Source organism: Schistocerca americana, chromosome 9, assembly GCF_021461395.2.
Source record: "Schistocerca americana isolate TAMUIC-IGC-003095 chromosome 9, iqSchAmer2.1, whole genome shotgun sequence".
NCBI lineage: Eukaryota > Metazoa > Arthropoda > Insecta > Orthoptera > Acrididae > Schistocerca > Schistocerca americana.
Genome location: NC_060127.1, coordinates 137,742,486 through 138,030,843, shown reverse-complemented (window position 1 = coordinate 138,030,843; position 288,358 = coordinate 137,742,486). Strand labels below are relative to the sequence as shown.

Genomic DNA, 288,358 nt, shown 5'->3' with positions numbered 1-288,358 from the left:
CAATGCTGTGCACAATTCCCCATCATCACACAGCGCACATGCTGTGTCATGACAGTTGAACATCCCGTAGTCGACTGTACGGAGGGTGCTTCAAATCATTCTCAAATGGTATCCCTACAAGATCCATATCATACAGCAGCTTGCACCAAAGGATTCACAACATCATGTTAACTTTGTTCTCCAATTTCTCACAAGGATTGAAGTTGACAAAGGCTGGCACTCAACCATCCTATGGACAGGCAAAGTTTATTTTTCTCTGATGGATGAGGTGAACACACAGAACTGCCAAGTTTGGGGATCTTCACCTCCAGTCACTGTGCATGAAGTCCCTCTGTGTGGTGAGGCTTCATGGCTATGTTCATCATTAGCCAATTCTTTTTTGAACAGGTTGGCACTCAAGGACCAAAGATGTGCAGTGTGACTGGCCAACATCACTGCAATATGCTTCACCTGCTCTACAGGAGAGAGACACACTGAACTCAACAGTTTTCATGCAAGTCAGCTGATTGTTTCCAAATGCTTGGCAGGCACAATCACTTGATCTCACTCACTGGTTGTGGGGCTACCTGAAGGACAGATTTTACCAGAGGAACATTCACACATGTGCTGATCTGAAGGGCAGCATAGGGATGGGCTATGATCGCACTCGAGAAACACATGACGCGAAAGCAATTTCTCGATAATGTCTCGGGTATGCTCAAGGAGTTGACAATGCTGCGCTCTCCGAGAAATTGCGCAAACCTTCAGTACACGAAGCACTGAGCAGCAGCGGTCCTGCTCGTCATACGTACGTGCACCGAAACTTTGAAATTCTATGATTGATATCAACTGTACTACCGTTATTAATGTTTACTTAAGTATTAGTATATGTCTCATAAGACAAAAATCATAGAATTCTTGTTTAAAACAAAGCACAGAATTCACATGAAACAGAAGCTTTATTCTTACAAAATAAATTACCTTGTACATTCTGCATGTATGCATGCTTAAACGTAAAAGAGAAGTGCTATAGCCTTTTATATACAGAAACTGCGTACATGAGTTTACTTACTGAAGAAAGAAAGGAAACAAAAGTTGTTCAGCAGAAGGCATTTTTACATCCCATTGCTGCACTGCCGTCGATGTTTGTTTAGAAATATGATTTCATTAACCAATTGGCCTTTTAGTCTGCTTCTTTGTTTGTTTATAAGTAGTCCTGTTTTCGAAAATTTTCTTTCACTGGGAACAGAAGTTGCAGGTATTGCAAGATATTTTTTTGCCACGACAGCTAGATCTGGGTAACTGTTTTCATTTTTTTTCCAGTAGTGTAAAGGATTATCCTTGTGTTGTAGGTACAGTTCTTCCAAATATCGTTGTACCTCCTGGTCTACGCTATAGTGTCATTAGCAGCCGAATGAGTAGATCATACGGTCTCTAGCATGTTTGTGCACTCTGCAATTAGGCTTGCAACGGCATGTTTTGAATGAATGGGATTCGTAAATGGTAATGTTTTGAATCTTGAGTCGAGAACTATGGCAACAGCATGTACTTTGTTTCTATTAATCCTAACCGGGCTATTAGTGAGTTGTGCAGATGTTGCTGTAGCTCTTGCGCTGTCGTGGTAGCCCACTTCCCATTGCATACGGTTAGGATTAGCTGTCTGATTATTGGAATAGCTTTCGAAAGAGAGGTATAGTTTTCAGTTGAGATTTCACTTTTTATCACTTCAAGGCTCCACTACACACAAACATTCGCCCACAATTCGCCACTCGTCAGCTGTGAAGCTCTCTACACCTGAATACAAAGATGATAAACAGGCTGCAATGCATTCGTTTTGCTCCACTAGACGTTGTAGCATATAAAACGTATTGTTCTATGGGGTTTCGGTTTCCTGATTCAATTTATGAATAGGTTTTTTCATTAGATCCTGGATCTCATGGAGTTTTTCATTAGCATTGCAACTTGTTTCAAAATAACTAACAGTTTTTCTGGCTTTTTCCCGCATTATGCAGAGCTCACCGTTGCTGTTCAAAGAACTTTTCACAACTAAATTGATGGCGTGTGCTAAAAAAGGCACATGTTGCATATCTATGTTGCCACCATGGAGGTAAGAATAAGGGGAGATGGCGCTACCTATCCCAGCCGTACTACGTTTTGAAGCCATGGGGGCGTGGCTCGCTGCCATGACACTCTGACCAAAACATTGCCAGTGTGCTATAGCGCTGCGTGTATTAAAGTCGCTAATTGCACCATATACGCATGTAACGTCATCAGATTGGTTGTTTCAAAGTTTTTGTTTAAAATAAAAACTCGTAAAGGCGAAATTCCACGTTTCTTCTGATTAAAAATAGTTTTTAATGTAATATTACGAATAGCTAGTCTTCAATGTAAACGATACAATTTTGTTAATTCAGTGATCAACGTGTATCACAAACTAGGGTTCTTTCTTTACTTATTCTTACGATCATCTGATTGGACGAAGCAATGCCAGATTTACGAAAAGTGACGTCTTTTCCGATTTTAGTGACATACAAGCCAAAATTTTTCAGTTGTTTGAGTTCAGAATGATGTATTGTATTGTAGCAGCTATTTACTAATGTGTAACAGACTGATTGCGGTTCTGACCACCACCTATATCTGAAGAGGTAACCAAATGATCTGTCTTTGTTGTTAATTATTTAAACAATGAAGCAGCAGATAAATAAGTCTGATAAAATAACTCAATGTGAGTTAATGTTTAGCCAATAACCTGTCACATTGTGCACAACTTCATTCTGTTGTCAAGTGGAATATAACTGCAGAGAATCCAAAGAAATATAAATTAGGTGTTTGTTATACACAAAACAGGTACTTTCAGTTTGGATAACATTGACCCTGATGAAGAAAACAAAACTCTTTGCCATACAGTTCATACACACTTCAATACATACCCACATTTCTTCTCTTAAGTGATATGCAGCAGCTCTAATATGAGACTAGGGCACTTTTTTTAGTAACTAACAAATCAACTGCAGCAGCAGCAGCACTTAAATGACATGTCTGTTAGCCAAGGCAGTATAACAGTGTTCCAATTTTCATCTGCTATGGGACTCATTTTAATATTAGTAAGGAGTTCTACTTATTGCTTACTTACCTTAGGTTCCAATTTCTGATTTTGGTATGGAAGAGATTTGTCAACAGGGCAACAATGTCCCAGTGTTTTTAGGTACCTTAGGCACAAACCATTCTTCATTGAGCTTTGTTTATGTCATTCCCTATTTTGTAACTTTCTTTCTTTTAAATGCAAGCCTTTCTTGTCAAGCTGACAGGTATTTACAGTGGTACAAAATGAAATGATGGATTGAGACAGATCATGGAGCAAAACTTTACATCATAGTTTGAGAAGTGTGGAATGTCTCAATAAGCAGAAGCTTCATTGCTTGCCAATGACAAAGTTTTACGAACATTGAAACTAGGATTTGCTTTTGAAATCATTGTCCTAATAAAAATATAGGCTACATATTCCTTATTCATTCATAGAAAGTATGGGAACTGGGAATGAAATAAAGCATAAATATTAGGTACTATATTCAGAATTTTATTCCAGCAAAAAAGCTTTTCTTGATCTGTTGTTATCCACTTTGTTGAACTGCTTGTTACAGGTATACAGAAAAATTATTACAATGTGACTTTTCAGTTAACTGCCTTTTTCACAAGATTGTGGGATTTACAAATAACAGTTCCCTGTAAAAAAAAAATATTACATGAAATTGTAACAAAGTCCACATCATTGCTTGTTGAGAATGAAAGAAATGTCTCAGTCTCCTGACTGATACAAATGTAATACTATTTACCATTCCACATACATATGATTTATCACAGTTGTCTTGCATAAACCAGGAAAGTAGTCAAGCAAACAAACATAAGAAAATATGCAATCATTTATAAAATATGTCTTACTACAGATATATACGCTGTGGGCTGTAGTTTCTGTACAACACATGGGTTACATTTCAATGGATTAGGGGAGAGACTGCTAGAAAATTTAGTGCCAAATGAAGCAGTAAAAAAACCAATAACACCCACCTGCGAACACTACTATCTCTCATTTTTTGAGAGTAAACCACTGTTGGACTAGATCACAAAAAAATATAATTTGTAATGACACACAAGCAAAAACCATAACATACCACACACTGATGGGAATGTATTTCAATGTGACAAAAATGAGGCAATTCTATTTCTCATTAATATATTGTCACTCGTGGAAACTTAATTGACAACACTGGCTAGAACATACTACAGCATACTCTGCCAAACAATGGCTAAATATTTCAAAAAGAAATGTATATCCCATTTGGAAGCGCACAGATCACAAGCTATTGCAGAACCAGTACTGCATACTGGTATGGTGGAGTATCAATCACTTGGAAACACTCTGCATATAATGTAGTTCCAAATGTTGGTTTGAGGAAGATATATTTGAAAGGTATTACACACACATAAAATTATAATTGTCTGACTCCATCACACACCACGAATAAATTTTCATAGATACCCTGAATATGCTAGTACTAATAGTTTTAAGATACAGACATCACAAACATTTTGTAGCTGGTTATAACAACATAGACATAACGGAAAAGGAAGAATGTGCATCATTTATTAATTACAATAAGGTTACATTCCCAGTTTGCCTCAATATAATGAGTGCTTTATACAAGATGCCTCACACACTAGACCTCTGTGTACAAATATCAGTTACTGACCTTTAAAGAGTACCAGTTTTGTATAGGTTGTCCTGATTTTATTTTCATGCAATGCATCACTTATTCTCTTGGCTGCATGTTTTTGCCATGTCAGGAGGTATCGTGTGGCAATTGCTTTAATCAGCAGTATCATATGATTGTCCAAGGGATGCTGATTTTTCATGTGGTCTGCTAACTCCTTAAACACTGGCTTGAATATGAATTCACTAAGCACCTCAGACACACATTTGGAAAACTGATTTTTCAAAGGAACTTTAGAATTACCTGTAGTATAGCACATGAACACTTTTTCTGCACACACACAGATGTCAACAACATCATTTGATGGTAAAACCAACCATCCCCTACTCTTTCTATGAATGAGAGAATAAGCAACATGGCTACCATCCCCTCTCAACACGGATAAACATGGTTCACATTTTAAGGTTTTCCCTAAGTCACGCACCACAAATCCAGCTATATATACTACAATATGGACTGCCACTTCAGAGAGATAAATTCCAGTAGCAAAGTAATCGTGGTCGTTGTCAGTTGTCGCTGCACTATTTTCCGTGCTTAGTAACTGCCACCATTCCGAAGTGTTATTTATGTGATCTTCGACATCGGAACTGCTGAAAGTAAGAATGGGAATATCTTCCAAAGTTATAAATTCCCTCTTTCTGATCCACGGATCTCACTATGAATTAGTAGCCTCCTGTATGCTGCAACAAACTGGCGAGCAGTGGGATTGTTATTCCAACCACCACGACTTCAGATGGCACTAAAAAACATTTCCAAGTGGTCCTGAGAACATTTGTAAAGAGGCAGAAACTTCAATGGAGGAGCATGAGTTTGTGTCCCCACTACTTTGCTATACATGTGTAAAACACTGGAATACACACCAGGAATCCAATAACCCCTGTCTATCTATTTGAGTCAACAACTCTCATTGCTTGAGGATTTGGACCAACAGTGACTTCCTTGATGTCCCTCTGTCCCTTTAAAAGAAATCCCTCTACAGCACTAAAATTTGCTGTATTTAATGCCTGCTTGAAACGACTTTGTAAAAGTGTTCTGAAATTGCAGATATCACAGAGACAGTTGAAAATGCGTATAAATTTTACTGTTGCAGATGCCTGTTCAAAACCTGGAAGTTTCATATCACAACAGTACTGTATGGCATCTGCCACAGAATTGCGAAGCAGCTGAGTAGCCAGTTTCACCTTCATTTTATTTTAAAAAAAATTAAGGTGACTGGCAGTGATCTTGTTGCCTATGTGGAGCCCTTCCTTGACCTGTAATTTACGTAACAGTTCCAAAAAGTGCCAAGAAATGACACCACCTTGCTCATCCCAAAGAAATTTTTTATCTCCTAAAGCGTTGTGCACATGTTTCAACATATGTGGAGGGTCTAGGAAAAATGACATTTCATGTTCATTCCCTTCAACTGAAAAAGTACTTTTCAAAGTTTCACAATTGAGATTGCAGCTTAAACATCTAGCCATTGACAAATTGCTAGCTGAACCATCACATGTGAGCGAAACAACTTTCACACCACTTGAATTGGCAAGATCAATGCACTGTTTAACTAGCTCGGCTTTTTGCTCACCAGTTATACCAGCAGTCAGGAAATACCCAACTGGGAGCTTCCAAGAAGCATTAATAGCCACAAGCATGAGTACAAATGCTTCTTTGGCAATGGGGAAATTATCTGTGTCTACAGATGACCCCATGTCAACATAACTGTAATAGCATGTACCATCAAATTCTACATGTTGCCTGATGGCAATTTCATCAAATACCAAGCTACATATAGTTGGAAACTCTGTTTCACTGTGACAAGCTTCTGCCGTGATTACCTTAAACGCCTCGGATGTGAAGCCAAGTGCTCCACCCACACACTGGTACCACTTTGTTAATGTTCTGGGGTGTGGCAAACATGTATTAAAACAGCGCCTAACATAATTATACGCCCTGTGGGAATAAAAATGCAGTGTTAAGGCAAAGGAGCGCAGTTCTGGGCTGTATGACCTAGGTACAGCCTGTGCCCCAGCTTTTGCAGTTTGTCGCTGCAGCAAGTCTCTCTGCATTCCAGGTATGCTTTCTAGTATATTTAGTGAACTTTCATCCACAAGATGCTTGTCCTTCAGTACCTTAATGATAGCACTCAAAGAAGCCACTTTCTTTTTAAGTCATCGCTTAGACTGCTGAAGAGTTTTAATTTGTTTTTTGTACTGATCAGTTTTTCTTATGAGGTGTTTACACTACGTCTTCAGTTCCTCACTTTCAGAGGATGTCTAACTACGTTCTGGTGGTCCTGCAGTGTACTCAGGAACACGAGCAGGAACTACTTCATCCTGCACTCTGCTGACGGCAGCCAAAACTGAAGATGGAAAAGAAGAGCTCTCCTTCCGCAATGGTGGCTTTCTCTTCTTGTCTCCCTAAATGAAATAAATGGATGGAAAACGTTAAGAACTGTTTTTAACAGATGGTTGAAGGTGTTGCAGTCTTTGTCATGAGCAGCATGTTACAGCCCACTAATTACTCCTATTCTTAGTCCTTTCCAGAAATATAAATTCTATTTTTCCAGCAATTATTTATGTTGTTCATAAAATACTCATTCTAACAAAAACCGTTGCGTTCAGCAGACAACTTGACATGCCTCCCATGTGCGAAGCTACAATTAATACACACTTATTGAAAAAATATAAACTTTGAACATGTAAAATATTTCTGCTGGGGTGTCTTGTTTAACTATCACACTGTACCGCTATGGGTGCTGTCAGTTAACAAGTTACCGGTCCAACAGTTAATGATATAAAATTGTGTGTCATATCTAATATTGCATTAGTGGTTGGTGCATATTCAATGTTCCACAGTTGTGGATAATGTATTGCCAAAGCTTTTTAATCAATGATATCTTTCAATGGAGAATGTCAATGAATAGTGCATCAAACAAAAGAAATGTTCATTTGCTGTGCTTAACCCAAATACAGAGTTATATTCAACACAGCCCGAGTGTTAATTTCTGTGACTTCACTAAATAATTATACCAGACAAACTTGTTAGCTTCAGTAGTCTGATAATCTAAACAGCGAACCTGAATTTTCTTCTCAAATATTCTCTTGTGTGCAGAGGCTGATGCTCATCAAAAAGGAGTTTCATAAATTTGTTTCTACATGACAATGTGGAGAACCAGATTATCTCTTTATAACATACTGTGTAGCTGCAGAAACACTTCAGTGTTCCAGCACCTCCCCTCTTAAATTCTATATACAGCATGGAATCATTTCTAGGCAAAAGCTATGTGTAAGGACCTAATCAGGTGGAAAGTGAAATTAATGTATTCAAATGACCTGAAGGAATCCTCCCAAAATCAACATATATAAGTAAAACTAGAGCTGTATCAATTACTCCTAAAACATAACTGCCATTAACCAGCAAAGACAGTGCAATAAAAATGTTGTGCAACACAGTAGACCAGACAAAGTGATATGTTCACAAACTACTGCCTTAAATATTCACATAACTGATATAATTTACTTCACACGTGTATTCCATTACTTTCCGAGTTAGAGCTATATAATAGAAAATGAAAACTAAGTTACCTATACCCTCCCTCCAAAGCCCCATAAATATATCTTGTTTGTAATACGTACTGGGACATTTCAGTTACGTTACTCTACTGGGAAACATTGTTCATTACCACCAATATTTACTGAAATACGGTACATAGGATGACAAATCTACACAGTGTCATGTTTAGGCCTATACTTTACGCCAGTTAATGTAGTGTTAGCTTTTAATTTCGTACATAATGAAGACATAGTGAGTTACTCAACACTTCGATTATCGACGATACGTACGTATTATACTGAAACGTGAACTTGAAAACTAAGAATTTAATTCTTTGAATTAACATACCTTTTGCAAATGTTTTGGGTGTGTAGGGAAAACTGATGGTACAGCATTTTCTCGGAGCCTTACTGTTGAAAGGGAAGTTCGGTCTATGTCCTCTTCTCGGAAATGCTGAGAACATATAGTGCTCCATTTAGACGCACGCCAATTCTTCCTCCTCACGGCATTCTCCCACAGAGCTTTCCGACTTTCATTTTTAGGAAATCTAAAATCATACAGGAGAAAAACACGCTATAGTACAAGTACCGATGTAGCACACGTTCATGCACAATGAAGTTGTAAAATCACACTTAACGAGACAACTTATACATGAAATGTTATTCCCTTCGATTTCGCATCACAATCAGAACGATTCGTACATCCGAACACCACACAAGTCACCATAATAACGCAAAATCCTTCCAAAGCGAGAGACAAGCCTATGCACACAAGCTTACAGCAGCAATGTTTTGGTCGGACTGAGATGGCTACCCTCGGCTTCACATAGCTTCGCAGCTGTGACGTCACGGCGTCTCCCTCTATTCTATATTACCTCCATGGTTGCCACTGTGAATCAGATGTACGGCAGCCGTCATGTTAGGCCGGTCTTACACTATCAAATTGTGTGATCCAATATTCCGTCCAATATATTTGACAAAGATCTTTGACGTAGCGCTAGAAGGGGTATTACACTGTCATCAAATTTTTCGTCAAAGTTCAAAATGGCTGACAACAACTTGTCATTAACCGCAGCAGTTGTACGTACCCCAATTGCATTGTGTGCACAGCAGTGTTGCCAACTCTAAAAGACTCGAGTCGCTAGATTCAATATCAAAAGCCGCTAGAAAGTCGCTAAAACTGATTTTGCTACGGGTGTACTGAAAATTTCGTGCTGTGAATGGTACAATAAGCCAGTAGGGGGGGGGGGGGGGGAGGATAATAAAATATTAATAATAACTGTCTCATACGTAATTGCTATATTGTCTTAATTAAATGACGCATCGCTTGCAACAACATACATGTTAAATGCGCTAACGGTTAATTAAACATGTTATCATAATTGACACAACACATAAATTGTTTTTTCAATCACAGCAGTTAAATATACTAGAAATATACAACTATATTTGTAACAAAAGTAAGCAAGAACTCAAATTACGTTACAAAATATATACATACTGGTATGTGAGCTATTCATCGTCGTCACTCAGAAGATCGAATAACTCTTCTGTTTCATGCTCTGACAGAACTGTAATTGATGTAGAGGGTTGAACGTCGCTCAAAAGCTGATGTTGCAGTTCGACTGGTTTTGTCGCAAAAGAGTAACTTTTGTTCGTTCCGATAGGGACCAATACGTCTGACGGTATGTCAAAAGATGCACAATCTTTATTTTGTTTCTTCAAGTGGTCTTTCAATGTGATCAAAGCATTAATTTCTATAACGATAATCTGTTACGTTATTTAGTTTTTGTAATGTTCATAGAACTGAACATTCTTTCCACTTCTGCATTTGAATGCGGTAGGCATAGAACAGTCATTGCTAGCTGTGAAATCAAAGAAAAAGGATTCTCCCCTGCGGCATTTTTATATTGCAAAACCTCACTCCAAAATCGAACAGTGTTAGTAGTGTTATTCCACCTAATGAAGTTGATATTATGCCACTCTTGCAGCATACCGTCTATAAAATCGCCACCAAAACCCAATTCTTTGGCTACCACCGCTACAGCATTATTTTTATCCACTTTTAGTGTTTCTTCAACATTCAGCATTGAAATTTTTGTCAGGGTCGTAACGTTACTTGGCAGTCTTTGTTGAATGTCTTTTATGAGTTTTAGACTAAACTGAATACATCTCTTCTTCAAATAAACTTTATTTTCTTCAGACAGACAATTTCTGCTCAAACATAAAGCCAAGGTTCGGATTTGCATACATACATTCGCTTGGAACTGGTGTTGTCAACAAATCAACAGTTGGAAAAACTATGTTTTGTCCGAGTGACTGCATGAGAAATACAAGTATCTAGTAATTTAGTGGGATCACTGTCTTCTCCTTCAAAAGCTTTTATTGCTATTTGTACGTCTTTTATAGCATGTTTAAGGTAAAACATGTAAAGATGATTTGAGTCGTCACAATACATCTTGTACAAAAGATCGGCAGTGTAATAACTATCTTGAAGCTTTCGACAATTTATTGTCTCATAATCCTTTTTATATTCCTCTTGTCTTTTGGGTGAAATGGAGAACCAATTGTTGGTTTCCCGTACAAGAAACTCTATGTTTCTAGGTATGGTATTCACTGATGCGTGCGAAACTGCAAGCTGAAGAGAGTGACAAATGCAACGGATCAATACCAAATGCTTCAAACCATATTCTCTTTTGAGTTGTTCGAAAAGCCCATTGTTTATTCCAACCATTGCAGAAGCATTATCTGTGCCAATTCCTACCACATTAGCGACTGGAAGTTTGAGATCTTTCAAAGAATTCACAAGAACAGCAGCCAGATTTCTTGCATCTGCAGTTTCTACTACAGCGGGTTTCAGAAATGCTTATCTAATGGTTTGGTTGTTTACACTATAGCACCGTAGAACGATACCTAGCATTTTAGATATTGATACATCCGTGGATTCGTCTATTAGTACACTGTATTTTTGGTTACCTATATCGTCAACCAATGATAGTGTAAAATACGGAGCCAAAACTTCAGTTATAATGTTAGTGCACTTTGTACGATGTAATTACATGTTTTTAGCGCCCTCATCACCGGAAAACACCTTCTTGCACAGTATTCCTAAATGATCTACAGCTAAAATAGAACAATGTCCAGCAATAAACAAAGAAAGGGCGCCTTCCGCTCTGCTTGCTATTCTAACTATAGTTTTCAGAACAATTTTCACAGGTAAGGTGGTTTGTGTTTTTTAAATCAATTTTTTGTTTATGCTTAATAGTTTTCGAATGCTTTATAATATCACACAATTTAGCATAAAACTCTGTTGCACATACTTGACATGTTGCCTTGGATAAGTCTCCAACGACTGGTTTCAGCCACCCATTAAATTCAGGTTCTGCTTCCCACGCATCCAGATATTTTTGAGCGTACTGCTTCTACTTCTGCGGTAAATCCATTATGTAAGCCACCACAACATAAGTTTCACCAATTTATAATCGCTGAAAATACATTAAAACTCAGGCGAACTAGAGACCATGAAACAATCTACTCACTCAGTAACTCGATATCAGTCCTATTGTTCATTGTTTAAAACGTAATAATGTCTGAGATACCCCCACCGAATTGTTCTTGCGTTACCACTGTGCATGTGGTAATAATTTGAATGCGAGTTAACATTTCGAAAAATTAGAGGTTATTATACTTAATATTACGTGTGTTTTTTGTCAATTCGAAAAATAAAGGGAGTTCAAAAGTTGAAGAATTATTGATCGATACGCTATCGACGATAACAGGCTAGTGGGCAATGAATAATGAATTGTTCTATAGTCAAGGTTTTCTTACTCTGTAGGCAATTCCCACATTCAGGTTTACTAAATGCAGAACAATGCTACATGATCTGCTAAGAACTTAATTTAACTTAGTAAATCTAGAACAAAGTCAGTGTAGTACCTATTCTATAGTTAAAATCTTAATTTTGTCAATGAAAATACTGGCCCAAAATAGTTTTGACTTTTACTTCAAAAGTCGTCAGTACTCCAAAAGTCGACAGATAAGTTGCTAAATAATTTTTGTCGCTAAAAAGTTTTTTTTGTCGCTAAGACGAAGGCAAATGTCGAAATTTCTAGCGACAAAGTCGCTAAATTGTCAACACTTGTTGTTCCATTTTGAAATCACATTATCTAATGCCTCACTAATATTTAGCGCTGTATGCTTTACCGGGAAACGAAATGTCTCGAGAGCTCAAGCTTTAAGGCACCACTTAGTGTTAATGAAATGACCAGTTACAGCAATATATGCCTCACTATTGAGTGAGGTCCAAATATCGGTCGTTAAAGAAACACAAGTATCAAGTCTTCCACGCCCAAGTTTACAGCCTCTTTCTGTTTATGGTAATCGTCCTCAATCATGAGGCGATTTGGTATCGAGTATTGTGGGTCCAACAGTGAAACCAAACGTCGAAAACCAGTGTCCTCGACGATTGAAAGAAGTTAAAAATCGTCTGTTATTATGGCCACTAATGCTTCATCTAGCTGCTGTTGTCGTTTACTTCCCTCTATGAAGAGAAACGGAGTACGATTAAAAAAATCAATGTGTTTTTTTAAGCGTGGCGGACCGCTTCGGACACTGCCCGAACTTTTGCACGGAATTCACCTTTTGTACCATACATACCTGGATATTTAGTCTGCCTCTCACTATTGGAAGAGCATCTGTATCCATGGACGTCGCTGTTTTATTGCTCGATAAATTGTGCAGTTTAAGATGTCTAACCATGGCCGTTGTATTTTTTGGTACATTACGGAGATTTTTACGACAAATGTTGCAAGTAACGTTATCTCCATCCTCCGTAAAATACTGCCGGCACCATGATGTTCGTTTTCGAGTGTCCATATTGGTTTGACTCGAATGAAAGCATAGAAATATTTACTCTATGAATGAAACCTGAGACATACTAGTTACGAGCACAGCGAGCGTGTTTGTCTAGTGGCGGCATTCAATTCCTAAAACAACAGCGGCGCGGCGAATGTTGTCGCAGTCAACTGGCGCGCTGCGGCACACGCAGCCGAGCCGTTTCTCGTGAGCTTCTCGAGAATTGCTTGAGAACTAGTGGCTCGACAGATTCTCGGTGCGCTCGAGCCGCCCATGCCTCGCCATCCCATCACTGGGGCAGCATATCAAGAGAGGTAGCTAGCAGACCCACGGACGTGCTTTGTTCTGCTGTGCAGAATGCAATCCTGCACTTTCAGACTTTTCTAGACACTGATGGGCATCATATTCAGCCTCCTTTGTAGCAATAATGGTACCGGTATGTAATGGTATGATGTACCACAGCAGCACATTAAAAATATTTCAGCTGAATTGATTCTGCATTATTTCTCTTCTCCATGTCCCTGACATTAAGTTGTGTGAAGTTAGCACCTCTTTTTCGACAAATATACATTTTTTTTTCACAGTGCTTGTTAGATGTGCCATAGTTCTAGAGTTCTTTGCACAAAATTTAAATACTTCTTCAGAATGTAACGAAAAAAACAACAATACTCGAAAAAATTTTCGTATCGAAAATATTCTTTGTCAATTGCCGCAAAATGTAAATAAGTACAACACTTCTGAAGAGTTCTATCGAAAATCCAAGTAACTTTTTCCGTGCACCTATAGTTTGAGATAATTGCAATTTAAGGAGAAAATCTTTTCACTTACTGTGATGTTGGCTCCCTTTTTTTCAGAAATATATTTTTTTTTCAGAGTTCTTGATAGATATGCCATAGTTCTAAAGTTCTTTGTACAAAATTTCAATAGTACTGCAGAATTTAGCGAAGAAAACACAGGACACGTAAAAATTTTGGTATCGGAATCATTCTTTGTCGATTTTCGCAAAAAGTTGATTCGTACAACAGTTCTGAGGACAGTTCTCAACAGAACCCCAATAGTTCTATCGAAAATCCAAATAACATTTTATTGTGCAGCTAATAGTTTACGAGATAATTGCAATTTAAGGAGAAAATCTTTTCACTTAGTGTCAAGTTGGCACCCTTTTTTCAGAAATATACATATTTTTCAGAGTTCGTGATAGAAATGCCATAGTTCTAGAGTTCTTTGTTCATAATTTGAGTAGTTCTGCAGAATATAGCGAACAAAACAACAATGTATAACATAGCTGATTCAGGAACCCTTTCCTTCTGATACAATTCTTACTGTTGCCACAATAAATCACTTGTGAATAGATTCCAACCGTATTGATCATTACAAAAATATAACCACTGACCAACGGCGCACATTTCTTGCAGCATTGTACAAAGCATTCAGCTTATCCACTGTGAAAATACCACACTTGATGCTATTGTAAAATTGACAATGGATGGCTTCCGTTTATCTACAGCGTCAGCATCTATCGAATGATCTTCATGCAAACGTGATCACACACTTCCCCTTTTCAAGTACGAGGGAAACTAGAGTTCAGTCTTGTGGAAGCCAAAAAAGGAACTATGGGTAAAGCCGGCCACAGTGGCCAAGCGGTTCTAGGCGCTTCAGTCTAGAACCGCGCGACCGCTACGGTCGCAGGTTCGAATCCTGCCTCGGGCATGGATGTGTGTGATGTCCTTAGATTAGTTAGGTTTAAGTAGTTCTAAGTTCTAGGGGACTGATGACCTCAGAAGTTAAGTCCCATAGTGCTCAGAGCCATTTGAACCATTTTTGAACTGTGGGCATCCTTTCTTTTACTGATAGCAAACCCTAGAGAAATCTCATGCTTGTTTTTCTTCATCGTGCCAACAAAAGAAAAATTCTCCCTTCATAGCTCTATTATCTTTCCAATACTACTAAACCAGTTGTCCACTTTCGCATTTCGATCTGTCTGATATATTGGTTTACACAGTCACAGAACAACATCAAAATGTTTATTGCTCAGTTGGTAAATCCATCTGGTTGCAACACAGTGTATATTCCCAAATTGTACAGGTAAAATACTTAAGAATCTAGAAAAGCATAGATTTTAAATCCATACTTGTTTGTTTTGATAGGTACATATTGGCGAAAACTGCACCTTCCACAGAATCCTTCCAGCTTCTTGTCTACTGTAACATTTTCCCCGAGGGTGTAAGATTTCTGGTAGTTGCGCACAAACACAGTAAATATTTCCCGAATTGCTGTTAGCTTGTCTAATTGTCTCCTTTCATCACGAATAGCGCGACTGTAAAATCTAAGGCACCCCACAATAGATTTTAAACGTTTTATGTTCATTTGCGAGGTGAAATTTTTCAATGCAATCCCCATCAGTTCCACACAGATCTTCCAGGCTTTATCTGCTACTTTTGTTAACAACAATTAAAAACAAGAGACTGATGAAGGCTTTCAATTCAATAACATCTATTGATTTTACCCCTCTCTCACGCTGAAATGAAGCTTTGGCGCTCTCAAAATTCTGATTGGAATACAAAACTACAATAGACAAATATCCTCATCTATGAGGCAGCATCACAAAGGCTGCTTTGGCTGCGCCTATTGGTCCAGGTAAATTTCGAATAATATTATCCTCTTCGAACAATATGCTTTGGATCTTCAACATGATCTAGTACATCCCACTTAAAATAATAAAATTCCTATAAGATAACGCAACCCTGCGCAGTGTATCAATTTGATACTTGACGTTCAGACAGCGGACACTGACGATTAAACAGTTCAAAGAGAATTTAAGTGCATTTTACATTCTGAATTAGCTTTTTACTACTTACAACGTTGATAAACGAATAAATTAATTGTTGAAATGAAATACGAAAGGGCACAGTGGATAAAAACGACCAATTGGCTCATATCTCATCAAGAGAGCATTAGCGTCGATACTGAATCATACAACAATGAAAGGCATACAGAGAAAGGAAGCTATAACGAGAAGTCGCGGGGCTGCCAATTGCTGGCAAGTAATTTACAGTCACACAACAATGAAAAGCATATGGAGAAGGGAAGCTACTAACGAGAAGGCGCCAATACTGCAAACTGTCGAAAAGTAAGTTACAGAAAATTTCGACATGTATCAATCTGAGACCTCTCAAGACCAAAAAATAATAACCAAAGCACAGCAACAATGCAAAAGTCGTGGCACTACATCTGGAAACAATGCACACGTGAACTGCGTCTTTTAAACAAGTGACGTCAGCGTAGCAGTTACAATAGAGGCAGCATCAAAGCTTCTCGCGGTAGCATCAAAGCTAATGACAAGAATGGCTGCACTTTTGGGTGGCGCGCGCCGCGTCGTGTGAAGGCGCCCGACAGCGCTGCATTTCACTCTCTGATCTGCCCCTAATGACTAAGCGTAACAATTCTACTCACACTCATGCTCGTTCAGTCAGAGCTCTTGTACGGTCGGTTCCTGTTGTGCAGTCGGTGCTGTTGTGTAAGCGATATTTATGAACCGTAAAACCCATAAAAATGTACAATCTACCAGAATTGAAACGTCTTCTCAGCATGGAGGAATTTAAAGTAAACGATGATACAGGCATTCAATTCACTCCGTCTCATCCGATCTTCCCAAAACTGTCTGATGCCATGGGCGACATCGGCTCGAAAATGTTTTCAAAACATATTTACACAACAATTATAGAAGATAGTCATGATCTGCTTACTTTTGTTAGAAACACCTTCAGGCTGGAATGTTTCGTTGAAGAAAAAGAGGACGACAGCAAAGATGAGTCGTGGAATGTTTTTGGTTCTTCGTGCAACAAGGACATGATAAAGCAATTTGACCCACTACTGTCAGCAGAAAAATGGTCTACTATAAAACCAACAAAGAGAAAAACTTGGAAAGCCTTCAAGACTGGAAATAGGGAAATGGACCGATTTGATGGCTGATAAAATTTATGAACATGACAAAATTCCATGTGCCTTTTCTTTCAAGTGCGCGAAAGTGTGTGAAAGTTCAAGTCCAGAGTACTTCTTGAAGATCAAAGGAAGATGTACAGAATGCGGAGCCACTTTCGAAGGGATTGCTCTGAAGAAGCCAAAGAAGGAAAACGATATTATTCTAAATTGCAGACTTTCAAACTTTTCAGACGATAGTAATCATCTGAAAGGAAGACAACTTCGTGGCACGAGAAGACAACAGGTAGCTGCTAAATTGGTTGATAACGGGATGCCTTTGACTGTTTGGCGAAATGATGAAGCGAAAATATGTCTTTCGGAGACATGATTCCTCCAAATTTACCAAATACTGATGTCTTGAGAAAGGCTAAAGAAGAGGAAAGGGACAAACGATTTGGTATAACAACTAGTAAGCCTGTTGAAAACCTGCAAATCGCAAAACATACAACCCATCGGGAATAAGTTCACGCAATCGGATTGGGCCCATTCTTCTGTATATATTAGGCGAAAGATCAAAGCCAGTTGTACAAATATTGTCATCAGATCAATAGCAGTGTATACGATTCAGTAGATGCTACAAGTGGCGTTGCATTTCGAGTTATTTCACGATTTGGGGATCTGTCAAACAGGGCTGACTGTGTGGAAATTAAGTCAAAGTACATACACCTGTATCAGTAGATGTGCATCAGCGAATTAAACGTCACTAGTAAAGATCCAAATACCATCAATCGATCATCAATCAGTTGCTCAACTTATCAGATGATATCCTCTAGGCATGACGCATCATTCTTGTCTTTTTTTTATGGGAATCTTCAGATCTGGAGCTCCCAAACCAAGAATCATGGTAACTGATTTTGGTAAGGCTTTGTGGGTTGCCATTTCTAGAGCAATAGCCCATTGCTTGGACTTAACAGATTATTTGAATAGGTGTTTTAGTCATATTGTTTTGCATGAAAGAGTAATTCTACCCTCGTGTTGTTTGAGAATAGATTTAAACCATTTTATGGTCATGATTTCGAGGTGGAAATGCTTCTCGTGAGGTAAATCATAAGTCAAACAACTTCGAGTTTTGGCCAATACTTACATGATGACAGATTTTCGTGATATTGAAAGTGCTTTGCGCTCACTTTTGGTTGTTGCGTTGAGTGAACACCTTGGTATTGATGAGTGCGGTCAAGAATATTCATTAATGGAACATCAGCGCCACCTTGATAACATTATCAGAGGTGGTCCACGTCATTCATATATTGATGAAAAGAAAGATGATGACAAGAAAACTGATGATGTGGAAAACAATGGTGACTGTCTTTTGGAATCAATTTTGAACTCTAAAGAATCTACTGCAAACGCTTGGATTGATAAGGCAAAACGTATCTAAAATGAAGCTGAAGTCATTGCGAATCATACTAAGGATGAAAGTCTCTTTGATGTGAATCTGTACAACATTCCTAATGCTGCAGAGATGCTGAAAGAGCTGATGTACTATATACCACTGTGGACAGCTGTGGTGTATCCTTCTTTCCATATTCCTTTATCTATTCGTTCGTCAGCAGCGACTGAAGGACAATTTTCAAAACTAAAGACAATGGGCTTTCACAAGCTGCCTGTAAGAGTAGACAAATTCATTTTTCAACATTTGAAGTTTGCTGCGTGAGGAAACAAAACTGTTAGCGCCACTTATAATGGAAAAACACGAATCAAAGCAAGCTGTGAAGCACAAACCAACTGAAGCATCATTGCTTTACCATGAAGAAGAAAACTGGAGAAGAAAAAATAAGAAGGTGAAGATAACAAACCCCAAAAGCAATATATACTCGATAATTCTGAGAGCATACTGAACAATACCTTACGAAGTGAGACCCAACACGAAGATGGCAATGTGACAGAGTTAAACAAAGTTTTTAATAGTTTTGAATACAGATTTTCTCCTACTTCGAGCTCACTTGTTATGAATGCGGAGAACAAAGTCTCTCAGTCAAGAGTGATAGTGTGTGTTTTCAGCGCTCTTCAGATAATAATTTACTGCCGAATTTGGACTCTAAAGAGATATTTCATTCCACAAAAGACTATCGAGAATCATACTTCACCAGGAATGTCACTGAAATTTCATCCTGTGTTTCGAAAACATAAGAAAACCGAGAGATCTGTAACATTAAAATGGAGGAGAGTGCAATGCTGAAAAAACTTCAAAATGAAATCATTGTCACATCGAGCATGCAAACTAAGAGCAAGAAAAACTACTTGGATGATTGCTTAAACTGGAATTAGATTAAGAAATTCATAGACATTAATTTGCCACTTTTCCCAAATGGGTGCTCAAGCAAATTCAAATCTGCTACCTTCGACTTGATGGGAATGTGCGGTTTCGATTCTTTGATGACCTTAGTCATGCAAGCAATATCACTCAGTGATGATTTCAAAAGTACCATTCAAATGGTGAGCCATCCATTTTTGAATCTGGCTTTGGATGTTTTGGACAAAAAATTATAAACTCCCAGCATTTTAAGCAGAGATTTGATATTTTATATGTGATACCGTTCCAAAAAAAAAAGGAGTAACCTCTCGAAAAATATTGTCTCTGAATGCAGAGTCGAATGTTGGGGAAGAGACAATATTAAAAGATATCCCGATTTGCAACAAAAGATATCGTGTCTAACGTGCCTAAATTCACGTATTTCCGTTGATACGTATGTGCTTTTCAGACTTGGTTATAACTTCATGCAAGAGGCTGTAGATGCAATAAATGGAGGTCTAAAGACTATCATAAAATGCAAGAAATGTAAAGGAGAGACAGTTGAAGAAAAGAAACTTGGATGCTACTTGATGATGGATACTAGTATAACAACTTGTCCACTAACTGAAGATCAGTTTCCTCCGAATCACAGGAAGAAATGTGTGTTGCTAACGATCACGAAAGAAATAGTCAATAACCAAGAGTATACTCTCGTTGGTGCGAGTCATTATAATAGGTCCATCAAACACTACACGGCATATGTCTTCGATGGAACCTACTGGAAGCAGTACGATGACTTGTATAAAGATGTACAGAGAGTTTCAAAAGAAACGATAATTTCTCCACACCTGTTCATGTATGTCAAGACAGGAAATTTTTCAAATGGCAGCTACAAGACCGACGAGACGAAACAAGTAGTTCCTACATAGGAACTTTGCTTTGTAAGGTAAGCAATTGCTGAAAGTTGATATCTAAATATTCAAATACAGCTCTTATGTTAATTCTTAGTATCTTTGTTTGTGGAACCACAGCCTTCCTGTTTTAGTTACTAGAATAAGAGCATTTTATGCCCTAAATTTCACGTATATATTTTTGGTACTTTTTTTTAGTTGTTTCACACCTCATAAATTGTATACTTATTTACTACTGAATTCTCTGCATATGTATTTCCTTCTGGGTTTTAGTGTATCCTGAAGAAGAGCTGTTAGGGGGACCTGTACATCACGGCCTGTAGTTTTTACTGGCACTTTGAAATTTAATAATGCAACACTGTCAATAGATTCAGGAATGAAACTTTTATCAACGAATTGGTATATTCTGAGCTCTAGGTGAAAAAAATTGTAAATCTGTGGAATACATTGTGCAGTGAATATTGATGTTTTTCTTACATACTGAATTACATGTAACTGTTATTTTAGGTTCAATGTACTTACACACCATTCCAAATAAAAGATAAAAAACAAATTTTATTCTTTGAATTATTACCTTGTTGAAACAGCAAACCAGTAATATTTACCAGTTTCATTTTCTGATTATTAAAAAAAATGTATCTTAAGAGTCAATTTTTTCTCCTAATAATTTAAGAACATAATACGAAATACTGCAGCTTAAAATATTTAATCCATTGTTGAATAATGTGGTTCAGTGTGTAGCCAAGCACTATTTTATTATTCATCCATAGCTTTGTTTATGTAGCTTTAATAGTGGATGAGATACCAGTAACAGTATCTCTGTATGCGAACATGTTGATTACAGAAAATTGAAACTAAAGATTTGTGTGTCATTTTTTTCTCAATGACGCCATTGCAAACCATATCTGCTCCATAACCTTGTTGATACCTTTCATGTCCTTTTAATTTTCTTTAGTTTTACTTCTTTTCTTTGTTATTCTGGCCTCCTTTTTCATGCTTTCACCAGCTTTTCCAGTTTATGTGACATGTTGCCTGTCCATCCACATGAGCACAATTTTCATGTTGTTCCTAGTTTTGATGCCTGTTCTGCTCCTTGTTTTTAATCTTTATTTCATCATTAAAACATATTGCAGCTGTTGAAGCGCATTCTGATTTTGTTTTATGCCATGTAAACATTTTTCCTGCACATACGATAGTCGACAGGTTCTTCAATGATATTACATAAACGAGGTTCAACGAACACTGCGGCGCCCAAATTAAACCAAATGACATTTAAGCACGAGAATGACGAGGTGCTGTACCTGAATGTATATTTTTAGAATCGGGAAGAACCAGAAGAATTTTATTATGTAAAACAGTAATTCTTTTGAGCTCTCATGGCATCCAGGACCCACTTACAACTAAAAATATGCCCAGGACCCTCATGGATGAAAGTTAGGTGCCAACATCACCAGACGCTAGGATACATAAAAACATGTGCTGTGTGTAACGATTAAATTTGAAATTGCTATCGTTAAGATTGTTGCAAACATTTGTTCTAGTTAGAAAGGAAGTGTGGAAGTTTGATTAGTTACACTACAGCGAGAGTCAAAAGTCTTTACAATGTATAGAAATGTAAGTATATTTAAGTGAATATATTGTACAAACTAAGTAGTATGTTAAAATCCTAATTCAGTCCATGACTGATAGAGGTGTTATTATGTTGAGGGGATACAGTATTAACGTTAATAAGGAGTTCAAAATTTGTAAATAAGAACCTCGTTTATTTGATCCCACTTATCCGGATTCATATTTTGTGTCCCTTGAGTTTTTCTCTTTTTTTCTTATAACACTGAAGATATGTAGTTGGTGAGGTACGTAGGCTGCTTATCACTAGGCCGGTAATTTAGTCTACTACTGAGTGATTAAGGAACTCAGAGTGTGTGAATGACATTGTTTCTCAAGTATTGTACATTAATATAACGGTGTATTGGTGCCCGTCAAGTAAGTTGCATAGTAACCACGCCAACAGCACTCCACCACAGCTCATTGTACCTCTGGTGCGCTTCTCGACAGGTGTGACACCATCTGGTTATTGGCGCGTGTGAATGTATCTGCTCTCTCAGCCATCTGTTTGTTTTGCACTGACGAGCCTTCTCTCTTTGAATCATCTAAGCGTGCACATCCCACGCTTCCACCTACAGTTACGACAGTCAGTCTTAAGAAGGTGTACCGGCATTTGTTTAGTGCTGAACATTTAGACTTTTTGTATTTAGTAGAATATATATCCGAATTTTCGGTTATTCGGATTACATCCGGTCTCACCTAGTCCGGATAAAAGAGCTTCTTGTGTACTGCACTGCACATTGTAACATTGTTTATGTCTCACATAATTCCAAAATAAAAGTGAGAATTTACGATCCGTCCTCATAGCTGTACTTCCAGCAGTACCTCATCTGCTGCATTCCAAATTTAGCAGAAGTTGTCCTACGAAAATTGCAGAAGTAGCACTCCAGGAAGAAAGGATATTGTGACGATACTGCTTCGTCACAGCTTGGGGTTAGAGACCCGGTCCGGCACACAGTTTTTATCTGCCAACAAGTTTCACAGCGGCGCACACCCGCTGCAGAGTGAACACACAATCTATTTCATAATCTATTGACACCATAAAAATGTTATGAGGGTTTTTAAAAGAACTCTTTCGGTGCTATCCAGAACTGTCAGCAAAAGGGTTCTGCTAATTTATTATAATGTAGACCAGGTGGGTCTCTCGTAAATGATATTATCTCATTAACTGTTATCCACACAAAAATTATAGTTTTCGGTAGAACTCTTAGGGTCCTACTAAGCAATGCCATCAGACCTTTTGTATGAATTTATTACTTTTTCATGACAGAAGTGAGTCCCACATTAATTATCTCATATAATGTCGTCGTCACAAAAAATGTTGTTATAGTAGAACTCTGTGGGTGCTATTCAGGACTGTTATCAGAAGTATTCAACGAATTTTGTTTTCAAAGTGAGTATCAGATTAAAACAATTATCGCATAAACGATTATGGCCACAAAAATGTTCGTATAATCTTCAATACAACTCTTCGGGCGCTATCCAGAACTGCCAACAGAATTGTTATACCGAGCGAGGTGGCGCAGTGGTTAGACACTGGACTCGCATTCGGGAGGACAACGGTTCAATCCCGCGTCCGGCCATCCTGATTTAGGTTTTCCGTGATTTCCCTAAATCACTCCAGGCAAATGCCGGGATGGTTCCTCAGAAAGGGCACGGCCGACTTCCTTCCTCATCCTTCCCTAATCAGATGAGACCGATGACCACGCTGTCTGGTCTCCTTCCCCAAGCAACCAACCAACCAACCAGAATTGTTATACAAATTCTGCAGGACTATTCAAATTTTGTACAAAGAACTCTAGAACTATGGCATTTCTATCAAGAACTCTGAAAAAATGTATATTTCTGGAAAAAGAGTGCCAACTTCACACTAAGTGAAGAAGTTTCCTCCTTAAACTGCAATTATCTCGTAACCTATTAGGTGCACAAATACTGTTATTAGGATATTCGATAGAACTATTGGAGTTCTGTTTAGATCTGTGCTCAGAACTGTTGCACAAGTTTAATTTTTGCGAAAATTGACAAAGAATGTTTCTGATACGAAAATTTTTTTGAGTATTGTTGTTTTCTTCGCTAAATTCTGCATAGCTATTGAAATTTTGTACAGAGAACTCTAGAACTATGGCATATCTATCAAGAACGCAGAAAAAAATATACTTCTGAAAACAAAGGTGCAAGCTTCACAGTAGGAGTTCTTAATGGGGTCCTTAATTAAGTTGCAATTACCTCTTAAACTATTACCTGCACAAAAAAATGCCACTAGAGTTTTCGATAAAACTCTTCATGTGGTGTCCAGAACTGTCATCAGAACTGTTGTGCGATTATATTTACATTTTCTGTAGAGAAAGTGTGTCCCACATTAAATCAACTTATCTCATAAACTATTATCGCTATAGAAAAACGTTATTGGGATTTTCGATAGAGCTCTTGGGGTTCTGTTCAGAACTGTCGTCAGAACTGTTCGAAGAGTTTAATCTTTGCGAAAATTGACAAATTATGTTTTCGATGCGAAAATTTTTTCGAGTATTGTTGTTTTCTTCGCTAAATTCTGCAGAACTATTGAAATTTTGTACAAAGAACATATCTACAAAGAACATATCTATCAAGAACTTTGAAAAAATATACATTTCTGAAAAAAAAGGGTGCCAACTTCACAGTAAGTGAAAAGATTTTCTCCTTAAATTGCAATTATCTCGTAAACTATTAGTTGCACAAAAAATGTTACTTGGATTTTCGATAGAACTCTACGAGTGTGAGTGGGTACACATTAACTGTTTCAGTTTGAGCACTATCTATGAACGTATTATCAATCAGGGTCCTGCTACACAGCTGCACACAAACAAACAAATAAACACTGTGCGAACTTGAAGGCCCAACGGCACCAACTGGCCACCATGTCGTCGTCAGGCCATAGGTGTCACCGGATGAGGATATAGAGAGGCACATGTGGTCAGCACACTACTCTCCCGGCCATTGTCAGTTTTCTTGACTGGTGCCACTACTCGTCAACCACGTAGTTCCTCAACTGGCTTCACAAGGGCTGAGGTCACCCCACTTGCCAACAACACTCGGCAGACCCAGAGGGTGACCCATCCGCATGCTAACCAAGCCCGACAGCGCTTAACTTCAGTGATCTAACAGGAAATGGTGTGACCATCGTGGCAAAGACATTGGGTATCTCTCTGCGCGTGTTGGAAAATGAACTACTGAAATTAGATTGAAACACACTAATAATAATGTGGGAGTGACAAGTCGATAGTCGACAAGACACTGAGAGATTCTCTTTACGAGTGGGGTTCTTTGGAGGACACGACGAGTGTTCGTTTCCCGCATTAACGTATGTATCAAGGGTGTTTTGTGTGGCCTTCAATCAAGAAAGATACACGGGAGTGGGCCCGCAGCTGCTATCAGTGTCAACGTAGCAAAGTGGGACGCCATGTTCACGCTCCAGTAGGACAATTCCCAAACCCAACGGCACGTTTTGGGCATGTACACATTGACTTGGTTGGACCCCTCCCCCCTTCAGAAGGTTACAGGTACTTGTTTACGGCAGTGGATCGTTGCACGTGGTGGGCAGAGGCTACACCAATCAGGGACATTTCCGCAGAGACTACTGCACGCGCATTCTTGGAAACTTGGATGGCTCGTTTTGGGTGCCCATTTTTCGTTACCACCGACCAAGGACGCCAGTTCGAGTCAACACTGTTCCAACAACTGTCAAAACTCTGCGGCTTCCAACGAAACCGTACTACTAGCTACCACCTGGCCAGCAACGGTTTGGTGGAAAGGTGGCACCGGACCTTAAAGGCTGCCCTGATGTGCCACGAGGACTCATTGACTCAAGCGTTGCCATTGGTTTTGTTGGGGTTACGGACCGCATTAAAAACAGACATCAATTGTTCCTCGGCAGAGTTGGTATACGGAAAACCACTCCGAGTTCCAGCAGAATTCCTTGCACCAGTTCCTCTCCCAGATGACACACAACTACCCCACCTCTTGCAACAAATGAGGGAGCAGGCAGAGACACTACGTGCAGCCCTGACGTCTCAGCACGGCACGTATCCAGTGTTCATACACAAGTCCCTCGATACTTGTTCCCACATCATGCTCCGCACAGACCTGGTATGTCATTCGTTACAGCCACCGTACACTGGACCATACCAAGTGCTAGGACGGGACACACACACAATGGATATCCTCCTCCAGGGAAAGTCGACCAAAGTTTCCATTGAGCGAGTAAAACCCGCTTGGACAATGACAGCACCGACGACAGTCTCACAGACGACTTCAGACACAACTTGCAACGAACCCACACCTTCCGCAGAACCAGACAGCTGTGTCCCACATGAGCCCCACACCAGGGGGCCTAATGCAGCAACAGAATCAGCAAGCAGCACCCACACCCGCACTATCTGCACTCGGGCAGGCCGAGAGGTGAAGTTTAAGTACCCCACCATACCGGGTGCTCCGCACTTCAGGGGGGGGGGGGGGGGGGCTGTGTGGGAGTGACAAGTCGATAGTCGACAAGACACTGAGAGATTCTCTTTACGAGCGGGGTTCTTTGGAGGACACGACGAGTGTTCGTTTCCCGCGTTAACGTATGTATCAAGGGTGTTTCTGCAGTACAATAAAGGTGGTCGTTCACAGTATAAATTCCACACAAGTGTTTTTCCTTTATGTAGTGAAATTACCCCTACAATAATTCCAGTTCACTTTTCCTGTCTGTATCTTTCATAAAAAACCTCCACAGACTATTAACTGTTTCTCCTTGTCTGTTAAGTATCTCAATAATGTGTCAATAATTCTGACAAAAAGCCGAAAGATTCCTAGAGGGCATTTGTAGACCTTTAAAACCGCCGGAAAGATATTCTGCAGTAACAACTCACAAGCACATGGTCTGCTTTCCCAGCACTGAGAATCGATCGAATAAATTGCCATGCGATATCCATCCAACTTACTGACAGCAGCAAAAAACACTGTTGCAGGCCTTTAATGCAATATGGACAGAAAGCGAAATTCGTCAAGAATGGAACACACAAATTATTATAACCATATTAAGTCCCAGTACAGATCCTTCAACAGCAGATTCATATCATGCAATTGCACAGTTATTATGTTTAGAAAAGACATTTGAATATTTTCTCAAATTACGATTTGCATGATGATTGGAACATAATACACTACATTGGCAAAGAAATTGGTGTAGGCATGCTTATTCAAATACGGAAATATGTAAACAGGCACAATACGGCACTGCGGTCGGCAACACCTATATAATACAATAAGTGTATGGTGCAGTTGTTAGATCAGTGACTGCTGCTACAATTGCAGGTTTTCAAGATTTAAGCAAGTTTGAATGTGGTGTTATAATTGGCGCACGAGCGATGGGACACAGTATCTCCAAGGTAGCGATGAAGTGGGGATTTTCCTGTACCACCATTTCACGAGTGTACCGTGAATATCAGGAATCCAGTAAAACATCAAATCTCCGACATCGCTGCGGCCGAAAAAAGATCCTGCAAGAATGAGACCAACAACAAACAACGAGACTTATTCAATGTGGCAGAAATGCAACCCTTCTGCAAATTGCTGCAGACTTCAATGATGGGCCATCAACAAGTGTCAGAATGTGAACCATTCAACGAAACATCACTGATATGGGCTTTCAGAGCTCAAGGCCTACTCGCGTAGCCTTGACTACTGCATGAGACAAAGTTTTACGCTTTACCTGGGCCTGTCAACACCGATATCAGACTGCTCATGACTGGAAAAATGTTGTCTGGCCGGACAAGTCCAATTTCAAATTGTATCAAGTGGACGGATGTGTACGGGTATGGAGACAACCTCATGAATCCATGAACCCTGCATGTCAGTAGCGGACTGGTAAAGCTGGTGGAGCCACTGTAATGGTGTGGGGTGTGCGCAGGCGGAGTAATATCGGACCCCTAATACATCTAGATATGACTCTGACAGATGACATGTATGTAAGCATCCTGTCTGATCACGTGCATCCATTCATGTCCATTGTGCATTCAGACAGACTTGGGCAATTCCAGCACGGCAATGCGATGCCCTACACGTCCGGAATTGCTACACAATGTCTCCAGGAACACTCTTCTGAGTTTAAACACTTCCGCTGGACACGAAACTCTACAGACATGAACGTTATTGAGCATATCTGGGATCCGTGGCAACGTGCTGTTTAGAAGAGATTTCCACCCCCTCATACTCTTACGGATTTATGTTCAGCCCTGCAGGATTCTTGGTGTCGGTTCCCTCCAGCATTACTTCAGACAATAGTCGAGTCAACGTCACGTCATGTTGTGGCACTAATGGGGGGGGGGGGGGGGGGCTACACAATATTAGTGGCTCTTCAGTGTACATTTTTGCTAGTGTGACAGTGTGGCTTTCAGAAAGGGAGGAGCACTATTGATTATTTAAGTATCCTAATGTTGGACACTGAAAACACTTTTGACAAGAAAGATTATATTAAAATTTTATTCTCTAATGCAGGCTGTTCCAGCTCGTCGGCTCCGTTGTGAGCTGCGGAGCGCTCCCTGCTCCAGGGAGCCGTGTCGCTCGCTGTGACCGTTCAAGTGGGCCGGCACGTGGCACGGCTGGCTGAGGCAGGCGGCAAGGCAAGCGTTTTGATGTGCCAGCTACGTCTTACAAGATCGACAACCTCATACTCTTAGCTGCTAAGACGTGGTGATATGCTACACCAGGAAATACGATTTTCAGGAAATAAATAAGAAACAACTGTTTTACAAGAAATTGCATACTAAATTTATTGGGCCTCTGTAGCTTAACATTTTCTTTTCATTACAAGATCGGAAATATCAGGCGTCAAAGTGTTCGCAGTGTTAATGCGGAGGATGGCCTTCATTGTTGCGTCCTGAAGAAACGATCGTTCCTTACTTTTTACTCTTTTCATTGCTGAGAAAAGCTGCTCACAACACTACGTAGATCCAAACATGCACATGATCTGAGCGGCATTATTGTGAAGCTTTGGAAATGTTTTTTTGCTGTAATGAACGATACCATCGTGACAAATCCAACGTGTTGTAGTACCTCTCTTTCAACAAAGTTGAATTTTCGCAAATCAGTAATCTCCAATTGAAGTGACGATGACAAGTCATCGGTGGAAACTGGAAAAGGAGTGCTGAACACCTTAAGTTCCATTTCCAAACTAGTGAGGTCTCGGAATCGTGTTTCAAACGACGTGATGAGCTGCTTTAACTTCGCTTGGTAATCGCCGAAACTAGTACCTTCAGGTAGTTTTAAAGAAGCAAGACGATTGAAGAACGTTAAATGTCCATTACTCATCTGCCCCTCAAATAAACGTAACTTTTCCATGTCAACGATTAGCTATCATTTGCCCTGCAATGACAGCTTTAAATTATTCAGATGCATAGTTATGTCAGCTAGGAACGCCAGGTCTGATATCCATTTTATATCTTTCGGACAACGCATTTGTTCCCCTTTCATTTCGAGAAAAAGAGATATTTCCTCACGAATGGCAAAGAAAACATCAAGAACTTTTCCCTGACTCAGCCAACGAACTGTACTGTGGTAAGGTATATCCCCATACTCCGCTTCCATATCTTTCAGGAATCCTTTGAACTGGCGATGATTCATACCGTGACCCCACACAAAATTCACACACTTCACATCTTTCATTGCGCCACCTAGCTCTACTGTTTCAGCACACCGTGCCTCCTGGTGAATAAAACGATGAAGAGTTCAAATATCTTTCCCGAATTCGTTGCCGAGTTTATTTTTCGAACGAGAAGCGAAACCTTGGTGACGCCTGATCATTTGTGGTGCACCGTCTGTAGCTACAGAATGGAGCTTATCCCACGGCAAATTCATATTGTCCACAGATTGACAAACAGCTTCAAAAAATCACGTCCAGTTGCGGTGTAATCGAGTGGTACCACATCCAAGAGTTCTTCAGTTACTTGCAGCTCCATTTCGACACCACGCACAAAGACTGCAAGCTCAGCACAGTTCGATATGTCGGTGCTTTCGTCAAGTGCTAGCGAAAATGCAACAAAGCTCTTCACCTTTTTCCTGATCTATGTCTCTGAATCCGCTGCCATGTCCAGGATTCGGCGAGACATTGTTTGCTTCGACAGGCAAACCCCTTCAATTACCTGCACCTCTCTTGGGAACAAACATTCTGCAACTGCTACCATGCACGATTTTTTAAGTGGTCCCACCGAAAACGGCTTGCCACTCGTCGCAATGATGTGAGCGACCCTGTAGCTTGCTCGAAATGCAGATTCAGTAGTGGTTTTTCCGCTCACATTCACTTAAAAATTATAAACGCATTACAGTACACGAACTATGTTGCATGTTTTGATACCCTCCGTATTACGAAACCGTTTTTAAACTTATGTCTCTTGGTATGCCGTTCTTAAGCCTGGCTACCAGTTCTCTGCGTGCAACGACTTCTACCTGATCGTAGTGCGCTGCGTGAAGACGTGTATAATGTCTTTGTATATTGTACCTCTTAGCAAAATTAAATACTTTATGACATACAAGACACTGCGGACGACCGTCCCTCTCAATGAATAGAAAGGTATCGTCCAATAGAGGTACAGGGCTCCCGCGGCTTGTCATAGATGTCATTGAACACAGATTATTGTGTCAGTTGCGGCTGCATGCGGCCAGGGGGCAGTGAGTTCACTTTCCCCCTCCACGTGGGCTCCGAGCTGCCACAGTGAGCGCTCCGGCTCCCTGGAGCTGGGTTGGAACAGCCTGCTCTAATGGATCTTATTTCTCTTGCATTAGTTTTACCACTTAGACGTCCCACACATTTGTCTTCATTCTGTTCAAAATTATTCACACTGTAGAACTGTTTACGTTAATAAGCAAGACAACAATTTATATGGACCCTTCTCAGGACGGAAAGAAATACCTCAAGGTGTTATTCTAAGCCCCTCTTACATGCCTTATTTACAGCAGATTTGGAAAACTTATTTAGTTCCCATGATTCATGTGCTGTAATATGCAGATGATTGCTGCATGATTACAGCAGCTGTCAGCCTGGAATTATGTTGCTCATGGATGAATAATGCCACTGATCTATCTGAGTGGTTGCTGTTGTCACAATCAAAATCTTCCGTAGTTTCCTTTAGAAGGACAGATGAAACACACCCAATGAATACAATATCCCTGGGACCTTTCAGATTAAATATATAAACATTAGCAAAGGTATTAGTTGTTTTCCTGGATAGCAGACTAGACTGGACAGAAAACGTTAATCAAATTGTTACGAAAATAGAAAAAGCTCTGAATATCTTAAGTGCTGTATGTCACATGTGGTGGGATGCCCAACCAAACATACTCCTCGTCCTACACTATGGACTAATGTGCTCTATAATGTACTATGGAACTTTTCTATTAGGAAATGCCACACAAAACATACTTCAATTTGGGGGTATTGGACAGTGCTTCGGACCAGTGAAGTCAAGGCTCTGTTAATACATCACGGAAGAAACAGGGCTTTTCTTTCCCTTTAGTCCAGTGCAGTATACCAAATAACCATGGTACAGTCTGAAAAATCTCCCAAGGAGGTATGTAACATCAGTTATTAGAATAAAGTCAGGACATTCAAGTTTCCCAGCACATCTCAACCAGATTGCAGTGGTAGACTCTCCCACATGTAGCGAACATCGAGAAGACAACAGAGATCTTGACCATATCATTTTAGATGATCCAAACATGCTTCAAAACAAAAGAAGCTGTGGAAAAACATTGCAAAAATGAAGATTCCCATATCAACAAATATTAAAACATTAAAGAGAGAACAACCTCAAAATAGCTAGTGTAATAGTACATTATGTACAAGAGGAGGCAATAATGCTGTATTTGTAACTGTAATTATATATGTATAAAGTAGATGTATACTTAAAAATTAACTGAAGTCACTAATCTAAGCAATTTTAATGGTCATATTGTTTGTTACAAAAGTCAATAAAATTAATTTAAAAAAATCCCTCTAGATTTTGATCTATGCAAAAACTGTTTCTTTCTACATGCCTGACTTTGTGTCCAACTCTTAAGTAAGTTGCAACAGCTCCGCTTTCCATTTATGTCTGTATGAAAACAATATTTAATTCCTCCATCCCTGTGTTTATATGGAGTTCAGAGAGGTACAGAACATCTACCACTTCAGAATTTTCCACATCATCTAGGCATACAAGAAGCTCATCTATATTGTTTTGCAGCCCCGTAATGTTCTAAGGAAATATATTAATTTTACTTTTTTGGAAACTATTACATATATTAAGGTCCTTTTTTTGTACAACATTTCTTTGAAGACTGTGTTTCTATAACATGACTCTAACCCAAAAAATTTGCTCCACTGACTCCAGTAATCATAGGGATTTTGACTTGCGTACTTATGGAACCCTGTAACACTTTCTGCAAGATGCTCAGCCTCCTCCCTCCTATTCAGGCGAAGGCCACGATTTGTGTATCCCTAAATTGTAGTGACGGTTACAGCATAGAGAGGAGACCTTGTTTCAGTCAAAAGAAATCCACTCAGCTCTTTGTTAACATGGCCAACAGCTGTTTTATGCCAGGGTAGGTCATGTCACTATGAAACCTCCACAAACACTACATGAGTGTGTGCTGTTGCTGTACCTATTTCCTCCATGTCACCTTTGGTACTATACTCTCCAGTTGTGTGAACTTCAGTGTCAGACATAATATTCTTACAGTCAGTTTGCTAGGCAGAACACTTAGTTGTTGTTGTTATTATTATTATTATTATTATTTCATTCAAAAGTATGTTAATCATCTACTTCAATTGTGAATGGCCAATTGTTAATTTTTGCTAGGCTATATACAGCTTACATGAGCTGATAACCTGTGTTATACATGGTGTTCCACTTGAAGAGGCCCCACAAACCCGTGTAACAATTCTGCTGAATCTGCACCACAGAATTTGTGACATTTGACGCGTCAACACTGCACTCTGCAACATCGTTTGATGCAACAGCATGTTTCCGCATGTTGCTGTCGCTGGAGCTGAGTATTCAGTGTTTAATATTCAGTGTCCAGTGAGCATGTATCGCCGTTCTGTCAAAGAGCACTTGTTTCTTGTGAAACAATACTGGATTACTGGTCAGCTAATGTTGGATAGAATGGTTTGGTGACCAGCAAATACCACCTAAATGCTGCATACATAAGTTAGTGGACAAGTTGGAAAACAGTGGAAAAGTGTTGGATCCCAGTGGTGAGGGACGGCTGCCATTATCAGAAGAAAAAGTGACTGATGTGAAACAACGTTTGTTAGCCTCTCCTGCAAAGTCCATTCAACATTTATCTTAGGAATGTGGAATGTCACAGGGCTGCGAAGAAAGCTGGCATGTATCAAAATAGGTTTACAGTTGTTCAGGAACTGAATGTCAATAACAAGACAGACCCGTTACATTTTGCCATTAGTTTCAGCAATTTGTTGATCTGAGGCCAGAAGTATTGCAGTACATGTGGTTCAGTGAGGAGTTGTGGTTCCACCTCTCTGGTTATGTAAACTCTCAGAAAACACATTTGTGGTGCAATGAAGATCCACATGCACTGGTCAAGTAATCCCTGAATTCGCAAAATATTGATGTGTTCTGTGCAATACCACAGTATCACATCAATGAAGCAATTTTTTTTTAGTCTACTGTGACAAGTGCAGTTTGCATTGAAATGTTTCACGAATTTGTGAACCAATTGAACGATGAAGAACTTACCCTCAGCTGATACCAACATGATGGCACAACATGCCACGTGTCTTGAGTGAGCTGGCTGGAGTGGCCGAGCGGTTAAAGGCGCTACAGTCTGGAACCGCATGACCGCTACGGTCGCAGGTTCGAATCCTGCCTCGGGCATGGATGTGTGTGATGTCCTTAGGTTAGTTAGGTTTAAGTAGTTCTAAGTTCTAGGGGACTTATGACCACAGCAGTTGAGTCCCATAGTGCTCAGAGCCATTTGAATTTTTGTCTTGAGTGACCAAGGCTGAGGTCAAATCATTTTTCCCTGGCAGAGTGATATCGAAAGGACTGTGGCCCCCAAGGTCACATGATTTAACGCCACCCGACTTTTACCTTGGAGTGGCCTAAAGGCAAGATCTACAGGAACAAGTCACACAACTGGGATGATTTATAAGACAATATCATCCGTGAAATCCACCAGAGGTTCTGGCAGCAACATTTGAGACTCTGGAGCATCGTGTTCAACTGTATTTACAAGTCTAAGATGGTCACTTTCAGCACCTTTCGTGATTCACCTTTATTTATTTTTATTTCCCCAAGAACATGATATACGCGTTCATTTCATTTCCTGATTTTCATCCAAAGCCTTTAAGAGTAATTTAAGCAATTGTGTGTGTGTGTGTGTGTGTGTGTGTGTGTGTGTGTGTGTTTTTCGGTGGGTCACCCTGTACTATCAATTAACATTAGTACGTGTAAACTAATCATCGTGAGAGTGTTTAGTAGCAGCATACACGAAGGAAATGAAAGGTAAATCCTAAAGTGTTGTGTTGAATTATTAAATAATTACTAAAAACACCTAGTAACCATCAGTGCAGTGGTAGAGGAAGTCCTACAAGACTATGGCACTTCAAAATGGGTCGGTAAGCCCACAACCTGAGACGATTGCCCTAAAAACTACAGCAGATAAATAATGTGATAATGATAGTGTTCAAACTACTTATTAATGCAACGGAGCATCAATGTCATTTTCGATCAGTTTTGACACATGGTTGGTTGATTTGGGGGAAGGGGATGTATTGAATGATATTTTTCTTTTTTTTTCTTATATATAAACTATATGTAAACCGAATGAGCTATAAACCAAAGACACAGCAAAAATAAATTAATGAGTTGTTTTGTGGCAAGGATAATGTTTTAATACATCGTTAAATGTCTGTATGAAAAAAGTAAAAAGCATACTCTTAAATTTATTAATTCATGTATCTTCACCCCTTTTTGTTTCAGGAAGTGGTAGTGTACAGACATATACTTGGATCCGTCGTACCAGCATTGTTAAAAATGTGTATATTAAAAGTATTATAAAACAATATTAGAAAAGGAATTTTATTTGCACGGTTATAAGTTCAACACTTATCTATTCATCACTTAACTCGCCACCGAAGTTCTGCATCAAGAGATTGGGTGCAGACAAGAATAATTAATGCTGTATCTGGAATAACGTGCCTGTGTCGACATTGTCATGCTCAAGACTAAACACAATGGAATTAATGTGAAGGTAATTACTCAAACTAGATAGGAAGCTATTGAACTTGGTTTACTTGTACTAACAATATTGCGCTTCGGGTGTTTAAGAACAGACAGATCGACAATTGCAATGGTTGCGAAGATTATTTGGTACAGCATAGTACTGGCAGCAGCAGTACGTAATGCAAATTATGTTTATTGACCTTGAATGTGATGATATTCAAGGTCTGTTGATATTAGTGTCAGTTAAAGTTCACCGAAGGTCAAGATTGAGCACAGATTCATAACTTACCTTCAAAATTTTCTCCACTATTCTTTCCAGTCAATTTTTCCAGTTATTCAAGCAATTATTAATCCATTTCAATTCCACATCCTTATTCAGTGGTGACAGTTTAAAGGACAGCCCCCAATGAAATTTGAACAGACCTTTCACTTGTTGAGATAAAAAATGTTGAGATAAATGATTCAAGTTGTTATTACAAGGAACTTTTGAAACTTTCATTGTATTTGTTACATGTCCACGAGTTTGGGAATGATAAAACCATAGAAGAAGCATATTAAAATTAAATTCTGCTTACAAACGAGATGAGCCGGGAATGCTGATTTCAGCGGTAAAGTTAGGAAGCTGCTACGCTGTAGGCTTATATGGCTGCCTCTCTAGAAGTTGATAATCTCTTTTTCTTCCAGTTAATATCCTTTACGGAATGTTCATTTCTACAGAAAAGACAAAAATTTGTACAAAGTCATCATTAAGATGCAAGAAAAGTCATTTAAAAAAATTTAAGACTGTGCCAGATAATAATCATGTTCAATAGTGAATACGCAGCTAAACCTACTTTAATTGAAAAGTAGCAGTACAGACAAAATTTCATTTTTGAAAAATTTTATTCATAGTTTTGTTAAAAACTATTCACAATGGAGTCAAGGGAAATGACCATTATTGAAAATTCATTACAAAAAGTAATATGCCAAGATGTCGGAAATCCGAGCTTGGCAACAGTTGAAGATTTTGTTTTGATTTGATTTGATTTATTATTGGTCCTGTAGATCATACAATTTGTATAGCAAAGCACATCATGATATAGGACAAGTTAATTTGAAAAATTATGTTAAGATAGAGAGATGACAGTAGTGACACATAACTCACATAGCAGAATACATATAGGATATATAGACAAAATTAAAAAAGGTGGTGTGTGATGAGAGATGACTGTGGTGCATACTGCACGTAGCAGAATACATATAAGAGATACAGACAGAATATGAGAAACAAACAATAATTAAATTATCTTACTAAGTAGAAATATCTACAAGTGAATATACAGCTTATTACAAGTAATTAAAATATTGTGGTACATAGTTCACATAGCAGAATACATATATGAGATACAGACAGAATATAGATAAGATACAATAATTAAATTATCTTACTAAGTAGAAACATCTACAACTGAATAAACAGCTCATTGCAAGTAATTAAAATTTTGTTTCAAGAAATTCAGGTACGGAATAGAAACAGTGATGTAGTAGCAATTCCTTTAACTCGTGAAATGGCTAATGGCAACCAAAACAACAAGGTTGGCATTCCACTATCAATAGATGATGACACTGCTAATATAACTAATCATGGTGTCACATTTATGACACTTGATGAGACAATTGCTCAGTTATCACCGGGAAACGTTTTTTCAAATAGTGAAACTGAAGGGCACAGCAGCGAAAATTCCTTTGATTAGTTGCTCACAACATCACGACTGCAAGGGAATGTTCATGAAAACAGTGTAACTGCTAGTGAGACAATTTGATACAACTCATGCAACAAAAACACAGTTTTCAAAACCAGGAAAGTGTAACACAACTTAAGGATATGACACAGCAGTTCACAAAACATCAGGAAAATACAGGGCAACAGTTTACACAGAAAAATCGGGCATTTAGCGATTTCAAGAATAGCATTAGTCAACAGTTCAGTGAGGTGAGCAAAACTACACCCACTGAATTATCTGATGAACTGTCCTGGAAGTTGGCAGAGTTAGATAAACAACTAAAACAAGAAATAATTACCGACATACCCCGCAATAGAAATACGTTAACGGAAAGAGTATTATCTGTCGACGATAAACAGAAACAACTTGCAGGTGAGTTACAAAACTTTAGTGAATTATTTTCTCAAATTCAGGAGACGCAATCCCAAGTGGACGCGTGGGGGAAAAATGTGACGGGAGCAGTCAGCGAGCGTTAAGACATGCGCAAAAACTTACCTACAGAAGTATAAATGTTAGGTCTAGAGTCAAAATTTGCCAAAAAATAGGGATTTACGTGCAGATGTAAAGAAAATAACTGAAAAAGCTGAAATTCTTCCACTCCACATCCCTATGTGGCATACAGCAAACTATTGCTCAATAGTATTGGTTAAAAACAGTCTTGGCTGCAATTTTAGTTTTTTATTTTTCAACTACGCGTTTCGCCTTATTTAGGCATCTTCAGGTTATCTTAATTTGGTATTTCTTAAATGGTTCAAATGGCTCCGAGCACTATGGGACTTAACTTCTGAGGTCATCAGTCCCCTAGGACTTAGAACTACTTAAACCTAACTAACCTAAGGACATCACACACATCCATGTCCGAGGCAGGATTCGAACCTGTGACCGTAGCGGTTGCGCGGCTCCAGACTGTAGCGCCTAGAACCGCTTGAGCACTCTGGCCGGCGGTATTTCTTAGAAGGATCCCTTAGACAGTGTAGCCAAAGAGCATCGTCGAATGTATCAGGCCAACATTGCCTTCGTTAAACTCAGTAAAAACTTTTCTAGATGGATGCGAAAAATTTTTACTGAGTTTAACGAAGGTGATGTTGGACTGATATATTTGACAAGGCCCTTTGTCTACACTGTCCAAAGGATCCTTCTAAGAAATACCAAATTAAGATAACCTGAAGATGCCTAAATAAGGCGAAACGCGTGGTTTAAAAATAAAAAACTAAAATTGCAACCAAGACTGTTGTTAATCAATACTGAAAAAGCTGAAGTTGGGATGCTAGATAAGGGTGGTACCCTTGCTGAAAAGGTAGTATCAGAATGCAATATTTATTAAGATACAGTAGAAGAAACTATAAAAGAGAAAGAAAGTCAATTTCTAGCTAAAATACACATTTAAAAGAAACAGAGGAAAGGTTATGAGGCAGTATTGCTAAAACTATTGACATTCCAAACCAACGTATGACAGAAAACAAGTCCTATGCTTTTAAAGAAGTTAGATACCTTCACTGGTTACCCACAATACGGGATTAGCCCATCGAAGGAAAATAGCGAAGGTTGCACAATGCAACAACACTTGCCAGCAGCTGTACCTGTTGAGCAAGCGCAATTGCCATGTGCTACCCCACAAGTGAACTCAATTGCGCCTAGCACTGACAGCGTGGCGTTTTGTTAACATTACTTGCAGATGATGTATTACTTAGGCGTCAACCATTTCCGATATTTACCTCTGAAGGGAAAAGAACAAAACCTGTGGTCTTTATCAGAGCATTTCAAAGTGTTTTACCTCGTACCTGGACCAAAGCCCAAAAAATTAAATTTGTTGTTGCATAAACACAAGGTAATGTTCTGTTATGGGCTGTGGACATGGCGGAATGAGGCCGCTACTATGAACAGTTTGACAGAGCCTTTCTGGATAAATATTGGTCTGAGGCCGAACGAGGGAGGCTCAGACGTGAGGTATTCAACCCAGCTCCATTCAATAGCAAACATGGAAGCTTAAGGGGTATTCTGAAAAATATTTGAATAAAATCAGTTACTGGACGAACCCAGTATCTCAAGTAGATGTGCAGAAAATTTTAAAGAGCCATCTACCTGCCCACATTAGGGAGAAACTCCTTACGATCCCGGGACAAGACACCGAATTCTTTCTGTCTGTACTGGACTCCATTGATTTGATATACGAAGAGAGACAAGTAAAACCGAAGCCTGTTAATACGCATATAGTGCCACAAGGGTGTATAGACTAACAAGGGAACAACTGATTCGTAGTACAACACGGATGGGAACCTTACCCCACACAAATCTATGGTAACAGTAACGGTAATCACTACGGCAATGGCAAAAGCTGTAAATTCAAGGATGGATATAAAATAAACGGAAAAAAAACTAAAAACTAAAATGGGCAAGCAGTGTACAGCCAGCCTGTATGATATGTAGAGACACAAGCTACTGGCAATTATCAGCAGATCGCTTGGTAAACACAAAACAATACCAGGCAGCCGAATAACCCACAGACAGAGGAATTCAGCCAGCAAAGTAACTTACATATGCCGGATAACACGCGAAGGCAAAGAGAGTAATCGCGTAATCAGACACCAACAGTCCATATAGTAGAAGTTACGCCTAACACAGAGACCGATGCCAGAAAACTTGAACCGGTCAAAGTGAGGCCTCTGTTCTGTGACCTGGGAGGAGAATGGGGGCACGAGCTTGATCGACACTTGTTTCATCAGATACGATCAAGGTAGTGATGTGAAAGATGATCTGTATCAAAGTGATGAAGATACATAGAAAAACTTGACAGAGGACAAGGTACAAGCTACTATTAAAGCCAAAATATTTGACCTTGATGTATCCATTGTGCGTGGCACAGGTGCTGTGCTGTGACTAATTTGATGTTACAGGGATTCTTTCAAGAACTGAAGAAACATGGGCGTATGACCACACAGCCAGTGCAAAATTGCAAAGTACAAACTGTGACTGGTCAGAAATCGAAAGGAGTCAAAATACAAGCTTTAAATCCCATCCAATTAGGGCAGTTTTTTGTACAATACAATTTTTTGATAGTAGGGAAATTAATAGTTGGCTTTTTAATCGATATGGATACATTTAGGACATACCAAGAACAAACTGATATAGGCATGCGCCAATGTCATTTCACAGTAAATAACCAATTATCTGCAATCGACCTAATCAGGGAAAGTACTGACAAACGTAAAACTGAAGTTACTCACGACTTTGAGGTACAGTTGGTAAATCCCATAGTCATACAACAATGAACAGTCAGCAGCAGAAGAGGTAAACATCGATACAATAAATACGAAGGTAAGTGAATCAAAGTGCTTGTCTCACGAACAATGAGCGGACCTTGAGGAACAGATACTTGCTTATATACATGTAGTTGAAAAAAGACCAGGTATCATAAAGGATTTTGTGTATGGAATGGAAGTATATCCTCGTGGAACATTTCGTTCTACTTCGTACCCTACACCATGGACAAAGAGTGAAGCAGTAAGAAAAGAGATTAATAGGATGCTTGAATTGGGAATAATACAACCATCATTTTCCCCCTACTGTAGTCCTGTTTTGGCCGTGAGTACGCCAGATGGCAAGGTGAGCTTGGTCCTCGACACTCGCAACATTAATAAGATCATTGTACCAGTACGAACACGTCCAAACAACTTAGAGGAACAGCTTATGAAGTTCCCTGATGCTAAATTTCTTATTATAATCGAGCTTCATTCCACTTATTGGCAAATAACACTATGTGAAGAAAGTCTGAAGTATACTGCCTATGTGTATGGGGGCAGGAGCTTCGAATTTCAAGTATTGAACATAAGTGCAGGTGTATTTATCTCTGCTCTGGACAAAGTACTAGGACCTGAACTTTTGAGAAAGGTAACAATATATGTGGATGACCGTTTAGTCACCACACCCTCTTGGGTAGAACACTCAAGATTAACTCCACAAGTATTGAACCACTCTTCTGAACACGGTGTAACAGCAAATTTCAAGGAATCTAATTTTGGACAAGAACAGATAAAATTTTTAGGACACATAATCTCTTTGGAAGGCATACTGCCAGATCCTTAAAAACTGTTCCTCAAAACAAGAGTCAATTAAAGGCATACTTAGGCCTTTTGCCTCATTTTTCAGGAAATTCATTCCTAACCAACTTATGAATAGTGATGCTTTACTCAGTCTTCTCTGGAAAAACAGACCTTGGTTATGAGACAAGCAATGTCAAACCGATTTCAAGAACATCAAGCAAATCTTATTAAATGCTAATATTTTATGTCAACCAGACATGAAGAAGGATTTTTGCTTATGCACCGATGTGTCTTGTCAAGGTTTGGGTGCATTTATTTTTCAAATGGTAGAAGAAGAGGGAAAACTCATGACTAAAGTAATTAGCTTCACCAGCCACACCCTATCCAAATCTGAATGTTCTTATTCAGTTACGGAGTTGGAGGGTTTGGCTGTAATTTTGTCCTTTAAAAAGTTTGAATATTTCCTTTGGGGTAAATACTCAAAAGTGTACTGTGACCATCAGTCACTATCGTCCTTGTTAACTTGTAAATTGCTACACCAATGGATAGCCAGGCGGTGTATGTATTGCTAAGAGCTCGATTTTTAAATAGTGTACATAAAAGAAAACTAGAAAATAATAGCTGATGCTCTTTCTCGATTACCACTAGGCTTAGAGGAATTTAACAATCTTTTGGAGCAGGAATGTGAAAAAAAGCTATGTTGACGGAAGACAAAACACTCTGACCATACTATGTCCACATGTGTAAACATGTGGAGCAATTATAGCAGACAGTCACAAGGTAAGAGCGACACTTACACAAAACGGTGATGAAAAGCTAAAGATGTTTTTCACTATTGACAAAGGTGTTCTGTTCCATGGGAACCATCTCGAGCAAGAACAATGGCACCTGTGTTTGCCAGAGGAATATGTGGATTATTTAATCCTGTGCACACACAAAACTTGGGGCCATTATGGCACTGCAAAGTGCACTGACAGAATAGGTAAGTATTGTTATTTCCCCAACCTTAGACAAAGAGTACTACAGGTAGCAAGAAAGTGTATTGTCTGCCAGAAAACAAAACATTCTATCTCCAAACTGATTGAACTATACATCCCATTGTGGCTAGAAAAAAAAAAAAAAAAAAAAAAAAAGCTCTTGAAACGATATCTTTGGATGTGGCTGTATCCTATCCCAGAGGTAAGGATGGCGTAAAGTATATAGTAGGTCTGTATGATATTTTCACCAAATACGTAAAATTGTACGCTGTACGGAACATTACAGCGAGTTCAATTATAAGACAAATCAAAGAGGATTATTTTGTATGAGTAGGAAAAGCAGAAGTCATATTAACAGATGATGTCTCATATTTTGTTGGATGTAAATGGAAAGAATTTGTAGATTCTAACCAAATCAAACACATTTTAGTATCCCAATTTCATCTCATAGCATCCACCACAGAAGGGGTGTATAAGGAATTCATCCTCGTAAACATACCAAGTGGATCGAATGTGCCCCTTTCTTACAAGTTGTTAACCTTCCCCATACATCAACTGGATTTACACCAAATGAGCTGACGTTCAATTGCAAACAAGCAGAGAAGTGCGAGAAATCTTTGCCCAAGATACTGGTACAGGAACTATCATTGGATGATAAATACAACAAGCAGTAATCAGCCTTGAAACCTGGGCTAAATACAGGAAAGGAATTTATGACAGAAAGTAGAAATGTACAACACAGTTTTATATAGGACAAAAGGTGTTACTTAGAACATATCCCAAATCCATAGAAATTGGAAAGCTGAGCCATAAGTGGAAACTACTATACACCGGACCATACATAATTGCTAAAATCCCCTACCCGGGAGCATACAGATTCGTAGACATGAACACGAGTAGACACGGGGATTTACCCATACAAAGACTTGAAAATGTTTATATATTGAAAGAAGGGTGTGGTGTCACCGCCAGACACCACACTTGCTAGGTGGTAGCCTTTAAATCGGCCGCGGTCCATTAGTATACGTCGGACCCGCGTGTCACCACTGTCAGTGATTGCAGACCGAGCACCGCCACACGGCAGGTCTAGAGAGACTTACTAGCACTCGCCCAGTTGTACAGCCGACTTAGCCAGAGATGGATCACTGACAACTACGCTCTCATTTGCCGAGACGATAGTTAGCATAGCCTTCAGCTACGTCATTTGCTACGACCTAGCAAGGCGCCATAGCATTTGATATTGAGATTATAACATGTACCGTCAAGAGCGATGTACACCAATTGTGAATTAAAGTTAAGTATTATATCAACTACATACTTTATTTGCTACTATTAATTCCCTTAACTGTTCCAGACCTCGCGCCAGTCAGCGTGTAATTAAACGCGTGCATTTCGGCCGCCTCTAGCAACACAGTGTTGGCTCTTCTGCCAATTCTTCAAAGGGCTGTATACCCTCTAAGTTGTATACATGTATAATAATATTAGATTTAGGCTGCTGGAAAGTCACATTCCAGAATTTATGTTGTTAGTTGTTAAGGAAAATTTTTGTTTGTATTCTTTCAAATAAAGGAAAATCCAGGATGGAATGTAACAGTATTATGAGAAGGAAAGTAGTTACTCACCATACAACAGAGCTGCTGAGTCACAGATAAGCACAGCAAAAAGACTCTCACAATTAAAGCTTTCAGCCATCGGCCTCCGTCAACAACAGACACATATACGCAAGCGCGCGCGCGCCCACAGATACATACACGTGCGCGCAACAGCAGCCTCAGGCAACTGAAACCACACTGCCCGAGACTGCAGTCATGTGTAACCCCCTAACTTAAGAAAATTAATAGTTACATTATGCTTTGTAAAATCACAAAATTATGTTGGAATTTTTTATGTTCCTTGTTTGACCATAGTTACCTTTTAAAATACATTCAATAATGAGTTAAAACAAATAATAATTATGGTAGTAAGCAGGTTAACTCAAAACGAGTAGTGTGAACCATGATAGTGCTACGATGCTGCGGGCACACTTAGAATTTGTCCCGGTGTGCGAACCTTCAGGTAAAGTCTGGCGCTGGTGGGTCAGCTCTGCAACATCAAAAGGACTGCAGCAGAAGCGCCTGGAACCCACCCTGCTGCCACAGTCATTCAGTGTGGATATCTTCGTTCAGTGCATGCTGCAGACGTGTTTAGTGTTACGACTTTAGTGTCTAGTGGACTATTTTATATGACTATATTTTATTCATTTACTTTAGTCTGTTAGTGTATTGTGAATTAAGTTTGCAATGTATAAATTTGTTACCAAAAAGGCGCACCTGGAAGTTGATGATACTGCAAGTCAACCTCCAACAATTATTGTGGCGTCAATTGCTTCATCATCTTCAGGCGACAACTGTTCACTACCGAAACCTGGACAATCCAGTAAGACCATATCATTTCAGTTGTCTTGGTTGATCAAATATACATGGCTAGAATATGAAGCCTCTACCGAAAAAGTTTTTTGCAAAACTTGCAAAGAGCCAGATGCTAAAAATCTATTACAATTTTTATCAAAAAAAGAAGATGCATTTACTTCCGTAGGATTTCCTAACTGGAAAAAGGCTTTGGAAAAATTCTGTCTTCATGAAAATATGTTTACGCATAAAGAAGGTGTCCTGAAACTAAATTCTATCACTAACCGAAGTGTGGCCTCCAAATTGAATGAACAGTTAGACAGTGATATGAAGAAAGGCCGTTTAGCTCTTGAGTGTGCAATTTCTAGGCCGACAAGGACAAAGGAATTAGATGGCTCAAGGATGTAAACTCAATTTTTTTTCAACTATTGGAACTCTGAAAGAATGACATACCTGAGTTTAAAGATTGGTTAGGGCATTCGGGGAATAAGTGGACATCCCACAACATTTGAAACGAGACCATCGATCTACTAGGAAAGTCTTGTGTTGAGAAATGTATTCACTTAAATCAAAGAGACTGAACATCTTTCTAGTATTGTTGATGAAATAAGTGATTCTTCGATTCATGAACAAGTGTAATTTTGTATTCGTACTGTTGATGATTCCTTAATCATCAATGAAGACATTATTGGCTTATACGAGACCCCAAACTGAATCACAAACTCTGTTTAGTATTTAAAAGGCGTTTTTGCTAGTCCTGATTTGTCAATGGATGAATAACTTAAGAGGACAGAGCTATGATGGTGCCTCGAATATGAGAGGTAAGTTCAAAGTACTAAAAAAGTTAGTTTTGGATATACAACCAAAAGTACGTTATGTGCACTGCACCGCTCACAGTTTAGACTTGGCAGTTGTAGACAGTCTCCACCATCTTACGTCTATGAGCGATATTATGGCTTTAGCCAAGGACTTAATAAACACCGTAAGGGAATCCAACAAAAGGATGGGACTTTTCAGAAGCATATGCTGTGAGAGCGCCAACGACCAAGCTGGTCTATGACTCCTTTGCCCAACTCGATGGACTGTACGGGCTTCTAGTATCTTGAGAATACTGAAAAACTTTGAAGAACTTCTAGAGTTTTTTTTTAAACAATTTCTGCAGAGGACAAAACAGAGGCAGGTTATGAAAGAGCAGGCTACCTTGAGTCAATGTTACAATTCACGACTTTTATTTCTTTTTACGTCTTTATTGCCATGCAATGAACTCAGTAGAGGACGTCAATGAAAAAATTCAATGCCCTCCCCTAGGTGTTGGTCATCTGGAAAAAACATATGAGGGCTTGATTTGTATATTGAATGGAAGGCGTGATAGTTTTGAACACTATTGGGAATTGTGTTTAAAAGAAAAACCTTCACAAGCTGATGTCACTTCACTTCCTCGGAATCGAGGTATACCAAAGAAGTATGAAAAAAACAAAGCCAGCTCACCACGCACTTTCGAAACCCCAAAGGAATACTACAAAGCTATTTACATTGAAGTTTGTGAAAAGGTGCAATCTTGCATTACTGAGTGGTTTGCTTCAACTGGACTCACATAGGTCATTGCAGTTGAACAAGAGTGTTTGCTTTTAGTAAATAGAGATGAAACAAATTTGAAAAAATAAACTGAGTTTTTCAAAAATGACCTAGACATTGAGAGACTGTGGTTACACTTGAATATGTTAGCCGATATTGCTAATAAAAAACAAATGGTCTTAAAAAAACATGCGCGATGTAAGAAAGTACATTACAAAAGAGCCTGCAGTTGGAGAAATGTTATGTGAAGGAGTGAAGTGCCTTAAGCTTCTCCATGTAGTTCCAATCATGACAGCAACAGAAGAATGGTCATTTAGCGCCCTTAGACATCTGAAGTCATATCTCCGATCAACAATGGGACAGAAGCAAATGAACAACTTGGATGTTCTTCATGCCCATCGAGTTGTTTTGGAGGAATTGGATGTCCAACCAGTCGTCAGCGACTTCATATTCAGTAATCCAGTCAGATGATCGTCGACATTTGCACCGTTCTAAAGATACTCTAGCCCTAATAATGGCATTTAAGCAATATTAAAAATCTTTATAAAATAGAGAATTAAATACATACATAATGTTAAATTTTCAGTTTCGAAATATTAGTACTAGTTTAGTACTGTATTAGTTATTTTCAAATACTTAAATATTTTTAGGGTGTAAGACTCAATTAAAACCCACTGTTTACATACTTTTTGACTGAAAGTATTAGGCATACTGTATTAACTTTATTAACCATAGCAAAGCATTAACTTTGAGACACTGTTTTTATCTAACAAACCCTGAGCCTTATTCAAAGAAAGCTTAAATTAGGTATTGCACTTATTAATCAAAGTGCTATTACTGTGCGACAGCAATATTTTATGTTTTATTCTTTTAATGATAGTTTAGGATTTATTTAAATATAATTTCAGTCTTTTCAGAACTATTTATTCACTGCTCTGTAATAGTCTACAAGCATGATTACTACTGTAAATTAAATTAGTTTTTTACGAAAATAAGATGCATGTTTATCTTTTGTTTCTTTTATCAAAGCCAAAAAATTTGTCAGGCTTGTCGAGTTTCCTGGAGTGTTGAGTTATCGAGAGTCCAGTTTTCGGGGTTCTAATGTTGATCATATGACTCTAAAATGTATAAAAAACTTTAAAACTCACTATTTTTCACCAAAAATTTAGAAAATTTCCAGGGGCAAGACCATCAGTGTGCCCCCCCCCCCCCCCAATATTTTTTATGAGTCAGCGCCCCTGGCCTAGAGACGATGATACTCTAAATACAACTCTTCACCTTGTGTATAGCCCAGTGGTAAATAAATAAATAATGTACTTGTGAAACGCACGGTAGCGTGCAATGCAATACAACACACAACTCACTGCGATACAAACAGAAGTCGTATCAGAGCGACCCAGCACATGTGCATTGGGGAGCAAGCTAGTGAACAAACCACAAGTGCGTGCACACAAGACAGGCACAGCTGGAAGTGTTGGAGCACCCAAAACAAACAAACCTGATGAGCAACAGCCAGCACTAGCATTTGTAAAGCCTATCGAATATACAGAGACGTAGACAGTTTAGGGAGAGTCTATACTACAACTATGACCCCCCCCCCCCCCCCACACACACACACAAAAATAAGCTAAGGGATTATATACTCAAGAAAGGGACACTAAACTACACGACTTAAGCTATGCTATTATATACATTATATCTATATATTTACAAATTTAAGTATTGAAAGTGCCCACACTAATCATACTTGATAGACATGAAAAGTCTTGCTGAAGATAAACAAGCGAGTACAGTATAAGTGGCTAACTGAATAAGAGGTCACATCATGCCTCTAATACACTTTATCTTTCAAATGTATAAGGTGATTAGAGACACACACATGACACGAAATAAGTTTTGTGATAACACACCTGTACCCTGAAGTGAATTAATACATGGTTGAATATATGAAGGAAGTATTAGTACCCATTGAGCCACTATATACTTATTTATGAAGATTTAGTTTTAAGTTAGTATTAAGTTTTTAATTCCAGGGAACGATGCATTAGTACGTCCTAAAGTGAAGGAAGATAAACGCTTGGAGAGTGTTAGATACCATATAAACATAAGAAAGGACCACACTGCAAGTAAATATAGTTGTAAGTTTATGATGTGTACTAATATGATAGTGTGAAATTATGTGAAGAATAAAGCAGTTGCAGTACGTCACACATCACGATGCTGAACTATGGTTGAGTACTGTCAAGTAATCAAGGCATCAAAACCTAACTACTGTGAGCATCAACTACCCATGAAAGCACTAAACACCTGAATTTCATTGAAATTTTTATGCATGTTTGTTACTTATGTAAACACTGTTTTACACTCATTATTGATGGTACAACTCTGTAAACCACAGCACATATACAATGAATATAACAAGTAAAGATTGAGCTGCACTTTTAAACACTGAATACATATTTGATACGATTGGTATCGTCAGATTTGAGTTGTGCTTAGAGACAACAAACTATTTTGTTCTTGGGATTACAGTTAAGTCTATTAATGAGGTGTAACTGAGTCTTTCCATGGAATTTCCTCAGTACTGTAGGGTGTAGATCATTCCTGGAGAATGCTAGAGAGGTGAGGCCATGTGTAATTATCTGAGCGGCATGTAATATCTATTGTAGCAACTATTGTTTACTTCTTTAATTCTTTTTTAATTGATAAATATGCTCCGACAAGAAGTCACTGTAAACTGAAATGAAATGTATGTCAATATATGCCATGAATGAAAACAAAATTTATTATTGCATGAATGTTATATGAAGCATGTATAATCAAACAAGAGTAAAATGTGTACTCATATAATTGGAATCAAATAACAAAAACGAAATCTGATACAATGAACTAAAATCAAATGACAAGTAATGATCATATACAAAAAGGGGAGAGAATATGTTACAGACTATAATGTATATGAGCGACGATAATGACACAACAGCAAATGAATAGAATACATGTATTTTGTAATTGTATTTTATTATGTTGTGTATACAGTATGTGGAAAGGACACTACAGAAACAATATGTAATGCAACTGCATGAAAGATGCTTAAAAACAAATTGCAGAAAACTGGCTGCAAAGTGTTAAGTGTACATGTGTTAAAACAATACGTGAGTGTGTGCGTGGTACACTAAAAATGGCAATACTTCATGTAATGTGAATTTTCTGTGTTTGACAATGTCGTAAGAGTGGCAGGAAACTTACCTCGTCGATGGATGTCAGATGTATGGCTGGTATCCCCACTGAATAAATGAGAGCAACGGGGTGAAATAAATTCCTCGTGCCGCAGATATGGAAACCAGTTGTCACTGAATTGTAGATTTCACAAAGTATTACACCGCTGAACACGAGCTTCATGAATTTGTGCCGTGAAAGCCACTGAAAAACGCATGGCACGGACACTTTGGCCTCGTCCTGAACATATGAGCCCGAACTGTGTCGATTAATGGTCGTTGGGCTGTGCGCGCATACAAGAGAATGAAAAACTATAAAATGAGAGAGAGAGAGAGAGAGAGAGAGAGAGAGAGAGAGAGAGAGACACAGAGAGAGAGAGAGAGAGAGAGAGAGAGAGAGAGAGAGAGAGAGTGAGTGTGTGTGTGTGTGTGTGTGTGTTAAAAGAGGCTGACATGCCTATATAAACTCATAACCATTCAGGATAATCCCATTGACAGAAAATAAAGGCATGCTCATAACGGCCAGGATTATCAAACCTCAAAAAGGGAAGAGCTCTGCCACCATGCACAGTGGGAAGGGGGGGGGGGAGGGCGATTGTATTGAATCATGTTATTTTCCTTTCTTTTCTTTTTATGTAAGCTATATGTAAACTGAAGGAGCTCTAAATCAGATATACCGCTAAAAGTAAATTAACAAGTTGTTTTTTGGCACGGCTAATGTTTTGATACATCGTTAAGTAGCTGTATGAAGCAAAGTAAGAAATACACTTTTCAATTTATTAATTCACGTATCTTCGCCCTTTCTGTTTCGGGAAGCGGTAGCGTACAGACATATGCTTGGATCAGTCGTTCCAGCATTGTTAAAAATGTGTATTTTAACCGACCATTAAAAGTATTAGAAAAATCATTAGAAAAGTAATATTTATTAACATGGTTATAAATTCAACTCCTGTCTGTTCATCATTTCACTCACTGCTGAGCTCCTGCATCAAGAGATTCGGTGCAGACAAGAATATAATTAAAGCCATATCTGGAGGAGCATTTCTACATCAACATTGTCACACTCAAGACTAAACGCAATGGAATTAATGTGAAGATAATGACTCAGTCTTGATAGGCACCTACTGTACTCAGTTTACTTACACTAAAAATATTTTGAATCGTGTGTTTAAGAACTTATAGACAGATTGACAGTTTCAATGGTTGCAGTGATTATTTGGTACTGCACATTACTGGAAGCAGCAGTACGTAATGCAAATTATGTTTATTGACCTTGAATGTAATGATATTAAAGGTCTGTTGATACTGGTATCAGTTAAAGTTCACCCAAGATTGTGTACAGATTCATAAATTACCTTCAAAATTTCCTCAACTTTTCTTTCCAATCAATTTTTCCAATTACTCAAGCAATATTAATCCATTTCCATTCCCATATTCCTATTCAGGGACCAGACAGCAAGATCACAATCCAATCAGATTACAGAAAGATGGGGAAGGAAATCAGCCATGCCCTTTTAAAGGAACCATCCTGGAAATTGCCTGCACAATTTTGAGAAATCACAGAACATCTAAATCAGGATGGCCAGACACAGGTTTGAATGGTCATCCTCCTGAAAGTGAATCTAGTGTGCTAATCAATGTGCCACCTAACTCTATTTTGACACTTAATGGTCCTATGGTTGTCCTGTGTCTCTCTTGGTCAGTCTAAGCTCATTCTCAACCAACCTGACTCCACTGTTTGTGTATGTTGTTGCTCAATTGTGTGTATGTTTAGGGTGACCAGACATCCGGATTAATCCGGACATGTCCTCCTTTTTAGCTCTTTGTCCGGGGTCCGGGCGGATTTTTACAGTGTCCGGATTTTTGCAAAGTTGAGATTAATGCAGTTAAATTTACATTTCGTCCCGTTCTACTGCTCTTTTCTTAAAGTATCAATAATTGTTATGGAGTGTGTGTATGTATGTTATGTCTATAAATAATAAATTCATTTATTAAAATTGAACGTATGTTTGATAGGGAATACTGCAGATGAGGATACCACCCGTCAGCTTTGGACAAGTCACATGAAAGTAGTCAATCAGGAGTGGTGTTTAGGCAGCCATCTTTGTTAAATCTTAAAACTATGCATAAATATAAAAACAATTGATGCCACCCTGTCACCAAAATCAATGTTTTTAATTTAAAATAAAAAACATTGCTGTGGGAATCACCACCTGACCACCAGTAACAATTAACTACTAGTTTTACCTGTAATTCCCAGCAGTCACGTGACTTGTCCAAAGCTGACGGGTGATATCTTCATCTGCAGTTGACCCGTTTGATGTGTCCTCTTTTTTCTTCCTTTGTCCTCCTTTTTGAAGCTGTTTGTCCTCCTTTTTAAACAATTGCATCTGGTCACCCTATGTATGTTTAACCTCAAAACATTTACTTTCTCTCTTAGACTCCATTGTTTTTCCTTGACACACAGTCCTTGGGTTCAACAGATGACAGCAGCCATCTGGTGATAAAATGAGTTTCTTATAAGCATTTATCTGGAAAAACTTACTGAAAATAGTTAAAAAATTAGTATACAAGGGAATCCCATGGCATCAGATGCAGAGAAAAGTTGCCTTCATGGCATTAAGGCAGATATTTCCACAAAACTTCTGTAAAAATGCCATTTTTCTGGATAAGTAAATCATCCTCTAAACATTACGTTTCTATTTCCTTGCCTATATCTTCTGAACCAAGAGTTGTTTTGTTGTCATTTCATCTATTTTCCTGCAAACTCTGAAACTTTATTTTATACCTTTTGTCAAGATGATGAAAAAGTATGGGTTCATTTTCTAAACAAACAACTGCATACCATCCTATCAGACAAGTCAAAGAGCCGCATGTCCAACAGAGACGTTAGTGAACTTTGCCATTAATATCAAGTGAGAGCATGCCACATTTACTAGAGACTTCCTGTCCTCTCGACATTTTGTCATGCGGTGACTGACCCGACCTTAAAACATGTAAGTATAATTTATATGATACGGCATCATTCTTTGTTCCAGATATAAGTAAATACAAATCAGTGTCTACAGGCTTTAAACAGTTAATAGCCACATAAAAATAATTACAATAATGCATAATCAAAATATCCACGGGTGTATTGCCGGTCTACAGTGTCCAACGGGCACAATATTTCGGCGATCATACATGTCGCCATCATCGGTTCACCTGATGATGGCGACATGTATGATCGCCGAAATATTGTGCTTGTTGGACACTGTAGACCGGCAGTATACCTGTGGATATTTTGATTATCAAATACGCCGGGAGAAACTCAAGAATCACAATTACAATAATGCTGTTTAGCTTTTGTTATTGTATTCTTCCTCTGAAGTTGTCACAGATAAAATATGGTGAGTGAAACATTGCCACAACTTGTACAGAAACTAAACTGTTTTCATAAAAGTCAAAAGAAAGGGGAGGAATGCAGAGGTTTGAAGGGAGTGAGACCGGGTTGTAGCCTGTCCTCAATAATATTCAATCTGTTCATTGAGCAAATAATGAAGGAAACCAAGGAGAAGTATGAAACAAATTGGCCAAGCGCAAGTATGACCCACTCACTGCGGGTTCCGTACAAACTCAGTTATGCATATAGATAGTTCATTCATTCTGGGAATCGAGAACCTCTATCATTTTTGCCTGTTATCAACACTGGTACTGGCAAGATAACAGTCCCAGAGATTCCATGATTTTGGAGAACGTTTTATTTTCAATAATATGCACGTGATATAGAATCGTGCAGAAGGCAGGTGACCATTATTATAATAATCAGCACTTCTGCATTCAATCCGACTGGGTCGCAAAGGTAAAAGTCAGTCTTCAGGCTAGGAACAGTTTCATTGCTCATATGACGTATTTTGTAATTTATCCATCACCAGACATTCAAGAGCGATTACTGCACGTAGGTATGGCATTTCAAGTTGTATATGATACAAACATTCATGCCCTAGTCTCCTCATTGATATCTAGTCTGGGAATGCTCGAAATGCTGCCGGATATCTGGTGATGGATAAATTCCGAAACACATCATATGAGCAATAAAGTAATTCCTTGACTGATGTTTAACTTATACCATTGCGATACAGTCAGCCTGAATACAGAACTACATACTGTTTCAATTTCAAGTTCGACGTAGGATTACAAATAATGTCTTCTGATGTGCAACTTGTACTGTACAACCTTGTTTCCTGCTAAATTTCATAATTCTAGGCCAATGGGAAGGACCCTGTAGGTTTTGATGTGGGAATTTGTGAGTAACAAAAGTATGTGACATGAACAGTGGTAGCTTTTGGCTGCATTGAGTTAGAAGCTTATATTTATTACAGTGTCAAGGGATCAGCATGTGACATAAATTTCAACTTAGTACATCTACCTATTCCTGACAAAAAGGGTTTTAGACAGACAGATGGACAACAGAGTAGTCCTATGAGGGTTCGACTTTTACTAACTAATGCACAAAACCCTAAAAAGGATAAAAAGTTAGGGAAAAGAAGCAAAAACTTTGAGGTTTGCTGAGGATAATTTACTGCTATCAATTACAGTAAAGGACTTGGAAGTCAAACACTATCAGGGGATCAGAAGGAATCACATTATGAAATGACACACTAAAGATAGTAGAAGAATCGAACTAAATAGAAATACAGTTTATTTATAAATTAGTTGTTCTAACGTAACATTTATGAGACCTGGTGGTCAAGGAAGGCAGGATTCGGTAACGATTGTGGACGGGGCAGTAATCAGTTACTATTGGTTGGCTTTTCTTTTAATCACACACAATTTATTTAAAATTAACAACAAATTAAAATATTGGCAATAATTTAAGAATTGTTTCATGGCTGAAAGCCTTAATGGTAATAAATTAAGAATTTATTAAACTTGCTGCAACTTACAATTACAGTTATTAAAATATAAAGACAAGTGACCAAGGTCTTAAAGCTCACTGCAAAAATTCAATTGCCAATTTAAAAATTTTAAGACAAGTCATGACACTCACGGCTCAAGGCCTTAGTGCAATAAATTAAGAATAGTTTCAAGGTTGAAGGCCTTAATGGCAATAAATTAAGAATTGTTTAACTTGTTGCAAGTTACAAACTACAGTTATTAAAATATTGAAAACAAATCACCAAGGTCTTAGAGGTTAACTGCTAAAATATCCACCCCGATAGCTGAGTGGTCAGCATGACGGATTGCCGTCCTACGGGCCCGGGTTCGATTCCCGGCTGGGTCGGGGATTTTCTCTGCTCGGGGACTAAGTGTTGTGTTGTCTTCATCATCATTTCATTCCCATCTGGTGTGCAGGTTGCCCAATGTGGCGTCGAATGTAATAAGACCTGCACCGAGGTGGCCGGACCTGTCCTGTAAGGAGCCTCCTGACCAATGATGCCAAACGCTCATTTCCACTGCTAAAATACAATTGTCACACTAGAATTTTAAGACAAATAGTGACAGTCACAGCGGAAGGCCTTTAATGCCAAGAATGCCAATTATTAAAAAAAAATTAACAAACATACTGTGAAACAGCAAGGTGATAGCAAAAGTTAATTTAAAAGACAGGCAACTGATCCCCAAACAGGTGAGATAAAATGATAGTAAACTTGGTAGCACAACCGTTTAATCTTGCTGTAATGCCAAAAGTGGCAATTATATTAAAAAAAATTTAGAAACATACAATAAAACAGCAAATATAATAACAACGTTAATTAAAAAGGACAAGCAACTGATCAGCAAACAGATGAGACAAATGATGGTAACTTGGTAACACAATAATAAAACACAAGGGCTAGTCACAGATGGTGCTCCAGGAATCGACCTCTGAGTAAGTCAGGCCAAAAACACTTTTGCAAGCAATGAGAAAGGCAGCCAAGAGTTGCATTCACTTCACAAGATGGTAACTCAGACTAGTGGCAGTCTAACGAATGACTACTGATGATCTGCTGAAGTCCAATAACCAATTCAATGATGGAACACTATGCCAAAGCCGGCACTAGCGGTCAGCACTACGTCCTCAGAATGCTGTGTTTAGAGCGTCCGAAAGGAGAAAGGAACAACTACTACCTGAGTAGAAGAAACACCAACCGATCTACAAATCAAGGAAACTGTCAAAACTACACGCCTTACCGGACAGCAGCAGCAAGGCGAGGAAACATACACTGCTGTTACATACACTAACCTCCAGGGCAGATCACTGGGGAATTAGTAGCCACCAGGCAGGAAAAATACCGCTGGATGAACTTAACAAATAGTAACACATATAATGCAGCAATTAGTAACAAGAAGTCAAGGAAAGATAATTAGCTCTGCCTACCCCAAGCACCCCACTCGCTGGTCTTCGTCTCGGCAACACTACGAGCAGCAACACGAACTCAAGTCACTGGAGAATCACGCAATCTCACAATGGTGGAGGTTTCACTGATAGGATTAAAATCCACTCAGCTTAAAGCTTGTTGGATCGGTTTGACGACTAGGTCGTGTACCCTTGCGACCACAGCCCTTCCATCTGGCAGTGCATGTGTGCCGCCAGTGGTCCTGGCGTGGTTTCGCAGCGCCCTCTTGGCTCCTCCGGAGTCACCAACTGAACTCCTCACTCACACAACCAGAAAGAACGATGACATCACCCCAAAGATAGGGCCACAGTTACTACATATCGATAATGCCACTGCTGCCAATAGGGGACAGGCAGTGTTTGCAAAACCAAGTGGTGCCAGTCAACACATGAAGATTACAAACAAATGCAACCATGTCAACTAAATGATACAGTCTGGAGGACGCAAACCTACAACAGCACCAACGCGAGCTGCAGCATGGCTCAATTTATATGATAAAAGGGTAAATAACTTAAGGAAATGTTTAATATAGCACTGAATGCAACATATCTTCAAGTTTTATTCCCACCTAACACTGTTAGTTCCCGACGTTCCTGCCAGGTGGCATGCATGAATGAATTTTCTCACTACCGTCTTGAAGTCACATAACAGTGCAAACGTGTACAGTGTTGTTTATGGTGTCATAAATTCAAATTTGCTACTAAAGTTTAGAGACAATTCCAGAATTAATATTGCAAGCCATCTCCTCAAAAACAAACTGTTATTAATTGGTAAAATGGTTTCACCGAAACTGGCTGTGTATCACATAGGATGCTGGGACAGGGTCAGCCAGTAGTCTCTGAAACAGCAATTGAACAACTTCAGCAGGCTCGCATTTGTAGTCTGGGTATATAAATGAGATGTGAATAATGTTACAGTGTAGGAGATGATATGAAAAGAACTGTAATTATACCATACAAATTGGAACTGTTGGAAGCTTAAGAGAAAGTGACAAAGAAAAACCAGCCAAGTTTTGTGTAGGAATATTTAAAAGAACACAGACTGGAGATGATTTTCTTAAAAAAGTAGTGTTCACTGACGAAGCCTCCATCCACACCTGTGGTAAAGTGAATTTGCTTACTGTCTGGATATGGGGTGAGTAGAAACCATGTCACATAATTGAACATATATCGGACTCGCCTAAGGAAAATGTGGTTTTTTCTTTTCTCTGTAAGTTATAAAAAGATACAGGGGATAGGAAAAAGAATGTGAACAGTGGTAGTAATGGGATGGTTGTGTCCGACAACCGACAACGCAGAAAAGACACGTATCGCGCTGGACTGTGTGTGTTTAGCACGGACTAGGCATCAGTGCAGTTTGTTTACGACTACTGCACACTTTGTATATGCATTCACAGGCCAATGTTGACACGCAATGAAAGACCTAAAGAATTCCAAAGAGGGCAGATTGAGGTGGCCCGATTAGCTGGAGTATCAATAACCAAGACAGCCAACTTACTGAAAGTTTGAAGAGCAACTGTTTGAACAGTCATCACAGCCTACACAAAACATGGAAAGACAACATTGTGTGAACATAATAGTGGGCGCAACTCAAAACTAAATGACAGATATCGTCATACGCTAACACGAATTGTGTCAAAACGACACAAAACTATGGCAGCTTAAGTGGCTGCAGAGCTCAACAGCCACCTTGAAGACCCCGTATCTATTGACAGTGTCTGCCGAGAACTCCATAAGACGAATATTCGTGGACGAGCTGCTATACTGAAACCATCAGTGATGACAACCAACGCAAAGAAGCATTAAATACGATGTCAGGAGCATAACTCCTGGACAGCTGACGAGTGGAAAACGTCATACAGTCTGACGAGTCAATGTTTTCGTTATTTCCGTCAGGCTGGATTTACATCTGGAGGATGCTAAAAGGAGCCTAAAATCCGAACTGCTTGTTTCCAACAGTTAAGCATGGAGGTGGAAGTGTGATGGTATGGGAAGCCATATCATGGTATTCTGCTGGTCCCATCATTATTCTCAAAATCCGTGTTACAGCCAACGATTATGTGAACATTTCAGGTGATCTGGTGCACCCCATGATTCAAATGTTGTTACCCAACAATGATGCCACATTTCGGGACAATAATGCACCCATTCACACAGATAGGGCAGTACAACCGCGATATGAGGAGCATGCAATTTAACTGAAGCATCTTCCCTGGCCAGCACAGTCCCCAGACTTCAATATTATCGAACCCTTGTGGGCGGTATTGGAGTGCAGACTCCAGAGCAGACTTAAACCTCGTCAGTGCAGAGGTTAGAAGACATTCTGATCGAAGAGTGGCAATACATTCCACTGGAGACTATGCAGTCGTTATATGCCAGTATTCCAAGAAGAATGCAGCTGTATTACGGGCAAATGGGGGTCCAACCCCTTATATCCCAAGTAACTACAAGTGTTCACATTCTTTGGCCTATCCCCCGTATATTGTCCTTTCTTTTTTGCCAGGTCAACTGTAACTGGCATATTGTACCTGGACATGCTTGAACATTTTCTAATGCCTTAATTACAACAGGACGTAGGTCCAGAATGTATTTTCTAGCAAGATGACTCACCTCCACAGGATGGAGGCACAGAATTTATTTTCTAGCAAGATGGCACACCTCTACATTATATCACGAAGCTGCTGCATATCTCCTTAGGAATATGACAAGGTGGACTGGACATGTTGGAAAAATGTCCTGGCCACCATGATCACCTGATTAAACACCAGTGGACTTCTGTGTTTGGGGTTTGTTTCTCCGCTTCCAAGAAATGTCAAGCTGTTGCCCCCATACATTGAGACTTGTTTCATAGGATTTGGCAGGAAACCGATTACAGATGGGTCATTTGTTCAGCACTGTATCAAACATAACTGAAGGTTACTTTTGTACAGCTAATTTATCAGCATCCTGTAATTTGAGGCGAGTGTGTGCCAGGCTGCATTTAGTCAGGATAGTTGCTTCCCCACCCACTAACTCACCAGTCTAAACACAGCTACACTGCCAAAAATAATACATCCATGTGTGTTTCTTTTCATTGCATGTGTAATTTTGTGCCTTGGCAACTAAGTGGATGCATGTTGAAATTACTTTCTCTGATAAATTAGCTGCTATCACAACGAAGTTGTTGATGGAAGTTTATTGAAAATTTTTATGGCTAACTACAGAGTTGGTGTTTCTACAGTTTCAGAATGCATTCAGTTGAAATCTAAATTTGTAGCACACACTGTGAAAAATTCCTCCAAGAAAAACATGGTAAACATCCAAGTTTGAAAAGTAGGTGAAGCTCTTTATCTTTGGTTCACCCAGCAGCAAGATAAGGGCATGACTGACTGGCCCAGTACTGCAAGAAAAACCTAAATGTTAGCCAAGTTACTGAGTGAGGAAGGAAAAGATTTTTCTTCGAGCTCTTCATAGTTAGACATGTTTAAAAACTGGCTGTACATGGTGAAATGCTATCTGCAGACCTAGATGCGGTTGATGTTTCCGGAACAGTGTCTGAAGATTACACACTGAGGACCAAATTTACAATGCCGATGAAATGGGAGTTAATTTCATGATGTTGCCTACAAAATCTTCAGCTGCCTTGAAGAAGCATCTGCCCCAAGATGCAAAATGAAATACTTATGGCACACAGATTGAACAATAATGTGTATCAATAAGTCAAAAAATCTCTAGCTTTTAAAGATGGACTGGACATGTTGGAAAAATGTCCTGGCCACCACGATCACCTGATTAAACACCAGTTGACTTCTGTGTTTGGGGTTTTTATAGAGCAGCAAAAAGTTCTTAGATGTCTTGCAACCTCTTTGACAAATGGTTTACTGATCAGTTTGTACTGGAAGTTGAAAAGTTTTTAACTGGAAAAGATCTGCCTAAAAAACCCATCTTATTAACTAAGAATGTGCCTACACATCCTCATGAGTCGAAAATTGGTAATATTGTTGTGCATTTTCTTCCCCCAAATGTGAGATGTGACATGTCAGTTTAGATAAAAAGATACATCACATCTCTCCAGCCTTAATAATGATGAGAGATGTTCGAGAGATTTGAAGAAAGTTTATTTTATTAGTAGTTCTGTTTTGGACATCACACTGGGGGCGGAATGCTTTTCAATATGTGCAGGTATGATGAAAGACATGAATGCATCCCACCTACAATGCGGCAAAGTGAGTTAAGTTTCTCCACATTGGGGGGTTGGTTGTTCTGTGACATCGCAGCTTGGAGAAGTTTTGCAGGCAAAGATAAAAGGGCCGTCATGTCAACAATGAAAACTGTGTGACAAGCAAAAATCTAATGAACTGTAAGCTGAATCTTGTCTGAACTAAGATGATGTAAGATCAGTCAGTCATAACAACATACTCTCAAGACTGTGAATGGAATAAGTAATTGTATTATGAAGATTTAATAGAGGCATTCAACTTGAAATTCTTCCGAGTTATTTCATTAGTCTGGAAGAAAATCCGTGCTCTCCTTCTGCACCCAAATAATGCAAGTGGAGGCAAAGTGCATAAAATACTACTGGGGCATGGTTATTTGGCTCTGCGAAGTCCAAATCGGCAAAACATAAAATTAGGTGACCGCAAGAAATTTTATTAGCACATGTCAACATCGAGGCCAAACAGGTGCCAGATTATAATTTCCACTAACAACACTTCCTTCACCATATTACACTTCATTTAGTGACTGTGACATGTTAACACGCAAGCGAAAAAGCGATAGTTTGGCGATCCAATTGTTTGTCACTGCAGCACTAAAATATTGTTAAAACTATCATTATCTCTGCTGAGAGCGCACATATGAGTGAACGGAAATGCTAATATACTTAATGAGGCAAAGGCACTTATTATAAAATTATTCTTAAATGTGTTTTTTTGGACATTATACATTACGTATCACAGAACATTAATCCAAAGGGATTATGGATCAAACGAAGCAATTATTTTGTATTAGTAGACTCGTAAATGAATTGAAGACAATCAGTTAGGAACATTTTGAGTGTTACATAAATACAACAGTATTTGGCTAGGAAGCATTCAAGATTAATACAATATACATTACTCTGTGTTATTGAGATAATGAGTAAACCATAGAGACAATAGAAATTAAAGAGCTGAGAAATTTACTACATGGTACCATGAGAAGAAAACCGCAAATATGTTAGTGAGGTGGTCATCTATACTTGTAAAGGCAAATCATCATTTAAAGCGGCTACCAATTGGCAAAAATTTCGAGGGGGTGGGTGGGGAGAATTGACTGATTTACTTCAGATCGCTACACAATACTCCAGTAAATGTCCAGACCAACACACACTACATGGTGGGTTTTTTTTTTTATGTAGGTGGCATATAAATACAAATACAATGTTCATTGTACTATATGAAGACAAGTTTATTTTTAACATCGTTATAAAGCTTCTCGAAAATTTCTTTATCAATTTACTTCAAATATTGACACAATGCTCTAATAAATGTTCAGATAGACATGAGCTATATATTTTTTTAAATATATATGGTATATAAACATACATGTAGTATGAGAAAAATCTCAAAAAGTTCTTGATACATTTACTTGCACCTTTCACATGGTGTTCTAATAAATATTCAGATGGAGAAAGGCTAAATACGTTAACACGGATAATGAGAAAGAATATTCAGTGCTTTAAAAATGTGCTGTTCCAGTTTCTTTCTTGCAGGCCATTTTAACTACAATAGTGTAGCCTTTGAGCCACTAGACAATTTGTGTGTAATTTCAAAAGAAAAGAAAAAGTATACACAACTGTGAGCCATTTTGCTTTCTTCTTCGCAGTCACTTTTCACAGAAAATAGGAAAGTTGCAACTATGATTTATCGGTATATGAATAGAATACTACTATGGAATACAGATTGTCCAAAATTTTGTAAATGTTCCCTTTCGCACATTAAAACTATGTGAAATAGTGTCAATGAAGCTCCTATCCTCACAGATCCAGCAGCACGAGATGTTCCTCATACCCCGTATACCAATGATTCCAACAAGGATAAGAGCAGAGAGAGTGGGTAGAGGAGGTGGGCAAACGGATATAGAGAGGGCAAAGGAGCAGATGGACAGACAGTGGGGAGGGGAGACACAGAGAGATGGTACAGGAGCAGATGGGCAGAGAGAGGTGCACGGAGAGTGAGGAAAAGGAAAATAAGACGTACATCCAATTCCCACAAATATTGAGCAATTGTAAAGCATTGGTGGATTCACATGTAAGTTTACAGAAAGCACAAAAGAAAGTATAAGTGAAGGTGTGTTTACAGAGTGGTTTGGAAACATCAGTTTATAGGCTTCAAGGGAATTTAAAACTCCAAGAAAAAATTTCTCCATATAAATGAATATGGGTATGGGCATGGGCATTCTATTCGAGATAAGTAAATACTTCAGGTTCATGTCAATAAAGAACCGTACTATCCACGAGTGCATTAGTGTTGTAGAAAAAGGATACCAGTCTCCCATAATGACATCCCCTCCCGAGCACTTGCGCTACAAGACTAAAATAAACATGTTATATAAATTTATATTCGTCTCAATAACTTAAACAGGAAAAATTTCACAACATTTTTCATCTCAGTGTGAGGATGTGAGATGTAACATGTCAAATTTGATAAAAAGATACACTGATCAGCCAGAATATTATGACCACTGACATACTATCGATACAAACCCGTCTGGGCGATAGCAGAGTCACCCGGGAATGATGACTGCTAATCAGACACACATACGGCGCATGTAGTATCAGTCAGCGTGGTGTAGGTATGTAGAATGGGGAACATCAATATTATGAAAAGGATAGTTGCTACTCACCATGTGGTGGAGATTGGGGGAGGGTAATGGAAAAGGAGATCAGTAAAAAGACTGAGGGTGCGTTGGTGGAACAGAGGGCTGTGTAGCACTGGAATGGGAACAGGGAAGGGGCTACATGAATAAGGACAATAACTAATGAACGTTGAGGCCAGGAGGGTTACGGGAATGTTCACTATATTGCAGGGAGAGTTCCCACCTGCACAATTCAGAAAAGCTGCTGTTGGTGGGAAGGATCCATATGGCACAGGCTGTGAAGCAATCACTGAAATGAAGAACGTTGTGTCGCGTGGTGTGCTCAGCAATGGGGTGGTCCAGTTGTTTGTTAGCCACAGTTTGTCGGTGGCCATTCATGCAGACAGTCAGTTTGTTGGTTGTCATGCCCACATAGACTGCACCACAGTGGCTGCAGCTTAGCTTGTAAATCATATTGATGGTTTCACAGGTAGCCTTGTCTTTGGTGGGATAAATGACACTTGTGACCAGACTGGAAGTGGTGGTGGTGGTGGTGGTGGTAGGATGTGTGGGACAAGTCTTGCATCTAGGTCTATTACAGGTATATGAGCCGTGAGGCAAGGCATTGGGAGTAGGGGTTGTGTAAGGATGGGTGAGGATATTATGTAGGCTCGGGTTGGTGGCAGAATACCACTGTGGGAAGGATAGTGGGTAGGACATTCCTCATTTCATGGCACAATGAGAGGTAGTGGCGGAGAATGTGATTCAGTTGCTCCAGACCTGGGTGCTACTGAATCGTGACGGGAATGCTCCACTGTGGCCAGATGGTGAGTGACTGGAGATATAAGGCACAGGAGATCTGCTTTTGTGCAAGGATGGGATTGTAATTACAACCTGTGAAGGCCTCAAAGAGACCCTCGGTATATTTCAAGAGGGGCCACTCGTCACTTCAGGTGCGACTGCCATGGGTGGCTAGGCTGTATGGAAGGGATTTCTTGGTATGGAATGGGTGGCAGCTGTCAGTATTGCTGGCAGTTGGTAGGTTTGATATGAACATAAGTACCAATGTAGCCAACCATGAGGCAGAGGACATCAAGGTAGGTGGCTTGTTGGGATGAGTAAGACAAGGTGAAGTGAATGGGGGAGAAGGTGTTGAGGTTCTGGAGGAACGTGAATAAGGTGTCCTTACCCTGAAATCATATCACGAAGTTGGCATCAATGAATCAGAACCATGTGAGGGTTTGGGATTTTGGGTGTTTAGGAAGGATTCCTCCAGATGGGCTATGAATAGGTTGGCACAGGACAGCACCATGTTGGTGCCCATAGCCATATCCCAGATTTGTTTGTAGAGAATGCCTTTAAAGAAGTAACTGTGGTGAGTATATAGTTGGTCATGGCGACTAGGAAGGTGATTGTTGGTTTAGAATCCATCAGGTGTTGGGAAAGGTAGTGTTCAACAGTGGTAAGGCGATGGGCATTAGGCGTGTTAGTGTGGAGGGAGGTGGGAATCAACAGTGATCAGCAGGCACCATGTGGTAAAGGAACTGTGGAGGAAATGGTTGGTGTCTTTTATATAGGAGGGTGAATTGTGGGTAATAGGCTGAAGGTGTTGGTCTATGAGAGCAGAGATTCTCTCAGTTGGGCCACAGTAATTGGCAACAATGGGGCATCTTGGGTGGTTGGGTTTATGGACTTAGGAAGCATGTTGAGGGTAGGAGTGCAGGGAGTGGTCCTTTCATTTATTATTATTATTATTATTTTCCAATAACTAGTAATTTCACACTGTGGTTCCCAGAAGCATTAGTGGTGCACAAAATCGTAATATGTCCTTAAGATGATGACATATACAGGAGCATGAACTTCACTCTTTAAAGCAAGGGTTCTGATTGGTAGATATTTCCAATACAGATCACTTTCATCTGCAATATAAATTTGGTCTGGGGTGAAATCTCTTCTTCCACAAATTTCTGGAACCCTTCCCAGAGGAAATCAGCTGCCACAACATTTGAACTATGTCACTCTCCTTGCACAGTAAGTTCGCGAATCTTGGGATGACGACTGAATCTGGTTAGCCATCCAGATGAGGCATAGAACTCTACCTCTAACCCTACAGTGTTACAAAAAAAATGGTTCAAATGGCTCTGAGCACTATTGGACTTAACTTCTAAGGTCATCAGTCCCCTAGAACTTAGAACTTGTTAAACCTAACTAACCTAAGGACATCACACACATCCATGACCGAGGCAGGATTCGAACCTGCGACCATAGCGGTCGTGCGGTTCCAGACTGTAGCGCCTTTAACTGCTTGGCCACCCCGGCCGGCTACAGCGTTACAAAAAACCAAGCATTTTTGATACTTTTATTTATTTATTTAATTGTGTCAGAAACACACACTATAGCTTACAAGTTATACAAAATAATCCAAAACATGGTACTATAAGCATTACAATTAAATGCGGAGTGACCAGAATGCAGCAACTTCGCATGCTTCCTTGATGGCATCAATGACATTCTGTGACGTGCATGACGTTGGGCATAGTCTACAGACATGAAGATGATTCATTATCTGTTCTTCACGACATTCACATGCTGTGGAGTCGCATGCAAATCCCCACTTTTTCAAGTTAGTCTTTGTTCTTCCAACTCCAGAACGCAGCCTGCTGAGGGTCTTCCATATTGACCAGCTTCCTTCGCGACCTGACGGGAGGCTTTCGGTCGGGATCATCCACCCTGCAAGGTGGCTGGATCTGGAACGCCACAAGTTGACTCTGAAGTTCGAAGGTGGTTCAGTGAGGCTTTCAGTTGAATGGAGAAAGCTTTTCCTGGACTTGAGCCTTGGTACTGCTGGCTGATACCCGTGTAGAGCGTGGGCCTTCAGATTCAATGCCTTAGACTTTTCCAGTGTTTATGCACATTCACAACTGATATCTGGAGATGGAATGCCCGCTAGACAATAAACTTTATCAAGTGGTGTAGATCTCAAACATCCCATAATAAGTCTGAAGGTTTCATTCAAGGCGATATCCACTTGTTCAGCCTGACTAGATCTGCATCAGACAGGGCAAGCATATTCTGCAACTGAATGAAAGAGCTACAGCAGAAGTTCTTAAGACGCGAGGCTATGTCCCCCAGGTTGTACCCAATAATTTCCAGAGAATGTTGTTCCCTGCAGACACCTTCCGTTTGGTGCTCAAAGAATGTATTGTGTAGGTAAGTGCTTGATCAAGAGTTACTCCAAGATATTTGGGGGTGAAGCAGTGTTCTGAAAACAAGCAATTTCCTTGCTGCATGTCTATTTCTAAAATGTAATGCACAAATCTGTGTTTTTGCTGGATTTGGCTTCAGCTGGTTGTCTTGGTAATAGCCACTTAGATTTTCTACAGCATGGGAGAGCTTCTCTCCAACATGTTCAAAAGATGTTCCTTGAACTGCTAGAGCAACATCATCAGCATAAATAAATCTCTTTGTCCCTTGCGGGGAGTGCTGATCATTTGTGTAACTGTTACAAGTATAGGAGCTAGCACACTCCCTTGAGGAAGGCCGTTCTTTACATTCCTCCATCTGCTCCGCAGACCTCGAAATTCAACAATAAACTTTCTGTTCTGAAGAAAGCACTCAATCATTTGGGTGAGTTTGTAACCCCCAGTTATGTGAAGCACTTTATTTAGCAATGTATGATGATATCTTCTGCTCATTTTTGGCTAAACCATTGCAAGAGAGCAGCAACTAATTCATCAAATGTATATCTCTTCATGCTTTTTTGTGCAGATGGTCCAGGACCAGAACTGCATTTCCTGGTAAAATTCTGTACTTTTTGCTTAGTGTTTTTAAGGAGCCAAAGAGTCTGCATTTCAATTAGTTTTGCAGCAGGTCCCTCACTTCTCAAAGCTTTCAATCAATTCTAATTTTTGTTTTAATGTCAACACATTTCTCTGTGTTCCTGATCACACCGGAACACTGAATATGCCTTTGATTTCCATGGAACAGGCAGGCCGATAGCAGTGGAAATGATACTCTATTGTCACGTGGCAGTCATTTAAACAACAGAAATGGCACTTATTGTCATATGGCAAGTTGTTTCACAAATAATCCGCAAACAGGATAATCCATACACTAATAATCACGAATACACTTCATGTATTATCATTGAGGCCAAGAGAGACAAATCTTAAATTCTAAAAATCACACATCCTTGACCACGTTACACTCCAATGTTACCAATATAATTCAGCCACTGCATCAGGGCGTGATAGCAACATTTAAATGGCACTACCGTGAGCTATTGTCGAGACTCATTCTGCAAGATAGTGACACGGAAAACAAAAACATGAATTATGCACTGAAGACAGTATATATGAAACACACAATTTATTGTCGAGTGCAAATCTGGTATAATGTGAAAGCAGAAACTCTTCGAAGGTGTTGGAGCAAACTGTATGACGGGCTCTGAGAAAATGAGTCCCAAAATTTTGAAAACTTGACAGATATGGTAGAAGGAATTCTCGAATGCAAAGACATGGATCTGTGCGAGGTGGACAAATGGCTTGTCACTGACCATTTGCAAGAACTCATTGATCAAGAAATCATAGAAACAGTGTTGCAATCCATACCTGGCGATGGTTTTCGAACACTAGAGGTAAGGTTATTTCAAGAATTCATCTTTCTACAATCTGCTGGATATAGTACAACACGGAAGTCACAGTACATGTGCTGCTGCTGCTGTCGTCGGTGGCGTAGATTGCCCTAAGATTTGTTGAACAATGCTGTCAGTCAACACTGGTTGACATCCCTCTGAAGAAATGTTGGCGGAACAATTCATGTGCTACCAACTGTTAAGCACAGTATATTGTATATTCAGGTATTGTAATCCCAACAACGTAATTTTAACTTTAATAAAGAATGTAAGTGTAGCCTACAAAAAGATTTTGAATTTGTTCGACGTAAAAAACATATTGAAAATACATACTGTAATTACAACACTAAATTCTTCAGTACATGTTAATGGGTTCACTGGAAAAAAAAAAAAAAAAGTTATCTGAAATGGCTTCTCCCCCTTTAGTTCTATTGATTGGGATTGTATTGGCTCCTGAATAGTGTACATTCACGAATAACGAGGCATCATTTCATCCAAGCCAATAAGTCCAATGAGTGGAAAACATATATCCAATATTATAAAAATATATCTAAAAACAAAGATGATGTGACTTACCAAACGAAAGTGCTGGCAGGTCGATACACACACAAACAAACACAAACATACACACGAAATTCTAGCTTTCGCAACCAACGGTTGCTTCGTCAGGAAAGAGGGAAGGAGAGGGAAAGATGAAAGGATGTGGGTTTTAAGGGAGAGGGTAAGGAAACATTCCAATCCCAGGAGCGGAAAGACATACCTTGGGGGAAAAAAAGGACAGGTATATACTCGCACACACACACACACACACACACACACACACACACACACACACACACACACATCCATCCGCACATACACAGACACAAGCGAAAATGTGTGTGTGCGAGTGTATACCTGTCCTTTTTTCCCCCAAGGTAAGTCTTTCCGCTCCCGGGATTGGAATGACTCCTTACCCTCTCCCTTAAAACCCACATCCTTTCATCTTTCCCTCTCCTTCCCTCTTTCCTGACGAAGCAACCATTGGTTGCGAAAGCTAGAATTTCGTGTGTATGTTTGTGTGTGTATCGACCTGCCAGCACTTTCGTTTGGTAAGTCACATCATCTTTGTTTTTAGATATATTTTTCCCACGTGGAATGTTTACCTCTATTATATTCATAACAATATTATAAAAAGGACGAGTCACAAATCGGCACAACAGAAAGACTGTCAAACAAGTAAGTTTTTGGCCAAAAAAGCCATCACTGGAATGGGGGGGGGGGGGGGGGGGGTGGAGGACATGCATCACATACACACGTCCTGTGTGTGTGACTGGCCACGGCAGCCAGGCTGTGTGTGTGTGTGTGTGTGTGTGTGTGTGTTTTTTTGGTGGTGGCGGTGGTGGTGGTTTCATTCCACTGAAGGCCTTTTTGGCCGAAAGCTTACTTGTCTGACAGTTTTACCTGCAACTCAGCATCTCTGCTGTATGGTGAGTAACAGTTACCCTTTTCAAAATATTGTCATTATACCATGCTGGATTTTCCATTGTTTAAACATTATAAATCTTCTGACATCCCTGTCATTACCATACCTATCTGAGTTATAATATTCTTACCTAAGTTCAGGTCTCAAGAAATAAAACTGATAACACTGCAGATTTATTAACAAAACTTTCACCCAATATAACAACAGACATTCAGTTCGAAGTACAAACTTACATGGTATAAAATAAGGGTACATAACATGACGGTTTGACACAAAATTAAGCAACATGTATGCCACAGCTATATCTGTCTGTCTGTCACATAATGTTACACTTTGCACACTATAACAAGCACTCTCACCACAGTGGACAGTCTGTGCCCTTTGAAGCCCACAGTGAACTGATGCTCCTCTATTTCACATACTGGTGGGAGTTAATCACTGTCACTGAACACAATCGTAGACTTCTTCGTGCTTCTGCCGCTGCTCCTGCTACTCTGGCCCGTGAATGACTCCGCAATAGTCCTTTGTGCCACAGGCTCATATGTACCCTATAAAATGCAAATAATCATCACATAACTGGAAAAAGAGAGAGAGAGAGAGAGAGAGAGAGATAATTACAATTCGAGTACGCTCAAGACAAAAGCAAATGAAATTAAGATCAGGTTACCTTCCATTCGGAAAGCAGTTGCACTCCATGACTGTTATATTGACTTCCAAATTGTAGATTGCAGCAATCAGTTGTCCTTTATAAATTTTATTATGCAGATCTAGATTTTGGCTAGAAGCTAGCCATTCTCAATGCACTATTATTTTCGCTCAATGCATGTAATGCCTGTTGGTCAGGCTTCATCCAATATTCATTGAATACTCAATGAACTGTGGATGAAGCCCAAAATCTAGATCTGCACAGTAAAATTTAAAAAGGACGACTGATTGCTGCAATCTATAATTTACAAGTGAAATTAAGATGCCAGAACAAGGAACTGCAAATCAACTTAACACAAAATATCTATAAAAAGAACTATACATCCACAAACACACAAAACAAAAGCAACACAATACAGTAATTAAGCTTTAAACTACAATGCCTCTGTGGATCAGAAACACCAATTCTCAACAGGAACACAGACATTGAAAACACTAAGAAAAATGAATGCAAAATTGTAAGAAATATTCTAAGCCCAAAATTTTTAGACAAACAACACAGATTCAGAGGCAAAAAGGAGCTCTAAAAATGCACTAATATCCATAGTGAAATTAGGAAATACAAGTTAAGACACTATTGACACATTAAAAGAAGAACCCAGACAGACTTACGTAACAAATAGTGAAATTCTTTGACACCAGGAGTAAAGCCAAAAAGGACACAATGAAATGGACTGGAAACATCAAAACTGATCTGAAATTGGCAGGAATTACACCAGAAGATTCCAAAACATTGAAATCTTCATGTCTCAATTTTACAAATGGCAAGCTGACCAAGAGGAAAACCAAATATAGCAATGGAAAAAAATGGTCTGATTTCTCTGTCATATATTTGGCAACATAGATACGAGATCTAAGAACAGCTATGGTGTTTGAGATATAAAGGGCTCACCAAGAAATTAAAATGCAGAAATGTTCAACTGTCACTCGGCAACAAACCTATCGTGCTGCTTCTTTTTTGCAGTGCAACACCTAACACAATAGGCAGCTTACTGGGAAGAAGAGGCGCACGGCCTATTGTCCAACCAGTGGGGAGATCATCTGCCCAGTTAAGGCATCTAATGCGAGTGTGAAAGCAATTACATCATTCAGTCTATCCGTACAGTTACCACCTGCTGTGCAAACAGTGCAAATTAAAAATCAAGAACTTGAGAAATCAGCTGCTGCTGAGAACTGCCAGTACTTAGGATATCGAGAATCAGTTACAACGGTTACGGGCCATTTTGCCTCAGGAGATACAATGGCTTTATGACACCATCCCCACCTACTTCAGGAGATACATCCAGGCCAGAGGGATTGCAACATTGTAAGTAGACTCATACTGCCAGGTACTTCATAAATTTGACTCGTTGGTGTAAACACTGAAATAACATTACATATTCTCTCGTCCCCGTAAAGTAGAGGTGTACGGACTAGTTAGTATTGGGGTCTGCTGCTGTGGGCGCCCACTGCAGACATCGTAGTGCCTACTGAATCGGCATCCCACTTCACGTCCAACCAACATGGGACGCCTGCATCACAGGGCTTATATTCACCAGAAAAACCTACGTCGTCTGTGTTGCCCACAAATATTTACTGGCAGCCACAGCACAACACAACACCAGGTCCCCACCGACAGCTGCCAGGGACTGCTACCCATTCGTGGAGCCTGCAGAACAGCTACACTAGAGGTCGCAGCTAGTCCGGGAACTAATTTGCTATGCAAGGCACGTGATCGCAAATAGTTCTGGCAGATACATCCACCAATTAGCTTGATAGGGCGGTGCAATGCCGGTAAAGGGCAGTTCGATGCACCACTTGGAAGTCTACAGAACTGGCACCCTGGCAGCCATAGCCAGTCACCTCTTCTAGCTGGGTGATCTCTTGCGGATGGACTTGGTATAATCGATGAACATCTTGACATTGTAGAACTGTTTGATTTTGATCCCTCCCTGTGAAGAGTCAGAACTTTCCTATTATTATTTGTTATTGTATACTGGTGATTATCCACAGGGACAGAGTCTGTAATTTTTTTGGAGATTGTATTATTGTTTCGTTTAGGTGAGTGCAGTAAGTTGTTTTCAGACTTGTATTTTCCACATTTCTATTCTGCTAGTGCAGATACACGAGCCGCAATCCCCTCACTGTGAAACTTTAAGGGCTGCGAGAACAAAATACACAAAGATATATATAATCGACAGTGAAAACAAAATTAAAAAATAATACAATTTGCATACTTCTGTGAACCTGTAAGTAGTCTGTGCATCCTTGGCATAAAGTTTCATTTTGTTTCCTCGTCTCCTCCTGAGTGCAACACTTCTCTTGTCAGGCAACATATAAAAGTAAGAAAAACTATTCCAACTTTTGGAACTGTTGTATCCTTCCTCACAAAAGAAAATGTAAACTGTAGGGGACACTTTAAAAGCAAGTGCTGACCACCTAGAAGGGAATCTGTGTTCACACGCACCACTCCTGAGGCACAATGTGTAGCACTAATATTTCTTACCACTGAACGACATTCTCAAATGTAAACTATAGAACAAGTAGTCATAGGTAAAAGCAGTCGATATGTGGGGGTTATTATTTTTATTTGTACACGGAGAGCGAAGTCAAGGGACGAAGTGAGACTTTGGACACAGGACGGCAATTGCAGCAACTCTGTGAGAGAAAATAGTGCCTCAGACACAAAAACAGGCTGCTTTGGGGATGTGCAGAGTTGCTAAGATGGTATAAATAAATGAACAATGGAGATGAGGCTGGGTAAATTATGTGAAATTTTCTATTAAGACTGACTCTACAGTTGAACTACTAGCAGTGAGAGATCTCTAAGTAATCTAATCGATGATGTATCTTTGGGAAGTCAATAGATCTGTTTTAATTTGTATTGGAATCCTTACATTATTTGCTGCAAGTTTAAAAATGTGGTGTAGCTTTTCTTTAAAGAAGCGGAGGTACAGGTGAAGCATGAGTCTGAGGGAAGCTGAACTGGAGCACAGCACAGAATTTGGAAAAGGGCGAAGAAGAACTAAATTGATAAATTATTCCACAAAACACCACATTTGTGCTGGACATTTATCACTTGCTGGAAGTGAAACAAAGCTAAACTTCATGAGAGACTAAATTACATCACAAAGAATGATAAAAGTGAGAAATATTAAATAAAAATTGATAAGGGAGACCATTAGAAGAAAGGTTTTCAGAACAATTAGCTATTTTACATGAAGAATTATTGTGAAATGGTAGCATTGCTCCAGCGGACCAAATAAATAACTGAAAGGAATACAGGTGTTAAGACACACATAAAAGCAATTATTCCTAAGAAATTTGTTGCTGGCAATGTGCCAGTAAGAGTCACAGCATTACATCTGACAATAAAGACATTTTAAGACAATGAAATGGAAGACTGGCAGGCAGTCTCTTTGGCAGCTGACAGCTAACTGCAGTGGGCAGTCGGCAGCCACACAGAGATTTGCAGTGTGAGAGACAGTTGCACAAACAGTTCATGACAGCACAGTGCAGTCCACAATTCCATGTGACCTGTTACTCAGCAGAAACATGTGGGCTGTGTATACTCCATTAACATTTTTTCTTCTTCTTAAAAGTGACACAGTGTGTTAAGAGAGAGTGCAGAATTGATTTTAAGTAGCCATTTTTTAAAGCAAATGTCAGTAACTGTCACAAATTATGGAAATTGTGCTCAAGTTTTGTTCTTTTAAAGTATGCCAATATTGACAAGGAAAATGGGTGAAATTTTAAAAGCTGTTTCTGATTTGTGTGCTGGAAGCATTGACAGGGCAAACCAAACTAACTTAAATGCTCAGGGTGTTAAGTATGAAAAAGTTTTTGCTGTGACAAACACTACTGTCAGGCACTTAACTATTGAACTAAATGCCAAGTCAAATACCACTAGTGATTTACATAGTAGACAACATGTTAGAGGTTAATAAAAAAAATGTTAGAACCGGTATGTATTACATTGAATTAAAAAGGGGACTTACAATCTGCGATAGTTAAGCAGTCTGATCTAGTGTGGCATAAGGTAAATGAACAATTTAAAGAAATAAACAGACATTTATAACAAATTAAAAGAGTTTACTGGAGAGGAGCTACTGAAGTACAGAATCAAATTTCAGGCATTATTGTAAGATTTAATGTTTTAGAAAAGCGTAAAGATTCAAATGAAGTAACTATCTTAGGTTCCACCTTCACAACATTGAAGGAATGTGTAAACGATTTGATTAAAACAAAAAGTTCAAGGAAAGCTAGAATCATCCATCAGTACTCATTTGTCAGCTGACCTGAAGTAAATATTGCTGAATTTTCAACATTAAGAGCAGAAATTTATTTAAAATATACTGTATGAAAGGAATCGTATTTGTGAGACTAAATTTAGTACACAATTACTCACTGGTGCAAGAAATATATAAATTAATGTCATCAAGTTTTAAAGTAATGAAAATGAGTTTTGTTCCATGTACTATTAAATAGTGATTTGTTCAAAATGTTTGATTCTGATAGTAAAATATGTAATCATGGCTTACCAATGGTATTAAGAGAAAAAATTCCCACGGAAAAGAGAGTTAGATATGTTCCACTGGATATCTTTGTGTTTTTTTTTTTATTTAAATGCGGAACTGTCAGAGAAGAAACTTAAGTTGCAGACAGGCACGATTAAAAGACACTCACATATAGCTTTCAGACACACACACACACACACACACACACACACACACACACACACACACACACATCTGCCAATTCCAGCATCTGAGGCTGGACACTGCAATTGGCAGTAGTGTGTGTCTGTGTGCAAGGTGTTTATGTGAGTGTCTTAATTGTGCCTGTCTGCAACTTGTATCTTCTTTACAGTAAGTAAAAATCTATCATTTCCTACATTGTTAATACTCTAACCTGGAGTTTCCATTGTTAGAACTGACAGAGAGAGTGGTTACCAAACATAAAAGTAGGATTGCATTTCAGTTTGGAACTGCAGTGGAAAACTGAAGGCATTAGTAAAAAACATACAGATTAATTTTTTTTGTGAATTAGTAGTTCACGCCTATACACTCCCGAATAGGTCATCGAATTTTTTCATATTCTGTACTGTCGTGCTATTCTGTATACTCTTTTTATAGCTTCACTGACCATCAGTATCTAATTTTCTTTAAAAAAATGAATGAACATGAAAAGAGTTATTTGTTTCACAACAATTATTCTAAATTTGCTCTTTGCTTTGCTCACTTTTCAAATTCATTATTGTACTTGGCTGGGATAACACATTCACCATAAGAAATGCCTCTTACAAGTACAATATTAGTAGGTAGCTGACCATAAAAGTTATCACATGCTGATATAAACATTAAAACAGGAATTGTGTGTTCACATAATTACTAAAATAATACAAGGGTGGTATGAAAAGTTATCAGAATGGAATAGAAAAAAAAAAAAAACTACTTACATCACTGAAACGTTTTTTATTTTTCCATGTATAGTCTCCTTGTAGATTAATGCACTTGGTCCAACAATGTTCCAGTGCCTTGATTCCACCTCGAAAATGAGTTTTCTCCAGGCTTGCAAAATAGTTGTTGACTCCGGCTGTCAATTCTTCGTTTGAAGTGAAACTTTGTTCACCAAGAAAAATTTTCAATTTTGGGAAGAGATGGAAGTCTGACGGAGCCATATCAGATGAATAAGGAGGGTGTGGCACCAATTCATACCTTAGTTCGTGTAATTTTGCTATGGCGACGGCACATGTGTGCAGGTGTGCATTGTTTTGATGAAAGAGGACTTTCTTCCTTGCTAAATCTCGCCTTTTTTCCCATATCTTTTGTTGTAATTTGTCCAGGAGGTTAGTATAGTATTCTCCAGCAATTGTTTGCCCAGTGGGGAGATAATCTACAAACAGAATCCCCTTCACATCCCGGAACGCTGATGCCATGACCTTTCTCACCGAAGGAATTGTCTTTGGTTGCTTTTGTGGTGAAGAATCGGCATGTTTCCATTGCTATGACTGTCCTTTTGTCTCTGGGCTATAGTAGTGCACCACAAACCGGCGCAAAAAATCTTGTTCATTTCTCCTACAACGGGCCAAACATTGTTCCGATATGTCCATTCTCATGAGTTTTTGATCAACGTCAAGAGTCGCGGCACCCATCTAGCAGATAATTTTTTTCATTTCTAACTCTTCAGTTAAAATGTGATATACCCTTTCAGATGACATCTGGCAAAGGTGAGCAATTTCACGCACCTTCAATCGGTGTTCCTCTGTGACCATCTTGTGCACTTTTGCAGTGATATCTCGAGTAGTGACACATCTTGGCTGACCACTGCGCAGATCATCATCTAAGCTCTCCCGACCAAATTTAAATTCATTTTTTCACTTGGCAACAGTTGAATATGAAGGAGCAGAGTCCCAAAGTGTATTCTGCAAATCGGCTTGAATGTCCTTTGCTTTCATACCTTCCTTTTATAAAGTACTTAATCACTGCCCGAATCACAATTTTTTCCATCTCGCAAATTACTTTGTGGAAACAATAGCAGAGCCACATCACCGCCACAGCTATCTTCCAAGAGCACTGATGTAGCACGTGTTTACAGGCAACAGTCCAACGAATATCAAGTGAACAACTCGTTGCGCTAGCACTGACCTCTCGTGGCGATTCCGAGAACTTTTCAAACCACCCTCGTATTTATGACATGCTAACAAAATTATACAATGAGAAAATTACAAGGATTGCAGGCTACAATAGTATAGACGGATACTTAGAAGACTGAGCTAAGATAAAAAGCATACAACCAGGTGGGTTAATTTTTTGATTTGGAAAATAGGAGTAACAGTGTTTAATTTTTTTAAATATTTATAGAAGAACGAGGTATTTTTTTGAAACAATATCTCTACAAAAAAAAACAATGGCACACCATGAAGCAATTATCCAAATGGGACAGAAATAAGTAGATGTACATGTACAGCCAAACAAATGATTAGTTTCGGAACAACTGGGTGGTATATTCAACAGAAAGAGTACCACAAATTGAGCAAGTCAATAATGCACTGGTCCACCTCTGGCCCTTATGCAAACAGTTATTCAGCTCGACATTGACAAAAGCTGTTGGATGCCTCACTAAGCGATATCGTGCCATTTTTTTTCACAAATGGCATTTTTTTTAATTTTCTCTTTTTTGAGTCATCAGTCTTTGATATGGCCCGCCACGAATTCTTCTACTGCGTCAACCTCGTCATCTCAGAATAGCACTTACAACCTACATCCTCAATTATTTGCTAGATGTGTTCCAGTCTCTGTCTTCCTCTACAGGTCTTGCCCTTCACAGCTCCCTCTAGCTCCACGAAAGTCATTCCCTGATTTCTTAACAGACGTCCTATCATCCTGTCCATTCTCCTTGACAGTGTTTTCCACATAATCCTTTCCTCTCCACTTCTGCACAAAACCACCTCATTTCTTACCTTATCAGCCCACCTAATTTTCAACATTTTTCTGTAACACCACATCTCAAATGTGTTGATTCTCTTCTCTTTCAATTTTTCCACAGCCCATGTTTCACTACCACACAATGCTGCGCTCCAAGTGTACATTCTCAGAAATTTCTTCCGTAAGTTGAGGCCTATGTTTGGTACTAGTAGACTTCTCCAGGCAAGGAATGGACTTTTTGCCAGTGCTAGTCTGCTTTTAATGTCCTCTTTGCTCCACCCTTCATTAGATATTTTGCTGCCTAGATAGCAGAATTACCTAACTTCACCTACTTCGTCGCCATCAATCCTGATGTTATGTTCCTCACTGTTCTCATTTCTGCTACTTTTCATTACTTTTGTCATTCTTTGTTTTACTCACAATCCATATTCTGTACTTAAGACTGTTTATTCCATTCAGCAGATCATGTAATGCTACTTCACTTTCATTCAGGATAGCAATGTCATCAGCAAATATCGTTTCACCTCAAATTGTAATCCCGCTCCTGAAGTTTTCTTTTATTTACAAAATCACTTCTAAGTAGCTGCAAAAGACTACACCATCATTTTACACCCTTTTTAATCCAAGCACTTCGTTCTTGGTTATCCACTCTGTGTGTTTGTGCATATTGTATATTACCCGCCTCTTGAAAGGTGGCTACACTGAGTCACAGCGCCAGAGATTGCGCCAAAGATTATTATTCTGCCGCCTCCACTGGTGCAGTAGTAGTTCAGAGGTTGCCGAGGGCAGTACTTGTTGAGAGGATGTCGAGAGCAGTACTAGTTCAGAGGATGTCGAGTGCAGTAGTTGTTCTGTCGGGCGAGAGAGTAGATGGTGTTCGGTTGGTGTAATGTATAGATGGAAGATGTTGCAATGATCACAGTGTATTTGTTGTCAATATATATATAGAGGTAAAAAAAAAAAATTATTTCACATTTCTTTAATGACAATGTCTCTTGGTCACAGGTTCAGTCAACAAAGCACCTGGCTCGTGTTCATGTATTAGACTTTTAATTCCGGCTTCTATGTGCAATTATAGTATTTCTGGTTTTTCAATTAGTTCATTGTAAATGATGTTTAAAATATCTTGTCGTATTGAGGAAGAACCATGCCAGATACATGTACGTTGAGTCACACTACCACACACAGAACAGTTACACTTGTGCTTTGTTGTTTCATAGCTTTTATAGTTGCAGGGGAATTAATTAATTAATTAATTGTGTTGACGGAAATTTCTTGTCATTCTTTATTTTTATTTTATGCAGTCAGATTGCGTCCCAATACTACTCAGGGCGAACCAGTTACGAGACTTCGCAACCGATCACACAGCCACTAAAATTATTGCATTTTAAATAAGCCCCCATGCACGTGGCGACCGCTGCTTCGGATCGTCCCTTGGAATTCTTTTGATGGTAAAAATAGCAGACAGTAGTATTGTTGTAGTAATTTGTAGTTTAGTAATTGTAGTCTATATTGCATGTGTAGATTTAGTAATTGAACATTTGTAGTTGTCTTGTCATTCTTCTGCTGGTATTTTTGTAGAATTTAATTTTTGATGAGTCGTACATGGGTTTGACAATTTTGTGCAATTGTGAAGGTTTTAATTGTTCGTTTGTATGGAAGCATTTCGTGTGGATGGTATTGTTGGTGATAAAGTGTTATATTGTGTGTAATTTTCGTATAGTGACGAGTTTTGTATGTTTTGTACATGATTACGCGATCGATGAAAAAGGCAAAAATGATGGACAGTCAGAATGACGAAATTGTTAACATGGCGAACTCACCAACACAGGAGAACAGTATGATGAATAATGAAGTAGAAAACAATTTAATAAGCCGGGAAAATAGTCTGGAACCAGTTCAAAATTTTTCACCTCAAAAAATTCACAGAATACGAGATTAACGACAGAAGATTCTGGAATAGTATCAAACACAGATAGCTTTACAGCTATGATGAAGGAAGTTAGTTTTACGGAAAATGTTAGAGGCGAAAAGAATTTCGAACCAGTTAATATGGAGCAGTTGATGGGTGCAATATTAAATTTGGGATCACTGTCAGAAACTGATATGGGAACATTGGAAACAAAGTTAGACTCACGAATAGGGACATGTTTTAAAAACATGAAAGAAGAATTAAATAAAGAAATTAGAGAAGAAGTACAACCAATTTTGAATGCTCACAATAATAGATTAATTTGAATAGAAATTAGACAAAAGGAACAGGATAGAGAACAGGAAGAAAGAGATCAAGTGATAGTACAAAACTTTTCAGAGTTAAATCTTCAACGTGCACACGATAAGGAAGAAATATTTGAAAGAATCGAGGAATCCATACCAAATGATAGAATAAATAACGTAACACAACAATATGAACAGTTAACTACTACATGTGTCAATACAGAAACCTGAGTCGCGACGCTTACAGAAGACATAAATAAACAGAAAGAACAAATAGGTGACTTATCGGAAAGAGTTGAGGAGATTTCAGATAAATTGACAAGTCTAAGTTTAAATGGGGACAGATTCAGATGATACAGCTCCATTGCCATTTGCAGAAACAGAAGAGTACCAGAATATAAATAAACATGTTGAAAATCAGGGAAAATTTAATGAACGCGTTAAAAGGGAATTTGAGGCGTTACGAAAGCAAGTTACACAAATTGAAAGCGAAATCGTAGGAAAAGACAGTAGAAGAAATTTAGAACCACCGATAGCAGTGGGTTTTGAAGAAAATAATTTATTTCATTTACGAGATGCAACAAGAGAGCGCCAGACGCGCGAACTTGACAATAATCGACATTTGGACTGGGACAGACACGGTAGGTCTTTGTCGCCACGAGGCGAAAACTTGGACTATAAACACTTCTTAACTGTTCGGAAATTTAAGATCTTTCGCAATTCTAATAATGACATACATCCATGTTCATGGTTAGATCAATTTATGAATGCACTTCCGCCAAATTGGCCACTAAGTCACAAAATGGAATTTATGTGTGGCTATTTAGGTCCTCATGGGATTCACTACACTAAGTGAATATGTGCCGTAGCGTGCACAGGGCCCCGAGCTGTAGTGGTGCTATTTCCCTTTTAGTTTTCTGCACTGCTGCCTACTCTTTTACTATTCTTTGTATCTATCAAAACAACTGCAACTATCAATCTACCCAGAAAACGAGTCAGTAAAGAATAACCGGATATGATTATTTTACCCAAAAGTGATTTCGGAAATTACTGTTTGGACTTACTGTATCTTCAGCAGCATTCATTCGTGGTTGAAACAAAATGTTACCTGTTTATCTTCGTGACAATATTACTTCATATGTTGACAATATTCTTATTGCTAAACGTTCTTGGAGTGAGCATAACAAAATTTTGGATTCATTATTACGTATTTTTGCAAGAGTTGGCATTACAGTGAACTTGGAAAAATCTGAATTTGGTCATTCTCAGGTGAAATTTCTTGGTCATATTATTTCTACAGAAGGTATTCTTCCTAATCCAGATAAACTAGACGCTTTTCATAATTATGCTGTTCCTATTACTAAACGTGATGTTCGTAGTTTCCTTGGTGTCTGTAATTTTCTTAGACGCTTTATTAGATTGGACAATTTGGCCACACCTTGTTTATGTTAACTTTCTGGAAAGAATTCTAATTGGTGTTGGAATGAGGAAGCTCAATTAGAATTTGAACAACTTCGTGATGCTTTATTTGCTGCTCCACTTCTTTCACACCCGGATTTATCTAAAGATTTTTGTCTGATGACAGACTCATTATACAAAGGCCTAGGTGCACACTTATTTCAAAAGATAGAAGAAAACGATGTTGTAGTACAGAAAACTATTGCATTTGGAAGTCGTGTTCTCTCTAAATCAGAAAAGAATTATTCGATTACGGAACTTGAAGCTTTGGCTGTTGTTTGGGCTTTCACAAAATTTCACATCTTTTTGTATGGCAGACATACTAAGGTTTACACCGATCATCGAGCTCTGGAATTTCTTATGTCAACAAAATTAACACATGGAAGATTGTCACAATGGGCGCTGTATCTACAGGAATTTGATTTTAGTATTGTTTACATACCGGGTTCTTCACATATTATTGCTGATGCTTTATCACGCGCACCTATGGGTTTGAAACAAAGTGCTGAGGAGGACTGCAAAGAAAACAATTATTGTTTGATGTATATTCAAGGTGTTGCGTTTGAAAATTGTATTTTGTCTTCGCTCCAGGACATCGCTACGGAGCAAAACACGGAACCAATCTGGAAGGACATTAAGGAGAAGTGGAGGAGAAAGGAAAGTGTAGCGATTAGACAGTATTATTTAGTTTGCAATGATATTCTTTTTAAACGAAAATCGGTTGACAACTCTGTTTAGTTAGTTTGCATTCCTGATGAGTGGGTTAATAAATTGATTTGGTATACACATTTCAGTTATGCACACTTTGGTCCCAGAAAATGCTTTCATAAATTACGAAAAAATTACTACTTCAGTAACATGGAAAAACGTATTCGATTTGTCCTTGCCAAATGCAAATTATGTCAAAAGGCAAAGCCGCCAACTATTCCTCACAGAGCACAGTTGTTTCCTATCATTCCAGCGAAATTAAAGGAGATGACTGCAGTCGATTTGTTCGGTCCAGTGGTTCGTTCTACTAATAGTTTTGCATACATTTTGGTAGCAGTGGAACTGACATCAAAATATGTGTGTTTTACACCTTTACGTTAAGCAACAGCTCATTCAGTATCTAATGCTTTCATTAAACATTTTCTTAAAGAAGTGGGTCATATTGATAAAGTTATATCAGATAATGGATCACAGTTTCGCTCTAAAATTTGGCTTCGTACTCTATGGCATCGTAAGATTAAACCAATTTTCATTTCACTTTTTCACCCTCAATCTAACGCTTCGGAGAGATGGATGAAGGAAATCAATAAATTGTGTCGTCTTTGCTGTCATAATAATCACAGAATGCGGGATCAGTATCTTCATATTTTTCAAAACGTTCTGAATGAACTCCCTAATGATTCAACTTCTTTACCGCCTATATTGATATTAAAAAAATAAAGCACCAACAAATCGCATTTCTGCAATCGTTCCTTTTCCACCTACACAGAAACTGCGGCATTCTGAAGTTGTCAACCTGGCTCTACAAAATATTGCATCTGCGGCTGCTAGATGAGAGATATCAGCTAAACGTCCTGGTTGTTTAAAAACTTTGTCAGTTGGTCAAAAGGTGTTGATTAAGTCTCATCGTTTGTCTCACAAAGGAAAAGGCTTGTGTCGCAAATTTTTTCTGCTTTATAACAGTCCATATAGAGTTCGCAAAATTATTCATGATAACACTGTTGAAGTGGAAACTCTTAAATCACGGTGCTGTAAGGGAATACTTCATATACCGAACGTAAAAATTTTTGTAGAATGACATACTTTTGAGAAATTAACAGTTACATGTAAACACGCAGAGAATACAAGGATACCGCACCGTGTTTTGGCGGCGGCACATATACAAAGCGACAGTCAGTCTGCGTGCCGCACAAGGTAGTCGTTGACCGCAAACAATTACTTCCTACGTCACGCTTACCTACAGCTGATCGAGCGCTCAGTGCAAATGCACTGACAGCCGTAGACAAACACAGTCTAATTTCTCGATTAAATTCAGTATAAAGCTATAGTGACTTGATAAATTATGTTATTAACGTTCAGTTTCTTTCAGGATACAGTTGTATGAAATATTTAAGAACTTCAGGTAAATTCTGTGTGTGTCCGACGTTAATAGGACTTCCTATCGAGAAAATTTCAGGAAGAATGTAATTTCATAGAAGAAAGTAATAAACTAAAAAGGTAACTATTAATTGAGTATATTTTTCAGGTAACATATTTCTACTTAGGTATGTACTTTATACATAATTTGCTGCTCACGATTATGTGATTTATACTTTTTGTTAACTGATTTTGACAATGTTTCATTAATGAACAGGGTTGTAACTTTATCAAATTTCTTTGTCAAAGATTTGAACAAAGATGTGATCAAATATTCCGTCAAATATATTTGACAAAGATATTTATATTTAAAAACAAAGACAATGTGACTTACCATACGAAAGCGCTGGCAGGTCGATAGAAACACAAACAGACGCATACATACACACAAAATTCAAGCTATCGCAACAAACTGTTGCCTCATCAGGAAAGAGGGAAGGAGAGGGAAAGACGAAAGGAAGTGGGTTTTAAGGGAGAGGGTAAGGAGTCATTCCAATCCCGGGAGCGGAAAGACTTCCCTTAGAGGGAAAAAAGGACGGGTATACACTCGCGCACACACACACACATATCCATCCACACATATACAGACACAAGCAGACATATTTAAAGACAAACTCTTTGTCTTTAAAAAAACAAACTCTTTGTCTTTAAATATGTCTGCTTGTGTCTGTATATGTGTGGATGGATATGTGTGTGTGTGTGCGCGAGTGTATACGCGTCCTTTTTTCCCTCTAAGGTAGGTCTTTCCGCTCCCGGGATTGGAATGACTCCTTACCCTCTCCCTTAAAACCCACTTCCTTTCGTCTTTCCCTCTCCTTCCCTCTTTCCTGATGAGGCAACAGTTTGTTGCGAAAGCTTGAATTTTGTGTGTATGTATGCGTCTGTTTGTGTTTCTATCGACCTGCCAGCACTTTCGTATGGTAAGTCACATCATCTTTGTTTTTAAATATATTTTTCCCGTGTGGAATGTTTCCCTCTATTATATTGACAAAGATCTTTGACATACCGCTAGAAGGGGTATTACACTGTCATCAAATTTTTCGTCAAAGTTCAAGATGGCTGACAACAACTTGTTATTAACCGCAGCAGTTGCACGTACCCCAATTGCATTGTGTGCACATGCGGAAAAGAAGTGGGGAAAAAAAAGGAACCATACATATGAGGTTGACAGCCTCAAATTCCTGGGATTACAACTTTATAATAAATTCAGTTGGGAGGAGCACACCACAGAACTGCAGAAACGCCTTAACAAATCTGTATTTGCAATTCGAGTGTTAGCAGACATAGGCAACATAAAAATGAAAAAGCTTGCATACTTTAATTCCATAATGTCATATGGTATAATATTTTGGGGCAAATCTTCAAGTCAAACAAAAGTTTTCAGAGTCCAAAAGCGTGTAATACGTATTATTTGTGGAGTAAATTCACGGATGTCCTGCAGAAACCTCTTCAAAGAACTGGGTCTACTAACTACTGCCTCTCAGTATATTTACTCCTTAATGAAATTTGTCCTAAATAATAAATCTCTTTTTCCAAGAAATAACTCAGTTCATACATACAATACCAGGAACAAAAATGATCTGCACAAGGACTTAAAAGCACTTACTCTAGTTCAAAAAGGGGTCCATTACTCAGGAACACTCATCTTCAATAATTTGCCAGCAAACATAAAAAATTTAGTTACAAATAAAGATCAGTTTAAAAGGAGCCTGAAAGACTTACTAGTGGCCAACACCTTCTACTCGATTGACGAAATTTTTAATAGAAGCAAATTATGTATAGTATTTATTCATACTATTAGTATTGTTATTTCAGCTTAAAAAAAAAATTGACATTTTCCACATCCACGAGGATCTCCTCAGCACGGATCTATGGAACGAAAACCTAATCCAATCTGGGTGAAGCCGTGGATTTTACGACGACACGATAAAAGCATTCAACAAAACTTGTTACGTGAGCTTACAGTGGCAGACGTCAAGTCGTACATCAATTACTTAAGAATGGATGAGCATACATTTCTGTATGTGCTCAGTGAAGTGTATCCTCATATCACAAAGCACAATATTCACTTAAAAACTGCTACATCTTCAGAAGACAGGCTCACTGTAACACTCCCGATTCCTTGCTACAGGAGAGGGTTAGGTTAGGTTAGGTCATGTCAGGTCTCCAATCTTCTTAATCTATTTTTGTATTCAGGGTGCCTCACGTTGTAAAGTGCCTCATCAGCTTCATACATCTCTATTAATTTTGCAGTTGTCAGCACACACCAACTGTATTTACTGGCAATGTTTATAACAACAATACAGACGACAGAACGCTGCAGCGATGCTAGCGCTCCATGTGGTAACATGTCACATTGCAGTGAACAGAAGACAAGCGATTTCTTTGATCAAATCTACAGCGAGGCCCTAGATTTGATCAAATATTGGACGACATTTGACAAAGTTCCTATTACACCATCAAATATCTTTGACAAAGATTTTTGACAAAGAAATTTGATAGTGTAATACCGGCCTTATGTATATTATGCATCGCTTGGCTGCTCTGCTTTTTCACTGATGTCATACTTTTTATTATGTGCCTGCTGTGCCTATTTATTTAAATTATATTTGTCACCTGATTAGTTGTGCTGATATGGTTATGTATGTAAGTTATACTTTGTGATTTATCTGCTTGCGCCTTCATGTTTACTTATTGAGATTACATATGAACATTTATTGCTTATGCTTATATGATGCTAATGACCTGTTTATTACGTAAGATATATACTTGCTGCTTTGCGTATGGATTGCATATTTACACATTTCTGTTTTGTTGTCATAACTACTCTTTAATTTGGTACATAGAAATGCTTAAATACTGTGTACGAACATGGAGTTTAGGTTACACTATGGTATGAATTATAGATTGTTCGCTTGGCAGAGCCTCGTTGTACGGATTGTGCTACATCCACTTGTTGACATTCTGTTCTCTACTGGTATATTTACTCGCTATTGCATGTTTTGCTTATGCTCAGTGCTTTATATTTTAAGATAAGAATATGAACTGCTATAATTCTACGAACTACATTGGTACAAGAAACTTCATTGAAGTCACATGAGCTGGAGGTTTTATGGCAGCTGTATGAATTTATGCTAATAGAAAGGAAGCTAACAACATGAAATACCAACACTAGCTTTAGACTATTGACAGTTATTACACTGCATTCTTCGTGAGTCATTGAAATAGCAAGTGACACTTGACACAAAGAAATACTCCAAATGTTTCCTTCTGTTTTGCCATGATTCTTGAAGTGGTGTACACACTGTGAAATATTACGATTTATTCATTCAAAGTCTTATCATCAAATACAGTGGAATGTCAGGTCTTAAATGGCTACACATGATAATTGAAATGGCCTGGGAGTCGGGACAGGTTCCATCAGACTGGACAAAAGCAGTAATCACACCAATCTTTAAACATGGAAACAGAAAAGATTGTAACAACTACAGAAGTATCTCTTTAATCAGCATTGTGGGTAAAATCTTCTCGGGTATTGTTGAAAGGAAAGTGCGAGTATTAGTTGAGGACAAATTGGATGAAAATCAGTGTGGGTTTAGGCCTCTTAGAGGTTGTCAGGACCAGATCTCTAGCTTACGGCAAATAATGGAGAAGTGTTATGAGTGGAACAGGGAATTGTATCTATGCTATATAGATCTAGAAAAGGCATATGACTGGGTTCCTAGGAGGAAGGGAGAAGCAAGGTTACCCGAGAGACTCGTGGGTTCAGCAGTAGAGGGTATGAGGAGTCGGGGCAGACCAAGGAGAAGGTACCTGGATTCAGTTAAGAATGATTTTGAAGTAATAGGTTTAACATCAGAAGAGGCACCAATGTTAGCACTGAATAGGTGATCGTGGAGGAATTTTATAAGGGGGCTATGCTCCAGACTGAACGCTGAAAGGCATAATCAGTCTTAAATGATGATGATGAGTCTTATGTGGTCATTCATACTACGTACTCGCACCTACTTACTGAAAGTTATTCAAACTGAAGGCTGTTAGAGGTCATGTATGCATTTCTTTTATTTTATGATGGACAAGGTAACCAAAATGTATTTTATAATTCATACTGAGTAGAAGATTTGGCTCAGGTGGATTACACAGAGGTTGTTTGTGGACACTGTCTTCGAATTGTATGGGATGATGAACTGAAGTTTGCACTAGGATTTTATCTGTATTTGTTCGAGGAGACTGACTAGAGGAAAGAGTTGTTATGGAAGTGAAATGATATTGGTGATAAAGTTTATACGTATCGACGTATTGAAGAGGTATTAATGAAGTATTGAGATTGTGTGATGTTGATGATTATTGGAGTTTTGGTGGATAAGAGGTGGAGTAAGTGAGGAGCATATTTTTTTTGTTGGTTTATATGGAAGAAGAAGAATGAAAATGGCAGACTAGAACACTCCAGTGGAAGGAAGATTGTCTATACACACACACACACACACACACACACACACACACACACACACACACACTTTGTTAAATCAATAAGCAGTATTGAGGAAGTATATGCATATCTTGACACACTGACAGTTTTTCAGCAACCGTACATTGTGATTTGGCTTGGCAAACATTGGTCTTGACATGGTGACTATGACGTTGACTAACTATTATTGACTGTTATACCCTGTTGCCACTACTACTTGATACACAAGTTGAACATCAAATTTTGACAGAATTGCATTTACACAGTTAACACTATTCAATTACACAATAGTACTTAATATGTGGATGAAAGATGAGTGATGTGTTTTGTGTGTTTTCCTTTCCTAATACCAAATAACTAGTACCGACCTACCTCCTAAATATTATTTTACTTGTTTGTTGTGGCTTGCACTGACACCCATAAATATTATAGGTTTATTGATATTTGTGTATTTGTAATAGTTAATATGACAATTGTCTGGTATCATTTGTGTGTTTATTATAATTTTTATGTTAAGTGTAAGAGCATTGATAATAATTTTGTAAAAGCAATTGTGTGTGCATTCGAACTGTTGTTCGTGCTTACACTTCTTAACATTGGTGGGTGCCACTTGGAAATGTTTAATTTCTGCTGAGGAACTCTGATGAACTGTGTAATTATTGCTGGTGAATATTATGGACTGTTACCTGCACCTGCTCGCCATTGCTGGGTGCCACTGATGGAACTGCTTCTACTGACATGATGTCACTTGTTGCTGTCTGCACCTGCTCGCCATTACTGGGTGCCACTGATGGAACTGCTTCTACTGAAATGATGTCACTTGCTACTGTCTGCACCTGTTCAACATTACTGGGTGCCACTGATGGAACTGCTTCTACCGAGATAATGTCACTTGTTGCTGTCTACACCTGTCAACATTACTGGGTGCCACTGATGGAACTACGGCTACTGAGATAGTGTCACTTGTTGGTGTCTGCACCTGCTCGCCATTGCTGGGTGCCACTGTTGGAACTGTTTAAATACTGCTGATGAAATGTTATGGGACTGCTATTTGCACCTGTTGACCATTACTGGGTGCCACTGTTGGAAATGTCAACTACTCTGAGGAGTGCTACTTGTTTATTGAACTACTGAAAAGATTTTATGTGAATATTTGTGGAAACTGATTTATTGTGTATTTACTGTTTATGAAATGTTATGGGACTCTTACCTGCTCCTATTCGTCATTGCTGGTGCCGTTGATTGAATTGTTTAACTACTCTGACAAATGATACTTGTGTAAACTATTATGTAAAATCACATGTATGCAAGCATTTGTATTCCTTACTGTATTTTATATATTAGGTTATTGAAGGGTCAGCGCAAAGGCAAAATTTATTTAGTTCTGTGATATTTACTTATTAATATCATCTTTTATTTTTGTCTGTGTTTTTTGGACGAATTTGATGGTATTTTCACCACCAATGCTGGCAAAACACCATCAAATTCTAGCCCGTGGAGGAGGGGCATATAAAAGGTGGCTACACTGAGTCACAGCGCCAGAGATTGCGCCAAAGATTATTATTCTGCCGCCTTCACTGGTGCAGTAGTAGTTCAGAGGTTGCCGAGGGCAGTACTTGTTGAGAGGATGTCGAGAGCAGTACTAGTTCAGAGGATGTCGAGTGCAGTAGTTGTTCTGTCGGGCGAGAGAGTAGATGGTGTTCGGTTGGTGTAATGTATAGATGGAAGATGTTGCAATGATCACAGTGTATTTGTTGTCAATATATATAGAGGTAAAAAAAAAAATTATTTCACATTTCTTTAATGACAATGTCTCTTGGTCACAGGTTCAGTCAACAAAGCATCTGGCTCGTGTTCATGTATTAGACTTGTAATTCTGGCTTCTATGTGCAATTATAGTATTTCTGGTTTTTCAATTAGTTCATTGTAAATGGCGTGACCCGTGGTCTAGGGGTAGCGTCTTTGATTCATAATCAAAACGTCCTTGGTCCCAGGTTCGATCCCCGCCACTGCCTAAAGTTTGATAAATAACCAGCATTGGCGGCCGAAGACTTACGGCATAAGAAGTCAGCCTCATTCTGCCAACGGCCTTGTCAAAGAGGGCGGAGGAGCGGATGGAGGTTCAGGGCACTCTCTTGTCCTAGGGGTGGGAAATTGCCCCTAAAGGTGGAAGAATCAGCAATGATCAACAACATGAGGATGCAGAAGGCAATGGAAACCACTACATTAAAGACACGTAACGTGTATCCTCAGGACATGTGGCCTGTAATTGAAGAAGTGCCATGATGATCTCTCCATTGGCAAAAGATTCCGGAATAGTCCCCCATTCGGATCTCCGGGAGGTGACTGCCAAGGGGGAGGTTACCATGAGAAAAAGATTGAATAATCAACGAAAGGATAACGTTCTATGAGTCGGGGCGTGGAATGTCAGAAGCTTGAACGTGGTAGAGAAACTAGAAAATCTGAAAAGGGAAATGCAAAGGCTCAATCTAGATATAGTAGGGGTCAGTGAAGTGAAGTGGAAGGAAGACAAGGATTTCTGGTCAGATGAATATCGGGTAATATCAACAGCAGCAGAAAATGGTATAACAGGTGTAGGATTCGTTATGAATAGGAAGGTAGGGCAGAGGGTGTGCTACTCTGAAGAGTTCAGTGACCGGGTTGTTCTAATCAGAATCGACAGCAGACCAACACCGACAACGATAGTTCAGGTATACATGCCGACGTCGCAAGCTGAAGATGAACAGGTAGAGAAAGTGTATGAGGATATTGAAAGGGTGATACAGAACATAAAGGGGGACGAAAATCTAATAGTCATGGGCGACTGGAATGCAGTTGTAGGGGAAGGAGTAGAAGAAAAGGTTACAGGAGAATATGGGCTTGGGACGAGGAATGAAAGAGGAGAAAGACTAATTGAGTTCTGGAACAAGTTTCAGCTAGTAATAGCGAATACCCTGTTCAAGAATCACAAGAGGAGGAAGTATACTTGGAAAAGGCCGGGAGATACAGGAAGATTTCAATTAGATTACATCATGGTCAGACAGAGATTCTGAAATCAGATACTGGATTGTAAGGCATACCCAGGAGCAGATATAGACTCAGATTACAATATAGTAGTGATGAAGAGTAGGCTGAAGTTCAAGACATTAGTCAGGAAGAATCAATACGCAAAGAAGTGGGATACGGAAGTACTAAGGAATGACGAGATACGTTTGAAGTTCTCTAACGCTATAGGTACAGCAATAAGGAATAGCGCAGTAGGCAGTACAGTTGAAGAGGAATGGACATCTCTAAAAAGGGCCATCACAGAAGTTGGGAAGGAAAACATAGGTACAAAGAAGGTAGCTGCGATGAAACCGTGGGTAACAGAAGAAATACTTCAGTTGACTGATGAAAGGAGGAAGTACAAACATGTTCCGGGAAAATCAGGAATTCAGAAATACAAGTCGCTGAGGAATGAAATAAATAGGAAGTGCAGGGAAGCTAAGACGAAATGGCTGCAGGAAAAATTTGAAGACATCGAAAAAGATATGATTGTCGGAAGGACAGACTCAGCATACAGGAAAGTCATAACAACCTTTGGTGACATTAAAAGCAACGGTGGTAACATTAAGAGTGCAACAGGAATTCCACTGTTAAATGCAGAGGAGAGAGCAGATAGGTGGAAAGAATACATTGAAAGCCTCTAAGAGAGTGAAGATTTGTCTGATGTGATAAAAGAAGAAACAGGAGTCGATTTAGAAGAGATAGGGGATCCAGTATTAGAATCGGAATTTAAAAGAGCTTTGGAGGACTTACAGTCAAATAAGGCAGAAGGGATAGATAACATTCCATCAGAATTTCTAAAATCATTGGGGGAAGTGGTAACAAAACGAATATTCACGTTGGTGTGTAGAATGTATGACTCTGGCGACATACCATCTGACTTTCGGAAAAGCATCATCCACACAATTCCGAAGACGGCAAGAGCTGACAAGTGCGAGAATTATCACACAATCAGCTTAACAGCTCATGCATCGAAGCTGCTTACAAGAATAATATACAGAAGAATGGAAAAGAAAATTGAGAATGCGCTAGGTGACGATCAGTTTGGCTTTAGGAAAAGTAAAGGGACGAGAGAGGCAATTCTGACGTTACGGCTAATAATGGAAGCAAGGCTAAAGAAAAATCAAGACACTTTCATAGGATTTGTCAACCTGGAAAAAGCGTTCGACAATATAAAATGGTGCAAGCTGTTCGAGATTCTGAAAAAAGTAGGGGTAAGCTATAGGGAGAGACGAGTCATATACAATATGTACAACAACCAAGAGGGAATAATAAGAGTGGACGATCAAGAACGAAGTGCTCGTATTAGAAAGGGTGTAAGACAAGGCTGTAGCCTTTCGCCCCTACTCTACAATCTGTACATCGAGGAAGCAATGTTGGAAATAAAAGGAAGGTTCAGGAGTGGAATTAAAATGCAAGGTGAAAGGATATCAATAATACGATTCGCTGATGACATTGCTATCCTGAGTGAAAGTGAAGAAGAATTAAATGATCTGCTGAACGGAATGAACAGTCTAATGAGTACACAGTATGGTTTGAGAGTAAATCGGAGAAAGACGAAGGTAATGAGAAGTAGTAGAAATGAGAACAGCGAGAAACTTAACATCAGGATTGATGGTCACGACGTCAATGAAGTTAAGGAATTCTGCTACCTAGGCAGTAAAATAACCAATGACGGACGGAGCATTTCTGGCTAAGAGAAGTCTACTAATATCAAATACCAGCCTTAATTTGAGGAAGAAATTTCTCAGAATGTATGTCTGGAGTACAGCATTGTATGGTAGTGAAACATGGACTGTGGGAAAACTGGAACAGAAGAGAATCGAAGGATTTGAGATGTGGTGCTATAGTTGAATGTTGAAAATTAGGTGGACTGATATGGTAAGGAATGAGGAGGTTCTACGCAGAATCGGAGAGGAAAGGAATATGTGGAAAACACTGATAAGGAGAAGGGACAGGATGATAGGACATCGGCTAAGACATGAGGGAATGACTTCCATGGTACTAGAGGGAGCTGTAGAGGGCAAAAACTGTAGAGGAAGACAGAGATTGGAATACGTCAAGCAAATAATTGAGGACATAGGTTGCAAGTGCTACTCTGAGATGAAGAGGTTAGCACAGGAAAGGAATTCGTGGTGGGCCGCATCAAACCAGTCAATAGACTGATGAAAAAAAGTTAAGGTGTTTAAAATATCTTGTCGTATTGAGGAAGAACCATGCCAGATACATGTACGTTGAGTGACACTACCACACACAGAACAGTTACACTTGTGCTTTGTTGTTTCGTAGCTTTTATAGTTGCAGGGGACTTAATTAATTGTGTTAACGGAAATTTCTTGTCATTCTTTATTTTTATTTTATGCAGTCAGATTGCGTCCTAATATTACTCAGGGCCAACCGGTTACGAGATTTCATAACCGGACACTCAGCTACTAAAGTTATTGCATTTATTTCTTTTTAATTAAGCCCCCATGCACCCTCCCTACAGCTTACGCCTATTTTTCTCAGAATTTTGAACATCTCGCACCATTTTACTTTGCTGAATGCTTTCTCCAGGTCGATAAATTCTATGATTGTGTCTTTATTGGCACGTTAGATCGTGAAAATCCCAAGATGGATGGAGGCCTTGCCCATAATGCTCCAAATGTTCACAACCAGGGAGAGATCCAGCAACCTTGTTGGTTAATGTAAGGTTTGGCAAGCACGTAAACAAGAAAGAGAATTTCTCGTCATGTGCAATCAGGCATTATCTTGCTTAAATGTAACAAAATATTAGGGCGAAGAATATAGCCGATATACTGCTATACTGTAAGGGTGCTGTGGATGACAACCAAAGGGGTCCTGCTACAAAAAGAACTGTTATGCCAGACCACCTCTCCTGGTTGTCGTGCCATATGACGGGCGACGCTCAGGATGGTATCGTACCACTGTCCGGGACGTCTCCAGACAAGTCTCTGTCGGTCACTGGGGCTCTGTTCAAAGTGAGACTCGTCACTGAAGACAGTTCTAAAGTGGACAATATTGGATATAGGGACACCAACTCTATGAAGAAAGTAAGGAACACTGATTGGAAATTAGAATAAAATGTATCTGAGGAAAGAAGTGAAAGGAATATAATTTAAGTTTGACAGTAACGAAACATTTAATTTTTGAGAATTATTCCAATGTTTTCCAGAATAAAACCAGTGTGTCCTGAGTTGTAGAAGGTTAAGAAAGTTGATTAAGTAGGAAAATTTAAATATACAAAAAGTTTCTGAACTTGAAATAATACATGTAAAAAGAGGACGAAACAGCTACACAAAACTTTCTGCCAGATTAAAACTGTCTGTCGGACCGAGACTTGAACTTGGGACCTTTGCCTTTTGCGGGCAAGTGTTCAGAGGTCCCGAGTTCGAGTTACGGTCCGGCACACAGTTGTATTCTGGCAGCAAGCTTCATGTTGGCGCACACCCCGCTGCAGAGTGAAAATTTCATTCTAGCTACATAAAAGGTTAAGGTTTCTAAGTACTCAGAATGTAATTTCACCAAGATCAATTTTAAGACAAAAATAAAACCCATTATGAAATGAAAGGGTAGCCAGACCTATTCCTTAGGAGAGATCTACATTTGAAGACTCTTTCTAGTATCCTTAGCATCAAAGCCAATTACTATCCATATAAATAATTGCCATTAATGTTAAAATATTTGTCACTGTAAAGCAACATTAGGTGGAAAGGTACAGATATATTGCTCCAACTATATTGTAGAGGCAATTAATGTTCAGATATCTATGGTGATAAACACTGAGTACCAAGGTATACCTACATTACTTTGACTATAATAATGCTGTCATTAATTTTCCAATGTTTGCCAAGATAAAACAATGGTATGTACATACAGGAAGCTCTGTAATCTATCAGTATTTATAGGTATATGTTTACAGAGAGATCATTCGTCTAAGGTAAGTGGGGGAAATTTGGCAATACATATCCCTCCAAATGAACGTCGAACATCCCTAAATCTTCTTACTGCCGCATGAAATTTGCGAATTAAAACTATAACACAAGAGGTCACAGGTAAAAGCAAAGATATTGCTTAGAGGTTGTGCCAAGTCTTGTTGAGGGATGACATGCGTCTTCAACATGGAATGGCAATTGCAGCAACTTCACGAGAGGAAATACTTGCTTGGAAATGAAAATAGAAAAACACCCTGTTAACAATGACTATGGTTCAAATTTTACAGTGATGGAAGGTCTGTACATAAAATATGTTTCGATGTATATTTGAGAATGTTGCGTTGTCAATTCAAACTGGACTTCTTACTTTATTTTATGGAAGCTTAGCAACAGTACAGATGGAGCATGACTTCAAGAAGAGCCCAAGGGGAGCACAGTGAAGGATCAAGAAGAACAAAATCAACAATATATTCCATAACGTCTGCCAAACACCACAATGAATACACTCAACAGGTCACCAATCTGACTCACATTTCACCTTATCAAAGGCACCTTCAGTGCTGTGTGTGAGGGTTTGCACACCTCGATGAAGCTGAAGGCTATGCTGGTACTGTAGCTGCTAGTGGGGCCACCCAAGCAGGAGAGGCTTTATAAGGGCCTAATGAAGAGCATCCCACACCTTAGGGGCAAAGAAAAGATATAGCGTATTTTTATTCAATTGTAAAATATCTGCTGGAGGCTAACTTCTACAATTATACGATTCTTTTTGACGAACACTAGAATGTCAGCCAATAATAAGTATGCAAGGAAAGAAAAACAAAAAATAATATTTTAAATTTTACTTTTATTAAATCAGAAGATTGTTTAAGTGCTTTGGTCATAAACATTGAGTGCCATGTAATTATAATTATTAGAATTGGATTACACTGTAGCTTATTCCACATTAAAAGACGTGGTATCATATGAAGTATTACAAGCTTTACATTACAAGTTTTGAGCTGTTTCTCATGAACATTATGGGAATAACTATAAACAAAAGCCTTTTTATGAATAATAAGAAGAAGTTAATTTATCACGGGTGTGAAAAAGTGTATTAGTTGTAATGTATTGCTGTTGCACGTATATCAAGAATACAATTGCAAAGGAAAGAAAATCAAGTTTGGCCCTCCTCATTATGCAGTGGTGAGACGAAAATTTATTATTTCAAAATCTAGGCCAAGAAAGAAGAAATAGATCATGGGTATAAAAGATGCCAGACGAATTTTCCTCATACACAAAATAAAATCACTCCACAAGAGCTTTGTAAGAAAATACAAGAAACTGTACACTTATTTAATGAATAATACAGATTTCAAAACTGACTCAGGAATCAACTGTAATGAATTTTGTACATACATCTAACTTTCCAAGGTCACTCACACCATTGTATCACCACCATTGCCATTATACTGTATACATAACAGTATAAAGAAACTTTGCTGACCACCTAGCAAGAAAATTGAATGTGATTAGGACAAAATATGGCTCCCTCACCGAAACGCTCGAGACCATGGGCTAACAAACCGCTGCCCTTAATGCATATTGTTGAAGAAACATTAGTGACCAGAAAAGTGTGCGACTTGGAACACTCATGACCACATGAAAACATGCTTAACTGTGCATCTTACAGCAAGAGACTTTTGAATTATCTATTCGAGTTACAAGACAGAGTTTTGGCAATGTGCAGAAACAAAATTTTGATGTAATACAGGTGAGCCACGTATCGACTCATGCTACACCTTGTGTTTACATTGCATTGGTTTTCTTTTTCTTCCCATGACATGTTTGTTTGATATGTTGTCTGTCATTAAGTGGCTGCCTGGTTGTCTTTTCCCTCCACTATCGATATCTGCGTTTTTGCTTCCGGGAAACTGCTATGGAGGAAGAGATCTTTGACCAGTTGTAACCTCGTGTGGTGGTGCAGAAGCAGGGGCGTTGCGAGCAGAGAGAGTGTGGTGGACACGGAATGGGAAGTGTGGCTCTCCACTGCGAAGCAGGCGTGGTCGGTTGTACTGAGTCGCCACACGATGTATGTCGGTTGTGTGTAACGAGCAGGTCGAGTTGACGGAAGAGCTCCCCACATGTTGGTTGTATACAGAATCTCCCCACGAGTAGTTGCTGTTCATTTCGTCTTGGTGGGACGTTAACAAGCTGTTTTAAATCCTCCGTTTCAACACTGGAGTTTAAAAGGAGACACCTAACATGAAGGAGCGGTCACTACCCGTCAACGTTGCAGAGAAGACGTGAATTACAGTGACAGAGCGTGTTGTCAGGTGACCGTGGCGTGTTGGGTACGCTGGCAACGCGTGCGCGGTCGGATGTGTGGATCCTTGCCATCGGAGGTCGTGTACTGCCTGTTCGAGCACAATTGCAAGTTAAGTTCGTGGAAGGTTTAATCATTAAGTAATAATTTTGTGTAACCAGCGTCTCTTCTGCCTTGTGGCCTCCGGCAACCAGGTTTCCTGTCCCTGGCGCCGGTGTAATTGAAGACCGTGATCTTTCCTCCTCCTCTCGTTACTGTCCGATGGGAGGTGTGGTATTGGCAGTTTAATTGTTTCGCTATTCTGTCATGGGTTATGAGTAAATTCATGCTTATTGTTGGTTGATCATCTGGCTGCTCATTCAGGACTTTGTGGTGTAATGTTTCTTTGCATGAGGTTAGCTCTAATTCTGTCAGCAAGTTAAGCCATCTAATAAAAAGTGTTCGCTGGCCAAAAGTCGGTGCAGTGACCAGCCTGAGAGTGACAATTGTGTTTATGGGCATATTTAAATTGGTCAGTATTCTGTCTAGCCTGAGCATCCCTGAGTGGGCAATCTGTGGCCGCCTTACACGGGTCCGTCATATCTGTTATGTTCTAATGATATTCCAGGACACTTTTGTTTAAATTTTTTTTAAATTCCTCCTTTTGTAAATTCCTTTTATTGCCATTAATCGTGTGTTTGCTGAGACCTGTTTGATTTTTTTAATGGTGGTGTTGGTAGCTTCACTACTTCACCGTACTTTATTAACAAAGTTCTGTATTTACTTTAGTAGCCTGTTTACTAATGTTCTTTAAATTTTTAAAAATTGTTGTATTGCTATAAATTACTTTGATTGGCGTTAGCGGCGTGTTTTAAAAGGTAGTTTATTGCCGTACTGCTAGCTTCTGTGTTTTTTTTTTTAATTTTTTTAAAAAATTGTTGTATTGCTATAAATTACTTGACTGCCGTTAGCGGCGGGTTTAAAAGGCTGTTTATTGCTGTACTGCTAGTTTTTGTAAGATACGAATAAAACATTTGTGAAAATCTCAATTCGACAGTAAACTACTAGAAATTTGGCCCCGTTTCCCAACTTGTGGTGTGGCTTGCAGTAACCGTAACCACTGTGTGCGTCAGCAGGGTGTATACGCGAACAAGGAAAAAAAATTCCCGGATTTCCTGGTTAAAAATACACTTTCTCCTGGGTGAAAACATGCTTTTTCCGTATTAAGTGACAGTATATTTTCCCTTATCAATCCTTTGAATGTTTATGGTTTTATACATGGGCTTAGAATTTCCCAGGACTTTAGAAAGCAAAACTTGTGGAGAAAGACATGTTTTGAAAATATCTTTGACATGCAGCAACATGTACGCTGCATATTTTCGTATTACGAAAGTACACATTGGAATTCTGACAAACACCACAAGTTAGTCTCCGAATCACTGAAACTGAGATTGCAATGCGCTTTTGTAAGCCAGTAATAGCTCATGTCACGTGATCTCGCCGGCCGATGACAGCGGATATTCAGACCATAGGACACGTGATGTGGTCAGCCAACACCAACATCGCTGTTAAGTAGCATGAACACACAAACAGGCAAAGTTAATAGTTTAAATTAATATACATAGTGTTGCTACAAGAAAAGCAAAGCTTTCACATATAATATTGGTCTCTAAGGTTAATAAGCTGCAAGAGAAGCTAAGCTTTTGCATATAATGTTGATCTTTTTTGCGCTTGTTATACTTTAAGATATATCACACAAATGTCCCAGTAAAATTTTTAATAATGACATAAATGTCTGATCTTCAGGCTTCGAAATTCTTCTAAATGGTTGGTCATCAAAGAACTGATTTTTACATGAGAGTCAAACGCACTGCGATTTAATAAATTCGTGGGACATTCTTGCACATAGTTCAACTTACGTAAAAGGATATTTACTTTGAAAGTAACACTTTCCAAACTGCTATTCGCAGTATTTTCCCGCGACCTGTTAGAAATAGGTTCGTATCAGCAGTTACCAGAGAGTGCAGATAACAGGTGCCACCGCGCTTGCGCAGCTATCATGACATACGAAGCCTGTATGTACATACATGTACAACATTGAAAGATCATACATTATGTCATAAATAAAACAAGACATCACAGGACACTCCAAGAGCATCGGAATTTCGTGAACCATATTAAAATTTGCACATTTAAAGTGCATACTTAAAATGCACATTCGTATGTCCAGATACCCAATGAAGTAGACCTCGACCTGATATTAAGCTTTTCAGTGTGGTTTCCAAGATGTAAATTTTCTTGGAGCACCAGTACTGCATTAAGTTTGGTTCTTTATTATGGTATAATGCCATATGTGCTAATGAAAACGTGCACTTGAAATGCAGCGAACAGTTTAAACTAGCCAGTACTGTGGAATTAAACATTTCGTTTCAAATACATTGACTGCCTCTGCGGAAGAGGTTAATAAAAGTCAAATTTCTGTAGCAAACAGACAAAAATAATTTCATTGTTCTGCAAGGCAATTAATGCTTGACTGCCAGAAAGGTGGAAATAAAATAAAATCTGAAACTAATGACATATTTTAGCCTTCCATAATTATGTTCATGTATTTTAATTTACTTGATAGCTCCTGGCCACAGATATCCGTTTTGTTTTCATTTGACATGAGAGTAAACAAAGGGAAAACAGCAAAATCACCAAATGTTAATACAGGTCACGTGGAGACTACCCAATATAACTCTGACTGCTCCGTGCATCAGCCCCGGATCTATGATATTTGTGAACTGGGTTAATACTAAAAAAAAAAAAAATCGAATTTTCAAAAAAAATTCATCTTGTAGCACACTCTTTCTGAAAAGCCTGAAATATAAAACATATGTGCTCGAGGAAATTTAGGACATATTATTTGTCTTAAGTACGCCGAAATGCAGTGCCACACCTCTTCATAAAGCATTCTTCTACTGCACATCACTGTATTTCGCTCTGTGGAATTGAAATGAGTATATTTTGTAATGGATGCCATCAAACTATATTCAGGACAGTGGAAATTGAAATGTCCTGTGGTGCCTCTCCTCCTCCCAGTTGACCTGTTTGACAGCCTGCGCCTCTTTAAAAAAATCTCTCAATTAATAGCGGATGGGATTATTTGTAATCTGTATAACAAGAACTCTTCAGAAAATTTGAACTCTTCATTGCCTATTAGCTAATAACTTGCTGTTTTGTGTGACGTAAAATTAAATATAGGATACATAAATCCAATAAAGACAAGAGATAAGCAAGAAATTACACATTTCTTCAACCCTTAGCTCTTAGCATTTTTTTCCTGTATAATCTTGCTACAGCTTTACATGGCATGTTTTCCTTTCTGCGAAAGAATCTATTACCTCATCAAAGTTCATCAAATGTTTTGCTACATGAAAAATCGAAATAATGTTATCTGATACGGAAAAAGCTGTTGACACAAATAATACCCAAGACTGGTGTGGTTTCTCGATCGGATTACGTCTATTTTGTCACTGTCTGTCAGATAAAACAAAATAAGCCTTTCTAATATGGCAGCGATTTTGTAACACACACATCAAATAAACGAGACTGTTTTGGCACAAATTGCCATTTTTATAACACGACAGAATATAATTCACGAAGTACCAAGACCAAATGCCTATTAGGCCTACTACAAGCAAAAAGCTTTATGTTATGAAATAAGTTTCACATTTCATTCATACGCACCAGTTTCTCAAGTATGAGATCGAAAAGTAGTATTACAAAATTTTTATATAAATTTGGAATCGTCTTATGCTTCCATAACTTGTGTGACGTCCCTGTTTCTTCTCCTTCCTTGTTCAAACAAACAATCTTGTCATCACCAATTCTGAAGTTATTCCTGCCATTTTCAAAATTTGTTAGCCAATTAACTTCACTAAACCTGCCAGAATCACAGGTTTAGTTAACCCGAGATTATTTTCCAGTTAGGCATTATTACGCGTTTGTATAACACGTTTTCCACTAGCCGGGGACTGTACTACTGGTCCTTACTAGTGTAGCGATCTGGCCAAAAATTTTCTGTCAAAATTTCATTTCCTTGGCTACACCGAGAAGATAACACATAATCTTTCTCATCTGTTATTCCTGTCGGTCGTTTATTTCCATTCTGGTAGTCCGAATTTATGGATTTCTCTAGTAATTATAACAACTCTGATCATTCACAAGCCCAATCAACCACATAATCAGACAGCGGTTGGCATTCATCCGTTCGGCTTTACTCCACTCAGCTCGTATAGCCCCATCCCTTTTTGTCTGCGGAAAGCTTATTTCTAGATGTGACAACAATTCTCCTGACAGACACATCATGTACGCTATGCATGCATTCAAAAATCAACTTATGATTCATTCAGAAATCAACTTAAAATGTGTTCAAAAAATGTTCAAAAACCTGCAGGGACGCATTTCAAAATCATACGAATAACCGATCAACAAACGTGTGCCGAATGCTAGGCGCTTTGTGAAACAAGATTTTTTCCCCCTCAAGAATATGAATTTGGCGCCTCCTTTTCCCGGTAGCATCTAGCTGCGGCCGCTTGCACAGCCAACAGCCACGTTCCTGTAGCCAGAAGCAGGAGAATCTACTACTCAAACGCAACTCAACTGCGCAGCGTGAGCCCGCTCTTAACTGCTAAAACGAATCTAATGTAAACAGTTGTGACTTCACACTCATCAGAGGTAATTTGTTGTTTTGAAGCATTGCATAGTCTTCCTAAAGCCTTTGACACATTTTGCAGTTGGCGGACGCTTGCATGAGCACTGTGTGTGTCATCGTATATAGCGCATTTCCTTTGCAATTTAAGTGTTTTTCTCTTGTTTATGTTTTATTGTTGAAGTATTATTATGTAATAGCGGGGTACAGTAATATCCTTTGTTAGAGTATCAGTTCTTACAGTCAAAATTACAAAAATTAAACTGAAAACTAAAACAACGAAAAATTCCTGGAATTATAAAAAAAAAAAATCCCGGGTTTTTCCCGGATCTCCCGGGTTGTATACACCCTATAATATGACCAAAAACACATATTTCAATGTCACTACTTATTGCTATATTTACCTTTGCTTAAAATAATTATGTTATTTGAACAACAAACTTTTTGTATTGTCCTGACAGAGATGCACAGCTATTCGGTCTTCAAAGTTCAGATGTGGGGTTTCACTGAAGTGGTCAAAGAAAAGTGGAACAGAACAACATGCACATCTGACTGACATGAACTTTTCACATTCAACTTCACTTCTGGATTCAGGCAACTCAATCTCAAATGTCATACCAATTAAGTTTTCATATTTAAAAAAAAAAAAAAAAAAAAAGAAACAAATATGCTGTAACTTACCAAATGAGAGAGTGTTGGTATGTTGATAGAGACAATAAAAAACACACAAACAAACTTCAAGCTTTCGCAACCAAAGGTGGCTTCATCAGGAAAGAGGGAAGGAGAGGGAAAGACGAAAGGATGTGGGTTTTAAGGGAGAGGGTAAGGAGTGATTCCAATCCACATCCTTTCGTCTATCCCTCTCCTTCCCTCTTTCCTGATGAAGCAACCTTGGGTTGCGAAAGCTTGAAATTTGTGTGTGTGTGTGTGTGTGTGTGTGTGTGTGTGTTTTATTGTATCTATCAACAGACCAACGCTCTCTCGTATATATATAGACACACACACACACACACACACACACACACACACACACACACACACACACACACACCCCACGTGGAATGTTTCCCTCTATTATATTCATATCAATTAAGTTTTCACATTGGTAAGTCAGTGTCATAACCTGCCTTTTACCAAGAATACTCTAACATATGCTTGTACCTCAACATGGGAAGGTATATTGTTCCGTTCCATTCTGATTTCACCAATTCAGCACTATCATGTCAGTTGTTCACACAGTGTAATCACTTTAAGCAGAGCAAAATATAGCAGTAAGTCATGACACTGAAATATTTGTGGGTTTGGTCCTATTATAATGATACTCTGTTGCTTTCCAATGTCAAAAATCCTCTCTTTACACCTCGAATATGTGATTACTCACATACATCTCATGGTAAGACATGCTGTTTTGCATGCAAATGGGTCACTACAACTATTTTTAGGATGAGCGATTTATATTCAAAGCACATTTTTGTTTGGTTATGAGTGTTTGAGATCCCACACTTCTCTCGTGAGATGTAATAGGTGATCCAGTACGTGCTTCTTGGCATTTCTGAGAAATCGGAGGTACAAAGTTTTAAGAGCCTGTCTAATGCCATTTGAGAGTGACAGCTGAAAAGCAGTGGTGTCGGCACTACCAGCTAAGGCGGCAGGCTACAAGTCTGTCCTTACAGCTCCTGAATGTTGTAATCATCTTTTCTTTTTCCGTACCCCCCCCCCCCCCCCATTTGTCTTCCACTCAACACTTTTATCACTACAATAAATCTTGTTTCTTTGGAGAGTAATAATGATGATGATGATGATAGCAAGGTTTAACCAAGATGCAATAAGGAATCATTATGAGATAAATGATTATTTTATTGATGTGTCCATATTTGTATTGTAGAGAAGTCATACAAGAAAATTGAAGTCCCCTGCTCACTTCTGTCTGTATCTCTGGGCTAATCTCAGGAACAATGGGAAGGATTTTGATCTGCTTTTGATAGACAAGGAAGATTGTGTGTATAATTTTACATATATTTCATGGAATCTGGCTGAACTATGATGAAGTCCACTGCCACTGTGAAAACAACAGCACTGCCATCAAACAGTACAGCTGCTGCAACTCCAGACAACAGCAAAGTTTGAACACAATCCGAGTTGTGCCCAGTGGTCTACCAAGAAAGTGAGTGCTCGAAAATGAAAAGGTCACGGCATCAATTCTCGGTCAAATTGAAACAAGGTGGATTCTTTCCCCATTATACTTTTCAACCCCCACCCACAATTTGCTTTTGCAAATATTTCGATAGTGTTATTTTTATAACAGATGCACAGTAAGAAAATCTTCAATATTAACTGAAGGTTTAGCCAACTTAACTCTATTATCCATTACATTCTTTTGGTTAATAAGAGCTCATGAATATAATTTGTTTACCTAAAAACCATGCTAATTACGAATATCAGTATCACAGAACTTCTCAATCATTGTTCATATGTAAACACATATCTGATTGCTAACTTCCTAATAAAGTAAATCAAAAGTATATATATGCTAGTTATGCAGCTAGCGAAAAAAATATGTTAGAAAATCTTGCATTCATTTAGTTTGACAGTAATCAGCATCCTTAGTCCAAACATTGTTATCACAATAGAATCTCATATTTTGGCAAACTAGACAGCATAAGTAAATAGCAACTATTGTTATACCTAAAAGTTCACATCCAGAAGAATCTCTCTCCACTATCAGTTAACCCAAAATGTTAATTTTGAACTGTAGCTTGTAAAACTCCAGCGAACAATAGCTAAATGTAATTCTAATTATTGTAATCTTATAAAACAGAGGTGGTTGCGAGTCATTTCAGTCAGTCAGCAAAAGGTTATGATGCGAGCAAGGTCTGTGGCCAAAATTACTGCACAGTGTTTGCAGACAAGTTAACACAAATTACAACTAGTACACGGTACAAGGTTTTCTCTAAATTTTGTATCCGAGAGATCATTTTGCAATCCAGCGAGCGTTTTTGGTGATTAACAGGACAGTAAGGACAGTAAATATGTAATTATTATTATGGACTTTGGCAAACTTCAATAATGATCGTCTACTGTGTTGATATGATACAACTTACCTACTCGGAAGGACAGTGTAACCCGTGAACGTATTAATGGTTTACTTGTCACACATTAATTATTGTGAATCAGTACATCTCGTTAGGTTACTGCGCTCGAACAATTGTCGTCATTATGGGACACCAACCGAATGTAGTACGTGACTAACCATTTAGCTGGGCATAGATTATGTTAGATGAGACATAATCTGGCTATAAACAGAATGTGACCCAACGTCAAAGTGCAATTAAAGTATTTAAACTGTGAACTTCATGTGGACACATTATTTAAAATAGCCTAATTCACAACTAGTTTCCAGCCAGATTCAATGGAGGCGCAACTACCAATGCCGAATTAGCACAGTAAAGAATGTAAAGTTACAGGACCGTGGATTTTTCACTGTATTTTCACCTAAAATTCACCTCTGTATTACGCGGACATTAGCCAGAAGCAGAACATGGTTCGAATTCCATGTTAAACTGTAGATGGCACTTTTAAGAGCAGAATCAAAGTCAGAAATATGGTCCACTGGAAACATCGTGGATCAGAACCCCAGGAGTACCAAGAATTTTTTTTCTTTATTTTTAACCTACCAATCATCTCTCAATGATATGGATTCAGCACAAATTAAATGTGTTACAGATTCCACATTAAACTATAGCCACTTCTCCCAGTTGCATAACTGGCTAGGGGGAACCAGACAAAAGAATCTATACATAAATAGATACGTTCTCCTTCTTGTGCATTAAAGTCACTTAGAGCCTTTTTCTGCCTACACAGGAACGCTTATCCCAAGAAACTTTGTAGGGATTTTGATACAGTTTTTGCTAATAGATATTTCAATTCACTAGGAACATTCATGTATATAATTTACAAATTTTTGGTGCGAACTGTCTGAACTAAGATAAATTAGTCCTCCAACTATGTTTCTCTATTTGTATGTGAAGGCTACTGCCCAAAACTAACATATGAATTTTAATATTCACAGCACACTGGTGCGACTGTCATATTGACAAATGAGCAGCCACAGAGCCTTTGATGTAAGGCTCACATTGTTAGCGGGTTGCAGTTGGGCAGTCAGTTCCCACTTCAGGCACTGGAGTATGGCAGCAAGTGGTGTGGGCTGCTCAAATCCCTTAAGGGGAGTTGGAATGCCGGAAAATGGAAAAAATTCACATTTTCAGTTTTTAACCTTATAACTTAATTTGAAATTTTCTGCTTAAAATGGTGCAAAATTTGTTAAGAAATTCCAATTGGAAGTATTTTTATTTAATTTTTCAAAATTACATGTGCGCCCAGCAAAGTTACCCATCTTGTGATTTGTACACATTTAAATCTTCGCATTTCCGAAAACATTACATATAGAAGGCTGTGGATTTCACTCTTCAGTTGTAGAATCTTTGATCCTTCCATAGGTACCATTGTTTTTACGACTAGCTGTGTTTATTGTTCAGTTTTTGATCTGTGAGTGTTTGTTTTGAGCCTCGAGTTTAGTTTGTCGCTCATTTGGAGTTTGTTATCTGTCTTGTTTTGACTTTCAGTGGTGAGTGCGTAGTTTCTACGATGCCTAGGAGTGCATCATTATTTAAAAAGCGAAAGTTTCGCGGTAATAGATTTACAAATAACGTTTGTTCAAGTGATTCTGCTTCAGCACCTGTTGATGCTGGTGAAAGTTCTGACGTTTGTACAGCTGAGATGTGTGAAGGAGACACGCCCACCAGTGCATCAAAAAAGAAGTTATCAAACTGTGCAAGTGAAATTACAGATGAAGCTTCTAATGAACAATATGTTTTAGTCGACTTTCCTGTTTTTACTGAGTTTATGAAGAAATGTTTGTGTTGTAATCTTTGTGGAGGTTCTTTTGATATGAACATAACAAAATCTATAGGACTTTCCTGCAAAATTGCTATAGTTTGTGCCAGTTGTGAAAATGAGACCTGTTTTTGGAGCTCTAAAACATGCAGTAGCAATTTGTTTGAGAGTAATATCAGGCTAATGTATGCAATGAGAGCAATTGGTAAAGGACATACTGCTGCTCAAACATTTTGTGCCATAATGAATCTTCCACCTCCACCTGCTAAAATTGACAATTACACTGAAGTGATAGGAGATGCTGTTCAGTCTGTAGCAGATTTATCAATGAAAGCTGCTGCCAGTGAAGCAAAATATATAAATGAAGGAAACCCAGATATCCCTGTTGCTTTTGATGGAACCTGGCAGAAAAGGGGTCACACATCCAAAAATGCTGTTGCTACTGTTACTAGTGTGGACAGCGGTAAAGTTTTGGACTATGAAGTGCTCACTAAACATTGTTACCATTGTGCATCTGGTAAGATAGAAGCAGCTCACATATGTAGCAAGAATTATGAAGGTACGAGTGGAGGCATGGAGGCTGCCGCTGCTGTGAAAATGTTTAGCAGATCAGAAAAAGAACGGGGAGTATTTTACACAAAATTCCTTGGAGATGGGGACTCCAAGGCATACAAAAGTGTTACAGAATCCATGCCATATGTCAATAAGACAATAACTAAACTAGAATGTGTCGGTCATGTTCAGAAACGAATGGGCACTCGTCTAAGGAAACTGAAACAGAATCTGAAGGACAAAATTTTGTCAGATGGTAAAACCATTAGAGGTCGCCTGTCAGATAAAATTATAAATGAATTACAACAATACTATGGTATGGCAATAAGAAATAATGCAAATAATTTGCAGGAAATGAGACAAGCTGTATGGGCCACATATTTACATCGATCATCAACTGATGATAATCCTCAACATTTTGCTTGTCCAGATGGTCCTCAGTCATGGTGCAATTATAGAAAATCTCAAGCTACTGGGGATCCTTATCACCATAAAAATTATATTCCATTGGCTGTTATGGAAGTAATTAAACCAATATATAGAGACTTGGGGCATCCTGATCTTCTGCGAAAATGTCTTCATGGTTGTACCCAGAATCAAAACGAGTCGTTCAACAACCTCATTTGGACTCGTGTACCTAAGAATGTATTTGTTGGGATAAAAACATTGAAATGGGGAGTCAGTGATGCTGTTATTTCATTCAATGATGGTCATATGGGTAGGCTAAAGGTCATGGCAAGGCTCGGCATTGCTCCTGGTATCAACACCATCAGAGGTCTTCAGCTTCTGGACAGCGTGCGAGTAAGGAAGGCTCAGTATGCAGCTGAATTTAATACAAAAAAAGCAAGGGCAGCAAGGAGAAGAAAGCTTCTAGGTGAAGAAGAAGAACTAGAAGATGACCCTGATTACTCTGCTGGACACTTTTGATAATAGAATAAAAGGTATTTGTGAATTTTCATAATAAATTACTTTAATCGCATTTTCTGGCATTTGACATTTTTAGTGTTACATGTACCTTTATCTCATAAACCACTCAACCAACAACATTCAAATTTTCAGAAATGCTGCAAAACAGTTCAAAGAGGCCACTGAACTAGAATCATGACAAGAACTGGCTTATTCTCTGAACTAGGGAAGTTTATGTTATACTTTTTCCAATAAAAAATGGCTTAATGGTAAAAAATTCATAAATACTATACCAACAAAAAGAAAACATTGGTTCTAGTTCAGTGGGCTCACAATATATGCTGAAAACCTCTGCCAGAATTTCAAAGTTCTGAAGATAATAGTTCCAAAGAAAAAGGTACACAAAGTTAGCAAATTTAACATTGGCGAGATAGGGCATTCCAACTCCCCTTAATTTATAAGAAACTGTTGGTATTCAGATACCTAATGTCGATCTCTGATTTTTATTCGTAACTCTACACGGTGAACCGTGAACCAAATTACTGTTATGCCAGAGTAATGGTCCGGCAGTAGATATTAAGTGCTAAGAGTTGCCCATTGATGTTTGGTGAGAGATTAGAGAGAAGAGAGAGAGAGACTGGAAAGAAGTAGGGTCAGACAGACTCATGGTCCCCTGCCATAGAAGGTCACACTAACACCACTGCTCAACAGCTGGTATTGTTGTATGGTCCTTGACAGGCTCACAGAATTCAGGATCTCAATTTCTCGGAAAGGCTTGAGAAGCATATTCTATTACAGCAGCATTTGCTACTTCTCAGAATGTACTACAACTGTGTGAAAGATAAGCCAAACTGGTGAACGCTCATAAGTATGTGGTTTAGCTGGAAAAAAATTACCAGACTGTTTTTTGATAGGGACGAGGTCAGACACCATACTGACAAGTCACGTGATTTCTCCCCTTTCCATTCCCTCTGCCCATTCACCTGTTGACCCCTCAGTCAGGCTGTGTCCTTTGTCTGTGTTAGACTGCATACCTGCATCCCATCCATAAAACCATTAGTGTTTTGAAAGAGCAATAGATTACTGTGAAATTTTTAGTAAAACTTGGAAAGGCCAGCACAGAGGCTCTTTCCCTGTTGAAACAAGTGTACTTGGGGGCACCCTAAAAAAAAAAAAAAAAAAAAAAAAAAAAAAAAAAAAAAAAAAAAAAAAAAAAAAAAAAAAAAACAGGAGTAACTCTGCCACATGTGGAGATTCTGTAGTACGCACTTCTGCTGCTAGGCGTGCAAAGCACAACTCATTGTCAGTTCAGTGCCACCTGTGATGTAGATCTGGCTTGTTATCTTCATCTGCAGTGACTGTTTTTGCTAGCGTTGTTTAATTCTTGTTTCTTTTTTTGTGGTGGCAGCTGTGAACTTTGTTTCCTACTCAGTAAAAATGCTGTTGTAAGTGCCTTAATGTTGGAAACAACTTCAAGTGTAGATGTGGTCTGCTCGATTTAAAAATGGCGATATGTCGACTGACGGTGAACCTCGTTATGAACATCCGTCAACTGCCCAAATGGTTGAAAATATTGAAAAAATTCAAGAGCTCGTGCTCACAGACCATCGACAGACAATTTATCGACTGTCAGAGATTAGTGGGTTTATCTTGGTGCTCAGTCCAGACCTGATTTGTGGCAGACAGTGGACTGGTTCTTCCACCAACAACAATGCACCTGCACACACACACACACACACACACACACACACACACACAACCATCCCTGTTAGGGCAGTTTTTGGCTAAAATGGCATGGTTCTACTTCCCATGCACATTACCTGGCTGTGTGTGACTTTTTCCTATTTCCATACACGACAAGGAACATGAAAGGACACCGATTTGACAACAATGAAGGAAAAAAGAGCGAGGACTTGTCAGCCATTTCTAAAGATGACTTTTAAACATGTTTCAAACAGTGGAAGCACCAGTGTGACTAATGTATTAATGGTAAGCGAGAGTATTTTGAAGGGCATAAGGTTGTTTTGTAAACAATTTGAAAATATATAGCTTTTAAAAAATAATTACTTTTTTGGGGAGGAGAGAAGGTACCCCCTTTCATGGTGATGAATATCATTCACGTACAAACAAGTTTTTTGGTAATTTAAGCAGTCAAAGAGGGACAGGAAGAGATCAAAGTGAGTCATGGCCAGGAAGACTGTCAGTGTCAACAAGCTATGGGGGAGGTGGGGGGGAGGGGGGGGGGGGTGGGGGGGACCACACTAGATTTATTCCATAAAGACCAACAGATGGGTATTAGTGCAATCGCTGATATTGTAAGATTCAACTAAGGAACAGATCGCCAGATTTTACACAAACATTCCCACATGAAGGAATTTTGTTCAAAAATGTGGGCGAAGAACCCGATGCACGGACAGAAAGAGCCTCAAATGATCATTTGTGCTGAAATTCTGAAAACTATAAACAAAGAGTCAAAATTTATCAAAAAGTAATAATGTGACGAATTCTGGTTTTTCAGTTGCAATACGGAGACTAACTGGAAGAGCCTCAACTCACCAAAAGAATGCTTTAATGTCAAAATCAAAATTCAAAATGACAACAATTGTGTTTTTCGACACCTGTGGGATTGTGTACACGAATCGGGTGCCTGGAGGTCAAACTGTAATTAAGGAATATTACTTCCAAGACCTATCTACACACTGTTAACAAGCTAGAAGAAAGCGACCTGAGTCCTGGAAAAACAAGTTGCAAATACTCCATTGAAACAACGCCTACGCCCGTAGGCGCATACTGCACTGGTTGTCAAATCACTTTTGGCTTGACACACGACACCTGTGTGGACCACCCCCCTGCTCACCGGGTCTCACTCATCGCAGTTTTTTTCTGTTCCGGAGAGTGAAATACACACTGAAAGGAGTGAAGCTTGGGACAGTCAAAATCATGAAAGAAAAAGCAATGGAGATTGAACTAATTTGAGCAATGGAAAATTCAAAATAGCACTGTAAGGATCATAAAAACGAGTATTTTGAATGGCTTCATTTGGTTGTGAAAATGTACAAATAATGAATGTTGCATCATTAATCTCATTATTTGTCAGCCAAACCTCATATGCTTCCCACATCAGACCCCAGGCTGAGAGAGACCCACGTGCAATGAGAACAAAGGGAGGCATCTATAAAATTTCAAATAGTTACTGTAGGTGAAAATATCGTAAAAATAGCCAGGTATCTCAGCATAGCTGAGGCCGACTCACCTTGCCTCTGCTGCCCCTCGGGCCACGGCTGCCCCTGCCTCCCCTGGCCCTCGCCGGCACGTCCCCCGTCGCGTCTTCCTTCGAGACTCCTCTGGCTGCACGGCCTCTCCCACGAGGGCGCGGACTTCCACGCGATCCGCGCCCTCTAGACTCCTTTCCGCCAAAACCAAAAATGGCTCCACTGCCATCGTCGTCGCTGCCCGAAGAGATGGCATCGTTTCTGTCTTCGTCAGAATTATTTTGCATTCGTGATGCCATCAGCTGAGAATTCCGCTCTTCGGCTTCCAGCACTTCTTTCACCTACAACATCAATGGCACATTACTCTAAAACACACGCCTGTATGAGCGAAGATGAGCATGTGCATGTGTATCTGTGTGTGTGTGTGTGTGTGTGTGTGTGTGTGTGTGTGTGTGTGTGTGGCAGGGAGGGGGGAGGTGGGGGGGGGGGGGCACTCACGCTAACAAGTTGGGCTCCTCCTTTGCAGCTGTTCCCAGGAGAGATTACCTGACCCAGGGCATTCACAAACTGTGTAAATCCTCCACTTACATGAACTTCCATAGTGATCCCGTCTCAGAAGTCCAGCATAACCTCAAATCACAGCTTGAATTTCTGTGTCCATCCAAGAGTCTCTCCTCCAAATCCATTTTAACAAATACAGTTATATGCATAACCAACCACAGTGGCACTGAATTGAAGATGCAACATGTTATCTTCAATGGAAAGTCACTGATAGAGGCAGCAGTAACTTCAGCCATGACCCAGGGAATTGTCTTGGGATCCTCGTCGTTCATTTGTGTATTAACCCTTGACTACTGCGTACAAGTTAACTTGTCACACTCCACTGCTCCCCAGGTGCTGAGGATGTGTGTAAACACTATCGATGTGTTTACAGGTCCCATTCCAAAGACCTCTCATTTCTACGGACGAGTTGCTTCCATTTCTCAGTGAATAAAAAAACGAACGATAATAATGATTGCACTTTTCATGTGCAAGGACCCAGATGGGCACGTTCCACATGATCATCTGCCAGATATGGAAAGCAGTAACTCAAGAATGGAACGAGATATAATTCTGCTCTCAATTTTAAGTAAAATTTTGATATCTTATCCCGTTCCTGGCACAGCACTGATTGAACTAAACTCAACCATATGCTAGGATTACTCAATTCGTCTTTAACTATGCAAACTTATAATTTTGTGCACTGTTTTACTCAATTTGATGCAGCACATTAACTGTAATAAATAACGAAAATAAATTCAGTCCTTCGCTGGGCAAAGATATCGGATTGTAAGGTGTGCAAATATTGGATTTTTCACCAAATAGGCTTCTTAAAATTGGGCGATAAGTGTTTCATAGTGGATGCAACATCGTCTCTCAGCACAGGTAGCAGCATTTGGCAAGCAGTACAGTGACAACAAAGGGGCACTCGGCAGAGAATGCTGAGAGGACGTCTGTAGCAGCAAAAGGGTTAATGACCTGGCAGGTGATATTGAAAGCAACCTCACAAATACACCTACATTCATTGCCAATGTTGCTAACATGTGCTCGTGCTATGGTGCTCAATTCAGCAGTATGAGGGGGTTCCAATCCTGATGGTGGAAAGTTGTCATTGCCAATATTTGATTGGCAAGGAGAGGAGAGGTGGTGTACAGTTCACAGTCATCTGTCTTTGTGCCAATTTCCCAGACTTTTTTTTTTGTTTTGGTTTTAGGGCGCAAAACTGCTATGGTCATTAGCGCCTGGTCCGTGACTTAGGAAACAGTAAAAAACCGAAAATGGAAACCAGCAGCAATGGGAACGAAACTCATAAAATTGGAGAAACGAAAAGCAGAAGGAAGGCTTAAAAATCCACTACAGAAAAGGGTGGTTGTCCCCAAAAAAAGCTTCAAATGACTGACGTCATTTCACTGGCACTAATAAACTCGAGAACGCGATCGGCTGAGCGCGTGTCATCTGCTAAAATCGACGATATATCAGGCGATAGCTGTAGACGGGAGTGTAACGGATTAAAATAGGGGCACTCAATTAAAAGGTGTCTTACCGTCCACAGCTGAGAGCAGTGGGGACAGAGTGGGGGAGGATCGCCGCTTAAAAGATGTCGATGGCTAAAAAGACAGTGCCCTATCCGGAGTCTAGTTAAAATTACCTCCTCCCGACGACGCGTTCGGGAGGAAGAGGTCCAAGCACAAGGAAGAGCTTTCACGACCCGCAATTTATTATGGGGAAGTGTCGACCAATGTGCGTGCCATAAATGAAGAACACGATGACATAAAACGCTCCGTAGATCGGCGAAGGGAATCGATTGAATAGCTGGCCGAAGAAGAGAGACTGCAGCCTTGGCTGCAATATCGGCCGCCTCATTTCCACAGATACCAACGTGTCCTGGGAGCCAGAGGAACGCCACCGAGACACCCCCCAGGTGGAGCAAGCGCAGACAGTCCTGAATCCGGTGGACCAGAGGGTGCACAGGGTAAAGAGCTTGGAGACTGAGGAGAGAGCTGAGAGAATCTGAGCAGATAACGTACTGTATCCGCTGATGGCGGCGGATGTAGTGGACAGCCTGGAGAACAGCGTAAAGCTCCGCAGTATAAACCGAACACTGGTTGGGAAGCCGGAAGTGATTTGGGGTGTCGCCAACAATATAGGCACTCCCTACACCACGATGTTTTCGAGCCGTCGGTGTAAATAAATGTGGCTTCTGTCATTTGTGCACATAGAGCAGCAAATGCCCGACGATAAACAAGTGAAGGGGTACCTTCCCCGGGAAATCGACAAAGGTCACGTAGCAGGCAGATCCGGGGACGGAGCCAGGGCGGTGCTGTACCCCAAGTTGTCAAGAAGGTTTTAGGAAAGTGGAAGGAAAGAGAATGGAGCAGTTGACGGAAGCTGACTCCCGGTGGTAGTAGGGAGGAGGGGCGGCCGGCGTATCCTACATCAAAGGAGGCGTCGAAAAAAATGTCATGGGCTGGATTAGCAGGCATGGAAGACAGATGGCTAGCATAATGACTCAGAAGGACTGCTCGCCGATTGGACAGCGGAGGTTCAGCAGTCTCAGCATAAAGGCTTTCCACAGGGCTGGTGTAAAAAGCTCCGGACACTAAACGTAATCCACGGTGGTGGATAGAGTCGAGGCGCCGATGAATAGACGGCCGAGCAGAGGAGTAGACTATGCTTCCATAGTCCAATTTCGAGCGCGCTAAGGTGCGATAGAGGCTGAGTAGGACCACTCGGTCCGCTCCCCAGGAGGTATCATTCAGGACACGGAGGGTGTTGAGGGATCGCAGACAGCGAGCCGAAAGATAGGAAACATGGGAGGACGAGCACAGTTTTCTGTCAAACATAAGACCCCAGAATTTAGCGACGTCTGAAAACGGAAGGTTGACAGGACCTATATGTAAGGAGGGCGGAAGAAACGCCTTACGTCACCAAAAATTAACACAAACAGTCTTACTGGGAGAAAAACGGAAGCCGGTTTCGATGCTCCAAGAGTGGAGGCGATCGAGACAGCCTTGAAGACGTCGTTCAAGAACGCTGGTCCGTTGAGAGCTGTAGTAGATAGCAAAATCGTCCACAAAGAGGGAGCCCGGGACATCAGGAAGGAGACAATCCATAATTGGATTTATGGCAATGGAAAACAGTACAACACTCAGCACGGAGCCCTGGGGTACGCTGTTTTCTTGGGAGAAAGTACGGGAGAGAGTAGTGTTCACCCGCACCCTAAATGTGCGCTCTGCCATAAAGTCGCGAAGAAAAAGGGGCAGCCGACCTCTAAAGGCCCAAGAGAACAGTGTGCGGAGGATGCCTGTCCTCCAACAGGTATCGTATGCTCTCTCCAGATCAAAAAATATTGCTACTGTTTGGCGTTTCCGGAGAAAATTGTTCATGATATAAGTGGAGAGAGCAACAAGATGGTCAACTGCAGAACGATGCTTTCCGAATCCGCATTGGGCAGGTGTTAAAAGACTGCGGGATTCCAGCCACCAAGCTAAACGGTAATTCACCATACGCTCCAAAACCTTACAGACACTACTCGTGAGAGAAATGGGGCGATAGCTAGAGGGGAGATGTTTGTCCTTTCCAGGTTTCGGAACAGGAACGACGATAGCTTCCCGCCATCGTCTGGGAAAAGTACTGTCGGTCCAAATTCGATTATAAAGGCGAAGGAGGTAACACAGACTATGGGTTGATAAATGCAGCAACATTTGGACGTGGATACCATCCGGTCCTGGGGCGGAGGAGCGAGAAGAAGAGAGTGCATGTTGGAGTTCCCGCATGGAGAAAACAGTATTGTAGCTTTCACAATTTTGAGAGGAGAAAGCAAGATGTCGCACTTCCGCTGCACGTTTCTTCAGGAGAAACGCTGGCGGGTAATTTGAAGAGCTCGAAATCTCAGCAAAGTGCTGACCCAATGAGTTAGAAATTGCGACGGGGTCCACTAATGTATCATGCACGACAGTGAGCCCAGAGACCGGGGAGAAAATAGGCGCGCCTGAGACCCGTCGAAGCCGGCTCCAAACTTCCGAGGAGGGAGTGAAGGTGTTAAATGATCTAATAAAGACTTTCCAGCTTGCCTTCTTGCTATCGCGGATGACACGACGGCATCGCGCACGGAACTGCTTATAGCGGACACAGTTGGCCAAAGTAGGATGGTGGCGGAAAACGCGGAGAGCACGTCGCCGCTCACGTATCGTGTCACGGCATGCCTCGTTCCACCAAGGAACTGGGGGGCGCCGGGGCAATTCGGAGGTGCGTGGTATTGAACGTTCCGCAGCTGTAAGAATAACGTCGGTAATGTGTTTGACCTCATCGTCGACGCTGGGAAAGTGACGGTCATCGAATGTCGCTAGAGACGAAAAAAGTGTCCAATCGGCTTGGGCAAACTTCCAGCGTCGCGGGCGCATATATGGCAGTTGAGGCTGCAGTCTAAGGACACATGGAAAGTGGTCACTCGAATGTGTATCATCAAGGGCGAACCATTCGAAGCGCCGAGCTAGCGGAACAGTACCGACCACAAGGTCCAAGTGAGATAAATTTGTCGTGGAGGCAGACAAAAATGTAGGGACCCCAGTGTTGAGGCAAACTAGATCTGCTTGGTGGAAGACGTCTAGCAGTAGTGAGCCACGTGGACAAGGATGTGGAGAAAATGGCTCTGAGCACTATGGGACTCAACTGCTGAGGTCATTAGTCCCCTAGAACTTAGAACTAGTTAAACCTAACTAACCTAAGGACATCACACACATCCATGCCCGAGGCAGGATTCGAACCTGCGACCGTAGCGGTCTTGCGGTTCCAGACTGCAGTGCCTTTAACCGCACGGCCACTTCGGGATGTGGAGATCCCCAAAGGGGGTGGTGGGCATTGAAGTCCCCAACCAGCAAATAGGTGGGTGGAAGCTGACCAAGAAGATGAAGGAGATCAGCTCGTGCCATTGGTGTGGACGATGGAATGTATACAGTACAAAGAGAAAAGGGATATCCAGAAAGGGAAAGACGGACGGCGACAGCTTGGAAGGAAGTGTTTAAGTGGATTGGATGATAATGGAGAGTATCATGGAGAAGAATCATGAGTCCTCCATGGGCTGGAGTGCCTTCAACAGAGGGGAGATCATATCGGACAGACTGAAAATGAGCGAGAACAAAGCGGTCATGGGGACGCAGCTTTGTTTCCTGAAGACAGAAGATGACCGGCGAGTAGGATCGTATGAGGACCGACAATTCAACCCGATTGGCTCGAATGCCGCAGATATTCCAGTGGATAATGGACATAGGGTGAACAGAAAATGGAGGAATGTGACCAAGGTCGCTGTCAACTCAACGACTGCTCAGAGCTTGCGACCGACAGCATGGAATGGCATTCAGCCAAAGGCAGAAGATCCTGATCCATAGGTTGTTCAGCGGCAGCTCCTGCCACCAGCGATTGGCCGGTTGATCGGCCGCCAGCAGTGCGCCTCGGCGACACAAGACGGCCGAGGGCGATTTCCGCCAGGTGGTGCTGTAGATGGGTCACGCCTTGGCGGAGAAGGAGATGAACTGGGCTCCTTTGTAGCCTTGTTGGAAGTATGATGTTTAGATGAAGGAGGAACCGATGGGTGTGAAGTTGGGGTACGTAAAAAATCTTCACGAGTATGCTCTTTTTTGGAAGTCTTGGTGTCTGACTTTTGGGCTCGAGATTTAGCAGAACCCGATGAAGGGTGAGCCATAGAGTGGGCAGGCGAAAGTGGTGAGGTCGAATGGGCGATCTTTGCGCTGGCCGATCTGACGACCGTGGCACTAAAGGTGAGGTCGCAAGTCTGCGTGGCCGCCTCCTTTGTTGGCCGAGGAGAAGCAAGGACAGTGCTGTATTTTCCTGTCTGAGGCACGGTGGGCTGTCGACTGGCGAATAATTTTCGAGCAGCAAAGGTCGACACCTTTTCCTTCACTCTGATTTCCTGAATGAGCTTTTCGTCCTTAAAAACGGGGCAATCTCGAGAGGAAGCAGCATGGTCACCCATACAGTTGATGCAGCGAGGGGATGGAGGTGGACAAGCACCCTCATGGGCATCCTTGCCACACGTAACACATTTGGCCGGATTGGAACAGGACTGGCTGGTGTGATTGAACTGCTGACACCGAAAGCAACGCGTAGGGTTTGGGACGTAAGGGCGAATGGAAATTCTCTCATAGCCTGCTTTGATTTTCGATGGGAGTTGAACTTTGTCAAATGTCAAGAAGACAGTGCGGGTTGGAATGATGTTCGTGTCAACCCTTTTCATAACTCTATGAACAGCCGTTACGCCCTGGTCAGACAGGTAGTGCTGAATTTCTTCGTGAGACAATCCATCGAGGGAGTGTGTATAAACGACTCCACGTGATGAATTTAAAGTACGGTGCGGTTCCACCCGGACAGGGAAGGTGTGTAGTAGTGAGGTACGCAGCAATTTTTGTGCCTGGAGGGCACTGACTGTTTCTAGCAACAGGGTGCCATTCCGTAATCTGGAACAAGACTTTACAGGACCTGCAATTGCGTCAACACCTTTCTGAATAATGAAAGGGTTGACCGTGGAGAAGTCGTGACCTTCGTCAGACCGAGAAACAACAAGGAACTGTGGCAACGATGGAAGAACTGTCTGTGGCTGAGACTCAGTGAACTTACGCTTGTGAGCAGACATAGTGGAAGGTGAGGAAACCATTGCAGAAGAATCCCCCATGATTACCGGCGTCTCCGATGGCGCGCTCCTCCCTTGTGGGGGGCCTCTCTGAGGGCACTCCCGCCTTAGGTGATTGTTCACACCTCAGGTCACACCTCCCGACAAACGTATGGAGGGACCAATCGGCACTTTCGGAAGGTATCAGCTCGGGTAATCACCCCTCCCTGGGCCTGGCCGTTACCAGGGGGTACGTATGTGTCCTACCTGTCTACCCGAGGCGGGGAATTACGCGTTACCCCGTCATCGGCTACGCGTGGAAGTGCGTGGGTCGGCCTTCAGACACGCACAGGGAGGAAAAAAGAGAAAGGGAAAGGAAAGAAGAGGTGTTTCAAACGCCGCAGCGGAGAAAAGGGCAAAGAGAAGAGGGAAGGAAAAGAGAAGGACAGAGGGAGGACGAAGACTTGCAAGTGTAGAAAGCAAGAAACTTGTAACAGTTTCGAGCGTACGTCTCCGGACGTAGGCACAAACCATACTCCCAGAGGGGGAGAAAGGGAAGGAAAGAGCCAGAGGTGAAGATGGGGGACAGGTAAGGATGCGGAAAGGGAAGGTATGCAGCCCGGAAAGGAAGGAGGGCCACATTAGCTCAGGGTCCCGTGCTCGCTACGCACGTATCCACAAAAGAGTTGTGGACCCCTGGGGGAAATTTCCCAGACTAAAGTCCAGACCTTGCTGCAGTGTCTTGCGAAGTGAAGATGTGTCACTTTTGACAGTGACCTGTCTGTCGGTGCTCTTTGAGGGTAGGTTACGTGCCAGTACTGGGTCTCACCCCCTCCCTTCCTTTTGTCCACAAACTCATCTCAGTGATCCCCCGAGATGCAGTTACACACAATACTTCATATCGGGTCAGCAAAAGTGATGGAAAACTACTTCCACTAGCACTGATGTAAGATTCTCACACCCAATTCGCTGTACTTATTCCCCGATTATGTGGATGCTTCGATTTTTGATGAGATACAAGATATACAAGGTCTACCCAAAATTTTCAGGACTGGTGCTGCCACCCGTTGAATACCTTACCTTTGGACTAATGGTCACCACCACCCTTGAAGTAGTTCCCATTCGCACATACACACAAGTCCCAGCGCTTCTGCCACTGGTCGAATGTTTTCTGAAAGTACTGTTCTTTGAGGGTGTCTATCACCACCAGCAATGCTTCTTGATTTCTCTCTAGAGTGTCGAACTGACGGCCTGTGAACTTGAGTTTCAGTTTTGGGAATAGCGCGAAGTCACAAGGTGCCAAATCTGGCGAGTACGGTGGGTGGAGTGCAACCGCCATGTTTTTTGCCAAAAAGGTCCTGGTGAGCAAGGACGTGTGACAGGGCACGTTGATATGCTGCAGCAGCCAGTTCCTTTGATGCCAAAGTTTGGGCCACTGTCGCTGCACGTTCCACGGAGCCATCGCAAAACGTCACAGCAGTACATGGATTTCACTGTTTGGTTGGGTGGGACAAATTCTTTGTGCACAATGACCTCGGTATCAAAGAAAACGATGATCACGCTCTTCACCTGTCTCACTTTTTTGGGTCTTGGAGAGTCCGGGCTCTTCCACTGGGATGATTGTTGCTTTGTCTCTGGTCATAACCGTAAATCCAGCTCTCGTCGCCGGTGATAACCCGTGACAAGAAGGTTAGATCATCAGATGCGGTCTGACGAAGGTCCGTGCACACTTCAACACACTGTGCCTTCTGATCGGCAGTCAAGATCCTTGGCACAAATATTTCGGCAACAATGCATGCTCAATTCATCAGTCGACATTCATTGACATGTCCCATAACCAATACCCGCTACATCCGCAAGGTCTCAAACGGTTTGATGTGATCCGCACAAACCAATTGCTGCAGTTTGGCAACAATGTCTGGCATTGTGCGGCTAACTGGCCTTCTGGTGTGAGCATCATCTTCAGCGTCTGTACGGCCAGCCCTGAAGCAAGCATGCAACTCAGACACACGCGTATGGCTCATGCTCTGTCCAACAAACACTTGTTGAATCATTGAAAGGGTCTCCGTAGCACTTTTCCCGAGATTCGCACAGAATTTGATACACATGCACGGTTCTGTTCGCAGATCCATCGTAAAATCGCCACACACCAAACTCTGAGTAGTACGGAAATCACTGTGGACATGCAACACATCCTCCCAGCTGAATGCCACTCCGCACACTGACTCATCAGATATGCAGCTCTCGCCACCTAGCAGTGCAAAGATCTACTACTCCTACTTTCCAGATGGCAGCACCAGTCTGGAAAATTTTGTATTCTACCTCATAATAAATACTGCTGACAAGAAAAAAGAACCTTTTCGAAATGTGGCTTTACCCAAGAATGAAGAAATTAGATGTAGAACAGATAACCAACAAAGTAGTAGTAACTTGAACTGGGGAGGGGAAAAAAAGAGCGTTATGAAACAATTTGGCTAAAAGACAGGATGGAGGAAGGAGGGGGCGGAATTTTAGAGGGAGATCAAAGCTCAACAACGGTATGCAGGTTCGAAGAACACTGCACGAAGAACTGCATCAATACAGTCTTCTAACTGAAAACCACACTGGCAACATGGCCAAATGAATGCAACAAACAAAAATAAACTGTGTCACTCTTGTGGAAAGTTACAAGAGGGTGTCATACCTCTTTCATCTCCTCCTCTTGCTTCGCCTGCCTCTGCAGCCTGTAGTTCTCAATCTCTTCGTCGAGCTTGTCGCTGGCCACGTTCTTCTTGTCGAGGTACTCCAGAGTGCGCTTCACTTGGTGGCTGCAACATGTGAGCGATATCTTTAGAGTGTGTGATGGGCACTGCAATAGAGTTTGTACTGTTGTGAAACTTGCTGCCCGCTGGACAGAAAGGCAGGACGCAGCTACTGGCAGAACTAAAGCTGTGAGGACGGGGTGTGAGCCGTGTCCGGGCAGCTCTAGCTCAGCCAGTAAGGGCACCGACCACGAAAGGCGACATTCCGGTTTCGTGCACCGGTCTGGCACACAGTTTTGCTCTGTCACGAATTTTCAAGAAATTACACACTTTGCAGCAGAATGAAAGTTTCATTTTGTAAGGCAATGGTGTTTCACTTTCTCCGTTCAATTTTGTAGGGGATAAAACCACTACAAAATAGGTTAAAGCATTACACAATAAAAACAATCGAGCAACTGATTTTCCATGAAAGTAGATGGTGGAAATGATGCCACGTGGAAGTCACGTTGCTGCCTCTGGGCTGCACACAGCAATTAACGGTCTAGGAAGAGTCAGATCACTGCCAATCTCAATGTGAGGTGTCAGGAACCCATTTTAACAGGGACATTACACAGACAAACAATGCACAGACTCAAGAGGCTGACGGTGCTTCCCAGTGACTTTTGCCCATTTACTCACTGTATATACTATGTTGCCTTCCATTTAATCGACTTACTTGAAGATGTCCTTGATAGCGTTACGGTCGTCCTTCTCCACGTAGCGTGTGACAGCTTCGGTCAGGCCCCGGACCGATAAAACACGCAGCTTACCCTCGGGATTGACTTCTTCAAAATACTTCTGGACAAACGTCTCAATGTGCGTGTTGGACAGTAGTTCAGGCTACAAAACAGGACCACAACATTAGATTTCTAATAATGGACACGCTCAAACACGGATGGTACTGCCAAAAGACTTAGATCGTGTGGATTACAAAATTTTTCTTGACAAACTACAGTTTGTGGAATTAATGGCATCACTCTTGCATTCATTTTACCTTCATAACAGAACGAAAACGGTATGACAGAGACTTCATGGGCAAGAAACTAACCTCCGAATGGGGGAACATAACTAGGGACCACAGGGATCAGTAATGAGCTCACTCTTATTTCTAACCATATAAATGACCTTGGAACTACTGACGGCCTTGGGACAGCCAGTCCTGACAAAACTCTACCATCTGGTGAGCAAGATGTATGAAACAGGCGAAATACCCTCAGACTTCAAGAAGAATATAATAATTCCAATCCCAAAGAAAGCAGGTGTTGACAGATGTGAGAATTACCGAACAATCAGTTTAATAAGCCACAGCTGCAAAATACTAACACGAATTCTTTACAGACGAATGGAAAAACTAGTAGAAGCCGACCTCGGGGAAGATCAGTTTGGATTCCGTAGAAATACTGGAACACGTGAGGCAATACTGACCTTACGACTTATCTTAGAAGAAAGATTAAGGAAAGGCAAACCTACGTTTCTAGCATTTGTAGACTTAGAGAAAGCTTTTGACAATGTTGACTGGAATACTCTCTTTCAAATTCTAAAGGTGGCAGGGGTAAAAAACAGGGAGCGAAAGGCTATTTACAATTTGTACAGAAACCAGATGGCAGTTATAAGTGTCGAGGGACACGAAAGGGAAGCAGTGGTTGGGAAGGGAGTAAGACAGGGTTGTAGCCTCTCCCCGATGTTATTCAATCTGTATATTGAGCAAGCAGTAAAGGAAACAAAAGAAAAATTCGGAGTAGGTATTAAAATCCATGGAGAAGAAATAAAAACTTTGAGGTTCGCCGATGACATTGTAATTCTGTCAGAGACAGCAAAGGACTTGGAAGAGCAGTTGAACGGAATGGATGGTGTCTTGAAGGGAGGATATAAGATGAACATCAACAAAAGCAAAACGAGGATAATGGAATGTAGTCGAATTAAGTCGGGTGATGCTGAGGGAATTAGATTAGGAAATGAGACACTTAAAGTAGTAAAGGAGTTTTGCTATTTGGAGAGCAAAATAACTGATGATGGTCGAAGTAGAGAGGATATAAAATGTAGACTGGCAATGGCAAGGAAAGCGTTTCTGAAGAAGAGAAATTTGTTAACATCGAGTATAGATTTAAGGGTCAGGAAGTCATTTCTGAAAGTATTTGTATGGAGTGTAGCCATGTATGGAAGTGAAACATGGACGGTTAATAGTTTGGACAGGAAGAGAATAGAAGCTTTCGAAATGTGGTGCTACAGAAGAATGCTGAAGATTAGATGGGTAGATCACATAACTAATGAGGAAGTATTGAATAGGATTGGGGAGAAGAGAAGTTTGTGGCACAACTTGACCAGAAGAAGGGATCGGTTGGTAGGACATGTTCTGAGGCATCAAGGGATCACCAATTTAGTATTGGAGGGCAGCGTGGAGGGTAAAAATCGTAGGGGGAGACCAAGAGATGAATACACTAAGCAGATTCAGAAGGATGTAGGTTGCAGTAGGTACTGGGAGATGAAGAAGCTCGCACAGGATAGAGTAGCATGGAGAGCTGCATCAAACCAGTCTCGGGGCTGAAGACCACAACAACAACAACAACAACAACAACAACAAATGACCTTCCAATAACTTTAAAGAGCAGTTGAAAAACTTCAATGTTTGCTGATGAAACAAACATACTAAAGAAAAGTCCAAACTCACTTTAGCAGACACAGCTCAGATGAACCACCAGTAGAAGAGTTCGCGTAACAATTTAATTACCAATGAATCTCACAATGACTCTTAATATTCAATTTCAAACCAGAAATAGAATGACCTGGTAGTGCCAGAAGCAGACATTAAAAGTTGCACAGCAAATGCAACAAACTGTAAAATTCCTTGAAGTCCAGTTGGATAACATATTAAAATGAAGTTTACACATAAAGGAACTAATCACTTTCTTAGCAATACTGGAAATTCCTGGATGGAACAATACATAAAATAAGGGAAAGGCAACCACTCATCTATAGGGGACTGATGGGTGGAGCACAGGGAAACAAAATACAAAACAGCACTCACATTAGCATTTGAGCACTAGCTTTTTTCCAGCCAAAGTACACATATTCACACACACTACCATACAGACACCCAACCATGCACTCTCGTGACAATGGCAACACTGATTATTGAAAGCAGCTGCCTGAGCTGGTGGAGGTGGGGAAGGGGTAAGGAAGGACACAGGTAGCGGGAAACAGGCAGGTCTTTCGACAGACAAGTCCACAACTGCACAACAAGACAAAAAGAATATGTAAAGTGTAAAACAAAAAGAGGTGCAGAATGAGGCAAAGGGATTGGGGTGGGGGTGGGGGGTGGGAAGTAGAATATGATGGAACTGAAGAGCGTGGGAAGCATGGTGATTCTATGAAAATGTGTTCCACTTTCAACCACTTAGGCTGACAAAAGAGGTTTGTGGAAACAAACCAGAGTTTTAAGTATCTACTGTGGACACGCTCGTTTGATGTACATGCAGACGGATGCAAAAGGAAGCTAGTATATCGACACGACACGACAGTAAATGAACACCTCCACTTGCTGGGGAGGCCTCCTTACAGTTTGGCGTTTCAGCTCGGTTGTGCCTTGTAAGCCACACAGCAAAAAGTACTGGTGATAATGTAGCTTCTAATGTAGCTGAAGAAGTGTTATGAGAACTGTCCTTCAGTTATGTACTGTTCTATAATACACGGATACATGTTGTAACCTTTTATGAGCTACAATGTAAGAGAGAGTGTTCAACCACTGTTGTAACTGGAGCTGTACACGAAAAGAATTCCATGTAAAATAGAGAAGAGTTACTGCAAAGTTGTTTACGTCATTTAGTAGCTTCGACAGATCGGAGCTCTCTTCAAGCATCCGCCTCCACTGCAGAAGGTGAAGAAGTTACGCATCACAGTATAGTGGCACTGCATACCAGCTTCACAAAAGTAATTAACCTCAGGAATGACGGCCATAAATCATTTATATGGTAAAGTTGGCACACACATGCAATCGGGTGAACATGGAGGGGAACACATCACAACAAAAACCCCATCAAGTGACACTCCAAGGGGGAGAGGGAAAGAAGAGAGAAAGTGGGGTGGAAAAGGGGTTATGGAGGGGAGGAGAGGGGAGGGGAGGGGAGGGGGATGGGGTATCGAGGGGAGGGGAGGGGACGGGGATCAAGGGGAAGGGAGGGAGAGGGGGAAAGAGCGATTGTGTGACCACAGGCGGTGGGAGAAGACAGTAAACAATTGGACAGGGAAGGAGTGGTGTGGGTAGAAGAGAGAAGGAAAAAGGTAAGCCGAGGAAACAGGTTAGAAGTGGTTTAGGTCAGGGGGGTTGCGAGAACGCAGGTTATACTGGATAGCCTGGATGGTCAAGTCTGTGGTTTGCCACAATTTGATGGTGGTATTCATAAGAGTAGGTTATTCATCATACCCACATAGAATGCTGAAGAGTAATTTCAGCACAGCTGATGTATAACATAGCTACTTTTACATTGTGCAGGAAATATCTGTAACTCTATTGTGGTACAAGGTGCTGTGTGGTTGGGTGTATGGGAAAAGTCTTGCACCGGGCCGACCACAGGAGAATGACCCAGAATTAGGCGCCTGAAAGTTCCTTCTCACCCCCTCCCTTTCTCATTTTCATCTCCATCTTCCTCTCTCCCCTATCACTTCCTTTCTCTCCCCTCTCACTCTTCCTACATTTCTGTTTGCTGTACCATTTACTCTTTTTGTATTGTTGTAGAGCGGTGGAATCCGTCTGGTCCAGAGACGGGAGGGAGGGGGGGGGGGGGGGGAGGAGAAGAGAGAGAGAGAGAGAGAGAGAGAGAGAGAGAGAGAGAGAGAGAGCTCAAAATCTATTGCGAATGCTGTTTTCTGTTGCGTGTGTCTCTGGGCTCCACGCATTAGCCCACTACAGGCGAGTGATCACTAGCTTAGCTCGGCATCTCACTGTGCTGACTTACAGACAAGACTGGGTAGGGATGTAGTTGTAACAGGTGTACAATGATTAAATAAAAACAAGAGAAACTGATAAAATAAGCACACAAAATGAACCATGTAAATGAACAGTCAAGATAAATATATAGTTGACTGAAGAAAATATTTTGAATAGGTACAAAACCATATGAAAAAGCAGATGCTCCTTAATGACACAGTACAACTATTAATTTTCTTGCAAGCAAAAATTTTTGTAGCAAATGCAAGGTAGTTGCTTGCAGACTTCGAACTATACTACAGATCAGGCTCATACAACAAATTTTATTTCACAAAACAGTAAAACTAATATTGAATTAAACATTGAAAAAAAAAAGATACTCATCATTTTGTTGTCCCACAAGATACATCAGGCATTATGTTTTGTGGCTGGCACACACAAGCAAATTGAGAAGGTGTCCTGATGATTTGTGTGTTTGAGAAGTTGAACTTACATATCTAGTGGTTTTTCTAGTTAAATTTGCATACTATGAGAATAAGCAGTTCAATGCATATGCTATAGTGAAGATCTTACAAAAATGTGTCATTTATGTTACAACGTGTTGTGCAGAACTGTAGGGAACTGTGAAGTTGCCAAATAAAACTGTTTGGTCTACTCCAAATAAAATATTTGAAGAAGGATTCACTATTGTGGAAAAAGGACTTTTTTAAGATGAAACACGAGATTTAAAAAACATTAAGAGCAAACACTTCAAGCTTATGTTGAAGAAACACATTGAATTACACTTTCGAACCTTCAGTCAAATTTTATGACCATGGGTCCTTGAAAATCTGTGTTTGCAGCCTTAGGTTCTCGTTTCAACTCTAAGTTGTCAATAAGGCACAGAATATCAATGATGATGATGATGATTATTATTATTATTATTATTATTATTATTATTATTATTATTATTATTATTATTACTACTATTACTATTCATTTTCTGATACAGCAAAAAGTGTTTGGATACCTGGAATAACAGGCGTCTACAATGCAAATTTTCTGAAGTGATGCAAATCCCTTCAGATGGACATTGTGAAATGTACAGTGTGCTGAAAGCTTCGAAGTACATAAAAAACTCAAGCGACAGTTCTCACACTACAATGAAGTGTTGATGGATCAGTGACAATGTCTGGGAAGAGAACACGGAGTTATGAAAATGCTTTCTTTTGAAAAACTATGAACAGTTATTTGTTCGTTAACTGATTACATTTAATAAGTCTAACATAAATGTATTGCAGGTATGAATTAAAAAACCCTTCAGTCACAACTTTTCGTGTTTTATTAAAAACCACAATGCATTTCAGACCCTGTGGGTCCATCATCAGGTGTAATTAGTCTTAATATATGTTTTATTTTATCTCCTGAATGAGGTGAAATGCATACTCCTGTCACAAAAAGGTTTGATGTGAGTTTACGAATTTCATAAGTCAAACGCGGAAAATATTTGCGAAATATTGGAAAAGATAAACAGTGTAAATTTACCACATACCGTTTTTAACGTTTTGGCAACGGCAATCATTCTTTTCTCTATTGTTTTCATACACGTCACTTCATTCAAGAGGCACATTTGCAAACACATGTTTGTCTACAGCTACATGGATACTCTACAAATCACATTTAAATGCCTGGCAGAGGGTTCATCGAACCACCTTCACAATTCTCTATTATTCCAATCTCGTATGGCACGTGGAAAGAATGAACACCTATATCTTTCCGTACGAGCTCTGATTTCCTTTATTTTATCATGGTGATTGTTCCTCCCTATGTAGGTCGGTGTCAACAAAAGATTTTCACATTCAGAGGAGAACGCTGGTGATTGGAATTTCGTGAGAAGATTCTGTCGCAATGAAAAACGCCTTTCTTTTAATGATTTCCAGCCCAAATCCTGTATCATTTCTGTGACACTTTCTTCCATATTTCACAATAATACAAAACTTGCTGCCTTTCTTTGAACTTTCTCGATGTACTCTGTCAGTCCTATCTGGCAAAGATCCCACACCACGCAGCAGTATTCTAAAAGAGGACGGTCAAGCGTAGTGTAGGCAGTCTCCTTAGTAAGTCTGTTACATTTTCTAAGTGTCCTGCCAATAAGTTAGCCTTCGACACAACATTTTCTATGTGTTCCTTCCAATTTAAGTTGTTTGTAATTTTAATACCTAGATAATTAGTTGGATTTGGCTTTTAGATTTAGACTGATTTATCGTGTAACCGAAGTTTAAGGAGTTCCTTTTAGCACTCATGTGAATGACCTTACACTTTTCATTATTTAGGGTCAAACTGCCACTTTCGGACCATTCCAATATTTCTTCTAAATAGTTTTGCAGTTTGTTTTGATCTTCTGATGACTTTATTAGTCAATAAATGACAGCGGCATCTGCAAACAACTGAAGGCAGCTGCTCAGATTGTCTCCCAAATCGTTTATATAGATAGGGAATGGCAAAGGGCCTGTAACACTACCTTGGAGAATGCCAGAAATCACTTCTGTTTTACTCGATGACTTTCCTTCAATTATACAAACTGTGACCTCTCTGACAGGAAATCACAAATCCTGTCACATAACTGAGATGATATTCCATAAGCACGCAATTTCACTACGAACCGCTTGTGTGGTATGGTGTCAAAAGCCTTCCGGAAATCCAGATATACGGAATTGATCTGAAATCCCTTGTCAATAGCACTCAACACTTCATGTGAATAAAGAGCTAGTTGTGTTTCCCAGGAGCTCTGTTTGGTAAACCCATGTTCACTGCGTGTCAATAGACAGTTTCCTTCGAGGTAATTCATAATGTTCGAACACAATATATGTTCTAAAATCCTGCTGCATATCTACGTTAACGATATGGGCCTGTAATTTAGTGGGTACGGATCTTTCGTCGAGCGAACAGTTGTATATGATTGTTACGTATGGAGCTAATGCATCAGCATACTCCGAAAGGAACCTAACTGGTATACAGTCTGAACCAGAAGACTTGCTTTTATTAAATGATTTAAGTTGCTGAACAACTCCGAGGATATTTACTTCTACATTACTCATGTTGGCAGCTGTTCTCGATTCAAATTCTGGAATATTTACTTGGTCTTCTTTTGTGAAGGCATATCGGAAGGCTGTGTTTAGTAACTCTGCTTTGGCAGCAATGTCTTAGATAGTATCTCCATTGCTATCACACAGAGAAGGCACTGATTGTTTCTTGCCTCTAACATACTTCACATATGACCAGAATCTCTTTGGATTTTCTGCCAGGTTTCGAGACAAAGTTTCGTTGCAAAAACTGTTCTAGGCATCTCACATTGAGGTACGTGATAAATTTCGAGCTTCTGTAAAACATCACCAATTTTGGGGATTTTGCGTCTGTTTAAATTTGTCATGTTTGTTTCGTTGTTTCTGCAACAGTGTACTAAGAAGGATCAGCTCTGTCGTTTGTTAATTTATTTGGTACAAATCTCTCAATTGCTGCCAATACTATTTCTTTGAATTTAAGCCACATCTGGTCTACACTTATATTATTAATTTGGAATGAGTGGAGATTGTCTCTCAGGAGGGCGTCAAGTGAATTTTTACCTGCTTTTTTGAATAGGTATATTTTTCGAGGATTACAGTATTCATTCTCGCTACGACAGTCCTGTGTTCACTAATCCCTGAATCGGTTTTTATCCTTGTTATTAACTCAGGATTATTTGTTGCTTAAGAGGTCACGTGTGTTTTCACAACCGTTTACCAGGTGTACCGGTATGAAATGAGCGGTTTTTTTTTTTTTTTTTTTGGTGAAAATGAAACACTAATTTTGAATAGAAAAGTAAAAACATTTTATTCAAAGTACTGACCATTGCTTCCTATACATTTTGAACACCTTTCTGGCAATTAGTGGACACCAAACCAATAAGAAATGTTCGTCTTTTGAAGCAAACCAATCAGACACTCAATTTTCGACTTCTTCATAGGAATCGAAGTCTTCCTCAGCCAATGCATGTCCCATTGATGAAAACAATTGGTAGTCTGGTGAATACGGCGGGTGGGGTAGCAACTCCCAGCCAAGTGTTTTGATTGTATCCTGAACCAGTTCTGCTTTATGTGCAAGTGCATTGTCGTGTAAAAAAATTACTTTGCCGTGTCTTCTGGCCCATTCTGGTCTTTTTTCAATCAATGCATAGTTCAAATTGATCATTTGTTGTCTGTAGTGTACTTAATAAACACAAAAAGTTGTGATTGAAGGAGTTTTTTAATTCATACCTACAGTGTATTGACACAGTCACACTTGAAGCTGTGAAATAGTGAAAATACATGAGATCTTTAATGCTAAAAATTTTGTGTAACTGACTGAATAATGACAATATTATCTAAAGGACAGACATAATGTATTTGGATAGATAAAAAGTCTACTCACTAAGCAGCGGCAGGAGAACACACATATAACAAAGGTTTTACTTATGCAAGCTTTCAGAGCCAGTGGCTCCTTCTCCTAGCAGAAGGGTTGAAGTGGAAGGAAGAGGGGTGAAGGAAAAGGACTAGAGAGCTTTCTACTCACCATACAGAGGAGATGTTGAGTTGCAGACAGGCACAACAGAATGACTGCTACACATGTGAGCCTTTGTCCAAAAGGCTGTGTTCTAATGTAGAAAACACACACACACACACACACACACACACACACACACACACACACACACATATTCACATAAGCACAACTCGCACACACATGACCACTATCTCTGGCGACAGAAGTCTGACTGTGACCAAGTGCGACAGATGGGCAGCAATCTGGATGTTGGGGGTAAGCAGTAAGCTGGGACGGGGAAGCGGAGGGGGAGGGATAGAAGGGTAGGGGTGAGGATGTGGTGCTGATGGTTGGAACATACAAGGATAGGCACCTACTGCAGTCTGGTCACAGTTATCACCTATCCCAGCAAAGGTATTACCTACCCCATCAAAGGCAAGGCTATTTGCAAAAGCAGTCATGCGATGTACAAACTAAGCCACAACCATTGCATTCTATGTGAGCATGACAACTGAAAACCTGTCAGTCCAGACATTGGCAGGTGTCAAACTATGGCCGAGAAACAGTTGGGCCACCCATTACCAACTTGTGCCATCTGGATCCTTCCTAACAACTCAGTTTTTCTGAATCTCACCTGTTGAAACACTCCCTGCAGTATGTCCTACATTCCCATAACCTGCCTGGCCTCAGACTTTGTTAGTCCCTGCCCTTCATCCACCGGTCCACTTCCCAATCCAGCACTTCACAGTCTATTATTCCGCCAGTACACCCTCACAGCCTATTATTCCACTAGTACAACCCACTAGTCTCCCTCTCTCTCTCTCTCCTTCCCCCTCTATTTCACTCCCCCCGCCCCTTCTTCCCCACAAACCTCCAGACTTTGCATACTGCATAGGTTCAGTGGGCGGTGGAATGACCCTGTAGTAGGGGCAGAAGGATAGAAGGTAGAAAATTCCTCACATCCTCACTGTGATTGGCCTAAGGAAATGAGTAGAGACTGGAGATACTGTTGGTTTTCTGGAATGGGGTCACTATGGCAAGGTTTGCAGGTGGCCACATCTGACAGCTGGTCGAGTCCTTCGGCCATGTAATCCTTGCAATTCAAAACCACAGTGGTAGAGCCTTTGTCCGCTGGTAGGATTACAAGTTTCTTTCTGCAGATGTAATGTTAGCTTCTATATTGAAGAATTTGGCAAATGGTGAGGCAAAGTGTGAGGTTAAGATATTTTTGAATGTTAATAAGGAGTCATTCGAGTGCAGCAGGTGTGGATCACGTTTCGATGGAGGAGTGAACTGAGTCAGGCAGGGTTCAACATTGTCTTAGGGCTGAGTCTGATTGCTAAGGTTGTTGGTAAAAAAGTGTTACTACTGTAGGGACTGGAAGAAGGAGAGAAGGGTCTTGAAAGTCCAGTGTGATTGAATTTGGAAGTGGGAAAATAGCTGAGGCCTGTTGAAAGGACTGATACTTCTGTGGGGCTAAGGCTTTCAGAGGAAAGGTTCATGCCTGCGTTTCAGGTCTCTTAAGTGCTGGATTTTGTGTGGTGGCGGGAGGGAGTTTCTGAGGGAGTGGTAAATGTAGTAGGCCTGCAAGATCGGGTTTGTCGGCTTTGAGGGGATGTGGGAAAGGTTTGGAGGGTGTTATAGAGGCGGTGGATAGTAGTAGCCCATCATGGGAGTAGGAAGTGAACAGGTTGCAGAGTTTTTTGATGTCGCGTTGTGCATTCTGCTCCATTCCCTGGAGCCCAAGAGTTCCAATGTGTGATAAGGGATTCAGGATTTGGGATTGCACAGCAGGAGAATTTTACAAATGGAGAGGAGGTATTGCAATATGATCTCGGCCCGTTTTACGTGGTTTTGCAAGACTAGGTTGGTGACGTCTATGGACTAGTTGAAAGCTCACGTGTAACACTCTTTCTGTTGTGTCTATCAGTGGCTTAACATCTCCTCCATATGGCGAGTAACAATCCTTTTCATAATAATGTTGTTAATATTTCAACATAAAATGGAAAAACAAATGAGACAAAATATCATACTCAAAACTAAGCCATCAGAAAATAACATCAAAAACTGGCAAAAAACGGAACACCAAAATCATCAAAAAAGCACCAAAGTTGGAGAAAGACCAAAAATCTGCTAAAACGACACTATTGTCAACAGAGAAACAACAACAAAATTCGTGAAGCAAAGGAACAACAGCAAAAAAGCACTGAACATGAGGGGGGGGGGGGGGGGGGGAGTGAGATAGATTAAGAAAGAATATATACCCATAACAAACAACCACAATAACATGGAGATCGGCAAAGAATATACTTGCAGAAAACAACAAAACTAACACAGAAATCGGCAAAAAATTAAGGCCTTAACTAGCACAAAAGTAACCCCGAAACTGGTACAAAAGTAACGTCTAAATATTAACACCAAAATTGGCACATAGATCATCAAACAACAGAACAATAAACAACAGCAAAATTGGCCTTAAAATAAAATGATTTCCTCCTGTCCCTACTCATCTGGTGATGATGAAACAAATGTCCGGTATGTTTGTCAGCATCCTGAAACCAAGGATGTGTGACAATACTGTAGCAATAAAAAATGGGACCAGAATGAAGTTGGGGCAAGAGCCTACTCACATCCTCTGCCTGGAGAAGGGCATCCATCGCATGGCGGTCCAGCTTGGCATCTGAAGTAATATTCTTCTTGCCATCGGCACGCTCCTTCCGCAGCATTACCATGTCCTGCGGGTTCGCTACCTTCTCCTGGTACATCTGCCCAAATCGGATCTCGTTGAACATCTGCGTCTCATCTGCGTACTCTACTCTGAGGCGCACCAGAGGAATCAGGGGCTGCTTTGGGTCTCCTGAAAGTGCACAGTGTCATGTTACATGCAACTGTTAAGTTCAGAGTAAATATGTAGGGAAAAGTATCAAACTGTAAACACAACATTAGAGAATGCAAGAGTAAGGTTGGCTGGTTAGTTGGTTTGGGATATAAAGGGACCAAACTACAGGGTCGTCAGTCCCTTTTATCTGACACAAGCAAGGCTCAAGGAACAAAAATATCCAAAGTACATTTGATAAAGTAAAAAGGGAAAAGGAATGGGGAACCACACCTAAAAAGAAAACGAATGGAGCAAACAAAAAATGGGGAAAACATACCACCACAAGGAAAAGTAGAAGGTATTAAAACCACTGGCTGATCACATTAATAAAAGACGATAAGCCAGCCACTTTGCAACACATTAAAATGTCCATCCCAAAAAGACAAGGCAAGATGAACACATGTAGGGAAAAGAAGACCACCAAGACAAACAAATGCAAAGAATGTACGACAGAGTTAAAATGGAGAGAGGGTGGCAGACTTGGAGAGAAGGCTATGCCCACCCTTAGATGGTATGATAAAAAAAAACCCTCACGAATAAAACTTAAAACTAAATCTGCTGTTGAGGCACTGTCACCCAATACTGAAGGTAGGGTGCTGGGGAGGTTAAAAGTCTGCCGCACAGTGGCTAAAAGTGGGCAGTCCAGTAAGATGTGGACGACAGTCACATGTGAGCCACAGTAACACTGAGGTGCGTCCTCGTGACGAAGGAGGTAGCCATGTGTTAGCTATGTATGGCCAATGCAGAGCCAGCAGAGAACCACAGAGTCCTTGTGAGAGGCCCACATGGAGGACTTCCACAGATTCATAGTCTCCTTAATGGCACGCAGTTTGTCGTGCGTACTGAGATTATGCCATTCCGTCTCCCAAAGCTGAAAAAACCTTGTGGCGTAATAACGATCGCAGGTCAGTTACAGGGATGCCGATCTCCAGAAGCAGTTTGTGTGTAGCCTGTTTGGCCAGCCGTCGGCAAGTTCATTTCCTGGGATTCCGATACAACCTGGGGTCTACACAAACACCATGGAATGACTGGATGGTTGCTACCAAAGGATGGCAAGGGTAGCATTGGTCGATAGCTTGTATGCTGCTCAATGAGTCAGTACAGAGAAGAAACGACTCGCCAGGGCACAAGTGGATGTGCTCAAAAGCACGAGAAATGGCTGCCAGCTCTGCAGTGAAAACACTACAGCCATCTGGCAAGGAGCGCTGTTCAATATGTCCTCCATGAATGTATGTGAAGCCAAAGTAACTTTCAGTCATCGAGCTGTCGGTGTAAACCACTTCATGGTCCCAGTACATCTCAAGAATCAAGAGGACGGGACAGTGGAGAGCTGCAGGGTTAACTGAGTCCTTAGGACCAAGTGAAAGGTCCAAGCGAAGCTGCAGCCTAGGTGTACACCATGGAGGTGTACATGGATGGACCTCAAGTATAGGTGATAAAGGCAAGGGCTCCACTTCAGACAGAAGAGATCGGACACGAACTGCATTCTTAAGCCCTGACCTGGGCCTCCGATGCGGGAGATGCAGCGCCATGGGTGGAAAAAGGAGACAGTAATTCGGATGCTCAGGATAACTACAAATGTGTACAATGTAACTGGCGAGCAGTTGTGTGCGCCTAACTTCCAATGGAGGGACTCCGGCCTCCACCAGGACATTGGTTACCGGACTAGTCCTAAATCCTCCAGTTGCCAGTCTACCACCACAGTGGTGCACAGGGTCAAGTAAACGCAATGCTGAGGGTGCCACCGAACCATAAACCAGACTCCCACAGTCAAGATGGGATTAAACAAGGGCTCTGTAGAGCTGCAGCAGCATAGAGTGATCTGCACCCCAGTTGGTGTTGCTCAGGCAGTGGAGGGCACTGAGGTGCTGCCAGCACTTCCACTTCAGCTGATGAAGGTGAGGAAGCCACTCTCAATCAGGCGTCAAAAACCAGTCCAAAGAATCGATGTGTCTCCACTACAGTGAGTGGATCATCATTAAGGTAAAGTTCTGGTTCCAGATGAATGGTACGACACTGATGGAAGTGTTCAAGGCTGAAAAATGGAAGCCATGGGCTAGAGCCCCTGATTGCGCCTTGTGGATAGTTCCCTGTAGCCGCTGCTCAGCAACACCAGTACTGGAGGAGCAGTATGAAATGCAGAAGTTGTCTGCATACAGAGGAGGTGACACGGACGGGCCAACAGTTGCTGCTAGACCGTTAATGGCCACTAAAAATAGAGACACACTCAATACAGGGCCCATTCTTCTGGATTTTGATGGAACTATGGGAGGCACCAACTTGGACATGGAAAGTATGGAGCGACAGGAAATTTTGGATAAAAATCGGAAGCGAGCCCTGGAGACCTCACTCATACAATGTGGCAAGGATACAATGTCACCAGGTCATGTTGTAAGCTTTTCGTAAATCAAAAAAGACAACAACCAGGTGTTGGCATCTGGAAAAGGCTGTTCAGATGGCAGACTCGAGGGAAACTAGATTTTCAATGGTAGAGCGACCCTGGCGGAAACCGCCCTGGCATGGAGCCAGTAGGCCACGTGACTCCAGGATCCAACACAACCGCCGACTTACATTGGTGAGGCTGATGGGCTGATAGATATCCACATCAAGTGAGTATTTTCCAGCTTTGAGCACTGGAATCATGGTGCTCTCTCGCCCCTGCGATGGAAAGACGCCATCGCACTAGATCCGATTGAAAATGACGAGGAGATGTTGCTTGTAGTCGGATGTGAGATATTTGATCATCTGACTGTGGATCTGATCTGGCCCAGGAGCAGTGTCGGGGCAATGTGCAAGGATGTTGAGGAGCTACCACTCTGTAAATGGAACATTATAGGGTTCATTGTGACATTCAGTGAACAAAAGGGCTTTCCTTTCTTTCTGTCGTCCGAGGGTGCGAAATGCTGTGGGATAGTTCTCAGACATGGAGGCTCAAGCATAGTGCTCAGCAACTCCGTTTACGTCGATAGATAACATGCCATTGATGTTAATGCCAGTGACAACTGTCGGGGTCTAGTACCCAAAAACATGTATGTATGATCTTCGTCCAGATTTGGGAAGGTGACGTACAGCACCCAATGGTCGAGACGTACCTCTCCCAACATTCCTGTCTCCGTCTTTTTATAAGCTGGCGGAACATGAGCACAAAACACCACTTAAAAGCTATTAGGTGCGCTAGGGAAGGGTGTAGCTTATATCGCTGTAGAGCTTGCTGACGCTCTTTAATGGCCTCAGCGATTTCTGGCGACCACCAAGGTACTGACTTTCGCTGGGGGCACCCTAAAGAACAAGAGACCATGTTTTCTGCTGCAGAGACGATTGTTACAGTGACCTGCTCAACTGCCACAAAGATGGTACCATGTGGGGGAGATTCAATGGTGACAGCTAAGGTGCAAGCTTCCCTTTCTGCCTAGTTTAAATCCCATCTTGGTAGATGTTCGGGGGAATGGTGTCAGTGGAGTGACAGGAAGATGGGAAAGTGGTTACTACCACACAAGTCATCATGGGCTCTGCAGTGAACAGGTGGGAGAATTCCTGCGCTTCAGATAGATAAATCAATGGCTGAGAAGTGCTATGAGCCACACTGAAATGTGTGGGGGGCCCAGTTTTTAAGAGGCCGAGGTCGAGGTCGAGTTGAGACAGGAAAGTTTCAACATCTCTACCTCAGCCAGTAAGCACGGTGCCACTCCACAAGGGGTTATGGGTGTAAAAATCTCCCAAAAGTAGGAAAGGTTTAAGAAGTGGATGAATCAGGGCAGCCAATGTGTTTAGAGGTACTGCGCCATCTGGAGGAAGACATACGTTGCTGACAGTTGCTGAGGTCGAGTTGAGACAGGAAAGTTTCAACATCTCTACCTCAGCCAGTAAGCACGGTGCCACTCCACAAGGGGTTATGGGTGTTAAAATCTCCCAAAAGTAGGAAAGGTTTAGGAAGTGGATGAATCAGGGGAGCCAATGTGTTTAGAGGTACTGCACTATCTGGAGGAAGACATACGTTGCTGACAGTTATTTCCTGCATTGTCCTGATCCTGACAGCCACAGCTTCAAGAGGGGTTTGAAGGGGCACAGGTACACTGCATACTGAGTTCAGGAAATAGACACAAACTCCACCCGACACACTATTATAGTCGCTACGGTTCTTGCAATATTCCCTATAGCCGTAGAGGGCAGGTTGCCTGAAGGGCAAGGTGAAGCAGAAAGCAGGTGTAAAGCTTAATAGTTGCCATAGCTCAGTCAGGTGGTGGAAAAGACAATTCCACTGAAAGATGACGTTATCTTGAGGTTGGGAAGGCATGAAACACGCAAGGAGGCGGGTTACGCCTCAGGGTCACCTGGTGCCACTGATTGAGTATTTTTATCCATTCCTATTGTGGATGAGGCATCAGTGAGATCCCGGTCCTCAGGGGACGCTACGATCACCAACTAATCATCAGGTGCAGAATTGGTAGGGAGTGGTGGTGTTGGGATCACAGGAAGGTCCTGTTTCTTAGCAGATTTCTTTGTTTGCTTGCCCTCTCACTACTCTTTAGGGGCTTGCTGGGAGGACTTCTCCGAAGTAGCTTCAGGCACGGAGGAAGACCATGAAGCTCTTCGTCCAGAAGCTTTTGGCTCCTTTAGCCACTGGTGAGTGTCCGCTGTGGCATAAGTGGAGACCTTGGGAGAGAGGGTCCCAAGGGATGAGAGGAGCCGGAGGAGGCTGTTGCTTCTCCACCTGGGGGAGGGGGGGGGACCAATGTCCCCTGTGTTATGGGGAGGGGCCTTGCTCCAGAAGTAGGTACTTTGGGAGTAATGGAATGAGATTTTCCCCCTACCACCAAGGGGGCAGATGTATTCTGGAGCCCCGGAGGGCCCACTGTTTGTGGCACAGAGCCTGGTACAACTCGTACTTGTGACGACGATGGTGATGTAGCTGCAGCGTATGTGGCAATCAACCAAACGGGTTGTAATCATTCAAATTTACGTTTAGCCTCTGGGTAAGTCTACCAGCCTGAGGTCTTGTACTCCACGATTTTCTGCTCCTTTTGGAGTACTGCGCAGTCTGGCGAGCAGGGGGAGTGCTGCTCTCCACAGTTGATACAAATGGGAGGAGGTGCACGTGGAGTATCTGGAAGCAGTGGATGTCCAGTCTCGACATGTGGCACTGGAAGTGCAGCAGGAAATCATGTGCCCCAATTTCGAGGACTTAAAGCACCACATAGGGGGAGGGACGTATGATGTAACATCACAGCGGTAAACCATCGCCTTGAACTTTTCAGGTAACTAATCACCCTCAAAGGCCAAGATGAAGGCACAGGTAGCAACCCTGTTGTCTTTGGGTCCCTTTAAATGCACCATTCTAGCTAGATTGGTGCGGATCTCATCGTCGGACTGCAAGAGGAGATCGCAATGGAAAATAATCCCCCTGGACCATGTTGAGGCTTTTATGGGGAGTGCCAGTCACAAGTGAGTAATGTCCAGGATTGGGCTGGGGATGCTGTCTGAATCAAGACTGCACCGTTTCTCATCCTGGACAACACTGTCACTTCCCCAAACTTATCCTCAAGATTTCGACAAAAAATTGAGGCTTTGTAGGTAGAAAGGAGTCCCCGACCATTCTGCTACAGACTAAATACTGAGGTGAATATGGCTCTCTCCTTTCTGTAGCCCTACCTTCCTCCCATGGTGTAACGAGGGAGCGAAAATACTTAGGGTCATATCTGTCAGCATTGTTCTCAATCTTGCCCTTCTTAGAGACTGCTGGCACTGTACGGTCACCAGCAAGACATGATTTAGTCTGCTTCATTGTGGGTCATCTGCCCTGCCACCGATCAGGAGCTCTCCCCACAGGCGCTACCCAGCCACAGCAAAGGCCACCTGGCATGATGGCCATTGCCGGAACTCCTGATGCCCCAGGAAAACGGGCATCTACTCCTTGGCATACATGGGGAGTTTACAGCTCAGGCATCAGCAGTGCGATCCCTGTGTTGTCAGGGAGCTACCACCAAATAGGTACATGATGGCCCCACCACAAAGGACTGGCTACTGTGCTGGATACTGGATGCAGAGAAATCCAATACTGTCATGGGGGCAAAAGAGGACAGCAGTCAACGGAGGAAGATAACACACCACAGAAAGTGTTCTCGCCCAAATAGTTGAATTGCAGGTGGAGATGCAAAGCCATGACAAGAGGTTCCAGAGATGGAATCTAGGGGCACTATGGATAACTCGTGCACCACATAAGGCGTCCTTCCTCATATGGCTCGCACCTCTGTAGAATTTGGAAAGTGGCAGGTCAAACCATAAAATGGGACCTAAACGTATAGGGCCAAAAAGTGAGAGACTCCTCCTCGTTGCTTCTTACGACAGGCAGGGATACCTTGGGCCTATTCTAACCCCTGACCTGCAGGGGGGGCAGAAGGGGGGGGGGGGCGGCAAGAGTAAGAGGTAATTGAGTGGACACATGACAGAATGTGCCTCAGCCAGCCAATGAATAACTATAATTAATGTGTACAAAAGAAAATAATAGCAACAAGCTTCCTAATTTGTCAGTGTGTAGTATATACAGTTCACAAATCTTGTACAAATTTATTCGACTGGTGCCGGCAGTGCTAATTTGGATTACTTGGCTTCTCGCCGGCCTTTCTTGACATTATCGGGAACTTATAAATTGTTACGTTTTACTAACCTCATCGTAAGTTCTCAACCCTATTCCACCACTTTCACGAAATTTCGAAGACATACACAAAATTTGTTTGTTTCATATATTTGTTTATTTGCAATGTCTTTGGTACTTGGTATTTCTCTTTCATATGGTATGCAGCAAAACAGCCTCCAAGATGTAACAACTCCACAAGACTTGCACATTAAGTTTTTTGTTCCTTTCTTTTGTTTTTGGAACATACATGGCAGTTTCTTCGTTTCCATTTATTCGTTTCATAAATACGTAGGCCTGTTAGTTGGTGTTGCTTTATGTGACTGGAAAGTCTGTTAACTGGATCATGATGAGATATACGTGATGTAGCGGCGACCTCCAAGTTTTGGTCCATGCATTCATCGTAAATAACTGTATCGTCTCTTTCATCTGCCATGATGAAAGGGCACAAGTACTCACAAAAACAAAAAACTTGATGACGTTTGTAACTTACTCTTACCTAAACAAAACTTCAACAGAATGCAAAAGATACTGAAACGCTGTCGCCGGCCACTGAGCGATACTATGCACACCACACCACTGTGGTGTCGCCGGCCATTGACCGTTATTTCGCGCGTGAAACCACTGTGGTTTTGCCGAACGGCAGAGTGTTAATCACAGGGTAACCACAGGGAAATTCAGAATGGTTTAGTAAACAAGCAAATTTCCATAACATATGGTGGCTTTATAATGCACATCATGAGCAAAAAAGATTTTTTTATTTAATGTGGTAAATGTTTTACATTATTGTTTAAAAAGGAGAGGGCTGAATGTTTTATGACTATTGTAACGAATTTTCAATAACTATTATTTTATGAATGAGCCACAAGCATTTGTTCATTAGAAAAAATGTGTTTTATAGCAATAAAGATGAACAGGTGGTCATAGCTCTTAAGGTATGCATTTTAGGGCCCATATTCACTAGACTCTTTTGCTTTGAATGATCATTCCTGTCACATCCCTAAACATTGACCATTCCTCCTGAGACAACCTGTATACATATTTTTCACATACATTTACCAAATTTCACACATATTTTACCAATATCTCTAGCAAACTTCGCCCTGCCGTACCATCTGAATTCTGAGAAAACTTTTAATTCTGTCAGTATCATTTCAAGAAAAATGAACTGCTATTGCCAACTGTCCGATTTTCCTGTCTTATGGCATGTGACTCTACACAGAATCTTAAATATGTCTGCGGTACTGAACCGTGTCACATGAGCTTTCATTACAAAACATGCTGGCAAAATTATTATCCAACTGCAGTGGCCATTCTCATGATGTGGTTGATGCAGTTAACAATGCAGATGCAAGACAGATTGCACATGATACTTCCACGTTTTTCCAAGTCAACTAATTACAGGAAAGAAATACCAATAGGCTGCTTTTCGAAAGTTTCTACAAGTCACTCCCTCTCAGTGTCACCTCCACCTCTGGTGGCAGAATGATAGCTTAGTCCCACAGTATTTTCATACACACACTGAGTCTTGTATGTACCAAATTTGGCGGCATTTGCTCCAGGTGTTCTGAGTTATGCTTTTATGTCACACCTTTTGACCCCAAACTGTCAGCCACAGGGGCGCTAAGGGTGTTTATACAGTCACAAGAAATTATTTTCAAGTAGCAAGTAAGACATGTGCCAAATCTCATAGAAATTCCTTCAGGTATTACAGAAAGATGCTGATACGTCACTGTCTTTGCATCCCTCCTGAATCCTCAACTCTAAAGCTGAAATGTCACTGTGACTCATCAGTAAGTCTAACAAACATAAAATTTACTTATTTGACACTAATATCAGTTGTTACCAAATACTTTGACAAGTTATATCTTCTCATCTCCACCCCCACTCCAAAGAGTGGTTGGGTATATTATCCCTACAGTTTTTTATACAAATAATGGTTCATGTTGTATATACATAACTGGACTGAAATTGCTCTAGATGCTCCGAAGTCAAATTTACATCAGCCACCTTTCACCCCACCCCAATGGGTGGTAGTCAGTTCTTCCCTCGCCTTCACCCTCTCACAGAAACCTTTGCAGGTGTGCACAAAACAACTCGTCAAAGTTTCATACCACAGGGTGAACAGTATAGCAACACATAGGAGACAAACAGACAAACAAATATTAAAGTAATAATTATTAGTACCCAAACATATTTCTGAGAAGGTTCACAAGCTAAGTTTTACAGTCAGATGACGAGATCATTATCTTTCGAAGCGCATTGTTGAGTTGTCTATAGGAAAGAAATACGGTTCAATGCTACCAATTACTACCCTAAAAGTTTAACAACCATTACCTCACATGTGTTATGGGTAATATTAAAACAAATATTAATTTTTATATGTGAGGTAAGTAAACATTTTATTTCACTACCGATTCTTGTTCAGAGATTCGATACATAGTGATAAATGTGGTTATAAAAATACAATCTGAGACTCAATGGCAATAGTTATGGGAAGCATGTTAGCTACGAGAGATGTCAAGGCACAGACAGTGAGCAAATAATGCAATAGTAGCACGCATTTGATACGAGCAGAAATACAGGATTGGCATAAAAGGTGAAACAAGGCTAGTTGGGTACACTGCAGCTTACTATTTTGTACGCAGGTATGATGAGTTGAATGTGTCCACTTCATGTGATGGAACCAACAGGCAACAAGAGTAGCACAGATATTTACACAACCTGTAACATCCCACAAGTCCTGTAATAGGATACAAACCAGTGAATCACCATGTTAATATAATTATTACATGTTACTGAAGCAAAGTGTAAGATGTATAATATGACCCTCCACATGGTCCAACTCAGGACCAGGTTTTTGTATTAAAAATAGTTGATACTGAAAAAAATGCAGTTTAAAATCACAAACAGACGTAATGGCTAGACAGTGCTTCTGTTCAGGAGACGAAATTCCAGCATTTCCAACAGACATGAGTGAAAAACCGATTTCTAGCTTTCAGAACTAAACAAACCTTTCCTCAGTGAGAATAGAGGGATAGATTGATGAAGGTTAGATCACTCGGATCCAGGCTGAGAGTGAAACATTTTCTGAGGATGAAGGGATTCAAATGGCAATAACACTACAGTTCACTTACACCTTAGCCAAAAGACCAAGCAGTAATGAAACTAATCATTATAAAATCTAGGAGCAGTTTATAACTTTTAAAAGTCTCAAAAAGGAGTATGGGATTTTGTTGTAATAAATGATTTCTGGGTAGTACTTATCTTCATTAGACAAAAAGTGTAGTACTGCTGACGAACATAGATAAAAGTGAGAATTTTCCTAGCTTTCAGAACCACTACTTATTTCTTCGGTGAGGAAAGAAGGATGTTGGGAAAGTTAAAAAGGAAGGGTAGGGCTCTCGTCTCTTGGTTGAGAGAGATCTACATAAAGTGAGAGTGATAGCAGAAAAAGATGTAGACGGAGGCGACAGAGAGAGACGGTCTGAGATTACACACTTGTAAGCACTGTACCAGCTTCAGTCCAGAGATGATCTACATCTACATATATATCTACACAGATACTCTGCAAATCACACTTAAGTGCCTGACAAATGGTTCATTGAACCACCTTCACAATAATTCTCTATTATTTCAATCTCATGCAGAAAAAAACGTTTTATTTCACTACCGATTCTTGTTCAGAGATTCGATACATAGTGATAAATGTGGTTATAAAAATACAATTCGAGACTAAATGGCAATAGTTATGGATATTTGCCGAGCGAATGGCCAGGTGTACCGGTATGAAATGAGCGTTAAGATACAAATGTATGGGTAGGGCTCGCACTGCCTGCTGCTGAGAAAGTGATTGCTTTTGCTGATATGACTTGCAATAACGACTGCGCGAAACGCCGCTATCTCGTTAGGGGTGCTACGGCAGACACCCTCTCGAGCACCCCGAAGACTTCTTGAGCCCTCGGCCTTAATTCATTCTGTTCTTCTTCTTCTTCTTTTTTTTTTGTTGGGTTGGTATGACATCTGTCAAAGATATTTAGTATACATAAAGTCATGGAACAAACAACATCACGTTTTCATCGTGTTAACAATGTCGAATTTTGAACCAGAAAGTGATGATTTGCGGAAAGCATTAATTTTTTTGTTTTCATTTGAAAAAAAGTGCTGCTGAGTCACATTGAATGCTTGTCGAGGCATATGGTGATCATGCTCTATCAAAAGCAACATGTAAAAGATGGTTTCAACGGTTCAGAAATAATGATTTTCATGTAAGAAATGAAGAACGTGGAAGACCACCAAAAAAGTTTGAAGAGGCCGAATTGCAAGCCAACATTGGATGAAGATGATACTTTGAATCAGAAGCAAATGGCAGCAATGCCAAATGTTGCACAACAAACAATTTCTGACCGTTTGAAAGCTATGGGAAAGATCCAAAAGTAAGGAAAATGGGTGCCACATGAATTGAATGAAAGACAGATGGAAAATCGAAAAACCATTTGTCAAATTTTGCTTCAAGGACACGACGGAAAATCAATTTGCATCAAATTGTTACTGGCGATGAAAAATGGATTTATTTTAAGAATCCTAAATGGGAAAAATCATGGGTTAACCCGGGACAACCGTCAACATCGACTGCAAAACCAGATCGAATCGGCAAGAAGACAATGCTCTGTGTTTGGTGGGATCAGAAAGGTGTGGTGTATCATGAGCTTCTAAAACCCGGTGAAACTGTGAATACTAATTGCTACAGACAGCAAATGATCAATTTGAACTATGCATAGATCGAAAAAAGACCAGAATGGGCCAGAAGACATGGCAAAGTAATTTTATTTTTTTACATGACAATGCACTTGCACACAAAGCAAAACTGTTTCAGGATACAATAAAAACACTTGACTGGGAGCTGCTAACCCACCCACCGTTTCACCAGACTTGGCCCCTTCCGACTACCATTTGTTTTCATCAATGGGACACGTATTGGCTGAGGAACACTTCGATTACTACGAAGAAGTGAAAATTGGGTGTCTGATTGGTTTGCTTCGAAAGACGAAAATTTCTATTGGCGTGGTGTCCACAAATTGCCAGAAATGTGGTCAGTACTTTGAATAAAATGTTTTTACTTTTCAATTCAAAATTAGTGTTTCATTTTCACAAAAAAAAAAAACACTCATTTCATACCGGTACACCTGGTATACCTGACTTAAGAACGGAGCTATTGCATCAGCATACTCTTGAAGGAACCTAATTGGTATACAATCTGGACCAGTACACTTGGTTTTGTTAAACGATTTAAATTGTTTCAGTACTTCGAGAATATCTACTTCTACGTTACTCATGTTGACAGCTATTCTCGATTCAAATTCTGGAATATTTACTTTGTCTTCTTTGGTGAAGGAATTTCAGAAGGCTGTGTTTAGTAACTCTGTCATGGCAGCACTGTCATCAACAGTATTTCCATTGGAATAGCACAGAGAAGGCATTGACTGTCTTGCTGCTAGCATACTTCACATACAAATAGAATCTCTTTGCATTTTCCGCCATGTTTCGAGACAAAGTTTTGTTGTGGAAACTATTATAAGCATCTCGCATCGAAGTTCACACTAAATTTTGAGGTTCTGTAAAAGATCACCAATCTTGGATATTTTGCGTTCATTTAAATTTGCCATGCTTTATTTGTTGTTTCTGCAATAGTGTTCTGACCAGTTTTGTGTACCAAAGGGGATCAGATATGACATTTGTTAATTTTTTTGGTATAAATCTCTCAGTTGCTGTCACTACTATTTCCTTGAATTCAAGACACATCTGGTATACATTACTGGCACATTGGTAATTTGGATGGAATGGAGTCTCTCTCAGGAAGGTGTGTCAAGTGAGTTTTTACTGCTTTCTTGAATGGGTATATTTTTTGTTTATTTTTGTAAGATTTGGAAGCTACTATATTCAGTCTCACTACAACAACCCTGCATTCGCTAATCCCTGTATCGGTTTAAATGCTCATTATTATCTCAGGATTATTTGTTAACTGCTCGAAATAGTTTTCAGAGAATGTGTTTAGCACAATTTCGGACAATGTTTTATGTGTACCTCCAGATTTAAACATGCATTTTTGCAAACATATTGAGTGTAAATTATGTCACCACCAACTATAATTGTATGAGTCGGGTATGTGTTTGAAATTAGACTCAAATTTTCTTTTAACCTTTCAGCAAGTGCATCATTTGAATTGGGATATCAGTTAAAGGATCCAGTTATTATTTTTATTTCGTCCCAGTTGCCAAGAATGTCCTGTATCTATCATACTAACCCACAGGAACTATCTACTTCAATCTCACTACAAGATAAACAACAGCAACAAATATGCAACTGCCAACTGTGTGTAGCCCATCCTTTCTGAACACCATTACGTCCTTTGCAAAAATTTCAGCTGAACTTATCTCTGGTTTCTGCCAACTTTCAGTGGTTATAATGATTTATGCATCAGTGTTTTCTATTAGCTCTTGGAGCTCTGGCACTTTCCCAACACCAGCTATGACAACTTACTACTGTGATACTGATGGTCCCTGGATCTATGTTCTTCCTGTTTTCAACCTGCACCCTTCGAGACTAAAGTCCTTTTTGTGTTTTCCTGAGACCCTCTAACCTAAAAAGCCACCCAGCCCACCCCATACAGCCCTTGCTATCCATGTAGTCCTCTCCTGCATGTAATGGACTCCTGAGATATTTAGCGGAACCCAAAACCCAATCACCCTATGACACAAGTCGAGGAATCTGCAGCCTACACGGTCACAGAACCGTCTGAGCCTCTAATTCAGACCCTCCTATTGGTTCTGTACCAGAGGTCCGCAATCGATCCTGTCGACTATGCTGCAAATGATGAGCTCTGCTTCCATCTCACAAGCAACACTGACAGCCTTTACCTCTTCTGATAGTCGCTTGAAATCAGAGAGAATCTCTTCCAATCCAAAGCGACACACATCATCGGTACCGACATGAGCCACAACCTGCAGCTGACTGCACCCTCATTCTGAATGGCATCCGGAAGGACCCGTTCCACGTCTGCAATGACTCCATACAGTACGCACTTTGAGTGCACATTGGCTTTCTTTCCCTCCTTGGCAGCCATGTCCCTAAGGGACTCTATAATGCACCTAACATTGTAGCTCTCAACTACCAATGATACCACCTTCTGTGAAACCCGGATCTTGCAGGCTGAGAGGCTTCCTCTGAAACAGGACAAGCGACTGCATCTGCCTGACAGGTGGAAAGATAGAGAAATGAAGATGGAGTAACGGAAAGAGAGAAGAATTACAAAAGAAAAACAAACATATCTTATACACACAAATAATATACAGATATTTTTTCCCAAATCTAGGGACAAAAAAATGGGGTGTGCAGATCTTGACATACCATAGTGTTGTTGCAACCTCCGTCTATGACATGTCAGTAGCACGTTAAAAGTGAAGTACTGACCACATGTTAACTTGCTAAGTGTGGCGACAAGTTGTCATTATCACTCATGTACAGCTAAAGAAAAACTTAAAATTCTAGAAGTGGGAAGAAAGTATGATGTGAGGAAGGGCCATGTTCGCGATTGACGAATAAACAAAATGCAGCCTCAAGAAACCGCCAGGCATTTTGTGGCCAGAAAGCAAAGTGTACGAACCTCAGAAAAAGTACCTTCAATAATGTAGATGAGAAGTGACCTTACGGATGTGTGGTGACTAGTGAATTGTGCCAACTTGAAACACTGGCCTTAGCTGAAGAACCAAGCATCAAAGGTAGCAGGGACTGGCGGCTATCAAGATTTTTCAATCAAAGTGGATTGGGCTTCCAGAGGAAAATTACCATCATTCAACTGCTTCCAGGTGATTACAAGGAAAAGTAATGAATTTTCGTCGTCACTACACTATAAATTTGCACCCTGAACATTCCTAAATGTTATTGCAAACTGGTGATGCGGATCAAAGAGCCGACCATTTTGAGAGGCTGCTCGGACCAACACCATGAACAGGAAAGGGGAGTCCAGTGTCTTGGTGCAAACTGGCAGCAATGAGAAGCAAAGGTGTACAGTGATGTTGGTGTGTAACTTGGGATGGACGAAAGCTATCATCTTATGTGATATTTAAAAGGTAAACTGCTCCAGAAATCTCAGTGAAAGGCATAATGGTGAGAGCAAATCCAGAAGGGTGTATGTGCAGTATCCTTGCGGTTGACTGGGTGACAGACGTTTGGTGTGTCACCAAATTTATGTAAGACATTGTGGTCTTTGATAGCTTCTGTGGATGTACAACAGAGGAAATGCGAGACAAGTTACAAAAAGAAAAAACCTGTCTTTGTCATTATCCCTGGAAGCCTAACATCTGTCCTGCAACCACTACATGTGTGTCTAAAAAGGCCATTCAAAGCTACACTTAAACAGCAATACACGCAATGGACTGCTGGAGAAAACAGCACATTTGTGCCGAGTGGGTGGGGGTGGGGAGCGGGGTTGGGGGGGGGGGGGGAGGGGGGGGGGGGCAACAAGCGACTGGATTTGTTCCAGATTTGCGAGTAGGTGAAACGTACACAGGACTCCATTCTGCTACATTGGTGCGACAATCCTTCAAAAAAAAAATGTATCACAAATTCACTGGACAGAACTGAAGATGACTCACTAGGCGAAGTTGGTGATGATGAAACGATTCTTCCACTAGTGATGATGATAGAATCATTACCTTACAATAATTGCTTTCTAAGCAAAACACAGATTAAAGCTGATGTTTCTTTTCTTTTTTCCCCTACCTTAAAATTAGGGTGCATAGATTATTCGACAGTGCAGATTATATGTGTATATACGGACTATTGTCGTGACTCGAGCATCAAGAAGACCTCCACAACTAGCCGAGGAATATGTTGACCAGCCACTGACATAATTCTGCACTGGGCGGTGCAATAGTGCCCGCCCAACGACCCACCATGTGGCGTTCTGCCGTCACCGGTCGACAGTGTCTCAACACGGCACAGCATGACGAGGCATTCCCACATCCGAGTGAGTGGCAGGAACCTACCACATGATGTAAGACATCTAGTCACAGTAACGATAAATGCTTCGGTCTCATCGAACAGCCTTGTGAAACGGCATCGTTGACAAGAAAGTCATCGACCTACGAGCGATCAGCCTCCAGGTTTTGATCTCGATCCACTGAAATGCCACCACTAAGTGGCTGCCATCACCTGCCACCAGAGCCAGTCTCTGAGGGGCCCAGGTTCAACGTGGGCCCTATGCCAAAGAGGGCCAGCCAGCACTACTCAATCACCGTGTGGCTCGGCCTGCTTCACTGAGCTGACTGAGTGACCAGCAGCAGCAAGGCCACTGCCCGGCGTCAGCCTCTGTCTTCTCGACATATTGCCAGGGAGGACAATCGCGATATATTAGCTGGGGCCACTACCAGACTGCTACTGGCAAAGTATTGTACGGAGGCATTGAATAATAAAGTATTTCCCAGTCGAGTATGCATTCTTCACTCCGCGCTCTCTGTGGTACTGAAGAACACATACTAGTTTCCTGCATACACGATTTTGCGAACAGAAGCCGCCGGTCTGTAACAGTAAAATATAAACACCATTCAGGGATTAGTCCTTAGGCCTGTTCTATGTACTGTAAGTTCCTTCGCATGATTTGTGCTTCTTCACAAGATATAGGAGTGAGGAACAGATGCAGTTTGTGGAGAGAGAATTCATATATTATTTTATGCTACATCTAATATCAAACAGTAAAAGTAATACATTACTGTTTGCTGTAGTTGCAACATCAGTGTTGACAGTAATCTGAGTGTTGAAATATATACAGACACACAGTTTTCCAATTCAGGCAGTCAGCAATACAATGACTATTCCAAAGATGATGAGCCCTGACCGATATGGGAGCCTGCAAATGTTATGAAATGGCAAAAACACAAAATGGGCTCTGTGCCTCAATGTTCAAACTTAATTAGATCCACTGCTGGAGCTCCAGAGAGAGGACACTTGTATGTCACCGGTAGCAGTGTAAGCAGTCACGGCAGTGCCATATTAACGCGCGGGTGCCCGTAGGGAACGTGACAGCACGACTGTCTGTGCATGTATTTTAAAGAGCGGCCAACTGCGATACCGCACTGAGAGGGCCGAACGTTGGGTGACGACAAAACAAAACAATCTCAGCCTTACACCAGCCGGTCAGACGACACGGTCATGCCACTGCAGACAGCTGTTTCGGAGGATTGCTCTAGTTGGCACACCTGTGGAACTGTGTGCACAATCCTGCATAAGGACCTGAAAATGCAACAAGTGTCATTCAGTTGAGTGGCACAAATGCTGACACATGCCCTCAAGATTGTGCGCTTGCCAATTTCGTGATGAATGTACAAATGAGATTTCGTTTTGAACAACAGTGACAATGGATGAGACACAGCTGCCACTTTTCAATATTGAAACAATGTGCCAGTCAGCTTAGGGGAAGCACAGTGGTTACTTTTTTATGTTTCGGGTGAGAGCCAATGCTAGAAAAATGACTATGTGGTCATATTCTGTGACAGTGATGGTGTAATTCTTCTTCACTGCTTTCCAAAGACCACTACAGTAAGAGGTGTGAGCTACTAGTTTGTTTTGTGGACAAGTTTCTTCCAGCTTCTGGTGATTTTTGGTTTTTCCAAGTTGTGAGAGACATTCCAACATAATCTAGAAAATATAGTAACACATCTGGATTGTAAGGTGGGTGTTCGAGAGACTGTCAGCGCAGCTCGGCGAGTTTTCACAAGTTAGAGCTTTAGAGCTACTGTATGCAACTGTGCAAGAAAAGGAAGTCACAACTTGGTTGCCAACATCATTTGCTGCGATAAGCAGTCACGCCATCATCCGGCAGTTTGCTGTAGTACGTTACATTCATCATTCTTCACCTATACAGGTGATACACAAGTAAAATTAGTTGGATACATAAAGAATGGCTTTAACACTTATTTAATTACTACTATATACCCTCACTTGTAATGGCTTAGGCAGAAAGTACGGCAGTGTGAAATCTCCAACACCTTGTCACATTAAGGAATGCATGGTGGTGACAACTGGAAAATCACAGATGTAATAGAGGCACAATTGGAAAATGTACAACCCAACAACGGAGTGTCTCTTCCGTTCTAGGCTTAGTCAAATATATGTCAGTACCCTGTTGCTTTGATTTGCATAGTGACAAGAGCAACACAGCACTCTCGCAAATCGCTTTTGAGAAAACTGAGTTGCCTTCCACTAGCCGCGCAAGATTCAAATTTTGTGTTCAGTGACATGCTTGCCAGATGCCATTTATAGCTGTGGTTTTTATTTTATCATGACCATTTCAAAACTTCTGCACCTAGCAGGGGGGAAAAAGGGGAGGGGGGGGGCGACATTGCACACCAAACACTAATGGTTATTGCTTAATTGTAGTGATACTGAAATGGCACACCTTTGTTCAGTCATGCGTACAGCCATTCCTTCTCCATTCACCCGCAAGTGATTTCCAAATGTGCGGCACTGCTTGTGTCACTATGCGTATCAAATGAACAAAGTTCTGACTGAGTCCAATGTAGAAGACACACTCCATGGTTGGACATTCTCCTACAGTGTCATTGTTACGAAGGTGATTCAAATAGAAATCTTAAAAGTCTATAACATTTTTAGTTGTAATAATGAACAAACGACTTACATGTCATTTGCTGACATAGTCTCCCTGACCCTGAATGCATATATTGTAATTTCCTGAGAAGTCTCAACTGTCTTACGGGCAGCATGTGGTTGGGTGTTGTCAAGCTGTAGCAATGCTCCTAAAGTCAGAAGTCCTCACTGTTAACTCCTCACTGCAGGGTGAAGTTGTTATCATCACTCCCCTCTCCATGTAATGATTCAAAATTTCCCTCTTGCATCCCAGAAGAGAATGAGGAAGGCTTTTCCAGCAGACGTTTTAAGTGCAATTATTTTTTTCCTTTCGGGGATGATGAGCTGTGGCGTCATTCCATACTTGACCTTTTCATTACTGGGTGGTCAGAGTGAACCCAAGTCTCAGAACCTGTAACAATTTTTCCCAGAAACACATCACTTTTGATATGGAACAATGCAAAAGTTCTCACAGGCATCAACGTGACAGTCTTTCAATCCGGCAGTCAACTGACGTGGCACCCATCTTGCAGACACCTTATTGGAGTGCAGTACAATGCGAACAATATTCTACACCGAATCAATCACTCTGTTCTCCTTTACGAGCTCCTCCGCTGACAATGTTCTCGTTTGTCACTATGTGGTGAGCCTGCCCTGGTCTTGGGGCATCCACAGAAGTTACATTGGTTTTAAACTTCCTACATCACTCGTACACTTGCTGCAATGATAAACACAAATCACCATACTTCAATGTCATTCCGTGATGAATTTCGATTGGTCTGACACCTTCACTACACAAGAAACGTGTCAGAGATTGCTGCTCAATCGCGGTGCGTGTTGACAAAGGGGTGGCCATCTTGTTGTAGATGCTTCTGCCTTCTCCTGTGTTGTAGCATCACTACCACCTGTTGGTCACTTTCTGAACCTCAAGGAACGCTACTGCCCCCACCCACTCCATCACACCAATTTTCGAAAGTTTATGGGACTTTTAACATTTTCATCTTAATCACCTTCATATAGCAGTGATTACCCAGTGGTCAAAACATACTCCTACCGATGCATTCTGTGGTGTGACAAGAGCGAAAGTGAGTCAAATGAACAAAGTCCTGACTTATATTTGACTGAGCCTAACACAAAAGACACATTCCATGGTTGTAGATTCTCAAATTTTCCAGCAATCAAAACAGACTCTTATAGGTGAGTTTCATAGTGTGACAAGATAATGGAACTTTCACACTGTTGTACTCTGTGCTTACGTAATTACAGGCGAGGAAAAGACGCAGTAGTAATTTAATAAATGTTAAAGTGATTCTTTATGTATCCAAATGTCTTTTCTGTTCCATGTCAACAGTGACACAACATGCTGAAGGAAGAATCTGTGTTTGTAGGTTCCACAGACACTGAGATGAGTAATACCACAGCTTATGCAGCACCAAACGATTACAAGTAGATCCTGCTGTTTACTGTTGCCAGTCTATGAATCCATTGTAACTGAGAGTAATTCAGTGTGGTAATAAAGTAAACAAAAATGTTTATCTACCTCCAATTCTCACTTATGTTCGAGCTTTTATTGAGTTTTTACGCACCGTTCTTATGAGCTACAGCATATGTATCTGTGTTCATGAGGACAGTAAATCGTATTGCTCTAAGAGGGTTTGTTTTCTACCCAATGTTGATATTCCCCCAACAATCAACGAATATAATTTTAACATTACATGACAATGCTTTTGACGTATTACTTTCTAACATGAATTATTAGATGAAAACAAAATAGAGTTAAAAATCTATTAAGCACTTAAAGAAGTACAATAAGTATCTCCAAAAAATAAGCATAGAATAGACATTGTCATTTAGATAAGACCAAATTAAAAAGAAACCGCTTTCTTCTTATGCCAATAAATGAACATACAACCAAGTCATTATAATGAATGCAGCTTACAAAGTGGTGGAAACTATTGTGCCGAATGTGGTAATAAATGATAAAACCAGATTTTCAGAAGCTACATGTAATGCCGCAGTTCGCAGTGAGCTGCGCCGAATCATAGTGTTGACATCGTGCGAAGCTTGTACGACTTCAGAGAGGTCATGCTGAGAAATACAAAAGTTTCAAATATTTTGCGTGACTACTTTTGAAATAGGTAACTGGAGGTCTTAGAATCTGAACACACCTCATCCAAAATATTTCAAGTGCAACAGCAAGACGCAATCAATACCTTTAATGTCCAATAACAATGGACTCGTCACTGATGATAGCGCCACTAAAGTAGGGTTACTTAACACAGTTTTACGGAACTCAGTCACCAAAAAAGACAAGAAGTAAATATTCCCAAATTTCAATCAAGAACAACTGGCAATGTGAAAAATTTAGAAGTAGGTATTCTCGGTGTAGTGAAGCAGCTTAAATCACTTAATAAAGGGAAGACCTCCAGCGCAGATTGTATACCAGTCAGTTTCCTTTTAGAGTATGCTGATACAATAGCTTTTAGAGTATGCTGATACAATAGCTCCATAATTAGCAATCATATACAATCACTCACTCGTGGAATGATGTGTACCTAAAGCCTGGAAAAATGCACAGGTCACACCAATACCCAAGAACTGACATTGGAGTAATCATCTGAATTACAGACTCATATCACTAACATCGTTCTGCAGTAGGATTTTGTAACATATACAGTGTTTGAACATCATGAATTATCTCAAAGGAAATAATACATTGACAAACAGACAATATGGATTCAGAAATAGTTGTTCCCTTGAAAAACAACTAGCTCTTTAATCACACAAAGTAATGAGCATTAATGATGGGGTATGTCAAACTGATTCCATATTTTTAGATTTGCCAGTAGACTTTTGACACTGTTCCTCACAATCGACTTCTAATCAAATTGCATGCTTATGGAATATCACCTCAGCTGTGCGACTGGATTTGTGGGTTCCTGTCAGAAAGGTCACAGATCATAGTAACTGATGGAAAGTCACCAAGTAAAATGGAAGTAATATGTGGTGTTCCCCAACAGGGTGTATATGCGGACAAGGGTGGGGGGATCCCGGATCTCCCAGTTAAAATTACACTTTCTCCTGGGTGAAAATATACTTTTTCCATGTTAAGTGACAGTATACTTTTCCTCGGTACTGTAAAACTTATCAATCCTTTGAACAGTTATGGTTTTATACACCAGCGTAGAACTTCCTGGACCTTTAGAGGGGGAAGCGGGGGGGGATGACGTTTTTGAAAGATCTTTGATGTGCAGCAACATGTATGTTGCATATTTTCGTATTACGAAAGTGTAAATTTAAATTCCACTAAACATCACATGTTACTTTCGGAAGCATTGAAATTAAGATTGCAATGCACTTTTGTAGCCAGTCATCGCTCGTCCCGTGATCTCGCCTGCTGATGGCAGCGGATATTCTAGCGTTAAGACATGTGATGTAGTCAGCCGACAGCAATATCACTGTTAAGTAGCGCATACACACAAATGGGAAAAGTTTATGGTTTAAATTAATATACACAGCATTACTACAATAAAAGCAAAGCTTTCACATATAATATTGGTCTTGAAGATTAATAAGCTGCAAGAGGTGCTAAGCTTTCACATATAATGTTGATATTTTTTGCACGTGTTACACTTTAAGATACATCACACAAATGTGTCAGTAAAACTTTTAATAAAGACGTAAATGTCTGAACTGAGCCCGAAATTTTTCTAAATGTATGCCCTCAAAGATTTTATTTTTAAAAGAGACAACCACTCTGTAATTTAAGAAATTCATCGTACATTCTTGCACATAGTTCAACTTGCATAAAAGGAAATTTATTTTGAAATTAACGCTTTTCAAATAACCATTCGAAATATTGTCTGGTGACCTGTTAGAAATAGGTTCATTTCAGTAGTTTCCAGAGAGCGCCAGAAACAGGCCTCACTGCGCTTGCGCAGCTACGATGATGCAGGAAGCCCATATGTTCGTAGGTGTGAAACATGTAAAAGATATTACATTATGTCATAAAAGAAACAATACATCAGAGGACACTCCAAGAGTATCGGAATTTCGTGAACCATACTAAAATGCATAATTCGGCTTAAAGTGCACATTCGTATGTCCAGATCTGGATGTAAATTTTCTTGAGTACTGGTACTGTATTATCGCATGTTTGGTTCTTTATTATGGCATAATGCCATACGTGCTAGAAGACGAAAAAATGCACTTTTGAAATGCACCAAACAGTTGAAACTAGCCAATAGTGTGGAATTAAACACTTTGTTTCAAATAAATTGACTGCCTCAGCAGAAAAGATTAATAAAAGCCAAATTTCTTTAGCCAACTGACAAAAATAACTTAATTGTTCTGCAAGGCGATTAGTGCTTGACTGTCAGAAAGGAGCACATAAAATAAAATCTGAAACTAATAACATATTTTAACCTTCTGTACTCATGCCACTGTATTTTGTTTTCATTTGACATGAGAGCAGTAAACGAAGAAATGACGTATACTATGCACACTTTCAAAAATCAACTTGTGGTTCATTCAGAAATAAACTTATAATATGTTCAAAAATGTTGAAAAACAAACAGGGACGCGTTTCAAAATCATACGAATAATCGACACACCAACGCGCGCTGGATACTAGGTGCTTTGTGAAACAAGGTTTTTTACTTCAAGAATATGAATTTGGCAGGCCCCCCACCTCCCCTTCCCTGAAATTGCCGCCCGGGGTAGATACCACAGTTTGCCGCCAGTGAATGTGGCAGCTTGCACGCACCAGTAAAACTTTTTCGGGTAGCATCATGCTGCTTGCTGCTGCTGCTACATATACAGCTAAAAGCCAAACTTCTGTAGCCAGAAGCTGGAGAAGGTACAACACATGCGCGACTCAACTGTGCATGCGCACGAACATGCCTGCAACTGCTCAAATGAATCTAAAGTAAACAGTTGTGACATCACACTCATCAGAGGCAATTTGTTGTTATGAAGCATTGCACAGTCTTCCTAAGGCCTTTGACACATTTTGCTGTTGGCAGACGCCTGTATGAGCATTGTGTTTTGTTGTATATGGTGCATTTCCTTTGCAACTTCAGTTTTATTTTTGTTTTTATTTCTCGTTCATATTTTATTCCTGCAGTATTATTCTGCAGTAGTGGGATACATAATATCCTTTGTTAGAGTATTGTTTCTTACCACTCAAAATTACAAAAATTTAACTGAAAACTAAAACAAAACAAAACAAAAATTACAGGGATTCTAGAAAATTCCTGGGTTTATCCTGGTTTTCTCCTGGATGAAAAAATTCCCAGGTTTTTCTCACTCTCCCGGTTGTCCTGGGTCGTATACACCCTGCCCAAGTAAGTGTTATAAGCTCTCAGCTGTCCTAATGACATGTGAGATAATCTCAGCAGTCCTCTTGATATTGCTTGTAGATGATGCTGTCATTTACTATCAGATGATCAAGACCAATTGCAAAATGATTTAGACAAGATTTCTATATGGTGCAAAGGTGGCAATTAGCTCTAAATAACAAAAAGTGTGAAGCCATCCACATTAGTACTAAAAGAAATCTGCTAAAATTTGGTTATACAATAAATCACGCAAATCTAAAGACTGTAAATTCTACAAAATATTTAGGAATTACAGTTACAGATAACTTAAATTGGAACAATCACATAGATAATATTGTGGAGAAACCAAACCAAAGACTGTGACTTAAGTCATTAAAACAAAGGTGTTTTCTGTTGTGGCAGGGTCTTCTCATGAAATTTCAATCACCTATTTTCTCTTCCAATTGCAAAAATATTTTGTTAGCGCCCACCTACATACGAAGAAATGATCCTTGTAACAAAATGAGAGAAACCGGAGCTCCCGTGGAAAGATTTAAGTGCTCGTTTTTCCCATGTGCCATTCGAGAGTGGAACAGAAGAGAAATAGCATGAAGGTGGATCAATGAACCCTCTGCCAAGCACTTAATCGTGAAGTGCAGAGTAAGGATGTAGATGTAGTTATAGATCTCCCACTTGTAACTCACCCTACAGTCAAAACTACAGTTGTGGTAATTGATGTTAATGACAATGAACTTTGTCCTTCAGGGTGTTCTACATGACCAAACACTGCTCAGAAAAAGATGAACATTTTGTAGTTTTAGACTCACCGCTCAGTTGCCTGGCAGCACTGTCCAGCATGTTCTGTATGTAGTTCCCCACGTAGTTCTGGACCTTTAAGAAAAGAATTGGCATGACTATTGTAATTACTGATATACTTCTATATAATTATCATATGGAGCCACACGCAACAACATTTACCTACAATTAACTGCACGCCGACCTAATATTACGATGTCACTGTGAATCGTATAAGGCACACTTTTTGTCTTGCGGATCTCAACAGTCTTGTTCATTATTTAAATTTGTCCGAGGAACAGGCTGGGATTTTAAGTTCACAGTTAAAAAGTTCTCCTCTTCTTCTCCACAATATAAAAGCAAGTGTTTATCGTAACTAGCATGCTGTATTTTTTCTGAATACAGGGTGTACATTAAGTCTGGGAACACTTTCAGTTATTTATTGCACAAGAACCAAACATTGTACAGATATCATACATATGTCATTATGAAGAGGAACCCTGAAAGTTTTTTCATGTATACTGCCTCAATGTAGTTTGGTGATTTGCTGATAGTCAGCGCTAGTCACAAGCATTGAGAGTTCAGGTGCAGAGTGAGCTTCCTGTGCGTTGTAGTTCAAAAAAAAAGAAAAGTGTGCTACACCTGTTCAACAGATGTTAAGAACCAAGTACGGAAAGAAGCCACCAAGGCCATTTACCACTGGCACAACAAACTCGTTATGATGGATTGCTTGTGCCCAAGAAAGAGAAGCAGACATCCCAGTGTGAGTGAAGTGAATGTGAAGTGTGTATGAGAGACATTTATAAGGTGTTCTAAGAAATCTGTGTGTCATGCATCCCGTGAACTTGAAATGGCTCCGATGACAGTGTGGAAAAGTCCTGTGATAGAAGCTGTCTATGAAACCATTCAAATTGAAGCTAGTGCAGAATCTCGATGACGACGACAAAGACAAGCATTTTGAGTTTCGTTCACAGTTGCAACAATTGAAAGAGGATGGGGATGGCATTGTCGATTGCTTGATTTTTAGCAAGGAAGCCACTTTTCACACTAATGAGAAAGTGAACAGGCATAACGGTCGAATCCGGGGTACAAAGAATCCACACAAATTCATTGAATTTGAGGGTGATTCCCCAAAGGTAAATGTCTCTTGTGCCTTGTCGTGGCGAAAACTGTACAGGCCATTCTTCTTCGCAAAGAGCACTGTCACTGGATGTTACTTCTTAGACATGTTGCAGCAATGGCTGATGCCTCAAATGCAATTGGACTCTCCGTTCATCTTTCAGCAGGATGGGGCTCCACCTCATTTTCATCGTGAAGTTCATGGGTACCTGAACACAGAGCTGCCACATCGATGGATCGGCCGTGCTACAGAAGGAGACAGTTGTTTCACGAAATGGGCTCCTCAATCACCAGATCTCACTCTGTGTGACTTTTTTCTGTGGGGACACATTAAAGATCTGGTGTATGTACTGCCTCTACCACATGATGTAGCACAGCTCTGGGAGAAAATACAAGATGCGACTGCCACAGTCGACAATGCCACGCTAGGACGGGTGTGGCAAGAATTCGATTACCATATTGACGTCTGCCGGGTCACTCACAGTTCGCATATCGATTGTTCAAAATGCAATATGTATGACATCTGTACAATGTTTAGTTCTTGTGCAATAAATAATTGAAAGTGTTCCTGGACTTTATGTACACCCCGTATTTCTCCAAGGAAGATGACAATGTTTTCTGTAATAATCTCAAGTCCATTACAGAGATTCTTGACTGTGATTTGTGAAGCAAGGGTTGAGGTTAAGAAATTCTGTAAAGTTAGCAAGGGCTGATTTGGGGGCAGTGGGGGTGAATCACAGTTGGATGGAGGAGTGAACTGAGTCAGGCAGGATTCAACAGGTATTTGGTGGAGTATGGTTGGTAGGGTTAGTGGCGAAAAAGTATTACCACTGTAGGGACCAGGAGAGGAGAGAAGGTCTTTAACCAGTCCTGCAGACTGAATTTTGGAAGTGGGGCAAAAGGTGAGGCCCCTGGAAAGGACTGATACTTCTGTGGGGCTAAGCCTTTTTGAGGAAAGGTTCACGACTGTGTTTCGGGTCTATTTAGGTTCTGGATTCTGTAAGGAGGAGGTGGTGGTGGGTTTTTGAGGGTGACTTAAGTGTACTAGGTCTGAGGCAGGGTTTGTCAGCTATGAGGGGATGTTGGGGAGGTTTGGAGGTCCCTGTAGAAGTGGTGGATAGTGGTAGTCCAAGGCAGGAGAATGAAGTGACCATGACAAAGAGTTTTTTAAGAACGTGTACATGTTGTTCTAGTTCTGGAGGGCAAGGGTTTCAATGTGTGATACGGGACCCAGGAATTTGGGATTGCACAGCAGTAGAACTTTACGGATGGAGAGGAAGTACTGCAAGGAGGTTTGGGCCTAATTGATGTATTTTGCAGGACTATGTTGGTGAGGGTTACGGTCTGGAGGGATCTGAATAGATGGAGGTCACTGTGGAAGGAAGGATGGCAGTAGTAAATGGGTAATATGATGGTCAGGATTCCATGAGCCAAGCAACAACACAGGAACAGTATGTGGCATGGTCTGCATCACCCTGCACGACTTGTTAAAGACATTCTTTCCTTCTGCCAGGACCTACAGTAGCAGCACTTTTGCACCACCAACCCTACCAGTCAGACTCAAATGAAGACCAATACTGAAACCTGTCTCACTCAGTTCATTCCTCCATCCAACTGCGATCCACCCCCACTGCTCTCAAATCAGCCCCTGCTAACTTTACAGAATTTCTTAACCTCAAATCTTGCCTCACCATCATTCCCCAAATCCCTCAATATACAAACTAGCCTTACATCCACAGAACGAAAACCAATCTACCACCTAAAAATGCTGATCCCAACCTTATAAGCCTACCTGCTGCCAAAGGCTCCACCACTATTGTTTCGAATGACAAGGATTACCTGGCAGAAGGACTCCGCCAGCTGTCAGATTCATTCACCTACAAACCCTGCCAGTCACCCTATTCCCAAAATCCAGCAGCATCTCCTGACTCTCTTCAAACCTTTAGGCCCATCTCAGAACCTCGAACCTCTACCTGGAGTCCATTTCTCTCCTCACACCTACCACTTCCCGCACTCCCATTTTCTACATGCTTTCTGAAGCCCATAAACTCAATCATCCAGGACACCTCACTGTTGCCAGTTACTGTGCCCCCATAAGAGAATCTCTCTGCTCTTGTAGACCAACACCTTCAGCCTATTACCCACATACTACCCTTCCATATAAAGAAACCGACCATTTCCTCCACCGACTCTCCACAGTTCCTGTTCCTTTACCACATGATGCCCTGCTTGTCACTATTGATGCCACCTCCCTTTGCAATAACATCCCTAATGCCCATGGCCTTACTGCTACTGAACACTACCTTTCCCAATGCCAAATGGCTTCCAAACCTAGACCTTCTTCCTGGTCACCATAACCAACTATATCCTCACTCACAATTACATTTAGTTTGAAGGCATTACTTAAAAACAAATCTGAGGTACAGCTATGGGCACCTGCATGGCACCATTCTATGCCAACCTATTCAGAGACCATCTAGAGGAATCCTTCCTAAACAGTCAGAATTGCAAACCCCCTCACTTGGTTCAGATTCACTGATGACATCTTCGTGATCTAGATCTAGGGTGAGGGCACCCTATCCACATTCCTCCAGAACCTCAACACCTTCTCCACCATTTGTTTCACCTGGTTCTCCTCAGCCCTAGAAGATACCTCCCTCAATGACGATCTCCAGCACTCAGGTGGCTCGATCAGTACCCATATCCACATCAAACCTACCAGTCACCAACACCACCTCCATTTCGATAGCTGCCACCCATTTCACACCAAGAAATAGGGACAGAGCCCAGTCATCCACAGTCCCCACCTCTGCACTGACAAGCAATCCCTCACCAAATATGCTGAGGATATCACTAAGGCCTTCACAGACAGAGAGTAGCCCACCTACCTCATTCAGAAACAGATCTTCTGCAACTTGTCTCCCAGTCACCCACCTTACCCAATGACCAGCCACAACGGAGCATCACCCCCATATCCCACCCCCCTTTCAACTCAGTACAATTCGTGACTGGAATAAACTGAATAGACATACACAGAGAAACATTATGAAAGTAAACAAAATGATAAATCAAGTACCGGGTGATATCAAAAAGTCAGTATAAATTTGAAAACTTAATAAACCACGGAATAATGTAGATAGAGAGGTAAAAATTGACATACATGCTTGGAATGACATGGGGTTTTATCAGGAAAAAAATAAAAAATAAAATAAAACAATGTTCACAAAAGTCCGACAGATGGCGCTAGACAGCAAAACGTCAGTGACTGCACATGACAATCGTGTATAAAAGGAGCTGTAATGAGAGAGAAAGAGAATCAGATGCGCCAGCAGTCACAGCATGTTGACATTCTGAAAGGTGCTTTTAGTGAAGCTGTATTATCAGAATGGGGAATGTGCTAGTTCAGCGTTACGATCCTATCGCCATAGGAAGGGGATTCAAATGGGTAAAGGTCCGTTGACAAATGCAGCTGTGGCGAGAATAATTTTTGAAGTTCGAAGCCACGGGTTGTTTAGACGATAGACCCCGTAGTGGCCGACCGAGCACAAGGCGTAATGCTGCGGAGACAGTTCAGGAAGAAATGGAGACTGGAGCAGGTTCGTCTATGCATGGGGAAGTCAGCGCTCGTGCAGACGCACGTCGCACTGGCATTCCATACACTACTGTTTGGTTGGCACCGACGCGTACCCTCCGATGCCATCCGTACAAAATCCATTGGCATCATGAACTGTTACCTGGCGATTTAGTGAAGCGGAGGGCATTTGCGGTGTGGGCGTTTCAAAAGATGGCGGAGGATGACGATTGGTTGAGTAACGTGTTGGGGACCGACGAAGCTCATTTCACACTCCGAGGGTCCGTCAACGCCCACAACTGCAGAATTTGGGCTACTGAAAATCCTAGAACTGTCGTGGAAACTCCATTGTACTACCAGAAAGTCACGGTATGGGTTGGATTTACCACATCTACCGTTATGGGGTCTTTTTTCTTCGAGAAAATGCGTGATTCTGGTTTTGTAACTGCTACCGTGACGAGTGAGAGGTACGCAGATATGTTACAGAATCGCGTCATCCCCAGCCTGGCTGATAAACACCTGCTGGAACGTACAGTGTTTATGCAGGGTGGCGCTCCACCCCATATTGCTAGACTCATGAAAGATCTCTTGCGCGCGTCGTTTGGTGATGATCGTGTGCTCAGCCGCCACTTCCGTCATGCTTGGCGTCCCAGGTCCCCAGACCTCAGTCCATGCGATTATTGGCTATGGGGTTGCCTGAAGTCGCAAGTGTATCGTAATCGACCGACATCTTTATGGATGCTGAAAGGCAACATCCGACGCCAATGCCTCACCATAAATCCCGACATGCTTTACAGTGCTGTTCACAACATTATTCCTGGACTACAGCTATTGTTGTGGAATGATGGTGGACATATTGGGCATTTCCTGTAAAGAACATCATCTTTGCTTTGTCTTACTTTGTTATGCTAATTATTACTATTCTAATCAGATGAAGCGCCATCTGTCTGACATTTTTTGAACTTTTGTATTTTTTTGGTTCTAATAAAATCCCATGTCATACCAAGCATGTGTGTCAATTTGTATCTCTCTATCTACATTATTCCGTGATTTATTCAGTTTTCAAATTTATACTGACTTTTTGATCACCCGGTACATTAATTTTGCTAACTGGGAAGTAAAATAGCAGATGACAACAGAAGTATAATGGATATTAAAAGAAGAGTTACAATGAATAAACAACAATACAGAAATAACAGTTAGTTATTGATAAACACGCTACCTCTGTATGGAAACAAGAAATAAATTCATCAAAACATTTATTTGGAGCATTTTGACTATGGTTGTGAAGAGTGGACTCTGTAGGAACAAGGAAAAATTCTGAAAAGGACATTAAATAACATGGGATAGAGAAACACAAATAAATCAATTAGACACATACTCTGACATAACAGTTTCCTAAAAACTGTCTTGTAAGTGAAAATTACGGCGGAAAAAAGCCAAGAGGCAGGCCAAGAACATTCGTATCAGCGAATGTTGTCAGTGAAATGAACTGCTGGAACTACGCCCAAATGCTAAAGACAGTGACAGACAAAAAACAAGTAATTGCTTTTAGCATTTGAGATGAACATGCAGAGTCTGGTAGTGGCTTGTGCCAAAATGCATAAAATTGTAAAGATCCTAAAAAACAGAAAAGCAATCAAGATAGGAAACTACGTTAACTTACAACTGCTGACATTAGGCAAAAAAGCGAAATGTTCTACTGTGATTTATTATATAAGGTAACAATATAAAAATTACCAATGTACAGCAAGCTGGAATCTCTAACTTACAGCATGTGAGGGCTTGCTGGCGTCTGCCATGTTTATATTACACTTGGAAAGCGTGATGGTGTCATAGACGAATGGCCGCACAGTCCGCAGAGGTATCAAGTCCAGCTTGAAGTTCTTCTTCCTGATCTTCAGGATGGCACAGTGTTTCTCTTTTGCTTCTCCTTCACACAAAGATGTAGCAACAGGGCTGCCTGGAGGGGGGAAAAAATAAAATAAAATAACAAGCTCCTACTGTCACACATATTATAATTAAAATATGTTGTTTTTATTTTAAAAAATATGATTTAAAATCTGTTAATTAATATTTCCACACTATTTCCATTTTGGTAGTAAGTACAGAATTTATAACAAGTGAAAAAAAAGCAGCTGCAAGTGTGAATCAAATGAGCGACCTTGTGATCATTCAAGTTATGTGCTATTAACTCAACTGCAGGCATTTTCATTGAAAGGCGATAAATGCTTTGTATTTAACAGCAATCCGAAATAATCTACTTTTGAAAGATGACTTACACTGTTATACTCCCCGCATTTTCATAATCCCAGATACATGCAAAACCACAACATGACTCAACACAACGTAAGGTTATGAGACGTATTAGTAACATGTTTGGAAAAGTAATTCTATGTCTAGTTAAAATCTGGTAATTTCTGATTCTCAAAAATACATGTCACGTGGACACTGAAATGACGTACATTTTCAATTCTGACTAGAAAATCTATGTTTAAATTTTATTAACTACGTAATGGTGCATTTCAATAAGTAGGTAATCATTTATTGTAATTATAATAAATTAAAATACTACTGCCAATAACAAGTGAACTGGTTCCAATTGCTAAAATTTCATTTATACTTAGGTGGCTGTGCCTGCCAAATGACTTCACAGGATTGCCAGGACAGTGCAAGTTTCGTTCAACTGAGTGCATGGGATCATGCTCGTGTGCACATGTGATGTCAATGTAAATTCTTTTTTGTGAAAACTCAGTAAAAAAGAGTTTTATAAGTCATTAAATTATTGGAATCCCAATCATACCAAATAATACAACACAGTGCTACCTTCTAGCGAGTAGATATCATCGACAGTTATCTCCAACTACCGTATTTACTCGAATGTAAGCCACACTTTTTTTCCGGTTTTTGTAATCCAAAAAACCGCCTGCGGCTTAGAATCGAGTGCAAAGCAAGCGGGAGTTCTGAAAAATGTTGGTGGGTGCCGCCACAACTAACTTCTGCCGTCGAATATATGTAGCGCCACACAGGCATGCTTTGTAGGCACAAAGACACATACTGGCACCAAAATCTCTGCGTCAGTAAATAAATTTAAAAAAAAAAGTGGAAGACGAGCCTTTTTCCTCCGCCCAGAGTTTCGACCACTGCATTTTGGTACATTATCCAACGAAGTAAATACAAATTCTGTATTGTTGATCTTCGAATGTAGCAGCATTTCAATGTACTACGAAAATCCGACTGGCAAGACTGTTTGGGATGTTTGTCAATATGGCCAACTCTACGTTCTGAATTTTTTCCTACCTGTGAGAAGAGATGGTTGCTAATAGGAGCTTTTATGAATTGTGAATCACATGTAGTATTCTCTTCGCCATAAGATTAATATGAATATAAACATTTTGCCATGTATTGTTTCGTGTTTGCTACTATCTCATTTAAATCCTGTCTACCTAATAAACTACGAAACTAGAGTGAGACAACAGCAAACGAGGAAGAATACACATATCATGTCATGTTTATATTCGTATTATTCTTATGCCTGACAGTGATACAGTCAGAAATGAAGCACGGCAACTGACTAGATTTTTAAATCTAAGATGACTCTAATTTCTGTGCAGAATGTAGAGAACTAAAGAGGCGCCTGCAAAGATTTTGGAACGGAGAAAAATTTTCGCTAAAATTTCGTTCAGAGCATCATCTATCATACGCAGTCTGTTATTTGGTTCTTGTTGATCATTATCAAAGAAAGCAGTAGTGTAAGTAACAACAAATGTTTCGCTAATGAGACGACTCCTCCCTATTTTTTATTTGTAAGCGGCGGTAGCGCGCACAAAAGCAAGCCACGCCGCGAGCGGCGACAGGCCGTAAACACGCACTATCAGAATGCGACAAACAATGCACGACACAGTGCAGTAATGCATTTTCAGCTTGGAGTGACGTAAACACCTATAACACAGAGAACGGCACTTATCAGATCAAAGAAAAATAAGCAATCAATTCAAACCAGACGAAGCACGTGAAAAAGGAAGGGTATCCGTATAAATACGGACGGAGCGCGTGACGCGTAGCAATGGCTACCTGGTACAGCTTAACTGCTAAGCTTACGACTCGAACCAAACTACTGCAGCTGTATCGTCATTCATTCGACCTAAATTGTGTCTCATATTACAACTAGGTGAACTTTGTTTCGATTTGGAGGTGCGACCTAAAACTTTTCTCTCCCCTTGAATTTCGAGTCTCAAATTTCAAATGCGGCTTAGATTCGGGAAAAATTTTTTTCCTTGATTTCGAGTCTCATTTTTCAGGTGCAGCTTAGATTCGAGTGCGGCTTAGATTCGAGTAAATACGGTAAATATTAATTTAAGTACCTTAAAACTGTGACATTTTCCTGCCACAAAATACTGTAATTGCCCAATGCTTTGTAATTTTGTAGAAGCATATGCAATTTAAATGAACATTTTATTTTGAATTGAACTCAGGGGGGTGTTATTCTGGGAAGTGATCTTGATACTATTGTGGGATGAGGCAGCTACTTCTTTGCACCGACAGGTCTCAAAGATGTGCTATATATAGCTCTGAGGAACTGACACTTCATCACAATTTGAAGCTCAATAGTGGAATGGGTCTGAGACAGTGCAACACAGCAGACTGTTAACAAAGGCACGAGCATACTGAACTGGTTCCAAGACATGTGAATGTGTCAAAGATTTCTTGAGTAATGGAACACAGTACACTGTCCTTGGCTGTGAGTGTTCACCAGAGAGAAGGATATCATCAGGAGTGCCCCAGCAAAGTGTTATATGACTGCTCTTATTCTGTACATACATATGATCTGACAGACAGGGAAAGCAGCAATCTGCGTATTTGCTGCTGATGCTGTACAGAAGGTATCGTTGCCGAGTGACTGCAGGAAAATACAACATGACTTACACAAAATTTCTAGTTGATGTGAGGAATGGCAGCTTGCTCTAAATGTAGAAAAATGTAAGTTAATGCAGACATGTAGGACAAATAATCTCATACTGTCCAAATAGAGCATTAGTGGCATACTGCTCAATGCAGTCGTGTCGATTAAATACCTACACGTAATGTTGAAAAGCGATACATAATGGAATGATTGAGTAAGAATGGTACAAGTGACGGTGAATGGTCGACTTTGGCTGGGGGAATTTTATGACGGTGTGGTTCACCTGTAAAGGCAACCGCACAAAAAACACTAGTGCGACTCATTCTTAAGCACTGTTCGAATGTTTGAGATCCCCACCAGGTCAGATTAAAGGAACGCATCAAAGCAATTTGGACTCGGGCTGCTAGATTTGCTATCGGCAGGTTCGATAGACATGCGAGTATTACGGAGATGCTTTGCGAACTCGAGTTAGAACTACCGGAGCGAAAGCGACATTCTTTTAGAGAACCAGCATCTGTAGCTGACTGTGGAATGGGCCTACTGTCACCAAGGTACATTCCACATAACGACCACAAAGAGAAGATGGGAGACATTAGAACGCTTATGGAGGCTTGTAGACAGTAGTTTTTCCCTCATTCTATTTGCGAGTGGAACAAGAAAGGAAATTACTAGTAGTGGTACAAGATACCCTCTACCGTGCACTGTTTGGTGACTCGCAGAGTGCATACATTGATGTAGCTGTAGACGTAGATGCTTGTCATATGAAACTGATCATCAGTAAATTTCGATGTGGAAGTCAGACTGTGTAATATGTAGAACCAATATTTACAGAAGATAGTAAGTGACAAGTTTTTCAATCCTCTTCCCCAAAGTGCACAAAATAGCCACTATTCTACATTTTGCAAAATTCGAGAAAAGCAATTTCACTCTCAGTTCTTTTTTCTGCTTTGGGTAACATTTCCAAAAATCTACAGATCAGAAAAAAGGCCCACTATAATACCTTTACCTTTACAGGCAGATATATTACTCGAAGACACTACTGACACTGTGTGCCAGACTGGGACTTGAAATCTGAAGCTCGTCTTTCACAGGCAACACCTGACAGCTATCTGGCATGACATACCTACATCTACTCCACAAGCCACTACCAAAACCTGTATCCTGTACCTTGTACGACCTGACCTCACAGCAGTACTTTCCACAGTGGACTCTACAAGAGAGGCACTCAGTCAAGCATCGCCCATAAAAGCCGAGCTTCTAAGTTCGAGTCCCAGTCTGCCACACGGGTTTAATCCGCAGAAAGTTTCAAAACACCACACACTCTGCTACGGAGAGGAAGAGCCTTTCTAGAGCTGAATTTATATTTCAAGTAACATACTAATGTCTGTGAAAGACATAACAGTGATTTCCAAATAGAATGTACCAGTAATACCCATATCTTTAAAGAATCAAACTCCCTCGTGTAAAACAGCTTCAAATGTCTGATTATAAATTAGTTACTGTGTTACATATCTGCACTGTAAACATGTACGAGAGAAAAAGTTTAGAAAAGGTCAGAAACTCTGCTTATAATTTGTTAGAAGCTGCTAAGTGCTCTCAATATGAGACGCTGCATGAATATCAACTGGGTAATGTGTTCTGCACTTTAAAGGAAAAGCTAGGTTATCACACATTACAATGTTTACAATATCATATCTCGCAAACTAGTGTCGTGCAATGATATAATTGTGCAAGCACATTCAGTTGGTACAAGTCAATACTGTTTGTAAACTGTGTTGCAAACAGAGTTAGTAATAAAGAAGTAATTAAAAAGTCACGCCTGATGCTGTCATTTTACTGCATGAACAGTGGAAATTTGGTAACCCGTAAACCTTTCTTTCATCATTTGGTGGAGTGTGTCAGTGAGAAAAAGTTTCAAAAAGTGCATTAAGTTTGTTGCAAGTGATAGTGCTTTCATTCTCAAATACTTTCATCCAAAAGAAGTTGAGGCATATGCACACCATCAGGCAAACACTGTAATACTTAGCTAATTGTGTTAAATTTTGAACATAGATTATACCTTTTAACAATTAGATTATGACAGCATTTTGAATTTTGTCAATAATTAATGCAAAATACTGAAAACCACATTTTTGTTATCCTGAAAGCTGTCAGATGCACTACCTGTAAGTGGGTCAGTAATGGGCAGTAGTTTAGTGATACAGACGTGACTGCAAACTGTTGGAAGTATTGAGTTGTGATGCAAGAATGAACTCTAAAAAGTGGAATTTAACTTTTCTCATTCCAAATAAACCAGTGATTTGCTGTAGTACTTTCTTACAACATTCCAACTGCCACCTTATCCTTTTAAGGCACACAGGACACGGTGCAAATACGATTAATAGATGTGAACTTGTGTTTCTCGAAGTTTTCATCGGCAGATCAAATATTCTGTCATTTTTCAGGAGAGCATTTCACATCTGCACTCTGAAAGGAAATACTGTTCTAAGTCTTCACTGCATTCTGACATGACACCCACAATAATTAACTGAATACTACATGTCTGAAATTCTTTCTACAACCGACACTCTCGTTACCGACACAGTCACCTCTGTGCATGCACGACCACTCCACAGAGTGAAGTCCTTCAAAAATCTGGCAAGTGACTCAACTCGAGATCAACTGAAAGGTCGTGAGCTGAAATATCGGCACAAGAATTAATAATATCCCAGATGCACTCCCAAAAAGTGACAGAATACAGACGTGAACCTTTCTACCGGTCAACTGTACTCTACTGGTTAACTGTAAAGTACTGAAACCTAGCCAGCTGTAACAGAGGGAGCTCGCATCTACATCTGTAACTCCACAAGCCACTGACTCAAAATGTGGCACAGGGAACTTCCCATACTGCAATCTTTCCCGCCTTCCCTGTTCAAAACGTAGATAAAGTACAGTAAGAATGATTGTCCACAAACCTCCCTACTGGTTTTAACTTCTCCGATTTTTCACGTAGTGATCATTTCATGAGACGCATGTGGAAAAAGCAATACGTCACCTGACTCTTCTTGGATCACGTTCTCTCAAACTTCGACAGCTAATCTCTCTGTGATGCACGGGTCTCTCAGTGTCTGTCACCGAAATCTGTTGAGAATCTCCAAGACACTCACGCCGACTAAACGATCCTACGACAAAATGTGTCTCTGCCTGGTCTTCTTTCTCCTTCTATTCTATTACTTAAATCTGGTGAGGCCATGATATTTATCATCAGTAGTTAGAAATTGGTTTTAGAAGTGTTATGTACACTACTTTCACAGGCGAATTACATATCCTTAAGATTCTTCCAATGAATCTCAGGCCAGAGTCAGCTTCTCCTCAGATTACTTTTAAGTGATCATTCCACTTTACGTCACTACAAATGGATCCCTTCACCTTTTTATGTGCAGTACTTTCTATTTACTTATGTTGAGGGTCAACAAAGTCCCTGCATCAATCACCTGCACTCAGCAGGTCTTCTTGGATTCTATTACAGCCACACACACACACACACACACACACACACACACACACACACAGGGGCATGCGTGCACAAACGATCCACGTGTGGGATCAACTCTTCTCGTATCACTCTTTTCGGCTCATGTACAGTCTCAAATTGATTACCGTTGCAACAAACATGCCTTGCAACTGTTCCCCAAAGGTTTTTGACAGGACTCAAAACCAGGCTACATGCTGGCCAGGGAAAGACATCTTCATCTTCAAACCACTTTTTGGTTTTAGTAGAAACACGCACAGATGCATTATCTTGTTGAAATGTTAAGACTTTCGTCGCCTAGGTTCTCATACATTCCAATTAGTTCCGTACGTGTTAAGAATTAATTCTAGTGTTCAGTCAATTAATGCACAATTTATCTTTAGGCCTGAAGGCTGCCCAAATCATAAAACTTCCATCACCAAAATTTCTGCTCATTCTTACCTGCTGTTCTGTTCTCAGATCATGATAATAGTACTGAAATCCATCCAGCCCATAAACTGAACTACTTCTCATCAATGAAGATCACTTTATCCCATTCTGAAGTCCATGACATATTTTTCCAGCAAACTCTAATCAAGTCTGTTTACGTTTTGGTGTTAGAGCAGGTTTCAGCAGTAATTTCTTGACATAATTACACTTTGTGGCCCTCGCTTTTAGTGAAAGTTACCATTTCGATGTCTCAGATAATTTTCTACTTTACCCGTATTTTCCATTCTCTCCGTTATCAATGACACTATTGGAACGGTTCAACTTCTTGGTGATTTGGTGATTAGTGTCCAATTTCCTTGTACGTGTCTGTTTCCTATTTGCAGTAAAGGCATATGCAAACACTTAACACTACACACTGCCTTTATATGAAGTTACTGCCCTCTGCCACCTGAATCATCAACATCTTATTATATACTGCACTACTAACATCAAATGCGACACCGTTTGACTGCACTTTTTGGTGTTCTGAATAGGAATGACCTGCACTATTTTCCAATTTATTGGTATCCTACATTGATCCACCGACCCATGATAAACTGCAGCTAGAATGAGAGAAAAAAATCTCTTGAATAATCTCTGTAGAATTTCACACATATAACTTATTGTGTAGATCACAGCATGAGTGTTAAGGAACTTGTCTAAACACAGCAGGGCAACTTCTGTAACCAGAGGACTACCCAGATCTTCACTGGAGACACGGAATTTAACAGAAAGTATAGAGAAGTGTTATAACAACAGTACTGAAAGAAAATGAAAGCTACCGACTATATAAAAACCATGTTTCTTGATTTACACCCTTCTTCTAAGTAGTATTTCCTGAAGACTAAAAATTTTGGTAACAAATTTTGCACCTCACTTCACTATTATCAGTTTATCAAAATACTGCCAAGTTTCACTCTTACTAGATACCATTCTGTCTGTTAATTCAGTAACTCTTCACCTAAGCCGTTTTACACGACAATATAAAAGCAAACAACTAATATGAGTCACGAAAAATGGCAGGACTCCAAGTGAATGAACTGCAGAGAGACATTGCCACGATCAATGAACTGACACAAATGTTTCGTACGCTGACTTTACCACCTGCACACAATTGTTGAAAGAGTCACATAGTCAAAATTTTAGGTACATAATGAAAATGTAACACAGCACTACTAGGATAGTTTGATACGATAATAGCTATAGTGTTGGTATGAGTAAAAGCATCAGCCACAAAGTGGCGAGTAAAAATGTATCAGTATAAAAATGAAAGGACTCGATATCAAGAAATACCAATACTTTTTCTGAGACCCTTTAGAGTCATCAGTCTTCTGACTGGTTTGATGCTGACCAGGAATTTCTCTCCTGTGCAAACCTTCATCTCAAAGTAGCATTTGCAACCTATGTCCTAAATTATTTGCTGGATACATTCCAATCTCTGTCATCCTCTACAGCTTTTGTACTCTACAGTTCCCTCTAGTGCTGTGGAAATCATTCCCTGGTGCCCTAATGGAAGTCTTATCATCCTGTACCCTCTCCTTGTCACCGTTTTCCACATACTCCTTTCCTCTCTGATTCTGCACAGAACCTCCTCATTCATTACCTTATAAGCCCACCTAATCTTCAACATTCATCTGTAGCATCACATCTCAAATGCTTCTATTCTCTTCTGTCCACATTTTACTATCACACAATGCTGTGCTCCACACGTATGTTCTCAGAAACTTCTTCCCCAAATTAAGGGCAGAGTCCCTACTCGTCATTATACACCACACTGGTACACATGTAGCTGTGAAGGCCTTTAATGAAGCCAGGTAGAGCTTACAGGAAACAAGAGACCAGCCCGATGTGTTCCCTTCAAAAAGTAGTTTGTGGATGTGGAGGAAGAACCGGAAGTGGACGTACCCGGCTGTGTGATGTAGAAGTTGCCACCCTCTGCCTGCTCGGGTGCGATGCGGCACTCGTGCTCGTGGCCCCAGAGTACCAGGTCCAGGAAGTCTGGCAGGGCGGACTCTGCTATGAAGTTGTTGGGCCCACGGTTCGCGCGGTTCTGGTGCAGCACGAACAAGTTGAACCACTCCTCTGTGTGTTCCCGTGGCCGGTAGAACTTTGCCTGAAGTATAAAGGAATGACATCAGAGTATGAGAAAATAAAAACTAATCAGAAGCAGTAACAAATTTCGAATAGCGGACTGATCATTAAATAAACACTCATCAACATCGAGCATCTTCACCTGTTAGCAATGCAAGACACTGTAAGATGACACCCAAGGTATAAAGAGATTTAATAGTTAACTAGCCTTTTCCCCACAGCTTTGTGCACATATCTGTTCGGCGTGTGTATTCGACACACCTCCTCCTGTGCCTCTTTGTGTGCACCTCTTCGTCACTCTGTCTGTCCATTTCATCCTCCCACCTCCATCTGTCAATTTCCTTCTCCCCAATCTCTCGGCCTCTTCATCTCCTCCTCCCCTCTGTCCATTTCCTCCATCCCCTCTCTCTGTCCGTACCCTCCTCGCCCTCTCTGTTTCCGTCTCTGCCTCTTCCTTCTGCAGCTGCCCACCACCACTACACCTTCCATCTGCTTCATATGTCTCCCCCTCCTCCCCTCTCTCTGTCCATCCCTTCCTCTATTCATCTCAACCCATCCCCAGCCATGCTCATTGGCACTTGTAGCCTCAGGAATACAGTTCAATGAAGCAAGGCAATACTATTCCCACACAACACACCAATCATACAGCACACCCTGTACACCAGGGTCTGAAAAGAAACATTTTTGTCTGTATCTACACTCCTATTAGAGCTCTGAATTTACAATCCCACAGTCTTAATACCAATTAAGTGTGCTGTTCCCATGTCAAATTTGGTTGAAATTCAGATCCCAGACCTACACACATATACTCTGCTTAGTTTGTACGTATGAATTCATATTATGCCAATATTGATACATCTGAATGTCTATATACAGGTGCATATGGGCCTGACGGTGACATATTGAATTGCCGAAACTGATTGCGAAAATAAAATACAATAAAATAACTTCTCAAATAACATGGTTGTTTGACGATTTTCGTTATTAAATATTTGACCAGCAGCTGTTCAGTGTCCACAATGTATCAACAGAGATATAGTGGAGAAGTTGAGTCGCTGACAGGCACAACAAAAAGACTGCTACACAAGTAAGCTTTCAGTCAAAAGACCTCCTTAAGAATTGGACAATATATACACACACACATTCATGCAAACACAACTCACATACACAATCACAGTCTCTGGCTGCTGAGGTCAGACTCAACAGATTAGCTACTTCCATGTTCTGTGGATCATAACTGCAACTCTCTCTATGACATGGTACAAGTCAGTTTTATAATTACAAAAGAAATAAACATCACTTTTTTCCTCAATGGTTCGTTGCCATAGAATATGATACCATAGGACATTACTGAATGAAAACAGGAAATGTAAGACACCTTTTTTTTACATTTTGGCCTCAAAATTCTATATTATTCATGAAAAAAAAAAAGAAGAAAGATCTGCATTATTCAGTTCAGGTTACTTTCAATATAACCACCAAAGAATTTAGAATACAGTACAGATTCAATTATCCAAATATGAGTTAACCGAACAACACCTTAACACACTTGTACGTGCCGCTGTGTAAAGTCAACTCAGATGATTGTTCGTCCACTGCAGCTACTTTTACTGACTTTTTGTTAATCAGTGAAACCTAATGATAAATACAACTGCACTCTTTTCCTCCAATTTCTTTGGAAAATGTATGTTCTCTTAGGTAAAATAAATCTTCGGTGCAAAGTGCATTCCAGTTATACAGACACATTCGGGTTGTTCTCAATGTTCCAATTGTGGTACAGACCTTTTTGTTCACCAACACACCCACAATTAACCTTGATAATTCAATGCATGAATTTACTGCCTGTACCTCGTGTGCAAGAGAATGCTTCTGGGGCTACACAAGATGGGAGGGGGGGGGGGGGGAGTTCAAATGGCTCTGAGCACTATGCGACTTAACTTCTGAGGTCATCAGTCGCCTAGAACTTAGAACTAATTAAACCTAACTAACCTAAGGACATCACACACATCCATGCCCGAGGCAGGATTCGAACCTGCGACCGTAGCGGTCGCTCGGTTCCAGATGCAGCGCCTAGAACCGCACGGCCACTCCAGCCGGCACACAAGATGCAATCACTTTTTTCAGTTCCACCTGTACTGGGCAGCTCAGATGTACCATAATGATGTTTAAGAGGTTGATGTCTGGCAACACGTTTTTATCGAGAGGTGAGAGTATGATACTGTACACAAATATGCCTGATACAACTCGAGACAATATGTGCACTAGACTACCTCTCAATTTATTGATTGTAAACTTACCATGCAACAAAAAAAAAAAACTCTGAACTAATTGTAATCCTCAACCTATCCTGAAGAGGCTTTATGAGAATTTTCTTTCCCCTTTTTTAACACATTTCGATTAAAGTTCATCCAATGAAAATGAGTATACTGTTTCAGAATAATTGTGTGCAATAACGAATTTATCATCTCCGCTGAAGAGTCAAAACTATACCATCTAAGTCTACAATTACTTAATAACCTACACGAACATGACAGGTCCATACCTTTTAGTAGGTTTAGATTGACTAAATGAATAGCAATGTTCATCGTTAGTATTCACAAACCAGAAATCATTTATCATATGATACTGTGAAATAAAAAGAGGCACTGATCACAGTCCATTTACTGTGGGAATGCAGTTTTTTACTGGGTTGATATAAAGCAACTGCACATAAATATTTTGGGGGGAAAAAAAAAAAAAAAAAAAAAAAGTTAATAATTGAAACCACCAGCAGTTAAAAGAAGTTATACTAACTTAACAATTTCTGAACTGCATTACTTATGGCACTAGTAGCATATATACAGGGTTATTACAAATGATTGAAGCGATTTCACAGCTCTACAATAACTTTATTATTTGAGATATTTTCACAATGCTTTGCACACACATAAAAAAACTCAAAAAGTTTTTTTAGGCATTCACAAATGTTCGATATGTGCCCCTTTAGTGATTCGGCAAACATCAAGCCGATAATCAAGTTCCTCCCACAAGCGTTTGACTTTGTCATCGGGTGTCAGGGCTTGTAGCAATTGTAAACGGTAAGGCTTCTGCTTTAGCCTTTTCCGTAAGATTTTCCAAACCGTCGGCTGTGGTACGTTTAGCTCCCTGCTTGCTTTATTCGTCGACTTCCGCGGGCTACGCGTGAAACTTGCCCGCACGCGTTCAACCGTTTCTTCGCTCACTGCAGGCCGACCCTCACAGAGGCATCCAGAAGCTTTAAACTGCGCATACCATCGCCGAATGGAGTTAGCAGTTGGTGGATCTTTGTTGAACTTCGTCCTGAAGTGTCGTTGCGCTGTTATGACTGACTGATGTGAGTGCATTTCAAGCATGACATACGCTTTCTCGGCTCCTGTCGCCATTTTGTCTCACTGCGCTCTCGAGCGCTCTGGCGGCAGAAACCTGAAGTGCGGCTTCAGCCGAACAAAACTTTGTTTTTCTACGTATCTGTAGTGTGTCGTGACCATATGTCAATGAATGGAGCTACAGTGAATTTCTGAAATCGCTTCAATCATTTGTAATAGCCTTTGTAATAGCCCTGTATATCTTTTTGTAAGGTTTCAGAAGTACACAAAAGTACCTATAAGCAAATGGAAATGTCCAAATGTGCCAACCAGCCCAGAGCACATCGAGTCATCTGGTGTAGAGTCCTCCAGTCACCGTCAAATGCTTGCAGTGGGCACTCCTTTAAAAATGTGTTCTATTGATTGCTACTCCACTCCACAGTCACGGCCAGCAAACGAATGGAAACTTCCTTCCCTCGTCCCCTCCTAATGTGGCTCAGCATCGACTAGGTTCGGCACAATATTTGCTTTAGGGTCAAGGGTGACGTCCTTTGTTGGTCTAAATCTAAAACCAGGTGAGCACTGTTGGGCTGATGTTCATTCCAGCATTGACACTACTCGACGGTCATATTGAATGAGGACGATTTCTGAATAGACCCTAGGACGTTTATGGGATTTCAGGTGGTGAGATGGTGGTCCTTGAAGGATATTGTACAAGGGAGGATTCTTATGAGGTGCAATCTTCTCGAGCAAGTTTATCTTAGCAGCTCTTCTCCTTTAGAGCTTGTGGAGCAATATTACCTCGGACAGGTAACCACTGATTGGGGGTAGACCTACCAGTCCCAGAGCTAACCCTCATGGCTTCAGTACACTTCACACCAATTTCCATCGTGTGGCTGCCATTTTTCCACACAAGAGCACAAATTCGCCAGCAGAATGCACGAGAATGAGTGCAGCAGAGCACAGACGATTAGCATGTGCACCCCAACTGTTTCTGACACACTCACAAAGTAGATTCAGTTTTGAGCCAACTTTCTTAATTAACTTGATGCACTGTTGTCTGAATGTCAAGAACTGAACAAAAGTGATTGTAGTATGTAGTACTCTGATTCAGTCATAAGTCACACATATGTTCCCTTTGAACTTCTTTATCTTTTAGATGAAACGCAATCACCTCAATTTTATTTTGGTCAAGATGAAGTCTCCAGTTATGGAAATTTTTTCATATCAACAGTCTGCACATTCTCGTGATGTGTAAGGCCTTTGCTCTGGAAGACTACTGCTATGTCATCTGCATACAGGATTTTCATGAAGTCCATTTCTGACGTGTCATAGATACTGTTACCTGCAACAGGAAGAAGGTGTGCTTTGTCGGTGCTGCACATTTCAGTGATTTTGACCAAAATAAACTTGCGCCACAGTGCTCTTCTCTGGCCTGCCAGTATAGAAGTTGGCACAGAAACAGCTAAGTGTGCAATTCACATTTTTATTTATATATAAAAGCCAACCTCAGAATTTTCCTTTGTGTGAGATTATATGTACAAGATTTGTGTGCTGATTTGAAATTCTACATTTGCATATTTTACCGTTCATGCTTCTGGATAATCTTTCATTGACTGTATCAGTACCCATTTACACTGCAATATATATTGTGAAATTTGAACATTTGTGAGTGCTCCGACAAACTCTGTTATCGTCAGTCATAGGCTTTAACTTGTTTGTACTCTTTCTAAACTTTTTGAGAACAGTGGGCCTATATCCATTCAAAATAACTGTTCTCCAATTTCATTGTATAGTTACTTGAGAAATAGTTTATTTTTTGGTACGATATTTCAGTGCCTGTGTTATTCTGATTACAGTGCGAAGTTCCTTTGGATACGCATGCGTGCCCAAAGGAACAGGCGCTGTGGCAACTATAAACATAATGAAATACATTAAATGAATTCACAATATCGTGAATAAAGACAACCTTCAGCTGTAGAATGGAATGACACCAATGAAAATTTGTGCCAGCCAGGACTCGAACCCAGATTTCCTGCTTATTGTGAGTGGTCGCATTACCATTTACCTATCTGTGTACGAGTCACAGCTGATACCAGGATTGCGACTTAAGTACAACATCTGACCTGTGTGGGAATATACATAATGGATGAACGAGTATAGGTCAAAGATGCACGATTGACGACAGCTGGAACTTTGGATCTGGCCTCGAGTCGTGCACGGATAGCCAAATGGTATGGCGACCACTCACAATAAGCGGAAAATCCAGGTTTGAGTCCTGGTCTGGCACAAGTTTTCATTGTCGTCATTCCATTCTACAGCTGATGGTTGTCCTCATTCACAATTGCAAAATCATTTAATGTATTATATTTTTGTAAGTTACAGGTACGAGTGTTTTGGATATGTAACTTAATTTCATAGCAAATCCGCTTATGTGGTTCATAGTTACTGCCAATAAATAGATCACTCCTGAATTTCATTGTATGTCAATGCAAACAAACATTCATTTCTAAGAATTTTCGTAAGCTACCATTGTCCTGTACATAATCTAATCTCTAGTAAATTGGCAATTTGTGATGTAGTTACAGTAGCAGATAGTCTACCACATTGTGTTACATTCAGTTTTCCCTTACAGAAAGAGTAGCCCTTATTAATATCTATATTTATCGTAAATTAACTCTGTTTTCGAGTTTGCTAACAACTACAATAAACCCCAAAAGATTTTAGGAAACTAGTAATTTTTACTACATTTCTGTGTTGCCAGAATAGATATCTCGCTTTGTGTATTTGTTACAATTCTTATAGGGAATCAGCAACTTTCTAGCTCAATAGATTAAAAGATCAGTCTGCTTGATTTAAAGTTATTTGTTCACTGTCCGTAACACACTGCACCAGCTAAAATGCTGCTCCATTGTGAATGCTGTTCTTGAACACAGAACAAGTTGGTTGAGATTTGTAAGCAGCTGGAAATTGCCCTGACTACTATCAAACAACTGACAGCTGATGTGAGTCACTGTGTTGGAAGAGCTCCTGAGAGTCATGTACCTGTCGTACTCCTCTGGAGAAACTATGGGATCTGTCATTACTAGTTGGTTAGTGGTTGACTGCAAGCTGCATTTCAATGGTAGATCTAAGCGTCTTGTATAGGGTGAGTGGGGTTCAGTGAGGACTCAGGGTGTTGTACTGATACCCTAATCGAGAGGTTCAAGGTGCTGAGTTTCATTGTCTTGTGACAGCCAGAGCGAGAGCACCAGCAGCAGCGAGTACTGTTTGTATAAAGCGTTTATTTTGCATTTTGTTTACGACCTTCCACTAAGGAAGGGATTCTATTTGTGTTTATCTGCTCTGCATAGTAACTAACAGTTCTTGATAAAACTTTACGTAGTTTTCGTGTTAGATTTCTTAGTGTTTTCTTGATCGTTTAGAACAGAAAGCGCCCTAAAACCGTCTTTTGTTTGTTTCGCGGCCGTTAGCCACTAGTCACTTGAATCAGCAGTTGTCTTGTGACAGCCAGAGCGAGAGCACCAGCAGCAGCGAGTACTGTTTGTATAAAGCGTTTATTTTGCATTTTGTTTACGACCTTCCACTAAGGAAGGGATTCTATTTGTGTTTATCTGCTCTGCATAGTAACTAACAGTTCTTGATAAAACTTTACGTAGTTTTCGTGTTAGATTTCTTAGTGTTTTCTTGATCGTTTAGAACAGAAAGCGCCCTAAAACCGTCTTTTGTTTGTTTCGCGGCCGTTAGCCACTAGTCACTTGAATCAGCAGTTGTCTTGTGACAGCCAGAGCGAGAGCACCAGCAGCAGCGAGTACTGTTTGTATAAAGCGTTTATTTTGCATTTTGTTTACGACCTTCCACTAAGGAAGGGATTCTATTTGTGTTTATCTGCTCTGCATAGTAACTAACAGTTCTTGATAAAACTTTACGTAGTTTTCGTGTTAGATTTCTTAGTGTTTTCTTGATCGTTTAGAACAGAAAGCGCCCTAAAACCGTCTTTTGTTTGTTTCGCGGCCGTTAGCCACTAGTCACTTGAATCAGCAGTTGTCTTGTGACAGCCAGAGCGAGAGCACCAGCAGCAGCGAGTACTGTTTGTATAAAGCGTTTATTTTGCATTTTGTTTACGACCTTCCACTAAGGAAGGGATTCTATTTGTGTTTATCTGCTCTGCATAGTAACTAACAGTTCTTGATAAAACTTTACGTAGTTTTCGTGTTAGATTTCTTAGTGTTTTCTTGATCGTTTAGAACAGAAAGCGCCCTAAAACCGTCTTTTGTTTGTTTCGCGGCCGTTAGCCACTAGTCACTTGAATCAGCAGTTGTCTTGTGACAGCCAGAGCGAGAGCACCAGCAGCAGCGAGTACTGTTTGTATAAAGCGTTTTTGTACTTATTTGCTGCGCTTAGCTTTTAAATAGTTTTTCTGGGAAAACCTAGCGTAGTTTTCGCGTCTCGTATTTCAGTGAGTGTTTCTTGATTATCAGAGTAGCTCATCAGAAGATTATCTTGGGAATTTGTCACCGTATAGAGTAGGGTAAACATAGTCATGTGTAGGGACTGTGGTTGTTGTGAGCGGACGCAAGGAGAATTGGCCACTCTTCGGGGGCAGGTGGAGGCTTTGTCTGTTAGGCTCATCGAGCTCGAGGCGCAGGCGTCGGCTCGTAGTGGCGTTGGGGCAACTGTGGTGAGACCTATGCCTACTTCGGTGGCCTTGGAATCACATGGGACCCCTGATGTCGCTGCGTCTTCCGGCAGTGAGCATCTTACCAGTCAGCCATCACTCCAGGGTGAATGGCGGACAGTGGTGGGCTCGCGCGTGCCTGGCCGAAAGGCGAAGGTGGGATCTGGCCGCGTGGCAGCTGCCTTACCCCTTTCCAACAGGTACGGGGTGCTTCCTAGTGGTGATGACATCGTTTCCGAGCCACCACAGGATGCCTCGCCTGTTGGGCCAGTGGCCGATTCTCCGGCAAGGTCCCGACAGTCACAGAGGGCGGGCCTATTAGTTATAGGGAGCTCCAACGTTAGGCGGGTTATGGAGCCCCTCAGGAAAATAGCGGGTAGGTCGGGGAAGAATGCCAGTGTGCACTCGGTGTGCTTGCCGGGGGGTCTCGTCCGTAATGTGGAGGAGGCCCTTCCGGCAGCTATTGAACGCACTGGGTGTGACCGGCTGCAGATAGTAGCACATGTCGGAACGAATGACGCCTGCCGCTTGGGTTCTGAGGCCATCCTTGGTTCCTTCCGGCGGCTGGCTGATTTGGTGAAGACAACCAGCATCGCACGCGGAGTGCAAGCTGAGCTTAATATCTGCAGCATAGTGTCCAGAGTCGATCGCGGTCCTCTGGTTTGGAGCCGTGTGGAGGGTCTAAACCAGAGGCTCAGACGACTCTGCGACTATAATGGTTGCAAATTCATCGACCTCCGTTATTGGGTGGAGAACTGTAGGGCCCCCCTAGACAGGTCAGGCGTGCACTACACACCGGAAGCAGCTACTAGGGTAGCAGAGTACGTGTGGCGTGCACACGGGGGTTTTTTAGGTTAGAGGGACCCCCCCTTGGGCGAAACGATAAAATACCTGACGGCTTACCAGAGAGGACATTATCATCGTTGATAAAGAACGTCCGTCCTCAGAGACCAAAAACAGGAAAAGTTAACGTAATATTGGTAAACTGCAGGAGTATCCAGGGCAAGGTTCCTGAATTAGTATCTCTTATTGAAGGAAATAGTGCGCATATAGTATTAGGAACGGAAAGTTGGTTAAAACCGGAAGTGAACAGTAACGAAATCCTAGACACAGAATGGAATATATACCGCAAGGATAGGATAAACGCCAATGGTGGAGGAGTATTTATAGCAGTAAAGAATTCAATAATATCCAGTGAAGTTATTAGCGAATGCGAATGTGAAATAATCTGGGTTAAGCTAAGTATCAAAGATGGGTCAGATATGATAGTCGGATGCTTCTATAGACCACCTGCATCAGCAACCGTAGTAGTTGAGCGCCTCAGAGAGAACCTGCAGAACGTCGTGAAGAAGTTTCGTGATCATACTATTGTAATAGGGGGAGACTTCAATCTACCAGGTATAGAATGGGATAGTCACACAATCAGAACTGGAGCCAGGGACAGAGACTCTTGTGACATTATCCTGACTGCCTTGTCCGAGAATTACTTCGAGCAGATAGTTAGAGAACCAACTCGTGAAGCTAACGTTTTAGACCTCATAGCAACAAATAGACCGGAACTTTTCGACTCCGTGAATGTAGAAGAGGGTATCAGTGATCATAAGTCAGTGGTTGCATCAATGACTACAAGTGTAATAAGAAATGCCAAGAAAGGGAGGAAAATATATTTGCTTAACAAGAGTGATAGGGCACAAATCGCAGAATATCTGAGTGACCACCATCAAACGTTCATTTCTGAGGAAGAGGATGTGGAACAAAAATGGAAAAAATTCAGAAACATCGTCCAGTACGCCTTAGATAAGTTCGTACCGACTAAGGTCCAAAGCGAGGGGAAAGATCCACCGTGGTATAACAATCATGTACGAAAGGTACTACGGAAACAAAGAAAGCTTCATCATAGGTTTAAGAGTAGTCGAATCATAGCTGATAAGGAAAAGCTGAACGAAGCGAAAAAGAGCGTAAAGAGAGCAATGAGAGAAGCATTCAACGAATTCGAACATAAGACATTGGCAAACAATCTAAACAAGAACCCTAAAAAGTTTTGGTCATATGTAAAATCGGTAAGCGGATCTAAATCCCCTATTCAGTCACTCGTTGACCACGATGGCACCGAAACAGAGGACGACCGAAGAAAGGCAGAAATACTGAATTCAGTGTTCCGAAACTGTTTCACTGCGGAAAATCGTAACACGGTCCCTGACTTCAGCCGTCGCACGGACGCCAAAATGGAAAATATTGAAATAAACGATATCGGAATTGAAAAACAACTGCTATCACTTAGTAGCGGAAAAGCATCCGGACCAGACGAGATACCCTTAAGATTCTACAGTGATTATGCTAAAGAACTTGCCCCCTTTCTATCAGCAATTTATCGTAGATCGCTGGAAGAACGTAAAGTACCTAGCGACTGGAAGAAAGCGCAGGTCGTTCCCATTTTCAAGAAGGGTCATAAATCAGATGCGAATAATTATAGGCCTATTTCGCTTACGTCAATCTGTTGTAGAATAATGGAACATGTTTTGTGTTCTCGTATTATGACGTTCTTAGATAATACAAATCTCCTTCATCATAACCAACATGGATTCCGCAAACAGAGATCATGTGAAACTCAGCTCGCCCTATTTGCCCAAGAAATTCACAGTGCCATAGACACTGGCGAGCAGATTGATGCCGTATTCCTGGACTTCAGGAAGGCATTTGATACGGTTCCGCACTTACGTTTAGTGAAAAAAATACGAGCTTACGGAATATCGGACCAGGTTTGTGATTGGATTCAGGATTTCCTAGAAGAAAGAACACAACATGTCATTCTTAACGGTTCAAAATCTGCAGATGTAGAGGTAATTTCGGGAGTACCGCAAGGAAGCGTGATAGGACCTTTATTGTTTACAATATACATAAATGACTTAGTTGACAACATCGGTAGCTCCGTGAGGCTATTTGCAGATGACACGGTTGTCTACAAGAAAGTAGCAACATCAGAAGACTCGTACGTACTCCAGGAAGACCTGCAGAGGATTAATGCATGGTGCGACAGCTGGCAGCTTTCCCTAAACGTAGATAAATGTAATATAATGCGCATACGTAGGGGCAGAAATCCATTCCAGTACGATTATGCCATAGGTGGTAAATCATTGGAAGCGGTAACGACCGTAAAATACTTAGGAGTTACTATCCGGAGCGATCTGAAGTGGAATGATCACATAAAACAAATAGTGGGAAAAGCAGGCGCCAGGTTGAGATTCATAGGAAGAATTCTAAGAAAATGTGACTCATCGACGAAAGAAGTAGCTTATAAAACGCTTGTTCGCCCGATTCTTGAGTATTGCTCATCAGTATGGGACCCTTACCAGGTTGGATTAATAGAAGAGATAGACATGATCCAGCGAAAAGCAGCGCGATTCGTCATGGGGACATTTAGTCAGCGCGAGAGCGTTACGGAGATGCTGAACAAGCTCCAGTGGCGGACACTTCAAGAAAGGCGTTACGCAATACGGAGAGGTTTATTATCGAAATTAGGAGAGAGCACATTCCGGGAAGAGATGGGCAACATATTACTACCGCCCACATATATCTCGCGTAATGATCACAACGAAAAGATCCGAGAAATTAGAGCAAATACGGAGACTTACAAGCAGTCGTTCTTCCCACGCACAATTCGTGAATGGAACAGGGAAGGGGGGATCAGATAGTGGTACAATAAGTACCCTCCGCCACACACCGTAAGGTGGCTCGCGTAGTATAGATGTAGATGAAACAGAGCCAGTGGGACTCACTTCATCTGTTTTGGGGAAGCCTGTTGTGTCCAGTGTCGAGAGGTGGCAAACACAAGAGGGTATGCATCTATTATCATCAGCAGTTCAAATGTACAGTGGACCTTTAAAGAAATGGCAGCAGGGGACAGGAAAGGGCTCCAGGTGCACTGTGTATATGCTTGGGGGCTTCATCCAACATGTTGAAAAGGCTATTCTGGCAGTCACTGAGGGAACAGGGTGCAAGCAACTGCAGATTGTGGCACACACTGAAACAAATGATGTCTGTCATCTGAGATCCGAGATCATACTTGGGACCTTCTCCAGCAAATGGTATAGAAGGTTGAGAAGCCCAGCACAGAATTTCAATGACGCTCACAATTTGCAGCATTGTAGCCCTTTGGTCCTGAGTTGAGTGGAAGAACTAAACGGAGACTTCGAAACTTCTGTGACAAGCTGGGCTGCAACTTCCCACACTTGTGCCACAACTATGAGCATTGTCAGATGCCCTAAATAGGTCAGTTTGTTTTATTTTGTTTTGTTTTAGGGCACAAAAATAACTAGGGTCATACGCGCCCATGTCAAAACTACGAAACACAAACACGGGTTAAAAAAAACAGAGATGAGGACAAAGATCTATATGGCCATATTGCTACAACAGATAAAAAGTAAAACGTGGTTGACAGCCTGCACATTGTTCACTGGGAGGGCCAAGAGGAGGTCGTCCAAGCTGCCAGGAGAGGCTTACCCGGAGCTTATTCCCATGAAGCAAGGATCAGTGGCGATGCCAAAGTGACACCACCTCCTAACAGACGGCAACACAGAGATCATCAGAGGGAATATAAGAACTAGTGGGCTGTAGCCTTGGCAGCAGCACCAGCAGCCTCGTTTCCTGTCAGACCGACATGACCGGGAACCCACATAAACATCAGAGTGCCTCCATCAAGAGTGAACACGCGAAAGTTTTCCTGGACCCGTTGCACTAAGGGATGGGTGGTGTACTGCGCAAAGAGGCTTTGAAGGGTACCGAGAGAGTCTGGGCAGGTGGCACAATTGAAAATTTTATGTCGCGGATGTACTCTGTGGCCTGACACGGTGCGAAGAGCTCTGCTGTAAATACTGAGCAGTGTGCCGGAAGCAGATACTGAAAAACATCAGCGCCAATGACAAAGGCACAACCTACACCATGGTCAGTCCAACAGCCATCAGTGTTCAAGGTACTACCAAGAAGTCCCGTGCGAAGGTCATGAGGCTGAAGGCGATAGAGCCAGCCTGAAGTAGTGTCCTTAGGAAGCGAATGAAGGCCAAGGTGAACATCAGCCACCACATGAAGCCAAGGTGGTGAAGGGTTCACACCCACTGGGGAAGTTGCAGGTAGCGTGAAGTGAAGCTGCCGGAGCAAGAGCTGAACACAAACTCCAGGAGGTAACAGAGAAGAGAGACGCGCCCCATATTGGCAATCAAGGGAGTGATCAAAGAAGGAGGCATAGGTTTGGTGGCCACGCATGGCAGACAAACGGCATACATATCTTCAGAGGAGAAAGTCAGGGCGGTAGGACAGAAGTAGTTCAGCAGCTTCAGCATACAGACTCTCAACTGGGTGTGTGTAAAAGGCGCCAGTGACCAAACTGATGCCACGACGGTGGATAGTATTGAGACGGCGTAAGAGAGACAGACATGCAGCTGTATAAACAAAGCACCCGTAGTAGGGTCGTTTGATCTGCACTCCATGAAGTGCCACTGAGGACATGTAAATGGGTCACATGTGCACTACACACCAGAGGCTGCTACCCATGTGCCTGGGTATGGGGTGCACACATGGGTTTTCTAGATTAGGCAACTCTCCATCCAATCCAGATAATGACAGCTGTAGGAAACCTAGACGTATCAGTGTAAGATCAAAAGAAATGCCTCTCACAGGTGAGTGTATTAAAATTCTAATGGTTAACTGCCAAAGCATTCACAACAAAGTGCCAGAGTTTGAAGCACTCCTGAAAAGCAGTAAAGCTCGCACAATAATATGTACAGAAATCAGAGTGAAACCTGAAATTGATAACAGTGTGATTTTTGGGGGAAATTTAAGTGTATATCGAAAGTATGGGCTACTGGGAAATGGAGGTGGTGTATTTGTCGCAGTAGATTGTGAGACCGAAATTTAAGCTGCATGTGAGATTGGTTGGGCAAGAGTCAGTATCAGGGGGTGGACACAAAATGATAACTGGAGTCTTCTATCACGCACTAGGAGCATCTCCTGCTGTAACTGAAAACTTTAGAGAAAACCTCAGATCACTTGCGTGTAAGTTTCCCAATCACACTGCAATTTTCGGTGAAGACTTTAACCATCAAACTATCAATTGGGAAAATTACAGTTTTGTTGGTGGTGGGCATGACAACATCCTCTGAAACATTATTAAATTCTTCCTCTGAAAACTACCTAGAACAAACTCCACTCATGGTGAAAATACATTGGAGCTAATGGCAACAAGTAGACCTGACCTCTTTGAGGATGTCCACATTGAAACTGATGTCAGTGACCATGATGCCGTTGAGGCAACAATGATTACCGAAATACAAAGGACAACTAAAACAAGCAGAAAGATGTACATGTTCAGTAAACTAGGTAAAAAAAAATCAATAGCGTCATATCTGAATGAGTAGCACATGGCAGGAGAATGTAAAGAAACTATGGCTCAAGTTTTTCTTTTAAACTGACCATGCACTGGATAGCTATGTACTGATAGAACAGTTCGTAATGGGAGGAACCGTCCATGGTATACGTTAACTGTAAAAAACTTCTAAAGAAACAGAGATTACTGCATAATGGGCATAAAACAAAGCAAAGGGCTATAGATAGAGAGGTGCTGAATGAAACACATTGGGCTGTCAAGAGAGTAATGCGCGAAATCTTCAGTGACTACCGTTGCAGAATATTGTCAGATGGTCTTTCACAAAACACAAAGAAATCATAGTCACATGTAAAGGCTGTTACTGGAATCAGAGTTAGTGTCCGGTCCCTCGAGAATGAGGCAGGAACTGAAACTGAGGGTAGCAAAGTGAAAGCTGAAATGCTTAACTCCATTTTCAAATGTGCCTTTACAAAGATAAACCCTGGAGAATATCCCAATTTAATACTTATACCGTGAAATGATGGATGATATAAGTATTAATGTCAGTGGTATTGAGAAACAGCTGAAATCGTTACAAACGAATAAAGCTCCAGGGCCCGATAGAACCCCTGTGAGATTCTATAACAAATTTGTGGCTGAGTTAGCCCCTCTTCTAACTATACTCTAGCATAGGTCCCTCAAACAAAAAATAGTGCCCAGTTCTTGGCAAAAAGCTCTGGTCAATTCATCTACAAGAAGGGTAGTGGAGGTGATCCACAAAACTACCATCCGATATCCTTGACATCGATTTGTTGTAGAATCTTAGAACACATTCTAAGCTCAAACATAATGAGGTATCTCAAGCAGAATGACCTCCTCCATGCCAACCCAACTAGCATGAATTCTGAAAACATCAATCATGTGAAACCCAACTCGCACTTTTCTCACATGACATACCGAAAGCTTTGGATAAGGGCAGGCAGGAAGATGCAGTATTTCTCGATTATCGAAAACCATTTGACTCATTACCACACCGACAATTTCTGTCAAAAGTATAATTCCATGGGGTATCAAGTGAGATTTGTGACTGGACTCAGGACTTTTTGGTAGGAGAACGCAGCATATTATCTTGGATGCAGAATCGTCATCAAATGTAGAAGTAATTTCAAGTGTGCCCCAAGAAAGTGTGTTGGGACACTTGCTGTTCATGTGGTATATTGATGACCTAGCAGACAATATTAATGGTAGCTTCAGATTTTTTTCAGGTGACGCAATTATCTATAATGAAGTACTATCTGAAAGAAACTGCATAAATATTCAGTCAGCTCTTGAAAAGATTTCAAAGTTCTGCTGGAAAATTGCTTTAAATATTCAAGACTGTAAAATTGTGCACTTCAGAAAACTAAAAACTGTAGTATCCTATGAGAATAAAGTCAATGAGTTTCTGTTGGAATCCGCCAACTCATGTAAGTGCCTGGGCATAACATTTTGTAGGGATATGAAACGGAATGATCACATAGGCTCAGTTGGGGGGTAAAGCAGGAGGTAGACTTCGGTTTACAGTAGAATACTATGAAAATGCGTTCAGTCTGCACAGGAGACTGCTTACAAATCACACGAGACCCGTCCTAGATTATTCCTGAAGTGTGTGGTGCCTGTACCAAATGGGAACAAAGGGGGATACTGAACATATACAGTGAAGGGCAGCACAAATGGTCACATGTTTGTTTGGTGCACAGGAGTGTGTCACAGAGATTATGAAAAAACAGAACTGGTAGACACTTGACACTGAAGTTTCGACAACTGCCTGTAAATGCTGACTCTAGGAATATACAATAACTCTCTACATAACCCTCACATGGGATAGTGAGAGAAAGATTAGAACACACAGACACATTCAAACAATTGTTCTTCCCTTGCTGTGTATGTGAATCAAATGAAAAGAAACCTTAATAACTGGTACAAGGGGACGTACCCTCTGCCATGTGCTTCACAGTCGTTTGCAGAGCACAGATGTAGATGTAGATATACATGTTAAACAGAATGGGGGCTGAAACTGATCCCTGAGGTAGATCATTACTGCTAGCTTTTCTCTTCGGGAACACCTTAAAGCACCTGTCAGCAATCATAGTGTTTACTACAAAGCCAACTTTTGACATAGGGTGGTTTCAATAAACTTTTGGCATCAATACCTCCCCTCCACTCAGCGTCATAAGCTGCCACAAGCTCTACAAACACTGCAGCTGATTTGAGACCTCCTTCAAATCTAGTTCCTACTACAGTTGTCCATGTTAAGACCTGATCATAGCAGCTCCAATGTTCCCTAAAAGTGGCCTGTTGAAATGGGATAACTTCATCACTTGTGACATTCCTGCCTGTGGCCGCCAGTATTGTATTTTACTAGAAGTCCACCTTGATGCAGCTTGATACACGTAAGATAGCATACGGTACAAAAATGGAGTGAGCAACAAGTGACAGATGGTACAGTGGCATGGAACAAGTACTAATCTAATCTCTAACAGTATGTACCAGTCCCATGGGAGAGTCCGCCAAAGGTACTGAGCTTGCTTCTGATTGGTCGGCACATTCAGGTGCTAAGTGCCAAAACGTCTAACTTTTCTTATTAATTATTTATACACTTTTCATTGTATTTAACCCAGTTTCTAGCACGACAATCTCTCATGGTTACCCTCCAAGTCTATTGTTTTTGTTTATTAAATTTCACTAGTTTTGAGAAACATAAGAGTAACAATATTGCAATCAAAGTGCTACAGACACCTTCGGGTCACTTTGGCATGCCTAGGAGACGAAGTACATCAGCTGCGCTAGTCACTCTGTTTTGGGTGTTCTTCAGAGCCAGACACGTAACTCTGTTTTGGCCATTCTGGAGGAACGGACACGTCGTACTCTATATCGGAAGTTGGGTGGAAAAGTTACCGTACAATTAAGGAAGCTATGTCGGGAAGTGTTGTAAAAGACAGTGAAAAATGCGTGAATATTCAAATAATAACCAAACATGACACATTAATGAGAAGTGTCTCCTACCATCATCGTCAGTACTACAGATCTTGCCCTCTGTAGATACAGATACTTGCCTGGCCAAGTGGCATCCCATAAAAAACACCATCAGAGGTTCGAGATGACAGCATAGCAGCCTCCGCCGAAGAAGATCCCACGACCGACGAGCTGTCTTATGTGCTTGATACACAACTTTAGATGACATCAGGTTGGTGGAAAGAATGGTTAGAAACTCTTATTCAATCTTTCCAAATCTCCCCTATCTTCCAGATCTGACTTCCAAAGGACACACAATTTAATACATGGCACCTCTGGTGGGGGACGTGTTTTTAAAGAAGAGGCTACTATCCCTTAACGAGAACTGTGAACTGGGTGAAACGTGAAAATCATAGTGGGAACAGTGGACTGTAATGATTATCATAAAACTGCACGAATCAATAGTGAAAAAGACAAAAACCGACACTGTGTGAACTGTGAAATTGTATCCTGTTTGAGCTTTTGTAGGTTTTTTTGAACTGTTAGGCAACAAAGTTTATAAATGCCGCTAATTAATCTGCATCACATAGTTGGAAGTTAAGACACAAATTGAAATCTAAGTTATAAGTGTGTGTGCAGTTCAAAGGGATTATGTTTTATTTCCGCGCTATGAGAAACACCACTACAGGGAGCAGTTAGCAGAGCAGCGTACAGCAGGCGAGGTGGACGACGTGGAAGCAACAACACCTGTCGCCTCCGCCAGCTGTAGTCCAACATCAGTGAATGGCAGAGATAGGGGTCTGTGGTTGATTACAGCAGCCGGAGACATCCAATACGACAAAAACAATGCAGTGGGCACCAGCATCACACCAGAGAAGGAGGTAGCGTGTACACTACTCACTTTGCAGCTAGTGAGAGGAAGGTAGTATTGACACCCATAGGGATTTTTTAAAAATATTGTTACGTTGTTTCATAATAATTTCTTTAATAACAAAATATCAGGGGGAAAGCGAAACATGGTACAATCTTAGAAGTAGAGAGACAGTGCAGCCTCAGGGTAATGAAACTGAAAAGGCAAGCCAATTACAGGGCATGCCAGATGAAATTAGTAATATAAGTAAAGAGGAAAGTGTACAAAATCAAATGAATGATAGCTATTTACCAGAACCATCTGTTGTAGAAACTGAAATTTTCCAAGAAAACATTATTTCAGATAGTAGCAATAGTGAATTTGGAGAGGTGACATGAATGTTAATGGTGAGTTAAACATGGTGAATGGTGATGTCAGAGGTGATGACTGACACTGCCATTGCTAATGAATCAACAATTGGAACAAGTAGATTAAGCCATGGAACAGCATCAGCTGATACATTGCCTATACAAGATGATGATAAAAGTATGATTGAAACATTAATGGAGGTAGTATCTGGGCAAAAAGAATTAACAATACGGCTAGAAGAAAAGATAGAACAGGGGCAAAAAGAATTAAAGAAAGGGCAAAAATTACTTGCTGATAAAACAGAAGCAACAAACAAGAAGATGGCAAAAATTAATCGTAAGTTTAGAGACCAAGGTTGATTTTCTTGAAACTACAATAGGGGCTTGTGAGAAAAGAATTGAACATGAGAATAAAGAATGGGGTAAAAAATTAGATATGTGTAAGCAAGAAGTGAATCATAAAGTTGATAATGAAGTAGTGAAAATAAGTGATCTCATGAAAGCTCAAGGTACTTTTATATTGTCAGTTAGGGATGAAGTCATTAAATTAAGTAACAATCAGAGTAAAATAAACAGGACTACCAAAGACACCCATGGAAGGCAAAACAAAAAAGTCATAGACTAAAAGGACGAAAATGCAGTCATTTGCCGTAAAGTATCACTAATAGAATCTGTTTGTAATGATAATACAAATACGATTCAGGGTCATTTGAGAGAAACAGAACAGAAGGTAGAAAACGTACCTCAACTAAGCGAGGTGGGTAAAAATATAGATTATATGGAAGCTGTGTTAAAACAAAAACTCTAAACGTGGGTTGAACAGGAAAAATGTAAGGGTGTTGTTCGTATTAATGAAATAGTCAGTAATGGCGATGTTTACAAATTTCATAAGTTTTCTAGCAAAGGTAGTATACATCCTGTTGCTTTCATTTGTCAGTTTGCGGGCATCATGCCCGACAACGTGAAAGAACAGCACAAAATTAAATTTTTAGCCAATCGTTTTGAAGAGGCCGCAATATCATGGGGAAAAGGCGCCAGTAACACATGTAAAACATACCAAGAGTTTGTTAGAGCATTCTTAAGCCAATACTGGTCCACATGAACAGAAAACAGTATGAAAAACAGAAATATTTGAAGCTAGGAGCTCTGAAGACAAAGGCTGTGATACTTGCAAGGAGTTCTTTCAGCACTACTGCGAAAGAAACCCATATTTAAATGATCCTTTACATGAATCTGACCTAGTAGAAATAATAGTTCTTAAGTTTCGAGTGTCTGTGCAGTAGAAACTAATTCATGTCAACAAGAGTGAAGTTAAAAACCTCCTGTATATATTAGAAAGCTGGATGCACTTCCAGGCAACAGATAAGTGCCAGAAGGCTGGTGTAAAAACACGTGCCGTGCAGACTGCTGCAGCCACCATGACTCAAACAGGAATAGCATGTCAAACAATAATAGCGAGCAAGGGAGAAGGGAGAAAAACAGACCTCACAATAGTAACTGTAGTCCATCTAGAAGGGGAAGAGGTTTTAGGGGAGGAAATAACCATAATGGAAGCAGGGAATATTGTAGTAATAATGATCAATTTTAAGGCAGAGTTCGTACTCTGGGAAAGAAATCAAGGGGAGTCGGAAAATGTGAAGGTGCTTCGGACCTGGTCCAATTGCGAACAGCCAAAATAAGTGGACCACCAATGAAATTCTTGATATATCAGGAGAGGGATAACAGTAAAGATGCACTTATGCAAGAGGATAGGCCAGAAGTAGAGCAAAAGTACCAACCAGCTGTAGAAATTGAAGTTCAAAACATTAAGACAGTTGTGATTCTGGACTCTGGTAGCGAAGTTAGTGCAGCTTCAAGTGACTTTTACGAGAGGCTAAAGAAAAATAAGCAAGTACCAGAGTTACCTGTACAAGGAATAATGATAGTTACTGCCTGTGGGGCCCGAAGCAAAGTTATAAAGAAGCAGATTTCATTAGAATTTACACTGCAGGAAAAGACATTCACAGTTAATGACATGCCTGTGTGTCAATTTAATGCTGGTAGCAGATTGGTCAACTCCTAATAGAGCAATGCTAGATTTTGCTGAAGGTGTAATGAAAATGAAAGAGGAACAAGAGGGAAAATAAAATTTGTTGGGAACCAGGGACCAAAGCGTGATGAAAGTAATGCCAGAATACGAATACTCATGGAAAAGATATGTTGGGACCTCAAACCGAGAGAAACCCTTAGTTTACTTACAAGAGTAGAGTCACAGGAGGAAATAAGCATCGAGATTAGGATCAGAGAAAAGATCACAAGCATTAAAGGTTTAACTGGGCAATAAGCCTATGAGTTACAACACATTACTACAGCACAAAAGAGCATTGAAAGAAACCAAGGGGCATGAAGGACAATGCGTATTGTTTTCAAGTAAAGCCACATGACCCCTTTAGGTTTGTGCCCTATTCCATTCACTGGCAAAAATGGAAGCTGTGGACAAAGAAATTAAAAAGATGATTGAATGGAAAGTAATAGAGTGCTCCCAAAGTAATTACAGTAGCCCTCTCGCCACTGTAACAAAGAAGGATAACTCAGAATTACGCTAAATGCCAGGGCTTTGAACAAGCTAATACAGCCACAAATGGATTGGCCTGAAGCATTTGAGGAATTGGTGCAGAAGTTTAATGGCGTCAAGATATTGACAAGCATAGACTTGACCGCCAGCTTCTGGGAAAACACCTCTAGCACGGAATGTAGAAAATATACAGCATTTGCATATGGAGGAAGAAGTTATCATTTCAGAGTGTTGCCACTTGGTCTGAAAATACCATGAGCCTTCATATGCATGTTGGACAAAGTGCTAGGAGAACAGCTACTAGACAAAATCACAGTATACATAGATGACATTCTGATTACTGCCAAAAGTTGGAAGGAACATAATGAAATATTGAAACTGGTGCTCGATAAATTTGAGAAGAGTAATATTAGTGCCACCCTAGACAAGTCCAAATCTGGAAAAGACAAAATTAAACTTTTAGGGCATGTCATTTCAGCAGAAAGCCTCAAGCCTGGCCCTGACAAACCTGAAGCCATTAGAAATTTCCCACAGCCTAAGACCAAAAACCAGATTAAAGCATTTTTAGGGCTCACCAGATTCTATCGCAAATCTGTGAACAATCAGGCACTCAATGCTCAGGCATTGCTGGAATTAACTGAGAAAAATGCCACTTAGGTGTGGACTATAGAGTGTGGGGAAGAGTTTCAAAAGATCAAAGACGAATTACGTAACAATATCGTGTTAGCCCACCCAAATTTAAATGAGCCATTCTGCATTTTTGTAGACAGTTCAGAATACAGTTTGGGGCTCATCTTTACAAGCTTATTAAAAATAATGGGAAAAAAGAAAAGAAGACCATATGTTTTGCCAGTAGAGTATTAAATAAATGGGAAAGAAAATATTCTGTCACAGAAAAGGAGGCTTTGGCAGTAGGCTTTGCATTCGAGAAATTTAGATATTATGTCATGGGCAGAAATAAGGTTTACACAGATCATAAAGCATTATCTTTCCTTATGGACTTCAGAGAGAGCCATAACAGATTGACCAGATGGGTCATTGCTCTCCAGGAGTATGATTATGCTATCAAGTACCTTCCTGGAGAAAAAACAGTGACAAGACACCTTATCTAGATTACCTGTTGGAATGGATAAAGTGGACTTTAATGGTTCAGGGCACAAGGAGGTATCAATTATGTACTTCACACAAGTAAAGAATGAGAACAAAATTTGAGTCATCCTACAAAACCTAAGAAGGGAACAAAATAAGGATGAGGATATTAAGCTTATCAAAGCAGAATGGAGTAGGAATACTAACAGTAAAATCAGGAAATATTATATGATATGTAAAGGTATCTTATATAGCAGATCCTGACCAAATGCAGTGGAAGGTCTATTGGCCGAAACAGTGTATCAGTAACCTAATTTGGTGTATATACTACACGTACGCACACTTTGGTGCGAAAAAATGGGCAGGTAATATAAAGGAAAGCTGCAACTTCAGCAATATTGAAAAGAAGGTCATGGCAGTACTGAAAACATGGATTGATATGGCTCCCTTCCAACATCACGAGGAGGATATAAATATCTATTTGTGGTGGTGTATATGTTGTCAAAGCATGTGAAATTGTATCCGTTGAGAAAGGCCACTAGTAAGTCGGTAACAGACAAAATAAAGAATGACTATGTGACCAAGGTAGGGAAACCTGAGAGAATCATTAGCGATAACAGAAAGCAGTTCACTTCAGTATACTAGATACGAATGTTGAATGACTTAACATATAAAACCCATTTACATTTCAAAGCACCATCCTCAATCCAACATGAGCAAGAGATTGAAGAGAGAGCTCAATAGATGTTTTAGAACTTACTGTGCTAAGAAACATTATACGTTGGTAGAATATGTGGAAGAGTTTGAAAGAATAATCAATGAGTTGCCTCACTCTACCACAGAACTACCTCCACAGGAACTGATGACAGGGGAGAGGGTGCCCAGTATTATCGAGCAAATAATTAGCTTTCCACCCACAGATGAATTATCCACTCAAGAGAAAAGAGACATGGCATTAAAGAGGATAAAGATAAGGTGGCTAAACATAAAAGTAAACATGATCAGCAAATCAGACAGGTATCGTACCAACTTGACGAACTGGTGCTAACTAAATCCAAACCTAGGTCCTCAAAAATCAATTCAGACACCAAGAAGTTCCATGAAACATATGAGAGGCTGTACAGGATAATTAGATTGGCTCACCCTGGTGCTGTGGAGGTGGTCAACCCAAAGACAGAGCATAGGATTGTATAACATTCTTGATATCAAACAGTTTCAACAGAAACAGAGAAATCTTAGGGGGTCAACAGCACTCTGCATTGCCAGGTAGCTGATGCCTACCAGGTACCCGAGTTAACCAACAGATTACTTCCTTTCTTTCCACACTGTCAGTTCTTCCCTCTTCATCATTCTGAACTATAAACTCTCATCAAGCTTATCTTTATTTATTTATTTATTTACTTACTTATTTTCTGTCCATATAACAAAAAGTTTTCAGACATTGTCAGGAAAATTTAGATTACATTACACATATACAGTAAAATATTTACATTCTTTCATAACAACATATGGATCAGACACATGTCTGTAGACATTATTTTTCAAAAGGGCACTACAAGTATATTCCTCTACAGTGTAACACAATTTAGCTTATATTTATAATAGTACAGTACACATAATACAGTGTATAATTACATTCTTTCATATCACTGATAGATTGGAGACATTGTCTATATACACTGTTTTCCAAGATGGCACTACAACTTAATTCCTCTATAGAGTAACAACACTTCTCTATTAATAACTGTTTCAGTCTACTCTTTAGCATATTTTGATTTACTTTCTTGAGTTCACAACAGGATAGTGCATTGTAGAAAACTGCCCCCATTCTGTGTGGGCTGTGGTCCGTTGTCTTTTTATTGGTCACAATTCTATGAAAAATTTCCCCTCCCCATGTATCATAGTTGTGTACATTACTGTTTCTCACATTAAATTCAGGATTTTGTTTCACGAACATGATTGTCTGCAGTATATACATGGAGTACACCGTAAGAATGTTATATTTTCTAAAGATGTCTCTACAAGGCTCTCTCTTCTTTACCTTGGCTACCATTCTTACTGCCTTTTTTGTAATCTAAAAAGTCTTATCTATATGAACTGCTGATGCCCCACCCCATATCTCAATACCAAAATATATTTGCCTTAAAGTATCATGGTCCAAGAAGGCTCCGTTTCAGTAGATACACATTTCTACTGATTTTCTTGCAAATATTATCTACATGTTCTTTCCATGATAAGTGTTCATCAACAATGATGCCCAAAAATTTATGTGAATTTGCATATGCAAGACCCAATGGGAATGTAAATACAGCATCAGTTATGGCAGCATTATAACTGTGGATGAGCTTCATTATTACCATTTTGTCTTTATTTACAAGAAGCTTGTTTGCTGTAAGGTATGCGGACAGAGTATTGAAACTGATCTCAGTACTGTCAGCTGCAGACTGCACATCACTGCCACAGCTGATGAAGGATATGTCATCGGCATAGCTTACAACCATGCAATTTTGGGGTTCAAATAAGTTGTTTACATATAAAAGGAACAGAAAAGGCCCTAGTATGCTTCCTTGAGGCACGCCACATTGAAGTGTCCTGAAGTTTGGTTTCCTGTCTTTCAAATAGGAGGTAAGTAGTTTCAAGACTAGTCCTCTCAACCCATAATCTTCTAGCTTACACAGAAGAATGGTATGATTCACAGTATCAAAGGCTTTACTCATATCTAGGAAAGTGCCTGTTACCTTGTCACTTTTGTCCAGCTTATTTAATGTTTCATGTATAAAAGATGCTACTGCTGTTGTAGTAGATCTCCCTTTTCTAAATCCATGTTGTAGGTTGTTTAACAGATTGTGTTTGGTGAAATATGATTCAACTTGATTTAGTATTACTCTCTCTAACAATTTGCCTGGTTCTGAGGTTAATGATATTGGCCTGTAGTTTTTAGGGTCAGTTTTCAATCCCCTTTTATGCATTGGTATAATTTCAGTAATTTTCAAAAGGTCAGGGAATACTCCATTTCCGAGGGAGGTATTTATCAAGTGAGTCAGGGGTTTCACCAATTCATCCCTGCATTCCTTTAGCAGTTTAGTTGAAATGTCATCCCAGCCACAAGACATTTTTGGTCGAAGTGCTGATATGATTGCTAGGACATCCCTCACAGTAATGCCGTGGATATAAAAGTACTGGCTAGATTTTCCAAGACTAAAATTTTGTGGCTTGACATGAACTTCATTTGTACCAACTGTACTGATCTTTCGTATAAATTTCTCACGCATTTCTTTTGGGTCATTTATTTCTTCACCATTTTCTTTTAATGTTATGTTGCTGTGTTCATAGGAAATCTGTTTCCCACTTTCTTTATGCATTATTTTACATGCAGTTTTACTGATACAGCTAGAGTTCCATATTTCAGAGGTATATTCCTGTGTTTCTAGGTTAGTCAAGGACTCTGTATGTTTTTCTGAGCAGTTTATATTTTGTTGAGAAATATTGTAGTTTAGTATCTCTAAAAAGTATATAGCAATCTTTCATTTTCTCCCACAGTTTAATAATTTCAGAAGGGAGATTCTCGGCTTTGTGGTTTACAGCTTTATTTACTTTTATAACTAAAGGACATGTTTCATTTAAAGTGTTACTGAATAACTTATAGAAATATTCCCATTTTTCATTCACTTCAGTTGCATTGTACACTGGTTCCCATTTTTCATTCCCTAGTGCCATCTTAAATTTAGAATAATTAAATTTTTTTAATATATAACTGTATCACTTTCAGTTACATCTATGTTTGTTGTTGTTGTTAATGTTGTTGTTGTGGTCTTCAGTCCTGAGACTGGTTTGATGCAGCTCTCCATGCGACTCTATCCTGTGCAAGCTTCTTCATCTCCCAGTACTTACTGCAACCTACATCCTTCTAAATCTGCTTAGTGTATTCATCTCTTGGTCTCCCTCTACGATTTTTACCCTCCACCCTGCCCTCCAATGCTAAATTTGTGATTCCTTGATGCCTCAAAACATGTCCTACCAACCAATCCCTTCTTCTAGTCAAGTTGTGCCACAAACTTCTCTTCTCCCCAATCCTATTCAATACCTCCTCATTAGTTACGTGGTCTACCCACCTTATCTTCAGCATTCTTCTGTAGCACCACATTTCGAAAGCTTCTATTCTCTTCTTGTCCAAACTAGTTATTGTCCATGTTTCACTTCCATACATGGCTACACTCCATACAAATACTTTCAGAAACGACTTCCTGACACTTAAATCTATACTCGATGTTAACAAATTTCTCTTCTTCAGAAACGATTTCCTTGCCACTGCCAGTCCACATTTTATATCCTCTCTACTTCAACCAACATCAGTTATTTCACTCCCTAAATAGCAAAACTCCTTTACTACTTTAAGTGTCTCATTTCCTAATCTAATTCCCTCAGGATCACCCGATTTAATTTGACTACATTCCATTATCCTCCATCTATGTTCCCTACATCAATTTCCATAGTAAGAGCTCTGTGATCACAAATGTAGTTTTCTAAGGTGTTTACATTTACTTTCACTTTTCCTACATTTGTGAGAACATGGTAAATGCATGTCTTCGTATTTGCAGTGACTCTTGTAGGTTCTGAGTTCATTTGTTTAAAGTTAAAACACTGCACTACATCCATATAGCGCGAATAGTTAACACTATTATTTAATGAGTCTATGTTGATGTCTCCAACAAGCAACAAGTGTTTTTTATACACTGCTGTCCCCTCCAGCAAGTCCTCTAGGCAATTTAGAAACTCTTCTGTGTTACTTCCAGGTGACCTATACAGTGCTGCTATAATAAGGCTGTTGTTTCCATACTTCAGGTTTACTGCTGCAACCTCAAATACCATTTCAGTACTCAGATCATCTATCCATATAATTTTTCACATTTTACATCATTTCTACTATAAATGCCTACCCCACCACTTTTGTGTCTTTCAGTTTATAAGTTTGTAATTTTTTTTGCTTGTAACCCATATGCTCTATCCTTCTTCTCTATTCAAGATAAAAAGAAGAAAAAAAAAAGAGACAAAAAGGGGTTAAATGAAACAAAATATCTACTAATTAAATAGTTTAGCAACCCATCATAGACTATACTCATGTATAACAAAAGATAACACGCAACATAAAGTTTACAAAACAAGTACAGGGCCCAGGTTACAAGACCTAAAATCATCGTCTATACAGGCATGTTACCCACACAGCTAACGGACACAAGACATCAATCTCACATACGACACAGTCAATATTAAGTACCGAGGTACAAATACATAAAGCACACGAGAAATTACATGTTTGAGCACCAAAGTCCATAATAAGCTATGAGCGAATTAAAGCAACAGGATTTGTTTCACTGCCTTTCTCTGTCATCATGAGCGAGGGTATCTTCAGTAATTTGAAGTGATAATGAGCTGAACACAGCATTATTTTGCTATTCCTTTCTCCCTAACATCTTAGGTTGAAGCTTTTACTGTGTTAGAGGATGACTGGCCCATCCAGTTATTGTCTTCATTACCTGCCAGTCTTCTTTTCTGGGCTTGCCTCCTAATGGCTGTCCACATCTGATATTGTTTTTTAATGGTCTGCCTTGATTCGCTTGCTCCATTGTACCAGTCAGAGTAGTGATGTGTGTTCATATAAGAAAGACTATGAGGGAGTGTATGTAATCTTATGTTGTGTTGTATGCTGTCCTCATGTGTCATCTAGCCACAATCTTATCATACAGTCAATGTATAGGTGCTGACAACCACGATGATCAGAGTTGTAAAAATGCAAAAACAACGGGAGCTGCAAACAGGGAAATCCACTGACACATGTGGCTATGACAGACAGTAGACGGTTGTGCCCCGGTGCCTGGAAATGAGCATCTCAAGAACGGCTCAGCTGCGAGCTGATCAGCTGTTCGCATGCTACTGCTGTGGAAGTGGTCGAAAGATAGCGAAAGTCCAAGTAAACAGGTGACAGACATATACACCTTTTCACACAACGAAGAGGTTGGAGACGCAGCCACTCTGTAAAGTAGATCTGTGGCAGATCTGACAGCCATGTGTTTTGGTGCACACCATCGAGTACACACTAATGAATATAGAGCTCTGCAGCAGACAATGCTGTGTCTTTCCAAGCTGACCCAACAAAATCATCATCAATTACAAATTAAGCAGTACAGAATTATAGAGATTGGACCACAGAAATATGTTGCCTGGTCAGATGAATCTCGTTTCTTCTAACAGCAGGTCAATGATCGTGTCCAGATAAGCCATCATGCAGGCAAATGGTTGCTCAAAACTAGTACCGTGTCACAAACGCAGACTGGTCAGGGCAATAAAATGCTATAGAGCACTTACACCTTGGCTTGTGCAACACCTGTGGTAATAACTGAAGGCACAATCACAACCATCGACTATGTGAACATTACTGCAGACCACATGCAATCTTTCACACTTGACTTCTTCAGTGGAATAATTGTGTCACAAGCTACAGAGGTTTCAGGAACACTATAATTAACTCATACTGATGTCTTGGCCCCAAAACTCATCTGATCTGAACTGGAGGGAACGCATCTGGGACTCTATCGGGTATCACCTCCGTGTCCACACGTCGCCTACTTGTAATTTACAGGAACTGCATGACCTGTGCATACACATCTTGTGCCTCATATCAACAGAAACATACCAAGAACTTGTCAAATCCATGCCATGCTCAATAGCTTCTGTACTACATTCACCAGGTGGGTTGACACTGTTTTAAGCAGATGGTGATAATGTTCTTGGTTGATCGGTGTGTATACAAGGGTTTGCTGAAAAGTAATGCCTCCAAATTTTTGGTGTGAAAACTCAAAGCTTTTTAAATGAAATTAACATTATGAACATCTACGCCTTTAACTTCCTGTATGCATATTTGCGGCACTCTGCCACTATAGGTCTCTGAACTGTAGCACATAATGTAGCAGTATGTACTGTAACTATGACAATATGAGTACTGTCTCTGGCTGCTGAGGCCGGATTGTGCGTGAATTGTGCATCTGTGAATGTGTGTGGTATCTACTTCAGAAGAACCCCTTTTGGCTGAAAGCTTAATTTATAGCAGCTTTTCTGTCGTTACTGACTGCAACTCAGAGTCTCCTCTACATGGGAGTAACAATCTATCCTTTCCATAATATCAAGTACCATGAATCTTTCACAGGGGTCAAAGGCAGTCTCAGGTTGACGGGTTGCCAGCTTGCCCCCTCCTGAAGCAGCGACTCTGCATTCTACCTACAGTCAGGCAAGAAGTCAATTCATGAGTTGAGTGCCATAGACTTCATTCTTTTACCATATGTGTACATTTAGGAATTGTATATCTTAATTCAGAACTGTTTATAGGGAACCATTTCCAACACATGTGTGATACTAGGAAGAAAGGAAACTTCACCTTTCCATCTGATACATTTAAACTATTTCAACATCTCCATACATTTAAACTATTTCAACATCTCTTAGTATATACCAAATGACATCCTTGTGGAAATATGTGATTATTCAGTTGCAGCATTTTTAAATGAGGGTAACGTTACCTATGTAAAGTAATGTATCAAGCTCGTAATGATGACTGTAAATAAAAATCAATTTACTTTTTAATACTTTATGTGTGTAAATTGTATTATTTGTATTGATGAGTCTAACACACAACAATAATTATGTGTAATAGAATTCATCTTGTGTAAAAGGAATCTTACTTTGAAAGTAACACTTCTCAAACCAGCATTCGCAATATTTTTCTGCGACCTTTTATAAATGTAGATAGTTGTGATGTCACAGTAATTGAAAGCTGTTTACTGTTACTAAGTATTGCTTAGTCTTCATCCTAAAGCATTTAACCCATTTTGTTCTCAGCAGACACGTGTGTGCGCACTGTATTTAGTTGTTGTAAATGGCACGTTTTCTATGCAGCTACAGTGTGATTTCAGTGTTATTCTATCATTTATGTTTTATTACTGCAGTAGTGGGCTAAAGTAAAACTCTTTGTTAGAGTATCAGTGGGTGGCACAATGAGGGAGGGCAAAGGGTCTATCGTGCACAGGGCACCACTTGCAGAGAGACACCAAATGGTTTCCAAGACAAACAAGATTTTCGGCAAAATTTCAATAGTTATTTTCATTGATTTCTGGGAAATATATTAAAGCAAATTCTATGCATTTTATTACTACATGTGTTCCTGGAGGAGGAGGAGGAGGAGGAGGAGGAAGGGGAGTGCACCAATAAAATTTAATGTCATACCCTAGGCCCCAAGGAGGAGGGAGGAGGCAGGCAGCGTGCGTGGGCAGGGGAGGTGGGGGGTGGAGACAATGTCGGGACAGGGACAAGTGCCCGGGGCTCTGGGTCCCAGTTATGTTGGCTGCATCACTGGTTCTTACCAATCAACATTACAAAAATTTACCTGAAAACTAAAACAATGAAAAATTTCCCGGGTTTTTCCCAAATGAAAAAATTCTCGCGATTTTACCAATTTTCCCAGAGTGTTATGTGCCCTGTAATAAAATTATGATCAATTTTTATTCCTTCACACACACACACACACACACACACACACACACACACACACACACACAAAATACTGAGTTCTGCAATAGGCACAGACTGATATGAAATGTAACTAGTATAACTTTGTGTATAACTAAAAACAGAAAACAAAGCTATAAGGCCACATAGTAATGACTCACCTTGCCATCACGAAAAATCCTGGAAAGTCTCTCATCTTTGATGTGGCTCAGGCCATAGAGAGCGAGATGGGACTGGCCCTTCCTTAATAGCAGAGGTGTAATGGACACTTCTTTCAAGTCACTCCACTTTCCAAAATAATTCACCAACCCTGACACACTTAGCAGATCCAGAGAACTGATCCATCCGTGACCTGTGTGAAGAGGAGTTGTGAGAATGTATACTGCAACTAAATGGAGGGAGGGGGGACACAACACAGCAAAATTAGGATGTAAACGTACTGCACATAAAAACTAAAATAATGTGTGATGTCACCCTAAGATTAAATATTCAAATTAATTAATTTCATTCATTCACAAATACAATGTGTTCCATGAAGTCCACTACAAAGGAGAGCCTTCGGGGTATGTAGTGACTAAAGTTATATATTAACATCCAAAAGTGGTCACGGCTGTAAAGTGTACCGACAACAAATTATGATTAGTGCAAACGGCTGAAGTGCACACACAGCATCGGCAGCTGAATCTCTGACTCTAATGATTTGTTTTGGTAGAAGTTACAAATTAATACATTTATTTTCGATGTGGTGAGTGCCAAAATAACTTTTTTTAATCTGGTTATTACGTACTTTGAGTATGGTTACCAATTTTTATATTTATTTGCTGAATGGAAAAAACTATATGTGCTGAAAGATAGACCTGTAGCAAAGCCCAAGGCCTAGTTAAGACTGGAATGTGACAATGTGATTGACAGTTGGCAAAGCCAACGAATATGAATAGAAGGAAACTATATGTGCAGACATACTGACCTCTGTGTAACCCAAGGTCTAAGCTGCAACTACATCTACATGGCTACTCTGCAAATTACACTTAACTGCCTGGCAGAGGGTTCATAGAACCCCCTTCACAATAATTGTCAATTATTTCACTCTCTGTGGGAGCTCTGATTTCCCATATTTAATATGATAATCTTTTTCCCTACATAGGTCAGTGTCAACAAAATATTTTCACATTCGGAGGAGAAAGTTGCTGATAGAAATTTTGAGAGATGATCTTACTGCAGCAAGAAACTCCTTTGTTTAAACAATGTCAACCCCAAATCCTGTATCATGTCAGTGACAATCTTTCCCCTATTTCTCGATGCTACAAAACATGCCGCCCTTTTTTGAACTTTCTCAATGTACTCCGGTAATCCTGTCTGGTAAGAATTATATACTGCACAGCAGTATTCCAAAAAAAGGGGACAGACAAGCGTAGTGTAGGCAGTGTCTTTAGAGATCTGCAGCATTTTCTAAGTGTTCTGGCAATAAAATGCAGTCTTCGGTTTGTCTTTCCCACAGCATTTCCTACGAATTCTTTCTGATTTATATTGTTCACAACTGTAGTTCCTAGGTATTTAGTTGAATTTACAGTCTGTCGATTTGACTGATTTATTGTATAACCGAAGTTTAATGGATTCCTTTTAGCACTCATGTGAATGACCTGACACTTTTCATTGTTTAGGATCAATTGCCAATTTTCACAACATGCAGATACCTTTTCCAAATTGTTTTGCAATTAGTTTTGAACTTCTGATGACTTTACTGGACGACACACGACAGTATTATCTACAAACAACCTAAGATGGCTTATACAAATAAGGGCCAGCAGAGGGCCTATAACACCACCTTGCAGAATGCTAGATATCACTCCTGTTTTACTTGATGACTCACCATCAATTATTATGAACTGTGACCTCTCCAACAGGAAATTATGAATCTAGTCACATAACCGAGACAATATTTCATAAGCACGCAACTTTATTACTAGCCGCTTCTGAGGTACAATGTCAAAAGCCGTCTGGAAATCCAGATATTCAGAATCAATTTGGAATTCCATGCTAACAGCACTCAACATTTCGTGAGAGTAAGGAGGTAGTTGTGTTCCACAAGAAGAAAGTTTTCTAAATCCTTGTTGACAAAGTGTCAACAGACCATTCTCTTTGACGTAATTCATAATGTTCAAACAGATTATGTTCCAAAAAAACCTGCTGCATATTGAGGTTAATAATATGGACATGTAATCTAGTGGATTACTCCTGTAGCCCTTCTTGAAGACTGGTGTGACTGTGCAACTTTCCAGTCTTTATGTACAGATCTTTCATTGAGCAAGAGGTTGTATATGATTGTGAAGTAGGGAGCTATTGCATCAGTATACTCTGCAAGGAATTTAGGTTGAAATGTGACTTGTTTGGTTCTGAGATGGCAAAGCCAATGCCAATGATTTTCAACTTGAAAAATGCAATTGCCCTAATATACTGGTGTGTAGAGTAGCCCAAGATTTACATTCACCATTGCCCCTACTTGTATGCCATATTTCCAATTTTTCTGTAAAATGCAACAATTTGTTTACATTCGAACCTAATAAAATAAAATGCCTGCTAACTTTATTAACAAACTATAGAAAACTGTAATAGAACATTCTGACAATCAACTCATTATTCATCATCTTCAATTCCATCATTCACAATGCAACAACCGCCAGCAACGTAAGTGTACCTTTACCATACTACCCTACTCTTCTACTGATAACTTTGAAAAAACCATTTCTATATATTTACACAGACTACTATCAGTTGTCTGTACTCTTGCAAAGTTAGGAACCGTTAAATGTAAACATCACAATTCCGTGGCTTTACCTTGCTGAATTCAAATATTCTGACAATTTTTAGTGATGCCTAATGAGGTATTTCTTTTCTTTGTTTCTGAATTTTTTTTTTTTTTTACTTTCAGTTTTCTGCCTGATGTCAATTGGCAAACCATCACAGACATTTGCACGAGATACATGATTCCACTGTGAACTCTAGTGAGAGTTGCATATCAAATACAGAAATTATTTTTATAGCTAGTGTTGTTGCGAATTGCACAGGTATTCCGCAACTGACCCTAGTTTATTATCCACAAATACCATTAGGCAGTATTTGAGCATTTGTATACCAGTAAGAGTCTCTAGGTTCCCGACAGGCTTCTGCAAGATGCTTGTTTATCAACTTACTGCAATAAACTTACTGCAGTTTTCTGTAGAACTAACATAAATACTTGTCTGACATTAGCAGAGATCCCAGAATATTACTCTGTAGGACAATAAAGAGAGGAAGCAAGTTATAATTCCTGTACGCAGATCCATACAATTAGAGAGATTCCTGAAAAGTAGGCAAACTGAAATTTTTGGGTAACTTCTCCACATGCTGCCGCCATCGCAGCTCATTAACTATCTGAATAGCGAGGTGCTTCACACGTGGAGCCTGTGCCCACTAATTTCTCCTTCTGGTAGATATAAGCCACTTTTATTTGTTTAGAATACCATAATAGGAGTTTTAAGCCTGTGTATTATTCTCCTGGTATTAAGATGTTTGGGCATTGCATCAGCAAACATTCCAGTTGTTGGAATGTCCTCCAATGTCCCAGGTAAATAATTTATGTAAATCAAATATAGGATTTGGTTATGCACCAACCCTTGTTGCACAAATTATTTAATGTTTCTCAACTCTGAATTTGGTATTATTTCTGTTATATCACTTGTTGGTGTTGCCCTCTGTTTTCTAGTGATAAAACTACTCCATCCAGGCAAGGAAGATGCCTTTATCACCATAATGCTATAGTTTCCTTACTAGATGCACAATGGGACACTTTGGGAAGACCATAGAAATTGCCAACAGTATAATTTTTCTTGTTTAGGTGTTCCAAATCTGAACTTGTGAGATCGTATCTTGCTCTATCAGTAGAAAAGCCTTTATTGAAGCCAAACTAAGCTTTTGCTAGAACATTATTTTCAGAAATATGGTTCAATAGTCTGCTGTAAATTACCTTCTAAAATAATTTTAGAGGATGCATTATTATTCTCGAGTCAGAAACACACAAATTTACAGTAGCCATACACATCAATATATATGTACAATACAATAGAGGGAAACATTCCACGCGGGAAAAATATATTTAAAAACAAAGATGATGTGACTTACCATACGAAAGCGCTGGCAGGTCAACAGAAAAACAAAGAGAATTAAAACCACCAAAACACGTTAGAGGACGGAGAAATTCGGGATAAAAACCGCCAAAACACGTTAGAGGACGGAGAAACTGTTTGTGTTTCTATCGACCTGCCAGCGCTTTCGTATGGTAAGTCACAATATATATGTACACATATATATACAAATTGTATTTATATTACATGTGCCCAGTACTTTGCTACCTCCAAGGTGCTTGGAGTGGCTTGCAGGAGATCATCTTCATGCAGTACGTAGAGCACAAAAGGCACTGGAGCATGTGGCTTGTGGTTTGTTCTTGTCCACAATCACAGGACGTATCTTCTGTTATGAAGCCCCATCTCTTCAGGTTATCTCTGGATCATCCAACTCCTGATCGTAATCTGTTTAGAGATTTCCACACCAGCCAGCTCTCGTTGTGTCCAGGTGGTAGTTCTTCAGCTTCTGGCGTCTGCAGGTGAGGCGTCGACTTCTTCCATAACTCCAGCCTTGCCTTCTCTGGTGAAATGGTGAGCTTCTCAAATGTTCTCAGGAAGCTCTTTCGCGATCTCTGACATTGCTGTGGTGGGTTATGTCCGTGCAGTGGATGGGCACTGTCCTGTTCCACTTTCAGTCTCTCCTTGTTGGCAGTCACTGTTCTGCGTATCCATGGTGGCGCTATTCCAACCAGGCAGTAGAGCTTATCAGTTGGGGTAGGTCTTAAGCAACCTGTGATCAACCCGCAGGTTTCGTTGAGAGCAATGTCTACTTGTCTGGCATGAGATGACCTGTACCAGACTGGAGAAGCATATTCAGCAGTAGAAAAGCACAGTGCCATTGCAGAACAGTGAATAGTTTGTGGATGTGATCCCCACTGTGTCCCCACTAGTTTGCGAATTAGGTTGTTTCAAGCAGAGATTTTCAGTTTGGTGTTCTTGCAGCGAGTTTTGAATGTCAGAGTTTTATCGAGAGTGACTCCCAAGTATTTAGGTGTGTGATGATGCTGGAGTTGGATGCCTGACCATGCAATATGTAGCTCACGATTAGCTTCCCTGTTCCTTAAATGAGAGGCACACACTTGTGTCCTCGAAGGGTTTGGTCTGGTTTGGTTCTGATCGTAGTAGCTTGACAGTGTTTTAAGTGCTGTTGTCAGGTTTCTTTCCACTCTTTCAAAGCATGAGCTCTGTGCAGCAAGGGCTAGGTCATCTGCATATAACAGTCTCCTTGTGCCTGGGGTCAATGGCTGGTCATTGGTATAAATGTTGAAGAGAAGTGGAGCCAAGACACTTCCCCAAGGTAGACCGTTTTTCTGCGCTCTCCAGTGACTGCGTTATCCTTGAATTCAACAAAAAGCCTGCAGTTTTGGAGGAGGGTGCTGAGTAGTCTAACGAGGTGGGCGTTCTTGATCATACTGTATAATTTTGCATGGAGTAACCGACGATGGACAGTATACGCTGCTGTGAGATCCACGAAGACCACGCCCGTTACTTGACGGGTTTCAAAGCCATCCTCTATAAACTGAGAGATTCAAAAGTTGCCCTGTGCAGCTTCTGTTTGGTCGAAATCCTGCTTGTTCGGGTATGAGAAGAGGGTCTATTATTGGTAGGATTCTATTTAGAATCATACGTTCGAACAGTTTATAAAGGTGACTCAAAAGGCTAACTGGTCTGAAATTCTTGGGATGATTTGCTTCCTTTCCAGGTGTCAGAAGAGCTATCACCCTTCTCTTTCGCCAGATCTTTGGTATTTGGCACTGGTTCATGCAGTTGTTGAAAAGCTGCAGGATTCACTTCTTGTTTCTGGGCCGAAATTCTCGATTTGCTCCATACACGTGTAATCTAGACCGGATGCTTTACCAGTTTTGCTCTCCTTAATAGCCTTGTTTAATTCGTATATCTCGAATGGGAGAGTCAGATCCCTCATTTGTTCTTGGGCCTCTTGCTGTACTTTCAGAACTTTGATTCTTCCCATTCATGAGCAGTTGGTGTGCTATCTGATCTGCAGTAACGTTGCACTGTGCTGTGGATCTAGTCGGGTCATTATTGAGGCATCTCAATAATATCCACGCTTTATGACTGTTTCTGATGAGATCAAGTTCTTCCATAGTTTTAACCCAAGAATTCCTTTTGAATTCTTTCAGAGATGCAATAAGTTTATTCCCAGCCGATAGCATTGTCTCGCCAAACGGATCTTCTTCGAATAATACCTTATACTCTGTAAATTGAGCACTGAGTTCTGAAGTTACACCAGGAATGTATGATGTTCGACAACCCCAAGGAATTGCAATTCTGGAGCACCTCTTTACAGCCCTCACAAAAGTATCATATGAGTCAGGTGAAGGTTCAATATTGGGAACTGCAGCGTCCATCGTCTCTGTAAACTTTGGCCAGTTGGCTTTCCTGAAGTTAAACCTCCTTCTGAACAGAACTGTCTGGTCTAACCGCTGTGTAAATTTCACACATGATCGGTCTGTGCTGTGTATTTGGAATAGGGTTGCAGACAGTTTTTATGCACTGTTGAGAGATGCTCTCGCTGCAAAATATCTGATCGGGGTTGTATCTGCGTTTCCATCTGCCACTGTTGAAAGATGCAGGTAAAAGGCTCAGATGACTGCCTTCCGCCCATTCTTGTAATGCTGTACCATTCTCATCATCATGCTCATAGCCCCACGTGGTGCTGTGACAGTTGAAGTCACCAGTCACTATTTGTGTGTGTTGACTATAAAAGTTATTAGGCAGATTGATTTTGAGGTCAACATCCGGCGGTTTGTATACGGATGTGACTGTACATCCTTTGATTTCCAAAGTTAAGATTTTGATATCATTTGCTTCAGTAAAGGCTGATGATATTATCTGTGTATCTGGTTGGACAAATATAGCACTTTTTGGGTGGGGTCTTTCTGTAGCCGGTCTCATTCCGTTTATTTTTGGTCTGCGCATTTCACAGTTTCTGTGGGTCTCCTGTATGCAGAGTACATCGCACTTGGTTTGTCTGCACAGCTCTTGTAACAGTTCTTTTGGTGATGATATACCTTCTATATTCATCGATATGATGGTCAACTGTGGTCCTGAAAAGGACCAAGATGATGTTTCTGGTGTGAAAGGATCAGCCGCCAGAGAAACCTGACGCCCAGGGTACCCCCAACTGCAAGTCTCATCTAGGTCGGAAATCATTGCAATCTTCGTGGAGGCTCCTTTAATGTACCCCAGAGGACACATGTAGAAAGCAGTTGGGTCTATGATCAGAGGTCACTCTCCTATTTTTTTTCATACAGGGCAATACAGCTGCCACTATATGTCATTATATGCAACCTGCAATGTTATATCTGGCTTTCAAAAACCAAGTGTGAGATTTTCATACCCTCTCACTCGCTACACGCCAAATACTAGTCCTATGGAAATAATGACCAGGTCCCTTTTGCAGGAAATTTAATGTAGTTAAAGCTTGTACTGGGATACATTTTCACTAGAGGCCATATTCTTCCAGTTATTCAAGAAAAAACATACAAAAGCGACCTTCAAATGCAGCCCCAATGGTCAGGATTTCTTTAATGGCAATCTGCTACAAAAAGGTCGTGTTCATTATTTTCTGTTGTACTGACAGCCTGCATGTAGCAAGCAAGAGAACATGAAAATCTTGTGTGTCATTTTTGAAAGCCAGATATAACATTGTGGAAAGAACATCGATGGGAATAACCAGGTGTTATGCCCGCATACATCAGTATTTCAAGTAATACACTTTGACTCATCAAATGGTTAGAACGGTAAATCAAAAAGCTGCTACCAACTCTGCACAAGATCTTAGTATACTGCAACAGTTATTGCTCTCCAGATATGTACTAATACCTCTGATCTCTGTTAATACGATTTGACAAAAGTTATGTCTAGTAGCCGAGTATGGAGTGGCTGTTCAAGTAACTTTAAAGGACATGCTTTTGATGTTTCATTTGTGGTCCCCACGTGTTCAGTTACTGTTAGGGAAAGTTCTTTGAATGTAGCAGCCAATGATTTGAATTGAATATTATCCGGTTAGCTCCTAAGTTTATTGGAGTCTAATATATTTTGTAGCAGTGCTTCCACATCTCTTGATCACAGAACTCTCCATTAAACATAAACATTACTCATCCTGGCACTATATGCAATAATGCCAGATGATAGCTATCACTTCCCTTTGCTCCCATTGCCTTTGTACCTCATTCATTGTAAATAAAAATTGATTTCATATTGTGGCAAGACCATTTTTTAGGAAAGAAATACTTCATCTATTTTGCATCCTTGGTGAACTACTTACACTAGTTCACTCTGACTAATGTAACAGGCTCAGCATCTGAGATCCTCCGAAATTTTACAACTTCCTTGCTTAGTTGTTCTGACTGATCAGCCGCTTGACCATCATGAAGATTGAGTAAGGAAATTAAAACCTATGTTGACAGCATTTGCAGACTTAGAGAAAGCCTTAGACAATGTTGACTAGAATACACTCAAACTTATGAAGGTAGCAACAACAACATACAGGCAGCAAAAGGTTGTTTACAGCTAGTACAAAAACCAGACTGCAGTTATAAGAGATGAAAGGCGTGAAGTGGAAACAGTAGTTCAGAAGGGAATGAGACAGGGTTGTAGCCTATCACAGATGTTATTTAATCTGTACACTGAGCAAGCAGAATAAATAAATAAATAAATAAATAAATAACTATATGGAAAATAAACTAAAAGTTCAGAGAAAACAAATAAAAGCTTTGCGGTATGTTGATGACTTTGTAATTCTGACGGAGACAGTTAACGATTTGGAAGAGCACTTGAACAGAATAGGCAGTGTCTGAAAGGAGTACACGAGATTAACAACAACAAAAGCAGAAAAAATGGAATTTAGTCACATTCAATCAGGAGATGCTTAGGGAATTAGATTAGGAAATGAAACACTAAAAATAGTCTATGAGTTTTGCTATTTGGACAGTAAAATAAATAATGATGGCCAAGGCACAGAGGATATAGAATGTACATTGGCAATGAAAAAATATGTTTCTAAAGAAGAGACATTTGTTAAGTGGTGGTGTTTCTGAAGGTATTTGTTTGGAGTGTAGCCCCTTATGAAAGCGAAACATGGACAATAAGCAGTTCAGACAACAGAATAGAAGCTTTTGAAATATGGTACTACACAGAAGAATGCAGAAGATGAATACAGTAAGCAGGTTCAAATGGATGTAGGTTCCAGTGATTATCCTGAGATGAAGGGCTTGCACAGGATAGTCTAGCATGGAAAGCTGCATCAAACCAGTCTCTGAACTGAAGACGACGATAACAACAATTGCTGTGTCACTATGTGCTATTATTCCTGTTGGGAATGTTACTGTGGAGGTCAAGCCTACCCTTAGGAAACTCTACGCACACTCAATACGAACTGTTGGATTGAAATCAGTACTGAAATCTCCATTTCCATTTCTATTAAGTCCTATTAGTACCGTCTATTTGCTTACTTGAGTTTAAAACATTTTGTGCTGCATCTGCAGACTGTCAGAAATACTTTGTTCCCAGGACTGGGCAATAAGGAAATGTCAGATTCTACACGTCTGTTTTGAACCGCAATGCCACCAAGATCCTCGAGAAAAACCGAACAAAACACAAATGGAATCTAATATTTCATGTGATGTGTATAGTTCAATGGAAAAAACTATGACAGACACCTCCCCCCACCACTACATACAAGCACACACACACAACCAACAAAAACAACAAGGACCTATCAAAAATTTCAATGGACCTATATAGCTCAAATGAAGAAAACGACAACAAGAGCCCAAACTAGCAGAACTATTACCAAACCCAACAAGACCAAAGTAACTGTAACATACTTCATGATACCTATCACTATTTAATAAGAATATGAACTTCAGTTACCAATACAAACCACAAAGACAATAAAAAACTACACAAACAAATTCAGAACTGTGTTGCAACCCAACATTTGTCACACACAGCACAGAACGCAAAGTCTTTTTCAGTGTAATATTTATTTAGAACCTTAGCCTGGGATTTTATACCACTTTGCAGATGTGTCGTATACAGTGCATCTGCATGACTATCTTTATAATTTTCAATTTCCTGTAATCATATGAGTAGGTCTAGTTCATTTCTCCCATTCAAAAAGCTTCTTAAGTTATGCTGGAAAATGTCCACATATAGCCCTTGTGCTCCCCTAGTTGCCCCCCCTTTTTTTTTCCAACTGTCTACAGTTATTCAGGTCGCTTTCCCTCCAGGGATCCCATTTGAGTTCCTGAAGCACCTCCTCAACACTTACATGTTGTTCGAACCTACTGGTAATAAATCTAGCACTCCACCTCTGAATCATTTCGAAGTCTTCCTTCAGTCTGACGTGGTATGGATCCCAAACACTATAGCAGTACTTACGAATAGGTCACTCCAGTGCCCCATATGCAGTTTCCTTTACAGGTGAACCACTCTTTCCTAAAGTTCTCCCAAAAAAGCAAAGTCAACCATTCGCCTTCCCTACTACAGTTCTCACATGCACGTTCCATCTTGTATCACTTTGCAACATTGGGCACAGATATTTGAACAATCTGACAGTGTCAAGTAGATCACTAGCAATACCATATCCGGACATTACTTTATTGAGGGCTAGCTTCCATTCATCACACCAACTGGAAATTTTGTCAAACTCGTCTTGTATCTACCTACAGTCACCCAATTTTGACACCTAAACGTACACCACGACATTATCAGCAAACAACCGCAGACTGCTGTCCACTATCCACCAAATCATTTACGTATATAGACAACAGCAGAAGTTCTTGAGGTATAGACAGTATCCCTGATTACATGTTACAAAATGTGCAACAGTACTGACTAAGTCTCACACTCATCTCTGCAACTCTTCATTGTGTAGTGGTATTTTCCCCAGGAAAACTAAAAATGGCCAAGATAAAACCTCTTTTCAAGAAGGGAGAGAACACAAATCAAAAGGACTACAGGCCAATATGTCTGTTGTCTGGTTTCACTAAAATACTGGAAAAAAAAAAAAAAAAAAAAAAAAAAAAAAAAAAAAAGACCGATTTCATTCATAAAACAAAATAATTTTGTATCAAATACCCAACATGGGTTCAGAAAACTCACATCAACAGAAATTCCAATTTCTTCATGAAGCCTTAACTGTAATAGGCCTGAAAAAACACGCATCAGCAATATTTCTGGATCAAGCGAGGTGGCGCAGTGGCTAGCGCACTGGACTCTGCATTCAGGAGGATGACAGTTCAAACCAGTGTCTGGCCACCCTGATTTTCCGTGACTTCCCTAAATCACTTCAGGCAAATGGCAGGATGCTTCCCTAATCCGATGGGACCGATTACCTCGCTGTTTTGTCCCCTCCCCCAAATCAACCAACAACTTACTACTTCAAAAATTGGAGTATGTAGGAATTAGGGACCTGGCATACGGATGCGTGACATCATACCTGAGAAGCAGAGTGCAGTTAGTTGAAATCATGTGTCAGAAAGAAAACATTATGTACACCTAGCAATCTAAAAGAAAAGAAATCAAGTATTGTGTGCCTCAAGGTTCTATTTTGGGCCCAATGTTGTTCTTAATATTTATCAATGACCTAAATCATCTAGTGATTCCCAAAAATATATAAAACTTGCATGACAAGTGTATTAATAAAAGGCAAAACTGCTACTGAACTACAACATGAAGTAAAAAATTGCACCACACACATTACACGATGGTTCACCATAAACAAACTTATTTGTAACACAGAGAAAACTGTTGCAATACAGCTTTATACCAAACACAAACAGCCACTAACCCCAACCATAAGCCTATTTAATAAAAAATTAGAAACTGTAAATTCAACAAAATTTCTAGGTTTAAGGATCCAGGACACCATGAGGTGGGGCATACACATCAAATACATCAGCAAGAAGCTTAGCACAGTATGCTATGGCATAAAAATATTTGCTACATGTACAACAAAAGAAACACAGAAAAAAACACTAAAAAATACTCAAGCAGAAACACTGCTGAGATGTGGGATAATTTTTTGGGTAAATTCGCCAATAAGCAAAAGCTGTTTTGTAGGACAGAAGGCAACTGCAAATGCCACACCCAGAAATTCTTACAAACCCATTTTTAAAACACTCCAGATATTCCCACTACCATGTCTGTCCATTCCTGAGATAATTACATATATAAAGAAAATTTCAGAAACTATACCCACTTAGTATATGCAAATCAAGCAGTCCACGCACACGACACCAGGGAAAATAAAAAAATTAAACTTAGACAGCAAACGTGCACGCAAAACTCTGACAAAATGGACCACTGCAAACTGGCCAAAAACTTTTTCTATATATTATATTGCAAATTAATATTTAACATAAATTTAAATTATGTCCTTTGGTAAATGAATATGTGTTGACACAAATTTAAATTTTTTCCTTTTTGTATTATGTATCTGAAACTGCTTTTGTTATCTATTGTACTATCTACTAGGTTGTAATATTATATTAGTGTATTATATTTCAGTGATTTACTATACTTTATCATATGATTAAATTATTTGTGTTAGTGAATCAATGTTGCTGTTATGTAAGATGTACTTAAAATTTTGCAATAGTGTACAATGCAAGCTATATCCCATATAAAATATTTGATGAATGGATACTTACCAAATAAATAAACAAACATCTTATATTTATTCACTGAATAATATGTGCATCATGCAATCAGATTTTGACAGGACCATAGGAAATTCATACTTTAAAAGAGAAGCAGGGCAAGGAGACTCCATACCAGTAAAACAATTTTCAGCAGTTTTTGGGGAATTTTCCAGATCTCTAAACTGTGAAAATGAAGAATCAATATGTGTCATGGGAACATGTCTGAACCACCTTTGTTTTAGGTCCTGTATTGTAGCCTACAGTTTCACACTGGGTGCAGATAATCTATAATTAAAGGAAGTTGTGTGAGAGCTGGAAATCAGTTACGAGATTAAACCACGTATAACCAACACATTACAAAGGAAATTATACATTAAATAAGTTATATAGGCCTAAACTAATAATGTATTTGTTTCTGTACTTTGAACACTTGGCAAGAATGATCAGATGGACAGCTACAAGACTAAATAAAGGGGTAAAAATGTCATGGAGCGATTTTTGTAAACTAAATAATGTGTAAAATATATGTAGTGAATCCTGCTTGTATATTTAGCACCTTATGTACAATATATGTTTGTAATATGCATCATACTAGAATTGAGGCTCGGTCCGGCACACAGTTTTAATCTGCCAGGAAGTTTCATGCATCATACTACTCAAAGACTTTAGGTATTCTGAATTTACCTTGTAGCTTTAGTTTCAGTAATGAAACATGCATTAAATAAGCCACACATGGCAACATAAATGTATGCTACAGATCAGTCTGCCACTCTATGATTCCTTGCGGAGAGGGGCACTACCACACACTAGCCATATGGGATTTTAAAAAGCAAGCTTCTGAAGTGCCCAAAAAGAATTATGATTGAAATTACAAACAAGTGGGAGGTGGGCAAAGTAGGTGACAACAGAAAACATGCTGCTACACAGTGCATGTCCAACACTGAAGAGCATAATGTATGGAACAATCTAGAGGTGGTCTTTATCCAGATGTGAATGTCAAATGGCTAACGACAGTGATTTGGTAAGTTTATAATTGTGTACTAACTGCACTGACGTTAAAGAAAATGTCTCCGAAATTCTTGCTACCTTGAACTAAGATTCTTCTCACCAGCACTAGATTATGTCATTCACAAGAGGAAGGGGGGGGGGGGGGGGAGAGGGTTGATTTTATTTTGCAACGTCAATAATTCAGACATATTTAGAGATTATAGCAATCAACAAACAATTCAGCATTACCACTTGGATCATCATGGTTTCCGTGAATTGAGAACACTGGCATCGATATATTTAAATTCTCGTCTTCATAATTTACTACAGGATTATCACAGTGCCGGAAATTCTCTGAAGGATCACTTAGGAATTCGACAGGCACAGGTCTGTAAAACAAAACAGTAGCGAGTGGCAATTTCTTCCACTGTTACACACAATACACATTGTTTAGCACTTGTACTTACCTATCACCCATGCAATATCTACGTAACAACGACAAACATCGGTAAAGACAACGTTGAGACGGTTTGTTGTCATGAAATAAATCTCCTCCCAATAATATGAAGTCGACTTCTTTCTTCGCAGCTGTGCTCAGAATCTCTTCGAACGTTATGAAACTGTCTTCACCTGGAGAAACGAATAGAATCACAATAACAACAGAGAAAGCTCTTGATACAGTTTCTTACCTCTGTTTATGTCCTACTACATTACGTTTCTTACCTCTAATAGGGTCAGACTCATTATATCCCAGATGAATATCAGAAGCTATCATAATATTAAACGTGTCGTCTTTCATTTTGGGACTGATTAATGTTTTACACCTGTCATACAACTTCCACACTGATTTTCAATCCCTGCAACACCCGCGAAATATTTGTTTCACTTTTAGTCCTGCCAACATTAAGCGATTAAAAATATTAGACATTTTACCTCTAAAGTAGCAATCGATTTTGTTACAAATTAAAACCTTTGGAAATGATCAAGTTTATATGGTTTCTGTACAATATTCACGTGAGTTTAAACTTGACAACAAACAAGTTACTGACACAGAAGGTTGTAGAAATCACTTACAAACTAATCACTTGAAGCAACTTCAGGTTCACTAGGTATTTTGGTCGTTACCCAGTTTAGTGTAAATAATTCCGATAAAATGAAACAATAAAAAGCGAATGTAATCAGAAAATAGCAACTAGAAGTACCAGCACTAACATCTTCAATGAAAACGGTGTAATATCATACAGGAATGAATTACGCAAATAATCTGGAAAAGTTGTTAAAAAAATGGACCGTTACAAATTATCAAATTTGTTTACGGCTCAAATTATTTAACGAAGCAACTTCTTACGTCGTAAAAACTTTATCTTTGGACAACAAAGGCAATACAAAAACACTTGACAACAGTGCACACATACAGGGCTACTAAAGTTGTTATCTACGATGAATGGAGGTAATTATTTTATACCTCCATAGTACAGTGTTGGCATCCTTGTTCATATGAAATGCTACTTCTGGTGTGTTCCGTTACCTCCAATGGTATGCGTTCTTGGATCTTATTAACCACTCTTCATAAACTTGCAAAAAATAGATTGTGATGTGTTTTAAGCGTCTTTTCAACGTTTATTAAAAATGGTTAAAATATCCAAGAACCTACAGCAATGGAGGTGACAGAAAATGGAAAAATGTAACAAATAAACACGGTTCGAACAGGTCTTGAGGACCCAGAGGTACCGACCGACCGCTGTGTCATTCTCAGCCCTTAGGCATCACCTGATACTGATACAGAAGGGCATGTGGTCAGCACACCACTCTCCCAGCCACGGTCAGTTTTTGTCATCGGTGGCGCTACTTCTCAATCAAGTACCCCTTCGACTGGTCTCACAGGCGTCTAAAGCTAGCGAAATGAGGGATGCTCAACTACCGGACCTAACGATAGATGGCTCTACCAGCTGATTACTGTCGTCTGTATTGTCTGCCATATTCGAATTTGGCAAGAAGTTTCTCTCGGTCTGTACGGTGTATAAGGAATTAAGGATTATCGAAATGGTGATTTCTTGTTCCGCTTCCAATTGTACGAAGCGATGAAGTAAGGAATGTGACGTACCATTTCACAGGTAATAGGACTATTGACACAATACGATAAAAATACAAACTTAGTGCGTTTGCTAATTCAATTGTTTTGAACAGGTTTCCTCTAAAGCACCCAGAGCTGCTAAAGAAGTGGATTACTTCCTTGAATTGGAAAGGTTTTAATCCTACGTCTTGCAGTTTTCTCTGCGGAAACCATTTCTGACAAGACGATTACGTAGTGAGCCCTGGAACGTGGAAGAAACGTCTCAAACCCGAAGCAGTGCCATCAGTTTTTGACTTTCCGACACATTTGATACCACCAAATAAACAGCCACAGCATGTTGTTAGGATTTTGAGTGACAACGATGCTTCTCCATTTGAGGTAGCTAATTAATTCCCTTGCTATGTGTGTGCTTTTTTACTTTTGTGAATTTATTTCGTACGGACACAAACGGGCTACATAGGTCTAAGCAATGTTGTAATACAGGTCCATGTTTTTGTTTTTAGCGTTCTGTCATTGAATCTAACTCTTCCGTGGAAAGCATGTCCCATTTATCCAATGCAGAAGCTGCGAATTGTGTCGAAAACGTTAGTATAAGGATGTTTTCACACCCCCAAAGTTCTCTTATATTTTTTAATCAAGCCTTGAGTTGTTTCAACCATATATAACGAAATTATTTCTTTATTTCAGAGTTCAGTTGGTTCTTCAGTAATTGATTGTGGTATACAGTCGAAAGTAGAAATGGAAGACAAGGCGACCGAAACTTGCAATTTTTTCTTGGACATTGTGCACGAATTAAAACGTAAACTGAAGTGCGTCCATGAAAAACTTCGAAGAAGAGAGAAGGAAAGTGTTTTCCATGGATGACATCATAAGTTCATTGAAGGGGAAGGGGCATCTTCCTGAGAAGTTACATAACTTCCTCAATCATCAGAAAGAAATACAAGTGGAATTAGTGTGCAATTTAGTGAACAACTATCTCTTGTCAAAGGATAATAGATAAACAACAAATGTGAAAATGTTTGCGATGACTGTGTACTTTTATTCACCAGCAGCTTTTGAATACCTGCAAAACTTAATGCCTCTGCCATATAAATCATTGATTTCCAAATGGGTGGCAAGTGTAGACTGTGAACCTGGCTTCCTAAAAGATGTTTTTAAGTACACTCTTTGACATAAAACTTGACCGGCGGCCGGCCGCTTCAGAGGCTAAGTCCGCGCCGATCGCGACATGGGACAATAAAACTGGCCAACTCGCTAATTCTCTAAGTCCGGTCATCTGCACAATCTGGCAACACTGCAGACTGCGGCACTTCCTGGAGGAAAACTTGTCCCATGATGGAGAAACTATAGGCTGATTGCACCTGTGGTCTAGCGGTAGCGTGCGTTGTTTCTGTTCATAATGTCAGTGGATCGAGAGCAGCTGGCATAAAACATTTTTATAGCCTCTTCTGCCTGAATACTGAACACGTGAATGTAATAGTAGCGCAGATTCAATCTATTTCGCTTTCTGACACACCGATATCAAAATTTTGTCCAGTAACCATTTTGCGGCAGATTTCCTGCAGACTGTCCTCCTCTGGACGCCGTAATCGGCAAAGCTCCGGGATCCATTTGCTGGCTACTGGCAGCGGCCGTGGCGACAGCAGCGGCGCTGCACTCCCCCGTTCTTTATCGAAAGCGCCTGCTACCGCTCATCGCTTTTGATAATTTAAAACGCTTTATTATTAAATGTTGCTCCACAGAAAATTTCTACGATTTCCATTCACGCTCAAAAGCAACGGAGACAGACGCCCTGATTAGTAGGCGGGTATTATATTACATTAATCGGCAAGAGCTGAGTATGGCCCGAAATTAATTTTATAGACAGGGGACGAAATTAAACCACCTCACTACATTCGATGAATTTATAAATGCTTCATACCTCGTTTCTTTTCCTTTCAAACTCAATTATTTGTGCAACTTTTGGTCAATGTTTGGATGTTTTTGTCAAGCCAGAGTGAGCGTCTGTGGTGTAAAGTGTATTACAGTTCTCGTTTCATTTCTTATGGTAAGTCTATGCGATAAACTGTGTGAATACCTTGCAATGCATGCTCTGTAGCAGTGCAGGAACACTGCACATTTGGAGTTCCATGTATGGGTTCATGAAGTATTTATTGTTGATCGGAAGTGATAGTTAAGGTCATCAGATTTAAACCAGAAAAATTTGTCATTTTGAAGGTTTCAGAGAACGGAAAGGAATTGCTAACGCCGGTGTTAGAAAACGTCTACAGTTAAATGCTATTGCAAAAATTTAGAAGAAGGGAACTATATTAATGAACATGTGCACTTCATAAACAACCTTCTGACATGTTAGACCTATATGACGAACAAAGCTCAAATTTATATCGTTGAAAGTCGGTTTGAATCTTTTCAGGACCTATTTTACAGTGAAGCACCTTGGAATTTGCAAAGCAGAAGTCCATGATATTAACTTAATTTACTAAGTCGAAATCGGACGAAGGTTCATGTTTAAAGGCATTCTTCAGATTTCGCATAAGAAATTTTTACTAGCAGTTTGCAACTCCATTAATTAAAATGGAAAGTAAAAGGTTGTAGTCAGCGGCTTCTACCGTGATTCGAACTGCTATGTCTTATAGTACAAGCACTGCAAAGCACAAGGGAACCTCTGAACTGATGACACACTGGCGGCCAGAGGCGGACTATAGTCACTGCGATGTTGCCTGAGCCTCAAAACGCAACCTTAAACACACAGAGGAGGTGGAGATTACTGTTTTAACGTCCTGTCGACAACGATGTCATTAGAGACGGAGCACAAGCTCGGATTAGGGAAGGATGGGGAAGGAAATCGGCCGTGCCCTTCCTAAGGAACCATCCCGGCATTTGCCTGAAGCGATTTAGGGAAATCATTGAAAACCTAAATCAGGATGGCCGGGTGCGGGATTGCACCGTCGTCCTCCCGAATGCACACACAAACAGGTGTTACTTATGTGAAGAACGCCGTTCTTGGAGTCCAGAAATTAAATATACTTTCTAATTGTGTCATCTTGCAGTGGATTATATCGTACGAGTCTTCGATGTGGGAAACGAATGTCAAGTGAATTTAGCGAGGTAACGCCGACCTACACCCGGAAGTAAATGCACTATCAGTGTGTTGACAAATACTTGCTACGATGCTGCCATTTCTCACCGAAATGCTTGCCGTGACTCTCCGATACGGTTCTTCAGAGTGGAGACGCGCGCGCATGTTTGGTTTTTATGCGGCGTTCTCCCCTGATGGTTTCTGACGCCGCCTTGTGGGCTATGGATACATATGAGACACTCAATTATCATTAATCCAGAATGATACAAGTTTCAGCTTCCGGCGTGGAAGAAGGCTGTTGACGCCGACATTATATCATTTCAACGTAGGGAAAGCAAAACGGATCATTCAATGTTTCTCATTCAACATAAAGCATGTGAGATAAATTTCCGTAACGTTCATAATCATCTAAAAATACAAACGAAGTAAAAATACACCGGAAGCTTATTCGAATTGAATATAATGTAAGATACCAAACGCTTTGCACCTCGATGTCGAATTTGTCCACTTGCAATCTTTTGCAGCATACACATAGAATGTCATGATTACCACGAGAATGAAGAAATATGTTGGTAAGGATGGAAGCAAGAAAGGACGCAGTCAACAAATATTCTATTCCTCATGGCATACATTTCATTTGACACGTAAGAAGAGGTAAAGCGGGAATTTACTTTCGTTAACACGAAAGACATGCCGCACATATTGATAACGAGGAAGTCTGCGTCTTCATACGTTTCCTTAGCAAATATCAACTTTAAATTGCATAACGCAAACATTTTTAACAGACACGAATTCCTACCCAGCATCTATTGTCCCTGTTAACGAACGACGAGAGATGTTAAATATTGCTTCTTCACAAGTAACTTACTTGAAATGCCGTGAGGTAAAGCTGTGTGTTGGACACGGATTCGAACCCGGAACCTAATCGGATTGCTATCGAAGCACAGTCAAATGTGACATATCGGAATTTTGCGGCAGTAGCTAGATGTTTTAACTGAAATGACGAGACGAAACATTAATTTTTTCCTTCCCAGGACTCCAACCCGGCACCTATCGCTGTTATATTCGAGAGAAAACGAACGTTAAATATAGGTTTGTTGCACCAGCAGTGACATGTGAGCATGTTTGAACTGAAATAATATGACGAAGAGTTCAGCGCTCACTGGGAATAGAGCCCCACACATATCGTTGTTGACTACACACAAAGATAAGTCAGCTACCGAATTTTTCTCCACCAGCTGCTCAGAATAGCATCTTGAACTTACAGTCATCTCGCAAATAGTTCTGTGTCTCACTGGGAGTTAAAAACGTCAGATATCGTTAGTGTTGACAGCGAATGAAAATACATTAAAAATCAAAATTATTATCCACCAGCAGATAGGTGTTCTCATGATAGAGCTTGATAATACATAATTAAATCTTTAGTGCCGGGCCAGGATTCGATCCCATTCACACGTAATATGTGAAGGTGTTGAGGAATCTGCAGTTTTGGACAAACAACAAATTGTAGCCGAGCTGTATTGCCACGAAGGGATCAAATTCCGCGTTAAGGGCGGTCTGAGTTGCATTCCCAGTTCAGAACCAATTTTATCGACATACAGAAGCTCAAATAAAAGATGGAATAAGTGTCCTGTGACCATACATAGCGTTTGTGTCGTCACTTGAAATAAATAACTAGTATAAGAAAGGTTACTGGTGATAGAGTTTCTACATGTCGCCACTCCAGACTTTATTGTGGTTCAACCTACCGTCTACTTGGTAAAGAAGGAATATCATCTTTAATGTGAATTTTCAGACCACGCAGCCATTATATCTCCTTCACTTGGTGTAGCCAGGAGAGAATGGAATCTGTCTCTCCCTATCTAAAATCATTGACAGTAGTGGGAATCGAACCCAGACCATAGGTATAACAACCTACCATCCGTCCAACAGACCACGAAATCCCCTTCTCTGCGAGTCATTTTTCTACCGTAACGCAGTTGCGCCACACTGGATGAGAATTCTGACACACAGGCTCCCTGTAGTAATTTGCAGCATGTTCAGTAAATTCATTTACCTGGTTGACCGAATCACCATGAACTAGCTGCCTCGGCTACCCAGTGCATACATTCGACTATTTTGTAATCACAGAAATAAAATCACGTAACTGCCACCTACACACAACTGCCAACAGTGTAGGATGCAGAAGTTTAAATAGGAAGTGTTCCTTTCCACTTGAGCTATTCTATTGCGCTATCTGTTACTAGAAAACGTCGCTCAGTCCAAAAGAAAAGCTGTAACTGTTTGTCTCTCAGAAGTCAAGACCTGGCCATATGCATAATCTCACAGTGCTGTGGAATCCAAAAGTTCTGGAGGAATAGTTGCCGAGCTCTGGAGCTGTTGTAGCTACGTGTCAGCTTGTAGCATAGATAAGATGTCGCGAGTTCGAACACATTCAGTGCCACATTTAATAAAACGCAATTCTGCTCTCTGCTGAAGTTATCAATCTAATGGAACTTTGAACTTAATTCCCTTCACTTCTCAACCCAAAGTAGTCGCATGTGGAAAAAGGACTAACTACTGTGACATTTTGTTCTGTTCAGGTTTAATAGACAGCAGGCAGCAGATGCATCTCGAAGATGTGTAGGGAGAGCGCATCGTGCCATAATATGTCAGAAAAGTATTTTCTACATTAGCTGTCGTGTGGTAGTGATATTTTATTCTTCTTCAAACTTTGACAGCTTTAACTCAGAACAAGTTTTCTACATGCATGTAATCAATAAACTGCATGTGCTTTGTCAGACTGTCATAGGTAACATCAGAGAATTCGCATATATCGTTGATGATTAATTTCTCTCTCATGTTTACTATTGTTTTAACAACACTAAAGGAAACCTTACGAAAATTGTGCACTGTATTATAAGAAATGAAATAAAACTAACCATGATAACCTTACGACGAAAGTATCTGTACACAAGCATGCCTCTATCGACACGAATTAGTAAAATACTACTCACTTAGATTTTGATTGGGTCTGTGTTTAATTGGTATGCTGTGTCATACTCAAGAGGTATGCAAATGTGGCATTTCATAAATACAGTTACGTATTCCTAGAAACCCAAAATTCGCTTGTCAGCAGCGGAAAGAGGCGTTACCTGTTGTGCAGCATTGTAAGTTTTTCAACATTGCACTATGAGCTGAAAGCGTTTTCTTGCGATTTCCTTATTGATGTTTGATCTGACTGCTTGTAGCTCTTTCACAGAAGGGATAAAAACGTTACAGTCAGTGAGACTGGAACTGCGAACCGTAACAGACGCTGTTTCACAGGTCAGCACGTTACCACATAGCTGGCGAGGAGGTACGGGTCTCAGCTTCCTATTTGAGGGCAATAGTAACTAGAACTCGTAAACCGCTATTTAAAGGTCGAGATCAGTTGCGATTTCCACCTTCAACGACTTTCCTGGGCTGAAAACCGTAAATTTTCAATCTTTTGTTACCCTTCAAGCGATAATAACTCAGATTATTCAATGGAAATGACAGGTAAAATCAAGTGAACTTTGAGGCTTAATTCCGTGCACACCAGGAAGTAACTCGTCGATCACAGAGTTGCCAAACATACGTTGCCTTGTTGCCAAATCTCAGTTACAGTACCAGCAGGAAGAAGACGAACCGATGTGATCCTACAGCGGTCTGGGAAGTGACCATAGCTGGTGTCTCCAAGTCGCGGCTGCTACGGCCTGGAATACGTAATGCGTCTGATTCGCTTTCTGTAACTAGGTTTAGGGCCTGGAGCGTAGTTACTAATAATACTCAGAACTGACTGCAAACTGAGCATCATAAATCAGTAACTCTCATTGTTGTTTTTATATTTCTTTCGTAAGTGTACTCAAAACTAAGAAAGTCATTCACAGGCGTTTTCGTGCCTCGCCGATAGTCGAGCACAACAAACAAATAAAAAAAAAAAAAGAATGTGTGTGTGTGTGTGTGTGTGTGTGTGTGTGTGTGTGTGAGAGAGAGAGAGAGAGAAAGAGAGAGAGAGAGGGGGGGGGGGGAAATAAAAAGCAATGAGAGAGAGTGTAAAAAATTGTTGTAAAGAAATTGAATCATGGTATTTAAAGAAATTTTTCATTAAAATGACACGTTCCACATCATTACGAAATGTCGTATTCATGATCTATTGAACAAGAGGTAATCTAATGTACTCTAATCTAATCTAATCTAATCACATCATATTGATGATTAGCCATGAAGAGTCATGAATTACCGAAAGTTTTGCCAATACCAGTAACCAAATCTAAACTTGAAAATAAAAGACGACAATTTTTGTAATAAACCGTGACTCCTATCAAGACCCTTTCGTCCCTGTTATCTAACCACGAAAGATGTCTGGTATACCTCCATTCTGAAGTAACAAAGTGTGCATGCATTTAAAGACGAAGTGCATGATGTGAAGTTCTGTGACGGAGATACGAACCCAACACGTAATCCGATTGTTAACTAAGAAAAATCAAATGTTAAGTATCAGTTTTTCTTACGAGCCGCTAGGTGTCTGAATCTAAAATCAGGATACAAACTTTTGTGCCTAAGCGACAATCGAACTGCACACCTATCGTGCATCCACGAATATAGCGTAAGTATCAGTTGCTTACTCATGAACAGTAAGATGTGTGCGTGTTTGACCAGAAATAACGACACCTGTTGCGATTGTTGGCAACACATGAACAGACATTGAAATTGCGCGTTAATTTTCACTAGCAGGTCGGTGTGCACTTGATAAAGCTAGAAATGAAATTATGAATATTTTTGTACTGGATCAGGTTTCAGACCCACATACTTACCTCTGGAGGAGACCTAGAGAAGATTGCAGTCTTGGGAAAAGGAACGAAATGACTGAACTATACTGTTCCGAGAGATTCAGATCCTCGAAAGAGGAGATACGAATTCGAATCACAGTCCAGCACCAAATTTTTAAACGTCTCTAGTTCAATCAAGTACAAGTAAAATAAGAGCCCTGTCCCTTTAAATGGCTATCGGTTCATTAAATAAAATAAAATTTGCTAATGTAAGTAAGCTTACTGGCGACTGTATTTCTGTTTACCATGATTTCCGCTGTGTCATTTCCCAACGTAAACCGGCTCTGCCCAGTCGGTAATGAAGGAACGTGATGTTTAATGCGGATTCTGGATTATAACGTCTTTCTCTTGAGGTTACCAGAGGTAAAATAAATATGTTTGTGCCTCTTAAAAGTAAATGCCTGAACCCACGCATTGCACCTGTGCTAGCTCGTTCCACCAGACCATTGTGGTCACATTACCCAGCCCCAGGAGTGTGCTGTAACGGATGATGTGCTTAGCTTACAAAATTAGTCACGGTGGAAAAAATGCGAGTCTATTAAATGGTCAAGTAGAAGCAAGCCTCTGACGCAGAGATTATGCTATTCTCATGTCAGCAGGATGTAAAGACTCTTCTAGGCATCATAGGCAGGATGTGAAGCCATTTTGATTTTTCACAAATTCAGCAAATTTCTTAGTTCGCGAAAATCCACTGTGAAGTGTGAAGTTGCCGGATAATTCGATTATTACTGTTATTATTAATATCATTTTAATTATACCGCTGCTGGAACTCAAGTGCTTGAACATCATTTAATGCCTTTTGGTCACTATAGAAGTAGTTTCCCATGAACAGTTTCTTTCCCTGTCTACGGAATCCTTTTCATGTTAATATCAAACACCAGCAATTAGTCGTAGATTACATTAAAACTAAAGTAATTGACGAAGACGTTACGTGGTAACAAAATCGCACTGCCTTTCTTCATTTACTTTCGCCTAGAAATGGCTATCGAGTACTGACAAACCAAAAGGCAAGTGATCTTACTGCCTTCCGATATACGTTGCTGTTAGTTCTTCCACATGATTTGGTCGACATGACCTGTTTCAAGTAGTGTATGACAGACAGTGTTTTAGAAAATCTATTGTTTCCCTTTGCAATAAACAGAAGTATTTTCATTCTAAGCTGTCCAAGTACAAAATTTTCGCAATATTAGTTCAAATTTAATATTCGCTTCTATAATGTAGGAAAGTATTTCGCAGTCGCAAACTCGCATCCGAAACGTTGACTTTACACTTAGTCGCTGACCATAAAGTCTAGCTCAGAGTGACACCAGTTTAAATAACCTAATGTAGCGAAGACTGTTTGCCAGTGCTCTTTCTCACCGGAAAATACGCAATTCACTCATTTGGCTCCATAACTACACTGTAACAGTAATTTCTGTGTGAAATTTGTCAGTAAGCTTTCGCCTTCCAACCGGCAAAATACGGAAGAGTACGGCCGGTAAACAATTCACAAACCACGATTTAGTGCCGATAAGACGATTTCTTTAAACATTGTCGAAGCTGAGGGAATTTAGTTTCTGCTTAAATTGTCTTAAGCAGCAACGTTCACAGATATCTCAAATAGGAAAAAGCTGAATATCCAGGTACGAAAGTTGTAAAACAAACTTCCCACAGTTTGTGTCAGGTTGATCTTTTCGTCTGATAACACTGCTTAAGTATTCTGTCTAAGAGGTATCACAAGTAGTATCCCTGTAGCTGTGGGAATCATTGGTTGAAAACGAGTTTAATACCAATGGGTACAGGGCTGCTAAATTTTCAAAATTATTATCAACCTAAGTCTGAGTCCATCCACAAACTGAGGCGTATTTATAATATTGAAGCTAGACTGTGTATCCTTGTCTTTCTTGAGTGGTCATTGGAAGGCGTTTACACAGACGTATACAATACTATGAATACTTCGAACGGTATGGTTAACGTTGCTCTCTTAAAAAATACATTTTGTTTTAAATTCTTCTGGGTCTTAAGCGTACAATATGTGTTGTAGATACAGTCTCAGACCAAAAAATTGACCGCCGAGTCGTTCACGTAAGGTGGACAATACAGTCATGCTCCTCTCAGAATTCTATGTCTGGCAATATGCTCGATCTGGCAACATGTAGACTGCGGCACTTCCCAGAGGAAGTCTTGACTCCAGTCTTAGTACATTACTCTTGACTACGACCGTAGTCGTGAGGTAAAACGCGAGACCAGCTAATATGATATTGTAGATTCGCTTGTATTACACTCATAGCTTCAGCACCGAGAGATGAGGGGCGATAAAAATTTTGTCGATATGTGCTTTCGGTCGCCAGACGTCATATTAGCTGGTCTCGCGTTTTACCTCAAGACTACGGTCGTGTTCCAGCAGCGGTATGAATAAATGATATTAATAATAACAGTAATAATCGAATTATCCGGCAACTTCACACTTCACAGTGGATTTTCTAGAACTACGAAATTTGCTGAATTTGTGAAAAATCAAAATGGCTTCACATCCAGCCTATGATGCCTAGAAGAGTCTTTACATCCTGCTGACATGAGAATAGCATAATCTCTGCGTCAGAAGCTTGCTTCTACTTGACCATTTAATAGACTCGCATTTTTTCCACCGTGACTAATTTTGTAAGCTAAGCACATCATCCGTTACAGCACACTCCTGGGGCTGGGTAATGTGACCACAATGGTCTGGTGGAACGAGCTATCACAGGTGCAATGCGTGGGTTCAGGCATTTACTTTTAAGAGGCACAAACATATTTATTTTACCTCTGGTAACCTCAAGAGAAAGACGTTATAATCCAGAATCCGCATTAAACATCACGTTCCTTCATTACCGACTGGGCAGAGCCGGTTTACGTTGGGAAATGACACAGCGGAAATCATGGTAAACAGAAATACAGTCGCCAGTAAGCTTACTTACATTAGCAAATTTTATTTTATTTGATGAACCGATAGCCATTTAAAGGGACAGGGCTCTTATTTTACTTGTACTTGATTGAACTAGAGACGTTTAAAAATTTGGTGCTGGACTGTGATTCGAATTCGTATCTCCTCTTTCGAGGATCTGAATCTCTCGGAACAGTATAGTTCAGTCATTTCGTTCCTTTTCCCAAGACTGCAATCTTCTCTAGGTCTCCAAAGGTAAGTATGTGGGTCTGAAACCTGATCCAGTACAAAAATATTCATAATTTCATTTCTAGCTTTATCAAGTGCACACCGACCTGCTAGTGAAAATTAACGCGCAATTTCAATGTCTGTTCATGTGTTGCCAACAATCGCAACAGGTGTCGTTATTTCTGGTCAAACACGCACACATCTTACTGTTCATGAGTAAGCAACTGATACTTATGCTATATTCGTGGATGCACGATAGGTGTGCAGTTCGATTGTCGCTTAGGCACAAAAGTTTGTATCCTGATTTTAGATTCAGACACCTAGCGGCTCGTAAGAAAAACTGATACTTAACATTTGATTTTTCTTAGTTAACAATCGGATTACGTGTTGGGTTCGTATCTCCGTCACAGAACTTCACATCATGCACTTCATCTTTAAATGCATGCACACTTTGTTACTTCAGAATGGAGGTATACCAGACATCTTTCGTGGTTAGATAACAGGGACGAAAGGGTCTTGATAGGAGTCACGGTTTATTACAAAAATTGTCGTCTTTTATTTTCAAGTTTAGATTTGGTTACTGGTATTGGCAAAACTTTCGGTAATTCATGACTCTTCATGGCTAATCATCAGTATGATGTGATAGATTAGATTAGATTAGAGTACATTAGATTACCTCTTGTTCAATAGATCATGAATACGACATTTCGTAATGATGTGGAACGTGTCATTTTAATGAAAAATTTCTTTAAATACCATGATTCAATTTCTTTACAACAATTTTTTACACTCTCTCTCATTGCTTTTTATTTCCCCCCCCCCCCCCTCTCTCTCTCTCTTTCTCTCTCTCTCTCTCTCTCTCACACACACACACACACACACACACACACACACATTCTTTTTTTTTTTATTTGTTTGTTGTGCTCGACTATCGGCGAGGCACGAAAACGCCTGTGAATGACTTTCTTAGTTTTGAGTACACTTACGAAAGAAATATAAAAACAACAATGAGAGTTACTGATTTATGATGCTCAGTTTGCAGTCAGTTCTGAGTATTATTAGTAACTACGCTCCAGGCCCTAAACCTAGTTACAGAAAGCGAATCAGACGCATTACGTATTCCAGGCCGTAGCAGCCGCGACTTGGAGACACCAGCTATGGTCACTTCCCAGACCGCTGTAGGATCACATCGGTTCGTCTTCTTCCTGCTGGTACTGTAACTGAGATTTGGCAACAAGGCAACGTATGTTTGGCAACTCTGTGATCGACGAGTTACTTCCTGGTGTGCACGGAATTAAGCCTCAAAGTTCACTTGATTTTACCTGTCATTTCCATTGAATAATCTGAGTTATTATCGCTTGAAGGGTAACAAAAGATTGAAAATTTACGGTTTTCAGCCCAGGAAAGTCGTTGAAGGTGGAAATCGCAACTGATCTCGACCTTTAAATAGCGGTTTACGAGTTCTAGTTACTATTGCCCTCAAATAGGAAGCTGAGACCCGTACCTCCTCGCCAGCTATGTGGTAACGTGCTGACCTGTGAAACGGTTCGCAGTTCCAGTCTCACTGACTGTAACGTTTTTATCCCTTCTGTGAAAGAGCTACAAGCAGTCAGATCAAACATCAATAAGGAAATCGCAAGAAAACGCTTTCAGCTCATAGTGCAATGTTGAAAAACTTACAATGCTGCACAACAGGTAACGCCTCTTTCCGCTGCTGACAAGCGAATTTTGGGTTTCTAGGAATACGTAACTATATTTATGAAATGCCACATTTGCATACCTCTTGAGTATGACACAGCATACCAATTAAACACAGACCCAATCAAAATCTAAGTGAGTAGTATTTTACTAATTCGTGTCGATAGAGGCATGCTTGTGTACAGATACTTTCGTCGTAAGGTTATCATGGTTAGTTTTATTTCATTTCTTATAATACAGTGCACAATTTTCGTAAGGTTTCCTTTAGTGTTGTTAAAACAATAGTAAATATGAGAGAGAAATTAATCATCAACGATATATGCGAATTCTCTGATGTTACCTATGACAGTCTGACAAAGCACATGCAGTTTATTGATTACATGCATGTAGAAAACTTGTTCTGAGTTAAAGCTGTCAAAGTTTGAAGAAGAATAAAATATCACTACCACACGACAGCTAATGTAGAAAATACTTTTCTGACATATTATGGCACGATGCGCTCTCCCTACACATCTTCGAGATGCATCGGCTGCCTGCTGTCTATTAAACCTGAACAGAACAAAATGTCACAGTAGTTAGTCCTTTTTCCACGTGCGACTACTTTGGGTTGAGAAGTGAAGGGAATTAAGTTCAAAGTTCCATTAGATTGATAACTTCAGCAGAGAGCAGAATTGCGTTTTATTAAATGTGGCACTGAATGTATTCGAACTCGCGACATCTTATCTATGCTACAAGCTGACACGTAGCTACAACAGCTCCAGAGCTCGGCAACTATTCCTCCAGAACTTTTGGATTCCACAGCACTGTGAGATTATGCATATGGCCAGGTCTTGACTTCTGAGAGACAAACAGTTACAGCTTTTCTTTTGGACTGAGCGACGTTTTCTAGTAACAGATAGCGCAATAGAATAGCTCAAGTGGAAAGGAACACTTCCTATTTAAACTTCTGCATCCTACACTGTTGGCAGTTGTGTGTAGGTGGCAGTTACGTGATTTTATTTCTGTGATTACAAAATAGTCGAATGTATGCACTGGGTAGCCGAGGCAGCTAGTTCATGGTGATTCGGTCAACCAGGTAAATGAATTTACTGAACATGCTGCAAATTACTACAGGGAGCCTGTGTGTCAGAATTCTCATCCAGTGTGGCGCAACTGCGTTACGATAGAAAAATGACTCGCAGAGAAGGGGATTTCGTGGTCTGTTGGACGGATGGTAGGTTGTTATACCTATGGTCTGGGTTCGATTCCCACTTCTGTCAATGATTTTAGATAGGGAGAGACAGATTCAATTCTCTCCTGGCTACACCAAGTGAAGGAGATATAATGGCTGCGTGGTCTGAAAATTCACATTAAAGATGATATTCCTTCTTTACCAAGTAGACGGTAGGTTGAACCACAATAAAGTCTGGAGTGGCGACATGTAGAAACTCTATCACCAGTAACCTTTCTTATACTAGTTATTTATTTCAAGTGACGACACAAACGCTATGTATGGTCACAGGACACTTATTCCATCTTTTATTTGAGCTTCTGTATGTCGATAAAATTGGTTCTGAACTGGGAATGCAACTCAGACCGCCCTTAACGCGGAATTTGATCCCTGCGTGGCAATACAGCTCGGCTACAATTTGTTGTTTGTCCAAAACTGCAGATTCCTCAACACCTTCACATATTACGTGTGAATGGGATCGAATCCTGGCCGGCACTAAAGATTTAATTATGTATTATCAAGCTCTATCATGAGAACACCTATCTGCTGGTGGATAATAATTTTGATTTTTAATGTATTTTCATTCGCTGTCAACACTAACGATATCTGACGTTTTTAACTCCCAGTGAGACACAGAACTATTTGCGAGATGACTGTACGTTCAAGATGCTATTCTGAGCAGCTGGTGGAGAACAATTCGGTAGCTGACTTATCTTTGTGTGCAGTCAACAACGATATGTGTGGGTCTCTATTCCCAGTGAGCGCTGAACTCTTCGTCATATTATTTCAAATCAAACATGCTCACATGTCACTGCTGGTGCAACAAACCTATATTTAACGTTCGTTTTCTCTAGAATATAACAACGATAGGTGCCGGGTTGGAGTCCTGGGAAGGAAAAAATTAATGTTTCGTCTCGTCATTTCAGTTAAAACATCTAGCTACTGCCGCAAAATTCCGATATGTCACATTTGACTGTGCTTCGATAGCAATCCGATTAGGTTCCGGGTTCGAATCCGTGTCCAACACACAGCTTTACCTCACGGCATTTCAAGTAAGTTACTTGTGAAGAAGCAATATTTAACATCTCTCGTCGTTCGTTAACAGGGACAATAGATGCTGGGTAGGAATTCGCGTCTGTTAAAAATGTGTGCGTTATGCAATTTAAAGTTGATATTTGCTAACTGATACTGTCTAAAATCGAGGTATTTCACTCTCTGTATGCCTAATCAGGAATGACTGTTAGTGTCCGTCAGTTACGAAATCTTTGCTTAGTCTGCATGAGCTGGGTTTGAATCCAAATGCAGAACAAGACGGTTCGTCGTGTCATTTAATGTTAATACATATTCTCAACTAGCTGCTTGTGAATAACTTAAATTTTTAATGTCATTTTGTGTTAAATGGTTCAAATGGTTCAAATGGCTCTGAGCACTATGGGACTTAACTTCTAAGGTCATCAGTCCCCTAGAACTTAGAACTACTTAAACCTAACTAACCTAAGGACATCACACAACACCCAGCCATCACGAGGCAGAGAAAATCCCTGACCCCGCCGGGAATCGAACCCGGGAACCCGGGCGCGGGTAGCGAGAACGCTACCGCACGACCACGAGCTGCGGGCACATCAATCATAACCTCGTGTATTGCTTCAGTGACTGTTACCGTCTTGTTTGACACCGAGATGATGTAAACAACACAAATTCGGGTCCCTGACAGATAATTCTAGTCTCTTCAGGGACTTAGGCTTGTTTGGTTGTTGTTGTAGATTGGCATTCGCGAAGAATACTACTGTCGCAAATCCTGAGTGGTTTTCGAAACACATACGATACGGAGGGCTAAGAATAGTCTCTCAGTTTTAACCTTTAGAATAGTAGTTGCCGCGCGGTGTGGCCGCGCGGTCGAGTGCGACGTGTCACAGATTTCACGGCCGCTTCTGCCGGAGGTTCGGGTCCTCCCCCGGGCATGAATGTGTGTGTTGTTAAAGTTAGTGTAAGTGGTTTCTACGTCTAGGGACTGTTGACCCTAGCAGTTTGGTCCTTTAGTCATTAGAACTTAAAAAAGAGCACTAGCGGAAGGAACTGATAAGATCAAGCTTCTGCAGAACAACTGGAACTAATGAAAAAAAAAAGCAGCTATGGTTACACAATTTGAGCACTTTACTGCAGCAGTGCCTTGTTCGCACAGTAGTAAATACTGCCCTTACCATAATCGTAGCTGACGTATACAGCTCCCAACGTGAAACATGAAGAGTACGACCACCTTTCGCATGAAGCGACCATTTTGAACTGAAATACGTTTCCTAACTCAAAACCACTCCTTCTGTGATAATTATTGACAATATTTGATCGAGATGACAAGAAAATATTAAATGGATGTAGCAGATACAATGTAGCCCCACAACCGCAAATCATTCTCATACTAACACAGTTGCCAACAAAGGTGTACGACGTTGTGAGTCCTTGACTACGTTAGTGGCAAGAAGATTCCGTTTCCTTAGCAGGAATTCTTCACGAACGGATGCGGATGCATTGCAGTCCGAATGACAGGTATGGCGGTATGCCTACATGTCTAAAAAGAGCAGAAAACCTAATTGTTAACCCTTTGAGTAATATTCCCACGTCTGTGACTCGTATCATGGTTAAAGCCCATGTATTACCACTGTTCGTGCTTACCTACATCATCAAATAACAGCAGAAACGGAGAGAAATACTTTCGGAGTATACGCCTTGATATTTGAATTCATTTTTGGATGTAGCAGATTTTATTTTTCAATAAAGCTATTGTTTCTATTTCCAGACAACATTTCATATCCTTCTTACTTCTGCGCAGCAGTTATTTTGCTGCCCACATGGGAAACCACGCCTACGACTACCACCGTCTCATTTCCTGACCTAATACATTCTGCATAGCCTTACGTAATTTTACTGCTGCTCATTACCCTTTTATTAAAGGCTATACATCAAGGAAAGAGAAATAAAATCTACATGCAATGTTTACCGTGATGCAATCAACAAATTGTGCTTATAAAAGTGCTCAGTACCGCTGAACGAGCCTTTCAATTTGCAGCACACTCCAGACCGAGTGAAACAAAATAATATTAAGAGGAGCAAGTTGACCATAGCGAGCGTCCGGAGGGTTTGATGTAGTGCCGTGAAGTTGGACCAGTTTCAATCGAATTTAGTTCCTGATAGAACAAAATGTGATCTTGATACAAAAGCATCAGTGTACTCATATGGGAGCTCCTTCCGACGTGTAATTGATAGAATACCTGGTCACGTTAGGTAACGTTTCGCTTGCGACCATCACTGATTTTAATTTCAGCCCATTCCTTGATGACGCACATTTTTTCATTGTTTCCGGCCTCAGATAATTCCTAAAGCGTTATATCGTGTGTTAGTCACACCGTAAGTTAGACACCCATAAAGCTCTGGCTTGCTTTAGAGCATCAAATTGAGCAGCGATTCGAAAATACAAAAGACCACTTCTGAAGAAGGGCCTGCTGGCAGCAGCACTGTGGGCAGTATCAATGCCCATGTTTTACGTCACAAGATACAGAAGTGATTTATATACATTTCGAAAAATTCATTTACTGAATGCTTTCGAGTCTGGTAGCGTATGGGAAGGGTGTTTTTGTCATGATGAAAAGTCGCGTAACGCAGATTTCACTAGTTTCGTTGGATTTGAGAATGGGAGTCAGTTTCTGGGTAGTCGAGTGATGTGATCATGGTCAAGACCGACTGCTATTTTCACACCACGGTGGCTGCAGCACCGTTCCTGTTTCGTCAACACAAACACCACGTGTCTGGGCCCACTGCTCATGACGTCACATGCTGCGAGTGGCAGTGTCAAAAGGGCGCAGTGTTTTTTCAACATGTTACTCAAGTAATAAGTCAAATAGATTACATGGATATTATAAGTGGGACAGAAACCTTAATTTATCTTTCATTGCTTATTTGTGGGCTGACTTAAATGAACAACAGCATCGTTTAATATTTTGCCTAATGATTGTCAAGAATCACTGTTAAGAAAGAAACGACAAAGCATTTTAACGAAGTTTATATTTTTGTGTGTCAGATAACTGAAAAAAGATATTCTTTTATTTTGTCAGTCGTTGTTTCTCCACTGAATTGTAAATGGTTCTCTCTATAAAACGCATGGTAACGTCACAAGGGCGACAGTCGCAATGCAGACGCAGTGGAATCGAGAGAGTAGGGTGCACGTGGTTGCACTGATTGAGCATGGCAACTACTCGGCATCAGAAGCTGGAGAAAAGTGTGGAGTACCGGCAAGAACAGCTAGACGCTGGTGGAAAGACTACCAGGAAAGGGGCTATATAGGGCGGAAAAGAGGAAGTGGCCGGCGCCGTGTGTCTACTGCAGCAGATGATCATCGTGTTTTGGAGAATATACGTGCTAATCCATTCCTCAGTTGCCGTGGCCTGAAAGAGCTATCTCAGTTTCCCGGCAGCGGAAAGACTGTTGCGAGGAGACTGAAAGACGCCGGATTATATTGTCGGAGAGCTGCTGTAAAGCAGTCATTGACCGACTATCAGAGGATTGACCGCATGGCTTTTGCCGCACAACATATCGACTTTGACTGGAGCAGAGTCATCTTTTCGGATGAAAAAATATTTTCTTCCTGTAGCGACGCCCCTGTTCAGGTCAGACACGAAATTTTCTCTATAAAGTTATTAGTTTATGCTGTTAGTGACATTACATTTGTAGTAAGCACAAAATAATAAATATAAACAGTTCCCTATATCATGATTTTAGTAGTTCATCCCTCATCTGATAAGTAATTGTAACCCCTGAATTTGTGAATATTTGCATTAACACGCAAATGTTTTTTGCGTTAGGTATACCGCCCACGAGGACAACGCTTCCAGCCAATGTATATTAACGAAAGACAAAGAAGTGGACGGTTCTCTGTAGCTGTATGGGGCTATATTTCGGCTCATGGGGCAGGTCCTCTCTGGAGAATAGAAGGAATTCTCAACGGAGAGGCCTACATTAACATACTGAATGCCATTATGAAGCCGAGTGCTGAAATGCTGTACCCAGACGGTGAAAAATATCTTCTGCAGGTGTGAACAGTGGACGTGTGGAACAATTAAGAGTATTTCCGGTTTCTCCTACGATTTATTCATTACTTTGATAGGCTCTACTTCTTATCGAAGCGACTAATCTACTTTGTCCGACGTATAATTTTGATATCTCCACCTTGCTTTGATATTGATGGCCGTGAAATATAGCTTTCCCGGGCATCATCTTAGTCTCTTTCTTAGTGCCTCGTTCGATAATTGTATGTGTAAGGAAGACGCCGTGTATAAAAAACTGATATACATAAATTTTCCTACTTACCTTTTCTATTCTTAGGCTTCTCTCCACAGTTACTTCTTACACGACTCTGCGATTCGTTTCTATCTCCGTCTACCTTGTTTTGGTCATTTTCCACAACATTCAGTATCCTGTTACCTGTAGGCGGATTATACTTTATTTTTTCAGATTCAGTCTTTCACTTCCAAAGAAAAGAGTACTCCACATCGTCCATTTTGCAGTGTGTTTCTATGTTTCTATCACTTGTATGTTTACTTGAAAGAATATTATTCGTAAACATAAATGGTTTGCTAGCACTTTTATTCGCTTTACTTTTGTTAAGCATCTATTTCTCTCTCATTCTGGTCCTGGCGTGGCTGAAGTGCTATACTTTTAATGCCATCAGTTTTTATTGCTGTGTTCCTATGTTTATTACTTTTTCTCATTGCCATTACCATTGGTGGTTGTTCTTACATTCCAGTGTTATTATCTTCTCGATTTTCGGGTAATACCTGCAAAATGTTGTTCATTTTGTTTCTGAATCTGGAATGATTAGGAAATTGTTAACAAATGTGATGCAGCGTATCTTTTCACAATTGAATTTAACTTTTAATGTTAACTGTTCCGTTGTTTGTATTGCTTCTGTAATATATATACACGGTGTTAAGGAAAGTGGTTTTCCATACTTTGCGAGTCGGTAGTATGGACTAAAACAAGACAAACTGCATATCGTAAGAGCTACACGCACTTCTTCTGTACAAGAAAAGTGTTTTAAGTAGAAAGACAGATGTTTTTCACAGTGGTAAAGGTGAGGAAGTGCTCATTGCTCTTAAGATAATCATTTCAGACTCATTGCTCTTGTTTACTGAATATGTTTGTCTTATTTCTGTCCATCCTATCAGCTCTCGAAATATGGATTTCTTGTTTTTAATACCCTATATTCGAAGCAGATATGTAGACAAAGGACGTCCTCGCTTACTCATTTCCAGACGTCATATTCCCATTTTATTCCATTTGTATTGATTATTGAGCTAATCAACTCAATCCAGGCCAGTTTTTTATAATAGTAAAATTATACCTTCCATTTCGAACCATTCCTAAATCAATGAAGGCATTATTTCTTTATCGGTTCATTTCTTCTCTTTTAACTAGCAGCACATACGAACCTGTAACTGATTTGGTTGTTCTTACTTTGTTCCCGAATTGGCCTGCCCCAATAAACCGATCTATATTTCCTTTTATTAAAATAGTACGATATTCGTACGTTTCTTGGAGGCATGCTGTACTTTTCACTGTTGACTGCCTTGGCTGATTTTTCTCTTAAAGTTAAGCATGAGATAAAATATACTTTACAGTACTTTACTAACATTACAGTCATGATCTATAACATTTCCCCCAAGGTATACACGCTTTTTCTCCAGGTCACTTTTCGTAACTTAGAATATAACTGCGCAGTAAAGTCCACATGTAAAATTAAAATGTGTTCAACGTCTTCGTAAGTGCATTTCCTCACCTCCTGGCATGGGTGAATGATAACACATCTGTCAAACAGGAGAGATGAGGCCTGTATCACCAAATCCCAGGTCGTTCGCGCTGGTTTCTGCCAGCCACTTTGACATTGGAAGTGCGTGGTGACGGGGCTAGGAATCGGAGAGTGAACGTACTGGTGACGTAGTTTGAGGTTCCTTGTGTCTCAACCTAAAGCCGCTCACCCTAGTGTGCTTTCTGTCAGGAAATATCGTCCCCGAAAAGTGGACAGGATGGTTTTCTCATCCTTTGAAATTGTGTGATAGCCGGATCAGCACGTTTCCAGGCTAGTACACAGTTGTTCATGGGTTCGAGATTTGTTTCTTGTATATCTTTTTCATTATTCATCCTTTACATTCAGTTTTGATATCAGCTGGCAACTGCCCGCATTGCCTTGATTAAAAATTATATGACAAAGAAACAAACTGTTTTCATGTTTAATATTCCGTAGGTGCATGCAAATATATGAATTGGGTTACGATTTGCAGATTTCTTGATCTTAGTCATAACAGCAACGTTGCATACACGAATTGTTCTTGAGCAATGAGCATTACATAAAGATACGTACTCGTAGTGATATTTAGTTCTCACTAATATGAAGGGAAGATTATTTTATTAACATTCCTGAAATCAGCCATTTACCTCAACTGCAGGCGTTTACTCCGAGCGCGGGGCCGCGTTGGCACGAGGTGTGAACAGGTGACGTCAGCGGCCACGGCCGCCTTCCGTAAATGCAACACATTGAGCGAACGAGCACGTGTAAAGTCCGTAGAGAATCTCTCACCATAAAACAGATTTTTTTCTTCTATATATCTTTGACAGTGGATGTACAGAAGAAAGAATTCTATAGTGAAGGCAATCAATCGTTTTGAATAAGCGAAGCAGATTAGCTTTACAACCATGCAACGAGTCTAACAGTTCAACAGACTGCTGCACTGTATTGAACAACCTACACTCGACCTCATCATTACCAAAGCATAGGAGTGGTCTCGCGGTTCTAGGCGCTTCAGTCTGGAACCGCGCGACTGCTACGGTCGCAGGTTCGAATCCTGCCTCCGGCATGGATGTGTGTGGTGTCCTTAGGTTCGTTAGGTTTAAGTAGTTCTAAGTTCTAGGGGACTGATGACCTCAGATATTAAGTCCCATAGTGCTCAGAGCCATTTGAACCATATTCCGAAAGAAGGCCTACCTGTGTGTTATAACTGGCGCCTTAAACTGTATTACCATTCGCTCTGTATCCTGATCTCCGTCCCAGCACCCCCCCCCCCCCCCCCTTGTCAGCATAGGTTTTTGTCAACAGCTATCAGCAAAGTATTTTGGACTGTGGAATCCTCCGAATGATTTATAGACCTGTAGCGTAGACTACACAGCCATTGCAGTTGTCGAATTTTTTCACAGTATGGAAATTAAGTATTCATAGTATTAGAAGTACTGAATTTCGAAATTAATGGATGATCATTTCTTTACAGGATCATAGCCCGATTCATAATAGCCTAGCAGTCCAGAACTGGTTCCAAGATCAGCAGAGAATAAAACTTCTTCCTTTCGTGCCAAAATCACCAGACCTCAACCCCATTGAAAATATGTGGGCGGAGGTTACGAGGTCGTTACCACCTGGGTCAAGGAATTCGGAAACTCTGTGGGAAAATATAGAGAATACATGGTGGGAGATCAACGATCATCTCAACCTCTCGAGGAATTTAGCCTTATCACTTCCCAGACGCCTTCGAGCAATTATAGAAAACGAGGGGGGATGGGTAGGGTACTGAAAGAAAAATAAAGGTCAAACCAGTTGCGTGGTCCTAAAGTGTTCCGGAAACCTACTAAAGCTAAATGGTCCCTGTGTATTCTCATTAAATGTGTCACTGCGTGATTCTTCCACATAGCAATTACTAATTAAATTCTTTACTCAAGGAAATAAATAAACAAATGTATGCACAACGGATAAATGTTTGATTTTGTAGTATTAACCCCAAATTTGGTACACTGTTAATCACCTGACGGTGTTTAAAGAAAAAGCGTAAGTAACCGGAATCGTAACTGGACCTGCATAACAACTCCTCCTCAGTTCTACAATCTATTTCGTTTCATTCTGTCTTACTTTCATCTCTCAAAACATAATAACGGTATTACCAGTAACATACAGGATTAAATTCCCTAACAGATGATCTTGTAACAGCTCATATAAAGATATTTCTACTTCCTATGGTTTCTTACGAAGATAACCATTGTCTCACCTACGGGAAGGAACGAAGGATAGCCCACAATGCTTGATTCATAATGTCACAGCCACACACTATCACTCTTATTACCATTGGACAAAGCAATGATCGTATCTCAACGCGGACTAGTTCTAGAAAAATTCTGTAACTTCTTCAATCACTGTCTCATCCCAAAAACACCTCTCACTTATCGATGTGCCTCGATGTTAACTAAGTCTCGCGTGGTTGGAAAGTTCGCGCGGTCGCGATTCTGAAATTTACGTTCCGCTCATATTCGTGCGCGGCACGTTATTCCAACTGAAAAAAAACCTCCACAAGTTACTTAGACTGATTTCCTAATAATATCTCGAGACCATTAAATAATATACCATCCAAAACCTCCCTTCCAAAAGATACATAAATACACACACAGAACTTTTCACAATACTTACAGTTCGTGTATAGATTGCATAGCATGGCTACACGAATTACTGTTATGCTGGTTCCCCTTTATTTAATTCAGGAAACCGGTCTCACTGATTCCCACGTATCTTTCAAATCCTGTTGTTCTAAAAATCAGCTTCACACGTAAATTTCTACTGACTCATTTCACAAAACGTGACTTCTTATTCTTTCATATTAAATTAGCAACCTTTCCTTCATCCATGAATTTCAGAAACCCGTCAAAATACAAATTAAAACACATGCAAGCTACAAATGGCTTCTTTGAAAATTAATTTTTTCAGATCAAAATTAAGAACATTACTTTCTACCATGAATTTCTCGTAGCAGCTCGATTAGTTGAAGCCACGAGTTAATATGTTCCTGCACTTCCAGATCAGATTTTGATACAAACTAACCAAAATCATGAATTGAAATTGACCATTACTAAAAAATTATGGTAAATCAACACATTCCTACTTATAAACTAATGGTTCCGAGCACTCACAAATGGTTCAAATGGCTCTGAGCACTATGGGACGTAACTTCTCAGGTCACCAGTCCCCTAGAACCTAGAACTACTTACACCTAACTAACCTAAGGACATCACACACATCCATGCCCGAGGCAGGATTCGAACCTGCGACCGTAGCGGTCACGCGGTTCCAGACTGAAGCGCCTAGAACCGCACGGCCTCGCCGGCCGTCCTCTCAACCCAGTCGACGTATATTTAGGATACGATAAGTGGGAAAAGTGGGTTTTCATACATTATACCAAAATAATAAACTCATTCAGTTACTCTGATCAATTTCCTTAACACAACAGGTTGATTCAATAAAAATTAACAGCTCAGATCGAGCGTCTGATAACACATACCTGATACCTGACGTAGCAAGGTATTCTAGCAATTACATGTGGATAGTAATTCCAGTGTGAATATGCTGATATTTTTGTAGTGACAGCGCCTTTGGGTTATCGGGAAGTAAATTCGGAGGAATATGGCCAAATTAAGGGCGCTGCGTTGACAGTGCCCACGCTCAGTATGAAGAGCCTGCTGCTCTTCCTGTTATTTTGTTTCTTTCGTTCTGAGGTGTACCACGAAGTAAAGTTCTCATCCGCTAAGCGATTTTCGCTTCTATTCGAAAAGCTTCTTGAGTAACCCCGCAGTGAACATTACATAGAGATGATACTTATACTTTTTGAAATATGGACATATTTCTAAGGATAACGAACTGTAGTCGAAACTAAACCAGATGATGCTGAAGGAATTAGGGTATGACATGCGACAGTGAGAGTGGTAACCATTGTTTGCTATGTGGGAAGCAAGACACCTGAGGCCTTCAGTTGTAACTTGTATGTCAAATGCAATAACAAGAAATCCTTTTTGATGGGGTAAGGATGCTAAAATGATATATGTCTGAGGTTCAGGAAACATTATCTGAAAGTATATGACAGGCTTCCTGCTATTATGTAATGTCGCTTGCTTTCAGTAAACATATAGATAACCCATAGCAGGGCTTTCTCGTCATCCGAATCACATCAATGGGAATAGCCATCAGAGGGTTATTACTAAATTGTAGGCACATGGCCAAAAATTTGGAGAGCAGAATCTCTCGCGACAGATTGGATGTCTGGATCCTATCATGAAATATTCAGGCTACGAAAACACGTTCTTCTTGCTGTCAGCGTGGTCCTGACTGCAACGTTGTAGGCATCACTTGGCAATCCTGTAGGCATAACAATGATTTGCAGCTGTGGGACAGATTTATTCTGCTAAATTCGCCTGACGTTTTCTTGTCTTCTCTATGAAATATTCTGAATATTTTGTGAATACAAGGTCATTTCATGCAGAAGCTACCCCTTGTCTCATCTTTCATTTTGCGACTTTATCAGTTATATACTGCAGCCGCGATTGTGGCAATGAGAGTGTTTATGCTGGAATTCCTTGGCAGCGTAGTTGTAGTGACTTTATAAAATGGTAGTTGCCTCCGAAAGCTGTTCCAGGTTTGCTGCAAACGATGTATCAATTCCTTTCAGTAAATTTTAAATCAGGTGATACCTGTCACATGTAAGTGTGTCCTAACAAGTTCGCAGAGGTTGCCATGATCGTAGACCTAACTGATCTTAAGTCACATCAAAATTACTGACAAAATTACTGAACAGATTCGAAGCATCTGTAAGAGTCACGAATTTGTACTTTTTTTAATCAACTTGGTCTGAAACAAGAGGGAAAAAACTACAGGGACAATGACTAAGTTTGTCAGTATACATTATCTGTGGTAGATCTGGAGGTGAAAACGTACGAAAAAGTACAGCTGCGCTTTTGCGAACTGCTTTTTTATTTTCGCATCAATAGTGTTGTGAACCCACCATCTGGTATCGATGCATTACATTAGCATCCATTATATATAATCATTTTGATAGTACACCGGATATTATAGATGAGTAGGACACAAGACGGGACGTATATAATGTTCGTTTGACGTCAACAGTGTGTAACATTTTCCTTTTTTTGAATAGGACAATGTTGCTCTCCAATCATTTTAGATTAGTTACAATAAGCTTAAGCTGCAAGAGAATTCGCTTGTATTTTTCAATATGTGATCTGTTATCGGTTTGAAGGTCTTCCATTACATCGGCAACTTAGTGCAGCTCCTCCGAGGGCTCTCTGGAGTAGGGTGCAGATAGCAATGTGAAAGCCGCGAGCTTCATACTGTTAGTGCGATTGGGACTTGGTATACTCTTGACGACGTTTAGCACCTGTGCGGTCAGTAACCCAATTTCAAAATTCATGTTGAGTAATCCTGCTCCATTCAAATAATATTGTCTTTTTATATTGATAAGTAATCTGGATAGTCGTCACGTTCATGTGCCATCTACATCGCAAATTTAATGTTACGATCCTAACAAGTAACCTGCAATACGTTTTGTATTTCATAATCGGAACTATCTGCATTAACCGTCATCAGAGCAGTGTCAGGGAACAGACTGCAGCACTTCCTTGGTAGCTACTTGGAGACCTGCTTGAGTCGTGTTCTAAGGTTCACATTATATTACACTAGCGAGAAGTATCGACTTTTCCTTTTTTTCTGCAAACATCCAGAACTAAATTCAGTAACAAAATGCTAAGAAGATTTTGCATTGTGCCAACTCAATGATCAACCTACTTTTATAGATTTTTATTTTCACAGCCATTCTCGTTCTGCATTGCAATAAACTTCATTCATCATTTGCTTGTTCTTGTTACGATTATTATTGTCATTCTCTCACTCGCAAGAGTTTTCACATCCCTATTTGCTATCGATGCACATGAAGAGTGGCTATGAAAGAAGGGAATACTGAATGTTACGTTATGCAGAATACACTCATTTACTTCTACTTCTCGTGATCAACGCTACAGGAGAAAAGAGATACATAAAGTTGACAATGGAGGACAGATATGCTGGCACAACTCTGCAACTATTCCTGTTGTTTTAACACAGCGTTACCAGATAAACAGGTGCTGCGGAATCGAAAATGTAGTACGGACTTTGCCACAGTAGCAGAGAGCTGCTAATTTCGGACCATGACCGTGGATTACCCTTCGGTCAGCTGCTGGTTAGAGTGTTGCAACTGTAAATGGATGACTTTGTTTGATAGTCTTGTGCTGATGTTGTCTGAATAAATTATGCCATTGGATAAAAAACGGTTTAGTTTTGAGACCTAACCCTCGAGGGGAGAAGGCACAGTGGTCTGCTTCATGAATTCCAAGCAAAAAACACAAACAATGCAGGAAGGGTTCAAACAACTACTTTCATGCAGAGACACGCATTTGGAACCTGTTCATCTTTAAGGGCCAAACAAGAGCGTAACATTACGGAAACAATAATCAAGCTACTTAGGATATAATAGAGCATACAGATTTCAAGGAGGAAACGTATGAAGACGCATACTTTCTCGTTATCCATATGTCTGGTATATCTTTTGCGTTAACGAAAGTAATATCCCGTTTTACCTCTTCTTACGTGTCAAATGAAATGAATGCCATGAGGAATCGAATATTTGTTGACTGAGTCTCTTCTTGCTTCCATCCCTACCAACATATTTCTTCATTGTCGTGGTAATCATGACATTCTATACGTTGCTGCAAAAGATTGCACGTGGATACATTCGACATCGAGGAGCAAAGCGTTTAATATCTTACATTATATACCGTTCAAATACGCTTCCGATGTATTTTTACTTCGATTGAATTTTGAGGTGATTACGAACGTTACGGAAAATTATCTCACATGCTTTACGCTGAATGAGGAACACTGAACCACCCGTTTTGCTTTCCCAACGTTGAAATGATATGTCAGCGTCAACAGCCTTCTTCCACGCCGGAGGGTGAAACGTGTATCATTCTGGATTAATGATGATTGAAAGCCTCAAATGTATACATAGCCCACAAGGCGACGTCAGAAACTGTCAGGGGAGAACGCCGCAGGAAAACCGAACGTGCACGCGCGTCTCCCCTCTGAAGAACCGTATCGGAGAATCACGGCAAGCATTTCGCTGAAGAGCTGCCTCGTAAGAGAGGCGAGAATTGGCACCGTCGTAGCAAGTATTTGTCAACACTGTGATAGAGCATTTACTTCCGGGTGTAGCCCGGCATTACTTCGCTAAATTCACTTGACATTCGTTTTCCACATCGAAGACTCATACGATATAATTCACTGTAAGATGAGACACCTATAAAGTGTATTTAATTTCTGGACTCCAAGAACGGCGTTCTTCACATACATAACACCTGTTTGTGGGTTTAAGGTTGCGTTTTGAGGCTCAGGCAATATCGCAATGACTATCGTGGGCTTGTTGCCGGCAGTGTGTCGTTAGCTCAGTGGAAAAAAAAAAAAAAAAAAAAAAAAAAAAATGGTTCCCTTGTGTGCTGCGATGCTTGGGCTATATGAGATTGCAGTTCCAATCTCGATGAAAGCTGCTGAGTACAACTTTTCAATTTTAATTAATGGAGTTGCAAACTGCTAGTAAAAATTCCTTATACGAAATCTGAACAATGCCTTTACACATCAATCTTCGTGCAATTTCAACTTAGTAAATTATGTTAATATCATGGATGTCTGCTTTCCGAATGCCAAGATGCTTCACTGTAAAATGGTTCCTGAAAAGATTCAAATTGACTGTCAACGATACGAATTTGAGCTTTGTTCGTCATATATCACTTCCGATCAACGTTAAATAGTTCATGAAACCATATATGGAACACCAAATGTGCAGTGTTCCTGCACTGCTACAGAGCATGCGTTGCAAGGTATTCACACAATTTATCACATAGACTTACCATAAGTAATGAAACAAGACTGTAATACACTTTACACCACAGACGCTCACTCTGGCTTGACGAAAACATCCGAATATTGGCCAAAAGTTGCACAAATAATTGACTTTGAAAGGAAAAGAAACGAGGTATGAAGCAGTTATTAATTGATCGAATGTAATGACGTGGTTTAATTTCGTCCCAGTCTATAAACTTAATTTCGGGCCATACTCCGCTCTCACCGATTAATGTAATATAATACCCGTTTACTAATCACGGCGTCTGTCTCCGTTCTTTTGAGTGTGAATGGAAATCGTAGAAATTATCTGTGGAGCAACATTTAATAATAAAGCGTTTTAAATCATCAGAAGCGATGAGCGGTAGCAGGCGCTTTCGATAAAGAATGGGGGAGTGCAACGCCGCAGCTGTCGCCACGGCCACTGCCGGTAGCCAGCAAGTGGATCCCGGAGCTTTGCCGATTACGGCGTCCAGAGGAGGACAGTCTGCAGGAAATCTGCCGCAAAATGGTTACTGGACAAAATTTTGATATCGGCGTGTCAGAAAGCGAAATAGATTGAATCTGCGCTACTATTACATTCACGTGTTCAGTATTCAGGCAGAAGAGGCTATAAAAATATTTTATGCCAGCTGCTCTCGATCCACTGACATTATGAACGGAAACAATGCACGCTACCGCTAGACCACAGGTGCAATCAGCCTACAGTTTCTCCATCATGGGACAAGTTTTCCTCCAGGAAGTGCCGCAGTCTACAGTGTTGCCAGATTGTGCAGCTTCCCGGACTTAGAGAAATAGCGAGGTGGCCAGTTTTATTGTCCCACGTCGCGATCGGCGCGGACTTAGCCTCTGAAGCGGCCGGCCGCCGGTCAAGTTTTATGTCAAAGAGTGTACATTGATTTGAACCCAATTGTAAGAGACCAGTTCAGCGATTCATGTCTAATTGTAGACAGTATGGCAATTAGGAAGCAAGTAGTTTGGGACCAAGGAACTAAGCAATCCACTACATATAGATGTCCTGCAATTGCACAGAGAAGTGTAGAAGACAATGGGGAAATACAGATTATTTGTATGTGATCTGTTGGGGACTCAGCAAAGGTATTCAAAGCTGACGAGCAGGATGTATCCTACGTAGAGTTTAAAAAAGTTCTTGCTATTCTCCCGAATCCAAATGTCAAACATGTTAGGGACACCTTATAATTTTCCCGGCAATTTAGACATTTTCGAAGGTGGATGAGAGGACAATTGTATATTTTTTCTCAGTGGTACATTCTTCAAGTGAAATAATTAAGTACTCAGAACTGTAAAGTAATACTGTACCAAAATTTATATTATTTATAGGCAACAAAAATGTTCTACAAAGTTATTAAAACTTAAAGTGCCCTCTAAATACATGTTACCTACTGATTCATAGCTAACTGACATAATAGAATCAGTTTAAATTAAAAAAACAAAACAGATTGTACTTCACATGAATCCCACCTGTGACAATTCCTTGTCCCGTCCGTGACAGTCTAATTGCAAGTAAGTATTACTAATTTAATATTTATTGATATTATGTCATGTAGAGAATTGTTTTATTAATGTGAATTCAATATTTTCAAAAGAAAATAAGTGCATAAATCAGAGATTTCTTCTAAAATGTTGGTGGTTATTCAATGCTACATCTATTTGCTGTCCCACACGTGACAAAGTTTTAAAGATGAAAAACAGCTCAATTTGTAAACTTCTGCCATTCAGATTTAAAGGGAAGGTAAAACAATTATTTGTATGGCAACCAGTCAATCTTTACTTTATTTCTATTTATACTTTATGTTATTTCAGCATCTGACAGTTGAAAAACGTAGTGCAACTGTCCCACCCGTGACAATGGAATCCCCCCACTTCCTTTGTGCCACTGGTATTGGCTAGTGTACTTTTGCAGATAAGAAATTCGACTGGACTAGAATGTCCTGTCAGTATAGGACAAATTCAGACAATATGGAACTTTTTACACTAAATTTGCAATATAATGTCACCCTTGTCTCACACAGATTGTAGCAGACATTGGGGCGCCTGTCTGGCCAGCTTCTGCAGCTTTCGCTTTCAGGTTTGTTTTTTGCTTGGGCCCTATACTGACAACCAGTCATCCAGTGATTGACACCATGTCAAAGACTGGAACCAAGATTCACAGAAATAAAATTCCGTGATTGTAAATCATAGTGTAATAAATTTTGCTCACTGACATGTTTTGAATTCAATTTTAAAATAAAACATGGTATCAATCATTGTTTGGATGTCAGATTCGAAAATTACAGTTTTAAGACACCCCAACCTTAAAATTAACAGCTGTGATCGATGTTATTTTCAAGTTCCTTCGCTTCCTACATCATGATGGATCAGTCCAATATAATGTTATTACTAGACTTAACTTCCAAATGATACAAGTCATGGTTTTAAAAGGAGCCTTAACGTTGGCCTTTGTGTTTGTCTAATTTAAATGTGTTTCTAGTCTCATATCAAAGACTGAAGCACTGTCAAAAACTGGCGCTTCTACCTTATCACTCAGTTAAAATACACCATGCCATGTACAGGCGCAATTACAGTATCAGCATATATGCAGATCAGTAATGCATCAGTTCAGATAAAGAAAAATAACAATTTGTTCCGTTTATACATATGTAATACTTTAATAGTTCAGTTGTAATTTCTGTTGTCAGTAAAGATCCCCCTAAGCAAACGATGTCAACTTTTTTTCAAGAGACTTCACTGTTGTCCATACTTGATTTTCCGAATTATACCTGTTGTTAAAAGCTTTGGCAAGTAAGGTAAGCACTCATAAAATTAATAGTAAACAATTTATAGGTCAGCTTGTCAAACTTCCAAAACACACTCGAATTTAGGAATTTCATAGCAGTACTGTCACTGTTTTTTCTCGCTAGATTAGAAACACTTCATTATGTTGATGTGTAGATATCTAGAACATCCAATGTAAAAGACTTCTGAGGGTGCAGAACGAAAAACATTTTCGTACGTGTTTTGACACTTCGTTTTTTGCCAAATTCAGATATGGCGGACACTCAATGATATGATCTTTGGCCAGCACGCGCTAGAGCCATCTATCGGTAGGACCGGTAGTTTATCATCCCTCATTTCGCTAGCTTTAGACGCCTGTACTGGTCTCACAAGGGCTGAGTGCAACACGCTTGCCAACAGCACTCAGCAAACCCGGACAGCAACGCATCCAAGTGCTGGCCGATCGAGATAGCGCTTATCCGCTTAACTTCGATTATCTAACGGCAGCCGGTATTACCTCTGTGGCAACGAAGTTGACGATGAAAGATGGAACACACCACAAAAAGACAGCCATTTTGTATGAAGAAAGATGACCACAGCACAAACCATCAATGTACAGAACAATATTAATATCAATGATACTTTTGTCAAATGTTTTTATATTGTCATTGTTGCCTGAAGATGAGATTTATACCTCAGAATATCTTGCTTCATTAAATAATTTACCCTACAAAAGATCCAGTGAAAACACTGGAAGTAAAGCAACGATGCTCAGGCAATTGCTGAAAACCCTTTTCATATTTTTGAAACAATCATAGTTGATTAAGATTCAGTATGGTTTTAAAATGCAAATAACGGCTGAAGTAAACTGTTATCAGATCAGAAACTAGTGGATGGAACACAATAAAGAGAATTGAGTAGTATGTTAGAATGAGCAAGGGCGCTTGAAAAAAGATATGCAACATAGCCCTATATTACAGAAAAAGTTATATTTCGCGTAGATGAAGTATCATTGGCTATGAAATGTTCGTTTGTAAGCAGTATGTTGCACTATGTATGTCTATTTGAGTGCAGAGGAAGGTTATCACCAACACAGAAGATGAAAATATCAAGGCCAAATTAAGGTACATAAAGGAAGTAAGCAGGTGAAACACCAAAAATCGTCAATATAGCTGTTGAAAATGAAAGTTTTAGCTCCAAAACACGTTGTAATGATGCATAAAAATTGTGATGAAGACTTAGTATTCCGGAAATAAAAAGCTTGCCATGGGAAAACAAGAAATATTGTCATGGTGGTATATTCTGTAACATTGGACCATTGTTATGTAAAATTCTACAGGAAAAACTAAAGGTTTTTGCGTCTGTGGCATCCCTCTTGCAAGGATGTATTATTATCTTCATAACAGAAATTACTAGGTCATACTGACAGAGTGGGTCGCAGGAATAAATGTAAACTCAGATTATAGGAACGTAACATTTGGGGCCCTGCAAAGTCCAGTATTAGTCTGCTCTGCTGTTGAGCTACATAAATTATCTTCCATTGGCTTTAAAGGACAATTCAACAACAGCAATGCTCGCTGATGACACAAAAATACTAACCAAGGTCTGAAACTAAACTTTGGTAGACAAAGTTAAAGATGTAGGTGGACAAGCCTAAAGCTTATTCACAGCTATCATTTTGCCAGTTAATGTTGTATACCAATGAACAGGCACACAGAATTAATAGTAGGCCTCAACTCAGACTTTTTTGCAATTGATGTTATTTGTAATGAATTATGTAACGTTTCAATTTCATAAACTTCTTGTGCCTCCCACTATAATATTAATTTCACAACAATAATTTGTCGAGATATGGGAGATAGACGACAAGTCTGAAAAATTAATTTTTGAATAATTTTGAAAATAATCTATTTCAATTAATCAGCAAATAATGTCCAAGTCACCACTGAGCTTCATATTCCATAGAGACTGATGAAAATGCAGTGGAGATGTGGAACAACAGTGTAAGAGGCATAACATGCACAACTCACCTTTGTCACGGAAAACAGGAAGCCAATTTTAAAACTGCATTAGTCAGTCTTTGCACTGTATTCGTTCTAGGCTACTTCAGTTATTGTCAATATGTTTAAAGACTAGTAGCATGTTTAATAGTCCCACTACAAAATACAGTGACTGTACCATTATTAAGAGAATACATTCTGCTATGCTCTCAGTAGCCCATCGTTTACTTTACAGAATTAATGGACACGAAAGTGAGCTGATTCATTTTACAGTGATTTTGTGCAATGTGGAGTGAATGTCATTTATTCGTTACCTAACATGGAATTTCTGTTTATTACTAAGAAAAATCCAATTTCCAGGCCCTGGGGATCATGTGATTCCTACCAGCAGTCGTCCCATCCTCTGCCATGTGGTGTCGTTAGGGTGTGGTTTGGAGGGGCATGGGCTCAGCACATGGCACTTATGATCATTGTCCATTTTACATTCCTTAGAAACCTTACTTCTCAAGCAAGTAGCTCTTCAAATAGTATTACGAGGCTGAGTATACTCTGGTCCAGTCGAACGAAAAGTCCCTGGCAGTTCCTAGAATTGAACCCACATCCTCCACAAGACAGTCAAGGCCGACCATATGCTCATCCATGAAAACAGACAGATAAAATTGCTCTGAAATAAGAGAAGATAAAGCTGCTATCAACCCAAAGGTTGATCTGAACACCATAGTGTTTTACTTTGCAAGGTCCAACAGGAGGTGGTACTCCTTTCCCCTCTCACCACTGAACTGACACCTAAACATCTACAGTGGGACCTGTAGTGTAACATGGATTCCGAACCATGGTACAACACGCCATTTTTCACATTAACAAACGGATACAAGATGTTAGAGTGTTTTGTGGCAGCACTATACATTCCAATCATTTCGTGTCAGTGTCAAAAACTGCTTAACTATAGCTAGACAGCTAGATGGAGAAGAAAAAGGACGATTCATAAAACTAAGACAGAAAATGAAGAAGAGTAGGAGGTGTACCTACTACATAACCAATATACTAGGAATTTGTCTTGCAATAGGCTAATTGCTTACTTACAAAGACAAATTAATAGTGAAATACTGAAAAAGAATGGGAAATCATTAGCAGTTGCATCCACAGTGCTGCATTTGATGCAGTTGGTAAAAAGCGTACACTTTGGGATAACAGAATTCTTAGAATAAAGGAACAGCCACAGAGGAAAAACAGAAGCCTTGTAATGTGTATCTACAGGCAAAAGAGGATAGCAGTAAAAGATAACTGTAATAAAAAGAGAAACATAAATAGCAGTTCTAAGAATAGATAAAAATCAAGCTTGGAATAGATTTATTAGTAACTTTGAAGACGAGAACAGCTTATAAAGTAATGAAACATGTTAATAAGACAGAGAAGGATATAGCTGATATATATCCAATATCAGAAGAAGATTGGGAAAGATTTTACAGGGGCTTACAGTACAGTGAAAACAAGAAGTATTGGTAGATTATGTTACAGACGAACCTTACTCGAGTGATTTGAGTAACATATGAAGAACGTGATGAAGTTCTGTCAAAAATAACCAATACAAAGGCGACTGGGAAGGATGGAATAAACACTGAGCTTATAAAATACGGTGGTAGTTTGCTAAAATTAAGAATATTTCATCTGTTAAAAATATGCTTCAAGAATGGGCAGTGTAATTGTCACCCGTATTTTTGAAAAAGGAGTGCAGAATAACTGTGATAATTATAGTAAAATAAATTTGGTAGACACTATGTATAAGATGTACACTAGAATGATTGGCAAAATACTACAGATCATAAGTCAAATACTCCTTTTAGAAAAACAAGGTGGCTTCTGGATCCGCCACAAATAGAGTATCATTATAAAATATTTAATAGAAAAAGCGAGAACTTGATATGGAATAGTCTTTGTCTTCTCTTCTTAAGTTGCCAATCCTAAGATTGATTTGCAGCAGCTCTCCATTCAGTGCGATTGTCGGCCAGCCTCTTCAATTCCGTGAAACTTCCGCATCCTAGGTCCTGCATTATCTGGCTTATGTACTTTCTTCTAGGTTTGCCTCTTGCTCTTTTGCCCTCCACAAGGCCTTCCGTTACAGTGTGGAGAAGACTTTCATGTCTCAGAATGTGTCCCATCCATATATCTCTCCTCTTCTTGACCGTCTTCCAAAGAACTGGAACTTCCTCCGCTCTCTGCAGGACTTCTTCATTTGTCATCCTGGCCGTCCATGGAATTTTTAACATCCTTCGCAGACACCACATTTCGAATCCTTCAATCCTTCTTCTTTCGTCCTCTCCAAGTGTCCAGGTTTCGCTGCCGTAGAGAAGCACACTCCCAACAAAGGTCTTTATTAACCGCTTCCTTAACGACAGACTTATCATATTTGATGTGAGGAGTCCTTTCCTTTTATAGAATGCAATCTTTGCCTGATTTATTCTACTTATTACATCTTTCCTACTACGACCATCTGATGTTATTCTGCTTCCCAAGTAGACAAAGTATTGTATTTCTTTCAGATTCTCTCCATTCAGCCTTATATTCGTAATTGCTTGATTATTTTGTTTGCTTGCAACTAAGATTTTTGTTTTTGACTTATTAATTTTCATGTTGTACCGTGTAGCAAGAGTGTTTTCCATTTCCTCCAACACTACTTGTAATTCTTCCTCATTTTCCGCTAGGACAGCAATGTCATCCGCAAAACGCAGGATATCAACTATTTTTCCCTGGATCCTGATTCCATTAGCTTGTCCTAACTTTTCTCTGACCTCGTCCATTCCTTTCTGTATGTACATATTAAAGAGGACAGGGGAGAGTGCACATCCCTGTCTCACATCCTGTTTAATTTTTGCTTGTTGTTGTTGTTCTCCACATCTCACTATTGCCACCTCTTCTTTGTATATGTTCCATATCGTTCTCCTGTCCTTGTACTTAGCTCCAGTTTCCCTCAATATCTGGAATAGTTTTTTCCATTCAACCTTATCAAAGGCTTTTTCGAGGTCAATAAATGCTATGTAGGTGTCCTTTCCTTTTTCCATTCTTTTTTCTATTATGAGCCTTAGGGCCATAATGGCTTCTCGCGTACCTCTCCCTCTTCTAAAGCCAAACTGGTCTTCTGTGAGCATGCATTCCACGTTCCCTTCAATTCTTCTGAGGAGGATGGTCGTCAAAATTTTTGATGCATGTGATGTTAGGCTGAGGGTTCTGTATTGTGCACACGATTTTGCTGGCATTTTCTTTGGTAATGGAACAATAATACACTTTTTGAAGTCCTCAGGCAGCTCTCCAGTTTCATATATTTGGCAGATTAATTTATACAATTTATCTTTTATTTCTGTTCCAGCTGCTTTGATGATTTCTGCAGGCAATGAGTCAATTCCTGGTGCTTTTTCGTGCTTAAGTGCCTGTAGTGCCTGATCAAATTCAGACCTTAGTATGCTGTCTCCTAGTTCATCTTTATCTACTTCGTCCTCACTTTCAATCATGTCATCTTGTACGTTGCCTCCATATAATTTCTCTAGGTATTCCTTCCACGTAAGTGCTATATCTTCATGATTATACACCATCTTATTATCCTCTCTTATTAGGGCATTACATCTAATCCTTTGTCCTCCTGAGAAGAAGCGTTTCACTGTTTTGTATGCTAATTCAAGGTTCCCTTTCTTCAGAAGGTCTTCAACTTCTTTGCATCTGTCTTCAAGGAATATTTCTTTTACTTGCTTCAACTTCCTGTTGATTTTGTTCCTAAGCACTCGGTATGCCGTTTTCCCTTCTTCCGTTTCATTATTTTTGAGCTTCCTTCTTTCCTCAAACATAAGTATTATTTCATCAGGTATCCACTCCTTCCTCTTTTCAGGTTTTTGTTTTCCAGTTATCTCTTCAGCTGCTTTTATTAGGCCATCTCTCATATTTTCCCAATGTTGTTCTACATTCTCTATAGGATGCTGTTGAATTAGATCCTTAGCCCTTTCTTGGAACTCCTTCTGCGTCTCACGGTTTCCAAGCTTCCCTATATCCAGTTTTCCATTTCCTATTTTCTTCCTTATGCATTTGAACTTGAGTCGCCATTCCGCAACAACCATGTTGTGATCACTCACAATATCTGGGCTTGCGTATGCTCTAGAGTCTTTTAGTTGATTTCTAAATCTATTTTTGACTAGAATGTAATCAATTTGGTATCGTTCTCTATCCCCTGGTGACTTCCAGGTGTATCTTCTACGGGGATGATGTTGAAACCACGTGTTCGATATTATCAGTTGATTCCTGTTACAAAACTCTATAAGTCGGTCTCCTCTATCATTCCTTTTACCAAGGCCGTGGCGTCCAACAGCTGGCTGTACCTCTTTATCTCCTACTATTGCGTTCCAGTCTCCCATGATTATTAAATTTGTTTCTCCTTTGATTCCTCTCAAGGCTCCGTTTAACTCTTCACATACAACTTCAACTTCCTCATCCTCCTGGTTTGTGGTAGGCATATAGACCTGTATCACAACCGTCTCTGTAGGTTTGGTATCCAGACTGACAAGTATTATCCTTCCTCCATATTGTATATATCCCTTCACTCTCTGCCCCAATTTTCGACTCATAACTATTCCAACCCCACCTGCTCCAGGTCTATCTTCTATCGTTCCTGTGTGAATTATCCTGTACTCATCACTCCAGAGATCTCCGCAGTTAGGCCATCTCATTTCAGACACTCCTAGTTTATCCAACTTCATTTTCTTCATTTCTTGCTTAAGGTTTTCGAGCTTCCCCATCTGCAGTAAGGTGCGGACGTTCCACGTTCCAATTCTACTATAGCTCTTTTTATTTCCTTTCTTCCTATGAACTGTTGAAACGAGATCTCTGGTAGTCCCCTCCCGGAGAACCGAATGAGGGGCTATTACTCGGGATTGCATTTTTACTAGAGCTTGTTTCATATTCATATTATGGCTGCTGATACTTGAGAAATCTAATTAGATCTTTAATGAAGTGGTTTCTCCTTGCCTTCTTCATTCTATGCCGTTGGCCATCATGTGGCTCTTCCGCCTTTAGGGACAGTTTCCCATCCCAAGGACAAGAGAGTGCCCTGCCTCTACCTGCTCATCCGCCCTCCTAGGAGGCCGTTTCGCTTGGTAGAGGGTGTCTCCTTATTCCGGGAGATACTCGGTCGCCATATCCTCGTTAGTGGTAACAGGGTGTACCGTGCAGCAATCCTTGGCTGCAACTCGTGAAGGTGAGGTTGGCATTTGTATGTAGAGGCTGTTTGAGACGCATCACATACCTTAGAGTGCGTGAAACCCTTTGATCATATAAATGGACAAATGCTGTGGAGCATACTACAGACTTGAAGTTACCCTGAACACATCATAAAAGTGATATTATAGTGACTGTGTTGTTAAAAGAACAATCCATGTAATGTTCCTTCAGACAAGCATACATGTGTGAAGGAACAAGCACTGTGGCAACTACAGCCAGTATGAAATACACGAAATGTATTCACACTTGCGTATACGAACAACGATGAGCTAGCTATATAAGGGAATGATGACAATGAAAATTTGTGCCACACCAGGATGTGAACCAGGAATTCCCACTTACATGAGCGGTCGCCTTAATCGATTTGGCTACTCATGCACTACTCACAGTCAGACACAAACTTCCATATGTCGTCGCTTCTGCATCACAATCTGTACTCGTACACACATTGTGTAACTCCTGTGCAGGAGAGGACATTTAATTGATAGTCGCTGCCCACTATCAGCGGATAAATACGATATTGCAATGCCTGTGTTGTTAAGACGAACGAGGCAATGTTTCTTCTTACATACACGGAAATTTGAGCCTGACCATGAGGCGTACATAGATAGCCAAGGCGCTTAAGGCGACCACTCGCATAAATTAGGAAATCTGGGTCAGAGTCCTGTTCTGGCACAAATTTTCATTGCTGTCATTCCCTTTCACCACTGATGATTGTTCACATTCACAACTGTGAATACTTTTCATGTACATCGTAAAGGTTCTGAAAGATATCTACATAGATACCAAAGTAACGATTAAAACAGGTACAAGAGTTTCAGAAATGATACCTGTGAGTCAGGGTGTCAAAAAGGGTGCAGTTTATGGTCAACATTGCTTAATGTATACGTAGATGACATATTGAGAAGATGGAAACAAAAAGTACACCCTGAGTTACAGATATCACAATATGGAACTATAAACACCTATGTCATTGCAGACGATCAGTTTATTGTATTTGACAACGAAAAAAAATTGCAATGTCCCATACGTAAGTTGCACATTCTGGGCAATGAATACAAAATGGAACCTTCACTGATAAAACAGTAATCGCATTTAGGGGAATTGTGTCAATCACATCAAAAATTATTATCAGTAATGGAATAAGTTAATAGATTTAATTATTTAGGTTATCAGATAAGGTACAAGCATAACAGAGGTATAGGAAACAGGCTCCAGCAGTTTCAATAAATATGTGGCACTATTAACAGAACCTAGAAGAAAGGGGTTAGAAAGGGAATAAATATAAAATTTTATAAAACTAAAGCTGTGACTTTTCTGCTGCACATGAATGAAACATCAGTTCTCACAAAGAGGGATATGAGAAGAGCACAGACAGCTGGAAAGAGATTTGTAAGAACAGTGTATGGTTTCACTCACCAAGAAGGGGTTAAGATTGAACAAATTAGTCAAGATGTGAGCACTGAACGGATAAAACATGCAACAGAGAAATATAGTAACACGTTGCTTGAAAGAGCATGTGAGCAGAATGTCAGAACAAAGACTGATGAAACAGTTGTTGAGGTACAGGCCGAGAGGAAGAAGAGGCTGTGGTAGACTGAAAATGAGATTCTTTTGAAGACAGAATAGGTGGTTAGTCTAATCCCTGGAAGTGATGATGATGATGGTAACAAACACTGGCAGAGGTGAAAAAGTGAAAATTGACGTTAGTACCTTAGGACTGACTGGGAATCAAATCCGACAAATGGATCACTATCAGCAGTATCAAATGCCCTCTCATCATAGGCACTGCACAAACATTTGGGATTTAATCCAGGACATCATTACACAATAGGGACGGTGAATATCACTGAAACAACCGGTTTTCGGTTATATCTTTTTTTCATGCCAGTTTAACCTGACTGACCACTCAAGATAACATGTTTCTGAAATAACTGATTTTCGGCTTTTTATTCCAGTTATTTCCTGTAATAAATGTGCAAATTGAACAATGACTGAATAACTTTGATTCTCTTGGTTTCAAGACACATAGTATAAAAATATTAAATTAAATAGGTGAATAATAGAAAACCTAATTCATACAACATTTGCTGCTTTTCTTGAAAAGTGATAAGTGGTTGAATACTTCAAAAATTCACCAGTACACTCCTATTGATTCCAGTTTTTTGAAACATCGCTCAAAAATCATGTTGTAGCAGGAGATCATGCCACTGATTGGGTCCTACGAGCAGTCAGTGCTAAATGGTGAAAATTGAGGTTGAAGAACTCTGTTTTACATGTTAATTTGCCCATTTGCAAGAGCTACAAGTAGCTACGGACATATTACGTAGACACAGGCAGAGATGACAGATAAATTTTCGATATTTTAAAGCAAATGAAGCACTGTACTTCACTGCTATGTCACTTGGTAAAAATATGTCCAGACTGGGGTTGGTTTCATTTTGCAGAACAATGGATGTCCAGGAATTACAGTGAGAAACTCCCATGCAGATCAGGTGGGGGCAAGTCTTGCACACAGCACGTACACACGTACCTTAAGCCAGAACAACAACAAGTACATTATTGTCTCAGCAATGCTGTACCAGTTCTTATGCCAAGTTTTTGTTGCTTCTTTCTGTCGGCATTATAATTAAAACAGCAATTATCACTTTCCTCATTTCCTCTAATAATGCAATATTTTAAACCAATGTAGATTTTATGACCAAAAATTACTACTTTTTTGAAAAAAGGTTTATTTAAAAGAAAAAAATTTTAGCACTGCTGCTATAGCTAACCGATATTTCGATTTTTTGATCTGCTATTAGTTAAAAAAACTGTTTTAAACAAGACCAAACAAATACCGTAAAATACAGGTTATTCAGCACTAAAAGACTGGTATCGGTTTTAATTGGTCGGTTTTTCTCATCCCTAGTACATAGTCAGAGATTGGGAACCTCATATCACCATCCCTGCTCTCTTCTCTTTCCCAGTCGAATATTCACGATGAAAATTTATTTCACTACAAGGGCACTTCTGAGTCACTTATCTTACGAAAATGTGTTGAATGCAAACAAACATGTACATAAATTATAAAGTATCTACATTACTAATCAACTATACTAGTACCTGGGGTATTGACCTGTGACCTACTTACAGGGTCCCTATCTAATGGTTTCCATGGACAGTAAAATTTCGTTATTGATCGAATTAAAAAATTTAAAATGCTGACATAATCTTCACATGAAGAGGTACAATCTTACATTAAAAGTTTAACACAGCAAGACAGTTAGAAACTTTGTGTTTGTCTTTGGACAACGTTACTGATGGTGCACAAATGCCAGTATTTATTTATCCAGTATTTGAGACTACACTTAGTGACTTCCAGCACACTTTATATATAATTTCAAACCTTTTCAATGTATGACTTCTCTTCGCAACACAGTATCTGGACAATATCAGCTTGTACCACTGAATATACCTGCAAGTTATATCATTTTACAACATGCAGTTCAAGAAGTATGACGCCATAAACATTTAGATGCGTTATGAATTATCTACATCTTGGAATGCATCGGAAATTGCCCAGTTTATATCCATCCAGGATTTCATAATGAGAGCACTTAACGACTTCTAACAAACTTTAAGCATAATTTTAAACCTTTCCTAAACTTTTTCTCACTTACATACTTACAGCAAATATTGAACACTTTAACTTACTTGTAATCAGATTTTTGAAACTGTTTTATACAGGTGATTACTGGTATCTTGAGAAAATATGATTTTGTCTAGAAATCATTCGTTATAATTTGAATTTATCAGAGGCAAAATATTGGTAATGGATGGTTATTTACAATTCGTACTGAAACCAGACTGTAGTTATGAGCTGACAGAGACGAAAGGAAAGCAGTTGTTGAGAAGGAAGTGAGACATACATAGAATAAGTAGTAAGTGAACCAAGAAGATATTTAGAAAGGGAATTAAAATTCAGAGGGAAAAAATACAAACTTTGAGAGTCACCCACGAGCTCTGTCAGAGACAGTAAAGAACTTCAGATTATTTTAATGTAATGGTGAGATTATAATATGAACACCAGTAAAAGCAAAATGACATTAAAGAAGTGTAGGTGAATTAAATCAGATGACCCTTGGGAAATGAGACACTAAAGGTAGCGAATGAGTTTTGCTATTTGGGCACAAAAAAGTAAGTGACGACAGCAGAAATGAAGAGGATATGAAATGCTGTCTTCAACAGCAAGAAAAGCTCTTATGAAGAAGAGAATTATGTTGCCATCTTCTACATGTCCCTCATTGTGGTTTCTGTCTGTATGTGAAGGCAAATCTTAGGAACTATTGTAGCGATTTTGAAATAGTTTTCACTAATACATAGACAGATTCACGAGGAAGGTTTGTGTGTGTAATTTATCACTGCTACGCCAGACACATCGTCTGTCTATAGATACTTAGTGCTACCCATGCGAAGCTGGAGTAGGTCGCTAGCTGATTATAAATTTACATTTAGGAAATATTTTCTGAATGTACTTGATAGAGTGTAGCTCTAGACAGAAGTGAAACATGTGCTATAAGGAGCACAGGCAAGAGGAGAATACAAACTGTCGAAATGTGGTACTCCAGAAGAATGATTAAGATTAGATGAGTATATCAAGTGGGAAGAAATCGCCTGTGCCCTACCAAAGGAATCATCTGAGCTTTCACCCTAAGCAGTTTAGGGAAATAACGAGAAGCCTATATCTGGATGACTGGGCAGGGTTGGAACTCCACTTTTATTTAGTACCAGTCCAGTGTCTTAAGACCATTCCACAAGAACGACTTTTTGGTCAAAGTCGACTACTCGTTACAGATGCGTGTCAGGTGCTTGTGTGGAAACCACGTCACGAGTTGGCTACGTCAACTTTGAAACTCTAAATGCCGCAGATTGCACATGCGTGGAAACTGGGGTTGGCGCCGTCTTTTAACATCGAAAGTTAACCTATTCGTACCGTGCTCATAACTACTGTGGGAATGGATCTTGTATTTTTGTGTCTTCTTAATCGTTATTCATCACTAAAAATGTAAATAGATTAACGAGCTCTAATGAAAATTGTTTCAGTAGTGAAAGAAAACTTTGAAGTGCTTGGTCGACACTTTTTCCAATTGTTTCAATTCTCAATGTAGCATATGATATTTTTAATATGACACTTTTCAATGATATCCACTATGTGTTTTACTCTGGTGGTTATCGTTGCTTGTTCCTACATTCTGTTATTATATTTCAAGTTTTTCTACATATGGATGGTCCCTTATAACCTCATTTGCGACATTCAGGTGGCAAGCTGCACAGCAGACAGGCCGCACTACAATGCAGTTTTGATGCTGACATACAAACGAAAACAGCTGTCTGTGACAGACAAGACTCAGTACAGAAACTAAACACCCCTGGCTCTGGAGTAGATTCGCTTGTCACGACTACTTGGTTAAGAAAAGAATTGCGACCCTGTGGAAGGGGCGTTATCACCATGGAGGTAGAAAAAAAAAGGCTAGTGTCATTACGTGACAAACTTGAATCCAATGTCCGCCATCTAAACTAGCTCAAAACATTAGGTTCACCACATTCAAACCTCCATGGTTCACAGCTTTGATACTTCCCCGTGACATCATTTTGATGTGCCAGTGCCCAGTTTCGATCGTGTTGGGGGCTTCGAATGTGTGGAGACGTAGTTGTTTCATCAAAAATGCCAGCCTGTGCTTTTTTACGGGTGTACTAATCGATCCGAACGTAATCCAAAGTGTAAAAGAATCACATTTCATTCGTAAGTGAAGCAATTCAAGCAATATTTTCTTTTGTGCACATGAATTATTGTTGCACAGTTTAATTTTATTGTATTGGTTTTATTTCTGTCATTTGACTTTAGATTTGCCTTACTTTACACAGTGTCCGTTCTTTCTTTGTTTTTCTGTGTTTTTCATTGCCTCCCAAGTCGCAAACGTTGCGACATCTGAGCAATAATGTATCAACAGTCTTGTCTCTGCACAACACATGGCTACGTAACCACAATGATTGTTGGGGCCACATCTGGGGCCACATCTAGCCGATAATTATTATTCGTTGTCCACATTCCCTCTCCCTTTAAAAGAGATTTTGGCTAGAACAGTGGAACGGCGGTTATGTGTGCGTGGGTTTGGTGTGTATGATTGTATGAATGTCTATATGTGCTGTACTTCCTTTTTGAAGAAGGCTTCAGTGTATGAACACTCTTTTAGTCATGCAAGCCTTGTGCTCGGAGTGTGAGTAGCAATCTATATGTTTCACAGTACAGTTATTCCCTCATGAAGTTTGTTGCAAATAATTCACTGCACTTCAACAGGAACAATGATGTACCACTTTACAACACCAGAAGGAAAAAAAATTCATTTTGCCACATTAAGGTTGTCTGTAGCACAAACAGAGTTCACAATGCTGCAACCAAAAGTTTTGATCTCTTATCTATTGATATAAGATGACTGACATAGCAAAGTAAAGTTTGAAATTAAACTGAAACCATTTGTCTTTGATAACTCCTCCTATTCCACAGAAGATTATCTATTACTTTAATGTGTAAGTAGTGATGGGTAGGAATTACTGAGTAACATCTGTCTGTATTTACTTAAAAAATGTAAAACTAATAAATGATTGGCCTGCACACATATATACAAAAGACCTGATGTCAATATATAATGAATCATTCCTAATAATTACGATTTATTGTACAAATGATACATGGAACCTGAAATTAAGTAGCTAACTATTGGTATATCACAAAGCATGGTACAGACTTTCACACTTTGAAAACCGTAAAATGAAATTCAAAAGTAAAACCAAGCAGCTGATATATTAGATGTACATTCTAATTGCACTATGTTTGGTTATTCCTGAAAAACTGGCAGAGTTACTGGCCAGAAATACTGCGTCGGAAAGTAAACCGATTTTGTGACATATTAGAAGATCTTAATCATGTGCGAATTATTTAGTTTCACCTGAGTGCTTCGTTAGTTAGGTTTTTGAATATCTGCGTATTATTAGACACAGTTCCTGCGTTTTCGTCAGGGTGTACAGTAGATTTGCACAGGATGTGCCGATAGTCCATTTATCTGCACAGTTTACTTTTCCATGGTCTTTAGTATGGACAGAGACTACGATTGTTGCGAATGCGAGCCGAATTGGTGACACTTCGCTCTCAGCTTCAGGGTGTGATGGCTTCGGTTACACAGCTTTAGGCTGCAGTGGATGGGCACCACTGTTGTGGGCCGGTTGTGGGGATCCAACGGACGTCCAGCACGCCCAAGTCCTCCGATCAATCCTTACCGGTGTCCAACTCAGTTACTGCTCGCACTGAGGCTGACCTCTCACCTGTGGTCGAGTGGGAGGACGCCCTGGGGAGAAGCAGGCGGCGAAAGACTTCCCTGGCAGCCGCATGTAAGGTTCCAGGTGCTGTCTGTGGCTGACACTGTCGCTGAGCAGATGCTGTCGCCTGTCCTGTTTCAGAAGAAACCACTCAGCCTGCAAGATCCGGGCAATTGTAAAGGGTGGGATTTTTGGTAGTTGGGAGCTCCAACATTAGGAACGTTGCGAGGCCCCTGAAAGACTTGGCTGACAAGAAGGGTAAGAAAACCAATGTGAACTTCGTGTGCATACCGGATGGAGACATTCCAGATGTGGAAAGAGTCCTGGCCGGCCGGAGTGGCCGTGCGGTTCTAGGCGCTACAGTCTGGAGCCGAGCGACCGCTACGGTCGCAGGTTCGAATCCTGCCTCGGGCATGGATGTGTGTGATGTCCTTAGGTTAGTTAGGTTTAATTAGTTCTAAGTTCTAGGCGACTGATGGCCTCAGAAGTTAAGTCGCATAGTGTTCAGAGCCATTTGAACCATTTGGAAAGAGTCCTCCTGGATGCCATGAAGAGCACAGGGTGCAGCCAACTACAGGTGGTTGCTCACGTCGGTACCAATGATGTGTGTCACTTTCGATCATAAGAGATTCTCTCTGGTTTCGAGCGGCTAACCGAAGTGGTAAAGGCTGCCAGTCTTGCTCGCAAGATGAAAGCAGAACTGACCATCTGTGGCATTGTTGACAGGACCGATTGCGGACCTCTGCTACAAAGCCAAGTGGAGGGTCTGAATCAGAGGCTCAGACGGTTCTGCGACCATGTAGGCTGCAGATTCCTCGACTTGCGTCAAAGCATGTTTGGGTTTCGGGTTCCGCTGAATAGGTCAGATGTCCACTATATGCCGGAGGCGGCTACATTGATAGCAGGGGCTGTGTGGCGTGGACTGGGCGGTTTTTTAGGTTAGAGGGTCTCAGAAAAACACAAGAAGAGCTTCAGCCACAAAGGGTGCAGGCTGAACACAGGAAGAACGTAGATACAGGGACCATTGGTATAACAGTTGTAAATTGCCATAGCTGTGTTGAGAAAGTACCAGAGCTCCAAGCGCTAGTAGAAAGCACTGGTGCTCAAATCGTTATAGGCTGGCTAAAGCCGGATATAAACTCAGACGAAATTTTTGCGAAGAACCTAACGGTGTTCCTAAAGGATAGGCGTGTATGTTGCTGTTAGAAGTAGTTTAGTTTGTTGCGAAATTGAAGTGGATACTTCCTGTGAGTTAGTATGGGCAGAGGTCATCGTTGGCAACTGGAATAAAATAAAAATTGACTCCTTTTACCGACCTCCCAATTCAGACGTTACAGTTGCTGAAATGTTCAAAGAAAACTTGAGTTTGATTTCAAATATCTATCCAACTCATACGATAATAGTTGGTGCTAACTTTAATTTACTCTTGATATGTTGGCGAAAATACATGTTTAATTCCGGAGGTACGCATAAAATATCGTCCGAAATTGTGCTAAACGCATTCTCTGAAAATTATTCCGAGCAGTTGCTTCATGAATCCACGCAAATAGTAAACGGTTGTGAAAACACACTTGACCTCTTAGCAACAAATAAGCATGAGTTAACAACGAGTATCAAAACCGATTCAGGGATTAGTGAACACAGGGTTGTCGTAGCGAGATTGAATATTGTAATCCCCAAATCCTCGAAAAATAAGCGAAAAATATATCTATTCAAAAAAGCAGATAAAAATTAACTTGATGCCTTCCTGAGAGACAATCTCCACTCATTCCAAATTAATAATATAAGTGTAGACCAGATGTGGCTTAAATTCAAAGAAATAGTATCCCCAGCAATTGAGAGATTAATACCAAATAAATTAACAAACGACAGAGCTGATCCTCCTCCGTACACAAAAGGGGTTAGAACATTGTTGCAGAAACAACGGAACAAACATGCCAAATTTAAACAGACGCAAAATCCCCAAGATTGGCGACCTTTTACAGAAGCTCGAAATTTAGCTCGTACTTCAAAGCGAGATGCCTATAACAGTTTTACAACGAAACTTTGTCTCGAAATCTGGCAGAAAATCCAAAGAGATTCTTGTCGTATGTGATGCATGTTTGCGGCAAGAAACAATCAATGCCTTCTCTGCGCGATAGCAATGGAGATATTTGTGTTAGCAAAAGAGCCAACACCGTGTTACGAGTGGAGGTCGAAATGCACGCGTTTTAGCTCACGCAGGCTGGCGTGAGGAGGGAAGAACTATATTGACGTGAGGTCTGGAACATAACAAGGAATGAGAATTCAGAAAGCGGACGAAATTAGTTTGATACTTAACTTTAATCCATTAATGATGAACGTCGCTCTTGACGGTACATGATTCACAATATTATCTGTTCAGAATACATTCTTGAAGTAATTATAGTAACTGAATATGGCGCCTGAGTTGGTCGTAGCAAATGACGTAGCTGAAGGCTAAGCTAAACTGTCGTCTCTGCAAGTGAGAGCGTATGTAGACAGTGAACCATCGCTAGCAAAGTCGGCTGTACAACTGGGGCGAGTGCTAGGGAGTCTCTCTAGACTAGACCTGCCGTGTGGCAGCGCTCGGTCTGCGATCACTGATAGTGGCGACACGCGGGTCCGACGTATACTAACGGACCGCGGACGATTTAAAGGCTACCACCTAGCAAGTGTGGTGTCTGGCGGTGACACCACAGAGATACTATCTAAGACAGTGCTGCCATAGCAGAGTTACTAAACACAGGCTTCCGAAATGCCTTCACAAAAGAAGACGAAGTAAATATTCCAGAATTCGAATAGAGAACAGCTGCCATCATGAGTTACGTAGGAGTTAATATAGGAGTAGTGAAGCAACTTAAATTGCTTAATAAAAGCAAGTCTTCTGGTACAGACTGTATACCAATTAGGTTCCTTTCGGAGTATGCTGATGCCTGTTGACATGCTGACCGCAACATATTTTCTTTATAGGGGTCAATTTTACGAGCAAACAGAAGGAGTGGCAATGGGCAGCCCTTTATCACCAGTGGTAGCCAACCATTTCATGGAAAGGTACGAGGGAGAGGCACTTGCACCAGCCACTCACCAACCCAAGTGCTTTCTTAGGTATGTCGATGACACTTTTGTCATTTGGCCCCATGGCAGGGAGAAGCTAGATGACTTTTTGGAACATCTAAATTGATGCCACCCAAGTACAAAATTTACTATGGAGCTAGAGAAGGATGGACAGTTCCCATTCTTGGATGTCCTAGTCAAGAGGAAGGCAGATGGCACTCTGGGGCACAGTGTGTATCGTAAGCCCACCCACAGTGACTTATACCTTCAAGCCAGTAGCTGCCACCACCCGGCACAGAAGAATGGAGTCTTGAAAACATAAGTTCACAGGGCTCGGGCTCTGTCAGATATGGAAAGTCTGGCCACAGAGATAGAACATCTACAGATGGTGTTCAGCAGAAATTGATACTCCTCCACAGACATCCAAAGGGCACTTTGTGCTACCAGCCAACCATAGGATACAGGAGCCAGAGGAGGCGAAGAGGGTGGCGTACCTTCCATATGCTGGACCTATTTCTGCAAAGATCAGCAGAATTCTTTCAAAATATGATATAAAGAGTATCTTCTATCCACCCTCCAAAATTGGGACAATGCTAGGGAGCGTGAAGGACGACCTGGGGCTACGTAAACCAGGCATTTACAACATCCCGTGCCAGTGTTGAAAGTCATACATTGGCCAGACAACCAGGATGGTGGACGTCAGGTGCAAAGAACACCAGAGGCACACCAGACTCGGACAGGCAACCAAATCTGCCATAGCGGAACACTGTCTGGAGCTCGGTCACTCAATGGACTACAACAACACCAAAATTGTGACACAGGCGCCACGATTTTGGGACAGTGTCACAAAGGAGGCCATTGAGATGAAGGTCACAGACAACCTAATAAACCGAGACAGCGGTTACCAGCTCAGCTCGGCGTGGAGTCCGGCTCTGGAGCTTATCAGGGCGCAACGAAAGGAACCAAGAAACTCCTCAAGAAGTAGTAACACCGCAGGAGCAGCGCCAGCCGGGTGCGGACCGCGAAAGCGACTCCCGACGCAGGACGAGCCACCGACAGCCGCCACGACCGCAGATGATGGACGAGCCGAGCGCGGACGACCGTCGGAGCACCAGGGAAGTGCCAACACCTCAGGAGCAGCGCCAGCCGGGTGCGGACCGCGAAAGCGACTCCCGACGCAGGACGAGCCACCGACAGCCGCCACGACCGCAGATGATGGACGAGCCGAGCGCGGACGACCGTCGGAGCACCAGGGAAGTGCCAACACCTCAGGAGCAGCGCCAGGCGGGCGCGGACCGCGAACGGAGCGCCCGGCAAAGGACGGGCCTCAGAGAGCTGCCCCAGATGGAGACCAAGTCGGGCACGGACGTCTGAGGGAGCACCGGGGAAGAGACAACACGTTAAAAGCAGCACCAGGTGGGCACGGACCGCGAAGTGAACGCCCGACACAGGACGGGCGTCAGAGAGCTGCGACAGATGGCGACCAAGTAGGGCGCGGACGTCCGAGGGAGCACCGGGGAGGAGACAACACATTACAAGCAGCGCCAGGCGGGCGCGGACGGCAAGGAGAACACCCAGCGCCCTCTGGGCATAAATACTGGACAAGATCCTCCAATACGGCAGTCTCAGGTAGCACCTGAAGAAGGCAACGAGTTACGTGGCCGAAATATTGTGCCAGAGCGACACAAACATCCGGCAGTAGACCCGATTATTCCACATGTCAAGATCTCGCCGGGTAAGCCTGAAGAGTTAAAAATAAGCTACTGTTGGAAGAGTAGGCCTACATTTCACACAGGTTAGGTTATCATTACTAAAAAGTTACCCACATACATATCCAAGCAAAGTATCCATTTTAAGGAGTTTTAAGCGTTTGAGACCATTCCATTGATCACATTTATAGCGTTTCACAATGCTGGAAGACGTTAAAAAATTGTTTTTACCTGTAAGTTGATATTTTTGGCCACACATATGATGAATAACGTATCATAGATACGATTTCAAAGTGAGAAGATGGGAAAACTTCAGTAAGACTTATGCACTGACCATCTAATAGAACAAGAGCTCTATTCTGCACAAGGGTATACATCTATGTGTTTCTATGACATTTCAACAATCGTTGACTTTGTTGGTACGCACACGATACGACAGCACACCTTGGTTTTTTACTCATTGTACAAGTTTCTGGGCTAGCAAAGAACACAGAGGTAAGTGTTTTGCAAACATGAACACTAAAAATGTTGTGCTTACGAGTCGAAAGCTGGAAATGTAACGAAAAAGAAGCAGTACCGACACCAGTAAGCAAACATGCAGTTTCATTTGCTATCAACAAAAATACAGTTGAAGTGGAATTAATGTATTACGAAAGCATGCTTTTCACATCACTTCCTTCTGTTTCTGGTTATACGTAATGCAGCAGCAAAAACAAATTACGTTACCGAGGCCAAATGTCTCCCATTACTAGAGAAAATAAGCATTCGAGAGCAGAAAAAGTTCGAAATAGCCTTTCTGACACTATTCTATTCATATGAACTCTATAAGTTTTAGTTTTTAAGACAGATGTTGCTAGCTCGTGTCAGAAATAATGAACAAGAAGCACTAGTAATCAGTAGTGTGCTAATGTTTGTGGCCTGCTTAAAATGGCGGCACACCCCGCTACACTGGTTTCAAAACAACATACAGAGTAAGTCTGTAGTGATACCTCCCTTCTCTTTTTATCTACATGGTCACTGCACCACTTCGCTCGGTAATGGAAAGCAGTGTGTGGGTTGAAAGCTGCAGGCTGACAAAACTTGTCTACAGTAAGCAGATTCAAGTGGAGGCAGGGCACAGTTGTGCAGCGATGAGAAGACCAACGAAGAGAGACTGTGAAGCCATTATCTGGACTGAAGAACGCAACAAGAACTACCCAGTCGAGCGCTAACGACATTTGACAACAACGTTAGTTACGGACGATGGTATCGATCGTGAGACCTAACAATATCAATTGTTCAGTTTGTTTACGCCCTTTTAATTACGTTTATTCAGGGTTGCCAAGTTAGCGAAATTTCCGCTAAATTTGACGGATTTTACACACTGTCAGAATCATAAAAGAAGGTTGTATACCTGGAAGAATCCTGGAGATACTAAAAGGTATCAGATAGATTATATAATGGTAAGACAGAGATTTAGGAACCAGGTTCTAAATTGTAAGACATTTCCTGGGGCAGATGTGGATTCTGACCACAATCTATTGGTTATGAACTGCGGATTGAAACTGAAGAAACTGCAAAAAGGTGGGAATTTAAGGAGATGGGACCTGGATAAACTGAAAGAACCAGAGGTTGTAGAGAGTTTCAGGGAGAGCATAAGGGAACAATTGACAGGAATGGGGGAAAGAAATACAGTGGAAGAAGAATGGGTAGCTCTGAGGGATGAAGTAGTGAAGGCAGCAGACGATCAAGTAGGTAAAAAGACGAGGGCTAATAGAAATCCTTGGGTAACAGAAGAAATATTGAATTTAATTGATGAAAGGAGAAAATATAAAAATGCAGTAAATGAAGCAGGCAAAAAGGAATACAAACGTCTCAAAAATGATATCGACAGGAAGTGCAAAATCGCTAAGCAGGGATGGCTAGAGGACAAATGTAAGGATGTAGAGGCTTGTCTCACTAGGGGTAAGATAGATACTGCCTCCAGGAAAATTAAAGGAACCTTTGGAGAGAAGAGAACCACTTGTATGAATATCAAGAGCTCAGATGGCAACCCAGTTCTAAGCAAAGAAGGGAAGGCAGAAAGGTGGAAGGAGTATATAGAGGGTTTATACAAGGGCGATGTACTTGAGGACAATATTATGGAAATGGAAGAGGATGTAGATGAAGACGAAATGGGATATAAGATACTGCGTGAAGAGTTTGACAGTGCACTGAAAGACCTGAGTCGAAGCAGGGCCCCGGGAACTACTGACGGCCTTGGGAGAGCCAGTCCTGACAAAACTCTACCATCTGGTGAGCAAGATGTATGAGACAGGCGAAATACCCTCAGACTTCAAGAAGAATATAATAATTCCAATCCCAAAGAAGCAGGTGTTGACAGATGTGAAAATTACCGAACTATCAGTTTAATAAGTCACAGCTGCAAAATACTAACGCGAATTCTTTACAGACGAATGGAAAAACTGGTAGAAGCCGACCTCGGGGAAGATCAGTTTGGATTCCGTAGAAATGTTGGAACACGTGAGGCAATACTGACCTTACGACTTATCTTAGAAGAAAGATTAAGAAAAGGCAAACTTACGTTTCTAGCATTTGTAGACTTAGAGAAAGCTTTTGACAATGTTAACTGGAAAACTCTCTTTCAAATTCTGAAGGTGGCAGGGGTAAAATACAGGGAGCGAAAGGCTATTTACAATTTGTACAGAAACCAGATGGCAGTTATAAGAGTCGAGGTGCATGAAAGGGAAGCAGTGGTTGGGAAAGGAGTGAGACAGGGTTGTAGCCTTTCCCCGATGTTATTCAATCTGTATATTGAGCAAGCAGTAAAGGAAACAAAAGAAAAATTCGGAGTAGATATTAAAATTCATGGAGAAGAAGTAAAAACTTTGAGTTTCGCCGATGACATTGTAATTCTGTCAGAGACAGCAAAGGACTTGGAAGAGCAGTTGAACGGAATGGACAGTGTCTTGAAAGGAGGATATAAGATGAACATCAACAAAAGCAAAACGAGGATAATGGAATGTAGTCAAATTAAGTCGGGTGATGCTGAGGGAATTAGATTAGGAAATGAGACACTTAAAGTAGTAAAGGAGTTTTGCTATTTAGGGAGTAAAATAACCGATGATGGTCGAAGTAGAGAGGATATAAAATATAGACTGGCAATGGCAAGGAAAGCGTTTCTCAAGAAGAGAAATTTGTTAACATCGAGTATAGATTTAAGTGTCAGGAAGTCGTTTCTGAAAGTATTTGTATGGAGTGTAGTCATGTATGGAAGTGAAACATGGACGATAACTAGCTTGGACAAGAAGAGAATAGAAACTTTCGAAATGTGGTGCTACAGAAGAATGCTGAAGATAAGGTGGGTAGATCACGTAACTAATGAGGAGGTATTGAATAGGATTGCGGAGAAGAGAAGTTTGTGGCACAAGTTGACCAGAAGAAGGGATCGGTTGGTAGGACATGTTTTGAGGCATCGAGGGATCACAAATTTAGCATTGGAGGGCACCATGGAGGGTAAAAATCGTAGAGGGAGACCAAGAGATGAATACACTAAGCAGATTCAGAAGGATGTAGGTTGCAGTAGGTACTGGGAGATGATGAAGCTTGCACAGGATAGAGTAGCATGGAGAGCTGCATCAAACCAGTCTCAGGACTGAAGACCACAACAACAACAACAGCAGGTGAAATATTGCATTTGGCTGTCAACGGATTTTTTAATGGGTTCTTGGATTGATGTCTGCAACAACATTTTTCTGTTTAATTCAGTCTTTCCATTATACAATTTGAAATTATATTTAAAGTGAAAAATCCAAAACTGGCAACAATATGGCTCCAGCTAACTCTTAATGATCAGATTTCGATATAGTGTTTCCCCTGCCTCCACACAACAGAACAATCCTTTCCAGTCTTAGTTCTTTGCTTTTAGCATTGCAGTTACAAGTTACCGCGGACCGAAGTCGATACAGTGCATAGTGCTAAATTGTTAATTTTTTATGGCGCTGTTAATCGCGTTGTAATCAGTGATTTTTATTAGTTGTCTCATCAAAACTTCGAAGCAAAAGGAGAAGAACTTCACCCAAAAGCTTAGAAAAGTGTGGCTTAGCAACAAACAATTGGAAGACTGGTTCTTGAGATCCCCGCCGACCCTTCTAGTGTGGGATGCCGATTTTTCGAGTGCAATTTAAATTCGCAACTGTCGGGTTTACTGAATCATGCAAGAAGCAAGACACGTAAATGCTGCGACGCCCTTTTCTTCACAGAGGCAACTGAAACTAGATATACATGTAGTTAGGCAGTCCAATGAAGTTTCTGTTGCAGAAGCTACATTATGTTTATTTGTGACTAACCATTCCGCAATAAGATCTGTGGATCACCTCTGCAGCCTTTCAAAAAGGTGTTTTATTGGTGCTGACTATGTCTCTCAGATGCCTATGCAAAGAAACAAGTCTAGTGGTGTGATTAAAACATTCTTTGCCCATATTTTAAGGCCAGTCTGAAAAACGACATAGGAGACGGATATATCAGTGTACTTTTGAATGAGTCTACAGACATTAGTGCCAGTAAATTGTTAGCTGCGTGTGTGATATACTTTTCTGAGCCCCAAGGTCGCATTGTTTCCACATTCTTGGGAATGGTAGAGTTAGAGGAAGACGACGCAGTGGCAGTAACCAATGGTTTGAAACCTTTGCTTTATGAGTACAGCTTGAACATTTAATGCGCGGTTTGGGTACTGACAATGCAGCAATTATGGCAGGCATCAATAATGGTGTGTATCAGAATTTGAAAAGAGACGTTACGTTGGATGTCTATTTTAGAGGCTGTTTCTCGTGCTTTGGTTCAGTGGCTGGAACTAAAAACCCACTTTGAGATAGCAGCGCTTCATGAGAAGTCCTATACTGCCCAAGTCCTTCATAATATGTACAGTGATGACGCAAACAAAATTTATCTTACTTTTCTGCAACCTTATTTGGAAGAATGTCAGCTGGAAAATAAGGAATTTCAGTCAGGTTCTGCAGACCCATCACGGCTCCTAAACGATGTTGTTTCATTTATCAGTGGCCTCGTAAGCAGAGTTATTGTACCAGGGTATAGAGGCGATCTTTTACCAGCAGATGTTCGCAAGTATCAGTCGCCAAGAATATACTTAGGTCATGAAGTCGTAGTCTTACTGCAGGATATGAATAGTTCCAACAAAATTTCAACTGAGGTTGAGAATGCCTTAAGGAAAAGACGTGAACATTTTCTTCTTTCCCTTGCTTCTGCGCTGCAACATCGCTTGCCCCAAAATGTAAATGTGTTGCAAAAAGCGTCCTTAATTGCTCCAAGAGATGATTGAGAGTGATAAAAGAACCAATAGTATCGCTGGCTAAGGAAATGAGCTTGTTAGATAGTACAGTAACAAAAACTGATTTTCAGTGGTCCAAGCACACTACTGTCCAATGGAAACAAAACAACAATACTGAAATGCCTGGGTTAGCAGGACACAGTGAATTAGGTTGTGCAAAGGGGCCAAAATAAGTTGCTGTCAGTTGCACTCAACATACAAACATTATTTATCAACACGCAATATTACAACAAGGACACAAAACACTCAAAACTTTAACTGACCTCCTTTGATTAACTTTAAATCGGCTGAAGGCCACACTCAAAATCCAAGACACAAGGCCCAAGCAAGAAACTGAAATACAAGGTTCTTCAGGAGGTTTCACCCAACATATTTTCTAAATCTTCAATCTAAACAGGCTGAAGGTCTTAGCAATTTGATTTTAAAGGAACTTGGCTGGAGGCCACATATTAAACAATAAGAAGAGTTAAAATCAAAAGGCAGAAGGCCTTATCTTAAAACATTTCATGCAAAATTCGGCCACAAATCAACCAAATAACTAAAACCCAAACAAGGGCCGGCCGATGTGGCTGAGCGGTTCTAGGCACCACTCCAGAACTGCGCCGCTGCTACGGTCGCAGGTTCGAATCCTGCCTCGGGGGTGGATGTGTGTGATGTCCTTAAGTTAGTTAGGTTTAAGTAGTTCTAAGACTGGGGGACTGATGACCTCAGATGTTAAGTCCCATAGTGCTCAGAGCCACTTGAACCATTTGAACCCAAATAGGGAAATTACTATGTAACACACAAGGCACAGTGCTCAGAAGTTTCCAAGGGTAAGCCTGAGATTGTAACGCTAACACTCATTTAGGTGAGACAGGCACCCTGTCCAACGACTTCTTAATCTGAAGGCAACCCAACCGCCAGACAGCCGACCGACCAATCAACAAAATCATTTCTGCTTCACGCAACCAGCAAAACGACCACAAGACTTCAATACTACGACCAACAACACCTCACCTGTCGAATTACACGCCGCGCTGTATAGCAACAACACGACGAGGAAAATATACTGCCAAAAATTATGTCAACGACCAGGGCAGGTATCCAGAACGTCAACGGCCACAAGGCAGATGATGTCGCTGGTCAACTTCAATAACAAGGAATAAATTAAGTTAAACTCAACAGGAAGATGGCTGGATTCTTAGCCGACTTGAATACACACATGTTGTTGCTCGCAGGAATGTCCCATAAGTGACAATCAGGATCAAACGAAGAAATGTAAACAGATGAAGCTCGATAGTGGGTTAAGTAAGGACTCAATTTTCATGTCCAAGATCAGTGGGCGACGAACTTTGTAGCACTCACAAGCAGCACCTCACACTACAACCGCGTGTGCACACCGCCAGTGGCCCCGGTCAGAGCATGCACGACGGAGACTTCCTTGCTGCTCCACGCCAACTGACCAACAGGTAACACACCGCCCAGCCGGAAACTATATCCGCCACACCAAAAATAGTACAGCAGTACTATTATCGATACACGTTGCTGCTGCCGCTCACGGAGAGGACAGCAACATCATCGCGATAACCGCAGGAGAAATAGAACCACAGGACTGCAACCAAGGTTCAACCTAACACAAGCATGACTCGAGCCAGCCACGTCTCAAACACTGCGGCGTTCTGGAATGAAATGAGGTCATACAGAGATGCCAGCAACTTAAATCCTTTCCGTGAACTCTGATCTGGCTATTATGCTTTTGGTTTTACCACAATCCAATGCAGAGGTGGAAAGGGCCTATAGCCAAATAAATTTAATAAAAAGGTCTCTCCAGAACAGACTAACTACTATTGTGGTGAACGCCATAATTACAATAACAACTGGTCTTAATCATAATGGTAAGTGCTCTCACTATTACGAGCTGCAGGAGAATGTTCTCCAAGAAATCGCCATCGTGAGAGCATATGCCCCAGGGATATCTTCACTCAGTCCCAGTATTTGAGCAGTGGATGCGGAAGACAACCTGCTGCAGGATGAGAAGTAAAATGAAATACTGTGGCTTGAACTACATTAATGTGGTGAGTGGAATCCGAACTTAGTAAACTTCCTTTCAGTGGTAATAGTAATAATAATAATATGCCATGACGATGATAAAAAATTTATTTGTACATTGTCAGTGCATTGAAATTTAGTTTTTACGAGTGTAAATAACAATAGTAAGCATTTAGCGGATTTTAGAGGAATTTTAACTTCAATTCAGCGGAATAAATTTTTCTGTGTTTGCAACGCTGTGTTTATTTGTATTGGGCGTCGGAAGGCAGTATTTCTGCAGTACAGGGTGTCTGACAAATCTTGACTTAGTACAGTTGGGAAGATAAGTAATTGTTCTATTGGTGTTCCTGCTTTGAAGCTTGCAAAAGCATTGTTGGCAGTATTCTAATGTTTTGCTTCAGTATTGCAGTGTTGCAGTTGTGAAGCCATGACTCTAGCAAAAGTCTCAGAGAATCCCTCTGTACATTGAAGCAAACAGATGCAAGCATGGACAGTAGACGAGCATTCTCTCTGGTGTAAACACTAGGCGTGTTCGAGCAAATGGCATTCGATCACGTGTGGTTTGTTTTCGCTTGTGTTAAACACAAGCTTTGTAATTCTTTTTATTAAAAAAGGCAAAGCAGAGCACATTTTCTTGTGAGTGCACAAGTACGAAATTGAATTTAGTATGCTGATTAAAAATAAAAATATACAGAAGTCGTGATCATTCTCATGGCTTACAATCATAGTACCTGTAATTGTACCATTGACGTATCACTGCTATGTTAGAGATTTTTGATGATACATAAAGATGGTTTACCTAGGATCACGCTATATGCCTTCTGACAAATTGTATAGCAGATTTTATCAAGAACCATGTTTGATAAGTATTATGTATATTTCATATTGTATTGGCATTATTTTCCTTACATATACTTTAACGAAATCCTTGGAGTGCTGCACATATTTCACTGTAAAGATCAGAAACTGAGATGTACGCACCTGGCAGTTACGGAAATGCGAAAGTCACTAATGTGAATGTCTCCAGTTGCTTGTAAGTTGAGTGTCAATACTAACGATTCTTCAGATAGTGTTGGTCGTCGGTAATTAGGCTGGTATTACACTATCAAATTTCTTTGTCAAAGTTGATATGTCAAATATTTATGTTAAAAAATTTGAAGGTGTAATAGAGAACTTCGTCAAATCTCGTCTGTCGTCAAACAAATATGATCAAATCTAGGGCCTGGCTGTAGATTTGATCATAAAAGACGCTTGTCTTCTGTTCACTGCAATGTGACATGTTGCCACGTGGAGCGCTAGCAACGATGCAGCGTACTGTCATCTATAGTGCGTTTATAAGCATGGCCGCTAAATTCAATTGGTGTGTACCGTCAACTACAAAATTAATAGATATGTATGAAGCTGATGAGGCTTTACAACGTGAGGCACCCAGAGTACAAAAAAAGATTAAGGAGATTGGAGAGGAGACCATTAGCCGTGACATACGGCCGGTTGCATGGCAGAAGATATAAAAAAAGAAAATTAATGGCCTCTGCTTAAGCTACTCCCAAGAGAAAGCGAAAGTACGTATTGACATCCTTATTTCATTTTATTTATGCAAGTAATGTTTACATGACATACAAATGATATACATAAATTTGTTTGCTGCAGATACTTGGAGCATACAATAATGTTTACATAACATACAAGTAGTTTACATTATTTTAATTACTAATATTGCAGATGCTTAAAAGCAAAAGTGGAGCCAGTGCTCATGCAGTTTATACTCTGCAAGTGTACTGGTTCCACTTGCTTAAATTCCAGGCCACAGAGGCGCACGAAAGTGTGAGCAGAGTAGAAGGAACCGAAAGTGGCAGTGAATGTGGAACACCTACGTTCGAAGAAATGTTGGAGGTAGGTACATTTGTTTACATTTTGCATTACGAAATTCGATTGTCTTGCCAGGGCACTTTCCTAGCACCATTGTAAAATGTTTTAAAGCATTCTCCAACTGCTATCTCGTGTACTGGACGTCCAGAAGCAGCTTGGCAAGTATTGGTTCCATTCACTGTAGGTCCTCAGTGCTTTGAGACTCAAAAGTGCAGTTTCCTACTACGGCAGACACTGTTTCCTGACGAGTACACATGTGTTTTCTTCTCTCAGTTAACAAGTTGTGCAGTGTGCAGGCAGCCAGTGTAATTGTGGTAACTTTTTCTGGAGGCAGATTAATGGTAGTAAGAAAAATCCTGAAACGACGGGCAAGAATGCCAAAGCTGCTTTACACTAATCTTCTTCCTCGTGACAGTTTGTAATTGAAAACCTTTTCTTCCTTAGTGATTCCTTTTAAGGGGTACAGCTTCATAATGTTGTAATTCAGAGGAAAAGCATCATCTGCCATACAACCATTGGAGTTGTAATGTTTGTATTCCGAAGCTTCCTGCCTTCAGGAATGTTCAGAATAGATCGGTCAATGAGACACTCCCGTAGTTTGCTTTTTGAAAACACTCTAGCGTCACCAAGACACCCATTAGTTCCTACATCAACATACAAGGTAACATCTACCATGGCAAATATAATTATACTGTTAAAGGATTTATCATTGAAAAAGTGAGACACACTAACTTGTGGGCATTTAATATGAATGTGTTTTCCGTCCATTGCTCCTACTGTGTTGTAACAGTTCCACTTCTCCTCAAAATAATTTGCAATTTGCTTCCACTCTTCACTGCTTGTGGGTACCTGTAAATAAGATTTATGTTTGTAACATATGGCTTCCGTTTCAATTTTATAGCATGAAATGCAGGCTCATTACTCCTCCCAAGAAGAGACTGATTTCGCATGCAGTGAGCCGTAGTGACAGCCCCAGCCCCAGCATCATATGCGGCCTCCCACACAGAGAAGGAAAAGTACAAATGATGCTACTGTGGAGGGCACCAGAATGTTGAAGGCTGTGGCTGATATGACCAGAAATCAGCCCCAGACTGTCCGAGAAGACCGGTATAGTGCCCTTGCCACCCATATCGCAGCTGAAATGTGGGAGATGGAAAATGTGGGTGGTAAAACATTTGCAACAGGAACTATGCAAAGGTTGAATTGGTATCTGATGGAAAGGTGGGATTTGCTGCATGCGACAGTTCCACAGCGACAACTGTCCACCTCTGGGTATATCCAGGCTGCCTTCCACCAAGCTGGCATAGAAGAGGAGGATACGATTTTATATATATATATATATATATATATATATATATATATATAATGCACCTCTCCAGTCTTCTTAATCTATTTTTGTACTCAGGATGCCTTACGTTGTAAAGCGCCTCATCAGCTTCATACATTTCTATTAATTTTGTAGTTTTCGGACACAAAATGTATTTCTGACTTGTTCCTAAAATACAAACAGTTTTTAATGCTCATAAAGTTTGTTGAACATTTATTTCACCTTCAGATATTAGTCCTTTAGTGCTTTATAAATTGCTGCACACATTTCAGTTTTTTTTTTTTTTTAATGTGCACTGTGTTATTCGAGTGCTGTACTATAAGCTAGAGTAACTATCTCCTGTAGCAAGGAATCGCAGTGTTACTGTAAGCCTGTCTTCGGCAGATATAGCAGTTCTTGAGTGAGTATTGTACTTTGTGATATGGGGATACACTTCACTGAGCAAATACTGAAATGTATGCTCATCCATTCTTAAGTAATTTATGTAGGGGGAAGTGGGGCACGTTGAGACACGGGACACCTTGAGACAGCATCATTTTGGATAAAATTTAGTACTTTAGGTTGGCTATTCTGACAAAGCTGTATACCTTTGCCAAGGAGAATGCGAAAGAACTTCATCTGTTTTGCCACAATTGTATAGCATCTGAAAAATTCTGGAAAGACTGAACTCTCACTAGTGACGTAAATTTTTCTACACTCAGGTAGTTTGATATATTTAATTTGTTATGGAATTTGTTTTGTGTAATTTACATCAGGTTATTGCATATGCATTTGTGCTTAACTGAAATTGTTCAAATTAGTTAGAACTTGTTTATGGAGGTTAAGACTATGATTTTACTATGGGAGGTTATGATGGGGCACTTTGAGACAAAGCACAGGTAGGTTGGGACATCATTTACAGTGTAAATACTCACTTTAACCTCTTCGCCCCCCCCTCCCCCCCCTCCCCCCCCCCCCCCAGCCATCCAGCGGGCTGGAGGCTACTTCTCTATTTTTCTGTAAGAGAAGTTACGAATTTTTCTATACTGTAACCATATGTGCAGCATGTTGGATATTTGAGTTGCGTCCGGAATTTTTTTGGTGATATTTAGTTTCAGTTGTTGGCTACAATGAGAGGTTCTGCTCATTGTGTCAAGGCCGCCGCTGCTGGCAATATCTCGGTGATGTCTTCCAGATAGAAACGTAAGTACGAATGTTATACTCAGTTTTGTATTATTATTTATCATTGTTGTTGTTGTAAATACATCTTAATGCTTATGACATCATATCCCGTGAACTATGTGCCATAGAATGATATAATTTTGCAGATACATTCAGTGATATACGTAGATACTGTCTGCAAGGTATTCTGCGAACTGAGTTGGCAGCAATGAAGTAATAATTTAAAACTTCATGTCTGATGCTGGAGTTTGACGTATCCTTCCATCATTTTGTAGCGGATGTTAACGAGGAAACGTTTCGTAAAGGTTAAAAATTATGTGTGAAGTTTGGTGGAAGTTGTTCGGTGTTGGATCAAAAATATCCGTGTGTCTGCTCGTGACCTCAACACAAACACGCAGTTTCTAACTGTGATGTGGTCATTGTGTTAAACTTTTTTAGTATGAGATTATACCTCCTAATGGCAGCATTATACATTTTTAAACTAGGTTAATGATTACGCGAAATACTGGAAGTCAAATTTTTGTTGCCCCTGGAAGCCGTTAGATAGGCAACCTACGCGTCCGATTATTAGCGCCAAAAAGCACTAACGCTCGTGTACGCTGCCATTCGCTCTAGCTCGGTAATGGAAAGCAGTGTGGGGAGTCAAAACTGTAGACTGAGACCAATGCTTGTCTACAGCACAAAATAGGGAGTCTACAGAATGGAAACTCTGTTGCAATCTATGCGTCAAAGTAGACTGAGACCAATGCTTGTCTACAGCACAAAATAGGGAGTCTACAGAATGGAAACTCTGTTGCAATCTATGCGTCAAAGTAGACTGAGACCAATGCTTGTCTACAGCACAAAATAGGGAGTCTACAGAATGGAAACTCTGTTGCAATCTATGCGTCAAAGTAGACTGAGACCAATGCTTGTCTGCAGCACAAAATAGGGAGTCTACAGAATGGAAACTCTGTTGCAATCTATGCGTCAAAGTAGACTGAGACCAATGCTTGTCTACAGCACAAAATAGGGAGTATACAGAATGGAAACTCTGTTGCAATCTATGCGTCAAAGTAGACTCAGACCAATGTTGTCTACAGCACAAAATAGGGAGTATACAGAATGGAAACTCTGTTGCAATCTATGCGTCAAAGTAGACTGAGACCAATGCTTGTCTACAGCACAAAATAGGGAGTATACAGAATGGAAACTCTGTTGCAATCTCTGCGTCAAAATTTAGTGCGCGTGTGCGACGTCTGCGTTATTGAAACCAAGTAAAGAGCTGGGTCTGAAGCCAAAGGCGAAGAGCAAGAAAGTGGCGAGCAGTTCCCACGAAGCGGTTGTTGGCTGTACATGACAGAAATGAGTTTTCGGTTTACTTACTGCAAACGACAAAAGCCCAGTAATCTAAAATATACTGTATTTAAATAAAGCAAAGCTATATCAACTCCTGGAGTTAGTTTTTCGGTAAAGGTTCTGTAGTGTTGCCAGAAGAGCCAACACCGTGTTACTAGAGGAGGCCGAAATGCACGCGTTTTAGCTCACGCAGGCCGGCGCGAGGAAGGAAGGACTATACTGACGTGAGGTCTGGAACATAACAAGGAATTAGAATTCAGAAAGCGGACGAAATTAGTTTGATACTTAACTTTAATCCATTAATGATGAACGTCGCTCTTGACGGTACATGATTCACAATATTATCTGTTCAGAAGACATAGTAACTGAATATGACGCCTTGCTAGGTCGTAGCAAATGGCGTAGCTGAAGGCTATGCTAAATTGTAGTCTCTGCAAATGAGAGCTTATGTAGACAGTGAACCATCGCTAGCAAAGTCGGCTGTACAACTGGGGCGAGAGCTAGGGAGTCTCTAGACTAGACCTGCCGTGTGGCGGCGCTCGGTCTGCAATCACTGATAGTGGCGACACGCGGGTCCGACGTATACTAACGGGCCGCGGCCGATTTAAAGGCTACCACCAAGCAAGTGTGGTGTCTGGCGGTGACACCACAGGTTCTCCTTTCCCTTCCTTGTTTGTTGCTGTGGTCTTCTGGCCTATGACTGGTTTGTTGCAGATCTGCATGCTACTCCATCCTGTGCAAGCCTCTTCGTCTCCGAGTAACTACTGCAACCTACATCATCTGCTTAGTGTATTCATCTCTTGGTTTGCCTCTATGATTTTTGCCCTCCACGCTTCCTTCCTCCAGTACTAAATTCGTGATCCCTTGACACCTCAGAACGTGTCCTATCAACCGATCCCTTCTTCTAGTTAAATTGTGACACAGATTCCTCTTCTCTCCAATTCTATTCAGTACCTCCTCATTAGTTACGTGATCTACCCATCTAATCTTCACCATTCTTCTGTAGCACCACATCTCAAAAGCTTCTGTTCTCTCCTTGTCTAAACTACTTATCGTCCATGTTTCACTTCCATACATGGCTACACTACATACAGATACTTCCAGATAAGACTTCATGACACTTAAACCTACACTGGATGCCAACAAATTTCTCGTCTTCAGAAATGCTTTCTTTGCCATTGCCAGTCTACATTTTATATCCCTTCTACTTCGGCCATCAGTTACTTTGCTGCCCAAATAGCAAAATTCCTTTACTACTTTAAGTGTCTCATTTACTAATCTAATTCCCTCAGCGCCACCTGATTTAACTCTGCTACATACCGTTATCCTCTTTTTTTGTTGATGTTCATCTTATAACCTCCTTTCAGGACACTGTCCATTCCGTTCAACTGCTCTTCAGTCCTTTGCCGTCTCCGACAGAATTACAATGTCCCCAGCAAACCTCAAAGTCTTTGTATTTTCTCCTTGCACCTATGTCCCTACTCCAATTTTTTTTTGTTTTCTTTCTGCTTGCTCAATGTACAGATTGCGTAACATCGGGGATAGCCTACGAACCTGTCTCAGTCCCTTCTCAACCATTTCTTCCCTTTCATGCCCCTCGATTCTTACAACAGCCGTCAGATTTCTGTACAAGTTGTAAACAGCCTTTCGATCCCTGCTCTGTTATCTTCAGAATTTCAAAGAATGTGGTCCAGTCAACATTGTCAAGAGCTATTTCTAAGTCTAGAAATGCTATAAACGTAGGTTTGACTTTACTTAACCTATCTGCTAAGAGAAGTCGTACGGTCAGTAGTGCCTGGCATGTTTCTACATTTCTCTGGAATACAGACTGATCTTCTCTGAGGTCGGCTTCTACCAGTTTATCCATTCTTCTCTAAGTAATTCCTGTAGGTATTTTGCAGCCGTGACTTATTAAACTCTCGAATCTGTCAGTACTTGTTTTCTTTGGAAGGGATTATTATATTCTTCCCGAATCTTGCACACCAGTTGGAAGAGTTTTGTCATGGCTGGCTCTCCCAAGGCTGTCAGCAGTTCTGACGGAATATCGTCTACCCCGGGGTCTTGTTTGGAGTTAGATCTTCAGAGCTCTGTCAAATTCTTCTCGCAGTATCATATCTCCCATTTCATCTTCGTCTACGTCCCCTTTCTATAGTGCTGCAATCGAGTTTATCTCCCTTGTACAGATCCTCTACATACTCCTTCCACCTTCTACCTTTCCTTCGTTTGCTGAGGACTGGTTTACTGTCTGAGCTCTTGATATTCATACAGCTGCTTCTCTTTTCTCCGACGGCTTTATTTTTCCTGGAGGCGGTATCTATCTTTCCCCTAATGAAATATGCTTCTAAAGCCTTTCGTTTGTCCTCTAGCCACTCCTGCTTAGACGTTTTTCACTTCCTGTCAGTCTCATTTTTTACACGTTCGTACTCCCTCTCGCCTGCATCATTTACTGCATTTTTATATTTTTCCCTTTCATCAATTAAAGTCAATATCTGTTATGTTCTCCTAGGATTTCTACTAGCCCTCGTCTTTTTACCTACTTGATTCTCTGCCGCCTTCACTATTTCGTCTCTCAAAGCTGTACATTCTTCTTCTACTGTACTCCTTTCCCTGTTCTTGTCAAATGTTGCCCAATACTTCCTCTGAAATTCTCAACAACATCTGGTTCTTTCAACTTATCCAGGTCCCATTTCCTTACTTTTCTACCTTTTGGTTCAAATGGCGCTGAGCACTATGGGACTTAACTTCTGCGGTCATCACCCCCCTAGAACTTAGAACTACTTAAACCTAACTAACATAAGGACATCACACACATCCATGCCCGAGGCAGGATTCGAACCTGCGACTGTAGCGGTCGCTCGGCTCCAGACTGTAGCACCTAGAACCTCACGGCCACTCCGGCCGGCTGCTACATTTTCCGCAATTCCTTCAGTTTTAATCTTCAGTTCATAATCTGTAAATTGTGGTCAGAATCCACATCTGCCCATGAAGATCTATTACAATTTAAAATCTGGTTCTGAAATCTCTGTCTTACCATTACCTTATCAATCTGAAACCTTCCGGTGTCTCCCGCTCTCTTCCACCTGAAAAATCCTTTAAAAAATTAAAAACAATTTGTTTCACATTTCCACGTGTTCTTCACTGCTGTACCTCACCTTTCACTGCAAGGAAACTAATTGGCGCAGAAAATTAATTTCTTTTGTATCTTATAGATTCATATCACAGTTCGACGACGAGTGGTCTGTTTTTTAGAGTTTGTTCATAGTTACTGTGATACTTAATTTCCAAGTACTCTGCAGCATAAAATATGAAGTGTTTGCAGAGAAAAATGGTCGCTGGCTACTTTATATTTGTTTCATTTTAGGTAATATGCTGATGTGTACTAAATGTAGCTAACATACCGAAATTGTTTTTAAAGTTGGAAGGAAAGCCACATCTCGCAACAATATGGAGAAAATAGAGGGTAACGTATTTTATTTAAGCGCCATGTTGCCGAGCGCGCTGGCTTACGGCGCCACGTGCAACTAGCCCGCAACTCAATCGGGAACGGCTGGTGGGAACAGATGCACGTTTCCCAATTTAGTAATTACGATTTATAGTTGTACTTACTGCTGGAAGGAAACGGCGAAGAAGACATTCCACACCAACAGTTACATAATGGAAAACCTGAAACACATCTCATATTTCAGACAAAATTTGACAAAAGTTTCTTTGCGACACCAATCAATCATCATTTATTAAACGAATATGATTCATGTTACGTAACATGTTAGAATGAACTTATAGGTCTGGGTGTAATGTGTTGTGGACTGGCAAGACAGCCAAGCCACTATGAGAGGAAGCCTAAAGGCACGCGTTTAAGCTCACGCAGGCTGGCGTGAGGTCTGGAACAATTAAAGGAATAGAGACTAGCAAAAAAGGTACGTAGCTTCTGGAATACTTAACTTTAATCCATAATTGGTGAACATCGGTCTGACGGTACATGCATCACAAGATAAATAGCAAATGATAATGGCGCCTTGCTAGGTCGTAGCAAATGACGTAGCTGAAGGCTATGCTAACTATCGTCTCGGCAAATGAGAGCGTAATTTGTCAGTGAACCATCGCTAGCAAAGTCGGCTGTACAACTGGGGCGAGTGCTAGGAAGTCTCTCTAGACCTGCCGTGTGGCGGCGCTCGGTCTGCAATCACTGGTAGTGGCGACACGCGGGTCCGATGTATACTACCGGACCGCGGCCGATTTAAAGGCTACCACCTAACAAGTGTGGTGTCTGGCGGTGACACCACATAATGCAAAACACTTGTATAAATAAAATTTTAATGCAGCCTGCTGTCTTTATTCAAAGTACACTGAAGATCAAACAAACCGGTACACTTGCCTAATATCGTGTAGGGCCCCTGTGAGCACAAAGAATTGCCACAACACGACGTGGCATAACTTGACTAATGTCTGAAGTAGTGCTGGAGCGAATTGAGACCATGAATCCTGCAAGGCTGTCCATAAATCCGTGAGAGTACGAGGGGGTGGAGATCTCTTCTGAATAGCACATTGCAAGGCATCCCAGATATGCACAATAATGTTCATGTCTGGAGAGGTGATAGCCAAAGAAAGTGTTTAAAGGCAGACGAGTGTTCCTGGAGCCACTCTGTAGCAATTCAGGACGTGTGTGGTGTCGCACTGTCCTGCTGGAACTGCCCAAACCCGTCGGAATGCACAATGGACGTGAATGGATGCAGGTGAACAGAAAGGATGACTACGTACGTGTCACCTGTCAGACTCGTATGTAGACGTATCAGGGATCCCATATCACTCCAACTGTACACGGCCAACACCATTACGGAGCCTCCACCAGCTTAAACAGACCACTGCTGACATGGAGGGTCCATGGATGCATGGTACCCGTAGGCGTCTATCCGCTCCATACAATTTTGAAACGAGACTCGTCCGGCCAGGCAACATGTTTCCAGTCATTAACAATCCAATGTCGTTGATGGCGGGCGCGGGCGAAGCATAAGGGCTTGGTGTGCAGCCATCAAGGGTACTCAAGTGGGCCTTCGGCTCCGAAAGCCCATATCGATGAGATTTCGTTGAATGGTTCGCATTCTGACATTCGTTGATGGCCCAGCATTGAAATCTGCAGCAATTCGAAGATGGGTTGCACTTGTGTCAAGCTGAACGACTCTCTTCAGT

The 288,358-nt window shown here is 40.4% G+C and overlaps 1 protein-coding gene across 2 annotated transcripts; it reads right to left on the bottom strand.

Moving 5' to 3' along the window:
* Positions 1-68,495: 68,495 nt before the first annotated feature.
* On the bottom strand, positions 68,496-218,046 carry LOC124550991 (double-strand break repair protein MRE11). Of its 2 annotated transcripts, XM_047125821.1 has the most exons (12): positions 217,876-218,046; positions 217,620-217,782; positions 217,402-217,541; positions 203,495-203,685; positions 172,378-172,585; positions 163,363-163,553; positions 156,933-156,996; positions 132,266-132,492; positions 120,852-121,015; positions 120,079-120,202; positions 110,272-110,571; positions 68,496-68,883 (listed from the first exon to the last, which is right to left on the bottom strand). In XM_047125821.1, exons 1-12 carry the CDS (start codon positions 217,949-217,951, stop codon positions 68,767-68,769), a joined length of 1,965 nt encoding a protein of 654 aa, XP_046981777.1. In that variant the 5' UTR covers positions 217,952-218,046; the 3' UTR covers positions 68,496-68,766. The 2 variants fall into 2 exon arrangements, with proteins under 2 accessions (XP_046981777.1, XP_046981778.1); XM_047125822.1 differs by lacking the exon at positions 217,402-217,541 and having other exon boundaries at positions 217,876-218,014.
* Between the last annotated feature and the right edge of the window lie 70,312 nt (positions 218,047-288,358).

Bases quoted from the DNA above. Each gene is read 5' to 3' on its own strand.
- LOC124550991 (XM_047125821.1), bottom strand. From the start codon at position 217,951: ATGAAAGACGACACGTTTAATATTATGATAGCTTCTGATATTCATCTG. The intron at 156,997-163,362 runs GTAAGTTAGAGA...CTTTTCTTAAAG, and splicing joins CCAGCAAGCCCTCACATGCT to GTCCAGAACTACGTGGGGAA. The intron at 120,203-120,851 runs GTAAGTCGATTA...CACATGTTGCAG, and splicing joins GCTATCAAGGACATCTTCAA to CCACCAAGTGAAGCGCACTC.